General features: G+C 55.1%; 7 protein-coding genes, 2 long non-coding RNA genes and 1 pseudogene across 44 annotated transcripts; 5 read left to right on the top strand and 5 right to left on the bottom strand.

Moving 5' to 3' along the window:
• The first annotated feature begins 21,028 nt into the window (after window positions 1-21,028).
• On the top strand, window positions 21,029-54,348 carry CSNK1D (casein kinase 1 delta). 3 transcript variants are annotated; one of them, XM_030923157.1, is made up of 10 exons: window positions 21,029-21,469; window positions 29,577-29,687; window positions 40,021-40,169; window positions 40,759-40,987; window positions 41,345-41,515; window positions 42,080-42,228; window positions 43,808-43,979; window positions 44,391-44,530; window positions 47,357-47,420; window positions 48,569-50,725. In XM_030923157.1, the coding sequence occupies exons 1-9, from the start codon at window positions 21,394-21,396 to the stop codon at window positions 47,387-47,389; spliced, it is 1,230 nt and encodes a 409-aa protein (XP_030779017.1). In that variant the 5' UTR covers window positions 21,029-21,393; the 3' UTR covers window positions 47,390-47,420; window positions 48,569-50,725. The 3 variants fall into 3 exon arrangements, with proteins under 3 accessions (XP_030779017.1, XP_030779015.1, XP_030779016.1); XM_030923155.1 differs by lacking the exons at window positions 47,357-47,420; window positions 48,569-50,725 and adding an exon at window positions 53,315-54,348; XM_030923156.1 differs by lacking the exon at window positions 47,357-47,420.
• On the bottom strand, window positions 53,877-64,747 carry SLC16A3 (solute carrier family 16 member 3). 3 transcript variants are annotated; one of them, XM_010354356.2, is made up of 5 exons: window positions 64,597-64,747; window positions 57,181-57,429; window positions 56,535-56,678; window positions 55,506-56,261; window positions 53,877-54,666 (listed from the first exon to the last, which is right to left on the bottom strand). In XM_010354356.2, the coding sequence occupies exons 2-5, from the start codon at window positions 57,401-57,403 to the stop codon at window positions 54,392-54,394; spliced, it is 1,398 nt and encodes a 465-aa protein (XP_010352658.1). In that variant the 5' UTR covers window positions 57,404-57,429; window positions 64,597-64,747; the 3' UTR covers window positions 53,877-54,391. The 3 variants fall into 3 exon arrangements, with proteins under 3 accessions (XP_010352658.1, XP_030779014.1, XP_030779013.1); XM_030923154.1 differs by having other exon boundaries at window positions 64,613-64,746; XM_030923153.1 differs by lacking the exon at window positions 64,597-64,747 and adding an exon at window positions 64,041-64,177.
• Window positions 64,748-82,795: 18,048 nt separating this feature from the next.
• CCDC57 (coiled-coil domain containing 57) lies at window positions 82,796-201,952 on the top strand. 6 transcript variants are annotated; one of them, XM_030923178.1, is made up of 21 exons: window positions 82,796-82,871; window positions 88,335-88,520; window positions 95,690-96,104; window positions 99,220-99,328; window positions 102,009-102,110; window positions 103,272-103,429; window positions 103,581-103,655; window positions 113,371-113,571; window positions 120,423-120,581; window positions 128,977-129,139; window positions 129,879-130,010; window positions 134,683-134,905; window positions 135,996-136,148; window positions 136,890-136,900; window positions 144,587-144,733; window positions 150,657-150,857; window positions 156,794-157,007; window positions 172,269-172,390; window positions 176,172-176,276; window positions 176,855-177,071; window positions 201,550-201,952. In XM_030923178.1, the coding sequence occupies exons 3-21, from the start codon at window positions 95,698-95,700 to the stop codon at window positions 201,732-201,734; spliced, it is 3,084 nt and encodes a 1,027-aa protein (XP_030779038.1). In that variant the 5' UTR covers window positions 82,796-82,871; window positions 88,335-88,520; window positions 95,690-95,697; the 3' UTR covers window positions 201,735-201,952. The 6 variants fall into 6 exon arrangements, 5 of the variants coding, with proteins under 5 accessions (XP_030779038.1, XP_030779034.1, XP_030779035.1 ...); XM_030923174.1 differs by lacking the exon at window positions 136,890-136,900 and having other exon boundaries at window positions 144,603-144,733; XM_030923175.1 differs by lacking the exons at window positions 136,890-136,900; window positions 201,550-201,952 and adding an exon at window positions 190,803-191,110 and having other exon boundaries at window positions 144,603-144,733.
• LOC115894794 lies at window positions 88,563-91,005 on the bottom strand. Its single transcript, XR_004054993.1, has 3 exons — window positions 90,796-91,005; window positions 90,144-90,244; window positions 88,563-88,880 (listed from the first exon to the last, which is right to left on the bottom strand). It is a non-coding gene; the product is annotated as an uncharacterized LOC115894794 (long non-coding RNA).
• LOC115894795 lies at window positions 161,553-178,083 on the bottom strand. The gene is made up of 3 exons (XR_004054994.1): window positions 177,974-178,083; window positions 177,223-177,863; window positions 161,553-161,670 (listed from the first exon to the last, which is right to left on the bottom strand). It is a non-coding gene; the product is annotated as an uncharacterized LOC115894795 (long non-coding RNA).
• LOC115895071 lies at window positions 164,511-164,587 on the bottom strand (annotated as a pseudogene).
• A 2,088-nt stretch (window positions 201,953-204,040) lies between the features above and the next one.
• On the top strand, window positions 204,041-225,239 carry FASN (fatty acid synthase). Of its 3 annotated transcripts, none has more exons than XM_030923398.1 (43): window positions 204,041-204,056; window positions 206,758-206,891; window positions 207,666-207,818; window positions 209,681-209,854; window positions 210,033-210,233; window positions 210,425-210,547; window positions 210,624-210,739; window positions 210,842-210,976; window positions 211,733-212,195; window positions 212,349-212,536; window positions 212,846-213,035; window positions 213,685-213,779; window positions 214,007-214,141; window positions 214,219-214,422; window positions 214,515-214,630; window positions 215,166-215,338; window positions 215,412-215,603; window positions 215,684-215,764; window positions 215,857-216,033; window positions 216,212-216,391; window positions 216,462-216,665; window positions 217,153-217,457; window positions 217,834-218,223; window positions 218,303-218,467; window positions 218,600-218,721; window positions 218,815-218,969; window positions 219,051-219,254; window positions 219,381-219,531; window positions 219,612-219,790; window positions 219,874-219,993; window positions 220,114-220,236; window positions 220,328-220,548; window positions 220,638-220,839; window positions 221,077-221,228; window positions 221,318-221,409; window positions 221,572-221,723; window positions 221,829-222,071; window positions 222,324-222,512; window positions 222,750-222,980; window positions 223,082-223,302; window positions 223,434-223,532; window positions 224,019-224,270; window positions 224,340-225,239. In XM_030923398.1, the coding sequence occupies exons 2-43, from the start codon at window positions 206,765-206,767 to the stop codon at window positions 224,475-224,477; spliced, it is 7,533 nt and encodes a 2,510-aa protein (XP_030779258.1). In that variant the 5' UTR covers window positions 204,041-204,056; window positions 206,758-206,764; the 3' UTR covers window positions 224,478-225,239. The 3 variants fall into 3 exon arrangements, with proteins under 3 accessions (XP_030779258.1, XP_010352653.2, XP_010352652.2); XM_010354351.2 differs by lacking the exon at window positions 204,041-204,056 and adding an exon at window positions 204,820-205,102; XM_010354350.2 differs by lacking the exon at window positions 204,041-204,056 and adding an exon at window positions 204,820-205,102 and having other exon boundaries at window positions 206,763-206,891.
• A 15,600-nt stretch (window positions 225,240-240,839) lies between these two features.
• DUS1L (dihydrouridine synthase 1 like) lies at window positions 240,840-248,619 on the top strand. 6 transcript variants are annotated; one of them, XM_010354347.2, is made up of 14 exons: window positions 240,840-241,123; window positions 241,693-241,939; window positions 242,529-242,637; window positions 243,247-243,297; window positions 243,791-243,903; window positions 245,075-245,157; window positions 245,400-245,503; window positions 245,765-245,909; window positions 246,157-246,253; window positions 246,334-246,416; window positions 247,010-247,155; window positions 247,714-247,751; window positions 248,023-248,163; window positions 248,245-248,619. In XM_010354347.2, exons 2-14 carry the CDS (start codon window positions 241,703-241,705, stop codon window positions 248,476-248,478), a joined length of 1,581 nt encoding a protein of 526 aa, XP_010352649.1. In that variant the 5' UTR covers window positions 240,840-241,123; window positions 241,693-241,702; the 3' UTR covers window positions 248,479-248,619. The 6 variants fall into 6 exon arrangements, with proteins under 6 accessions (XP_010352649.1, XP_030778549.1, XP_010352650.1 ...); XM_030922689.1 differs by having other exon boundaries at window positions 248,046-248,163; XM_010354348.2 differs by having other exon boundaries at window positions 248,088-248,163.
• Window positions 248,620-249,010: 391 nt separating this feature from the next.
• GPS1 (G protein pathway suppressor 1) lies at window positions 249,011-254,536 on the bottom strand. 19 transcript variants are annotated; one of them, XM_030922686.1, is made up of 14 exons: window positions 254,442-254,497; window positions 253,947-254,031; window positions 253,054-253,146; window positions 252,395-252,576; window positions 251,652-251,952; window positions 251,481-251,558; window positions 251,235-251,295; window positions 250,640-250,725; window positions 250,369-250,463; window positions 250,084-250,189; window positions 249,924-250,004; window positions 249,708-249,845; window positions 249,500-249,634; window positions 249,012-249,423 (listed from the first exon to the last, which is right to left on the bottom strand). In XM_030922686.1, the coding sequence occupies exons 3-14, from the start codon at window positions 253,129-253,131 to the stop codon at window positions 249,349-249,351; spliced, it is 1,416 nt and encodes a 471-aa protein (XP_030778546.1). In that variant the 5' UTR covers window positions 253,132-253,146; window positions 253,947-254,031; window positions 254,442-254,497; the 3' UTR covers window positions 249,012-249,348. The 19 variants fall into 19 exon arrangements, with proteins under 19 accessions (XP_010352642.1, XP_030778546.1, XP_030778547.1 ...); XM_030922687.1 differs by lacking the exon at window positions 253,947-254,031 and having other exon boundaries at window positions 254,442-254,536; XM_030922680.1 differs by having other exon boundaries at window positions 249,012-249,634; window positions 254,442-254,525.
• Window positions 254,537-254,600: 64 nt separating this feature from the next.
• RFNG (RFNG O-fucosylpeptide 3-beta-N-acetylglucosaminyltransferase) lies at window positions 254,601-258,415 on the top strand. 2 transcript variants are annotated; one of them, XR_746916.2, is made up of 8 exons: window positions 254,601-254,906; window positions 255,064-255,112; window positions 255,636-255,741; window positions 255,847-256,000; window positions 256,380-256,468; window positions 256,544-256,881; window positions 257,278-257,363; window positions 257,493-257,628. XR_746916.2 is itself a non-coding variant. In XM_030922690.1 (8 exons), the coding sequence occupies exons 1-8, from the start codon at window positions 254,640-254,642 to the stop codon at window positions 257,572-257,574; spliced, it is 999 nt and encodes a 332-aa protein (XP_030778550.1). In that variant the 5' UTR covers window positions 254,601-254,639; the 3' UTR covers window positions 257,575-258,415. The 2 variants fall into 2 exon arrangements, 1 of the variants encoding a protein (XP_030778550.1); XM_030922690.1 differs by having other exon boundaries at window positions 256,544-256,709; window positions 257,493-258,415.
• The last annotated feature ends 17,459 nt before the right edge of the window (window positions 258,416-275,874 follow it).

Consider the following 275,874-nt stretch of genomic DNA (forward strand, 5'->3'; position numbering starts at 1 on the left):
GTAAACACACTGGTGTGTTTACACTGGACTACTCGGTGATCAAAAGAACAAACTCCTGAGACGTGAAACAACACAGATGAATCTCCAGAAACATGACGCTAAGGGAAAGACGCCTTACACAAGGACATGCACCCAAAAGGACACGATCCGTTGGCAGGAACTCTTAGAACAGGGGAACCATAGTGGAGAAATCAGAATAGGTGGCATGGTAGCAGTGGACATAGAATGGAAACGGGCATAAGAGAATTTTCTGGGGTGAGGGAAGTGTTCTATTTGTCTTGATAGTATCTTCGGTTACACAACTGTATTTGTTAAAACTCAGCAAATGGGCCGGGCACGGTGGCTCAAGTCTGTAAATCCAGCACTTTGGGAGGCCGAGGTGGGTGGATCACGAGGTCAGGAGATCGAGACCATCCTGGCTAACACAGTGAAACCCCGTCTCTACTAAAAAATACAAAAAACTAGCCGGGCGAGGTGGCGGCCACCTGTAGTCCCAGCTACTCGGGAGGCTGAGGCAGGAGAATGGCGTAAACCCGGGAGGCGGAGCTTGCGAGCTGAGATGCGGCCACTGCACTCCAGCCTGGGCAACAGAGCAAGACTCCGTCTCAAAAAAAAAATAAATAAATAAAATAAAACTCAGCAAATGGAGGCTGGGCATGGTGGCTCGCCTGTAATCCCAGTCCTGTCAGGAGGGTGAGGCAGGAGGATCGCTTGAAGCCAGGAATTTGAGGTTACTGTGAGCCATGATCACGCACTGCACTCCAGCCTGGGCCATAGAGCAAGACTGTCTTTAAAACAAAGAACCTCAGCGAATGTACAATTAAGTTTGTGCACTTGTTACAAACTTAACATTAAAAAACTACAAAAATTATATGCTAGTGGTATGCACGCTGTTCTGGCAGTGAAGGATACTGACATTTGCAATTTAATACTGCAACTAACATTGTTTTACTACAACAGCATAATAACAACGACCGTAATAACGAGCACCTGCAAACCCACCTCCAGCAGCAAACCAGGTATTTCCACTGACTTAGATCTACTCGTGTGCTTCTCCTGTCCCAGTCCCCGGAATGTGCAGCACGTTCTGGCTTCACGAGGATTCCCCCCATGTGTGCGTACCTAAGTCATATGTTTTACTCATACATTTATTTATTCAGAGACGGAGTCTTGCTCTGTCACCCAGGCGGGAGTGCAGTGGCACAATCGCGCTCTCCGCAACCCCTGCCTCCCAGGTTCAAGCGATTTTCCTGCTCAGCCTCCCGCGTCGCTGGGATTACAGGTGCCCGCCACCACGCCCGGCCTAAGTCATCCGTTTTACCGGGTGATGTTGATCTGCCTGACACGCTGGGCGGATGCACCGGGCAGGTGAGGCCGCGACCGCGCAAACAGTCGCGGTCACCGCAGAACCCAGGCGGTGCTCATCGCAGAAATCATTTCGACCTTGCCAGATGTTTCGGCGTTCCTCATCCAACACAATCCCCCGAGCGGAACGCCCGTGGCCGGCGCGAAGGCGGGGTCAGCGGAGCTGTTTGGGTCTTTTTTATTTTCCATCCTGGGGGACCCGCAGTCTGGTCCGCAGTGGCCAAGTTCTCCGCAGTCGGCCCCAGGCCTGACCCAGGCGCTGCCCCGGGCGGGGTCCGCAGCCCTAAACCCGCCCCTCCCTCCCCGCAGCCCCGAAGCCCCGCCCTCCCCTCGCCCTCCCCTCCCCTCCCCGCACCAGCGCGCCCTCCCCTCTCCCACCCTTCTCCAACGCCCGCCTCAGCAGGGATGCGGCCCTAAGACTGGCAGGGAGCGCGGGTTCGACCCCTGCGCCCTAGGAAGCCCTGCCCTCGCCGCTCTAGAGCGCGGGTCTCCGCACCCAGGACCGCCAGACCCTGCGAGCCGAAGCGCCCAGCCCCGCCCACTCCGGGCACATGACCCGGTCCTGGCCATTCACAGCGCAGCATCATCCAGCCTTAGTGATTGGGCCATCGGAGAGCACGTGACCCCAGCTAGGCCAATTAGAGCCCAGCCGTGTCTATTTATGGTGGAGCCGACGCTCGGCTCGCAGCTGGACGTGGTGGGCTGTGCTGTGTGTGTGCGGTAGGTTGTGGCCCTCCGAGGCACCTGCCCGCCTCTTTACTGCGCCTCCGCAACCTCTGCTGCGAATGAGTCTCCCGAAGGACATCCGGGAGGATCGGAAATCTCAGCCCAGTCCCGGCGCGGGCAGTGCCCTGCGCTCCTACCCGCGGTCTGGCTGGGGTGGGCCCGAGGCCCCCGGGTCCCCGGTTACCGCCGCGGGCGCGTCTGCGTCCTGACCCGGAGGGACCCACGGTCCGGGCTGTACCAGGTGGCGCTGGGATTGGGGTTGCCGCCACGGAAGCCCAGCTCTGTGGACTCCTGCGGGGCCCCCGCATCGCCCAGGACGGGGGACGCAGCCCAGCCGCAGGGGAAGGACTGGGGCTCTCGGGGCGGAGGGCTGTTAGGATTGCTGGATACAACACGGAACGCCCAGGTTAACGTTTTTGTTTAACGTGTTTTTTGTAGAGTTGGGGTCTCGCTATATTGCCCAGGCTGGTCTTGAACTCCTGGCCTCAAGCAATCCTCCTGCCTCGGTCTCCTGAGTAGCTGGGACTAGAGGCCTGAGACAGCAAGCCCGACTCAGTTAAGATTTTAAAACAGATTTGTTGAAATATAATGCACTTACTATGAAATTCACTTCTTGAAAGCTTACAGTTTTGCTGTATATTCGGAGATGTGCAGCCATCCTCACTATCTCATGTGACACCGTTTGTGTTGCCCCAGAAAGAAACCCCATGCCCATGAGCGGTCCCTCCCCACCCTGCCCACAGCCCCGCAAATCTGCTTCAGCCCATATAGATTTACCTCTACCGCGTTGGGCATGTACTAAAAAGTATTTTTTGTTTATCTGAAGTGCAGATTTATCGGCATCCCATATTTTTATTTGCTAATTCTGGCCAAGATTATTTGCTAATCTTGGCATCACTGGCTCTGACCAAGGAACCCTCAAGGAAGCAGGCAGGCACCAGAGCCCATCCCTAGCCCTGCCTGGCCCCTCAGAGCCCATCCCTGGCCCTGCCTGTCTCCTCAGAGCTATCCCTGGCAGACACTGTCCCCCTCAGGTGCGCTGCCAGGAGGGGGACAGTGAGGGCTGTTTTAGGTATAACAGTCCTGAATATTTCCTGAGTATATTGTCTGAATGGTTCCTCTTTCCGTATTTTCCAGCTTCTGTATATTTAAAAATAGTCTTATTGGTGTGTTTTTTCATGACATTTCAATTTGTTATTTTTCATCATTTCCCACAATTTGAGTGATGCAAGATGGTCCTTTCTGAGCAGAGCTTCCCTCGCTCGTGCTCCTTTGTTTCGCATAGATCTTCTTGAGGGGGTTGTGTGGCCAGTGCAGAGCCGCGCAAGGCCTCCCCACCCTGCACCATTCAGCAGAAGAGCAGCTGGTGCGGGGGCCCTCAACACGCTCACCCAAAAGTCAGCGAGATGCTGCACGGGTCCACTAGCCTTCCAATTGTAAACAAAATAAAATCTTGGCCAGGCATGGTGGTTCATGCCTGTAATCCTCGCACTTTGGGAGGTGGAGGCAGGTGGATCACCTGAGGTCAGGAGTTTGAGACCAGCCTGGCCAACATGGCAAAACCCCGTCTCTACTAAAAATACATAAAAATTAGCCAGGGGTGGTGGCACACACCTGTAATTCCAGCTTCTTGGGAGGCTGAGGCAGGAGAATTGCTTGAACCTGGGAGGCGGAGGTTGCAGTGAGCTGAGATCATGCCACTGCACTGCAGCCTGGGTGATAGTGAGACTCCATTAAAAAAAAAAAAATTCCTAACCCCCCCAAACTACTGAAAAGACCCCTCTCGGCCAAGGGGTCCCGGAGACACCTTAGAAATTTGAGTTTCCAGCCGGGCACGGTGCCTCACGCCTGTAATCCCAGCACTTTGGGAGGCCAAGGCGGGTGGATCACCTGAGGTCAGGAGTTTGACACCAGCCTGGCCAACTTGGCAAAACCCCATCTCTACTAAAAATACAAAAAAATTAGCCGGGCATGGTGGTGGACGCCTGTAATTTCAGCTACTCCGGAGGCTGAGGCAGGAGAATTGCTTGAATCCGTTGCAGTGACCTGAGATCACACCACTGCACTCCAGCCTGGGCAACAGAGTGAGACTCCATCTCAAAAAATAAAACCAAAAAACTTGAGTTTCCAGCCATGCTGGGATGGTAGGTCAGAGGCACCTCATTCTACCCGCTTCCTTGTGTGGTTTAGACAGAATTGACCAGCGTTCATGTTAAAATAGAGATCATAAGACTAAGAATAGGCTCTGTGGCAATAAAATACCAAATTATAAACAGGACCTAAGGGCCAGGCCTGGCAAAAGTAAGTCGTGCATCCCTGCATGTGAAGAACCAACTCTGTTCTAAAGGCCGCAGATTTCTCTTTTCCTCTAGCAGCTAAACAAGCACTAGCCTCAAGATAAGCAGCGTTGAGGCCGGGCACGGTGGCTCATGCCTGTAATCCCAGCACTTTGGGAGGCCGAGGCGGGCAGATCACGAGGTCAGGAGATCGAGACCATCCTGGCTAACACGGTGAAACCCCGTCTCTACTACAAAAAAAAAAAAAAAAAAAAAAAATTAGCCGGGCACGGTGGCTCAAGCCTGTAATCCCAGCACTTTGGAAGGCCGAAGCGGGTGGATCACAAGGTCAGGAGATAGAGACCATCTTGGCTAACACAGTGAAACCCCGTCTCTACTAAAAATGGAAAAATTAGCCGGGCGTGATGGCTGGCGCCTGTAGTCCCAGCTACTCAGGAGGCTGAGGCAGGAGAATGGCGTGAACCTGGGGGACGGAGCTTGCAGTGAGCTGAGATAGCACCATTTCACTCCAGCCTGGGCAACAGAGCGAGACTCTGTCTCAAAAAAAAAAAAAAAAAAAAAATCAGCATTGAAACAACTGCAGCTCCTCCACCAGCCGACCCTGACTCCACACCACTGCTCCGCCAGCCATAGCTAGAGCTTTCCTTGGACAAGAGAGTCATTTCAGTAGCTTTTCCCTGATAAGAGACCCTGACCATAGATGGGTTCTGGCTGGTTTACAGAGATTCTGCCCTCATATGCCTTCATGTCCTGAAAAGACCTTTCAAGGTATACGACCTAATTGTAATACGTTTACATGTTGCCTCCACCCCAAGGCGAACATGGGTCATATGTAACATGCATGTTTATCCAGCACACGTGTCTAGATAAACATGCATGCATATTCACGATGCCTCCTGTAACCTGTTGAGTATGTATACCTGACCAACCCATTCGGCTTACATTCCTGTCTCACCCCACTCTCCCTCCAAGTGTCTCTGGCCTTAGGCTGGAGGCCACACTTCCCAGCCTGTCAGAATGGCCACCTTACAGGCTATAAACCTTTATAAGAAGTAAAGTCTCCTTTCTGAATGTATAGATCTTGTGATTTTTAACTTAACACAATCCACAGCCGGTTTCCTTCTTTTATTATTATTATTATTTATTTTTTTGAGATGGAGTCTTGCTCTGTCCCCCAGGCTGGAGTGCAGTGGTGTGATCTCTCTCACCACAACCTTCGCTTCCCGGGTTCAAGCAATTCTCCTGCCTCAAATTCCCAAGCAGCTGGGATTACAGCCAGTTAATTTTTGTATTTTTAGTAGAGGTGGAGTTTCACCACGTTGGCCAGGCTGGTCTTGAACTCCTGACCTCAGGTGATCCACCTGCCTTGGCCTCCCAGAGTGCTGGGATTATGAGCGTCAGCCACTGCACCTGGCCTTGCTTTCGTGCTTTGGCTGGGCCTCCCGAAGGGGTCCCAGGTGTAGAATATGATCAGAACAGACAAGACCTCTCTGATTTCATCTGTTTCTTTGTTACTCAGCCATCCTTGCTCTCATTCCTCTGACTCGTAGGCAGTCCTTCCACTGCGTTTTGTGTACATGTGTTTTTTCCATCTCGAGACGATAGATTTAAATGCTCATTCTTGTTACCACTATTAGCAAGCTAGGAACGACAGCGGAGAGCCTTAACCTGCTATGGGAACAATCAGGAACCTAGAGCAACTTTTTCCGTTTTTAGATACACGTTTTATTTTAGAATAAATCTGGATTTCCAGATAAGATGTGAAGATAGATATGAGGGCACTCTTGTTAGCATCTGACATTAGTTTGGTGTTTGTGTGCAATTAATGAGCCAATACTGACACATCGTTATAGACTAAGGCTCGCACTTGATTCCTATTGCCTCAGTTTCACTTGCTGTCCTTTTCCTGTCCCAGGAGCCCATCCCGGACCCCACAGAACACTCAGTCCTCAGGTCTCAGGCTCCTCTCGGCTTCTCTCGTGTTCGATGACCTTGGCAGTTTTGAGGAGCCCTGGCAGGTGTTTTGGAGCGTGTCTCTCTGTTGGGATTGGTCTGATATCTTTCTCTTGGTTAGACAGGGGATGTGGGTTTTGGGAGGAAGACCGCAGTGTTGAAGTCCCCTCCTCATCCCGGCCTGTCAAGGACATATGCTCTCCACCTGCCAGGTCATGGGTGGGGCTGGCCTGGGCCACCTGGCCGATGCGGAGCCTGTCAGCTTTCTCCACCACGACGTCCCCCTTTCCACACGGTGCTCTTGGCGGGGAAGTCACTATTTGCAGCACCCAAGGAAGGCGTGGGGGGGTTAGGCTCCCCCTTGTTAGGGGCATAGTGTCCACATGAATTACTTGGAATTCCTTTGTGATTCATCTCTCCTCCCCACTTATTTATTTACTCAGTCTTTTCCTTATATCGGTATGGACTTGTGGAGATTTATGCTACAAGTTATGAGCTAACACGGTGCTGGTTTTGTTTTTTGATCACTTCTTCACCTTCTCACTATATTACCAGGGCTGCCACAGCTAAATGCCACAGCCTGGGCGGCTTAAACAACAGATGTTTTTCTTCTCACAGTTACGGAGCCTGGATGTCCAAGATCAGGCTGCCGGCAGGGTGGGTTCCTACTGAGCCTCTACTGTGATGGCGCCCCTCCGTGCTCACGTGGCCTCTCCCTGCATCCTCACGTGGCCTGTCTGCATGCTCACAGGGCCTCTCCCTGAGTCCTCACGTGGCCTCTCTGCGTGCTAACGTGGCCTCTCCCTGTGTCCTCACATGGCCCCTCCCTGCGTCCTCACGTGGCCTGTCTGCATGCTCACATGGCCTCTGCCTGAGTCCTCATGTGGCCTCTCCTCTGCATGCTCACATGGCCTCTGCCTGAGTCCTCATGTGGCCTCTCCTCTGCATGCTCACATGGCCTCGCCCTGCATCCTCACGTGGCCTCCCCTGCGTGCTAACGTGGCCTCTCCTCTGTGCTTATGTAACCTCCCCTGTGTGCTCATGTGGCCTCTCCCTGCATGCTCGCATAGCCTCTCCCCTGCATGCTCACTCCTGGTGTTTCTTCCACTTCTCATAAGGACAACAGTCTTGGCTGGGCACGGTGGCTCACACCCATAATCCCAGCACTTTGGGAGGCCAAACTGGGAAGATCACTTGAGTCCAGGAGTTCAAGACCAGCCTGGGCAATATAGTGAGACCCTACCTCTACCAAAAAAAAAAAAAAAGACGCCCATCTAATCATGACCCTCATGACCTAATTGAACCTTAATCATTTCTTCAAAGGCTCCATCTCCAAATGCAGTTACATCAGGGGTTAGGGTTTCAACTTGTGATTTGGGGGCAAAGAAATTCAGTCCGTAACACTAGCACTGCAAGGCACTCCAGGATCATCTTGTGTATTTGCTGTTCCAGTCCTAGAATCAGCCACTTAGCCAAAGACCTGTGGTTCTTTTCACTGGAGAAGGATCTTAGAGACCAAGATCTGAAGGCTAAGTGTGCTCATTGCTTCTCAGCTGACAGAACAAAGAGACAGATGTGTGTATATGAAGCTGTGTATATGCACATCTATTTGTACACATATCCACAAGTGGTTACATTAAGCATAAGATTATACCAGTGTCTCTAATTCTTTACCACATGGATCATTCTAGCCTTTCCCCTTGTTTATCTGTAAGCTCCCATTCCCATAGTGAGAAACCTGACCCCTACCACCTGCCACCACATACTCAATTGTTCACTTCCAGAATGTATGTATAGTGGTTTCAGAATTATTAGCTGGCATCCCCGTGGGAAATGCCTTTATCAACTAGACAACAGTGTTGACATCCTCTGTCTTTCGTCCTACAGACTCCACCCGTGTCCAAAGTTATTTAGGTCAGCACCCTTCCACGAGGTTGTCCCATGCATCTGTAATGCAGTGAGAGTCTCTTGTCACAGTATGAATTCCATCCCGGGATCCTCCATCTCCCAAGTGATTAAATTTGCATACATTAAGGCCAACTCTGTCTCCTATACAGTCTATGGATTTTGACATGTGTAGTTTTGTGTATTCCACATTATAGTAGCATACTACGCTAGCATGTAGAATCGTTTCACTGTCCTAAAATCCTCTGTGTTCCACCTGTTCATCCCTCCCTCTCTCCTCTTTTTTTTTTTTTTTTGAGACAATGTCCCACTCTGTCACCGAGGCTGGAGTGCAATGGTGCGATCTCAGTTCACTGCAACCTCTGCCTCAGGGGTTCAAGCAATTTTCTTCCCTCAGCCTCCCGAGTAGCTGGGATTACAGGTGCCCAGCACCACGCCCGGCTAATTTTTTTTTTTTTTTTTTTTTTAGTAGAGACAGGGTTTCATCATGTTGGCCAGGCTGGTCTCGAACTCCCGACCTCAGGTGATCCGCCCACCTCGGCCTCCCAAACTGCTGGGAGCACAGACGCGAGCTGCCGTGCCCGGCCTCCGACTGGTTTCTTTCACCCTCATTCACAATTCACGCGTGCCTTGGTGTGGCGCGCTGGCACCTTCTATCTTATGTCACTGGATGGAGGTACTGATACCAAAGAAAGGATATCTTGGTTGCTTCCAGTTTGGACAGTTTTGGACGATTATGAATAAAGATGCTATAAACATTCACATGAAGATTTTTGTATAGGCATAAGTTTTCAACCCAGGTAACACCAAAGAGCACGGTTGCTGGATTGTGCGTCTCTGAGGCCGCGGGAAGCAGGAGCACATCATTGGGCATTTTGTCCTGGTCATGGGCTCAGCCACTGAAGTGTCTCCATCACATGCATGGTTGCTGTGGACACGGGTGTCTAACCTGTACCACTGAAAAGTATGTCTATTTGCTAAGAGCTTTTAAATCATCAACACAGTAGGTGAAATCAATTATAATCCATCTAATGCTTTTCTATGCCTGAGTTGGTCAGAGTTTTTCTTCTGTAGCATATCGATGGAACAAATTGCACTGATATTGTCTGATATTAAACTAAAGAAACCCAGACCATGAGGTCCAGCTAGCCAATATTTTATTTCAAATTTTTTTTTCTTTTTTTTTTTTTTTTTTTTTTTTAGAGAGAGGAGCTCACTCTGTCACCCAGGCTGGAGTACAGTGGCACGATCACCGCTCAGTGCAGCCTCGAACTCCTGGGCTCCAGTGATGCTCCTGAAATCAGCAGCTCAAGTAGCTGGGACTGCAGGTGCACGCAAACACGTTGGCTAATTTTTTTATTTTTTCATGGCAACAAAGTCTCACTATGTTTTTGCCCAGGCTTAATTTTTAATTTATTTTTTTTTTGGGGGGGGGGACGGAGTCTTGCTCTGTCACCCAGGCTGGAGTGCAGTGGCCGGAACTCAGCTCACTGCAAGCTCTGCCTCCCGGGTTTATGCCATTCTCCTGCCTCAGCCTCCCGAGTAGCTGGGACTACAGGCGCCCGCCACCTTGCCCGGCTAGTTTTTGTATTTTTAGTAGAGACGGGGTTTCACCGTGTTAGCCAGGATGGTCTCGATCTCCTGACCTTGTGATCCGCCCGTCTCGGCCTCCCAAAGTGCTGGGATTACAGGCTTGAGCCACCGCGCCCGGCCACAGTTTTTTTTTTTTTTAAGTAGAGACAGGATCTCACTATGTGGCGCAGGCTAGTCTTGAACTCCTGGGCTCAAGTGATCCCCTGCTTTCAGCCTCCCAGAGGGCTGAGATTACAGGCATGAGCCACTTCACCTGGCCCCTAATATTTTATTTCTTTTTTTTTGCACCTAAAATCTGGAGTGAGACAGGCCTCTCATGTTCTGTTTTTGTCTATTCTTGTTGGTTTGGAGTTGCTATCGTCCTAGCCTCATAAAGTGGGCTGGACACATCCCACTCTTTTGACTTTCTGGAACATTTTGTCCAAGACAGGAATTAACTGGCCCCAGAAGCTGAGTGGAACTCACTCATACAGCAGCCTAGGCCCCGTGCTATGGGAGGGGAGGGCCCCAACAAACACTTTTAATCTATTCGGTTTTTTGCCTTTTTTGTTTTGTTTTGTTTTTCTCGTTTTACAGTTTTCTAGGAATTTAGCGACTTCATGTCGGTTTTCAGTGTTACTGGTTTTTAAGTGTTTCTAATTGTATTATTTAAAACTCTGCAGTCACTTCCTTTCTTGCGTTTTGTCTGTGCTGTCTTGAGTTTTCCTTTCTTGCGTTTTGTCTGTGCTGTCTTGAGTTTTCCTTTCTTGCGTTTTGTCTGTGCTGTCTTGAGTTCTCCTTTCTTCATTCCTGCAGGGCGCTTTCACGGGGTCATTCCTCCCATGCCCCAGCTTTTGGGGGTTTTGTCGTTTTCTGAGACAGAGTCTCACTCTGTTGCCCAGGCTGGAGGGCAGTGGCACAATCTCGGCTCACTGCAACCTCTGCCTCCTGGGTTCAAGCAATTCTCCTGCCTCATCCTCCCGAGTAGCTGGGACTACAGGTCCAGCTAAGTTTGTATTTATTTATTTATTTGAGACAGAGTTTCGCTCCTGTTGCCCAGGCTGGAGTGCAGTGGCACAATCTTGGCTCACCACGATCTCCGCCCCCACCCCCCGCCCCCACTCAAGTGATTCTCCTGCCTTAGCCTCCTGAGTAGCTGGGATTACAGGCATGTATCACCATGGCCGGCTAATTTTATATTTTTAGTAGAGACGGGGTTTCTCTGTGTTGGCCAGGCTAGTCTTGAACTCCTGACCTCAGGTGATCCACCTGCGTCAGTCTCACAAAGTGCTAGGATTACAGGCGTGAGCCACCGAGCCCGGCCTAATTTTTGTATTTTTAGTAGAGATGGGGTTTCTCCATGTTGGCCAGGCTGGTCTCAAACTCCTGACCTCAGGAGTTCAGGAGTTCACCTGCCCACACCTCCAGTGATCCGCCTGCCTCAGCCTCCCAAAATGCTGGGATTACAGGCGTGAGCCACCATGGCCCAGCTTTTGGGTTTTTTAATCCTCATTCTTCCCCTCTCTCTCTTCCCTTCCTGCCCCACTGCTTTCTGTCGTTTTAATTTTTCTCTCTTTGTTCCTTTGGGTCTGCTCTGACTTGAGTTGCCTGCCTCGACTGGATGCCTCAGTGCTGCATTGGAGCAAAGAGAGCTGGTCTGGAGTCAGCTGCCTTCAATGCCTCCCCAGTCCTCGACGTCATCGCAACTCCCAGTTGTGCAGCTGTCCCTCCTTGAGCATCCCGCATCCTGCATCCCGTGCTGTGCTGGGCGCTCCCAGCAGCTCTTCTACCCGCCCCCAACTTCCCAGCATGTGCTCAGAGCTCTGTTTCGGAGGTCCCAAATCTTGCGTTAATTTGACCCAGAATGCCCTCAGCCTGCTCCAGCACCAGGGACATACCTCCCAGTGGCCTCCTCAGGGAACATGCTTGGGACTGGCGAGGGCTACCCCATGTTACCTGGTCACTTAGCCTGACCTCTAGAGCTCTGCCAGCTAAGTTGGGTGGGATGTCCTGCCTGGAGGAGGCAGCAGAGAAAAGAGGTGGCCTGGGTGGACACTCTGGGGAGGAGGTGCTAGGGAAGTTCCCATGGCTGCCGATTCACTGGGTGGCCCCTACAGAGGCTGTGCTCACCTGGGGCAGGTGGGAGGCCTCAGTGGCTGATGACTCATGCCCAGTCACCCCACACAGCTGTGAGATGCAGAGAACAGGGATGTCGAGGGCATCTGGGCACAGATGCTCCCCAGCTGGCCGGGATGGTGCCTGGGGTGCTGAAGAGCACGCAGGCTGGGCCTCTCTGCTGGTTCTGTGCCAGCCACGAGAGAGGAGCGAGACCTCTGGGAGCTGGGGACAGGCATGACCCTTCCAGTTGTGCCCTGACCAGCCAGCAGCAGGACTTATTGGTGGGACGGGGATGGGGCAGCAGCCCCAGCCCTGGTGGGGACCCCTCTGACTTCCTGCAGGCTGGGCCACGGCCGCATCCACTGCACTCCTGTGGGCATCACCCCATCACCTGCCCACACCTCCAGTGGCAGAGGCGGCCGAGGAACAGCTCTCTGCGACCTGGGTGAGGCAGGTACCACCCGGACGCCAGGCCTCACTCCTCCCTGGCTCTGGAGGAAAGGACTCCATCCTGCTGGGAGCGGCTGTCCAAGTCACAAATGAGGGCAGTGGCAAGGACACATCGTTCCTCCTGCGTGGAGCGCTGGCTTCTCGGCCATTGCAGACAGTGCACTGATGGCGCCCTGTGTGCCCAGCCCTGCACAGCGAGGGTGGAACAGGGAACAGGGACTTCAGTCACTGCCGGTCACCCTGGAGAAACTGACTAGAGGATACACAGTTTGCCCAGGGCTGCCAGGCTAAGGATGGGCCCCAGGACTGAGGGAGGGTGCTCCTGAGCAGGCATGCAGGGCTGGGCCTGGGAACCCTGGACGACCTCTGAACACAAAAACTGGAGCAGCACCCAGCCCAGGCAGTCCATCACCTTGTGGGCCATGTGGGGGAAGGTGTGAGGGTCCAGGTATGGGGCAGGTTCCACCCCCAATAGGTTCCCAGCTCAGGACTCAAAATGTCTGATGGGAACCAACTCCATCAGGGGCATGCAGCCCCCACCGTGCGATGACCACAGACGTGGGCCACCCTTAGCCCTACCAAGGGCCAGTACAACCAAACCCCTCCTCCCACCTGGCTTCTTCAAGGCTCACACCCTCACCTGACCAGGTAAACCAGCTGTGGAAGGAGCCACGTGCATGGAAAGCTCTCCCTCGTAGCCAGCCGTTACCCTGGATGCTGCCAGGGGCATGAATCAGGGCTGGGTCTGGGGCAGGGGATAGGGGGTCTCTGCCTTAGCCCTACTGACTCAGGGCCAGGCCATTCTCTCTGGCAGCAGCCACATCCCCCCTAGAGAATGAAATCACCTCTGGTCCAGACCACTGGTCTCCAGCAGCCCTGACCACTCCGAGTATCACTGAGCACTTGAAATGTGGCTTAGGAGCCTGAAGAACTGCTTTTCACTTTTATTTAATTAATTTAAATAACCACATGTGGTTGACGGCTGCCACGTTGCACAGGGCATCTCTAGGGCAACCTCATTACAGTCCCAGCCTTCATGGTGGCCTCATCGGTGCCTGGGCTAAGTCGTGGGAGGTGGAACATGAACTCCCTTCCATTCCTGCCTGGCGTGGGCTGGGCATTGCTCGCCTCTGCCCAATTAGTCACCAGGGCTGGCTAGGAGCCTCGGGAACATGAAGGGCTGCTTTCCTCAGCTCTACCCATGCCTCCGTCTAACCTGAGCCCTGGGTGATTCCCGCACTTCCTGGAGTTACCCTTGGCCAGCAGGTGGGTGATAGATAGGTTTGCCCAACACTCACGCACACACACATACTTGTGCACACACATGCATGCACACACGTGAACACACATGCAAACACGGACATGTGCACACATCACACACACATGCACATGCGTGCACAGGTACACACAGGCACACATGCACACACAAAGACGTGCACACACACGGACACACATGCACACGTGCACACACACGCACACTTGTATGCACACACTCAGGAACACATACTGCCTCTAGCTCCTGGAATACCACCCCCAGGTCCCATCTGGGAACCTCCATGCTGGCATCCTTTATCGGGCTGAAGTCCCGTCCCCCTGAAAGCTGCTGGAAGCTGCAAACCGCAGCCCCCCTTGTGCAGCTGTCAGTGGCCTTTATCTGTGCAGGGCTGGCTTGTCCATCTTCATCACCCCCAGGCTCAGGGGCGGGGCAACATTGATGCCTTCAGGAAACTGCAAGTGGGATGGGAGGGGAGGACCTGTAACCCAGCAAGGGAGTTGGCTCTGGACTCAGGGCTGCTTCGTGGGTTTTGGTGGTTTTTGTTTCCGGGTTTTTTTTTTTTTTTTTTTTTTTTTTTTTTTTTTTTTTTTTTGAGACAGAGTCTCACTCTGCACTCTGTCGCCCAGGCTGGAGTGCAGTGGCCTGAACTCAGTTCAATGCAACCTCTGCCTCTTAGGTTCAAGGAATTCTCCTGCCTCTGCCTCCCAAGGAGCTGGGATTGCAGGCATGAGCCACTGTGCCCAGCCTCTTGTTTTGCTGTTGTTGAGACAGCGTCTTGCTGTGGCCTAGGCTGGGGTGCAGTGATGCAGTCTCAGCTCACTGAAGCCTCTAACTCCGGGGCTCAAGCAATCCTCTCACTTCAGCCTCCAGAGCAGCTGGGATCACAGGTGCGCACCACCATGCTGGGCTAAGTGTTATATTCTTTGTAGAGACGGGGTTTCGCCATGTTGCCCAGGCTGGTCTCCAACTCCTGCAGTCAAGCCATCCTCCTGCCTCAGCCTCCTGGGTAGCTTGAACTACAGGTGTGAGCCACCACACCTGGCTAATTTTTTATTTTTTTGTAGAGACAAGGTCTCACTAGTTGTCTAGGTTGGGTTTTTTAAAATATAATTTAATTAATTATTTTTTTTTGAGATGGAGTCTCACTCTGTCGCCTGGGCTGGAGTGCAGCGGCACGATCTCGGCTCACTGCAACCTCTGCCTCCCAGGTTCCAGCGATTCTCCTGCCTCAGCCTCCCGAGAGCTGGGACTACAGGTGCGCACCACCACACCGGGCTAATTTTTATATTTTTTAGTAAAGACGGGGTTTCACCTTTTTGCCCAGGCTGGTCTCGAACTCCTGACCTTGTGATCCACCCACCTCGGCCTCCCAAAGTGCTGGGATTACAGGCGTGAGCCACTGCGCCTGGACTTTTTTTTTTTTAAATGTAGGTAAAATTTACATAACAAAATTCATCATTTTAACTATCTAAAAGTGTACATTTCCGTTAATTTTAGTACATTTGCAATATTATGTAACACTCACCTCTGTCTAGTTCTGAAACATTTTCACCATCCCGAAAGGGAAGGCAAGCCCCTCCCGATGAGCAGTCACTGCCCATATCCCACCAGCCCCTGACGACCACCGATGCACAGTCTATGTGGATGAATCTGCCTATTTTGGACATTCCATGTAAATGGACTCATACAGTATAGAGTCTTTTGAGACTTCTGCTGCTGAGCATCGTGGGTTTTCAAGGTTTGTCTGTGTTGTAGCACGTTACTGCCTCCTTCTTTTTTTGGTTAGTGCCTCCTTTTTTTTTTTGAGACAGAGTCTCACTGTCACCCAGGCTGGAGTGCAGTGGTGCAATCTCAGCTCACTGCAACCTCCACTCCCAGGTTCAAGTGATTCTCCCACCTCAGTCTTCCAAGTGGCTGGAATTACAGGCACCTGCCACCACACCCAGCTATTTTCATATTTTTAGTAGAGACAGGTTTTCACCTTGTTGGCCAGGCTGTTCTCGAACTCCTGACCTCAAGAGATCCACCTGCCTTGGCCCCCTAAAGTACTGGGACTACAGTGTGAGCCACCGTGCCTGGCCATCATTCGTTTTTGTTTTTTTTTGAAACAGGGTCTCACTCTGTCTTCCAGGCTGGAGTACAGTGGTGCGGTCATGGCCACTGAAGCCTAGACCTCCGGGGCTCAAGCAATCCTCCTGCCTCAGCCTCCCAAGTAGCTGGGACTGCAGGTGCGCACCACAATGCTTGGCTAATTGTATTTTTGTAGAAATGGGGATTTGTCATGTTGCCCGGGCTGGTCTCAAACTCCTGGGCTCAAGTGATCCTCCTGCCTTTGCCTCTCAAAGCGTGGGATTACTGGCGTGAGACACCGTATCCAGCCTTCCTCACTTCTGATGAGAGCTCTGGGAAGATTTCCACTCCCCACTGCTCCCTGCCCCCAGCTTCCAATTTTTAGGGCTAGCCTACGGAGGAATTCCTTGCAGCAGCATTTCCTGTCGAAAATCAGTTTAGCACTTCCTTTACCCAGTTCCAGAGAGGTGATCATTATTTATTCTCTACCATATGTTAGCATGCATGCAAGTATAAACACACATGCATGCTGTGTGCATGCACACACAAACACATGCACGTACACACACGCACATATGCAAACATGTATGTACATGATGTGCATGCACCTGTGTACGGTGTGTGCATAAATGCACACACACACATGCAGACACATGCACACATCCATTTCCAACATGTCCATACACACACAATACACGTGTGCATGCAGGTGTGTGCAGGTGCCGACTTACACAGAGAGTGCTGCTTGACATGGTGCCCCCTCCCCTTCCCTGCCCTGTCTGAGATCTGGGTTCTGTTTCATTCGTCGTTCACAGGGAGGCCTTCCTGGCCCCTTCCTGGCTAGGCTCAGGGTGTTAGACTCGGAATCCTCCCACACCCACAGATGTCTTTCTTCGCCCTGCCAGGCAGATGGTGTCTGTGCCAGGCATGAGTCCTGGGAGCCATCTCAGCTGTCTGAAGATGTTTTCTGCAGCTTCTAGTTATGTGTAAGCCGCTATCTCAGTCTGTTCATGCTGCTGTAACAAAACGCCATGACCTCAAGTGAACAGAAATTTATTTCTCACAGTTCTGGGGCTGGGAAGTCCAAGATGAGGGTGCTGGCAGGTTCAGCGTCTGGTCAGGGCCCGGTGTCTCCTCCCGAGATGACAGCTTGTTACTGTGTCCTCCAGAGGGGAGGAACGTGGTGTCCTCACACGGCAGAGAGACAAAAGGGGAAAAGGGACCAAACTCCCTCCATCAAGCCCTTTCACCAGGCACTAAGCCATTCATGAGGGCGGGGCCTCACGATCCGAGACCCCCTCCAAAGCACCCACTCCACTGATGCACTAGGCAGGTCAGTTTCTGATACACGCTTTTGGGAGGTCACGGGCAGGTGACAGCAGAGCCCCAAGCCAGTCTGATTCTTTCACTTTGTTGTTGTTTGTTTGTTTGTTTTTGAGATACAGTCTCGCTCTTGTTGCCTGGGCGGAGTGCAGTGGCAGGATCTCGGCTAACCGCAACCTCCGCCTCACGGATTCGAGGGATTCTCTTGCCTCGGCCTCCTGGGTAGCTGGGACTACAGGTACATGCCACCACACATGGCTAATGTTTGCATGTTTAGTAGAGACAGAGTTTCACATGTTGGCCAGGCTGGTCTCAAACTCCTGACCTCAGATGATCTACCTGCCTCGGTCTCCCAAAGTGCTGGGATTCCAGGTGTGAGCCACCGCGCCCGGCCGATTCTTTCCCTTTCTTAGCAGATTTTTTCTAAATGGGTATCCATAAACTTTCCTTTCCCTGTTGCTATAGTTTGGGTGTTGGTCCCTTCAAACCTCAGGTTGAAATCTGATCCCCAATGTTGGAGGTGTCTGGGTCATGGGGGCGGATTCCTCACAAATGGCTTGGTGCTGTCCTCTTGGTAATGAGTTTTCACTCTTACTAGTTCCAGCAAGAGGTGCTTTTAAAAAGGCCTGCACAGCCAGGTGTGGTGCCTCACGCCTGTAATCCCAGCACTTTGGGAGGCCAAGGCGGGCGAATCACGAAGTCAGGAGTTCGAGACCAGCCTGACCAACATGGTGAAACCCTGTCTCTACTAAAAATACAAAAATTAGCTGGGCGTGGTGGCAGGTGCCTGTAATCCCAGCTACTCAGGAGGCTGAGGCAGAAGAATCGCTTGAACCTGGGAGGTGGAGTTTGCAGCCTCCTTCTTAAAAAAAAAAAAAAAAAGGCCTGTACTTCCCTACTCCTCCAGCTCCCTCTCACACACGGTCTCCACGCACCCCGGCTCCCTCTCGCACACGGTCTCCACGCACCCCGGCTCCCTCTCGCACACGGTCTCCACGCACCCCGGCTCCCTCTCGCACACGGTCTCCACGCACCCCGGCTCCCTCTCGCACACGGTCTCCACGCACCCCGGCTCCCTCTCGCACACGGTCTCCATACACTCCAGCTCCCCTTCACCTTCTGCCATGAGTGGAGGCAGTGAGACCCTCACCAGAGGCAGACGCCAGATCTTGAACTTTCGAGACCTCAGCATCATGAGCTATGTTAGGCTGTGGTTGCCTTGCTATAAATAAATACTTAGGACGGGGCAATTTTAAAAGAAGAGGGCCAGGCGTGGTGGCTCACGCCTGTGATCCCAGCACTTTGGGAGGCCAAGGTGGATGGATCACTTGAGCTTAGGAGTTTGAGACCAGTCTGGGCAACATAGTTTAAGACCCCATGTCTACAAAAAATATGAAAAATTAGCCAGGCATGGTGGCGTGTGCCTGTAGTCCCAGCTACTCAGGAAGCTGAGGCAGGAGAATCGCTTGAACCCGGGAGCCGCAAGTTGCAGTGAGCCGAGACTGCGCCAGTGCACTCTGGCCTGGGTGACAGAGTGAGACCCTGTGTCAAAATAAATACATAAATAAATAATGAGAAGAGGTTTACTTGGCTCATGGTTCTGCAGGCTTGACAGGAAGCATGGTGCTGGCACCTGCTTGGCTTCTGGGGAGGCCTCTGGAAGCTTCGGATCATGGTGAAAGGCAATGGGGGAGCAGGCAGGTCACGTGGCCAGAGCAGGAGCGAGCGAGCGAGTGAGAGAGGTGCCCCACACTTTTAAATAACCAGATCTCGGGAGAACTCACTATCTCAAGGACAGCACCAAGGGGATGGTGCTAAACATTTCTGAGAAATCCACCCCCACGGTCCAGCCACCTCTCAGCCACCACTCAGTGTAAACCCCACCTCCAACCTCGGGGTTTACAATTCAACATGAGGTTTAGTAGGGACAAATATACAAATTACATCATGATTCTTCATAAATTGCCCAGCCTCAGGTATTTCTTGATAGCAACAGTAAAGGAGACACTGTGGTGTTCAGGAGTTGTATCAGGACAGGCCCGGGTGTGGGCTTGCCCTCATACGTCCTGCTGGGAGCTCAGGGGGCTTTCCAGCCTGCAGGTCGGGACGTCCTTCTCGTCTGAAAGATGTCCTAGTATCATCAAACCACCCCACAGACCATGCCTGGAGACTCTGCCTCACACGCCTGTTCCCAGCGGTCACCAACCCCTCATCCCCGCATCTGTGCAAGCGTCTCCCCTGTGATGGAGGCTGTTCCTCGGCAATGACTATCCTCAGCTTCAGCCCCCTGCCGACAGTTTTCTAGATCAGAACCTGGGGCTCTGGCTGTAGGATGTCCTGTTCATGCCATGTCTGCGTCCTGTCTTTTCGGAAGGCGTGGTGTCATTCACTGGGCTCCACACCTGTTTTGTCCTCCTCTCTCTGACCCCGGGGCTCCAGGGCACCACTGTCCTCTTCCTTTGTCAGTTTGTCGTGGCTGGGGCTGGTGGTGGGGGAGCCACAGCCATCAGCCTCCCTCACCTTGACCAGCCCGCACATTCCCAGGGCTCTGGCCATCCCCACTACACCACAGCCCTCTCTGTGTGCACGGGTTATAGAGTCAAGACACAAACACACAAAAGTCAGGCAGATGGGCACAGTACCTGCTGCAGCTGCATGAAGCTGGGGCACTATGGGTGAGAAGAGCTAGAAATGTTGGGGCCATCAGAGCCCAGGAGGACCAGCTGAGGGAGGTGCCCCTGGTCAGGGAGAGCAGGACTCCCCAGGAAGAAGGATCACAGTCACCCACGGGAGAGCTGGGCTCTGTTCATCAACAGAAAAGCCATGAGCAATTCTGCCAACAAGGTCAGTTGTACTAGTCTGGCAGCCCCCCACCCCAGGCTCCTGTAACTCAGAAACTGGGCAGTTCCGACTGCCTGTGCCTCATTAGTGACTGACGGTGGTCTGGCCGGCGGCATCTCCTGTCCCCAGGCCCTGCTGTGTAACTTCAGGAATGGACGCCTGCCTCCCCGACCCGACCTCCAGCTGTTTGGAGCTGAGGGGTGGAGAGGAAGAACTTGGGGGTGGAGAAAGGCGAGCACCACTGCGGGGCCTGCTTTCCTCTTCTGCAGTGACCTGGACGGGCTGAGGCTGTTGTCTCACTCACGCTGTGGTGCCCACACCAGAGCCCTGGTATGCTACTGCCTCAAAACACACATTTACCTGTTTCACGTTCTTGAGTTTCAGCGAGGATGCGACAGGTCTCGACATACACGGACGTGGGACCATGGGTACGGGTTCTTCAAGGTCCCTACGCACTGCAGCCCAGGGGGCTTGTCTGAAGGGCTTTCTTCCCAGCGATGGGAATCAAAGGCCCCAATCTTTGAAGCTGGCCATCAGCCTGAACGTCCACTCGTTGTTTTCTTTTGCAAGGAGGAACATTCAGAACCAACACAGATAAGAATGTTGACTCAGTCTCCAGGCTGCAGGGACTGGCGGGAGGCAGGTGGTCTGGCCTCGTATTGTGAAAGGTGGTGGCTTTACCCTTGACCTCCGAGCTGGACATGAGGACCTCCGAGGGCGCAGCCCCACTCTTTCTCTGGTCTTAGCTGTCAGGAGGTAAGGCCGCAGACACTGACGTCCTGGGATGCCCCAAGCCCGGGAACTGGTAGCCCAGTGAGGGGGTCTCACCTGTGTCCCCTGAGCCTGGCCTGTCACTCTGTCCAGGTCCCAGCTACCTGTCCCCTCCTGCAAAAGGCACCGCCTGTCGCGAGGAACTCATCTGGCTTCCTCGACATCTTGGGGGACACACGAAGAGCCCCCGCGAGAGCAGCGGGAGACTGCAGGTGGAAGGGGCTGGCGGCCCGAGGTCCGGGGGTAACGGGACAGGGCGGGGCAGAAGGGCTGGGCCCTGCGCAGAGTTGGGAGGAGGCCGGGAGCGCTCGCCCCGCCCGGCCCCGCCCCCGAGGGCCAGGCCTCGCCCGCGGAGCGCCGCGGCCCCGCCCCGCCGGGTTGCTAGGGGAAGTGACGTCACAGCGCGATGGCGGCGGCTCCTTTAGGCAGCTGAAGGGGGATTTAGGCCCGGAAGATCCGAGTCCATCCGCCGCGGGGAGAGGGCAAGCGGGGTCGGCAGGGGCCGGAGCAGCGGCGGCGGCGCTCGGACTGTCCCATCCGCCCCGTATTGAGGCGCTGGGAGCGGCGGGGTGACAGGAAAGCGATGGTGAAAGCGGGGCCGTGAGGGGGGCGGAGCCGGCAGCCGGACCCGCAGTAGCGGCAGCAGCGGCGCCGCCTCCCGGAGTTCAGACCCAGGAAGCGGCCGGGAGGGCAGGAGCGAATCGGGCCGCCGCCGCCGCCGCCGCCATGGAGCTGAGAGTCGGGAACAGGTACCGGCTGGGCCGGAAGATCGGCAGCGGCTCCTTCGGAGACATCTATCTCGGTGAGGCCCCGCCGCCCCCGCCCGCCCGCCGTTCGAGGACCCGGGCCCTGCGGCTGCCAAGACCAATCGCGACCGCGGAAGGAAGTGGCGGCCCCGCAGGGTCTGCGTGCAAGTCTGGGCGCCGCCGGGTCGTGGCCAGAACCCAACGGCCACTAGGCGAGCGCGGCCAGGGGTGGGGGGGGCAGTGGGGAGTGGACGTGGGGGAGGGGCAGGGCCAGGTCGGGGGAGCAGGGTCTGGAGGGAGGAGGGGACAGGCGAGCTGACCCGGGCTGGGGCATGGTCTCGGGGGCGCTGACCCGGGTAGGGGCAGGGTCGCGGGGAGCGGACCCGGGAAGGGCTGGGTGGGGCGTGGGGAGGCGGGCCTGGGGGAGGGGCAGGGCGGGGGTGGGGGCGGCGGGCCGTGGGAGGGGAGGGGGCAAGGCCGGGGCCGCGGAGCGGGCGTCGGCTGCCTCCACGCCTAAGGTCACCGCAGTAAACAAAGGCCACGGTCTTTCTTCCGCAGCCCGGTCCGGGGCTGTCTGGCTCCCCCCAGAGAGGCTGCCCCTGCGTTTTGCACGCGTGGGGGAAAATGTCAGAAAGACCCAAATGCCTTGTGGGAGTGGGGGAGTGGCCCGGCTAGGAGCGGGGCTTGCCCTCCGCCTCGCAGCCGCCCTGGTGACTGACCGCTGGGGGTTCTCTCTCACCTCTGCCCCTTGGCCTTGGAGCGGTGACTGAGTGCACATGAGCAAGGGTTAAGTTTAGGTGACTGTAGAGAAAGTCACCCAGGGTTAAGATGCTGGCGAAGTGAGAGGCAGATGAAGCAGTTGTACTCATGAGCTGTCCTTTAGACTGTAACAGTCTCAAGGTGGATTTCAAAAAAAATGGGATTAGAACGTTCTGGGTTGTGTCATATTTACAATGGAAAAATATGCACGTGAACACAAGTGTAATGAAAGGTTGGCTTAAATCTTCAAGTTTGTAATTTTTTTTTTTTTCTTTTCTGAAACGGAGTTTCGCTCTTGTTGCCCAGGTTGGAGGGCAATGGCGCGATCTCGGCTCACCGCAACCTCCGCCTCCCAGGTTCAAGTGATTCTCCTGCCTCACCCTCCCTAGTAGCTCGGATTACAGGCATGCGCCACCACGCCGGGCTAATTTTGTATATTTAGTAGAGACGGGGTTTCTTCGTGTTGGTCAGGCTGGTCTTGAACGCCTGATCTCAAGTGATCCGCCCACTTCGGCCTCCCAAAGTGCTGGGAAGCCACCGCGCCTGGCGGAAGTTTGTAATTTTAAAGTAACAATTTTCTGCACTTGTCAGTGGGATTGTGCAGTGCACGAGTTATTCCAAGACCCCTTGCATTTGAGGATATGTAGCCTGAGGCGGTGTGCCTGCAGAGGCGCTGCTGCAGACCTTTGAGGGGAGCTGTTTTCTGTTCCAGCAGCCCTAGCTTTGGGGCGTGTTTTGGCTGGGGCATCTGTCAGCCAGGGTCAGGAATCCCATGGGATGTCAGTGATGCCCCTGGTCATACCTTTTAGATGAACCCACATGTGGACAGTCCCCAGTTCTCACTCCCTTCCCACTTTTCACCAGAGAGAGGACTCAGGACCTGGTGGGCTGACAGCGTTAGGCTGAATCCATACATATGAGTGGCTCATACTTTGGGTGCCTGGTTAATCTGCCGGGTAACCCTGTCACATGCCATGTTGTTGCTTTTGAATCTGTACATATGCCTTAGTGGCCTGCTGAGTAAGCAGGCTTTAGACATTTGTGTTTGACTATTTAAACATTTATACCAGGTGGTCAGCTGGATGTGTTCTTGGCAGTGTTTTGGAAGTCAGAGTGCTTGGTAAATGGAAGTCGTTTGGCTTATTTATAGAACAGTAGATTTTGGCGAAAGTTTTAATCCCAGGATCTGAGTTACACTGCAAAGCCAGTCCATTAACCACCTTTAGGCAGGCATCAAAAAGAAGTATTTTGGGCCAGGCATGGTGGCTCACGCCTGTAATCCCAGCACTTTGGGAGGCCAAGGCGAGCGGATCACTTGAGGTCAGGAGTTCGAGACCAGCCTGACCAACGTGGCGAAACCCTGTCTCTACTAAAAATACAAAAATTGGCCAGGCATGGTGGCGGCTGCCTGTAATTCCAGCTACTTGGGAGGCTGAGGCACGAGAATCGCTTGAACCTGGGAGGCGGAGGTTGCAGTGAGCCAAGATCACACCACTGCACTCCAGCCTGGGTGAGGGAGTGAGACTCTGTCTAAAAAAAAAAGAAAGAAGTACTTTGAAACTATCTGTTTTCTTCTCTGAGACCTTGTCAAACAGCTTTTGTGCTTTCCAAAGATAGAGTCAGACAAATTTTGGTGTGGTTGTCACCAACTAATTCCAGAGGTGGAGGGTGGAAGGCTGTCTCCTCACTTAGCGTTCCACCCTCCAGGCCTCACCTCTCGCTGGGCATACAGTCATGCTGGATACGGGATTGCAGTTGGCTGTGGCTGTGACTCCCTGGGGTTGGACTCCCCCAGACAGCCATCCATCAGGGTACACGTCCAGTTACTTGAGTAGGGTTGGGCACGGCTGATTTTTTTTTTTTTTCCGTCAGCATTGGCTCCTGGCCACACTGTGGTCCTTTCAGATGACCCCGCTGAGGAAATGAAAGGCGAGGTGGTCACGTTAGCCGGAGTCAGGCAGTTTGGAAGAAGCGTGAGTCTGAGCAGAATGGCAGTTAGAGTCAAAGACGGCTGATCTGAAGACCTGGAGATGGATTGGTCATCCCCACCATAGTTTTGTTTGGGCAGCCAGTTAGACATAAATTGAGGAACTAGGTCTTCATCTTGACCTCTGCGTGTCGTGTGTATTCTAGTATGAGTATCGTTAAGACCTTTCCTACTGTTGTCACTTTGGTATTCTCCAGGTGGGGTTCACCTTGCTTTGAGCCTGGCTTTGGGGTTTTTGTTTTTCCACTGGGGACTTTCTGTGCTTTCCGATGTTTGAGCCCGGGAAGGGAGGGGGAAGGCTGTGCTTCAGTGGAGTGCCTGTGGCCTAGAAGTGTGGTGTGGGCCTGCCTGCCCCGACCCTGCTGTGATAGTTGGAGGGCAGGGCTGCACTGCAGGATCCCGCCGGGTTGTCGTGTTCCAAAATTGCCCCTTTAAAGGGGGCAGTATTTTGGGGCTATTTCTTGAATGCCCAGGCCTTGGAACGTGGGACCTCAAAAAGAACAATCTCAGTCTTCAGTCTGAGATTGCCAGATCTGGAAGGCCCTTCAGGAGGGCAGGCTGGGAGGCGGCAGAGCCCACACACAACCTGTGGAGCGCACACCTTGGCAGCCTGTCATGTGACCTGGCCCCGGCCCTGTGCTGCCCTCCACATTCGTGTCCGTGTGGTGTGGCCATAAACCAGAAGTCCTTTCATTTTTGCTGGCAGAGTACCACTGAAAAACTTGATAACATTTGAAAACAGACAGTGTCCTTAATGTGGACCATGAGTTCCCAGCCCCAGTACCACAGGGGTGTCTGGGGGAAGGTTCAGCTGGGCCAGGTAGGCGCTGTGTTCACCCCGCAGGGGGCCCATGCAGAGAGGCAGTGAGAGCCCAGCTGGCCTCTGTTCTCGCCCGTAGTGTGTTCTGGAGGTGAGTGGCAGGCCTGGATTACCTGGCTGGTGGGCTGGACAGGTGCATCTGTTGGCATTTGTACTTGATCCCATCGCACCGTCAGCTTGTCAGGGCCTCCATTTGTCCACCTGTTACGTGGATGGACTGACCTCATAATGTACACAAGTATCTTTTGGGAGCTAACTGCTTCTTCATCTCTGAAGCACACATTTTTCCCCTCACTGACTGATTTCTCAAGAGGCAGCCTGCAGGGTGCCTGGCATGCAGCAGGACCCCAAGACGCTGACCAGCCGTGAGAGGAGAGCGGCCACCTGTTCTCACTGTAGCTTCCGGGGTCTCCTCACTGCAGTGTTGAGGGCTGTGGCCTCTGTTGACCTTCGGCTCTGCTTAACTCAAGCGTCTGTAATGAGAAGTCATAGTACTGCTGACCGCTGCCCTGTGAGGTGACCTTTGTCCTGCTGCTCAAGGCGTCTCCCTGTTTCTTTGTTGACAAGACAATCCTTAATGGGAGTTGCCAGTATCCAGGCTGGTAATTCAGAATTACCCTCCTTTGCCAGGACAGGGCCACACTCTGATTAGGTTCACTTAATTCACCATCTGCTTTTTTTTTTTTTTTGAGACAGAGTCTCGCTCTGTCGCCTGGGCTGGAGTGCAGTGGCCCCATCTCAGCTCACTGCAAGCTCCGCCTCCCGGGTTTACGCCATTCTCCTGCCTCAGCCTCCGGAGTAGCTGGGACTACAGGCGCCTGCCTGCTACCTCGCCCGGCTAGTTTTTTGTATTTTTAGTAGAGACGGGGTTTCACCGTGTTAGCCAGGATGGTCTCGATCTCCTGACCTCGTAATCCACCCGTCTCGGCCTCCCAAAGTGCTGGGATTACAGGCTTGAGCCACTGCGCCTGGCCTTTTTTTTTTTTTTTTTTTTTTTTGAGACAAAGTATCATTCTGTCTCCCAGGCTGGGGTGCAGTGGCACGATCTCAGCTCACTGCAACCCCCGCCTTCTGGGTTCAAGCAGTTCTTCCGCCTCAACCTCCTGAGTAGCTGGGGTTACAGGCGCTCACCACCACGCTTGGCTAATTTTTTTGTATTTATAGTAGGGACGGGGTTTCACCATGTTGGCTAGGCTGGTCTTGAATGCCTGACCTCAAGTGATCCGTCAGCCTTAGCCTCCCAAAGTGCTGGGATTACAGGCGTGAACCACCATACCCGGCCACCATCTGCTTTTGTCTGCTGAACTTGAGGGACATCTTTTTGTTTTTGTAGGACTAACATTAACTGACACCCAGACACGGACTGAGGAAAGCCCTGTCTCACAGCAGACCAAGATTGTTGAGCTGCAGGGAAGAGTTGAGGTTGTTCTGCTGGTAGAATGTCCTTTGTGTAAACAGACAACCCAGACAACCTGGTGATCTGTGTGTCGCCAGGTTTTGGTTTGTTTTGATTCTGACACCCAGGGCTCAGGGTCTTTCAAATTCTCATTCCCCTTTTAGTCGTGCTTCTCAGATTTAGCCTGCAGTGAAGGACCAGGCTTGTAATTTTCAATGGGTTGCACACCAAAACTTGTGTATAATAAGGTCAAAGTGCTGCAGCGATGCCAGATTGCCACCACAGTTATTCAGCGCCTCCGTGCTGCCTTGTGGACTGATGGCAGCTGGAGGACCTGACTGAGCAGCACGGCTGGTAGAGTGTGGGGGTGCCCCTGGTGGGTGAGGTGGGACAGGGCTGCAGGCCAGGGGTCTGAGTGGTGCTCAGCGACCTTGAGGCAGGTGGTGCCCAGGAATGCGCAGACCCTGATGCTCTGCTGCCTGATGCTTCTGCATAGCGGGTGATGAGGCGCCTGCTGGAGGCCCCAGAGAGTTGCCGTCCTCACATCTGTGTGCAGGGCCTGCATCCTCTGCTCCCCTGTAGAGACTCGGGGCAACCTTGGTGTCTGGTTCCACAGCAGGGCTGGCTCTGTGTGCTTGCACAGCAAGAGGTCCCAGCCCCATGATAGTGTGTGATTGGTGGTGTGTGCCAGAGTGGCTGGTGATGACTTTGCCCCACGACAGTCAGTGTTGCAGGTGTGACTGGCAGACATTAGCTGTGTCATCTACAGAGAAGTGGAGTGAGAGATGCTAGTCAGCAGGCTGTGTGGCCCCAAGCCATTGATTGGCCCCAGGCCGTGGGGTCACTGGGCTGCCAGCTGGCGAGGGTGGCGGTGCTGTCCGAGGCTGCACTGCGCCTGCTTGGGGGTTCAGGGAGCTGCTGACATAACTAGTGGGATGAGTCACCCTCCCTTCCGGCTGGCGAGTTGAGTTCAGAGTCCAGGTCCTTAAAGGAACTCAGAGTTCGTTTTTCATTTGCACAGTACATTTTTCGATGAAGTCATTTCTCTTGTAATTGGATAGACTGTCCCAACTGTAAGCAGGAAGAACAAAACGTATTACCTTGAGTGCTCCGAAGAGTCTGTGTTGATAGTAAGTGACGTTCTTAAATCTAGAATGGTCACTGGCGATGACCTGATGATGGCGATTCCTGTGGACGCAGCAGTGGCGGTGGGTTTGAGGCCCAGGCTGGAAGTGGCACATCTCATGCCACCATCTGGGCAGACGAGGGGGTTCTTGGGTGTTCAGTGGATGTGTGTGGATATCAACAGACGGCTCTAGTGCTCACTTGACCTTATTCTGCCTTTCATCAGGGAATCTTTTTTTTTTTTTGAGACGGAGTCTCGTTCTGTTGCCCAGGCTGGAGTGCAGTGGCCGGATCTCAGCTCACTGCAAGCTCCGCCTCCCGGGTTCACGCCATTCTCCTGCCTCAGCCTCCTGAGTAGCTGGGACTACAGGCGCCCGCCACCTCGCCTGGCTAGTTTTTTGTATATTTTAGTAGAGACGGGGTTTCACCATGTTAGCCAGGATGGTCTCGATCTCCTGACCTCATGATCCACCCGTCTCGGCCTCCCAAAGTGCTGGGATTACAGGCTTGAGCCACTGCGCCTGGCCTCATCAGGGAATCTTAAAGAGCTGTATGAGAAACTTAACCCATTCATCTCCACAACTCTCATGAAATAGATGTCAGACCTCACCACTGATCTCCATTGACGAGAGAAACTGAGTCACTAAGAACTAGACAGGTCACTTTGCCCAGCACTAGTGTCCCAGGGAAGGAAGTCTCCCAGGGCTCTGTCTGGGCTGCTGAAGCTAGTGTGAAGCTAGTGTGAATTCCTTTGCACATAGCCACGCTGTTGGGAAGGATTCCAGTGTCTTTTTTTTTTTTTTTTTTTTTGAGACAGAGCCTTGCCCTGTCGCCCAGGCTGGAGTGCAGTGACACAATCTTGGCTCACTGCAAGCTCCGCCTCTCGGGTTCCCGCCATTCTCCTGCCTCAGCCTCCCGAGTAGCTGGGACTACAGGCACCCGCCACCACGCCCAGCTAATTTTTTGTATTTTTAGTAGAGACAAGGTTTCACTGTGTTAGCCAGGATGGTCTTGATCTCCTGACCTCGTGATCCGCCCTCCTCGGCCTCCCAAAGTGCTGGGATTACAGGCGTGAGCCACCATGCCCGGCCGATTCCAGTGTCATACTCCGAAGGGATCCGTGATGGAAGAGGAGAGAGCTGAGTATGTGCTGTGTGCAGCTTCTTTTTCTCTCCTCTTTGGTTCAAGCTCCTGGGATACCTCATGCAGTGGATTTGGGGAAGGCTTTGGGCCAGATTCAAACTCAGGAGTATTTGTGGGTGAACCTGAGAGGGATGGTGATTGTCACGTTTGTCATTTATCAGAGTAAAGCAGAGATGGAACATTTCTAGATAAAAAGTTTAATTTTGCCTCCAAACTCATAGTCCAGTCATCAGGGTATTAGATGTGTCATTGGTTTTAGCCACTGACTGACGAAAGATGTGCGACCGGTGTGTGTTGGTAGGTGGTGCGTTTAGGGATTTGAAAACAGGCGATTCTTCTGGCTTTGTGGCCCCAGGAACGGAGAAGGGCCTCCCTCCGCCTGGTGGAGGGTGTTTGCGTGCAGTAGGTTGGCTGGAGATGACTCCCGCTGCCTGTGATTCCGGGCCTGGGTGAACCGGGGCTGTGATTGTTGGGTAAAAACCCAGCCCTTCCTCAGGGGGAATCTGAAACCACCCCCTCCTGGAGGCCTGTCAAGGCAGCGTGGAGAAAAGGGAATGGCACCCTGGAGCTCCACCATGGGCTGTCTGGGGCAGGCGAATGCAGGGGCCCTGGGCAGGGCTGATGGGAGGACGCAGACCAAAAGGGCTACTGTGGAGAGGGAGCTGCAGCACCTGGAGACTGGTAGGCGGGTGATGGAAACCACATAGACTTTCTGTGCAGTTCAGATTTGTCCTGTTGTGAAAATGGGACTAAGGATAACTTCCCCCAGAGATGTGTTAGCTAATGAACCCGCCTTACTACGCTAGAAAGGAGAACACGTCCATCACTTGGTCCTTCCTGGAAAACTCACATAGTGCTTGTCGTTTCTCCAGCACGTTGGGTTATTTGGTGGACACCAGGTAATTCCTGTTGTGGTTTTCTTTCTTTGCCAAGGTACGGACATTGCTGCAGGAGAAGAAGTTGCCATCAAGCTTGAATGTGTCAAAACCAAACACCCTCAGCTCCACATTGAGAGCAAAATCTACAAGATGATGCAGGGAGGAGGTAGGTCCTTTACCAGTCACAGAGGAACACCAGGGTTCTAAGGGAGAACAGCAACTCAGCATTGCTGGTTAAAATAAACCCAAAACTGGCTCCGGGCAAAAGGGAGGGAAGTGTTCCCCACACCCTGACGAAGAGGTCACAGCTTCCTTCAGAGAGTCTCGGGTCCAGAGACCCTCCCTCAACACAAATATATATCTTATGGGCCAGGCGCGGTGGCTTACTCCTGGAATTCCAGCACTTTGGGAGGCCGAGACGGGTGGATCATTTGAGGTCAGCAGTTCGAGACTAGCCTGGCCAACGTAGTGAAACCCCGTCTCTACTAAAAATACAAAAATTAGCCGAGTGTGGTGGCGTGCACCTGTAATCCCAGCTATGCAGGAGGCTGAGGCAGGAGAATTGCCTGAGCTTGGGAGGCGGAGGTTGCAGTGAGCTAAGATCACACCACTGCACTCTAGCCTGGGCGACAGAGTGAGACCCTGTCCCCCCAAAAAAAAGAAAAGAAACATGCCATCTTGTCCTTTTGTTTAAATTTTACTTCATGTCGGGTCATGGTGTCTGAAATAAAGTTTGTGTGAATTTTAATGCATGCTCCCTATGGTGTCTGTGCCCCTCAGTGGTCGCGGGGGCTGTTGCTGGTGGGACCTTCCTGGTGTGTGATCCCTGGGTGAGGCCTCTGCTCCTTCGCATGCTTTGCTTACAGCTTGGGGGATGTCCCTTCACACACTCTGGGCTCATTTTTTCCTGAGCAAAACAAGGGTTTTGAGCTTGGCGACCATCATGACCTCTTCAGCTCAGTTACTGTCCCCGTTCGGCGAGCCCTCAGCCCAGGGCCTTAGGTACCTGGTGTTCCACTGTGGGCTGAGTATGGAGCAGAGTGCTCCTGTCCTGACCTCAGAGTCCAGCTCTTGCGAGTTCCCTGGACTTTGAAACAGTTCGGCTGATGGAGCAGGAGGGCATTCTCTGCGGGGATTTCAGAGTCATGAAGCACGCATCTCAGCAGCAGAGCTTCGGTCTGGCAGGTGCGCTCTTTGGGAACCGGGCTTTCTGTCTGAAGAGTGGCTGTGCCATGTCCGTGGAGCCCTCCCAGTCAGAAGCCTCCGGGGCACATTTGTAGGCGGATGGTTGGGTGAGTCCCCTTGGGCAATCGGCCAAAGGAAAAGCTGTTCAGGGCCTCTGTTAGCCCTTTTGTCACGGGAAAGGGAGGATTGTTGATGGGCTTTTTTGACATCCTTTCTCAGCACAAGCGACGTAATCTGTGCTACTACAAGAAACCGACATTTCTAGGTTTATGTGACACAAAATGTCTTTGGCAGCACCCGTGGTCCTGGGGAGCCCGTTACAGAGAGGGTCATCCAATGTGTCCTACACGGGCCTCACATGACCAGAGGAGGCCACAGGAATGAAAAATCCCATCACCAACCCAAGGAAAGCTCAACAGAGACCCCGCCCTGGGAGCCTGTCTGGTGGCCCTTGGTGGTGGACTGGCTTCTCAAGGGCCTGGAGCCTGCATTGCCTTGGAGGTGTGACGAGCCAAGTAGAGCAGGGTGGTGCAAGGTGTGACCTTGGCCTGCGGGAGCCTGGTGCGGGGGTCGAGTAAAACCTGCAAGCTTAAAAATACCTTAACTTTTTACGAGAGACATCTGCAGGTGAACTTGCAAGCCAGGGGTACACAAGGGCAAAGGGAAGAAAGCCAGTACTTAAAAGCACAGAATAGGCCAGGCACGGTGGCTCACACCTGTAATCCCAGCACTTTGGGAGGCCGAGGCAGGCAAATCATGAGATCAGGAGATCAAGACCATCCTGGCTAACGTGGTGAAACCACGTCTTTACTAAAAAAAATATAAAAAATTAGCCGGGCGAGGTGGCGGGCGCCTGTAGTCTGGAGGCTGAGGCAGGAGAATGGCGTGAACCTGGGAGGCGGAGCCTGCGGTGAGTGGAGATCGCGCCACTGCACTCAGGTCTGGGTGACAGAGTGAGACTCTGTCTCAAAAAAAAGAAAAAAAAAGAAAAAAGCCCAGGATGGTCACTGGGGAAGCCAACCCCGAACCAAAAGGTAGCTACGTGGTTCCTGAGCAGGGCTTCTCCACCTGGCACTAGTGCTGTTTGCAGTGGTGTGCTCTCGTATGCTAGGTGTCGGCAGCCCAGGCCCCAGCTGTGACACTCGAAACTTTCTTCAGACAGTGCTGAAGGTCCCTAGCAGGCAAAGTGCCTTCCCCTGCGGCCACTGGCTTAAGAGAGTAAAGAAGCACCTTCCTGTTCCTGCCTATGCACCTTCCCTAGGATCCTGGAAACCAAACAGGATTTCAGAAACGGATTTTCTCCCATTTGGGCTTCAAGCGCATTGCCATGTCCCTGACCATTCCAAAATGTAGGTCAGGTCTTCTGGGTTAAATGCACACACATCTGGTGGATACTGGCAAAGTTTTGTTGTTTTGTTTGTTTGTTTGTTTGTTGAGACGCAGTCTCACTCTGTTGCCCAGGCTGGAGTGCAGTGGCGGGATCTTGGCCCCCTGCAACCTCTGCCTCCTGGGTTCAGGCCATTCTCCTGCCTCAGCCTCTGCAGTAGCTGGGATTACAGGCGTGAGCCACCTCGCCTGGCTAATTTTTGTATTTTTAGTAGAGACAGGGCTTCACCACGTTGGCTAGGCTGGTTGTGAACTCCTGATCTCAGGCGATCTGCTCACCTCGGCCTCCCAAAGTGCTGGGATTACAGGCGTGAGCCACCGCGCCTGTCCAGATACTGTAAAGATCTAAAGATCTGCATTTTAGAAAACAAATGATGTCCGGGAAGGCAAAAGGCCTCATTCTGGTGGTGGTTCTTGAATTCACTTTGAGACAAAACCAGGGAGTTGACAAATAATGGGAAGAAATTGCTTCATCCAGAAACCACCAGATCTTGCCGCCGCCCATTCTTGTGCAGTGTCTGCTGTGAGTGATGCAGATTGTCCTGTTGTGGGTGGTGCAGATTGTCCCCTTGTGCAGTGTCTGCTGTGGATGGTGCAGATTGTCCTGCTGTCTCTGAAAAAACGGGCAGCAAGCACCTCTCATTTCAGTTTTCCTTCCTTTCACATGAGAGTCAAGCGGTGGTGCCAGGTTCTGATCTTGCTTACGTCTGCTTGATGGAAGCTGCCTTCCAGGAGAAAGCTCCACACTGAGTGCATTCTGTTATCTGCAGCTTGGGAAGAGTGAGCATTAAAAACACACCGGTCACTGCCCACAGCAGCCCTGGGCAGTGGGTACTGAGCTCTTCAGCCTCATGTTGCAAATGAGGAAACTGGGTTTAGAAGGCTGTGTAACTTCACAGAGGACAGACTTGAACTTGGGCGTTCTAGCCCCCCAGACTACTGCTCAAGCAGCTGTCTGCTCCCAGAGAAGGAAATGGCAGCCACCCTATGTGGCCTTCAGCCGTCAGGAATGTGCCCCAGATGCTCCCACCTGTCCCAAATCTGGTTGGGACAGTAGATTCAATACCTGAAATAGTAGAAAGAAACTAAAATTAGCTATGTTGGTGAAAGACTTGGATAGACACCTAGTTTTTGTCAAAACCGACTGGACTGGTGGACAAAACCCAGGGACTGTTGTAAGTGCTCTTTCCGATCCTAACATCCCCCAAAAGCGGCTTTAGGTCACTCCCTCCTTGGGGAACCCCTCAGCAAACGACATTTACTTAGTTCCCAGCTGCTTTTGGTCAAGGCTAAGATGGCAGGCGTGGTTTCTGGGAGGGAGGAGGGAAATGCTTGTGTAGAACTGGGCCAGTGGGTGAAGGTTCTGTGGCTGAGGGTGGGCGACTGCCTACCATCATCTTTATTGTGAAATATTGTACAACACCAAAGAACGTATGTAACATGTATGGTTATCGAGGACATTAAAATCAACAACCAGGACCCTGTCCTGCCCGTCTGAGAGGAACACTCCTCCCTGTGGAGCCCATTTGCCTGTCATGCCCCATACCTGTGCCAGGCCCTCGCTCATCTGTTTGTAAGTTTTTGTTTCTTTGTCATCCTACAAGAAACTTCCAAAATCCAAATAATGAAATTATTTAGAAACATTTTTTTTTTTTTTTGAGACGGAGTCTCGCTCTGTCGCCCAGGCTGGAGTGCAGTGGCCGGATCTCAGCTCACTGCAAGCTCCGCCTCCCGGGTTCACGCCATTCTCCTGCCTCAGCTTCCCGAGTAGCTGGGACTACGGGCGCCCGCCACCACGCCCGGCTAGTTTTTTGTATTTTTTAGTAGAGACGGGGTTTCACCATGTTCGCCAGGATGGTCTCGATCTCCTGACCTTGTGATCTGCCCGTCTCGGCCTCCCAAAGTGCTGGGATTACAGGCCTGAGCCACCGCGCCCGGCCTTCTAGAAACATTTTACAGTTACATAAGTCATTTTAGGGTTGAATTGCTGAAAACTTTATGAAAATTTCTATTTGCATTAATGCTGAGTCCCCACATTTATATTGAAACTTTTCACAGATCAGGGTGGAGCATGTCTTCATGTATCTGGCCTTGTCCTCCCATTTTTTTATCCCCACGCATATATTTAGCTATCTTTGGGCACCATGAGGGAAAAGTGTGGAGGTGACAAATAGCAGCACGAGTGGCTGCTTCCCACCATGACAGCACCTGGACAGGGCAGCAGGGTGGCCCTGGATGACTGGCATACTTAGGCAGCCTTGGGTCTCTGTTTTCAAACCCATTGGCTTCACTTGTTACTGCAAAAACACAGTAGCAGTAAGTCCATTGAGCACAAGTGCATTGGGAGCCAAGAGCATGTTGCTTTTACTGTATTTTATCCATTCTCTAATGCCATGCATGACGGGGCACATTGTTACAGCTACCAAAAGGGGTGATTCTGCTGAGACATTTGGGGGGCAGGGAGGAAAAATAAACAGGCCAGGTGCAGTGGCTTACACCTGTAGTCTCAGCTACTTGGGAGGCTGAGGCAGGAGGATGGCTTGAGCTCGGGAGGTTAAGGCTGCAGTGAGCTGTGATGGTGCCACTGCCCTCCAGCCTGGATGACAGCAGGACCCCTGTTTAAAAAAAGAGAGAAAGAAATTTGGTGTCAGTAAATACACCGTCAGTAACACCATCAGTACACCATCAGTCAGTACACCGTCACTCACATCAGTCAGTAAACCACCAGTCACGTCAGTCAGTACACCATCAGTACACCATCACTCACATCGGTCAGTACACCATCAGTCAGTACACCAGTCATGTCAGTCAGTACACCATCAGTCATGTCAGTCAGTAGACCATCAGTCAGTACACCATCAGTCACATCAGTCAGTACACCGTCAGTCACATCTGTCAGTACACAGTCACATCAGTCAGTACACCGTCAGTTCACCATCAGTCATGTCAGTACACCATCAGTCAGTACACCATCAGTCACATCAGTCAGTACGCCGTCAGTCACATCAGTCACGTCAGTACACCATCAGATGAGTACACCATCAGTCACATCAGTCAGTACACTGTCAGTCACATCAGTCAGTACACTGTCAGTACACCATCAGTCACGTCAGTCAGTATACACTGTCCGTCACATCAGTCAGTACACCGTCAGTCACATCAGTCAGTACGCCGTCAGTCACATCAGTCAGTACGCCGTCAGTCATATCAGTCAGTATGCCGTCAGTCACGTCAGTCAGTACACTGTCCGTCACATCAGTCAGTACGCCGTCAGTCACATCAGTTCAGTACGCTGTCAGTCACACCAGTCAGTATACCATCAGTCACACCAGTCAGTACACCATCAGTCACATCAGTCAGTACACCATCAGTTACATCAGTCAGTACACCATCAGTTCAGATGGATCATGAGTCCATGCCACATATGTCTTTTGAATACATGAAAGTTTTAGTGTTATGCGATGCGGTCTGTATTTTGTAACTTTCTTTGACCCAGAGTATTCCTGAGATTCTTCCCTATGGATTGCAGCTCTAGGTAATTGATTTTCATTGTTTGATTATCTACATAGCTGTATAAAGTAGCTTCCTCTTATTCTGTGTTGAGCCCTGGGGAGCTTCTAGCATTTGCTCTTAGGGACAGTGCTTTTGTGCACATCTTGTCCATGTGTCTGGGGCACACGTGCCAGCACCTACGTGTGAAGGTGCAGTGGCTGTTGCTTGGCACGTGCAAATATCCAGTTCTGCAAGATAACGCAGGCGTCCGCATATTTATATGTATCGATTTTTCCAAGGTGGTTATGCAGATTTCCATTCCCCCCTGCAGAGCAGCAGAGTTTTGTGTAGCCCACATCATCCTCAGCCTCACAACACTGTTTTCAGCAGGGCAGGGGGTGAAAAAGGCAGAAAAAAAACTGCTGGTACTGGCATATTGATGTGATGTCGTTTCCTACATAGGGATCTCAACAGATTAGAGAGTTCAGCAAATTTAAGATCAAAATATAAAATCTATTTATTTTGTTAAACCAACAATAATTAGTTACACAATGTAATTTAAAAAGTACTGCTTACAGTAGCAAAAAGGTATCTAGGGATAAATTTTAAGACAGATAAGTTCTGTATGCAGAAAATATATAAACTTTATTGAAAGACATTTAAGAAAGATTTGCCTAATTCTCCTCTATGTTCAGAGAAAGGAAGATGCCAGTGTCAGGTCTCCCAAAGTTGCTCTTAACATTCAGTGACGTTCCTATTGACATCCAGCCACTTCTCTGACATGACGAGGTGATTAGAATTCACCAAGAAGAGTGCAAGGCCAGGGTTAATTAAAACATCTGTGAAGAAGAGGGCCATTTGCCCTGCAAACACCAGCACTTACTATAAAGCTGTCACGATGAAACTGTGTAGTTCTGGCCACGAGAAGGGCTTAGAAGGAGTGACAGCCTAGAACACTGAGCATGCTGGGCCTCGGTGGGTTGTAAGTATATTTATCGCTCTCTGTTAAGAGGAGTCCTGAGTGCTTGGAGAAGCAGCTGATTCCAGGGCTGGGGCAGAAAGAAGGAAGGTGAATCTGGAACGTGTGGCAGAAAGAAAAGAAGTTCAAAACCGATAGGCATTTGTTGTGAGGGTACAGGAAAAAGCTTGAAAGGTTATCTGTTGCCTAAATTTAGGACAGTGAAAACTTCAAAATGAGTATTAAGAAGAAGGAACTGTGATGCGTTGGAGTGGAGAAAGGGAATTTGGGAATCCATAATGCTGAATATATATAGAGAGAGAATTCACAAATCCGTAGTAAGGTTGAGTATCTGAAACACCCAGAATCAGAAACTTTATGAAAAGTGCTGACATGATGCTCAAAGGAGATGCGAATGGGGGCCGTTTGGATTTTCAGATTAGGGACGGTCAGCTGTGGCGCAGAATGCCACTATTCCAAAATCCGAAAGTACGTATGTATTTGCATGTGTATATCATATATTTTCAGGTTTATATATACGTTTATATGCAACTATTCCAGAATCTGAAAGTAGATATGTATTTGCATATATATGTCTTATATGTATTGAGGTTTATATATACATTTTTTAAAAATATATATACATATATACAAAAGACCAAAGTCAAACATAAACACACGTATATGTATATGCCTCATGCCCGACTTCCTGGGGCTAAGCCATCCTCCCACCTCAGCCTCCCGAGTAGTAGGCACACAGCACCAAGCCTAGCTAATTTTTAAAATTTTTTTGTAGAGACGAGGGTCTCCCTATGTTTCTTTCTGGTCTCAACTCGGGCTTAAGTGATCCTCCCACTTCCACCTCCATCGTGCTGGGATTATAGGCCTGAGCCTGGCCAGTTAAAAAACTTTATGATGTGGAATCCAGTTGAAATCTGTAGTCACGTTTCATGACTTTCTCTGCTGATTTGAACATCCGGGTCTGTTTCAGTTGACCTCTTACTCCAGGTTTGTTTTCCACGGTGGATGCCGGACATCGAGAATGTCACGCATGCTGTGCTCTTCCACGTTCTGCAGGCTCCTCCTCAGCTCTCTTCTGGGATGAGGTTGGATTCCTGGATCTGCTAGGTCTGGCCTTTGTGCTTATGCTCCCAGCAGTACAGGGGGCAGCCCAGGGCGCCCTCTCGCCGCTCCTTCCCGCCCTGAAGCACGGCTGTTATTGGCTGGTACGGCTGTCAGTCATTGGCCGGGCCGGCGCTGAAACCGCCCTGTCATGTGTGCGGCTGTGTGTTTTGTTTTTTCCCTTAGTTACTTAAGGTGTGAGGGCGAATCAGGCCCCATAACTGTTTTTGCTAGAAGTAGAAGTAACTTTTACACTTTTTAAATTTTATTTTATTTTTTGAGACGGAGTCTTGCTCTGTCTGCCGCCCAGGCTGGAGTGCAGTGGCCGGCTCTCAGCTCACTGCAAGCTCCGCCTCCCGGGTTCACGCCATTCTCCTGCCTCCGCCTCCCGAGTAGCTGGGACCACAGGCGCCCGCCTCCTCGCCCGGCTGGTTTTTTGTATTCTTTAGTGGAGACTGGGTTTCACCGTGTTAGCCAGGATGGTCTATAGCATCTCTTTTTGACGCTGAGGGCAGAAATTATTTTTTAATGTAAGATACTGAAAGCACTCATAAGCAAATGATAGGGGCATTCATATTCATGAAAATTAAGTCTTTTCATCAAGAAACTCCAGAAGAAAATTAAAAACCTGCCATTAACTGAGAGATACTTGCCTCACAAAAAGCCTACAATGGTTTAGTATCTAGAATTTATAAAGAACTATTATAAATAGGAAAAAGATACCACGATGGAAAAACTTAGCCAAACAAAAAGACACACCTTCAGAAGAGAGGGGGATACATATGGCCAGTAAAATGAGCCGGGCGTGGTGGCGCCTGCCTGTAATCCCAGCTACTCAGGAGGCTGAGGCAGGAGAATTGCTTGAACCCGGGAGGCGGAGGTTGCTGTGAGCCGAGATGGCGCCCCTGCACTCCAGCCTGGGTGACAGCAAGACCTCACCTCAAAACAATAAAATAATGAAACAACTTTTTTAATGAAGTAAATTTCCCTGATGGTACCAAAACTTGCTGTAAGACTAAACTAAAAATCTGTCTTGCCATGGAAGGACATGAAAGGTTTATCCAGGCCGTTCATAAGCTGTATGTGTGTAGAGCCATGTGTATAGTTAAGGACCTAGTGCTGTAAAAACATACCAAAAAAACATGTTCTTGTGGATATAAGAGAAAAAATAGGACTGAAGGACATATTTTGGGGGTGGTATTTTGAGAAACCCATCTGTTGCTGCAGCGTTCGAATTTGACTCTGGCGTGAGGCTGCGGTGCGCGCTCCTGCGTGTTCCTGCATGCGTCTTTATCAGCATGTGTTTCCATCTCTCAGCATCTTCTTGTGGTCGTCGACTTTTCATACGTAAAGTCTTGGGTGAAGTGTCCAGGTCTTTCACCCATTTTTTTCTAAAGTAGATTTTTTTTGTTTTGTTTTCAGACAGGGTCTTGCTCTGTGGCACAGGCTGGAGTGCAGTGGTGCCGTCATGGCTCACTGCAGCCTTCATTTCCTGGGCTCAAGTGATCCTCCTGCCTCAGCCTCCCAAGTAGATGGGACCACAGAAGCGTGCCACACACCCAGCTAATTCCCAAAGCTTTTTTGTAGAGACATAAGGGTCTCCCTGTGTTATCCAGGCTGGTCTCGAACTGGAGCTCAAGCAGTCCTCCCGCTCCAGCCTCCCAAAGTGCTAGGATTACAGGCATGAGCCACTGCACCTGGCCCGTGTGTCTTTTTAGTGTTGATTATGCCTTCAGCACTGATACTATGCAGCCATCTGTAAATTCTTCCTGTTAGATTTATTGTGTCTGTATTCTCACTTCCCTGATTTGTGTATTTCAAGCCTGGGTTACTGTGTAAATCCCCAAAAAGTTTTCATTGCTTTTGTTTTTCTCTTATCCAGTCAAATACTTCTACCAACATCATAGTCATTGAACATATTTTCTTCTCTCACCTAACCCATGGTAGCTGCTTTCTCTCCTGAACCTCCTCCCCTCTCCCATGTGACGTCTCTGGTGGGCTCTGGTCCTTTCTGCCTGAGCTCTTTCTCTCCCGCATCATGACTGCTTCCTGTGTCTCCTGCCCCCTGCCCTAGAAGGTGAGAGTCAGGGAGGTGGGGCTTCAATCCCCTCCTTGTCTCCTTTGCAGCTCCTGCCCGCTTGGCCCTGGTCCAACGTCTGCCTCAGGCCATTTGCTAACAGATGGGGCCTAATCTCGAAGATGGGTCCCTGAGGACTGGCGTTGCCGGGGTCTTCTGCCTCCGTCACCCCTCCCCCATTCAGGGTTGTCACCAGGACCCCTTGGTGTGCACAGCACAGACGTAGTGTGGAGCTGAGGCAGGGCCTGGACTGAAACGCTGTCTGATTTCCTCACCTAGTGGGCATCCCCACCATCAGATGGTGCGGGGCTGAGGGGGACTACAACGTCATGGTGATGGAGCTGCTGGGGCCGAGCCTGGAGGACCTCTTCAACTTCTGCTCCAGGAAATTCAGCCTCAAAACCGTCCTGCTGCTTGCTGACCAAATGGTAAGGACCGTTTCCTGACACTTGGCACATACTTGCCGTCTGGTGGAATCAGCCGCTCACTTGTGCTGTTCTCGCCATCATTACAGCTGTTAATTCACAGAGGAAATGGAAATGTGCTAAGCCTTAGCCTTGAGGCTCTGGTGGCTCAGCTGACTGGCTTGGAGGCCACCCTCTCGGTACCAGCATAACACGTTTCCATGCAGTGGGCCCCTCCATCTCTCAGGAACACGCATGTGATTCCCAAGCACCTCTGTGCAGTTTCTCTGCTAATCCTGGTGTGTAGCCTGTGCGGAGGACAGTGCTGGGAGAGACCGATGTCTAGTGGCGGGTTGTCCCCTCTCTGTCACCTCACCTCTCTGTTTTGTGGGAGCTGAAGGCAAAGCGCCTAGGCCTGTGGAGGGTGAAGGGTTGCTGAAGGCACCTGGGGGAACAATTTGGTCAGTTGGGCGTCCCGCTCGCTAATTGTTAAACTCACCTGCCGTGGCTGAGGGGCAGGAACAACGCAGCCACTGGCACAGTGTCCTGCAGTTGAGCTGTCCCTCCCTGAGACCGCCCTGGGCTGCCATCTCGCGCCTTGCTCTGCTCACAGATCAGTCGCATCGAATACATTCATTCAAAGAACTTCATCCACCGGGATGTAAAGCCAGACAACTTCCTCATGGGCCTGGGGAAGAAGGGCAACTTGGTGTACATCATCGACTTCGGGCTGGCCAAGAAGTACCGGGACGCACGCACCCACCAGCACATCCCCTATCGCGAGAACAAGAACCTCACAGGGACGGCGCGGTACGCCTCCATCAACACGCACCTTGGAATTGGTGAGCCCTTGGGCGTGGGTCACTGACCTAGGGTGCCTTTGGGCATGTCCATGCCTCAACCCAGGGAGAGGCCAGCCTCTCGGGGAGCTGGGGGTGCGAGTGTGTCATCAGACCTTTGCAGCAGACAGGCTGGCACATGACTGCCAGGTGTATGGGGGCAGGTGGATGCTGAGATGTTGCTGAGTCACCTGTGATGTGTTCGGGAATTTCCTTAGTGTGCATAAGGGGCAGCTCTGGGTGAGAGTGATCCGGGCGTGCGTGTCTGAGGCTCGTCTCCACTGGAAGTGCCAGCTGCGTCTTTTGCTTTGACGTGAGCACGCAAGTGCCGTTCTTCACGCCTTTCCCTTTTCTTTTCAGAACAATCCCGAAGAGATGACTTGGAGTCTCTGGGCTACGTGCTAATGTACTTCAACCTGGGCTCTCTACCCTGGCAGGGGCTGAAGGCCGCCACCAAGAGACAGAAATACGAAAGGATTAGCGAGAAGAAAATGTCCACCCCCATTGAAGTGTTGTGTAAAGGCTACCCTTGTAAGTCTCTGGAGGCCTCTTCTCAGTGGAGCTGCTCACGGGGGTTGCACCTGCGTCGGGCCCGCCTCAGGTGTGCTGAGATGGCTCAGCCTGGGTTTTGTCAGAAGAGTTGCTCCCCTTCCAAAGGGGTGGTGGCAGGAAAGTGGGGTGCTTTTGTGTATGGTGGTAATAGCCTGCCCTCCTGTTCGTCTTGACTTACTTGCCAAGTGCCCATCAGTGTGGAGAGCACTTGGAGGCCCTGGAGAGATGGCAGGTGAGGCAGGCCTGAGCCTTGGGGTCCTAAGTGGCTGGAAAGGGATGGATGGGCAGTGGTGGGGCCTCTCTCCCTTTGCATTTGTAGGACTGCCCCAGGATACACACCTCAGATGAAACTAAATTGTGCTTTATGACTTGAATTCTTTTAAAAGCTTTCTTAAGGCCTAGAGTCTTAGAAATCTGACAGGTGTTTTGCATCTGTCTTTCTCCCCTTGAGTGTGCAGCAGCAGGAGGTAGACAGTGACGTTGGCAGACACCTCGAGTCGCAGTTGGGTTTCACAAGTTAGCTTTGAGTTTGTTGTTTTGCAGCCGAATTTGCCACATACCTGAATTTCTGCCGTTCCTTGCGTTTTGATGACAAGCCTGACTACTCCTACCTGAGGCAGCTTTTCCGGAATCTGTTCCATCGCCAGGGCTTCTCCTACGACTACGTGTTCGACTGGAACATGCTCAAATTTGTAAGTTGTGCTGCCAACATGTTCGCTCAGTGTGGTGTGCAGGGGATGCCTTGTCAGCGAGAGGCCAGTGACCGTCTTGTTGAGGGGCTGTACCATATAGGGAGTGTCTCCGGTGGTGAAGGGCGAGTGTGTAGTGGGCAGGACTTGGACCAAGTGGGTGTCTGCCAGAAAGGGGTGCCAAGAAGTAAGATAGGGCCCAGAGCATGCCCTGGGGGCAGAGGGTGGGGGCTGGGGGTACGTGTTCCCGTTCACTGTGCCAGATGGTTGTGGTGCTCACGAGATGAGTGGGGTTGGGGCCTGTTGAGGTGCTGCCGGTCCAGCCTGACTGACCCTGTCGTGAGCTGGTTTTGCCTGTGGCTTTCTTGATCCGGGTGTGAGCATGCCCTGGAGCCTCTAAAACGCAGCCCAGCCCTGGGTCCATGTCTGAGCTGAATTACTATTCAGACACTGCTGCCAGAATTGAAGCTCCTGTGGAACTGCTGTGTTCTTTCATTAAAAACTTGCTGTTTAGTTGTCAGTTTTAAGTAGAAGTTGGAGTCTTTCCAGGTGACAGTCTGATGGAGGAGCAGAACTGCCTCTTGGGAGGGTACAAAAACGGCGGCCTTGTCCGATAGTCGTGCAGGGGCCAGGGAGGGGCAGTGGTGCCCTGGACCCGGCCTCGGCGCCTCCAGGTGGTGGGAGGGGTGCGCTCTGCAGAGCGGACAGGTCCCTCTGCCGAGGCTGTGCTGCTTCTGGAGGCGGCAGAGCGACCCTCCTGCGGTAGTGGAGTCACCTGGCCCTCAGAGCAGTCTAGGCCAGTGTTTTCCGTAAATGGCAGCCTGAGGAGTCTGGGCGGTGCTGGTTGAATGGTGCTGCAGCTGCAGGCATGTGTCCCGCTATGTGTTGCCTGGTGGACGTGGCTGTGTCCAGTCAGCTGTACTTGCAGGAAGAGGTGGCACCTGGGTTTGGCCCCGGGGCTGTAGTTTTCAGGCCCCTGCCACACAGCATTGGCAGTTAGAATCTGCTCTTTCATAGGCTGCTGTCTAGGCTTAGAATCTGACCTCCCCACCCCTGTGCATCTGGACAGTGCAGCACAAACCCGGCTGCTGGCCGCACCCACCACACCTGCACAGGCTGTCGCAGGCCGTAGGGTCTGGACCCTGAGTGGACTCCTCGTCTGAGCAAACGCTCTCATTCCCACCCTGCTTTCGTCCCCAGCTGTCACCATTTGGGGCCTGTCTCTGGCCTCCGATGGTTCCTGTCTCTCTCCCTGCACGTGTCAGTGAGCATGTTCACAGAGAAGCAGGGGGCCAGCTGTTGCCCATTTTGAAGTTTAAGGAAGTTTTGAGCCCACAGGGAAATGACATGCGAGTGGGGTTTTTTTGATTGTTGGGGTAGCTGAGAGGCCTGACTCTGACCCCTTGTGAGGATAACGCTGGCATCCCGTGGGGAGAAACGCGTGGCCTGTGGGCGGCTTCGCAGACAGTCTGTCCCAGTGCCCTTTGGTAGGGATTTTCTCCCGTGGCCGGGGCAGCCTAGGACCTAGGGTTGCTTTCTGTCAAACCTGGTTCCACTCTGGCCTCATCTCCTGACTCCTCAGGGTGCCAGCCGGGCTGCCGACGACGCCGAGCGGGAGCGCAGGGACCGAGAGGAGCGGCTGAGACACTCACGGAACCCGGCTACCCGCGGCCTCCCTTCCACAGCCTCCGGCCGCCTGCGGGGGACGCAGGAAGTGGCTCCCCCCACACCCCTCACCCCTACCTCACACACGGGTGAGTGCCCCCCTCCCAGCGCTCTGGAGCAGCTCTGGGGTGACTTCCTGTGTCCCAGGGTTGGTGGGGAGGGTACACTTGGTGGTGGATGCTGTAAGTGCCCCATGTCAAGCGATGCTCCTCCTGGGGTGGATGAGCCAGGCTGCCCGGGTGCCTTTAGAAATGAGGACACCTGCCGGTGTACGTGATTCCTCCGACATCTCGCGTTCCTCCCTTATGAGCCCCCTGACCTCGCTCCCATGTCCCTTTGTGTCCCTCCGGCCGGATCTGAATATTGGTGGCCATCGGTTGCTGCCAGCTCCTGACTGTCCAGGCAGCCCGGGGTCCTCTCTGGCCACAGCCTCTCACAGGAAGCCGCAAGCAAGAGGCAGCAGACAGGGGCGACCCACTCCGTTTCTCTCCTGTCCTCAGCCAACACCTCCCCCCGGCCTGTCTCCGGCATGGAGAGAGAGCGGAAAGTGAGTATGCGGTTGCACCGCGGGGCCCCCGTCAACATCTCCTCGTCCGACCTCACGGGCCGACAAGATACCTCTCGCATGTCCACCTCACAGGTAGGTGCAGAGCTCCTGGGCGGGCGCTGGGCCTCGGGCTACCCCGTCTGAGTCAAGAGCGGGCTGTGGTTTCTCCAGGGCTTCTTTCCTTCTTTCCTTTCTTCCCCCCATGTTTGAGAGTTTTTAATCTCGCCAGGGTGTGGTGTCGTGGTTCTGCTGCAGATGAGGCTTCTCGGGAGGGCCTGGGAGACAAGCTGGGCCGTCATGGGGCTTGTCTCCTGGTCGCAGGTGGGCAGTCTCAGGTCTCAGGTGCCCGAGGCCAGCAAACCATGGGGGCTTTCTCCTGCTGTTTGAGTGCCCCACTGCCTGCAGCTGTCCCCAGGCAGCCAACACCACGCGCCCGCTTGCGTCCCGTTGTGGGTGCCCCTGGCCCAAGGGAACCTTCCTCATTCTTCCTCATTCTTGCCGCTGGCCAGGGATGGAGGCCCGTAGGGACCTCCACGGGCTCCCCGCGCGACCCTCCCTGGTGGCGTGCCCTGCGACAAGGCTTCCCTTCTTTTGACGGCCTCGCCCGTCTTCCCTCGGACGAGAAGTACCCTGTTGCGCAGCCCGGGCCTGGCCACGGCCGCCTCCTCTTCAGCATCCTGCAGCAGCCTCTCCTCTCTTTCCTCTGGCTTCTGTTGTCTTCTGCGTTTGCTAACGTGCTCTTTGAACCAGAACAGCTTTCTCCATATGGATCCATTGTATTTCTTCAAATAGTTTTCTGGGTTGTTCGCCAACAGGGACAGGGTTAGTGGGGCAGGGCCGTGGTTCACCAGCAGGCATCCTGGGGGGTGCCCAGATCCCCCACGGGTCTTCCGCATGAGCAGGAACTCGGTTCGGAAATGCCCTGGAGCCTGGCTTTTGGGGAGGTGTCTTTTGGGGTCACAGGATGGAGCCAGGCCTGCTGCCGCAAGTGGGGCTGGGTGTAGCTGGCTAGCCAGGAACACACCAGAGTGGGGAGCATTCTTGACCACTTGCCGTGGTCAAATGATTTTTAATAAAATGATTGGGGTTACTGCACATTTCTAACTCACTAATGATATCACTAGAAGTGGATTTCTTGTGTGATAACTTCCTCCCAAAGAGACCAAAGATGCAGGATTTTGACTTCGTGGTTATTTGAATTGGGCTCAAGGGGTCTGGGCTGCATCACGAGAGTGGGTCCCTTACCTGCGCACAGCCCTGCTCTCACCTCCAGACACGGAGAGGGTTTAACTGGCTTCTTTCCACGAGCCTGGCACTTGCGCATCAGTTACCGTGAGCAGGTCCCAGGAGGGTCTGCCCGTGCCCTTGTGTCTTCTTGACGCACGGCTGGCTCTGTAGCCCTGAACCATGGCACAGGAGCCGAGAGTGCTCCCCTCGATGGGCACTGACTGGACTTGGGCCGCCTTGCCGCAGCACTTGGCCAGCAGGGAAGGGGCCTGAGTGCTGTTTGTTTTAAAGAAAGTAAAGTGTTTAGTGGTTTGGGATCTTTGAGGGCAGTGAAGCCGTCCTGAGCGGGCTGAGCAGCCACAGCCCTGAGTCCAGCTGCCTCTTCTCGGAACACAGCCTTGGCGGCACCTGGGTGTAGCCATCATAGCCGCGAGCCCCCGAGGTGGTCGTGAGCAGTGCCTCCTTCCATGGTGAGCTGTGGCAGGAACCACAGCTGGCTCTTAGGCCCTTGTTTTCCATATGAGGAAATACGACGTGGACTGTTAACAGCAGGGAGGAGTCTCCAGAGAGAGTTGGTTTGGGGGTGTGTTCTTTCCAAAAGAAGCATCTTGGCCTCTGCTCCTGGACACCCTGGGGGGCCTTCTTGAGAGGCATGTTGAGGGCTCCCCACCTCCAGGGCCGGCCCCCTCCGTCACCATCTCACGGGAAGGCTTTGGCTGTGTTTCCTTCCTGCCAGACTCTGCCAACACCGGCACACGTGGTGGCTATGACCGGCAGCCCCCCGTTTTGAGTCCCAAAGGGGATACAGGAGGCTCGATTGCTCTGAACGCCTCACCTGCTTGCTCAGGTGAGCTGGAGAGACAGTCACCATGGGCAGTGACTCATCCCCGGCCAGTCTTCCTCCTCGGGCCGTCGCTCTTCCTGGTTCTTTCTGCTCCTCTCAGGAGTCCTTGCGCCCCGTGGAGATGGGAGGAGGCAGCAGGAAGGTCTCCCAGGGGTTGCTGGCCATGGCTGGGTGTGTGGATGGGTGGAGGACCACATGGCAGCCCTGTCTGCAGGTCACAGAGGCCCCCATAGTTGTAGGACCCCGCCCCAGCCTGGACTCCCCCTGGTCTGTTCCGTCTTCAACCCCTCTCTTCTCGGGCTGTTGGTGTTCGGCCAGGGCTCTTTGGCCACGGTAGCCTGGGCCGTAAAGGCCATCTAGTTGCTGAGTCTGTTTGGGGTTTTTACTTTGTGAGAAGAAGGCCTCCTCACTTCAACATTCGATGACTCGCTTTGATCAACCCCTGTCCAGGACTAGGCCTGAGCCCTGTTGTCATAGTGGCGAGGACGTGCGTCTCCGCTGCCTGCAGGCTGCGCCCTGAGACCCAGTTGTGGGGCTGCCCAGTACCTGCCATCCCGCTGGGAGTCAGGTTTCCTTAGTGCTTGAGAACACTCAGGAGGGCCTGTCCCGTGCCCTCATTGGCCTTAAGAGCAAGTGATTGCAGAAGAGGAGTGGGCGCCACTCCTATCCAGAGGCCCATCCCGAGAGGCAAGTGAGGCTGTGCGCCGTGCCTGGGCTCACCCAGGCGGCATCCGTCAGTCTGTGGACCTGGTTGAGGCAAGGACGCCCATCTGGACATGGGGCCGGCGACACAGGTAGTCAGGGGGCCGGCGGGACGCTTACCAACAGCTGTCTTTTCCCCACCTCAGAATAGCATTCCTTTCGAACACCACGGCAAGTAGCTGCTCGTCTCCCATCGGAAGGCAGCACTGGGTGAGTGTGCGCGCGGCGGGCGCCAGGCAGCAGTGCCAAGTGGGTGGGAGCCACCATGCCCCGCCCGTGGGAGCTTGCAGGTGGGCTGGGCTTGCATGCCAGGTGCTGGAGGTAGAGTGAGGCTTCTTCTGCTCTGTTCTTCTCGTGGGGTGCAGAGCGGGGCAGTCCGCTGCCCAGTCTTGGGGGGGGCTGTCCACAGAGAGCCTTAGAACAGAGTGAGCCCAGGAAACCATCCTGTTGGCCTGTGGCCTCCCCATGACTGCGTTCTGTGTGCCGTTGCTCCCCTCCTGTCCTGGGCGCCCACCCGTGGGGCAGGAGCGGCAAGGCGGGTGCCCTGAGCACTTGAGTTGCCTTGTCTAGGGTGGGCCGTGCCTGGAGGGCGTCTGTGTCCTGCTCCGCTGAGTGGCTCCACGCTTGTGTTGGGGGCTCCTAAGCTCTTGCCGCGCCACACTCCTGGCGGTCTCTGCCATGCCGGCTTTTCCAGTCGCCTCTCTCTTCCTGTCTCATTTATCTCTGTCCTTGTTTTGTGTTTCTTTTCACACTTGGTCTCTGCCCAGCCGTCTTGTCCACGCAGCTTCATCTGTATTAACTCCTCCAACTGCAGCCCACTCACTCCCCGCCGTCGGTGCATGGCCGGCGTCCACGCTGTGCTCCTTCCTTGGCGGCCACGCGCTCGGCAGCTCCTTCCAGCAGGGGCTTGCGCTTCTGTCGGGTCCGTGCCGCTGGGAGACCTGCTGCAGTTTTCACACTGTGCACACTCTGGAAATGTGTTGACAGGAACTGCTTTTCACGTCTTCCCCGAGAGGGGTACCCGTTTTCAAACACCAGGTTCCTTTCCAGGAAGGGAGGCAGGAGCACCCGTCTCCGCTCCACTCTGATCCTCCGACCGTGCCGAGCTCGGCTCTGCGGGCACCTTGCTTGCATGCCTCTTCCTCCTTCCCGTCTTCCTGTCACTCGTTCTGCTGAGCACGTGTCCCGGCCACAGAGGCCCCTGTGCGTGGCGAGGGACGCAGGCGTCTAGACTGGGGCTAGGCAGTGGCGGTGCGTCCCCTCCCTGCCGAGCACCGTCACTGTGGTATCTGTGCCCGGGTGCCTGACTGGCTCCCCCGGCCCCATGCTGACCTTCTCCTGTGCTTTGGCTCCGACAGATTCCTGGTCGGGTGGCTTCCAGTGGTCTTCAGTCTGTCGTGCACCGATGAGAACTCTCCTTATTGCTGTGAAGGGCAGACAATGCATGGCTGATCTACTCTGTTACCAATGGCTTTACTAGTGACGCGTCCCCCGGTCTAGGATCGAAATGTTAACACCGGGAGCTCTCCAGGCCACTCACCCAGCGACGCTCATGGGGGAAACAGACTAAACGGACAGACTCCAAGAGCTGCCACCGCTGGGGCTGCACTGCGGCCCTCCACGTGAACTCGGTTGTAACAGGGCTGGGAAGAAAAGCAGAGAGAGAATTGCAGAGAGTCAGACTCCCTTTCCAGGGCCTCAGCTCCCTCCAGTGGTGGCCGCCCTGTACTCCCTGACGATTCCACTGTAACTACCGATCTTCTACTTGGTTAAGACAGTTTTGTATCATTTTGCTAAAAATTACTGGCTTAAATCTGTGTAAAGAAAATCTGTCTTTTTATTGTTTCTTTCTTGTCTGTTTTTGCGGTCTTACAAAAAAATGTTGATTCTAAGGAATTCTGAGACAGACGCTGGATTGGAGTTTGTGTATGAGGTGGAGTCGGGCAGGGAGAGGGCGCAGGCAGATCTCAAGGGTGTGTGTTGGGTTTGTTTTGTTGTCCACTTTGGAGAGGAGATTTCTCATCAGAAGTCTGTGGTATGTGCCCATGTGTGGTGGGACCTCTTCAGCCTGATTTTGGCGTCTCACGCTCCCTCCTCCTGTAACTGAAATGCCTGCTGTTGGGAGCTCTTGAGGCCCTTGGAGAGGAGTTAGGGACCCGCAGGCTGCCGCGGAGCAGGGGTGCGCGGGGGGTGTTACCAGGCAAAGCACTGCGCTCTTCTTCCCCAGGAGGTGGGCAGGCAGCTGAGAACCTGAAAGCAGAGGCTTTGAGACCCTAGCAGGACAATTGGGAGTCCCAGGATTAAGGTGGAAGATGCGTTTCTGGTCCCTTGGGAGAGGATTGTGACCCGAGAGGCGTGTGGTTACTGCAGTGTTGGTTGCCTTTGCTGCCTTTGCACTCGGTACATTTTCTCAACACTCAGTGCTCCTGTGCGGATTGGCAGTCGGTCTGTGTGAATGCCTGCGCTCAAAACTGGGAGCAGGGCTGTCCTTGTCGGGTGCCAAGACTAGCTCAGAAAAGCCGGCAGGACCGAAGGACCCACCCTGAGGTGCCAAGGAGCAGGTGACTCTCCCAACCCGACCCAGAACCTTCATGGCCAGGAAGTAGGGTCTGCGCTCTGTGACCTTCTGTTGGGCGCGTGTCTCTTGGTCAGAAGTGAAGCAGCGTGCGTGGCGCCGAGTCCCACCAGAAGGCAGGCGGCCTCCGTGAGCTGGTGCTGCCCCAGGCTCCACACTGCTGGGCCCTGAGGTTCCCAGGATGCCTTCTCGCCTCTCACTCCGCAGCAGTTGGCCAGTAGCCAGTGGCCGTGTGCTCCCAACCCCGATGCGCAGTGCAGTCTGTGTTCGTGGGCACTTCTGCTGGACCCCATCACGATGGACAATGTTCCCTTTGGACTCTAGGGCCCCGAAGATGTGCACCTGGGTTCTTCCCTCTCCTCCCCAGAGATCCCCGGACACCGTAACTGGCTGGCGTCCCAGAACACAGTTGTTCATGCTCCCAGCTGGCTGGCTGGCTGAGTCCATGGGTGCTTTCTGAATCCTAGGCTGGTTACTGTGTAAGCATTTTGGAGGACGGGGCCTTGAGCGGGTGGGAGCTGTGTGTCGAAGTACAGAGGGAAGTCGGGGTGGGTCAGAGCCAAGTTAGAGATTTTCTTTGTTGCTGGACGCCTTCCTGAAGGTAGACGTCCCCGACCCGGAGAGACGTTGCGGCTGTGGCCTGAAGTGGCGCAAGCTGGCTTTGTAAATACCCGTGGTCCTGATGTAGTGCCAGGACGTTTGTGCGAGGCAGCTCTGCGCCCGGGTTCCAGCCCGAGCCTTGCCAGGTTGTGTCTTTGGAGTGTGCTTGTGACAGTCCTTGCCCAGTATCTAGTCCCCATCGCCCCGTGCAGGAAATGTAGGTAGGACGTTGTCAGCTGTGCGCTGGCGGCCAGTCTCCAAGCTGTGCGTTTGTGTCGCCACTGTATTTGTGTACTTTAACAATTGTGTAAATAATAAATTCATAATGACTTCTACCTTTCTTCCCTCCCCTTTTCATGTGGTCTTTATTTCATCAGCTTGAGAGTTTTCGATGCATTGAGGTGAACTATGTGAAAATACTTTTTTGAGATGATTGTTCTTTCTCAGGCTGTGGGTGTCTGGGAGCTGGCAGAGCAGGAGGAGAGCTGTGCCTTGGGCCTCCTGCTGGGCAGGGAGGGGTGGCGACTGCTGCTCCTCGCCGTGGCTGCCCCCTTGGGCTCTGGTGTGCACACGGAAGTCCACGCATGTTCTGTGTGATGGTTCTGGAGAGCCCCTGCCCTCTGAGGTGGCACCGGCAGCGGCACTCCAGCCGCCTGGGGTGAGCGCGTGTCCATTCCCACTGCCATAGGGCTGCAGTGTTCAGGGCTTCCCCTGTCACTTGAGCTGTTGAAGCCCAGGTGCTGCCCCAATGGCCCTGCACAGGCACAAGGATGCGGTTCCTCTCTGCCCCTCTCCCAGAGCACACAGCAGTGGCCCCTATCCAAGGCCTTCGGGGGCTGTCGGGCTGCCGGAGCAGGGAGGTCCGCACCTACTCCTGACTTGTGCTCGTGTGTCGGTGAGCTCAGCCAGGCTAGGCCGCCTCCCCTCCCAGCTCCCCTCCCGCCCCTACCTCCACCTCACACTCTCCACTCCAGGCCACTCCTTTGGTCCTTGGCCACAGCCACGCCAGCAGGGTCACACTGCCTAAGATGAGGATATTTTGGTTTGTAGTGAAAGCATAAGGACTTCGGGTCACTTGCGTGGAGGTTGCTCGAACTAAGAACAGTGTAGCTTTCTGAGCCTCACGTGGGTGTGTGCTGAGGGGGTTCCAGGGCTGTCCCGCCGACTCTGCCCGTGACGCACTCCGCCCCGACCCTGGGGAGGCCTGTGGCCTGGAGCTCTGCCAGCCCCTCCTGCCCAGATTTTGCCGTCTACCAGGGCCTTTCCCGTCTCCAGGCCGCCTCACATGGTTCCCTTTTGCTGCCCCAGACTGAGACAGCGTGTGGGGCCTCACTGTGGCCGTGGGTGAGGCTCAGCTCCTGCCCCGTTCACCGGCCCCAACCGGAAAATGGCAAGACCCAAGTTCCATTTCCTGCCTGACCTTCCCAGCCCCACAGCCTCCCTCCTGGGGTTGCCTGCCCTGAGAGGGAGCAGGGGCTGCATGTCCTCAGGGCCTGCTGGGTGGCGGCTCTGCATCTCATCTGTGAGGGCCTGAGCGGACCGGGTTAGAGGGCTTGTTCTCTGCACCTGAGTCTGGCTGGCTCCGTGTCCTCAGACGTGGTTTAGATGGGAAGAGCAGGCCTTCCAGGTACTAGGCAACGCCTCCCGGGAGCTTCACCACAGAGCCCTTGGAAGGCGCAGGGATGGCAGCGTTTGTGGCCACCAGGCCCTTTCTGGGTTCCCTGCGCCTCCCCCGCCACCTCCCCCAGCACGGGCCCTGCACACATCTGTTCCAGGGCTGTTCTCTGGGAAAGCCCAGGCTGGGTGAACACCTCCCTCCTCTGATCTGGGATCGTGTGAAGAAGTCTGTGTGCCCTCTGCCCCGCCCCCCCCCCCCCCCACACACACGTAGCAGTGGTTCTGGATGGATGTGTCTCTGGTCAGGGGGTCTTCACAACATGGTAGACCTGAACCACTTTTGGCCCCAGAATCTGTCACTGGGGTTGGGGGTAGCCCTGCGCAGCCCACACACCAGACCTCTGCGCCCAGCTTCCTCCAGCGGGCCCCGGGCTTCCCTTCCCTTCAAGCCTGCCTGTTGTGTCAGAGCAGACCCGCTGCCCCATGGCTTCTTTCCTCTAAAGGCACCAGCTGAAGGAGGGGCTGGTAGAACTCAACACCCACTCCACGGCACAGGGACCCCAGCCCCCAGACGTCCCGTGTCCCCAGCCAAGCATGGCTGCCTTCCCACATCTGGACCACTCCTGAATCACTGAGCAGGGCCCCTCAGGCATGTCTGTCTAGGAGCAGCACTGCCTGGCTACTTCGTGTTGGGCCTCTTCTGTGTGCTGTGGGTGTGGGGACCAGAGTGGGGCAGATGAGGGGCGACAGTTGAGCTAGAGGGGCCTGCTTCCTGCCTAGGGGAGGGTGAGGGCCCGAGATACCTGGAAACAGAGGGTTCCAGGAGCGAGCACCCCCCACCCGGCCCATGACCTCCCTGCCAGTACCTCTGTAAGCCCGGGTCACTCCTGAGGCCAGCAGAACCAGGCACAGCCAGGTCCAGAGGCGGCAACCCCTGGGTCTGAGCAGCCCCCATGGGGCCCTGATGTGGGGGTGCCGGCCGGGGAAGGCCATGTGTCTTCTGAGGCCCAGGCTGCCTGCTTCCCACCACCTTGCCTGCTCCCACCTCCTCGTCCGACTTCTCCCTTCAGCTGCTGAGTGGGGCTGGTGGACTCTGTCGAGACACATGGGCCTGGCTGTGCAGAGTTGGACCTTGATCCCTGCAGCTGCTGGCATTGCCTGCCAGCCTGAGCCCTGCTAGAGGCCTCCACAGCCCTGAGGCTGCAGGCATGAGCCCGGGCTGAGAGAGCTCCAGCCCAGCTGGGGCAAGGCCAGGGGCAGATGGGGGCACCTGGAGCTGAGATGTGCACTTTTCGCTTGCTTTTCATTGCAGAGGAGCAGGGACATGGCATCTCTCCGGCTGCACGCAGCCCGCCAGGGCACCCGCTGCCGTCCCCAGCGCCCACGACGCACCTACTGAGGGCCCCAGCGGCCTCTGACCGGGCTCCCAGCCACGCAGGCCACTGCTGGCCACGAGGGCAGGTGGGTGTTAGGTGCCCAGGACAAGCCCAAGTGGTGGGCCAGGCTGGATGGAGGACGGCACAAAGACCAGCCCTGGGCACCGGCCACACCGCGCACACTGCCAGCCAGAGGGGCGAAAAAGGGAAGGCAGGAGAGTCCTGTTTCTTAAACATGGCAGTGAATAAAGTGGCCTGTTCCACCTCAGCTCCCATATAACCACCACTTAGGGGCTCCCAGGGAATGTTTCAGAGACCACCCTGGCACAGGCGGCCTCCAGGCGCCTGCCCCGCACCCCCCTCCACGCAGTGCCTGCCCCTGCTACGAATGCTGTGCTGCTGCAGGGAAAGCTGGTGAGGACAGAGCCACTGTAGGAACAGCCAGGCTACCAGCAGATGTGAGATTCGGGACACAGGCCACACGGCAAAACCACACAGTCCTAGGAAACCGTTGTCCTGACGCTCCACCCACATACAGGTTTATTTCCACCTTTCAGGGGTGGAAGGAGCTGTCCCCAAGACACTAGAGGGGTGGGCACAGGCCCCATGTGAGAGTCCAGGGTAGGACAGGCTGGAGAGGGCCCCACGCAGCACCTGCCCTGCCAGCCTGTCTGCGGCCCACCCTCCCATTAAAGTCACGTTGTCTCGCAGCGCGGGTTTCTAGGTCCTTGAGCATAGCAGTGGCCGCAGGCCGCTTGGGACCAGCAGGCGGGGCCCCTGGTGAGGATGCCTTGTAACTTTGTGGCTTGGTTTCACCACAGATCCACTCTGGAATGACATGGTTCCCACCCCGCCACCTTCCCCCGCAAAACACTGATCAGGCGACGATCTGCTGGGCCGGCAGCCGGAGCCCAGCCATGGCCCTGCCTGAGCCAGTCCAGTTTGTAAAATAAATAGCAAGCATTGCCGGGTTCTGTACCTCCTCCCTGTGCCTGCCGGCCCCGCCCAGCCACTCAGACACTCGTTTCCGGGGTGTGAATCACCTCCCCGTTTTTCTCAGGCTCAGCCTTCAGGAAATGCTCCACCTCCCGCAAGTCCACCCCCGAGTCTGCAGGAGGTTTGTGGAGCTTCTCCTCCTCCGCGGCCGCCACCTCGGGCTGTGGCTCCTTGGGCTTCTTCCTAATGCAGAAGAAGTTGCCCAGCAGCAAAATCAGGGAGGAGGTGAGCACCTCGGCCCCCGCCAGGATGAACACGTACTTGTAGACGTGGGTCGCATCCAGGAGCCTGCCTGTAGGAAGACCCCTTTAGTCCCAGCTGCTTCTGCGGGCTGCCCCCAGGGCCCAGAGCTCCCCCCAAGCCTGTGTCTCTATGTCTCAGCACACACGGGTCGCCCTGTCTGCCTCTGAGTTCGTGGGGCTGGGAGGTATTCTCTCTCCTCCATGTGTTCCAGCTGGGGGCATCCTCCCTCCTCAGCTTCTTCTCCCTCCTCCCCAGGGGAACGAAGACTTAAGAGGCTAAAAATAGCAGTGGCTTTGCGGAGAGTTTGGGCTTTGGTTGTTGGCAGGAGTCAGGCTGGTCCCCACGGAATCCCCCTGAGGCTTCCAGTGGGCAGCACCAGAAGCCTTGCTGTGTTCAGCACCAGCCTTGTGTCCTGGCCACCGCGGACTCCAAGACAGGAGTCTGGAGGTGAGACCTTGGCCCTCCCCAAGCCCAGGACCCCCTCGCCAGGCAGCCAGAGCCTGGGCAAGGCTGCTCCAGTCAAACCTAATTTCCCTCACATGTTAGCTCAGTCAGCCTTCAACAAGGAGGCCCCAAAATACAAAAACTGGCTGTGGGGTTGCCCGGAGCTGCCACATGGTGCCCATGTAGAGCCTGGAGGAGCTGCCCACCCCACGGATCCAGCCACTAGCTGCCTTGTCTGGGGTGCACTGTGCCAGACCGAGCCCCCCACTCCTAACAGAGATCCGCTGGCCCCCGCAGAATCAGGGTCGGTTCAGCACAGTGCACCCCCCTTCAGCTCAGTCCCACAGTGCGGACGGCTGCCTAGGGGTGTGCATCCTTGCCTCGCAAAGCAGGCATCTGATGGGAAGGGCAGACATGGGGAACTGCCTGGGGCACAGCGCTCACCTCCCGATGGGGGCCCGATGAGTACCGCCACCGCCTCCATCAGCAGCACCAGGCCGATGGCGCTGGAGAACTTGTGGGTGCCCACGATGGCCATGAGCACCTCGAACTGCAGGGCCCCCACCATCCCGTAGGAGATGCCGAAGAAGATGCAGAAGACCACCAGGCCGCCGTAGTCGCCGGCCGTGGAGCCCGCCAGGTCTGCGAAGCCGTTGAAGAACATGGAGAAGCTGAAGAGGTAGACGGAGTAGGGCCGCACCTTCCCAAGCCCCGCCACAAAGCCCGCAGCCGGCCGCGCGAAGATGTCAATGAAGCCCAGGACAGTGAGCAGGAAGGCGGCCTTGGTGTCGGGCACGCCCAGGTCCTTGGCGTAGCTCACCACGAACACGGGCGGGATGAAGAGCCCCAGCACCATGACCGAGGCGGCCACCGCGTACAGCACGAAGCCGCGGTCCCGGAAGACGCTCAGGTCTAGCAGGCGCCGGGAGGATCGCGGCGGCCCCGAGCCCGGCTGGGCCACGGCCACCAGGGGCCTCATGAGTGCGCCACACACGCAGCAGTTGAGCAGCAGGCCGCCCAGGATGAGGAAGCCGCCCCGCCAGCCGTAGCGGTCCTGCAGCAGCTGCCCCAGTGGGCTCAGGGCACACAGGAAGACGGGGCTGCCTGCTGCCGCCAGCCCGTTGGCCATGGGGCGCCTCTTGCTGAAGTAGCGGTTCAGCATGATGAGCGAGGGCTGGAAGTTGAGCGCCAAACCCAACCCTGGAGCAAAGGGAACGTAATGTGGTGAGAGCGCCCCCCAAGGCTGCCCCCAAAGCCCAAGACCCGCGTCTCTACCCCCAGGTTCCCACGGGCTTAGGCTCCCAGTGTGCAGAGCCCCTGTCACCCACACACTCGAGAGGGGGACAACGAGGTGGGGCCAGGACATCCTGCAGCCACCCGCCCTGCTGTCCTCCAGAGGCCTGGACCCAGGAGCAGAAGTGCACAGCCCCCGCCCCTCCCAGCACCTGCGGCCCACCGGCCGGCCCCACTCACCAGTGATGACCCCAGTGGTGAGGTAGACCTGGATGATGCTCCGGCAAAAGGACGCAGCCACCATGCCCAGGGACGCAAAGAGGCCCCCCACAAGCATGACGGGCCGGCAGCCAAAGCGGTTCACGCACACGCTGCAGAGTGGGCCTGAGGAGGGCAGCAGCTGAGAGGGGCTGGGCCTGCAGCCAGCTCTGCCCCCGCCAGCCCACTGAGCTCAGTCTGCAGCCGGCCTCCCCTTCCCACGCCACCCCTCCCTCCGCGGGGCACCGGGGCACCCTGGGGGCCAGGCCCAGAGCGCAGGCCAGAGTGACACGCGAGCGCCACCTGCTGGGCTCCGTGGGTCCCTGCAGCTCAGGAACAGCCATCTTTTCAGGAACGGCTCTCGGGAGCCCTGTCCTCTGGGACTGTCTATAAATACAGCCGACCCGTTTGGACAGGGGCCAGGATGGACTTCGCGCCCTGCCTGGGTTGGCCCTGTGGAGAACATGTTGCTGCCCAGCAGGATCCCGGCCCCAAGGGCTTCCCTCCAGGGTTCCTGGGGAGCAGGCAGAAGGCCCTGTTGCCGAGCCTGGCCACACGCGGGCTCCTGCGCCTGGCAGAATCTGCCAGCAGAGCCCCGGACGGGGGCCTGGTGTGAGGCCGCCCTCACCTGTCCCGTAGAGCATGGCCAGCAGGATGGAGGAGATCCAGGCTGTGTCGCTGTAGCCGATCCCAAACTCCCGCATGAGCTCCTTGAAGAAGACGCTGACGGCCTTGGGGAAGGCGTAGGAGAAGCCGGTGATGACGAAGCAGCCAAAGAGCACGGCCCAGCCCCAGCCGCCGTCGGGGGCCTTGACGCCTGTGGGGCCCTCGTCCACCACGGCCCCTCCCATGGCCAAGAGGGTTGGTTACGCCTCACCTGAGAGAGAACGAGAGAGAACGCAGGCTGACTCAGGCTGCCCGGGGTGATCATCCCAGCTGCAGCCTGTCGGGGAGCGACACGAGCTGGGTGGCACACACACCTGGGCTGGATGGCCCCGCAGCTCAGCTGAGGGGCAGCTGCCCAGCGCCCACACGGGTGGCCCCCTGACCTGGTGCTTGGTGGAGGCAGGAGGATTTGGAGGGAGGCTAGCAGCTGGGGGTCCCACTCCCTCTGCACTGCCTCCTGCACCCACACAGCTGGCTCTAAAGGGCAGTGGCTTTTTTGGGCTCGGCCAGGACTCAGATTACCTCCTGGGAGGAGCAGCCCCCGGCAGGAACATCGGCCTGGCCGTCATTTCTGTCCTGGCTCGCTCTGGCTGACCCGTGCTGGGCAGGGCCACACTCACTATGATTCTGGTAACAGCCTGCACCTCCGGTCCCCAGCACTGAGCTCACCCCGGGGCCTCTGGGGGTGGCGTCCGCCAGGTCTCTCCCTGTCTAAATCTAGGTGGAGCGTGCCTTGCTCTGGCTCTCCTGCCCCCAAGGGCCCACTTTGGCTTCAGTGGAGCCCGCCAGGAGCTTGCACAAGAGGAGGCGGGCAGTCGCTGGTGGTGAGGGGCTGGGCACCAGGCTGGAGGGGGCAGTTGGAAGCACAGGGGCTGCAGTATTAGAGTGGGTGAGGTGGGGAAGGGGGGGCAGAGCTGGCCCCTTATCCCTGGATGCCCCCTTGCCTCCCACCGGCCCTTTTGCTCAGCAACTTCTCCAGTGAGAAGAGACTCACCCCACCTGTGCCTGGAGTGACCCACAGGCTGCGGCCTAAAATCAGGAGGGTCTGGAGCCTCCTGGGGAGGGGAGAGGCTGGGGAGGCTCCCACCCAGCCCACCAGAGCAAACCACGCCAGCCCCCACAATGTCTGAAGCTGGTGTCCCTTTTGTAAACTCCAGGAGCTCAGTTCGTTTGAGTCAAGTTGGAACCCGAGGCCTGACTTCCATCTTCATGCCCCAACCCACCCAGAAGTCACCTTGTCCTCTCCTCACCAGGGAGCTGCAACCTGAGACGTTGGGTGGTCTGGTCCAGCCGGCTAAGCTTCTCCAGACTGTGCTGTGAACCAGCGCCCTGGGAGGCAGCAGCAGGCCTGCTGCGCACGCTCCACGCCATCTGTGGGGCTCCACCCTGCCCCCTTTCCTTGGGCTTCTCCTGCAAGTGTGTCCGCAGACCCCATCCTGGTGGGTCCGCCGTGACGGCCCAACTTTGCCTCTAAGGCAAACACGTGACTAGAGGCAGGACCCGCACAAGGGCAAGGACCTTTGCTGGGAGTCTGAGGGGTTCCGTGCGTGGCTCCTCACTCTTTCCAAACCCTCCCCACATCCAGCCTGCCTGACCATCCCCACCACAGGTGCTGTGCCTCCTGGAGTCCCTGCCTTAGAGGTCCAAGGATGGTTTGTAAGGGCTTTGTAAGTGTTCCACGAAGTCACTGTTACTGGGAAATGCCGCTTGACGAGGGGACCCAGGAGCCAGCTGTGGCTGTCTGGATGATGACAAGGCAGATGCGGTCCCCTGGAGCAGAACAGACCCCCGCCACAGGGCCAGAGGTCCACTCCCCAATCTGTGCTGGCTCCCTGGGGCCAAGGCCTCGGGACCATTTCTGTGAAACCCGGGAGCAGCTTTTGGTTCTGCACCTGGACACCGGATGCCCCCACCACAGTGCCTGGGACAGGACAGAGGAGGACTGTGGCACCTCCTCAGGACACAGCACTTCAGGACATGCTGTCTGGGGTCACTAAGCGGCAGGGTAGGTCCTGCTCATACTGGTATTAAGTTTAAAAGGTTCCTAAGATGACAGTATACAGCAGGGTAACTACAAGATAGATATTAAAAATATATGCACTTGAGGAATGAAACTGAGAAAGGATGCAGACTGCGGGTCACAGGGAAGACTGGAGGAGTTGATGGCCTCAGGACCCCAGCTTGTTTGGGGTTGCGGGTTGACACTTTTTAAAATAAACAGGCCATGCAAGGCCAAGGAAAGAAAGGTGTATACAAGAAACAGAAGAGCCAGATTTCGCGTACCCCAGGCTCCCCTCCAAAACACAGAGGCACCAGGGCCTCTCAGTCTTCCTGGCTGCACCAGCGGGGGCAGGGGATGCAGGCAAACCCAGCATCTGGAGCTTGCCAGGGTCCTCCGGAGACAGACGAGGGCTCGCGAGGAGGCAGGGGCTGGGGGCCACCCTCAGGAGACGCGGTGCCCCTGAACTAGGGTCAAGGAGGGCTGGCAGAGGGTTGGGGCAGTGCCAGGACTCACTGGCCAGGAGGGCACAGCATGTTCTGAGACCTGAGGTGCTTGTGGCTTCCACGTGAAGCTCACATGGGGAGGGCCATTTTCTGTGTCAAGATGAGGCATTTGGACAAGCCCCCAGACCACAGCCTGGCACCATCGTCTGTCCTCACCCAGCCTGGGGTGCCAGCCATGCTGAAATGGCTCCAGGAGTTCCCACTCCAGCCTGGTGTCCAGGGGCTGACTTGGAGCCAGCAGTCTGCCCACATGGCTTGGGGCAGGGGATTCCACAGGAGGCGGAGTACGGGGAAGGGGCACGAAACAACGGCGCAGGCAACCCATCTCCAGGATAACCCCGGCGCTGCGATGGGCAAAGGCACAGGTCGCCTGGTGTTCCGAGGACCACCCTGGGGCTGTCCTGCCTGGAGCACACGCCACAGTCACCAAGCACTGGCCTCTCCGTGGGCAAACGCCATAGGCTGGCCTTCCCCTGACATTTACTGCCCCCCCGCCCCCCAGGAAGCATGCCAACCCGCCCAGAAATAACCTGGCCTCTGGGATGAGAAAGCTGATCTCCCAGGTGGGGGCTGCCGGAGAGCGGGTCCCCCAAAGACTCCAGGCCCCCAGGCTGCTGGAAGCTGAGCAGGAGGCCTGGGGCAGGGGTGGGTGGGAAGGGCCCTTGCAGGAGATCCTGCATCCCACAGCCGTGTGCCCTCCCAAGCCAGGGGCTGCTGGCAGCAGTTCCCTCAAGGGTGCAGGGCACAGGGGTCTGTAAGGACTCCTGGCTTTAGGCCAGGACTCAACCATGAAGCCCTCAGGACCTGGGTGCTTGCCAGTCAGACCCCTGCACTGCCCCGTCACAGGCTTGGAGCACCATGCCAGGTGGCTCGAAATGCCGACCTGCAGAGCCAACGTGGACTCACGCACAGAGGGTCCGGAACCTGACCCCTGCTGCCCACGCCTGCTCCTCCTGGGCCTCTCTCCAGTAACCTTGCTGACCTCCTTGGGGGGCAGTGGGCACCCTGGCATGCTTCCCCTCAGGCGTCTGGACCTGCAGACCCCTCACCCGCCTACGTCCTCAGGTTTATGCACAGTGCCACCGCCTTGCTGAGGCCTCCACTGGACTGTCAGCCTGTTCCCTGGGTCCGTGCAGTGGCCTGAGCCCCGAGCCCGAGGTCTGTTACCTAACTGACTCCAGCCCTTGAAGGATGGGCCTCGGCCCTGCCTTTGTGGCCCAGGCAGGAGGCGGAGCAGGAAAAGGGCAATTCCTTTCCTTCCTGGATCCCAGGGAGCTGCCTGAGGACCAAGGAAGCGGCCCCTCTGTGGCTAGCGCCTGGCTGCTAAGGGGTGCTGAGGGCGGGAGGGCGCGGCACCCGGGGGAGGGGCCCCCTTGAGTTCCCTTCTTCCCCCGCCGTCCCTGTTGTGCAAACAAGGAAGGAGCGTGAGTAACCCCCGGCAGCCCCGCCCCAGCCGCCTGCAAAGGTGTCCGGGCCGAGCTGGCAGGGGGTGGACGCTGCGCAAGGGGCTGCCCCAGGCCTGGGCTCTGCACCCCACCTCTGACCCCCGCAGACCCCCGCGCACGCCCGTGCCCTGCCGCTGTGTCCGCTTACATCATGAAGGCAGGGGCTGGCGGGGCAGACGCACAGGCCGGATTGGCCACTTACACCCAGGGCCAGGAGCCCCCACTGGTGCCCCAAGAGGGACTGGGCTCAAGTCCCACGTGGGAAAGGGAGGCTGCATGTGCCGCCGCCGCCGGCTTCAGGCCTGAGCTGGCACTGCGGGGTCTCAGAGCTTGAAGACCCCTTCTCAAGGCTGAGGTCACCGCCCTGGGGCCGGGAGGCGGTGGGGGCCGGAGCTGGTCCAGAGCCGCCTTCCCCCACCTCCCAGGCCTCCTGGACCCTGCCAGGCCGCCCCTCCACGAGGCCACCTCGCCCCATTCCTGGATTCCCATGCACCCCTCCACCCTAAAGCCAGTGCCCGAAGGCCAAGACCAGAGGGGGACTCGGGTCAGGAGGCGCCCCCACCCCACCGCCGCCCAGCGGGCGTCGTGGGGACCCGGGAGGAAGTAGTGACCCGGAGGAGGCAGGAAGGCGGGAGGTGGGGGGCGGAGGGGGGAACCCCAAACTCCACCCTCGCCAGGAGAGGTCCCTCCTCGGCGCACCCCGGCCCGGGCTGGAGGGAGGGCGCCTGCGGGTTCCGGCTTCCCGGCTCTGCCGGCGGGGGTCGGCGCGGGTGGGCGAGGTTGGGCGGGGCCCACCTGGGGGAGGGGGAGGGAAGGATGCTCCGCCCGGTCCCGCCCCGCCGGCCGCGGGACGTGGGGGACGTGACCGCGCCATGGGAGGAGCCCCCGTATTGCCCGCAGTAGGCGCCCTACCGGACGCTACCGTAATTGCCGGCGCGCGGGTCCACCGGGGTCAGCGGAGCCCGGGAGCCAGCCAGGCGTCGGGGCCTCGAAGCCACAGGGCGGGGCCGGCTCCACTTGCTGCAGAGGTGGGTCGAGTGGGCGCAGCTCGGGGACGTCAACTCGTGAACCGCGGGTCTCGGGGCAGGGCCCCGCGGTTCTGTGCGTGCGGCTGCCCGGCGTGGCCCATTTCACAGATGGGACTGACTGGGGCAGGTGATGCTGGGAGGACTCCCCGAGCCCTGTCTGCTCCCGCCCCGCCCCTGCGCCAGGGCCTGGGCACCTCCAATGGCTCTGCGCCACCGCCCAGAAGGCCCCCGCTGGGGCCCAGAGTGTAGCCCACATTTGGCTCCTCACTGGAGGGGGCGGCACTGGCCCTTCTGTCCCACGTGGTCAGGTCACCCCAGGACCCACCACTGAGCCTGCCAAGCCTGGCATAAGGGTCACTGCAGGCCAGTGGGGGGGACCCGTCCGGCCTGACGGCTGGGCTGGGATCCATAGAGCCCTCTGGTAGCTGCACCTCCAAAGTAAAGTGCCCTGCTTCAGTCAGTGGGGGCTGGCCTGACCATGCAGGCCACATGGCTTTCTGGGTGGCCTGGATGGTGGGCCCTGCCCAAGGTCACATGGGGTCGTTACCAAGTCTGCCTTGAGATCAGGCCTCCAGATGCCCACCCCAGACTCTGTCCACACCACGGAGCCCTGGGGGAAAGACTGCACCTGCCAAGGTAGTGCCCCCGTGCACTCAAAGCCTTTCTGGGGGCAGACACCCCCCATGGCCTCCTAGCACCTCCTCAGTTCCTGCTCGCCATGAGGGAGTCCAGCCCAGCCTCCTCCACACCACGCTGGAGAACAGTTCCTCTCCCAGCATGGTCAGGCCAGCCCCCACCTGACTCCCAGGCCTGTGAAGTGAAGCTGGGACCCTGGACTCCCCAGCCCCAGTAGACACAAGACCACCCACCCTTGTGCTCAGCATGGACAAGCCCTTGGGCCTTGGGGTGGGCCAACTGCCATTTCCCGCCCAACAGGCCTAACTCTGGCCATCACCAGGAGAGGGACCCTTTCAGCCCAGGCCTCCTGGCCAGGAAGCTTGGTGCCTCTGGGACAGAGAGGAGGACAGTGGCCCCTCCGCTCCCCGCCTCGTCTCTCACCGACTCCAGCCACCCCTGGTGGCCCCCACCAGAGCTAAGGACTTCCCTTCCACTCTGCAGCCCCTGTCTCTTGGCTGGCCCAACACCCAGGGAGGCTCCTGATCAACCCACTTTGCAGATGGGGAAACAGGCGTGGGTTAGGAAGTGGGAGGCTACCAAAGTCTGTGCCTGGTTTTCCCAGCCTGGGGCCCGGGGTAGAGGTAGGGCGAACCCAGGGAGCCCAGCCTGGCCCTGGAGGGGATCCCACATTTCCCTGCACGGGCTGTTAGTCATTGCCCAAGGGCGGGTGTGGGTCGGGGAGTGTTTAGGGTGGTGTGAACAGGGGAAAGCGCCTCGGCCAGAGCGCACGTGCTCCCCACTCCCTCGGGGAGGCCACCCATACAGGGAGGGCTGCAGCAGCCCCACCAAATATAGCCCGCGCCCCCCGCCGCCGCGGACCGAGCTATTTATACCCGGACCGGGCTTGGCCGCCAGCGCAGCCACCTCCTGGCCGGAGCCCAGCCCCTGAGGGCAGCCCGACGGGTGGGCGCCCGGCCGGACCGGGGGAGACGAGACTGGGCAGCCAGGGATGCGAGGGCGCGGAGGGGCGCGGCTGCCTCTCGGGAGCCCTCGGTGGGGGCCGCGCGGGGGGCGAGAGGGCTAGTCCGTGCCCCCGGCGCCCCCGGCCCTGATGGACAAAGTGGGCGGGGTGGGGGCGAGAGTGCGGACCCAGAGGCCGCCCCCTTGCCGGGCACGGGGAAGCTCTTGGGCCCCGGCCGGCGCGCGAGCGTCGCGGCCGCGCCTACCTGCCGCCGCTGGGCCGCCTCCGCCCGCCTCTCGCCGCCTCTGCCCGCCTCTGCCGCCCGGCGCCGCGCCGGGGGCGACTTTAAGTGCTCGGGTCGCTGGCGCGGCACGTCCCCCGCGCACGTCACCGCCTGGCGCCGCCCCTGCGCGCCCCGCCCGGACCCCGCGCCGCCTCCGGACGGGCTCCCGGGCCGCAGCTCCCCGACGGCGCGTCCCACAGCCCCGCCGGGCCCAGGGACCCCCCAACCGGAACCGTCCCCGTGGCGCCCCCGGTCTGGAGCTCGCCTGCCCGCTCCGCGCCCCGGGACTGGGGCCACCCTGCCTCGCCTCCCGGGAGTCCAGGCTCGCTGCTCCCCGCCAACCCCCATTCCCCCGTCCCCCGTTTCCCCGGCTCGCGGGGAACGCAGCGCGGCAGGTCCCAGCGTCCTCCAGGGCAGCGACCCCTCGCCCCAACGCCGGGGCCCCTTTGGCGGGGAGGGGCGCGCGGGCCCCGTGGGGTTCCGGCCGCCTGGCTCAGCTCCGGGGCCCGCATCCTCCCTCTCTGAGGCCACATCCGACCTGTCCCTCTTCAGACCTCCGCTTCCTCGTCGGTCCCGGTGCGGACGGCGGCCCCTCCGGGCTCGGGGAGCGGCCCGCTGCCTGCGCTGCCTGGATTTGGGGCACGGCCTCGCCCTCCCTGAACTTCCGTTTCCCCAGGTGGCTCCGCGCCCTGCGGGGCCCTGCAAAGCCACCCACTCCAGCACTGCGCCCCTGCCCCGCCCCGCTCGCGGCTGAGAACCCGGACGTCTCCACCTTCGGGGAGGCAAGGCCTGTCCACCCGCTGGACCTCGCGAGGCGCTTCTCCCAGCCTGTTTGCAACATGGAAATAACGGGGCACTCTGGGTGCCGAGGTTTGAGGCAGCTCCAGGGAGTAAGGCCTTTGTTGGCCTGGACCAAGGAGTCTAGTTGTCAGGGCCACAGGGACGCTTTAACTGGCCCCTCACAGACCCTGGGGCTTCAGAGGCCCAGGCACCAGTAAGCCGGTACCTTCCCACAAAAGAGGCAGTGGGTATCAATGGAGGACCCCTCCAGAGGGCAAGGGGAGGCCCATCCCTGGCAATGAGGCCATGTGGGCCTTCGCTCTCCACCTGGAGCCCAGCCTTCCAGGATGCCAAGTCCGGTGAGGCCACCTGTTCTTTCTGTGTAATGTAATGAGCCCACCCTCCCACTGGCACTCACAGAGGCTGAGTCTGGCCCTCACTCCTACCTGGGGCCCAACCACCCCCATCCCCAGACATCAAGATGAGAGCCTGTGAACAGAACCCAGGCGGCCGGGCGCGGTGGCTCAAGCCTGTAATCCCAGCACTTTGGGAGGCCGAGACGGGCGGATCATGAGGTCCGGAGATCGAGACCATCCTGGCTAACTCGGTGAAACCCCGTCTCTACTAAAAAAAATACAAAAAACTAGCCGGGCGAGGTGGCGGGCGCCTGTAGTCCCAGCTACTCGGGAGGCTGAGGCAGGAGAATGGCGTGAACCCGGGAGGCGGAGCTTGCAGTGAGCTGAGATCCGGCCACTGCACTCCAGCCCGGGCGACAGAGCGAGACTCCGTCTCAAAAAAAAAAAAAAAAAAAAAAAAGAACCCAGGCTTGTGGCAAGTGGTGAGGGGGCCTCGGACTTCGTGGATGAAGACCCCACGTAGCTGGGCCGTGCTACTGCCTAGGGCAGGTGGTGGAGCCATCTTGGGTGATGCAGGTGGTGCTCCCGTCTTCCTGTACCAGGCAATTCATCAGTTTCTGGTGAGGGAGAGCAGCAGAGGGGGTGTGGGGCACCGTGGACAGCCGTGGGAATGGATCCTCCACAAGGTATTGCCTGCTGGGGAGGCGGGGGCACCGTGCTCCCCATCCCGGATTGTTGAGTCACCAGGCCTGCCGGCTGGGCTTGGGGCCCCCACTGAAGCCATCAAGACACCTTCCACGTCTGCCTACAGCTTGGCCCTGATCCCTGAACCCTGAACCCACCGTAGAGCAGCAACAGGGGGAGGAAGACAGAGCCGGAGAGCCTGGGGTCTCACTGCCCCCTCCTGCCTCTTGAAGCACAAAGGGGTGCCCCTTCCAGAGCCAGGTCTTCTCCCAGCTGGGAAGATGCCCACTCATCCCTCCAGGGGTCCCAGGGAGCACCTGGGGTTTGGCTCGGACCCCCAGGCCTGGCCCCCTCCTAGGCATGGCTTCTCGTGAGTGTGGACCCCAGGACTGCCCACCCAGAGCTGGGGTGGAGCCTCCCTGCCCTCAGAGGGGAGGGAGCAGGCAGACTGATGAGCACTGGCTCCCAGCAGAGAGGTCAAGTCTGTGGGCTTTGACTGGGGGGACTGGAAGACCACAGAGTGCTCACAGTGATATGATGGCTGCTGGGGGCTGGGGTTGGGGGCTGGCCAGGTTGTTACCCAGAGGAAAGGCTCAGCACGGCTAGCAAGCAGGCCACCTGGGACAGCTCACCCCGGGCCTGGACAGGACAGGGCGCTGTGGGGTTGGGCCAGAGCCTCCGTGACCCTGGGCCCCTCTCTAAGGATTCTGGCACTCTGGTAGCATGAGGCACCCCTGACCTCCAAGTGCTCAGCTTGTAGAAAGGCCTAGCAGTTGGAGGCGGGGGGCATTCCAGGCCTGGCACCAGGGCCCAGGTGGCCAGGCTCCATCTGACACAGGACTCCATGGGCACCTGGGCACTGAATACCACTCAGGTTTTGGGTAAGGTGCCTTCCGGGGGACATGCCCCTCCCTCAACAATCATGGATGTGTCAGAGACAGCAATGGTGCAGCAGAGGAGAGGCACCTCTGGGTGTGGTGTGATCCCCTCGCCTGCTAGTGGCCTGGAGGTGCGGGAAGGGGTGGGAAAGGCCACGTGTGTCTGCATCTCTGCAGCTGCACTCTGGGTGGTGTTGGGAGCACCCACCCCAGACCTGGCTCCAATGCCTGCTCCCCCACAGTGGCCCTGGGTCAGCCCCTAGGCCCAGACCGCACTTTTCTGCAGGAAAGGAGGTGTGGGTGTGGACAGGTGGCACCATCTCTGGCCAGTGAGCAGCTTCACAGGACGCCCCCCTGTGACCCCACAGCCCCCCGTCTTGACTTCTCCCCCAGCCTCAGGTGCCCCCACCTGCCCCTACCTGCCTCCAACTTCCTTTTGTTCCCAGTTCCAGCTACGGGGCCCTCCAGGCCCTGGAATGTCCTCCTAGGGGCCTGGCCCCCAGGTCCTTCCCACCCTGCTCCCTGGCAGGCTTAAGCTCCTTGGGGAACGTGGTCCCACCTTTTCCAAGAGCAACCTTTGTGGGAGGGGACGGGCATGAAGGGAAGGCTGGGATCTGCTTCCTCCCCCATGGGCTGCCCCAAGGGTCTCATCTTCAGTCAGGTTGGGAACCAGGCCCTACCTCTGTGTCATGACATGACCTAGGAAGTGCGGAGAGGCTTTTTTCTGAGGGACGTCACAGCTGCTGCCTCAGAGGGGGTGGCAGACCAGGCCCCAGACCTATCGGGGCCAGATCTCGGGTCCCAGGGAACCTTCCAGGGTCTGGGGAGCCACACAGAGCCCACATCCTGCATCCTTGGGAACCCCGCACACCATTTTCCAGATCCCAGCAGGGCCACCCCGTCCTGCCCCAGTCCTGGCCGTACCACCCAGCACCAGTTGCCACCCCATGGACAGGACTGCGGCCAGGACTGGCCGGGTCAGGGGAAGAAAGCCGAGTCACGGGGAAGGACATTCCGGCCGAGCCACGGCCCCGCCTCCCTGGGGTCCTGGGCCGTCTAGCTCCTGACCCTGCCTGCCTTACAGCTCCCTGCCCAGAGGATCTGGTGACACAACTGTCACAGCCTGTCACTCCACACCTGTGGCCACACCTTCCCCAGACTCCAGACCCGTGAGGGGCATGTGGTGGGACGTGCCGAGGCTGGACAGGGGATGCAGACAGGACGGTGCCAGGGGAGGCTGGCGCCCCCCACCACACAGGACCATGGCCCAAATCTACGCCTTCCCTTCACTCGCCCCAGAGAACCTGTCCAGGCTCCCAGAAAAATACATTTTTTTCTTTTTGTTTTTGACAGAGTCTCACTCTGTCACCCAGGCTGGAGTGCAGTGGCGTGATCTCGGGTCACCGCAACCTCCGCCTCCCAGGTTCAAGCAATTCTCCCGCTTCAGCCTCCCGAGTAGTTGGGATTACCGGCACCCGCCACTACGCCCGGCTCATTTTTGTATTTTTAGTAGAGACAGGGTTTCACTATGTTGGCCAGGCAAGTCTTGAACTCCTGACCTCATGATTCACCTGCCTCGGCCTCCCAAAGTCAGAAAAATACATATTAACCTGGCTGCTGCTGGGCCTTCCCTATGAGCGGCAGCTCAGGCAGGGTGCAGAGGTGAAAAGGGCAGGAGAGCCCGCACCGTGGCCCAGTGGGGCCTGACCCACCACACTGCTGCCCATGGTGGGTTTTGGTCATGGGGTTCAGGTGTGATGCATGGTGTAGGGGTATGAGTGTGCAGGAGTGTGGGGCTAGGGGTGTGCAGGGGCGTGAGGGTGTGTCTGTGCACAGGTGTTGGGGTACGTCTGTGCATGGGTGTAGGGGTGTGTCTGCATAGGTGTAGGGTTGCATCTGCATAGGTGTTGGGGTGTCTGTGCACAGGTGTTGGGGTATAGGTGTTCATGGTCTGATGAGAGCAGCTGTTGTGGGCTGACCAGGTCTTCTTGGTGTCCTCAGTGACCTCTCGCTCTGTCACTGGGAGACAGAACTGAGATGGGGTCAGTGCTGCTGGAACATTCAAAACTAATGCCCATTGGATCCTGGGCGGCCATTCCAGGAATGTGGTCAAGTGGGGAAAGAAAGAAGTGTGGGGATCTCTCTGGACCTCAGTCTCTTGCTCTGTAGAGTGGGCGCAACAAAGCTCACCTGGTGGCTCTTGGGAGGGTTTCAACTCTAGCCCTTCTCACCTGTTAGGTGCATCCTCCCCTCCTGAGCACCCCGGAAGACCTCCCACAGTCCTTCCAGAACCCCACTGAGAAACCACGCTTTCTTCCATGCCCTGCCCCCATCATCCTGTCAGCACTGGCCGGGCTCTCACGTTAGACTTCAGGTTCATCCTCCCTCTACCCCACGCCCCGGCTCTGTCCACGGGTCAGGCGTGGGCTGTGTCCTGGGGCCGGGTGGCTTGGCCTCTTGTCTTCCTGACGTCTTCCCTGGTGCCCTCAACTGAGCTCTGCCAGGACAGCCATGTGTGGGTGCCAGCAAGTGCAGGGGCTGTGTGGCGTGGGAACTGAGGTCCAGCCCACGGGGAGTTTCTTAGGGACACAGGCTCTGAGGACAGGCAGCCTCTGCCTGGGGGTCACTGCTCCACTGGGACACATCCGTGCCCGTCTGCCACCACACTCTAGGACCACTCTTGGGGAACTCTCCTTTGCCTCTTCATAAATGAGAGGATGGAGCCTCAGAGAGGTCAGACTCAGCAGCCAATCATGCTTGGCTCTGGCCTTCCCTGTCAGGGAGAGGGCAAAGGGCAGGGAGGGTGAGGGGCAGGGTGGGCAGGGGGGCAAGGGGCAGGGTGCGCAGGGAGGAGGTGCTGCCCCAGCACTGGTCCCAGGTGTGGACTGCAGAGCCACAGTGGGTACAAGACCAGGGAGGGCCAGAGAGCAGCCTGGGGGCCCTGGCCTGTCCAGACCACAAGGCTCCCGAGCCTCTTCTCTCGGCTCTCCTTCAGTCTCTGAGCCTTGGCATGGGCTGTACCCTCTCCCTGGGTACTTGGGGCACAGAGGGCTTCGCCTGTGGGCTGCAGACCCCAGGGGAGGCTGGTACACCTGTGTGGGGTTCCAGGACTTTGTTATCCAGATGTGGTAACCAGGTTGGGGTAGGACCTGGCTGCTAGGGGCAAATCATGCCAGAGGATTCTGGGCAGGTCCTGAGCGACGGCTGCTACTTACCCACGGACCCTGCCAAAGTCCCACCACCCCTACCCTGATCGGTAGAGGTGAAGCCTTGGCTCTGGGGAGACACTGGGCTGGGAGGCCTCTACCGTACCTGGGAGACAAAAGGGCCTGGTGTCAAGGTCCCGCCTTCCCCACAGACTTGCAAACTGTATTAATCCTCTACTGCTACCTACAAAATCATCCCCAGGCCTGGCACAGTGACTCATGCCAGCAGTCTCAGCAGGTTGGGAGGCCAAGGCAGGAGGATCCCTTTGGGAGGCCAGGAGTTCGAGACCAGCCTGGGCAACACACATGTACATAGAGACCAGGACACACCCACCTGGGGTCAGGTAGGGCTGCGTTCCATTTCCTCCTTTACTTTCCTACATTTCCCATTTTGCCAGCAGGGACTGTATTACTTATTCATTCCTTTTAAAGATCAAGGTGGGACTGGGTGCGGTGGCTCATGTCTGTAATCCCAGCACTTCAGCAGGTGGATCACATGGGCCCAGGAGTTCAAGGCCAGCCTGGGCAACATATTAAAATCCTGTCTCTACAAAAAAAATCACACAAAAATTAGCCAGGTATGACGATGCACACCTGTAGTCCCAGCTACTTAGGGGGCTGAGGTGATACGATTGCTTGAGGCCGAGATTTTGAGCCTGCAGTGAGCCAAGATCGTGCCACTGCCCTCCAGCCTGGGACAGAGTGAGACCCTGTCTCAAAAAGCAAAAATCAATAAATTGCACTAGGCACGGTGGCTCACACCAGTAATCTCAGCACTTTGGGAGGTTGAGGCAGGCAGATGACTTGAGGCCAGAAGTTTGAGACCAGCCTGGCCAACATGGTGAAACCCAGTTTCTACCAGAAAATACAAAAAATTAGCCAGGCGTGGTGGTGCGCACCTGTAATTCCCACTACTCAGGAGACTGAGGCAGGAGGGCAGGAGAATTGCTTGAACCCAGGAGACGGAGACTGCAGTGAGCCTAGATCATACCACTGCACTCCAGCCTGGGTGACAGACCAAAACTCTGTCTCAAAAAGAAAAATAAATAAATAGGCCAGGCTCAGTGGCTCACACCTGAAATCCCAGCACTTTGGGAGGCCGAGGCAGGCGGATCACCTGAGGTCAGGAGTTCGAGACCAGCCTGGCCAATATGGTGAAACCCCATCTCTACCAAAAATACAAAAATTAACCAGGCATGGTTGTGGGTGCCTGTAATCCCAGCTACTCGGGAGGCTGAGACAGGAGAATCGCTTGAACCCGGGAGGTGGAGGTTGCAGTGAGCCAAGATCACGACACTGTACTCCAAGCTGGGTAACAGAGCAAAACTCTGTCTCAAAAATAATAATAATAATAATAATAATAATAATAATAAATTCAGGTAGAGCTTCTTTCTATAGCACACGGCTACGGTGGAGGGCAGCTCAGAGGCACTGGATGTGCTCACGTTGTCCACCACCAGCTGTCTAGTTTCAAAACTCTTTCATCACCCCTTAAAAACACCCTGCACCAGCCGGGCGCAGTGGCTCACGCCTGTCATCTCAGCACTTTGGGAGGCTGAGGTGGGCGGATCACGAGGTCAGGAGATCGAGACCATCCTGGCTAACACAGTGAAACCCCGTCTCTACTAAAAATGCAAAAAATTACCCAGACATGGTGGTGGGCACCTGTAGTCCCAGCTACATGGGAGGCTGAGGCAGGAGAATGGCGTGAACCCGGGAGGTGGAGCTTGCAGTGAGCCGAGATCACGCCACTGCACTCCAGCTGGGAGACAGAGCGAGACTCCGTCTCAAAAATAAATAAGTAAATAAAAACACACTGCACCCGTTAAGTAATCGCTCCCCATCCTCCTTTCCACAGCCCCTCCCCATTCCCTGGTATCCGCCCATCTGCTTTCTGTGTCTGTGGACTGGCCTGTCCGGGACATTTCATGTGAATGGAGCCCTGCCGGGTGTGGCCTTTGTCACTGGCTTCTTTACTGAGCATCACATCTTCCACGTTCATCCACGGGAGAGGGTCTATCAGTGCTTCATTCCTTTTTGTTTTTGAGATGGAGTCTCGCTCTTGTCGCCCAGGCTGGAGTGTGGTGGCGTGATCTCAGCTCACTGCAACCTCCGCCTCCCCAGTTCAAGCGATTCTCCTGCCTCAGCCTCCCCAGTAGCTGGGATTGCAGGCGCCCGCCACCACGACTGGCTAATTTTTATATTTTTAGTAGAGACAGGGTTTCACCATGTTGGTCACGCTGGTCTCGAACTCCTGACCTCAGGTGAGCCACCCGCCTCGACCTCCCAAAGTGCTGGGATGACAGGCGTGAGCCACCGCGCCCGGCCTCTTCATTCCTTTTTACGACTGAATGATGTTTCCTCATGTGGATGGATCACATTTCATTTCTTCACTCATCTGCTGACGGACATGTGAGTCGTCTCCACCTTTTGGCTGTTGTAAACAGTGGTACCATGGACATTCATGGGCCAGTGTCTGTGTGAACAGATGTCTTCATTTCTCTTTGGTGTGAACGTAGGAGCCGGGTTGCTGGGTCCCAGGGTGACGTTCCTCTCCGTGAGGAGCCACCACCCTGTCTTCCTCGGAGGCTTTGGCTGTTTCTGTTCTCAGCAGGGTATTCAAGGGTTCTGGTTTCTCCACATCCTCACCAGCGCCTGTTATTTTCTGTGGAGGTTTTCTGGGAGGTGTTTGTTTTTCAGAGACCAGGATCATCTTATGTTGCCCAGGCAGGAACTCCTGGGCTCAAGTGATCCTCCCGCCTCCGCCTCCTGCCTGGCTGAGACTCCGGGCCCGTGCCACCACACCAGGCCTGTTTTTCGTAAAGCCGTGCTTGTGGGTGTGAAGTGGTGTCTCGTTATGGATTGGATTTGCATTTCTCTAATGACTAATGATGTTGAGCAACTTTTCATATGCCCGTTGGCCTTTTTTTTTTTTTTTTTTTTGAGACGGAGTCTCGCTCTGTGCCCCAGGCTGGAGTGCAGTGGCCGGATCTCAGCTCACTGCAAGCTCCGCCTCCCGGGTTCACGCCATTCTCCTGCCGTAGCTTAGTAGCGCCCGCCACCTCGCCTGGCTAATTTTTTGTATTTTTAGTAGAGACGGGGTTTCACCGTGTTAGCCAGGATGGTCTCGATCTCCTGACCTGGTGACCCGCCCGCCTCGGCCTCCCAGAGTGCTGGGACGACAGGCGTGAGCCTCCGCGCCCGGCCTTTTTTGTAGTTTCAGTAGAGACGGGGTTTCACCGTGTTCGCCAGGATGGTCTCGATCTCCTGACCTGGTGACCCGCCCGCCTCGGCCTCCCAGAGTGCTGGGACGACAGGCCTGAGCCTCCGCACCCGGCCTCCCCACTGGTCATTTTGTATCTTCTTTGGAGAAATGTCCATTCGGACCCGCCCGTTCTTATATCGGGTTGTCTTCGTTGTTGTTGTCGTTTAGTTTTACTCTCTTTCATGTTTGGAACAAGGTCTCACTCTATTGCCCAGGCTGGAGTGCAGTGGTGCATTCTCAGCTTACTGCAGCCTCCACCTCCCAGGCTCACACGCGCTTCCCCTGCCTCAGCCTCCCAAGTAGCTGGGACGACAGGTGAGCATCACCACCACACCCAGCTAATGTTTTTGTGTGGTTTTGTAGAGACAGGGTTTCACCATGTTGCCCAGGCTGTTCTTAGAACTCCTGAGCTGAAGTGCTTCGCCTGCCTCAGCCTCCCAAAGTGCTGGGATTACAGGTGTGAGCTGCCATGCCCGGCCCTTTGCTGAGTTTTACAGGTTCTGGGTATTAAACTCTTAACAGATACATGGTCTGCAGATATGTATTTTCCCCCATTCTGTGGGCTGCCTTCACTCTCCTTTGATGCACAAAATTGTATCTTTGTTTCTTATGTTGCTTGTGTTTTTGGTATCATCTCAAAAAACTGGGCCGGGTGCAGTGGCTCACACCTGTAATCCCAGCACTTTGGGAGGTCGAGGTGGGCAGATCACTTGAGGCCAGGAGTTTGAGACCAGCCTGGCCAGTAGAAACGCGTCTCTGCTAAAAATACAAACATTAGCCCGGTGTGGTGGTGCACGCCAGTAGCCTTCCCAGCTACTCAGGAAGCTGAGGCATGAGAACTGCTTGAACCCAGGAGGCAAAGGTTGCCATGAGCTGGGATCACACCATTGCACGCCTGCCTGGATGGGTGACAGTGAGACTCTAAAAAATAATAATAATAATTAAATAAATAAACATGCTTTCTTTTGAGAGTTTTATGATATTAGCTTTTACGTTTTGTTTGTTGATCTATTCTCCATTAATACTTATACATGGTGTGAGATAGAGATCCAGCATTATTCTTTTGCATGTGAATATCCAGTTGTCCCAGCACATTTGTGGAAGAGATCTTTACTTTCTTTTCTTATTTAAAAAAAATTTTTTTTTAGATGGAGACAGGGTCTCACTATATTGGCCAGGCTGGTCTTGAACTCCTGAGCTCAGGTGATTCTCCCACCTCGGCCTCCCAAAGTGCTGGGATTACAGGCATGAGCCACCATGCCTGGCCGGAATCTATCCTAAGGACAAAAATCAGTGTGGTCAGCCTGCTTCTGTGTTTAAGCTGGAGTGGGTGTGCCGGGCAGGGGCTGCATGTGGGGCCAGAGGTTGCCCTGGGTCTCCCCTTCCCACTCCTGGGGTGGAGTGGAGCCCTACCCTAGCCCCTTGGCCCCAACACTCAATCCTCAGCAGGCCAGGGGGTCATCAGCTGGAGGCCTCAGTGGTGGGCATGGAGCAGGAGGCAGCTCTCCTGGGCACTCGGGGAGGAGCATCTTTCCTTGGCAAGAAGGTTTTGGGGTGTCAGAGCTTTGGTGGCCGCGGAGCCCAGCCTGGGGCATCCAGGCCAGGCTGGGCCAACAGAGACAACTCTGTCCCAGGATTGGGGTGGCAGGTGGCTGGATGGGTGGGGACACTGCCCTCTCCTCTCGGCTCAGCCTTTTGGAGGCTGGACAGAGTGTGGCCCTAAGAGTTACCCCCACCTGCTGTGAACGGCAGCCCCGCCGGCCCTGAGCATCCAGCATCCTGGAGTGCGGTTTTCCCCCTTTCTCCACTCCACCTGCCCTGTGTCCCACCCCGCCTCCTCTTGAGCTGGGGACTGGGGGGTCAGGGTTTCCTCTGCCCTCCTTGGAGCCCACGTCGGCCCTGGGTCTGCCATGGAGGCAGGACTGGAGTGTGGAAGGAGAGGAGTCAGGGCTGGAACTCAAGGCTGGGTGGGAGCAGCGCAGCCGGTGCTCGCCTGTAGTCCCGCTTCTCAGTGCAGCTCCCCCGCCTTTCAGTGCAGCCCTCCAGCCCCCTCTTTGCACCCTTTGGCCAAGCAGGGGGGGGAGCAGCCCAGGCAGGGGCCTTGGACCCCACTGCTCAGGGGTGGCCACTGGCACCTGGGAGGCTGGTGGGGAAGGGCCCCATCGGTCCCCCTGCCAGCTGGGGCCTCCAGAGACAGAGCAGGCCCAGGGGACAAGGCCTCTGGCCTGCGAGACCCTACTGGCAGCCACCGGCTCCTGGGGAGCCCCCACGGCCTGCAAGTGCCTGGGGGTGACCCGACCTTCCCTGCTATCTAGGGGAGGGTGACCGGGACAGTGTCACCCTCTCTAAACAGACTAGCTCCTGCCCCGCCCCTTGGAGACGGGTGGGCACCTTCCCAGGTGGCACCAGCAAAGTGTGCTGCTGCCCCACACGCCCTCCCTAGGCCTCCAGACCAACCCCCAAGTGCCTCAGACCTGCAGGCCCAGCAAGGCTCTGTCGCTGCCCCGGTCTCCAGGCCCTGCCTGGTCCTGGGTGTCCTCCTCTTCTGCAGCTCAGGGTCTTCCCGTCTCCTGAGCCCAATGTATGGGCCCCATCCCTGCTTCTCTCCTCCCTGCCCACACCTGCCCGGGATGGCCCCGTCCACTCTCACAGCCCTCAGGAGCTTCCTCTCACGGTAACCCCAGTCCTGCTGGGCTCACGCGGGGCTGCCTCAGCCTCTCTCCCTTATCCTCAACCCCCATGTCCAGTGGCAAGTCCCGTGGTCCCCGAGCCCTAGTGGTGCCCCCAGAGGCTCAGTGAGCCATTGGCATCCTGGTGTCCTGCCCACCCCAGCACCTGGATGGAACAGATGCAGGTGAGTGATGGGCTTCAGGAACAGCCAGTGCCACCAGCCTGGCCCCAGGCTCTCATCCCTGCTGCCCATTCTCCACACACAGCCAGAGAGGACCTTCTGCCGTGGTCAGCACCAGTCTGGTTTATGCTTTAGCCCTGGCCGGGCCTCTGTTCTCTCTTCCCTGGCCTGGAACGTCATTTAGGTATCACCTGCTTTGGTGGTCCTGGTGCGGCCTCCCTGAGCAAGCTCCACCTGCACACACCCTTGGCACCTTACACACGGTTCCTTCAGGGCTTCTGTGCACCCGCCGCGCTGTCGAGAGCTGCCTTCTTCCTGCATTTCTCCTCCTCCAGTGACCTCCTGGGCTTGCCGAGGCCGTCCACTCCCCAGTGACCGAGGCTGGGCTCGCCTTGGCCGTCCACTCCCCAGTGACTGAGGCTGGGCTCGCCTTGGCCGTCCACTCCCCAGTGACCGAGGCTGGGCTCCCCTTGGCCATCCACTTGCCAGTGACCGCCTGGATTCGTCTTGGCCGTCCACTCCCCAGTGACTGAGGCTGGGCTCGCCTTGGCCGTCCACTCCCCAGTGACCGAGGCTGGGCTCGCCTTGGCCGTCCACTCCCCAGTGACTGAGGCTGGGCTCGCCTTGGCCATCCACTTGCCAGTGACCGCCTGGATTTGTCTTGGCCATCCACTCCCCAGTGACCGAGGCTGGGCTCCCCTTGGCCATCCACTCCCCAGTGACCGCCTGGATTCGTCTTGGCCATCCACTCCCCAGTGACCGAGGCTGGGCTCCCCTTGGCCATCCACTCCCCAGTGACCGAGGCTGGGCTCCCCTTGGCCATCCACTTGCCAGTGACCGCCTGGATTTGTCTTGGCCGTCCACTCGCCAGTGACCGAGGGTGAGCTCATCTTGGCCATCTATTCCCCAGTGACCGAGGCTGGGTTCCCCTTGGCCATCCATTCGCCAGTGACCTAAGGCTGGGCTCACCTTGGCCGTCCATTCCTCAGTGACTAAGGCTGGGCTCGCTTTGGCCATCCACTCCCCAGTGACCAAGGCTGGGCTCGCCTAGGCTGTCCACTCGGCAGTGACTGAGGCTGGGCTCCCCTTGCCGGTCCACTCCCCAGTAACTGAGGCTGGGTTCCCCTTGGCCGTCCACTCGCCAGGGTTATGCAGAGCTTGTCATTGCTGGGACTGCAGCTACCCCATGTCTCAACCCGGAGCACCCCAGGTCAAGAGGCTGAGGTCGCCACCTGCCAGCCCCTGCTGTGGCCTCGTGCCCAGCCCCAGCCTGACACACAAAGGCACAGGGAGGTTCTGAGGTGCCCTTGGCCTTCACCAGGCCAGAGCCAAGGGCGTGAGGACAGCAGCCAGGCTGTGGCTGGAGGGCTATGGGGCTGGGGGCCTGGGGAGTGGGGCCGGACTGTGTGCCAGGATCTGTGTCTCCTGCCCGAGGGGGAAGGCAAGGCCTTGCTCAACCTTCCTGTCCAGCCAGGACTGCAGGCCCCACAGCCGGTGACTCAGCACTGAGCGCTCAGTGGAACTTCCTGGGGGGTTGGGGAGGGGCGTGGGACTTCTGACAGCACCCGTACCTTGCCCCTTGCCGCGACACTGGCTCAGGAACCGCCATTTCCACACTGTCGGCGGCCGGGGTGCAGCCCCGTCCCTTCTAGGGGCCACGTGAGCCCCTTAGCTTCCCCAGCCTCAGTTTCCTCACTTTTACCCCAAGACGGGTGGACTTTGTGGCCTCTATCGGATGTGGTTACAGTGTGGAAATGCCGTGCATCCCCCAGGCTCCCCCTGGCTCCCTCAAAGCACCTCCTGCCCACAGGCTGCTGTCGCTGCAGTGGACAGGGCAGTCAAGGAAGGTGGATGCCGGGGCACCTTGGCCCCTCTCTTTCTGGATGAGGCTGGCCTTGGGAGGACAGCCTGGCTTGGAGCCCCGTTGGGTGCCCACCCGCTGAGCAGCATGGCCTCTTCCACACCAGCCTCGAGGGAGCATCCCCTAGTCCTGCCCGTGTCCATACCAGGATCCCTGGCAGCAGTGGCCCTGCCTCCAGGTCTTCACCTCCGGGAAGTGGCTGTGATTGTGGCCGCTGTGGGGCGTGTCTGACGCCTCTGTCCGGCTCCTGGTCCCATCTGGACAGTGCCGGTCTTGCTGGTCTGTTCCTGGAGGGTCTTCCTGTCCAGAGGAGCCTCCCTGCCCCCAGCCCTCAACCAGGAGTCAGTGCCCACCCCGCTCCTCCTGGAGCAGGCAGACACTGAGGCCCACCCACATCTACCAGGCCCTTTTATTTCTTGGCTCCTCTCCGGCCTCAGGACCTGGGAGCCAGGCAGATGGTGCCCATGGTCACCCTTTCAGCTGAGCCACATGCCTGGGTGCCCCAGGGACAGAGCAGGGCGTGCCACAGGCACTGGCCGAGTCCAGATGGGAACAGGGCCCGTCCACACCCACCGGGCCCTTTCATTTCTTGGCTCCCCTCCTGCCACAGGGCTTGGGAGCCAGGCAGATGGAGAAGTTGCCTCTGCAAGTCTGATGTAGGCGTTTCCCACACCTGAGGGGAAGTGGCCTGCTCTGGCCCATGCAGGCTGGTGCCCACTGATGTACGCGTTCCCCACACCTGAGGGGAAGTGGCTTGCTCCAGCCCATGCAGGCTGGTGCCCAGGCGGGGGCCCCCGCACCGCTTGTCCTGGATCCCTGTGCTTTTAGGGCCCCGCAAGAGGCCTGGAGGCCCCAGGCAAGCAGCTTTTGGGGGCTCCCACGGTGAAGTCTGCCACCAAGGTCAGTCTGTGTTCTGGGAAGCAAGAGCCACAGCCCACACCTACGCCCTCAGCCATGGTGTTCTGACCTTCCTCTCACTCTCCCTTCTTTACCAAACTCAGTGACACGGGGCTGCCTGACACCCAGATGTGTGTTGGCATCTGCTCTGGGCTGGGCGGGGCATGGGTGCCAGGAATGCCGCTGAGAGGACAGCCAGTTACTCCCCACACACCTTGCTCTGCCACAGAGGCATGGGAGGGTCAGGTCCTGGCCATGCCACTCACCGGGGCACCAGGAAGGGCCCTTGGCCTCCACTGTCGTGGCATCTATGATGAGGGCGGTTGCAGGGTGGCCTGGGGGAGCCAGCACTGGGGGCTATCAGCCCCACACAGGTCCAGGGCTGAATGGTGGTTCCCAAACAGATAGGATCCAGTCGTAGCTGCTGGTCTATCAGAATGTGGCATGGGAATAGGGTCATTGCGGATGTAATTGGCTGGGTGGTCCCACTCCAACGCGATGGCATCCTAAGAAGGGCAGCACTCGGAGACAGAGACACAGGAGAAGCCACGTGATGGTGGATGTGGGGGTGGGAGGGGGCGATGTGGCTGCAGCCAAGGACGCGGAAGCCGGAAGTGTTAGGTGCCTGTGGTCCCAGCTACCTGAGGCAAAGGTGGGAAGGATTCTCCCATAGGGCTTCTGGAGGGGCCGTGGCCTGGCTGACATCCTCAGCTCTCCTGAACTGGGAAAGAAGAAAGGACCAGTTTGAGGTTCCTTGTTTTGGCAGCCCCAGGCCCTAGCACATACCCTGTCTGCCTTCCACCTGTGAGTCCTGCTGGGTGCTGGAGGCCAGGAGTAAGGTGAATGTGGTCTCCCTCAGGCAACTCCCAGCCACCCACACTGAGGGTGTCCAGGTATAGCCCAGCTGGGGAACTGGGCAGGGAAAGAAGGGGAGGGGTGCTGCAGTGCTGGGGGGCAGGGAAGGAGGGGGAGGGGTGCTGCAGTGGGGGGGGGCCGGGAAGGAGGGGGAGGGGTGCTGCATTGCTGGGGGGCATCTTCTTCAGGCTAGGGGTCCAGGGCTCCAAAACATCTTTCTGCCCCAAAGGAAGTGCTGAAGGGCGGGGAAAAGCGTCCCCAGACGCCAAGGGTGTCTGGCCAGGGACAGCACCTTCAGTTTGGTTTGAGGGAATCTACGGGTACGCGGGCACCTGCTGCTGGGGGGATTCAGTGAGGTGTGGCCTCGGGCCTGAGCTGACAGCAGGTGCCCTGGAACCGTGGAGCTCAACCCAACTGAACGGCCCTCGAATCAGAGCACAGGCTGTGAGGGCTCTGGGCAGGACCAGACCGGCCTGCCCCACAGCTTCAGGACCCAGGCAGTGCCCGTGGCACACCCTGCTCTGTCCCTGGGGCATGCGGGCATGTGGTCAGCTGAAGCGGTGACCATGGGCGCCATGCTGCTGACGTGGCCAGCACATGATTCCAGGCCCAGATCCCCATGACCTGGTGAATGACCTGCTGGAGCCGTGTAACTCAACACCACAGCCTGGGGGTCTTAAACGACGTTTACTTTCTCACTTCTGGAGTCTGGATGTCAGAGATCAGGCTGCCGGCAGGGTGGGTTCCTCCTGACGCCGCTCCGTGGCTTGCAGACGGCACCCTCTCCCTGAGTCCCTCTGCTCTGTGTGCTCACTTCTGGTGCCTCTTCCTGTTCTTATAAGGACAACAGCTCAGGGCCTCACCCTTAGGACTCACGTAACCTTAATTACCTTCTTAGAGGCCCTATCCATAACACATGGGTTCAGGGGGTTTTTTTGGAGACAGAGTCTTGGTCTGTCGCCCAGGCTGAAGTGCAGTGGTGTGATCATAGTTCACTGCAGCCTCAAACTGCTGTGTTCAAGTGATCTTCCCACCTTGGCCTCAGGTAGCTGGGACCACAGGCACGTGCCATCACACCCAGTTAATTAAAAAAAAATTTTTTTGGACCAGGCATGATGGCTCATACCTGTAATCACAGCACTTTGGGAGGCTGAGGCAGGCAGATCACTTGAGGTCAGGAGTTCGAGACCAGCCTGGCCAACATGGCAAAACCCCACCATCTCTACTAAAAATACAAAAATTAGCCAGGCGTGGTGGCAAGCGCCTGTAATCCCAGTTACTCAGGAAGCTGAGACAAGAGAATCGCTTGAACCCGGGAGATGGAGGCTGCAGTGAGCTGAGATCATGCCACTGCACTCCAGCCTGGGCAACAGAGCGAGAGGCTATCTCCCGAGCTCAAAGAATCCTTCCTTTGGCCTCCCAAGGTGCTGGGTTTTTACGTGTGAGCACTGTGCCCGGTCCACACGTGGGTTCCTATAGATCCCACTTTACAGGCAGGGACACTGAGGCATGCGGAGCCAGGATACAGACCCAGCAAGTGCCGGCTCCTCTTCTGGGTGGCCCAGCCTATCTCTGACACCCACACTTACCCAGGCCTGGTGGCTGCATCGTGGACATGGGGGCAAGGCAGCTCTCTGGGTGAGCAGAGGCAGGAGCTGAGGCAGGGATATGGGCATCCTTTTGGGTACATCTAGTCCTAGAGCTGATCCAGGGGCCAAATGTGCCACCAAGGCCAGGTCAACCCCAGCACTGCCCTGTGGCTGGGGGTAGCAGGGAGCCAACAGTCCAGGCCCTACATCCTGTTCTAATAGAGTGACAAGTCTGATGAGGCTGGGGGTGTACAGGCACTGAGAAGGCAGCAGAAGGACAAGGAGCCAAACATACAGGGTGGCAGGGGAACCCAGGGAGGCAGATACATGGTGGGGGGAGTCCTGGGAGTTGGACACATGGGGCAGGTGGGGGGTCCAGGGACCTAGACACAGGGAGTGGGGAGGGGAGTCCAGGGGGCTAGATACACAGCATGTGGGGTGGGTCCAGGGGACTAGACACACAGGGTGGGGGGTGGATCCAGGGAGCCGGACACACACGTGCGGTGGGGAGGGGGCATCCAGGGAACCAGGTCTAGGCAGAGGCAACTGACACAAAGGCCCCGAGGCAGAAGAGGGTTTGGTGTGTGAGACGGGACTGAGGACAGTGGGTGAGGGGCAGCCCCACCGGGACGCGTGGGTCCGGGAGGACGGGCTGTAGGGTGCCTGGGCTGCAGGCACGGCAGGGATTGGAGTGACCCAGTGTAACAATGTGGGTGGGGGATGACACCAGACCCCTGGCTTATTGCCCCACCAGGGGAATTCCCAGACACCAGACACCCCCTCCACTCCCACGCAGAAGTGCGGGCTGAGGGTTCGGGTGAACCAGGCCCGGCTCCATTCACTGATCCGCAGATGGATAAGAACAGGTGCCATTTTCGGAGGATGTGAATGGTGGAGAATGGCTGGCCCTGAGAATGTTGTTCCCACATGATGATGGGGGGGGGTCTCCGGGCCTTGGTTGGTCTCGACCCCCTTCCTTTCCCCCAGTTCCCCAACCAGGATCTGAGCGGCTGCGCGCACCGCCCGGGGCCCCGCCAGTCTCCGAGCCCGTGGGCGGCGCCGGGAACTCGTGGCCTGGTGGCCGCAGCCGACCCTCAGGCAGGACTTGGTGGCGCCCCCGGCCCGTACAGACCCCCACGGGCAGCCTCGGCCGCCCCCGCCCCCGTGCTCCCCTCATCTCAGGGCAAAAGCTCAAGACAACCCTTCGGGACCGCGAGCCGGGCGGCCTCAGGGTGCGGGCGCCTGGGGACCCTCGGCCGGGCCGGGGGCGGCGAGGGTGGGGGCGCCTCGCGCGGCGGAGCCCGCCGTCCCCATAGCCCGGAACCCAGTCCGGAGTCGCCCCGCTGGCCGGTGAGGAGGCCGGGCTCCCTCCCTCGATCCGCGGCGGCGGTCGGCTCGGCCCGGGGCGTCTCTCGGGCCTGGGCGCAGCGCGGAACCCGGCGGGGCGGGAGCGGCCGGAACCCAGCGCCAGGGACCCCGTTTCCTGTCGGCGGGTCCCGAGCGCTGCACCGAGCGCAGCCGGACGCGGCCGACTGACCCGGTCGCTGTGGCAACGCGGCGGGACCCGGCAGCGCTGCTGGCGGGCGTTCGGGTGAGGCGCGGTCGGGCGGCGTGGGCGGCGTGGGCGGCGCTCCCGACCACTCTTCCTGTGGAAAACCTCGGGACTTGCTGTCCTGTCGGACGCAGCGCTCCGGTGGGGACCTGGAGCGCGAGGTCGACCCTCAGAGCCCGGCCGGGCCCGGACCGGGGACCTGCTGGCGGAGGCTGCGGCGGGGCGGGGTGTGCAGCCGCGCTGGGCGGGAGTGTTTCCTTGGTCGCCCTTGGATGACCTGGGGCGGTGGGCGCTGCCGACCAGGGCCCCGCAGCCCCGGGAGAGTTCCCCGGGTTCCGCCGCCGACAAGGACGGCTGCGCGTCCGGGCAGCCTTGCTGCGTCTGAGTTTAAAAAAAAGAAAAAGAAAGAAAGACTGGGCGCGGTGGTTCACGCCTGTAATCCCAGCACTTTGGGAGGCCGAGGCGGGTAGATTGCTTGAGGCCAGGAGTTCGAGACCCGCCTGGCCAACATGGTGAAACCCCGTCTCTACTAAAAATGCAAAAATTACTGGGCGAGGTGGCGGGCGCCTGTAATGCCAGCTACTCGGGAGGCTGAAGCAGGAGAATCGCTTGAACCCAATGTTGTAATCGAGCGAGTTACAGAGAGAACGCCACACTTTTTTTTTTTTTGAGACGGAGTCTCGCTCTGTCGCCCAGGCTGGAGTGCAGTGGCCGGATCTCAGCTCACTGCAAGCTCCGCCTTTCGGGTTCACGCCATTCTCCTGCCCCAGCCTCCCGAGTAGCTGGGACTACAGGCGCCCGCCACCTCGCCCGGCTAGTTTTTTGTATTTTTTAGTAGAGACGGGGTTTCACCATGTCAGCCAGGATGGTCTCGATCTCCTGACCTCGTGATCCACCCGTCTCGGCCTCCCAAAGTGCTGGGATTACAGGCTTGAGCCACCGCGCCCGGCCGAGAACGCCACACTCTTGAGACTAATTCAGGCGTTCTTTATTGCCGGCGGCGACCGAGAGATGGCTAGAGCTCGAAATTATCTCCGCCCCAGGAAGGGGCTAGATTTCTTTTTATACCTTGGTCTAAATAGGGGAGGGGGAGTCTAGCTGAAGCAATTTTTTTTTTACAGAAGCAGAACAGGCAAAAAAGTTAAAAGAGAAATGGTTACAGAAAGAGTTACAGGAAAAAACAAACAAAAAACAGTTTCAGGTGCAGGGGCTTCAATTACCACAAAGTGATAAACGCAGGGGCTTTGGGTACGGTCAACAGAGCGCGCGTTCCCAGGAGCTGCTGGTATAGCTTGCTCCAGTTTCTTATCAGTAAGCGCATTCCTGGATGTGCTTGGAGTCGACTTGCACCAGGTACGTCCTTAAGGGAGGGGGACAAGAGGCTGCAAGCAAAGAAACCAACATGGAGTCTGTCCAGCTCTCAGCTAAGAGAGAGCCAATCAGGTTAAAACAAGGTAGGGTATGACACCGCTAGGCAGAGGTTGCGGTGAGCTGAGATCGCACCATTGCACTCCAGTCTGGGAGACAAGAGTGAAACTCCATCTCAAAAAAAAAAAAAAATTATCTGTAACTTAGAAAAAGGATACAAAAGCAGCACAAAGATTTCCCGTGTACCCTTTGCCCAGAGCCCCTAGAAGGCTGATGTCTTACAGAACCACAGTTCATTCAGCAACATGCAGACACTGGCGTTCATGTTAATACAATCCCATGATCTGGTCTCCGGTATTTATTCTTGCTTAGCAGCTGCTTGGTGGATGACTGTACCGTGGTCCAAGATCCAATGATAAGTCCACTATTTTGTAAAATGCCCCATTTTGGGTTTCTCTGATGTTTTCTCGTAATTGATTTCATATTACTCATTTTTGGCAAGTAAACCTCAACAGGGAAATTGTGTCCTTCCCAGTGTCTTACGAGCCACAGGATGCCCCTGGCTGTTGGCGCTCATCGGGTCCTGGGGACTGAGGTGGTGTCTGCCAAATGTGTCCACAAAGTTGGGGTCCTTCCCTTTATAAATAATACATATTTTGTGGGGAAATATTTTGCCACTATGTAAAAGATCTTCTTTCTTTTTTCTTTTTTTGAGATGGAGTCTCTCTTCGCTGCCCAGGCTGGAGTTTGGTGACACAATCTTTGCCCACTGCAACCTCCGCCTCCTGGGTTGAAGTGATTCTCCTGCCTCAGCCTCCCAAGTAGCTGGGATTACAGCCGCCCACCACCACTCCCGGCTAATCTGTGTATTTTTAGTAGAGACGAGGTTTCACCATGTTGGCCAGGCCAGTCTCAAACTTCTGACCTCAGGTGATCCACCACCTTGGCCTCCCAAAGTGCTAGGATTACAGGTGTGAGCCACTACGTCCAGCCTTTTTATTATTATTATTATTAATTATTATTTTTTTTGAGACTTGAGTCTCTCTCTCTCACCCAAGCTGGAGTGCGGTGGCTCGATCTTGGCTCACTACAACCTCTGTCTCCCGGATTCAAGCGATTCTCCTGCCTCAGCCTCCTGAGCGGCTGGGATTACCAGCGCCTGCCACCATGCCCAGCTAATTTTTTTTTTTTTTTTGTATTTTTAGTAGAGACGGGGTTTCACAATGTTGGTCAGGCTGGTCTTGAACTGCTGACCCCAAGTGATCCGCCTGCCTCGGCCTCCCAAAGTGTTGGGATTACAGGCCCAAGCCACAACGCCCAGCAAGATCTTGTTTCTAACCATATACTTCTGTCACTAATTTTAGCACCCATGAGTGTTTCCCCAAAATAACTATTAATGTGCTATTTGTTAAATGATTTTTCTGTTTCCATTACTCCTGCATTTATTAGTTGGGATTCTCCTGTAAGAAAGAACCATCTCTTCTCATCATTTTTCTATTAATTTTCATTAGTATTTTTTTTTTTTTTTTTTTTTTTTTTGAGATGGAGTCTCACTCTGCCACCCAGGCTGGTGTGCAGGGGCGTGGTCTCGGTGTTAGTACGAGTCGCACTCTGTCGCCCAGGCTGGAGTGCAGGAGTGAGGTCTCGGTGTTAGTACGAGTCTCACTTTGTCACCCAGGCTGGAGTGCAGGGGTGCGGTCTTGGTATTAGTGCATCTTTTTATTCCATGGATTCTAACCCACTGCTATCATGTACTTTGTTGCTCACATTGTCCAGATTAAGGTGTTAGAAGCCCCTTCAAGTTGGCCTCTCTGTCCTCATAGCACGTCCCAACCTTCTGGAGCATTTTCTTTCTTTCTGGCACCACAGAATTCAGGCTCATCTTACGCTTGCCTTGACGTATCCCAGCATCCGTCATTTCTCCAAGGAGTCCTGGTTCCTTGTAGTTTAGAAGGTGGCGTTTCGAAACCAAGATCCCGGTACCAGATAGACATATTGCTTCTGCGATGCCGTTTCTTCTTGGTTTTCTTAATGGACAGAGCTAGGCAACGTGTGTTTCTATACACTATACACATATAAATCTATTTCAGTGTATCTGTGTCCGTGTATATATTAAAACCTGTGGCTGGGTACAGTGGCTCACGCCTGTAATCCCAGCAGTTTGGGAAGCTAGGGGGAAAATCGCTTGAGGTGAGGAGTTGGAAACCAGCCTGGCCGACAAAGTGAGATGCCCATCTCTATAAAAAATTATAAAATAAATTAGCCGGGCATGGTGGCGTGTGCCTGTAGTCCCAGCCACGTGGAGGTGGGAGGACCATCTGAGCCCAGGAGTTTGAGGCTGCAGTGAGCTATAATCAGGCCACTGCATTCCAGCTTGGGTGACAGAGTGAGATCCCATCTCAACAAACAACAAACACAAAAATACCTGTGAGTTTATTACAAGCTACCCACTTGTAATCAAGTTAGGTTCACCCGTTTCTACTTCATTTTGAGTCCTTACTGATTTTAAGGGTTTTTGTTTTTTGTTGTGTTTTGTTTTTGGCACATGAAACGTGTACGTGGTTCTAAAAGTCCGCAAAGTCTAAACTCAATGACAAGACTTTGACTTCAACTTCTATTTCTCATTTATTCACTTTTTTTTGGCAAGTGCACATTTAAAGAAAACAGCCCTTCATGTTCCTTCATGGTAGTGGTGCTCTTCTCCAGCAAGTGCCAGTGACAGAATTAAGACCTACTGCCAATCTCTCTTATTTCAGTTTTAAAAATGGTTGTGGCTACTCTTTGGCAGTCAGTGAGGAAGTGAAAAAAAAAATGGGGTCACAGGTACGTAACTTTTGTCCCCTGGACCTATTTAAAGAGTAGATGAGAGGCCAGGTGCAGTGGCTCATACCTGTAAGTAGGTGGGAAGATCGCTTGAGTTGTTGTTGTTGTTTTTTTTTTTTTTTGAAACAGTTTCTTGCTCTGTCGCCCAGGCTGGAGTGCAGTGACTGGATCTTGGCTCACTGCAAGCTCTGCCTCCGGGGTTCATGCCATTCTCCTGCCTCAGCCTCCCAAGTAGCTGAGACTACAGTCGCCTGCCACCTCGCCCGGCAAATTTTTTTAATTTTTAGTAGAGATAGGGTTTCACTGTGTTAGCCAGGATGGTCTCGATCTCCTGACCTTGTGATCCGCCCGCCTCGGCCACTTTGGGACTACAGGCGTGAGCCAGCGCGCCCGGCCGAGTTGTAGTTTTTAGACGGGCATTTGAGGCTGCAGTGAGCCGTGATTGTGCCACTGCACTCCATCCTGGGTGACAGAGTGAGACTCTGTTTCAAAACAAAAGAGTGGATGTACTGAATTTAGCCTCCCAGAGGGCTGAGCAGCACTCTCTGGAATCCAACAGGGGCCGCAAGAGCTAAATTCAGTACATTTAAAGGTGAGAGGATCATTTGAGGTCAAGAGTTCAAGACCAGCCTGGACAACATAGTGGAACCCCATCTCTACAAGAAATTAAAAAAAAAAATTAACTGGGCATGGTGGTGCCTGCCTGTAGTCCCAGCTACTCAGGATGCTGAGATTGAGTCTTCTGTCCTGAGTACAAAGTGAGTGAGCCACCCCGGACCTGCCTTCCAGTCCCAGAAAGTGTCTTGTAAGTTAAGGGTATTAGCTGGGCGCAGTGGCTCATGCCTGTAATCCCAGCACTCTGGGAGGCTGAGGCGGGTGAATCACAAGGTCAGGAATTCAAGACCAGCCTGGCCAAGATGGTGAAACCCCATCTCTAGTAAAAATACAAAAATTAGCCGGGCATGGTGGCGGGTGCCTGTAATCCCAGCTACTTGGGAGGCTGAGGCAGAGAATCACTTGAACCCAGGAGATGGAGGTTGCAGTGAGCCGAGATCACATCACTGCACTCCAGCCTGGGCAAGAGAGCCAGACTCTGTCTAAAATAATAATAAGTTAAGAGTATTAAATACGTTTACATAGGGAGGTCATAAAAATATATATATATTTGGGCCTGGTGCAGTGGCTCACACCTGTAATCCCAGCCTTTTGGGGACCGAGGCGGGTGGATCACCTGAGGTTGGGACCAACATGGAGAAACCCCATCTCCGTGTATTTTTAGTAGATTTTATTTTGTGTGTATTTTATTCACAGGTCTGGAAAACTCACACTGTTTTTCCTCTACTCTCACACCACAAGAATCATCAGCACAGAGGAAGACTTCTGTGACCAAATGTGGTGGGAGAGGGCGTTTCTCACCAGCATGTGAGCAGTCAGTTCTGCAGCAGACTCGGCTGGGTGTCCTTCAGTTCAGTTCCACCACCGCCTGCCTAGAGAGAGGTCAGACCACAGGGTGAGGGCTCAGTCCCCAAGATGCAACCACCCAACGGGTTCACCCCACCCGCTGCCTAGGCAGAGCCAATTCACTGAGACGGGAATTAGGATTGAGAAAGAGTGAGTCGTGCAGAGCCAGCTGTGCAGGAGAATGGAGTTTTATTATGACTCAAATCAGTCTCCCCGAGCATTCGGGATCAGTTTTTAAGGATAACTTGGTGTGTAGGGGCCAGTGAGTTGGAGATGAAAACCTAGGGAGTTGAAGGTGTCCTCTTGCGCTGAGTCAGTTCCTGGGTGGGGGCCACAAGATGGGATGAGCCAGTTTATCATTCTGGGGGGTGCCAGCTGATCCATGGAGTGCAGGGTCTGCAAAATATTTCCAACACTGATTGATGTTAGGTTTTACAATGGTGATGTTACCCCAGGAACAATTTGGAGAGGGTCAGAATCTTGTAGCCTATAGCTGCATGACTCCCAAACCATAGTTTCTTTTTTTTTTTTTTTTTCTTTTTGAGACAGGGTCTCACTCTGTCACCTAGGCTGGAGTGCAGTACTGCGATCACGGCTCACTGAAGCCTCAGCCTCGTAGGCTCAAGCAATCCTTCCACCTCAGCCTCCCTGGTAACTGAGACTACAGGCATGCACCATCATGCCCCAGTTAATTTTTGTATTTTTGGTAGAGACAGTGTTTTGCCATTTTGCCCAGGCTGGTCTCGAACTCCTGGACTCAAGTGATCCTGCCTCAGCCTCCCAAAGTGCTGGGACAACAGGGGCCAGCCACTGCGCCTGGCCCTAAACCATAATTTCTAATCTTTTGGCTAATTTGTTAGTCCTACAAAGGCAGTCTAGTCCCCAAGCAAAAAGGGGGTTTGTTTCAGGAAAGGGCTGCTACTGTCTTTGTTTCAAACTAAGTTTCTCCCACACTTAGCTCGGCCTACACCCAGGAATGAACAAGGGGAGCTTGGAGGTTAGAAGCAAGATGGAATTGGTTAGGTCAGGTTTCTTTCACTGTCTCAGTTATAATTTTGCAATGATGTTCAAAGACTGCCCCGCTTCTGACACCAGTCACGAGTCCTGGCCTCTGGAACTTCTGACTGACCACTGGCTTCAAGTTGGGGTTCCCACAACCCCCTCTTTGGGTTCGATTTGCTGGGGTGACTCACAGAACCCAGGGAAACACATACGTTTTTTTTTGTTTTTTTTGTTTTGTTTTTTTTTTGAGACGGAGTCTCGCTCTGTCGCCCAGGCTGGAGTGCAGTGGCCGGATCTCAGCTCACTGCAAGCTCCGCCTCCCGGGTTTACGCCATTCTCCTGCCTCAGCCTCCCACATAGCTGGGACTACAGGCGCCCGCCACATCGCCCGGCTAATTTTTTTGTATTTTTAGTAGAGACGGGGTTTCACCGTGTTAGCCAGGATGGACTCGATCTCCTGACCTCGTGATCCGCCCGTCTCGGCCTCCCAAAGTGCTGGGATTACAGGCTTGAGCCACCGCGCCCGGCCTGAAACACATAGGTTTAACAGTTTATTATAAAAGGTATTACAGAAGATACAGATGACATGCGTAGGGGGAGACATGGGGGAAGGGGTTTCCTGGAGGACCCCCCAGCCCCCCACCACTCCCCAGGAACCTCTCCAAACCCTGTCCTCGTGGGTTTTTAGGGAGGCTTCTTGAAGTCAGCGTTCCTTCGCCCAGGGTAGAGGGTGGGAGCTCTGGGGAGACGCTTATGACCTACAATGGAAAGTCAGGTGAGAGTGGAGACCTGGGAGGATTCTGTTTCCTGAGGCCTGACACGCCCAATGTTGTAACAAAAGACTGTGATGAGGGAGAGTTATGAGCCAGGAACTGTAAGAAAACCATGATGCGTCATTATACCACAACGGGTAAACCTACAACATCACCATTAGATCAGCTCAGTATTTTTAAAATGAGAAAATCTAAGTGATGGGATGCCCCCTGGTGCTGTTCCAGCCCTTGCTGGGAGGTTCTCCTGGAAGAGGGTGCCTGCTTGGCAGTGGGTCCGTACCCTCCCCGGAGGCTTCTCCTGCCGCTCCCCAACCCGGAAGCTTCATGTGGTCCTTCTTGAAACCAGGTGCTTGCTAGTGACGCCTGCTGGCCAACAGGCAGATTGCGTCCAGACGCTGAATCCGTGCTTTTGAAAGCCAATTAGTCTCAGCCTTGAGGCTTTGGGGATCATCCAGAGATGGGGTTTGCACGGAAGCAGGGCAGGCCGTTCTATGACGAGGTCAGAAGGAAAGGCGCGCCAAGCCCAGCTGACTTACAGGCCCTTGGTGTGTGGAGCTTCTTGTGGGTCCTGAGTGTGATGGATAAGGCGCTGGAGAAGCTGGGCGCTCCCTGGGTGCTGCAGCGAGTCACTTGCTGTGCGGATTTATCAGGCTGCTCTTCTGTGCAGAGCACAGAGGCCTGGTAGCACCCATCTCACATAGAGGGGGTGGTGCGTGCCATCTGCCTGTCCTGGCTGCCTGAAGCTTTTGATAAGACCTGCTGAGTCCTGAGACCTGGTGGGAAGGAACCTCACCCAGTGTGGGGAGAGGGGTCTGGGGGCCTGGAGTAGCACGTGTGCAGAAACTGGCAGATAAAGGCTGCTCTGGGCCTACAAGGAGCAGCTGAAGCCACGCAGGCTGGGCCCCGTCCTCGGTATGTCTTCATACACTGTGCCAAGGAGATCGAACTTTATTTTGAAAATGGTCAGGAGTCGCGGGCAGATTTGAGGCCAGGTAAGATCGTGTGATCAGATTCTCAGAAGAGCAACCCCCATGGGTGGCTGTGATCGATGAGTTAGAGGCAAGCCCAGTGGCAGGGCGCCTGGTACCGGACGGGAGCCACAGGCAGTCCTCAGAGAAGAGGCCCGTAGACCTCACAGACCTCAGGCTCTGCAGAGAATGGTTCTCATGACTCACGGGCACTGTGTGAAGGGTTCTGAGTCATCAGAGATCACAGTGATGTTCCATCATTTAATGTGTATTTGCTGATATTCCAATTCTTTCCCTGTGTGTGCACAGGTATGTGCATGGCCTCTATGTACAAAATGTTTCAGTCGCCAAGACTGTGCCAGACAGTGGGACTCACTACACCTGACACTGGGGCGATGGCGTTGTGCCAACATGAGATGGAAGTTAGGAGAGCTTCCCTGCAGTGATATTCAGGTTGAGGTCCCAGTGGCAGGAGGAGCCTGCCCTGTGGTTAGGAGGAACTTTGCAGGCAGAGGGGCACCTGCCACACATCCCAGGCTCTGGGGGAGCGTGGCCGTGACAGGAAGGAGTCTGGGGTCCAGGTGTCCTCAGTGGAATGGGAAACCTGGTTAAGCATTTTTGAAGAGATTCCTTTGGCAGCCAAGAAAGTGGGAGTGCACAGCAGAGGCCAGTTGAGGTCTTTTGCAGTAAGACACTGTGGCGGCCAAGGTGTGGGCACAGGGTGGGAGACAGCGAGAGGTCAAGGATCATTACGCAGGGTGGATGGTAGGGACACTGTAGGAGCTGAGGGAGACGAGGAACAGGAGTGTGGGAGAGCACTGAGATGGTCGGTAGGGACCCCGTTAGTTCGGGCAATGGGTGGGCACGTGTAGCTTGGAGGAGCCAGGCCGCGGTGGTCCAGGTGGCGTGATGGGCCTAGGGTGTTGGGCGGGGCTGGGCAGGGGGCTGCATCACAGGAACCGTGTGGGATGAAGGCCATGTTTGCTCCAGAGCCTCGTCAGAGAAGTTCCGTCTCAGGACCCCTGGGGCCTCATGCCCTGCTGAGCAGCCCTTTCTGGAGGGCCCACGGGTCTTGCAGCCCCTTACCCACCTCCTCCTCGTGCTTTGTCACGGCTGATGTGCAGCCTGGCTGTGCCCTTGTACCCGCTCCCTCTGGGAGTTGGGGCTTTGTACAACCTTTGCTGTGCCCTGAGATGCAGAGGTACCCTAAGGCAGGCTGGGGCTTCTTTCTGCTCTGGCAGCAGCTCCTGGGCCATGTCCCACCAGGCTGGAAGTTTGTGCTTGTCCCTCAACTGGGTGTGGCCCTTTTAGGCCAGGTAGTGCCCCTGTGTGGACACCAGAGAAGAATTGTGGGGGATTTCTGTGTCCAAATGGAGCTCATACTTGGACCTCTAGAGGGTTGGGGGCAGCTAGGACCAGCCAGAAGAAACTTTCTTTTTTAATAGACCACTCACTGTGGCGTGGAACTCCTGAGTTCGAGTGACCCGCCCACCTCAGCCTCTGAAAGTGTTGGGATTACAGGCAAGAGCTACTGTGCCCAGTTTGTTGGTTTTTGTGATCTTTGTTTTTCAATTTTATTTTTTCTAGCCCTTTATTTTTATGGCTTTACCAAAATATCAGTCCATGATGAAAAAAACAAAAGAACAGGCCGGGCGCGGTGGCTCAAGCCTGTAATCCCAGCACTTTGGGAGGCCGAGACGGGCGGATCACGAGGTCAGGAGATCGAGACCATCCTGGCTAATGCGGTGAAACCCCATCTCTACTAAAAATACGAAGAAAAACTAGCCGGGCGAGGTGGCGGGCGCCTGTAGTCCCAGCTACTCGGGAGGCTGAGGCAGGAGAATGGCGTGAGCCCGGGAGGCGGAGCTTGCAGTGAGCTGAGATCCGGCCACTGCACTCCAGCCTGGGCAACAGAGCGAGACTCCGTCTCAAAAAAAAAAAAAAAAAAAAAGAACAAAGGAGGCCGGGCGCGGTGGCTTGCGGTGGCTCAAGCCTGTAATCCCAGCACTTTGGGAGGCCTGAGACGGGCGGATCACGAGGTCAGGAGATCAAGACCATCCTGGCTAACACGGTGAAACCCTGTCTCTACTAAAAACTACAAAAAACTAGCCAAGCGAGGTGGCAGGCGCCTGTAGTCCCAGCTACTCGAGAGGCTGAGGCAGGAGAATGGCGTGAGCCTGGGAGGCGGAGCTTGCAGTGAGCTGAGATCCGGCCACTGCACTCCAGCCTGGGCAACAGAGCGAGACTCCGTCTCAAAAAAAAAAAAAAGAACAAAGGAGGCCGGGCGCGGTGGCTTGCGGTGGCTCAAGCCTGTAATCCCAGCACTTTGGGAGGCCGAGACGGGCGGATCACGAGGTCAGAAGATCGAGACCATCCTGGTGAACACGGTGAAACCCCGTCTCTACTAAAAAATACAAAAAACTAGCCGGGCGAGGTGGCAGACGCCTGTAGTCCCAGCCACTTGGGAGGCTGAGGCAGGAGAATGGCGTAAACCCGGGAGGTGGAGCTTGCAGTGAGCCGAGATCCGGCCACTGCACTCCAGCCTGGGCCACAGAGCAAGACTCCGTCTCAAAAAAAAAAAAAAAAAAGAGAACAAAGGAATGTACTCTTGGATGGTATATTAAACCGTTCTTACATTGCTAGAAAGAAATACCTCACGCTGGGTAACTTATAAAGAAACAAGATTTAATTGGCTCACGGTTCTCCCAGCTGTACAGGAAGCATAGTGTTGGCACCAGCTTCTGGGGAGGCCTCAGGAAACTTTCACTCATGGCGGAAGGTAAAGGGGGAACAGGCAGAAGCAAGAGAGGGAGTGTGAATGGCGGAGAGATGCCACATCTCACCAGAACTCATTATCACCAGGCACTTTGAAATGACAAGATCTCCCCAGAACTCACTGTCACAAAGACGGCACCAAGCCACGAGGGGTCCGCCTGCGCGATCCAAACACCTCCCACCAGGCTCCAGCTCCCACGTTGGGGATTACAATTCCACACAAGATTTGGGCAGGGATAAATATCCAAACCGTATCAGGTGGTGGATCTTTCAGGAGCAGGGCGTAGGGTGGGAAGGGGCGTTGGTTCTGAGGGACTGACCCAGTATCAGTCCTCGCGTAGCCACTTAGCAGCCTTAGTTTTCTCAGCCGTGAAATGGACAGAGTGCTGCGTTGAAGCTATTTTATAGAACCTAGCTCTTGTAGCTGGACAAACCATGTTTCCCATCTTTCCTTCCTCTACTTCCTCTGGATTTCTTTTTTTTTAATTTAATTTTTTAATTTTTGGAGAAAAGAGTCTTACTTTCTCCAAAGTAAGGCTGGAGTGCAGTGGTGCAATCTCTGCTCACTGCAGCCTCCGCCTCCTGGGCTCAAGTGATCCTCCAGGCTGGAGTGCAGTGGTGCAATCTCTGCTCACTGCAGCCTCCACCTCCTGGGTTCAAGTGATCCTCCTGCCTCAGCCTCCCGAGTAGCTGAGATCACAGGCATGCGCCACCACGCCAGGCTAATTTTTACATTTTTAGTAGAGATGGGGTTTCGCCATGTTGGCCAGGCTGGTCTCAAACTCCTGACCTCAGGTGATCTGCCCTCTTTGGCCTCCCAAAGGGCTGAGATCATAGGAGTGAGGTACCATGACTGGCCTTTTTTTTTTTTTTTTTTTTTTTTTTTGAGAGAGTCTTGCTCTGTCGCCCAGACTGGAGTGCAACCTCCGCCTCCTGGGTTCAAGCGATTCTCCTGCCTCAGCCTCCCGAGTAGCTGGGACTACAGGCACGTGCCACCAAACCAGGCTAATTTTTTTTTTTTTTTTTTTTTTAGACGGAGTCTCGCTCTGTCGCCCAGGCTGGAGTGCAGTGGCCGGATCTCAGCTCACTGCAAGCTCCGCCTCCCGGGTTCACGCCATTCTCCTGCCTCAGCCTCCCGAGTAGCTGGGACTACAGGCGCCCGCCACCTCGCCCGGCTAGTTTTTTGTATTTTTAGTAGAGACAGGGGTTTCACCATGTTAGCCAGGATGGTCTCGATCTCCTGACCTCGTGATCCGCCCGTCTCGGCCTCCCAAAGTGCTGGGATTACAGGCTTGAGCCACCGCGCCCGGCCCAGGCTAATTTTTTATATTTTTAGTAGAGACGGGGTTTCACCATGTTAGCCAGGCTGGTCTCAATCTCCTGACCTCAAGTGATCCACCCACCTTGACCTCCTAAAGTGCTGGGATTACAGGCAATGAGCCACCACGCTCAGCCTAATTTTTGTATTTTTAGTAGAGACAGGTTTTTGCCATGTTGGCCAGGCTGTTCTTGAACTCCTGACCTCAGGTGATCTGCCTGCCTCAGGCTCCCAAAGGACTAGGATTACAGGTGTGAGCCGCTGTGCCCGGCCATGGTAACTGTTGATAGGGAATGTGAGGTGGGTACTGTGGAAGGAAAATTAGGGCCCCTCACGGTGCACCCCGAACCTGCCTTCTCTTTACTGCAGCGGCCACCATGCTGCCACTGGACTCAGAGCCGGCCCTGAATGAGCTGCTGCTTCGCAAGGAGGAGGAGTGGAGGGCGTTGCAGGCCCACCGCAGCCAGCTGCAGGAGGCGGCTCTGCAGGACACACGGAGCCAGCTGCAGGAGGCGCAGGGGAAACTGCGGTGCCTGCAGGAGGACTTTGTCTACAACCTTCAGGTGCTGGAGGAGCGGGACCTTGAGCTGGAGCGCTATGATGCCGCCTTCACCCGGGCCAGGGAGTGGGAGGAGGCCAGGCGGGCAGAGGTGAGCGAGCTCAAGATAGAGGCAGCTAAGCTGAGGCAGGCGCTAGGCAGAGAGACCAGGAAGGTGGAGGAGCTGCAGCAGCAGCAGCAGCTGGTGTGGCAGGAGCATCGCCTGGAGCTGGAGCGCGTCCACAGGTGAGCCACCAACCGACGAGCCCTCCCCCGCAGCGCTTGGCGGAGGCCCCCACACGCCCCCTGCTCCGCTGTGCCGCCCGAGCACTGCCCACTCTCACTGCCACTCCTCCCGCTGCTGATTCCGGGCCACGGGGGCTGGTCTGTCTGAGTGGCCGAGTGCCTCGTGGCCTCTGAACGTGTGTTTGTTGAGTGAATGTGTGTGGATCCAGGAATGCCCTGTCTTTTTCTGGGCTCTGATATAACTGAAATTAATGGAGATTGGTTTAAATATTTGGAATTTATTTCGTTAATTACAAATCTATATTAACACATATTTGAATTTATAATGATTTTAATATGAAGTCTCTAGTAATTTCAAAACCAAATGAGCTGACTTAAGGCAAAGTCGACATAAAAACCTACAGCCTTTGTCGTGGGGCCTGTCATGGGGCCCCTGGAACTTACCCACATGGCCTGGTATCCCCTCAGCTCCACTCACCCAGCCGTGCTGTGGAGAGTTTGGGGAGACAGGAGGGAAGGAAGGAGGACAGGCTTCTCTGACAAGATCTTCCATCCCCCACTTCGGAAGCACCGCAGGTTCATCATAGCACATTAGCAGTTAGAGGCCCTTCCTGTGTAATGTGTGTGTGCAGGTGTCAGGAGAGCCGGCTGCACTCTCTGTTTGTACTTAACAGGAGCCTGGATACTTTTTTTATGTTTTATGTATTCTTCTAATGTAAGCAGCTTTTTTTTTTTTTGAGACGGAGTTTCGCTCTGTTGCCCAGGCCGGAGTGCAGTGGCAGGATCTTGGCTCACTGCAAGCTTGGTCTCCCAGGTTCAAGTGGTTCTCCCACCTCAGCCTCCCGAGTAGCTGAGACTATAGGTGCCCACCATCACGCCTGGCTATTTTTTTTTTTTTCCTGTATTTTTAGTAGAGATGGGGTTTTGCCATGTTGCCCAGGCTGGTCTTGAACTCCTGACCTCGGGTGATCCACTGGCTTCGGCCTCCTAAAGTGCTGGGATTATAGACATAAGCCACCGCACCTGTCCATAAGCAGCTTTTTAAAGCACTTTTTAAAGCCACAGGAGTAAACTACTCTTATCATAGAAAGTCATTTCTCAGAGAAGACGCTGTGGTGGAATGGCAAAGTGAAAGCTGCCACAGGCCATCTGTTGTGTCATCTCCAGGCCCTAAAGAGAGCTGACTGCGCACACCGCTCCGAAATGTGCGTCCAGCACTTTCCTGATCGATTTGTGATGTCTGTTCTTTGTGTCAATGTGGTGGGTTCTGCCGCACCCTTTTAACTGACCGGCTACCCTCTGTTGTGTATGCTGGGCCCGTTTGCTCAGAAGGGTCTCAGATGGGTGTGAGCAGGCCAACAGGACCACGCCAGGTGCTCCTGTGCAGCAGAGAGACCTTCTGCGGCAGGTCAGGTGCAAGGAGAGGAGACCCATGTTGGTAGGTGCGGTGCCACTCTGGCTCAGAAGCCCCAGCCAGTATTCCGCAGCCAGTATCTCCTGTAGCAGCCCACAGGGATCACGTCTGTGGTCCCTGCAACAGATGTACCCCAGCGAGAGTCACTGTCTTCTACGAAGCCCACAGTATTTATGGTTCCTTTATCGCATCTCCCAGTGTGGATAAACAGCGTGGATAGAAAGAGCCAGCCAACAGTCATTTGACCCAAGCAGCACTGCTTGGTAATGTGGCACACACCCGTGTGCCACCTTCCCAGGGTCCAGGGAAAGAGCTAGAGAGTTGAGCTGGAGGTCAGCTTCTCCCTGAGTGGAGGGAGAGTGTCTAGAAGCTCCCGTCCCCAGCATGAAGGCTGGCGCTCAGGCTGCACCTTGTCCAGACGCCGAGTCCATGCAGGCGCATGCAGTGCTTGGACAGCTGAGGCCCACTTGCCCTCCGTGTGGGGGCTGACTTTCTCATAGCTGTTTTCCAGAGTGTTTGGAGTATCCTTTTAAAAGTGCTTTACATTATGTTGTGAGGTGTCTCTTCAAGTCTTTTGCTCATTCTTCTCTCCAAGCGTGGGATGTTTTCAGCCATGTTCAGGTACTTTTTCAGTCTCACGCTCTTTTTTTTTTTTTTGAGACAGAGTCTCTCTCTGTCACCCAGGCTGGAGTGCAGTGGTGTGATCTTGGCTCACTGCAACCTCTGCCTCTGGGGTTCAAGGGATTCTCCTGCCTCAGCCTCTGGAGAAGCTGTGATTGCAGGTGCCCACCACCACGCCCAGCTAAGTTTTGTATTTTTAGTAGAGACGGGGTTTCACCGTGTTGGCCAGGCTAGTCTCGAACTCCTGACCTCAAGTGATCCGCCTACCTCGGCCTCCCACAGTGCTGGGATGACAGCGTGAGCCACCGCGCCCGGCCTGCTATAGCTTTTTCTTTGCTGAGATTTGTTTTTCCATTTGCTTTATTCGATTACTTGAAGTGCTTTTATAGCGACTGCTATAGCATCCTTGTTGAAGAATTCCAGCGTCTGTGTTATCTTCATGTTGGCATCTACCTATTGTCTTTTCTCTTTCAAGCTCAGATCTTTCTTTTTTTTTCTTTTTCTTTTTTTTTTTGACACGGAGTCTTGCTCTGTCGCCCAGGCTGGAGTGCAGTGGCACCATCTTGGCTCACTGCAAGCTCCGCCTCCCGGGTACACGCCATTCTCCTGCCTCAGCCTCCCTAGTAGCTGGGACTACAGGCGCCGCCACCACACCTGGCTAATTTTTTTGTATTTTAGGTAGAGATGGGGTTTTACCTTGTTAGCCAGGATGGTCTTGATCTCCTGACCTTGTGATCTACCCACCTTGGACTCCCAAAGTGCTGGGATTACAGGCGTGAACCACCGCACCGATCAGATCTTTCTGGTTTTTGGTTGTCAGGTTTTTTTTTTTATTGTATCCTGGACATTTTGGGTTTTATGTTGTGAGACTTTGGGTCCTATTTAATTTCCTCTTTTATAGATTGGTGTAGCATGCTGGTCCAGGTGGGGCTGGAAGTTCTGCTACCCTGTGGGTCCTACTGAAGCCACCGCTTCGTAAAAGCAAAGCACCAACTTTCGCGTGTCAAGTACACCTTGAAAATGTATTACCTCTGCTGAATATTTGGTGTGGCTTTTCTCAATGCTGTTTTATTACCACAGTGACAAGAATGGTGAGATTGACCACCACCGGGAACAATATGAAAATCTAAAATGGAGGCTGGAGAGAAAACTTGAGGAGCTCGATGGTGAGCTTGCTCTGCAGAGACAGGTAGAGCCTCTGGGTCAGCCCTTCCTGGGTGCTTTCCGCGCCTGCCCATTGGGAAACTGAAATCATGTAGGGCTGAGGAAAAGACAAGCATTTGGTTCATTGCCCGCATTCCCCTTGGGAGCACAATGGTGTCATCGGGGCAGATGCCACTCTGAGATGGTCTGCAGGGACACAGGATGGGATGTCTACATGCAGCCACCTCCACGGTGTTTCCTTGTTTCCTTTCCTCATGGATTAGTCAGGGTTCTCCAGGGAAACAGGCAATAGGAGATGTGTAGATATATAGGAGGTAAATTATAGGAATTCATTCATGCAGTTATGGAGGCCATGAAGTCCCACAGTTTGCCATCTGCAAGCTGGAGAACCTGGGAAGCTGGTGGTGTAATTCAGCCCAGGTGCAAAGGCCTGAGCACCAGGGAGCCACTGATGTGAGTCCTGGTCCAGTTCTGAAGGCTCAAGATGCAGGAGCCCAGTGTCCAAGGCAGGAGAAGGCGAATGTCTCAGCTCAAGCAGAGAGAACGAGTTCACCCTTCATTGCATTTTGTTCTATTCAGGCCCTCAGTGGATTGGATGACACCCGTCCACACTAGGAGGGCAGATCGTCTTTACTTCGTCTGTGAATTACAATGCTAGTCTCTTCTGGAAACACCCTTGCAGACACTCCCAGAAATAATTTTTTACCAGCTATCTGGGCAGCCTGTAGCCTAGTCATTTGACACATGGAATTAACCAGCACACCTCAGAAATGATGAAACTTTTAAATTTATTTTTAGAAAAGTATAATTTTAAAAACATGAATTTTTACTGTAGAAAAGAATTTGGAATTCAATTATGGTAAGTTTAAAAACAGATGCTTCAACTGACAAATGGCAGTCACCGAATTTCTCCTCGGGGTTCTTGAAACTCAGCCTACACCACCAAGAGACTCAGTTGTGCTGGGGTTTTGTTGAAAGACATCCTATAGATTTATATACAGAGACCACAGTCAGAGATGCCACTACTGTGTGCATATGTGACAAGGGGCTGCGTCTCTGCAGGTATACATGTGATGAGGGACTGTGCCTGTGCAGGTGCAGGTATATGACATGGGGCTGTGTCTGTGCAGGTGCAGGTGTCAGGAGGGTCTGTGTCTCTGACAGGTGTCACGAGGGGCTGCAGCTCTGCAGGTGTCAGGAGGAGCTGCGTCTGCAGGAGTCACAAAGGTCTGCGTCTCTGCAGGTGCAGGAGTCACGAGGGGCTGCGTCTCTGCAGGTGTCATAGTGGCTTCTTCTATGAAAGTGCAGGTGTGATGAGGGGCTGCATTTATGCAGGTGCAGGTGTAATAAGTGGCTGTGTCTATGCAGGTAGGTGCAAGTGTTACTAGAGGCTGTGTCTATGGGGGTGTCATGAGGGGCTGCGTCTGTGCAGGTGCAGCAGTGATGAAGGGCTTTGTGGAGGTGTGACAGGGTCCCCTCTTTGGTCCTGTCGGATGTTGGGAGCTTGGTCATAGTAGGATAGGCCAGTGTGTTGAGAATTTGCCACAGTCAGGTCAGCAGAGAAGGAGGCCACGCTTACGTCATGATGGGCCCTCGTGTGGACTGTCCACTTGTCCCCGGAAGTGCTGAGCTCACTCCCCTTGTTCACAGGTCCCTGAGGCTGCTTCTGAAATGGCCTGCAGAGGACTTTCTCTTGGAATTCTCAGAGACCAAAGAGCTTTGTCGATTGTAGGTGAGTTTGAGAACACCCGGAGTTCATTAGGCATGAAGCCAGCATCTAAAATCTGTGGTCAAGCAGAGACCAGTGGTGGCTTTTCTAAGTAATGAGGCTTTCTCAAGTGGCTCCAACGTCACTTCCAAAGAAGGAGTTTGAGGAGGATCCAGCTGTGGGTGGTCCTGCCCAGCAGGTGGGGGGCTCTCGGCAGCATTTGGGAACAGTGGCGATTTGAGGCTGGTTGTAGTTGGCGGGGCACGGCCATTCTTGTCAGGGTTTCTGGTTGGGCCGTAACTCTGACTGACTTCCCAGGCTGTCCACGCCAAATTTCTCAGACTCAGCAGGGCTCATTCAGGGAGAGCCATCTCAGATGTTGGGAACATGGATTTTTTATCATGTTCGGATAGTAGCCTTGTCTCTGGAAGGAAGGAAACGTGATGTTTTAACATAGCAGCTTTGGTTACTAGGGGAAATTTGGGCGGCACGCATCTAGTGTGGTTCTGGACAGTCTGATCCTGTGTGAGCTCTGGGATGCTGGCACCAGCTGTTGGGAAGCTCTGTTCTGCTGCTGGCATCTCAGCCTTTTAGTTACTAAACTGGGGTCTTACATGCTTGTCAGTTTCATGGTTTCCCTTGTTCTGATTTCTTGTCTCTTGTTTTGGAAGGTCTTGGTGTTTGTTATTGTCAGAGGTAGAATCGACTCAATGGAGATAAGGATTTTTCTTTTCTTTTTTTTTTCTGTGGCGACAGGGCCTCACTATGTTGCCCGGGCTGGTCTTGAACTCCTGGGCTCAAGCGATCCTCCCGCCTCGGCCTCCCAGAGTGCTGTTACCGGTGTCACTGACCCCAGCTTCTCTCCTCGACAGTGTGTGTGGTCCTTCTCTGTTGACCACCGTGTCCTGCTCACCTCTGGATCCCACCTCCCAGGACATGGGTGGGGGTCTTTGCTGGGTTCCCACTGTTCTTTCACCATGAAACCTATTTGTTGCAGGAACTGCGGCTGGAGTTTGAATTGAAAATGCAGAAGAGGGAGCATGAATTCCGTCTGCAGACTGACAGCATGAGCAACACAGCCTTGTCCCAGGAGCTCAAGGTAACTGGGGACACCCTTGGGTCTTGAAGGTTTTTTGGTTTTTCCTTGGTCAGGTGTGGTAGCTCACATCTGTAATCCCAGCACTTTGGGAGGTCAAGGCAAGAGGATCCCTTGGGCCCAGGAGTTCCAGACCGGCAAGCAGGTGGGCCATGTGGATGCCCTGTGCCCCATGACAGGGTGGGCACTCCCATCAAAGATGGGCACTGGGTGCCAGTTCACCTCTGCCCCCATCTGCTGTGTGAGTTGATCATAGTCCTGGATACCTGCCCGTGGTGGCATCATAATACGCAGATCAGTAGGTAAAAGCAAGAGCTGAGTCTCAACGCCTGCGAGGCCGGGTGCAGCTCAGGCCGGTGCAACTCAGGCCGGGCGCAGCCCGGTCCTCATGTCGGCTGACTTGGGTGCAGCAGCCATCGTCACCACCCGTGGCTTACAGGCTGGGAAACAGGCCCGGGAAGGTACCGAAGAGCTCAGTGTGCAGCTCAAGTGGCTTGCTCAGCACCGAGCCCCTTCCTAGACCCCTGGCTTTGTGTTTAATTTCCTTGTTTAAATAACGTGCAAATTATGTGCTAAGAAATGAAGTGCAATTAAATTGGTCTGTTGGGCTTGGACCAATTAGGGTATTAGGGCACCCTAATGGACTGATTTTGGTGGGGTACTGAGTGCTGTCAGGGGGGTCAGTGAAGGCCAGGCGTGGTGGCTCATACCTGTAATCCCAGCACATTGGGAGGCTGAGGCAGGTGGATCACCTGAGGTCAGGAGTTCGAGACCAGCCTGGCCAACATGGGGAAACGCTGTCTCTACTAAAAATACAAAAATTAGTTGGGTGTGGTGGTGGATGCCTGTAATCCTAGCTACTCATGAGGCTAAGGCAGGAGAATTGCTTGAACCCAGGAAGGGGAGGTTGTAGTGAGCCGAGATCGCGCCATTGCACTCCAGCCTGGGCAACAGAACGAGACTCTGTCTCAAAAAAAAAAAAAAAAGTCATTGAGTCTCATTTGAGTTCTGTTAGGACATTCTCACTCTTTTACTGCTTCTTTGCTTCTTGAATTTTCATTTTTCTTCTCCCTCCCAATCCTGATAAAATGGCAATATGTACCCCTAATGCCTCAGTGTCTTCTAATTATCGCCTCATTTTGAACTCTTTTTTATCATTCAAAGGTTAAACTACTGCACAAAGAGCTGGAGGCTCTGAAGGAAGCCGGGGCAAAGGCTGCAGAGAGTCTGCAGAGGGCAGAGGCCACCAACGCCGAGCTGGAGAGGAAGCTCCAGAGTCGAGCCGCGGAGCTCCGGGACCTGGAGGCCATGAACTGCGCCCGGTGCGTGAGTACTTCATCTCCTGAGGCCTGCTCTGTGGCAGCCTCGCAGGCCAGGACCAGAGTCTGGGGGATTCTACCTTTTCTGCTCATTCCAGGCTGGCCTTTGCTTTCATCTCACTTGCTCCTTCCACAAATATTTGGTTTTTTTCAGGGTAAAGGACTTAGAGGATAAACTTCACTCTGTGCAGCTAACCAGGAAGAAGGAAGAGGAAACATTTAAGAGGAAGTGAGTGTTTCACCTCCCAACATCGTGCTGCATGTCAGTGCTCCCAGGAGAGGAGGGAAGTGGAACCATTGTGCTGATGCCCCAGGGAGCAGAGGGTCCCACTCCAGGGGTTGGGGCCTGGGAGCCCGCTGCTTTGCATTTCTTTGTTTCTCTTTTCTTTTCTTTTCTTTCTCTCTCTCTCTCTTTCTTCTGTCTTTCTTTCTTTCTTTTTTTTTTTTTTGAGGCAGAGTCTCACTCTGTCTCCCAGGCTGGAGTGCGGTGGCGTGATCTCGGCTCAGTGCAAGCTCCACCTCCCGGGTTCACGCCATTCTCCTGCCTCAGCCTCCTGAGTAGCTGGGACTACAGGCGCCCGCCACCGCGCCCGGCTAATTTTTTGTATTTTTAGTAGAGACGGGGTTTCACCGTGTTAGCCAGGATGGTCTCGATCTCCTGACCTCGTGATCCGCCACCCTCGGCCTCCCAAAGTGCAGGGATTACAGGCGTGAGCCACCGCGCCGGGCCCTCTTTCTTTCTTTTCCTTTCTTCCTTCCTTCTTTTCTTTTCTTTCTTTTTCTTTCTTTCTTTCTTTTTTTTTTTTTGAGAAGGGTCTTGCTCTGTGCCCAGGCTGGATTGCTGTAGTACAATCTTGGCTCACTGTAATCTCCCCACCAAACCCCAGGTTCAAACAATTCTTATGTCTGAGCCTCCCAAGTAACTGGTACTATAGGCGTGCACCACCATGCCTGGCTAATTTTTGCATTTTTAGTAGAGACAGGGTCTCACCATGTTGGCCAGGCTGGGCTTGAACTCTTAGCCTCAAATGACCCACCCACCTCCTTGGCCTCCCAAAATGCTGCAATTATAGGCATGAGCCACCACACTCAGCCTTGCTTTGGATTTCTGTTTATGCCCTGCTTTGGACTTTTTCAGTGGTGTTTAGACTTCTTAGTGCTGTAAAACGTAGAAACTTAGACTAGGTGCAGTGGGAAGCTCATCTGAGCCCGGGAGATTGAGGCTGCAGTGAGCCATGATTGTGCCACTGTACTCCAGCCTGGGCCACAGAATGAGACCCTGTCTCAAAAGCAAAACAAAACAAAACAAAACACACAATTTTTAACACCTGGCCAGGCGTGGTGGCTCAGGCCTGTAATCCCAGCATGTTGGGAGGCCGAGGCGGGTGAATCACTTGAGGTCAGGAATTCGAGACCAGCCTGACCAACATACATGGTGAAACCCCGTCTCTACTAAAAATACAAAAATTAGCTGGGCATGGTGGTGCGTGCCTGTTATCCCAGCTACTCAGGAGGCTGAGGCAGAGAATCTCTTGAACCCGGGAGGTGGAAGTTTCAGTGAGCCAAGACCACGCTGCTGCACTCCAGCCTGATGACAGAGCAAGACTCCCTATCAAAAAATCAAAAAATAAAAAATTAATTAATTAACACCTAAGTTAGACGTTAACTTTTAAAACTTCAAGGCTTTACTTACTAACGAGTTAATCAGTTTTAGATTGTAGCCATTCTACTTTGGTGATACAGTAACCTTTATTTTTTAAACTATTGTGGGAAAAGAATTTTCTTCCCTTGGATCTGTAACTATCAAGTTCTAAAGAGCCCTTTTCCTGTTGAAATGGTTTTTATTGGGCCAGGAGCGGTGACTCACGCCTGTAATCCCAGCACTTTGAGAGGCTGAGGCGGGTGGATCACGAGGATGGGAGATCGAGACCATCCTGGCTAACACGGTGAAACCCCATCTCTACTAAAAATACAAAAAAAAAAAATTAGCTGGGCGAGGTGGTGGGTGCCTGTAGTCCCAGCTTCTCGGGAGGCTGAGGCAGGAGAATGGTGTGAGCCCAGGAGGCGGAGCTTGCAGTGAGCCAAGATCGCACCACTGCACTCCAGCCTGGGCGACAGAGCGAGACTCCGTCTCAAAAAAAAAAAAGAAATGTTTTTTGTTGCTCAGTGTGGGTCATGTGACCCCAGGCAGAGCAGCAGCAGGTTCTCCGTGTGCCTGGCATTGCCAGGTATCATGGGATACCCAGAAAGTAGACATCATGGTGGTCCCGGGGCAGTGGCCCTGGCGAAGCAATTGGAGAATCCACCTTACAAGCTGAAAGGCAGTGAGGTCAAGATGGGATGGAGCCAGGCAGGCTCTGAGAGGACAGGGCCAGGTGGGGCAGCTTTGCTCAGGAGGGGAGCTTAGGCCATGGGGTCTGGTAGGGGAGGTCAGTGAGTTCAGCTGGGAGGATCCTGGGCCTGGGTGCCTTCAGTGGGACCCCATGAACCTGCACAGGGGCAGCCTCTGTGTCAGCTCCCACAGGTCATTTCCTTTTTCTTTTCTGAAGAAACGTTGTGACTATAAATAAAAAACACATAGGCTGCTTAGGAAGATACTGCGTAATCACAACGGGTGATGGACAGTGACTCAGGTGCATTTTCTTGCATCTTTTATTGACATGATATTTGTGCAGTTTGTATAAATCAAGAAGAACTTCAAGGACAGTGTCTTTGCTATTTCTAATCAGATCTGCAGTGGGAAGCTGCTTTCCAGCCTGCTGTGCAGACCCTACTGGTGGTGGTGAGAGAGGTTGTGCCCTCAGCTGGCTCGCGTTGTGAGGGCACCCATCAGGGTTCTCATACCTAGATGAGGAAACCAAGGCAGAGTCGAGCCCAAACAGACACAGAGCAGATGGCAGTGGTGCAGGACTGCTTGCTTAGCTGCACCGTGCGGCCATGACGAAGCTGGACAGACACTGTTTCTCTTCGTGTGTTTTTAAGTCTACACCTAGCATATTTCAAAATCATAAATTGAAATACAGTTGTTGCTTAAACAATGAGGGGGTTAGGGGCATCTAGCCCCATGCAGTCAAAAATTCACATATAACTTTTCACTCCCCAAAAACTTAACTACTAAGAACCTACTGTTGACCAGAAGCCTTACTGATAATACAGTTGATTAACACACATTGGGCATGTTATGTGTATTCTATGCTGATTCTTAAAGTAATGTTAGCTAGAGGAAAGAAAATGTCATTAAGAAAATCACACAGCACTTTGGGAGGCCAAGTCAGGGGGATCACTTGAAGTCAGGAGTTCAAGACCAGCCTGACCAACATGGTGAAACCCCATCTCTACGAAAAATACAAAATTGGCCGGGCGTAGTGGTGCACGCCTATAATCCCAGCTATTTGGGAGACCGAGGCAGGAGAATTGCTTGAACCCAGGAGGTGGAGATTGCAGTGACCCAAAATGGCGCGCCACTGCACTGCAGCCTGGGTGACAGAGTGAGACTCCATCTCAAAAAATAAATGAAAAGAAAAAAACAGAAAATCATAAGAGGCCAGGCACAGTGGCTCATGCCTGTAATCCCAACACTTTGGAGGCCGAGGCAGATGGATCGCTTTATGTCGGAAGTTCGAGACCAGCCTGGTCAACATGGTGAAACCCGTCTCTACTAAAAATATAAAATTAGCTGGGCATGGTGGTACACACCTGTAATCCCAGCTACTTGGCAGGCTGAGGCAGGAGAATCACTTGAACTCGGGAGGTGGAGGTTTCACTGAGCCGAGATTGCGCCACTGCACTCCAGCCTGGGCGACAGAGTGAGACTCTGTCTCAAAAAAAAAAAAAAAGAAAAAAGAAAGTAATAAAAAAGTAGAAGTAGGTTGGGCACTGTGGCTCACACCTTTAATCCTAGTACTTTGGGAGGCCAAGACAGGTGGATTGCTTCAGCTTGGGAGTTCAAGACCAGCCTAGGCAACATGGCATAACCCCTTCTCTAAAAAAATATAAAAAATTAGCCAGGTGTGATGGCTTACACCTGTAGTCCCAGCTACTAGGGGGCTTAAGGCAGGAGGATCACTTGAATCTGGGAGGTTGAGCCTGCAGTGAGCCGAGATGGTGCCACAGCACTCTAGCCTGGGTGACAAAGTGAGACCCTGTCTAAAAAGAAATCTTAGGAAATATGTTTACTGTTAAGTGGAAGTGGATCATCTTTTTTTTTTTCTCTTGAGACAGGGTCTCACTGTCGCCCAGGCTGGAGTGCAGTGGCCGGATCTCAGCTCACTGCAAGCTCCGCCTCCCGGGTTTACACCATTTTCCTGCCTCAGCCTCCCCAGTAGCTGGGTCTACAGGCACCCGCCACCTCGCCCGGCTAGTTTTTTGTATTTTTTAGTAGAGACGGGGTTTCACTGTGTTAGCCAGGATATCTCAATCTCCTGACCTCGTGATCCACCCGTCTTGGCCTCCCAAAGTGCTGAGATTGCAGGCTTGAGCCACCGCGCCCGGCCAAAGCGGATCATCTTATAGCTCTTCATCCTCATCATCTTCACATTGAGGAGGTTGAGGAGGAGGAGACAGAGGTGGAGGAGGTAGAAGGGAGCGCAGCAGAGGCAGGCAGCCTTGGTGTAACTTGACAAAAATACATTGTAATTCCGTCTGACTTTTTTACTTTTTCCTTTCTCTAAAAAGGTTTCTATACAGTGCCAATCCCACTTTCACACTTGAGTCTCAGTGCCCATGTCATAGACAGTTCCACGTGGTAAAAAATCAAGGCAGGTATGAGTGGTGGGAGCCCTTCTGCAGGAGTGTCTGTCTGATGTCGGTTTCTTTTCTGGCACTGCCTCTATATCTGTTTCCTCATCGTCTGGCACCGGTTCGGAAGCACTTGTCCCCATTGAGTTGTCTCCCGTTCATTCCTCTGCTGTGGGGTCAGCTCTGGGGTTTCTCCAAGATCTGTGCTGTGAAATCCTTCACCCCGCACCCTGACTTTTTTTTTTTTTTTTTTTTTTTTGCCATATTGCAATTGATCCCATGATTTACTTGATTGGCACCATTGGACATCCTGTGAAGTCAGGCACGACATCTAGACACGGCTTTCTTCATCAGGAATTTATTATTTGGGGCTTGATGGCTTCCGTGGCTTTTTCTATAGCAACGATGGCTTCAGTGGTGGAAACCTGCCAGGCTTTCAAGGTGTTCTTCTCTCTGTGGGGTTTTCGGCCGCAGCATTGACATCCTCTCCAAAGAGCGCCATGTGTAGTGAGCCTTAAGTTCCGTATGGCCTCTGATAAAGGCTAAATTAGAGGCATTGTGTCTGGGGGCAAGCAGACCATGTCGATGCCTTGCTGTTGAACTCATGGGTTCTGGGTGGCAAGAGGCATTGTCCATTATCAAAATAACTTTTTTTGGAGACAGCCTCTCTGCTGCCCAGGCAGATGGTGCAGTGATGCAGTCTCAGCTCACTGCAGCCTCCGCCTCTGGAGTTCAAGTGATCCTCGTGCCTCAGCCTCCCAAGTAGCTGGGAGTACAGATGTGCACCACTACACCTGGCTAATTTTTGTATTTTTAGCAGAGATGGAGTTCGCCATGCTGGCCAGGCTGGTCTCAAACTCTTGTCCTCAAGTGGTCCAGGCACCTCGGCCTCCCAAAGTGCTGCGATTACTGGGGCGAGCCACCACACGCAGACTGGATTAATGTGTTTTAGAATGTCCAGCAGCTGCAGACCTGTCTTGTAAATGCATGACTTTCCACTGCTCACTTCCAGCATCACGGGTGGCCCTTTGCATAGATCCCATGGTGTTATTGAAGGTTTACAGTATTACTAAACACAATGAGAAATAGGTAAGAACCTTGAGATGTCACTCTATACTGGGATATGAAGAACCTTGAGATGTCACTCTATACTGGGATATGCAATTTACTGGAGAGACAGACTGCTCACACGGAGATGATTAGTGTCTCTTTTTTTTTTTTTTTTTGAGATGGAGTTTCGCTCTTATCACCCAGGCTGGAATGCAGTGGCACGATCTCAGCTCACTACAACCTTCGCCTCCCGAGTTCTAGTGATTATCCTGCCTCAGCCTCCCCAGTAGCTGGGATTACAGGTGCACGCCACCATGCCTGGCTAATTTTTGTGTTTTTAGTAGAGACGGGGTTTCTCCATGTTCATCCGGCTGGTCCCGAACGTGCGACCTCAGGTGATCTGCCTGCCTTGGCCTCCCAAAGTGCCACCATGCCCGGCCATGTCACATGGTGTTTTAAGCAGATACTGGAAACACTTGAGCTCACCATAATAGCAGGAAATGCAGTGGCTACGAAATGACCACCGTGGTGTGGTTCAGACTGAGTTAACTGTGTGCAGTTGTTTAATAGTGCATCTTCTGTTTGTTTACATTTCCCTAGACTGCAAATAGCCCAGTGTAAGGTCTGTAAGTGTTTGTGTGCATACATTTTGATACATTTTGATATATTTTAACTTTTAAAAATAGATGTGTGTATATTTTATGGTAGTAAATGATAAAATTAGTATATATATTTTATGGTTTCATGACAATTTAACTTTTTCAATATTTTAGGGTACATAGTCTAAGAACTTTTTCAAATTGTCACAAAACTCCAAAAACATTTTTCCAATATATGTATTGAAAATAATTATTGTATAAATGGATCCCTGCAGTTCAAACTCCTGTTGTTCAAGGGTTAACTATTGTTGAAAATGAGTGTAATTTCTAGCATTAATAAATAAAACTGTTCAGTCACTCTTTAAAATATTTATTTTTAGGCTGGGCACAGTGGCTTATGCCTGTAATCCCAGCTCTTTGGGAGGCCGAGGCGAGCGTATCACGAGGTCAGGAGATGGAGACCATTCTGGTTAACGTGGTGAAACCCCGTCTCTACTAAAAATACAAAAATTAGCCGGGCGTAGTGGTGTGTGCCTGTAATCCCAGCTACTCGGGAGGCTGAGGCATGAGAACTGCTTGAACCCAGGAGGCGGAGGTTGCAGTGAGCTGAAATCACGCCACTGCACTCCAGCCTAGGTGACAGAGCAAGATTCTGTCTCAAAAAATAAATAAAATATTTATTTTTAAAAATTAAAATAATTTTTCTTATTTCTCAGCTCCAACTACTCCTACTTTAGAATGTTTCTAATGTAGGTGGGACACAATGGCTTACACTTGTAATCGTAGCACTTTCGGAGGCTGAGGCAGGAGAATCCCTTGAGCTCGGGAGTTTGAGACCAGCCTGGGCAACATGGGGAGATCCCGTCTCTACAAATAATTTTTTTAAAAATTAGCCAGGTGTGGTGGTACACTTATGTGGTCCCAGCTACTTGGGAGGCTGAGGCAGGAGGATCCCCTGAGCATGGGAGGTCAAGGTTGCAGTGAGCCAGGCTCACACCAGTGCATTTCAGCTTAGGTAACAGTGAGACTCAAAAAAATAATAATAATAAATTCTAATCTAAATACCATAATGATTTAATATCCACTAACAAGGCCGGTGGCTCACTCCTGTAATCCTAGCACTTTGGGAGGCCAAGGCGAGTGGATCACTTGAGGTCAGGAGTTCGAGACCAGCCTGGCCCACATGGTGAAGTCTGCTAAAGAGACAGACTGCATCTCAAAAACCAAAACAAAACACCACTGTCATCGATCTCAGAAAACTACCTGAACCAGCCTTGCTGTAGCCGTCAGAAAATGTACATCATTCCTTTTTCCCCTTGAACTATTTCCATCCCTCTTCCCCACAGAATCTTATACGAATATATTTTTTGTGTTTGAATACATTTGAAGTCAATCATCTGTAACAGCAAAATAGTCATATAAATTATATGATATAGTATTTACTAGATATGATCATATAAACTAAAAATAAAATTTGCTGGGGTCACAAGGCTCCAAGTGTTCAGAAAGGCTTTTAATTAAGATACTCTTGTAATTGTTGGTATACATGTGCTAAAACAATACAAGATGCCATAAAATTCAGTAATCGTTAAGTAAAATGTAAAATATTATTGGGAAGGCTCCTTCTACTGAGACCTGTGGGGCTTCCCCCAAGTCAGTTCGTGAGAGCCTGACCCTCACATGCATGATCAGACGGGAGTGGAGCCCCTTATGGCAACATCACACGTGCTCTGAACTACTTCCAAGTTATATGCCAACGACCAACTGGTGACTTCCCCTCAAGAATTATTTTATGTGTATGTTTGTATGTATGTATGTATGTATGTATGTATGTATGTATGTATGTATTTTGAGACGGAGTCTCGCTCTGTCACCCAGGCTGGAGTGCAGTGGCACGATCTCGGCTCATTGCAACCTCCGCCTCCTGGATTCAAGCAATTCTCCTGCCTCAGCCTCCCAAGGAGCTGGGGTTACAGGCATGTGCTACCACGCCTGGCTAATTTCTTCGTATTTTTAGTAGGACGGGGTTTCACCATATTGGCCAGGCTGGTCTTGAACTCCTGATCTCATGTTCCACCTGCTTCAGCCTCCCAAAGTGCTGGGATTATAGGCGTGAGCCACTGTGCCCAGCCTACTTATTTATTTTGAAACGGAGTCTCTTTTGCCCAGGCTGGAGTGCAGTGGTGCAATCTCGGGTCACTGCAACCCCTGCCTCCTGGGTTTAAGCGATTTTCCTGCCTCAGCCTCCCGAGTAGCTGGGATTACAGGGATGCACTACCATGCCTGGCTAATTTTTGAATTTTTTTAGTGGAGACTGGGTTTCACCATGTTGGCCAGGCTGGTCTCGAACTGCTGACCTCAAGCGATCTGCTCTCCTTGGCCCCCTAAAGTGCTGGGATTACAGGCGTGAGCCACTGTGCCCAGCCAAGAATGATTTTAAATCATCCATCAGCTGATAATTGAATGAGCTTCTCCAACTTGGTGGAAGCAGAGAGCTGGGGTTGGCTTTGCCAAGGGGCCTGAAACCAGTCAGCGGAGCTGTTCACTCTCTCAGTCCTGGTAGGGTTAGATCAAAGACTTCACTGAGATGGCTTCCATAATGTTACATATACCTGATAACACTCTACTTAGTAGAGCCTAATATGCTCAGGGTAGAAAACCAACACGTAAATCTTTTTAAAATATTTATTTATTTAGTCCTTTTGCTAATGTGGTTTGTTTTGAGACAGGGTCTCACTGTGTCACCCAGGCTGGAGCGCAGTGGTTTGTTTTGAGACAGGGTCTCACTGTGTCACTCAGGCTAGAGTGCAGTGGCACCATCACGGCTCACTGCAGCCTCGACCTCCCATACTCCAGTGGTCCTCCCACCTCAGCCCCCCGAGTAGCTGGGACTATGGGTGCCTGCCACCACAAAGGCTAATTTTTGTATTTTTCATAGAGGGTGTTTTGTCATATTGCCCACGCTGATGGTCTTCAACTCCTGGGCTTAAGCTGTCCACCTACCTCGGCCTCCCAAAGTGCTTTGGTTATAGGCGTGAGCCACCGTGCCCGGCTGCTAACATAATATTTTTAAAGTAAAAGATTTTTGCCAGGCAAAGTGGTGTGGCCTGTAAGCCCAATTACTTGGGAAGCTGAGGTAAGAGGATTGCTTGAGTTCAAGGCCGGGCTGGGCAACACAGCAAGACTTTGCCTCTAATTGGAAAATAAATAGGCTGGGTGCAGTGTGGCTCAGTAGACCTGGCTGGCTGCCAGGATGCAAAGCAATGAGCTTCTACCTTTTTTTGCTTTCACAGGTTGGTCGGGTCAAACTGTACTCTATGCACCTCCTTTTGGTGTGCTTCTCCGGGGGGCTGTGGGCTCTGGAGGGCAGGCCAGGGGCCTTGGTCCATGTTAGCCTGCAAGGAATGAGGAACAGGTGGCCAGGTGGTTGCTGCAAAGCCTTGAGGCAGACATATAGCAGCACCTGTGCACGAGGCAGGGTAATGAATGCCTCCAAAGAGGGTCTGGGGCCTGGGTGTTGGGGGCTGGGTGAGCACCATGGGACGCTCACTGTTTCAGGCATGAGGAGCTCGACCGTCTAGCCAGGGAGAAGGACGCGGTGCTGGTGGCGGTGAAGGGAGCCCATGTGGAGCAGCTGCGGGAGCTGAAGGCCAGCGTTCTGGAGCTGCAGGCCCACTGCGAGACCCTGGAGGCACAGCTCCGCAGGGCAGAGTGGAGGCAGGCCCACACGGCCAAGGAGAAGGATGCTGCCATTGACCAGTGAGTATGTGCCTGGCTCCACCCAGAGGGTGAGGGCAGGGACGGCTGTGGCTGTACTGACCTGGGCCCACTGGTGCCAGACTACAGGAAAGTGGGCCAGGCAGCAGACAGGGAGTGGCTTCTGTAGCTCTCAGTCACTTTTCTTAACCAGTCTTTTTGGTTTTGTTTTTTGCCTTTTCTTTAGTTTTGAAATTGTGTAGTTTCTATGTATGTATGCATTCATCTGTTTATAGTAAGATATGCATAACATAAAATTTGCCATTGTAGCCATTTCTTAGTGTACAGATCAGTGGCAGTGGCATTAGGCACATTCACATTGTTGTGAAACCATCACCACTGTCATCTCCAGAACTTTCCATCTTCCCAGTACACACCAATGCCTCCTTGACCCCCGCCAGCTGCCCCCCAACCCCTGCCAGCTCCCGGCGAGTCCCGCCCGCCCCGGGCCACCTCCATTCTACTTGCTGCCTCTGTGGATGCAGCCAGGCTGGGGACCTCCTGTAAATGGGAATCACGCAGTATTTGTTCTTTTGGGACTCGCTTGTTTCACTTGGCATAATGTCCTCAAAGTTTGCCCACATTTTAACATGTGTCAGAATTTCATTCCTTTTCTCTGAATTTTTAAATTGTGGTAAAATACACATAACATAAAATTTATTATCGTAACCATTTTCCTCCTTTATTTCTTTTCTTTTTCTTTTCTTTCAACTTGACCTTTTTTTTTTTTTTTTTTTTTTTTTGAGACGGAGTCTCGCTCTGTCGCCCAGGCTGGAGTGCAGTGGCCGGATCTCAGCTCACTGCAAGCTCTGCCTCCCGGGTTTACGCCATTCTCCTGCCTCAGCCTCCCTAGTAGCTGGGACTACAGGCGCCCGCCACCTCGCCCGGCTAGTTTTTTTTTTGTATTTTTTAGTAGAGACGGGGTTTCTCTGGGTTAGCCAGGATGGTCTCGATCTCCTGACCTCGTGATCTGCCCGTCTCGGCCTCCCAAAGTGCTGAGATTACAGGCTTGAGCCACTGCGCCCGACCTTTTTTTTTTTTTTGAGATGGAGTCTGGCTCTGTTACCTAGGCTGGAGCGCAGTGGCGCGATCTCGGCTCACTGCAACTTCTGCCTCCCAGGTTCAAGCAGTTCTCTTGCCTCAGCCTTCCGAGTAGCTGGGATTACAGGCGTGTACCACCACACCCAGCTAATTTTTGTATTTTTAGTAGAGACGGGTTTTCTCTTATGTTGACCAGGGTGGTCTCGAACTCCTGACCTCAGATGATCCACCTGCCTCCGCCTCCCAAAGTGCTGGGATTACAGACATAAGACTGTGCCCAGCCTTATCTTGACCATTTTAAAGTGTACAGTTTAGTGGCATTAAGTCTGAATTTCCTTCCTTTTTTTTTTTTTTTTTTTTGAAACGGATTCTCACTCTGTCGCCCAGTCTGGAGTACAGTGGTGTGATCTCGGCTCACTGCAAGCTCTGCCTCCTGAGTTCACGCCATTCTCCTGCCTCAGCCTCCCAAGTAGCTGGGACTACAGGCGCCCACACCATGCCTGGCTAATTTTTTTGTATTTTTTTAAGTGGAGACAGGGTTTCACCGTGTTAGCCAGGATGGTTAACCTGGTGATCTCCTGACCTCGTGATCCACCCGCCTTGGCCTCCTACAGTGCTGGGATTACAGGTGTGAGCCACTGCGCCCGGCCGAATTTCCTTCCTTTTTAAGGCTGAGCCATATTCCATTGTCTGGATGGACCATGTTTTGTTTATTCGTCCATCCATTGATAGACGTGTGAGTTGTTTCTATCTTTTGGCTCTTAAGAATAATACTGCCGGCCGGGCGCGGTGGCTCAAGCCTGTAATCTCAGCACTTTGGGAGGCCGAGACGGGCGGATCACGAGGTCAGGAGATCGAGACCATCCTGGCTAACCCGGTGAAACCCCGTCTCTACTAAAAACTACAAAAAACTAGCCGGGTGAGGTGGCGGCGCCTGTGGTCCCAGCTACTCGGGAGGCTGAGGCAGGAGAATGGCGTGAACCTGGGAGGCGGAGCTTGCAGTGAGCTGAGATCCGGCCACTGCACTCCAGCCCGGGCGACAGAGTGAGACTCCGTCTCAAAAAAAAAAAAAAAAAAAAATACTGCCATGAGCCTCGGTTACAAATTTATCTTTGAGACTGTGCTTCCCGTTCTTCTGTGCACAGATGCAGAGTGGAATTTCTGGGTCATCTAATTCTGTGTTTAGCTTTTGAGGAGCCACATTTCTGCTTTCCAGTGGTTGCACCACATTCCTATCAGCAGCCCAAGCATTCACTCATTCATTAGTTCCTTTTTTGTTTCGATTTTGTTTTTCTGAGATGGAGTCTCGCTCTGTCACCCAGGCTGGAGTACTGTGGTGTGATCTCAGCTCACTGCAGCCTCCGCCTCCTGAGTTCAAGCAATTCTCCTGCCTCTGCCTCCCGAGTAGCTGGGATTATAGGTGCATGCCACCACGCCTGGCCAATTTTTGTATTTTTGGTAGAGACAGGGTTTCACCATGTTGACCAGGTTGGTCTCGAACTCCTGACCTCAGGTGATCCACCCGCCTTGGCCTCCCAAAGTGCTGGGATTACAGGCGTGAGTCACCTCGCCCAGCCACTAGTTTCTTTTTAAATCCCGTTTCCTTTCTAGTGTCTAAGCCAGGCCAGGGCATATGGGCAGCCCTGTTCCACCTGTGCCTGGTGTACAGGGTGAGATGCATACAAGCTACACCACTGCAGCCACGGTGAGGTGCTTAGCACTAAGTTCCAGTCTCCAGACGTGATCCATGGAGAAGCTGTATTTACTGAAGATGCTTAAGACGAGTCATTTTCTAGTATTTACCACACTTAGCCGCTGGCTTTTTCTCTTTGTTTAGAAAAATTTCCATCACTTTTTTTTTTTTACAGAGAATTCTCTCTTCTTTTTGTTTTTGTTTTTCTTTTTTTTTTTTTTTTTAAGACGGAGTCTTGCTCTGTCACCAGGCTGGAGTGCAGTGGTGCGATCTCAGCTCACAGCAACCTCCACCTTCCAGGTTCAAGTGATTCTTCTGCCTCAGCCTCCCAAATAGCTGGGATTACAGGCATGTGCCACCATGCCCGGCTAATTTTTTGTATTTTAGTAGAGATGGGGTTTCACCATGTTGACCAAGATGGTCTCCATCTCCTGACCTTGTGATCTGCCCACCTCAGCCTCCCAAAGTGCTGGGATTACAGGCATGAGCCACCGCGCCTGGCCTCTTTTTCTTTTTTTTGAGACAGGGTCTTACTCTGTTGCCTAGGCTGGAGTGCAGTGGTGTGTCACAGCTCGCTGTAGCCTTGACCTCATGGGCTCAAGTGATCCTCCTGCCTCAGCCTCCCCAGTAGCTGGGACTACAGGTGTGCGCCACCAAGCCCAGCTAATTTTTGTATTTTTTGTAGAAACAGGGTTTCTCCATGTTGCCTAAACTAGTTTCAAACTTCTGGACCCAAGTCATCCTCCCACATTGGCCTCCCAAAGTGCTGGGATTACAGGCGTGAGCCACCACCGACAGAATTCTCTGTCACATTGTATTCCTGTTTAAGGGGGAAATGGCTCTTAGAACTACACAGTACCGGGAAGTTAAGGGCTTATTCAGGATAGTTTCTCTCGACTCAGCATGCTGTTTTGTTGTTTGATGAGTCAGATTCAAGCAGAGTTGTTGAAGCTGCCATGCATGGGGGCACCTGAAGCCTCTGCGGTCGGTGTGCGAGGTGAGAGGGGCCGAGGTGGCTGGGCCTCACCACTCCTGTGCGCCTAACCTTGGCCTCCCCTTGCAGCCTTAAGCTAAATGTTGTTCTTGATTGTCTTTTCGTTTTCTGTCCATAAATACTCTTTGCTCATTGAGAATTATTGCTACACGTACGCAGTATTATTTTGGCAGTAAGAAACAAACTTCTACATTCTAAAGCTTGTATCTTTCCTCTTTTACTTCTGGGGAGTTCAGTTATCGTTCTGATCCCATGATCCCAAGTATGAGTTAGCATTAAATGATGACCTCGGCTGGGCACAGTGGCTCACACCTCTAATCCCAGCACTTTGGGAGGCCGAGGCAGGAGGATCACTTGAGCCTGGGCAACAAAACAAGACCCTATGTCTACCCCAAAAAAATTAGACAGGTACGGTGGCGCTCACCTGTAGTCCTACCTACTCAGGAGGCAGAGCAAGACTCTGTCTCTAAGAAAATGATATTTTTAATTAAAAAAATAGAAATAAGTGACAGCTTTATTTATTTCAGTTCCTTTGTTTCTTTTTAAAAATAAAATAGAGGCCGGGCAGCGGTGGCTCAAGCCTGTAATACCAGCACTTTGGGAGGCCGAGACGGGCGGATCACAAGGTCAGGAGATCGAGACCATCCTGGCTAACCCGGTGAAACCCCATCTCTACTAAAAAATACAAAAAACTAGCCAGGCTCGGTGGTGGGCGCCTATAGTCCCAGCTACTTGGGAGGCTGAGGCAGGAGAATGGCATGAACCCGAAAGGCGGAGCTTGCAGTGAGCTGAGATCCGGCCACTGCACTCCAGTTTGGGTGACAGAGCGAGACTCCGTCTCAAAAAAAATAAATAAAATAAAATAAAATAAATAGAATAGAATAGAATAGAATAGAATAGAATAGAATAGAATAGAAGAGATGGAGTCTCCCCATGTTGCCCAGGACGGTCTCAAACTCCTGGACCTCAGTGATCCTCCCCACTCAGCCTCCCAAAGTGCTGGGATTGTAGGCTGTGAGCCACCATGCCTGGCTAGCTTTGTAGTTCTTAATGAGTTTTTCAGTAGTTTTGTGCTGGTATGGAGTTTGGAAGCTACAGAGAAAACCTGTAGGATTAACATGAAAGCATTTTTTTCTTCCTTTATTTATTTATTTTATTTTTTTGTGACAAGGTCTCACTCTGTCATCCAGGCAGAAGTGCAGTGATCCTCTCCCCTCAGCCTCCCAGGTAGCTGGGACTACAAGTGCGTGCCACAACACCCGGCTAATTTTTGTATTTTGAGTAGAGACAGGGTTTAGCCATGTTGCCCAGGCAGGTCTCGAACTCCTGGACCTCAAGCAATCTGCCTGCCTCAGCCTCCCAAAGTGCTGGCATTACAGGCATGAGCCCACCATGCCCAGCCTTCTTTTTTTTATTTTAACCATCCCATTACGCAGAAGAAAGAGAAGGCGTTGCATTCTGTCGCCCAGGCTGGAGTGCAGCAGTGCGATCATGGCTCACTGCAGCCTCGACCTCCTGGGCTCAAGTGATCCTCCCACCTTGGCCTCTCCCAGAAAGCATTTCGCTCTTGTGGTGAGCAGTGCCCTCCCGCTCGTGCTCGTGGTGCCCTCTGTCCCTGCAGTGAGGGCTCAGCGGCCGTGCCCATTCGTCTACACCTGAGACTGTGCATCGGGAGGCCCCAGGCAGAGTCGCATCACCGTCCTGATGCTGGGAATGGGGCCGGCCCTCGTTATTAGGTGGCTCATGGTCCAGGGATAAAGCTGCTTCCCAGAGCCCCAGAGGCCGCTGGTGAGTCTGTTTCTTCGGTGCCCGTGCACCGCGTGGAAGGAGCCCAGACACACACTCTGTGTCAGCCCGAATTGCCAGAGATGACTGGAAATGTTGATGCCTTTGATGGTGTCTCTTTTCAGCCTGTGCTAAAATATGTGTCCAAAACTGGTGGCTTTTTTTTCCATTCTGTATAACACCAGGTTTGAATGCACCACTCATGCTGGGTTTAACTGACCCCTTGTGACAAGGGGTGGCCTCTGTGGGGGCAGCCAGCTCACCCTCTGCTTCTCACTGTCAGTTGGAAGTTCATCAGCGCAGGAGCATCTGAAGTCTGTTGTGTGTCATGTTACAGTTGCTTTTGTGAGCCGTCTACCCCATCTTTTAGGGAAATAGGCCTAAGCCCATGCAAGTGGGCAGGTGTCATCTTGCCTAGGTTAGTACCGTGGCTACCTGAGTTAACAGCTCTAGATATTGTCCCGAACATTTTCTTGGGAAATTTATTCAATTTTGGGTAATTCTCCCGGAGGCGTCCTGCTGTTAAGGTTGTTTAATAGGTTCTGTAGAAACTTATTTTACTATGCAATTTGAAAACGCGTTGAATGTCTCTGCACATGGGGTGCTGTGCTAGGCATGGCGAGGACATGCAGGTAAGTTGGTCAGAGGTGGTGCTACTTCATGACTGTGGGCTCTGTGGGCATGGGAGGCATGTCATGCCTCACCTTCCCCACACCAAGAACCTGGCACATGGCCTGGTGTGCTGCAGGAGCTTAGCTGGAATCTGGGTTGGTGGGATGCATGCATGCATGGAGGCAGTTGGGTGGACGGATGCTTACTTCTTGTTTTGTTTTTTGTTTTTTGAGACGGAGTCTCGCTCTGTCACCCAAGCTGGAGTGCACTGGCCAGATCTCAGCTCACTGCAAGCTCCGCCTCCCGGGTTCACGCCATTCTCCTGCCTCAGCCTCCCGAGTAGCTGGGACTACAGGCGCTGCCACCTCGCCCGGCTAGTTTTATGTATTTTTTTTTTAGTAGAGACGGGGTTTCACCGTGTTAGCCAGGATGGTCTCGATCTCCTGACCTTGTGATCCGCCCGCCTCGGCCTCCCAAAGTGCTGGGATTACAGGCTTGAGCCACCGCGCCTGGCCAGGATGCTTACTTCTTCCTGTGCAGAACCATCTCCATCATCTAGGCCAGGAAGTTTCAGCTCTGATGTGGATTTCCTTTGAGAGCTGTGTGTGTGTGTGTGTGTGTGTGTGTGTGTGTGTGTGTGTGTGGTGTGTGTATTTGCTGGGGGTGCTGTGTAAGAGACAACTTGAGTGAGTGAGAACCACATCTACATAGTTTCCCTTCCATGTTTAGACTTCGTGAAGATGTGTCAACTGTAAAATCTGCCTGGGATGCTCAGATTGCTCAACTGTCTAAGGAGATGGTCTCCAAAGACCTTCAGATTCAGACACTACAGGAAGAAGAGGTGAAGCTCAAGGCACAGGTGGCCCGATCCCAGCAGGACATTGAAAGGTAACTGTCCCCAGGCAGTTATTTCCGTTTAGTGTCTCCTATGGGCAGGTGCTGTTATAGGTACTAAGGATTCAAAACTGAACAGGTCGAGTCCCTGGCCTCACATTTTCTTGGGGGAGAAAGACAGTGAACAAGACAGATAGAATGTCCAGTCACGCAGGGTGGTGTGGGAAGACGCAGAAGGGGCCGCCTGCTGGAGGGAGCGCGGCCAGAGGACAGGTGTTTCTCAGTCTGTAATAAGAGCCATAAAGGTGCTTCTGCTGTTTGATCCTGCACTGAGAAGCTCCTGTTGCCAGGCGTGGTGGTTCACACCTATAATCCTGGCACTTAGGGAGGCAGAAGCAGGAGGATTGCTTGAACGCAGGAGTTGGAGACCAACTTGGTTAACATAGTGAGACCCCATCTCTGCAAAAAGGAAAACAAAAACAAAGAATCTCCTCATCTGTCTTGTCTGATTGTTCATGTCCTCATGTTTTTCCTATCCATTGGGATGAACACTTACTTGAACAAAGATAACTTCTATTTCCCATACACATTCAACTTTATTACAGAATACATTTGCTAAAACTCATCCATTTTAACTCTACACTTGATGAATTTTGATGAATGTGTATGCCGTATGATATTTGGCTCTATGTCCCCCCCAAATCTCATCTCAAACTGTAATCCCCATGTGTCAAGGGAGGGCCCTGATGGGAGGTGATTGGATCGTGGGGGCGGTTTCCCGCATGCTGTTCTTATGATACTGAGTGAGTTCTGATGGTTTAAAAGTGTTTGGTGAGCTGGGTGTGATGGCTCACGCCTGTAGTCCTAGCACTTTGGGAGGCTAAAGTGGGTGGATCACGGGGTCAGGAGTTCGAGACCAGCCTGGTCAACATGGTAAAACCCCGTCTCTACTAAAAATACAAAAATTAGCCAGTCATGGTGGCTCACACCTGTAGTCCTAGATACTCCAGAGGCTGAGGTGGGAGAATCACTTGAACCCAGGAGGCGGAGGTTGTGAGCCCAGATCATGCCACTGCATTCCAGCCTAGGCAGCAGAGTGAGATTCTGTCTCAAAAAAATGAATAAACAGGCCGGGCGCGGTGGCTCAAGCCTGTAATCCCAGCACTTTGGGAGGCCGAGACGGGCGGATCACGAGGTCAGGAGATCGAGACCATCCTGGCTAACACGGTGAAACCCCATCTCTACTAAAAAAAAATACAAAAAAATTAGCCGGGCGAGATGGCGGGCGCCTGTAGTACCAACTACTTGGGAGGCTGAGGCCAGAGAATGGCGTAAACCCGGGAGGCGGAGCTTGCAGTGAGCTGAGATCCGGCCACTGCACGCCAGCCTGGGCGACAGAGCGAGACTCCGTCTCAAAAAAAAAAAAAAAAAAATAAATAAAAAAATAAAATATAAATAAATAAATGTTTGGTGGGCTGGGCATGGTGGTTCACGCCTATAATCCCATCACTTTGGGAGGCTGAGGCACGCGGATCAGCTGAGGTCAGGAGTTTGAGACCAGCCTGGCCAACATGGTGAAACCTTGTCTCTACTAAAAATACAAAAATTATCCGGGTGTGGTGTTACGCGCCTGTAATCCCAGCTACTCGGGAGGCTGAGGCAGGAGAATCGCTTGAACCTGGGAAGCGGAGATTGCAGTGAGCCAAAATCACGCCGCTGCACTCCAGCCTGGGCGACAGAGCGAGACTCTGTCTCAAAAATAAATAAATAAATAAATAAATAAGCGTTTAGCAGCTCCCCCACCATACTCTGTCTTTCTCCTGCCAACATGTAAGACGTGCCTTGTTTCCCCTTTGCCTTCCACCATGGTTGTAAGCTTCCTGAGGCCTCCCCAGCCATGTGGAACTGTGAGTCAATTAAACCTCTTTTGTTTATAAATTACCCAGTCTCAGGTAGTTCTTTATAGCGGGGTGAAAAAGGATGACTACGCCGTATAATCACCACTTCAGGCAAGCTATGGAATCTTCTGTAAACACATACTTCCCTCCTGCCCTCCGCAGTCAGGCCCCTGTCCCAGTGTGCTTTTTTTTTTTTGAGACAGAGTCCCGCTCTGTTGCCTAGGCTGGAGTGCAGTGGCACGATCTCAGCTCCCTGCAACCTCTGCCTTCCAGGTTCAAGCAGTTCTCCTGTCTCAGCCTCCCAAGTTGCTGGGACTACAGGCACATACCACCAGGCCCAGCTAATATTTTTTTGTATGTTTAATAGAGACGGGGTTTCACCGTATTGGTCGGGCTGGTCTCAAACTCCTGACCTCAGGTGATCCACTCGCCTCAGCCTCCCAAAGTGCTAGGATCACAGGTGTTAGCATCTGCCTTTTTTTTTTTTTTTTTTTTGAGATAGAGTCTTGCTCTGTCGCCCAGGCTGGCATGCGGTGGTACGATCTCAGCTTACTGGAACCTCCACCTCCTGGGTTCAAGCAATTCTCCTGCCTCAGCCTCCCAGAGTGCTGGGATTACAGGTGTGAGCCACTACACCTGACCCTCCTGGTAATATTCTTTTGTCCACAGTCTTCTCTGTCTGATATTAACAGGGCTGCTTGAGCTTTTTCTGCTTCAGTTTCCCACCCTCTGCTTTAACTTGTGCTTCATCTTTTTTGTTTTCTTGAGATGGGATCTCACTCCGTTACCCAGGCTGGAGTGCAGTGGCACAATCAGGGCTCATGCTCACTGCAGGCTCAACCTCCCAGGCTCAACTCATACTTGCACTTCAGCCTCCCAAGTAGCTGGGATTATAGGCACACGCCACCACACCCAACTAATTTTTCTATTTTTGTAGAGACAGGGTTTTACCATGTTGCCCAGGCTGGTCTCAAGCTCCTGGACTCAAGCGATCCTCCCGCCTTGGCCTCTTAGAGTGTTGGGATGACAGGCGCGAGCCGCCATGCCTGGTTTGTGGGTGGCCTGTGTTGGAGTCTTCTTTTATCTAGTGTAACACTCTACCTGTTCCTCAGGGGGTTTAGATAATTTAATTTAATGCCATTATTGATATATTTGTATATTATGGCTTAAATCTCCACTTACTGTTTGCTATTCTCTTTATTTTATTTTATTTATTTATTTTTTTGAGACAAGGTCTTGCTCTGTCACCCAGGCTGGAGTGCCGTGGTGCAATCTTAGCTCACTTGCAGCCTTAACCTCCTGGGTGGGTTCAAGCAATCCTCCCACCTCAGCTTCCTGAGTAGCTGGGACTGCAGGCGTGTGCTCTGATGCCTGGTTAATTTTTTGGTATTTTTGGTAGAAACGGGGTTTCGCTCTGTTGCCCAGGCTGGTCTCGAACTCTTGGATTCAACTGATGGGCCCACCCCAGCCTCCCAAAAGTGCTGGGATTGCAGGCATGAGTCACCGTGCCCGGTCTATTCGCGTTCCATTATCCTCATCTGTTCTTTGTTTCTTTTTCTCTGCCTTTAAAAAAATCCATTGAATATATTTTAGAATTTCATTTTATTTCCAGTTTTCTTATTATATAAACCTCTTTGTCTTACATGTTTAATGGTTGTTCTGAGATTTATAAGAACAGTTCTGAGATTTATTATACAGTCTGTGTTTAATATTTACCACTGTATGTGTAATATAAAACTCTTCAATTCAATTTCTGCTTCTGTTCAAGGAATGACCTCTGTTTCTGCTACTTCTTTTTTTTTTTTTTGAGAGACGGAGTCTTGCTCTGTTGCCCAAGCTGGAGTGCAGTGGCACGATCTCGACTCACTGCAACCTCTGCCTCCTGGGTTCAGGCGATTCTCCTGCCTCAGCCTCCCAAGTAGCTGGGATTATAGGCGCCCACCGTCGCACCCAGTTAATTTTTGTATTTTTAGTAGAGACGGAGTTTCACCATGTTGGCCAGGCTGGTCTCGAACTCCTGACCTCATGATCCACCCACCTTGGCCTCCCAAAGTGCTGGGATGACAGGCGTGAGCCACCGTGCCCAGCCTCCTCTTCCTTTTTACTATGGTTTTCTTATATTTTATGTAAGGGGAATCATTATATTTGCTTTGATCAGACTATCCTTTGTAAAAATAAAAACGAGAAAGAAAAAGTTTTATACCTTTTCTAATATTTTTTTCTGATGTTCTTCATTTTTTACAAATCAGATATAAGGTTTCCGTGTAGTATTATTTTCCTTCAGCCTCAGCCCTTCCTTTAATATACCTTGTGGTGCGGATGTGCTGCTCAGGAATCATCTCAGCTTTTGTTTGTCTGAAACTTTGTCTCCATATTTTTGAGGAGCATCTTCACTAGATGAGAAATTCTAGGTTGACAGTGTTTCCTTTCATAGGTGAAAGGTATTTGGTCGTGTGACTACACTCCAGCCCAGGCAACAGACCAAGACTCTGTCTAAAAAAAAAATTACCGGCCGGGCGCAGTGGCTCACACCTGTAATCCCAGCACTTTGGGAGGCCAAGGCAGGTGGATCATTTGAGGTCAGGAATTGGAGACCAGCCTGATCAACATGGTGAAACCCCATCTCTACTAAAAACACAAAAACTTAGCCGGGCGTGGTGGCAGGTGCCTATAATCCCAGCTACTCTGGAGGCTGAGGCAGGAGAATCACTTGAACCCAGAAGGTGGAGGCTGCAGTGAGCCAAGATGGTGCTACTGCACTCCAGCCTGGGCGACAGAGCGAGGCTTGGTCTCAAAAAAAAAAAAAAAAGGAATAGTACCAATGCTGAAATAAACATGTTGTAATAATGTTCTTAGCTCTTCCAGCATTCTTTTTTTTTGTTGTTAAATACTTCCACTGACTGAAATTAAACAGTATGAAATATTATCTTCAAGAAAGCACACTTAGATATACGTATTACTTGTGTATGTAGAAAATGCTCATAATACAAGCTAATGCAGAAGAAAAGAAACATGTTGTGATAAAGTTCTCAATTTTTTTTTTCTTTTTTTTTTTTTGAGATGGAGTCTCACTCTGTCGCCCAGGCTGGAGTGCAGTGGCGCAATCTCAGCTCACTACAACCTCCACCTCCTGGGTACAAGCAGTTCTCCTGTGTCAGCCTCTAGAGTAGCTGGGATTACAGGTATGCGCCACTACACCTGGCTAATTTTTGTATTTTTAGTAGAGATGGGGTTTCACCATGTTGGCCAGGCTGGTCTTGAACTCCTGACTTCAGGTGATCCACCTGCCTTGACCTCCCAAAGTGGTGGGATGACAGGTGTGAAGCCAATGCATCTGGCTTACATTCTCAACTCTTGATTCCAATGTTCTTTCTTTGTTAAACTCTTCCATTCACTGAAAGAAAACAGTACATATGGCAATATTTAGACTTTTTTATACATTTAATTTCTCTTCTCATTATGTGCACGGTTGCCTTTAAATCTCTGAACTTATTTTAATGGCTGCTTAAATGTATTTGTCTAATTCCATCATATCTTTATTTCTTTTTTTTTTTTTTTTTTTTGAGATGGAGTCTTGCTCTGTCGCCCAGGCTGGAGTGCAGTGGCCGGATCTCAGCTCACTGCAAGCTCCACCTCCCGGGTTCACGCCATTCTCCTGCCTCAGCCTCCCGAGTAGCTGGGACTACAGGCGCCCTCCACGTCGCCCGGCTAGTTTTTCATATTTTTTAGTGGAGACGGGGTTTCACCGTGTTAGCCAGGATGGTCTCGATCTCCTGACCTCGTGATCCGCCCGTCTCGGCCTCCCGAAGTGCTGGGATGACAGGCTTGAGCCACCGCGGCCGGCCCTATCTTTATTTCTGAGTCTGTTTCTATTGGCTGATTTTTCTACTGGAGAGAGCTACCTTTTTTTTGTACGTCCTTGCCCATCTGGTAAGTTTTCACTGGATGTCAGACACTGGTGAATATGACGTTGGCAAGTGTCTGGATCTGGCTGTGGTGGTTTTGTTTGGCTGCAGTTAAGTATTTACGTGGCAGCTTGACCCTTTTGAGACTTTTTAAAAATGGGTGCGAGGGCAGGTGGGGCAGGTCTGGAGAAGCCTTTCCGCCAGGGCTGACTCAGCACCATGACTCTCCCAGACCCCACTGCGTGCCCTGGAGAGAGCTCCAAGGACGCTCTGCTGGCCGGCCTGTCGAGCTCTGGGAATGAGCGCACGTGGAGCTCTCTGCTGGCTGCTCCGTTCCCACGAGTTGCTCTTGGCCCAGCCCATGTGGGCTTCTCCTGTGTATTTGCATGTGGCTGTCAGCCACAACTTCTAGGAGATCCCTGCACAGATCCCGGGATCCCCTCCTTTCTGCCACTCTGCCTCACCACTTCAGCCACTTCAGCTTCTCCAAACTCCAGTCTTTGTCTTCTCCTCACAGCAAGAACACCGTGCTCTGCATGGTTCACGTCCCTGTGGGGACCTGGAAGGGCCTGTGGAGAGAAGCCGGGAGGCGAGTGGGTCCATCTCGCAAGGACCTTCTCTGAGGGGCCTGGGCCCCGCACTGTTCGTGTGTTTGTCGTTCACTCTGTGAAAGCCATGCCCCATTTTCTGCCCAGTGTCCCATTTGTTTGAAGTGGGAAGATAGGCGTGGTGACAGCTGCTGTGTCATGTTAAAGATTTATTTATTTTTGCAGTTACAGGGATTTAAAAATGTATGTGTGGGGCCAGGCGTGGTAACTCACGCCTGTAATCCCAGCAGTTTGGGAGGCCGAGGCAGGTGGATCACGGGGTCAGGAGTTCGAGACCGTCCTGGCTAACACGGTGAAACCCCATCTCTACTAAAAATACAAAAAATTAGCTGGGCGTGTTGCCAGGCACCTGTAGTCCCAGCTACTGGGGAGACTGAGGCAGGAGAATGGCATGAACCTGGGAGGTGGAGCTTGCAGCGAGCTGAGATCACGCCACTGCACTCCAGCCTGGGTGACAGAGCCAGACTCAATCTCAAAAAAAAAAAAGTATGTGTAGCCGGGCGTGGTGGCTCACACATGTAATCCCAGCACTTTGGGAGGCCAAGGCGGGCAGGTGGCTTGAGCCCAGGAGTTTGAGATCAGCCAGGGCAACGTGGCGAAACCCTGTTTCTATAACAGATACAAAAATTAGCTAGGCGTGGTGGTATGCACCTATAGTCCCAGCTACTCGAGAGGCTGAGGCAGGAGGACTGCTGGAGCCCAGGAGGTAGAGGCTGTACTGAGCCAAGATCACACCACTGCACTCCAGCCTGGGTGACAGAGCAAGACTCTGTATCCAAAAAAAAAAAAAAACCCATAAAAATAATTAAACAAAAACAAGAACATATTGTGTATAAATTACCACAAACTTAGCAGCTTAGCTACTTTAAACACCCATTTATTATCTCAGGTTCTGGGGCCAGGGCCTAGGCAGGGCTCAGCCGTTCCCGGCTCAGGGTCTCTCCAGGCTAGAATCAATGATGGCCGGGCCTGCCTCTCCTTGGAGGCCCAGGGCCCCTTCCAGACTCACCCAGCTGTTGGCAGAATTCAGTCCCTGTAGCTGTGGGGCCGAGGCCTCCATTCCCTCGCTGGCTGACAGCCAGGGTCACTCTCCACCCTAGAGGCATCCTCAGCCCTGGCCACACAGCCCCTCCAGGGACCCTCTCACAACACGATGGCTCCATTGCTATCATTCAAACTCCCTGAAGTTTACCGGTGCAATGAGGCCAGCAGGAGAGTCTCCCTCCCATGCAGAGCCATGCCACCATCTCTGCGTCACTGCCTCGGACAGGAGGGACCTCTCCCCGTCACAGGATCGCCCACAGCCTGGAATTCTGCCCCCAACGTGTGGCCCCCGTGGCCTTCTGTCCCTGAGTTGCTGGTGTCAAGCCTAGTCCCCGTCCAATTTTTGTTCTTTTTCCCCTGTAGACTTTTATTTTGTCCTTCGTACTGTGACGTTTCCCCTTACTGTGTGCGTGTGGGGTCTCTAGAGCTCTCTGAAGGCTGGCATCTGCTCTGTCCTGGTGGACCTGCCTTTTTACATCCTGGGTGGCTTCCTCCCTCCATTCTGATCTAAGATGCTGGTCTTCTGGAGGAAGCCCCGGGTTCCTGTGTTCCCAGCCCTCTGTCCCTTTGCGCTCGCTCCGGGGGCTCTCCCAGCCCTGCCCGCCCCGTGGCTGGGTCCACCCTGCTCTGCTTGCTTTCGTAGCTCTGTTCCTTTGTGCATAACCAGTTTATGATCTTTTAAGGTTGTTGCTTTCCTCCCTCTCTTCCTGCTTGCTGGTTCTTCTGTTTTTGTGCGCATCCCCCTCATCCATCCCCCTCCTCCGTCGTGTTGGGTTTTCTCCGGCATCCGGCCATCCTTGGCGCCTGCTCATCTTCTTATTGGGCACCCCTGTGTGCCCATCCACAGGAGCCCAGAGCATGTCAGGCCAGCGCAGGCCGCGTGATAGCAGGAGGGACAGCGGCAGCCCTGCCTTTCCCGTCGCTCCTCCACTTTTCCTGTGGAATGCTTCCTCCTCAGGAAGCATTAATGCTGGGCGGTTGGACGTGTCCTTAGGTACAAGCAACAGCTGTCCCTGGCGGTGGAAAGGGAGCGGAGCCTGGAGCGTGATCAGGTGCAGATGGGCTTGGACTGGCAGCGCCGCTGTGACGACATTGAAAGGGACCAGATCCAAAAGTCAGAGGCCCTGATTCAGGGTCTGACCACGGCAAAAAGTCAGGTGTGTGGGGCCACCAGGGCCTGGGGCCTTCTCGGCACCTCTGCAGAGGTGGGGCTGGGCAGGACGGGTCTGGTTCTCACCAAATGGTTCTTTTTTTTTTGAGATGGAGTCTCGCTCTGTCGCCCAGGCTGGAGTGCAGTGGCTGAATCTCAGCTCACTGCAAGCTCCGCCTCCCGGGTTTACGCCATTCTCCTGCCTCAGCCTTCCAAGTAGCTGGGACTACAGGCGCCCTGCCACCTCGCCCGGCTAGTTTTTTGTATTTTTTAGTAGAGACGGGGTTTCACCGGGTTAGCCAGGATGGTCTCGATCTCCTGACCTCGTGATCCGCCCGTCTCGGCCTCCCAAAGTGCTGGGATTACAGGCTTGAGCCACCGCGCCCGGCCCAAATGGTTCTTTAAATTTGAAAACACTAAACCTCATTGAGCAGTATGCTGTGTAGCAACAAAAATTACAGTAATAAAAGTGCTCCCCGCCCGTCCACCCACCTTGACTTTCTTGCATAAGCGGTTTCTGTAGCTGGCCAGCCTCGTGGTTTAAGTAGCGTTGCATGATCCCATGATCCCCGCTGGCCTGCAAGGACAGCCAGGGGTGTGGGTGGTAGGAAGGGTTTGGTGGCCTGGCCGCAGTGGGGAGCCTGGTGCTCTGAGCATCTCCCACCTATGTGTGCTGTTGGAGCCTCAGCAGGCATGGGAGCTGCCCCGTCATCCACACAGGGACTGAGTCCCAGCGTCATTCCCAGGTTGCTGCCAAGCTGCAGGAGACAGAGCGGGCGCTACGGGAGCAGGAGGTGGTGCTGAAGGCCGTGACCCTGGAACGAGACCAGGCCGTGCAGGCCCTGAGGATGCATGGGCTCCCCGGACCAGGGGCACAGGTGAGAGTGCCCAGCCTGCTCTTTGAGACTTTGCTCAACAGCAGCAGTGGGAAAATAGGACTGGATCCCCAAATCCTACCAAGACTGGAGTTAAGTCTTTCAGTTGTGTTCTTTTTAAATGACCTGTTGCACAAACAAGGGTAAGTCGGAAGCTTGAGAGAGTTAAGGTGAACTCGGGCTTCTTTGTATCTTTCATGTTCGAAAGCTTTAAAAATCCCAAATCCAAATATTACTAGATAGCAGACGTTCATGTGAGTTTGTTCTTATGGTATTGCCTGAGGACCGTCACAGCAGGTCATGTTATGCTAGGAATCTGTCATCACCGCTCCTGATTTTGTTGGGCAGTGACGTTAGTGGTCAGTAGTTAAGTACTCATCCTATGCCAGGGTTTGCCCTTAGGCCTTGACGTCCCTCCACTCATTTCATCTTGGAGGTTGGCACCATGTCCACTGAGACATGGCAACACTGAGGAGCTTGCCTGAGCTGTCACAGCTCATCAGAACAGAGCTGGGTCCACAGGCAGACGGGAGTGGGGTACAGGGCTGTAGGAGGCTGGGGGAGAGCACAGAGGGCCCAGCATGGGAGGACTGCCCTAGGCCTGCAGATGGCTTTTCTTTCTCCGTAGGGTTGTGGTACATGCAGTAGAGTGTACGCAGGCCTGGAGCACACAGGTCAGTGCATTCGACACATCAGTGTGCCCAAGCACCCTTACCACAACACGACCACCGCAACAAGTCTACCGCAACACGACCACCCGAGAGTCCCTGCCCCCTGCTGGTCCCACCTCCCCGCACAAAGCCGCCGCTGGTGCACATTCTCTCCTGTTCGATTCGCTTCTCTGCCTGAGGCTTGGCTTGTCATGAAGGGCCTAGATGGGCAGGGCTTCCTCCAAGAGTGCCAAGGCAGCCTAGTGTACTTAGGACTCAGATCCTAACTGGTATGAAGATTGTTCCTAGCTCGTCCTTCATTCATGTGGTTTTTACTCATTTGTTTTGAGACAGGATTGCGCTTTGTCACCCAGGCTAAAGTGCAGTGGTGCAATCTCAGCTCACTGCAATCTCCTCCTATCCCTAGGCTCAAGCAATCCTCCCATCTCAGCTGCCCAGATAGCTGGGACCACAGATGCGCATCACCATGCCTGGCTAATTTTTAGAGTTTGTTTGTTTGTTTGTTTGTTTTTAGACAGAGTTTTGCTCTTGTCACCCAGGCTGGAGTGCAGTGGCGCGATCTCAGCTCACTGCACCACCACCCCCCGCCACCTCCCGGGTTCAAGTGATTCTCCTGCCTCAGCCTCCCAAGTAGCTGGGATTACAGGCATGAGCCACCGCACCTGGCTTTTTTTTTTTTTTTTTTTTTTTTGAGACGGAGTTTTGCTCTTGTTGCCCAGGCTGGAGTGCAATGGCGTGATCTCTGCTCACCGCACCCTCCGCCTCCCGGGTTCAAGTGATTCTCCTGCCTCAGCCTCTCGAGTAGCTGGGACCACAGATGCGTACCACCATGCCTGGCTAATTTTTTGCCTTTTTAGTAGAGATGGGGTTTCTGCATGTTGATCAGGCTGATCTCAAACTCCTGACCCAGGTGATTTGCCTGCCTTGGCCTCCCAAAGTGCTTGGATTACAGGTGAGCGCCACCACGCCCGGCTAATTTTGTATTTTTAGTAGAGATGGGGCTTCTCCATGTTGGTCAGGCTGGTCTCGAACTCCCGACCTCAGGTCATCTGCCTGCCTCGGCCTCCCAAAGTGCTGGGATTACTAGGCGTGAGCCACCATGCCCGGCTTGGTTGTTAATCTTAACTTTAGCCAAGACAAATGCCAATTCAGTTACTTACCTAGGGATGGGTCTCAGGCTGAAGACTGCTCTCTAACAGACAAGCAAGTCCTGCCTCAGCTCTTCTGCCAATATTGTACAGCAAAATAAACTGTAAATCTTGACCAAATTTGGGGAGATCGGATTCTCTGGAGGGGGTGCTCCCAGACCTTGGCAAATTGTCCTGTTGGTTTGAGCCATAAAGTTGGCTCATTCCAGTACCAAGTACTGATAGGAGTTTTGTCAAAGGTCAGAGGCATCTCCACTCAGAATCTCCCTGTGGTTACCAAAGTGTGAACCCAGAAAATCTCAGACAGGTCTCAGTGAATTTAGAAGGTTTATTTTGCGAAGGTTGAGGACGCACACCCCGACACAGCCTCAGGAGGTCCCGATGACATGTGCCCCAGGTGGTCCGAGCACAGTTTGGTTTTTTTTTTTTTTTTTTTTTTTTTTTTTTGAGACGGAGTCTCGCTCTGTCGCCCAGGCTGGAGTGCAATGGCCGGATCTCAGCTTACTGCAAGCTCCGCATCCCGGGTTCACGCCATTCTCGCCCAGCCTCCCTAGTACTGGGACTACAGGCGCCCGCCAGTGCGCCCGGCTAGTTTTTTGTATTTGTTTTTAGTATAGACGGGGTTTCAGCTGGTATCCATGATGGTCCTTGATCTCCTACCTCGTGATCCGCCCCGTCTCGCCTCCAAAGTGCTTGGATTCAGCTGAGCCACCCCCGCCGCTAACCTGAGCCACCATTGTAGGGAGACGTGAGTCATCAATCAACATGTAAGATGAACAGTGGTTCCGTCTGGAGAGGCGGGACAACTTGAAGTGGGGAGAGGGCTTCCAGGTCATAGGTAGATAAGAGACAGATGGTTGCATTCTTTCGAGTTTCTGATGAGCCTCTCCACAGGAGGCAGTGAGATATGCATTCACCTCAGTGAGAAGAGGGTGACTGAATAGAATGGGAGGCAGGTTTGCCCTGAGCAATTCCCAGCTTGACTTTTCCCTTTAGCTTAATGAGATTTTCCCTTCACACTGCCGAGCCCTCTGAGCCTTGCTTGCGGCTGTGGCGGGAATGCGCAGCCAGTGAGGTCATGCGGCCAGCACCCTCAGCGCATCCTAGGACAGAGCCTGGTAAGCCCGTGGGCACTCGGTATCCCAGTCTGTAGCTGGCAAGGTCAAGCGCGGCCTTCGGTGGTCTGCCCCTCATGCGACTGTTTCTCCAGGAGAAGTCTTTCTTCATTTTGGTTCTACCATAAATATATTCCCATGTCATTACAATTCTTCACAAACAGAATCTAAATGTCTGCATATTTTATCAAGTGGCCACACCGTCATGCACCTAGCAATTTTCTCACCAATGGTCCTTCACGTTGTTCACCAGTGTTATCACGGCACTGCGGTGGGCAGTTTACTGTCTCCGTTTCTAAACTGCCAGTTGAGGTTCATGTTCTGTTCGCATTCTCTCCACCCTTAAGCACGGCGTGTGAAGCTCTCCTCCTGGGAGCCCAGGCCAGCTGGCCTTGCTGGTGAGCATGGAGGAGCCCGTGGGCCAGGGAGTCAGAGCACCCTGGGAAGGGGTCCAGGTCTTGCTTCAGGCTTGTATTCACGGAGTGCGGAGCGGGGAGCAGGCTCTGCATCCCTCAGGGTGGCTCCGCAGGAGAGGAAGCTGTGCCTTTTGCACACATCTTGGCTGGACTCATGGTTGAGCTGGGCCAGAGCCCTGGGACTTTGTTTCCCTCTCCGGTATCCGGGGTCTGTGCTGGCGTCTGGAAGCAGGTGTTTCCTCTAATGTGTCTGCTGTTCTAGTTGTTCACAGCCAGAGGGAAAGACTCATAGCGGCGAGTCCCTCCTGGTCGGAGGCAGAAGTGCCCCCACCTTTGGTTAGAGAAGGACACTCCTCACCTAGAACCGGGTGGGTGGGGCCTGCCTCTCCTCCTGCACCAGAGCCACCTCGTCTCGTTGTCCTCCCACCTTGGGGGCTCCTTGTGAGGTCTGTCATCCCTATGCCTGCCCTTTGACCCGAGTGTAACATGTCTCTCTTCTCTGGTTGCTTGTAGAGTTTCCATTGTGTTGGTGATTTTTCAGCAGTTTGATTATGCAGTGCTCTTTGGTGTGATCTTCTTTCTGTTTATCCTGCTTAAGCTTCACTGAGCTTCGTCATCTGTGCTGTATGGTTTCCATCGTGTTTGTAACATGCTTGTCGTAGACGCGTCTGCTGCCTTCGTGTTCGCCTGGGCTCCTGGTTCCTTGTGCACCTTGTTTCTGGTCTCCAGAGCTCTCCTCATTTTTTCTTCTTTGGCCCTTTTCCTTCTGAGCTTCAGTTTGGGTATTTTCTGGTGCCTGGTGTTTATATTCACTACCTTTTCTTCTGCATGCTCCGAACCTGCTCTTCATCCTATTCAGTGGATGTTTGACTGTACTAAAGTATACATAACGCAAAGCTGGCCACTTTATTTTTTGGTGCACCGTTCAGCAGCGTGAAGCGCATTCACACGGAGATGCAGCCCTCACACCACCCTTCTCCAGAATGTTCTCCTCTTCCCAAACTGAAGCTCTGTCCCCAGAAACACGGGCTCCCCCTCCCCGCCCCCAGCCCCCGCACGCCCATTCCACTTTCTGCCTCTGTGGATTTAACACTCTAGGGATCGCAACAGTATGGAAAGCTTCAGGAATTTGAGTGTCATGTTTGCACCTCTGTCAGGCCAGGAAGGAGGGATATCACAACCCCGGGGAGGGGGAGGGACCACAGCCCAAGCTCAAGCAGGGGACTGGCCCTGAGAGGGGCGCAGGGAGGGCGGAGGCGCAGTCTGCCAGGACGAGCTGGGGAACCGTTCATCTTTTTGTAGTCATTTTTCCTTGCATTTGACAGATGCTCCTCGGGCAGCATGAAGAAGAAATAAGTAAAGAGTTTCCATCCAATGAGATCCAGCGGCTCCGAGAGCAGAACACGAGCTTGCGAAGCGCGATTGCCCAGATGAGGAAAGAAATGGAGGCTCTAAGCCATCAGATTCCTCCTCCCGTCCAGACAGCGGCAGAGAGCACAGATGCAAACCAGCCTGACCCAAAGGCTGGGGGAGACCCCGCCACTCCTGGTGAGTAACAGGGAGAAAGGGACAGAGCGGGAGGGGAAGTGGGAGAGGGAGGGAGGAGGACAGACAGGAGCATGGGTCTCGACTGGCTTCAAGGAGGCTTCATTTCAGAGTCCTGTAAGTTAACATCCCCTGTAATAAATTCAAAGCATGAAAACTGCTTTTTCTCCAAGAGAAGGAATCTTCAGCATTTTTTTTTTTTTTTTGAGATGGAATCTCGCTCTGCCGCCCAGGCTGGAGTGCAGTGGCCGGATCTCAGCTCACTGCAAGCTCCGCCTCCTGGGTTCACGCCATTCTCCTGCCTCAGCCTCCCGAGTAGCTGGGACTACAGGCGCCCGCCACCTCGCCCGGCTAGTTTTTTGTATTTTTTAGTAGAGACGGGGTTTCACCATGTTAGCCAGGATGGTCTCAATCTCCTGACCTCGTGATCCGCCTGTCTTGACCTCCCAAAGTGCTGGGATTACAGGCTTGAGCCACCGTGCCCAGCCGGAATCTTCAGTTTTATACCAAAAAGCTTTTATACTTGTAAAGTAGAAGGAAAAAATGAGGGTACCTGCTTGACACACTTAAAAACCCTGTTTTAGACCTCAACCAGGGCTGGCTTGGTGTCGTGCTGTCCCAGAGTGGGTTGGTAGCAGGGGCTGGTGGACCACAGGCCTTTCCTCCAGAGAAGTGTCCATGGCAGAGCTGATGAGGGCTGCCCGATGCCCGGGAACCCCATGAGTGGCTGTGGGTGGGCGGATGCCGGGATGGATGCAGAGCTTCCGTTCTCGAGGTGGGACTTGGCCCCTCGCACAGAGGCACGTGGGCAGGCGGCAGGTGAAACATTTGCTCCTGATCGCAAGCCCTTCCTGGAGAGCGCGGAGACTGTGCTGATCTCTGGCTGGCACACTCTGGCCATTGAGGGGAGGGAGGTCTTTCAGTCTGACACACACAGAGAGTGTGGAAACTGCTGTGAAGCTCTCATGTGGGGAGGACAGGAGGACATGCACAGTGAGGCAGTGGGCACGAGCTGGCATCAGCTCCCTGAGCTGGTGCTCACAGGAGGGCAGTGCGAAAGGATGTGTTATATTCACTGGGCTTTTTTTGGCAGGTTATGTTCTGGCCCTTGAAGCAGAAATACGAACTCTAAAGCATAAGTTTAAAACTCTAGAAGAGCATCTAGAAGATGTGCTGGATCCTTTAAAGATGTCCTCACCTCGTGCTGAGTCTCAGCCCAGCGTCCACACCTCGACAGAGACGACTGGTGAGAGTCCGCGTCTCACTGGGCTACTTGCTGTCCCTTTATAAACTGAAATCTGACCCCTGCAGAAAGTCCACTCACAGCAAATAGACAGCTCGAGGCTATTGCAGACGTCAGGGCAGTGTCATCCAGCCCGGCAGCCCCTTGTGCTCCCTCCAGAGCCCACGTGCCCTGGCTCCTCACTGCAGTTAGCGTTCCCTGTTTCGGTGCGAATGGAATTCTGTGGCACCGGTGCTCTCTCTGGTGTCTTCAGACCTACACTGTGTTTCACTTGATAATGCCAGATTCTTCTCCGAAGCACCCCTACAATTTACACTCCATCAGCGTGCGAGGCAGCCGTGGTGCTGCATGCACGCCAACACTTACATGGTCAGTGGCTCCTTCTGTTCCCTCTAGTGGACACGTAGCACATCCTATTTTGGTTTAATTTGCAAATTTCATGAGATTCGTGGGATTGAACATCTTTCCTGTGTGCATTGGTGTATGACTGGCTAGGGCTGCCATAACTCAACACCACAGCCTGGGTGGCTTAAACAACGGGTATTTGTTTTCTCACGTCTGGAGTCTGGATGTCAGAGATCAGGCTGCCGGCAGGGTGGGTTCCTCCTGAGGCCTCTCTGTGGCTTGCAGACAGCACCCTGTCCCCTGCGCCCTCATGTGGCCTCTCCCTTGCGTGCTCACTCCTGGTGTCTCTTCCTCTTCTTTTTTTTTGGAGGGGGGACAGAGTCTTGCTCTGTCACCCAGGCTGGAGTGCAGTGGTGTGACCTTAGCTCACTGCAGCCTCCACCTCCCGGGTTCAAGCGATTCTCCTGCCTCAGCCTCCTAAGTAGCTGGGATTACAGGGACACACCACCACGCCCGGCTAATTTTTGTATTTTTAGTAGAGATGGGGTTTCACCATGTTAGGCAGCTCTCGAACTCCTGACCTCGTGATCTGCCTGCCTCAGCCTCCCAAAGTGCTGGGATGACAGGCGTGAGCCGCCGCGCCCGGCTCTTCTTCTTATAAGGACAACAGTCCAGGGCCCCAGCCTTAGGACCTCATGTAACCTTAACTGCCTCCTCAAAGACCCTGTCTCCAAATACAATCATGTTCGGGGTTAGAGCTTCAACCTATCAATTTTAGGGGACACAGTTCAGTCCATAGAATTGGCCTTTTGACAGCCTCTCTTTTGAAGCTCCAGGCCATGTTTTTTGCCCATGTTTTATTGGATGATCTGCCTTTTGTCATAGATTGTTTTTAGGGTATTTGATTCTGAATATGAGCCTTGCACTGGTTTTATGGGTTGCAAGTATCTCCTCCCAGTCTGTGGCTTTGCCTTTTATTCCTTCACTGGTGTCTTTGGTGAATGGATGGTCTTCATTTCAAGACAAACTCACAGGCTAATCTATTCCATTGTGGTTAGTCCAACATCAAAAGGTTCATTCTAGCATTCTAGCATTCTTTTTCGTTATTCTAACTTCCTTTTCCAACAATGAGAAACCTGGCTCGCCCCTTCTCACTGACACATACTTTGATCGAGTCCTCTTGGTGTAACCAATCCCCCATTGCTGCTGCAGCCCCTTCCCCTATTTGGAGGCCCCTCTCCTGCCTGGATGCCTCCCCAGCATCACCAAGCTTGACAGCCCAGCCTGGCTGCCTTCCACTCAGCTGCCTCACCCTGCTGGAGCCACAGTCCCCCTTAGGTAGGGGAGGCAAGGCCCCACCTACAGGCCTAAGGCAGAAAAAGAAAGGGAGGAGCCAGACAGGACACTCCACTGGCACAGATTGTCTCAAATGAGGGAGGTTTTGGCTGGGCGTGGTAGCTCACGCCTGTAATCCCAACACTTTGGGAGGCCGAGGTGGGTGGATCACCTGAGGTCAGGAGTTTGAGACCAGCCTGGCCAACATGGTGAAACCCCGTCTCCACTACAAATACAAAAAAATTAGGCCGGGCGCGGTGGCTCAAGCCTGTAATCCCAGCACTTTGGGAGGCCGAGACGGGCGGATCATGAGGTCAGGAGATCGAGACCATCCTGGCTAATACGGTGAAACCCCGTCTCTACTAAAAAATACAAAAAACTAGCCGGGCGACGAGGCGGGCGCCTGTAGTCCCAGCTACTCGGGAGGCTGAGACAGGAGAATGGTGTGAACCCGGGAGGCGGAGCTTGCAGTGAGCTGAGAGCCGGCCACTGCACTCCAGCCTGGGTGGCAGAGCAAGACTCCGTCTCAAAAAAAAAAAAAAAAAAATTAGCTGGGCGTGGTGGCGGGCACCTGTAATCCCAGCTACTTGGGAGGCTGAGGTAGGAGAGTCGCTTGAACCCAGGAGGCGGAGGTTGCAGTGAGCCGAGATTGCACCACTACACTCCAGCCTGGGTGACAGAGCGAGCCTCCGTCTCAAAAAAAATAAAATAAAATAAGGGAGGTTTTATTTTTCTTTTCCAATGCGGATATTGTTTACTTCTTCTTGCATTATTGCCCTAGCTAAACTCTCCAGTGTGGTATTCATAACAGCTGTCTTTCTCCCTAATCCCAGAGGAAGGACTTTCAGCATTTCACTTTCTTAGGTTTAGTTTTTGCTGAAGGTTTTTTGCAGTGGGGGTAGTGGAGGGAGGTTAAGGAAGTTTCTTTCTATTCCTGTTTTAATATAGATCTTCATTTTTTAAATAATGATTCTTTGTTTTTGTTTCATATATTTTGTATCTTTGTTGTTAGATGTGTATACATCTAGGATTATTATTTTTTTTAGGATAATTGACCCTTGTATTGTTATGTAATCTTCCTCTTTATCCTGGCAACGTTCTTTGTTCTGAGGTCTCCCTTGTCTGATATTAATTAATCCACTCAAGCTTTCTTTTGATTTGCGTTTGCGTGGTATAACTTTTTCATCCCTTTTTCTTTTTACCTACCTCTGTCTTTTATATTTGAAATGAATTTCCTTTATTTGAGGCGGAGTCTCTGTTGCCTAGGCTGGAGTGCAGTGGCACAATCTTGGCTCACTGCAACCTCTGCCTCCTGGGTTCGAGTGATTCTCGTGCCTCAGCCTCCCAAGTAGTTAGGGTTACAGGCATGTGCCACCATGCCCAGCTGGTAGCGTTTGTATTGTTAGCAGAGACAGGGTTTCACTATGTTGGTCAGGCTGGTCTCAAACTCCTGGCCTCAAGTGATCCACTTGCCTTGGCCTCCCAAGGTGCTGGAATGATAGGCGTGAGCCACTGCACCTGGCCTAAAGACAAAGACTGTTGAAAGCATGCAGAGAGAGCGATGCATGACCTACAGGGGACTGTGACCGGAGCGGCAGTGGGTTCTCAGCAGCAGCTGTCATCAGATTTCTCTTCAGAAGGAAGTGGCATAATATTTTTCAAGTACTGAAAGCAAAAACTGTCAACCCATAATTATACATTCAGTAAAAATATTCTTCAGGAATGAGAGTGAATAAAGATATTCTCAGATGAAGGAAAAGTTTATCACCAGCAGACTAGATCTAAAAGAACTGATAAAGGAGGTACTTTAGACACAACGGAAGGAAGGAAAGTAGGAACATCAGGAGTGAAGGAAAACTAATGGCAAGGGTGAATACGATAGACACACTCTCACACTTGACTTTTAAAATTACATTGACAGGCCGGGCGCCACAGCTCATGCCTCATGCCTGTCATCCCAGCACTTTGGGAGGCCAAGGCAGGTGGATCACCTGAGGTCAGTAGTTGAAGGCCAGCCTGGCCAACATGGTGAAACCCTGTATCTGCTAAAAATACAAACATTAGCTGGGCGTGGTGGCACATGCCTGTAGTCCCAGCACTTTGGGAGGCCGGGTGGGTGGATCACTTAAGGTCAGGAGTTTGAGACTAGCCTGACCAAGATGGTGAAACCCCGCCTCTACTAAAAATACAAAAATTAGCCGGGTGTGATGGCAGGCGCCTGTAATCCCAGCACTTTGGGAAGCTGAGGCGGGTGGATCACTTGAGGCCAGGAGTTCAAGACCAGCCTGGCCAAAATGGAGAAACCCCGTCTCTACTGAAAATACAAAAATTAGCCGGGCGTGGTGACAGGCACCTGTAATCCCAGCTATTTGGGAGGCTGAGGCAGGAGAATCGCTTGAACCCGGGAGGCAGAGGTTGCAGTGAGCCGAGATCATGTCACAGCACTCCAGCCTGGACAACAAGAGCAAAAATCCATCTCAAAAAAAAAAAACAAAGAGTTTTTGCCTTTAGTTTTCAGAAATTTCATTATGTTGTAGGCCGGGCGCGGTGGCTCAAACCTGTAATCCCAGCACTTTGGGAGGCCAAGACGGGCGGATCACGAGGTCAGGAGATCGAGACCATCCTGGCTAACACGGTGAAACCCCGTCTCTACTGAAAAATACAAAAAACTAGCCGGGCGAGGTGGCGGCGCCTGTAGTCCCAGCTACTCGGGAGGCTGAGGCAGGAGAATGGCGTGAACCCGGGAGGCGGAGCTTGCAGTGAGCTGAGATCCGGCCACCGCACTCCAGCCTGGGTGACAGAGCGAGACTCCGTCTCAAAAAAAAAAAAAAAGAAAGAAACAAATTTCATTATGTTGTATCTGGGCATAGATTTCTTTGGTTTATTCTTTTTGATATTAATCTGAAGGTTTATGTCTTTCACCAAATTTCAGACGTTTTCATCCATTATTTTTCAAGTATTTTTTCAGCTCCACAGTCTTTCCTTCGGGGACTCTGAGGACACAAACGAAGGTCTTTTGTTATTGTCCTGCTGGTCCCTGAGGCTGTGTTTTGTCCTTTGTTTCTATTTGTTTTCTCTCTCCTTCAAACTGGATAGTTCCTTTTCCTCTGTTCTTCAGGTTCTTCCGTTCTTTCTTTTGTCATTTCCATTTTGCTGCTAAGCCCATTCAGTGAGATTTTTGTTGCTGTTTCTAAAATTTCCATTTTGGTTTTCTTTTTCTTTTTTTTTTTAAATTGTGGTGGTTGTTTTTGAGACAGGGCCTTGCTCTGTTGTCCAGGCTGCAGTGTGGTGGTATGGTCATAGCTCACTGCAGCCTTGACCTCCTGGGCTCGAGGGACCCTCCCACCTTAGCTTGCCGAGTAACTGGGACTACAGGCTACAGGTGTGCACCACCACACCACGCTAATTTCTTTTTATATTTGTAGAGATGGAGTGTCACTATGTTGCCCAGGCCGGTCTTGATCTCCTGACCTCAACTGATCCTCCTGCCTCAGCCTCCCAAAGTGTTTGGATTACAGGCGTGAGCCATCACAGTTAGCCTTAGTTTTCTTTATATCTTACTTTACTGGAACTTTCATTTTGCCATATATTTTTAGAGTGTATTAAATTGCTTGCTGGAGTTTTTTGTTTGTGTATTTGTTCATTTTTTTTTAGAGACAGGGTCTTGCTCTGTCACCCAGGCTGGAGTGCAGTGGGCATGATCATGGCTCACTGCAGCCTGGACCTCCTGGGCTCAAGCGACTCTCTGGCCTCAGACTCCTGAAGAGCTGGGGTTATGGGTACGTACCACCATCCATGCCTAGCTAATTTTTGTGTTTTTGTTTTTTGTTTTTTGTAGATATGGGGTTTCACTATGTTGCCCAGGCTGATCTTAAACTCTTGGCTTCAAGCAATTCTCTCACCTCCACCCTCCCCAGTAACTTGCTCGAGTATTGTTATGACGGCTGCTTTAACATCTTCATTCCATAATTCCAACGTCTGTGTCATCTTGTTGTCTCTTTCATTCACGTTGCGATTTTCTTGGTTGTTAATATTACGAGTATTTTTTTTAAATTAGAGATGGGGTCTCACTATATTGCCCAGGCTGTTTTGAAACTCCTTGGCTCAAGTGATCCTCCTGCCTCAGTCTCCCAAAGTGCTGGGATTACAGGCAGCCTCCTATAATTTTTTACTGTATCATGGACATTTTGAGTGTCACATTATGAAATTCTGGTTCTTATTAAACCTGTGTTAAGTCAGCCTTTCTGGGTTCACACTGCATATCCTGGCCCACTCTGGTGGGCTGAGGTTTGAATGTCCATTACTTTCCAGAGCCTTGATGATGCTATTTTACTGTGCCTACACGTGAGCTGCCAAGTAGCCAATTAAATCCTGGGCAGTGTCCCCCGCCAGGCCCAGTTGTCAGAGGTTTTGCTGTGCTGGTTCTGTTGATTCTGGCTGGTTTTACACGGCGGATCCTCGGGGATCTTCATGCAGACCTCCTTCCTCCTGTGACCCTCCCCACGTGCTCTCCCAGAAGCTGAGATGGCCTTTGTCTCTATCAGGCTGTAGGACCGTGGGCTGGCAGGAGGGCAGGTGTGATCCCAAGGGCTCCACCTGCATGTCCCCGTCTTCCTGCTCCATTGGTCCCAGGACCAGCTTCTCTTCGGCCTTTTTTTTTTGGTCTAAGCTCTGGGTTTTGGCTGTCTAGCACCAGGCCAGTGTGTGCAGGAAGGAGACGAGGGACTCCCTGCCAGCCATCCCTGGGATCCGAGGCCCCTAGATACTCAGGCTTTGTTTCTCACCGTTCAGAATCTTCCCCTAGTGGGACTTTTTGTGTTCTGGCTGGGCCTTTAGCTGAGATTAGCGGGGGGAAATGGGGTTGGACTGCAGGGTCTCCATCATGTTAAACCACCCTTGCAGTTCCAGGAAGAATTCAACATGTAGTGATAGATTCTTCTTTTTATAATTTGACAGATTTGGTGTTGTGATATTTCTTTTGTTTTTTGTTTATATGAGACATGGTCTCGCTCTTTGACCAGGCTGTTCTTGAACTCTTGGGCTCAAGCCAGTCTTCTTGCCTTGGCCTCCGTGTAGCTGGGATGACAGGTGCGAGCCACCAGGCCCAGCTTGGTTTGCCCATGCCCGTGTTTTATTGAGAATTAGTACATTTATGTTCATGAGTAAGACTGGCCTATAATTTTCAATGCTCATAATGTTCATGTGAGGTTTTGGAATCAAAGTTACTCTGGCCTCATAAATATGTTGGAAAGTATTCTGTATTTTTCTGTTTTCTAAAAAAGTTTGTATCAGACTTATCTTAATTTTTCTTAAATAATTGGTAGAATTCAACTTTGAAACCAGCTGGGCCTGGAGTTTTCCTTGTGGGAAGGTTTAAAATTGTGAATTCAGTTTTTTTCATAGTTATAGGACATTCAGATTTTCTTTTTATACCTTTTTGATGTTATATTTCACTAAGAAATTGTCCATTTCATCTAAATTTTCAAATTTTTGACATAAAGTTGCTTGTAGTATCCTATGAGTTTTTAAATATCTGTGGGGTCTGAAGTGATAACTCCTTTTTGCCATTAATTATATTGGTCATTTGCTTCTATTTTTTCCTTGCTTAGTATTCCTGGGTGTTTATTTTAGCCTTCTCAAAGAATCAACTGTTGGTTTTGTTGATTCTCTATTATACATTTATTTTCTGTTTCCTCAGTATCTCATACTGACGTTATCTTTTCTTCCTCCTACTTTATTTGGCTTTTTTTTTTTTTTGACGGAGTCTCACTGTGTTGTCCAGGCTGGAGTGTCGTGGCACAATCTTGGCTCACTGCAACCTCCAGCTTCCGAGTTCAATTGATTCTCGTGCCTCAGCCTCCCGAGTAGCTGGGACCACAGGGGCGCACCACCACGCCTGGCTAATTTTTGTATTTTTTTTCAGCAGAGACAGAGTTTTGCCACATTGGCCAGGTTGGTCTCCCACTCCTGACCTCAGGCGATCTGCCCACCTCAGCCTCCCAAAGTGCTGAGATTACAGGCGTGAGACACCATGCCCAGCCCTGTTTGGCTTTAATTTGGTCATTCTTTTTAAATTTATTTTTCTGATGGGGGGTGTGACAGGGTCTCACTCTGTTGTCCAGGCTGGAGTGCAGTGGCACAATCATAGCTCACTGTAACCTTGAATTCCTGGGATCCAGGGATCCTCCTGCCTCAGCCTCCCGATGTGATGAGATGATAGGCAGGGGCCACTGTGCCTGGCTCTGTAATTTCTTGAGATGAATGTTTGGCTCACTGGTTTTCAGCCTGTCTTCTTTTCTAAAATATTTATCCAAAGCTGTAATTATTATTGTAAGGACAGCTTTAGATTCATTCCTGAAGTTTCTGAAGTAGTATTGTTGTTATCTTTCCATTCAAAATAGTTATTAATATCCACTGTGATTTTTTTCTTTGACCCTGTGTTATGTAGCATCTTTTTTCTCAATTTCTAAATAAGTGGCTCTTTATTTGGACAGACTGGAGCAATTGGTCTCTATCAGACACTACATGGTAAAGTCAAACTTTTTCCTACAAGGATTCTTGCTTTCTTTACATGAGGATTATGCTTTCTGTACAGCATCTCTAATCGTCATGTGGACCCAGATCTGCTGACACCAATGAACAACAGCTTTGCGTTGGGGTCAGCTGCTGGTGCCACGGCCTCACGGGAAAGGGAGAGCTGATAGAGATGTGTGTCTCCCCTGAAAGGCCTTCCTTCGTTCTCAGATCTGAGCTGACAGAAGCCACTCTCCTCTGCAGGAGGGTCTGTCCAAGCTGGTCAAGCTGGAGGGTCTGTCCAAGCTGGCCCAGTGTCCTCCGGACTGGCACTCAGGAAGCTCGGGGACAGAGTGCAGCTCCTAAACCTGCTGGTGACACGACTCAGACAGAAGGTGAGGCACTCGAGTTTGTGGGGTCTTCCTCCTAGAGAGCCATTGCTGGGGGAGGGCGTGTGGGCTCTGAGCGACTGCCCGGTGCAATCCCAGGTGACCTCGGGCATCCACTGACCTCTCTGTGCCTGTTTTCTTCTGAGGAAGGGGCCGCAGGGAGGTCCTAGGAACCAGTTCATCTCAGGTGTGCTCAAGGAAGGCATGCCATGAGAATCTGGGAAGCACGATCCAGGCAGTGGAGGCAGTGCTGGCGGCCAGACCACCAGGCCCTGGCTGTGCCCACTCAGAGGGGTCCTGGTCAATGGGGCGTGTGTGTGGGCTGCCTGATGCCACCTCCCCACTCAGAGGAGTCCTGGTCAACAGGGCGCATGTGCTCCATGTCAGTGACGAGCTGCACTTCATCTGAGACACTCGAGCCTTGGCAAACGCTGTTCTTTTCAACCTCCTGGGCCCTTGCCTTTTGGGGGTCGGGTCATACTCCTGCTGGGGCCAGTATCTGCATGCATCCAGCAGCGAGCCCACCCTGTTTCCCGTGGGGCTGGGGTCACTGCCTTGGTTTGATTGCTACAGATTCCTAACATCGTTTTGATTTTTACTTTAAAAAATTGTGGGGCCAGGCATGGGGGCTCATGCCTCTAATCCCTGCACTTGGGGAGGCCGAGTTGGGCAGATCACCTGAGGTCAGGAGTTCGAGATCAGCCTGGCCGACAGGGTGAAACCCCGTCTCTATAAAGTACAAAAAATTAGCCGGGCATGGTGGCAGGTGCCCGTAGTCCCAGCTACTTGGGAGGCTGAGGTGGGAGAATTGCTTGAACCCAGGAGGTGGAGGTTGCAGTGAGCCGAGATCGCACCATTGTACTCTAGCTTGGGCAACAAGAGTGAAACTCTATCTCAAAAAAAAATTTCTTTTAATTGTAAAATGCATTAATATATAACAAAGTTTACCATTTTGACCATTTTAAAGTGTACCTATCAGTGGCAGTACATTCACGTTGTTGTAGAAACATTCTCACGATTACCAGAGCTTTTCTTCCCACCGCAGATAGCAGCTCGGTACCAAAACCACACAGCAGTATCACCCCTTCCCTGCTTCCCAGCCTCTAGGAACCGTTCCCCTCCCCGTCCCGATCGGTTTGTCTACTGACGGGACCTCATATTGACAGTCATACGGCAGTTGTCCTTTCGTCCTTTGGTCCTTTGTGCCTGGCTCTTCCATTGAGTAGAATGTTCTCAGGGTCAGCTCTGCATATGTCAGGGTGCCATTCCTTCCCATGGCTGGCGTATCCCGTTGGACGGATGGATCACACTTCGTGTATCGCTCATGCACTCAACATTTGGGTTGCTTCCGCTGTTTGGATTGTGCATGATGCTGCTGTGAACGTTCCTGTGTGGACTTATGCAAAGTTCAGTTCTCCTGGGTGTACACCTGGGAGTGGAATTGCTCTGTCAGACGGTCACCCTGTGTTTACCCCTCGAGGAGCCGCCGCGCTGTGTTTAACCCTTGAGGAGCCACCGCGCTGTTTTCCCCAACGACGGTCACCCTGTGTTTAACCCTTGAGGAGCCGCTGCGCTGTTTTCCCCAACGGTCACCCTGTGTTTACCCCTTGAGGAGCCGCCGCGCTGTTTTCCCCAGCAGCCACACCATTTTACCTCCACCAGCACTGTGTGAGGGTTCCGGTTCCCCATCCCCACCAACACTAGCTGTTTTCTGGCTGTGATGCTAGTCATCCTGGTGGGAGTGAAGTGGGGCCTCACTGTGGTTTTGATTTGCATTTTCCTGATGACTCCTGATGTCGAGCAGCGTTTCACGTGTGTCTTGGTCGGCCATTTGTCTTCTTTGGAGAAATGTCCGTGTAGATCCCTTGCCCAGTTTTAATTGGGTTGTCTTTTTATTTGAGTTGTAAGAATTATTTTTATATTCCAGATACAAGTCCCTTATTAGATTTATGATTTGCTACATTTTTTCCCATTCTGTGGTTTGTGTTTTCACTTTCTTTTTTTTTTTTTTTTTGAGACGGAGTCTGGCTCTGTCGCCCAGGCTGGGGTGCAGTGGCCGGATCTCAGCTCACTGCAAGCTCCGCCTCCCGGGTTTACACCATTCTTCTGCCTCAGCCTCCCGAGTAGCTGGGACTACAGGCGCCCGCCACCTCGCCCGGCTAGTTTTTTGTATTTTTTTAGTAGAGACGGGGTTTCACCGTGTTAGCCAGGATGGTCTCGATCTCCTGACCTCGTGATCCGCCCATCTTGGCCTCCCAAAGTGCTGGGATTACAGGCTTGAGCCACCACGCCCGGCCTCACTTTCTTTTTTTTTTTTTTTTTTTTGAGAAGGAGTCTCACTCTGTCACCTAGGCTGGAGTGCAGTGGCTAGATCTCAGCTCACCGCAAACTCCGCCTCCCGGGTTTACGCCATTCTCCTGCCTCAGCCTCCCGAGTAGCTGGGACTACAGGCGCCCGCCACCTCGCCCGGCTAGTTTTATGTATTTTTTTTGTAAAGACGGGGTTTCACCGTGTTAGCCAGGATGGTCTCGATCTCCTGACCTCGTGATCCGCCCGCCTCGGCCTCCCAAAGTGCTGGGATTACAGGCTTGAGCCACCGCGCCCGGCCTCACTTTCTTTTTTTTTTTTTTGAGACAGAGTCTCACTCTGTCACCCAGGCTGGAGTGCAGTGACGTGATCTCGGCTGACTGCAACCTCCACCTCCCAGGTTCAAGCAATTATCCTGCCTCAGCCTCCCAAGTAGCTGGGATTACAGGTGTGAGCCACCATGGCCAGCTAATTTTTGTATTTTTAGTAGAAAGGGGGTTTCACCAGGCTGGTCTCAAACTCCTGACCTCAGGTGATCTTCCCACCTCCGCCTCCGAAAGTGCTGGCATTACAGGTATAAGCCACTGCACCCGGGCTGTCTTTTCACTTTCTTGATGGTGTCCTTTGAAGGACACCGAATGTCTCCAGTTTTGATCCAGTCCCATTGTTCATGTCTCCTGTTGCTTGTGCTTCTGAGTCGTGCTGTCCTCATCCCGTTGCCTTTATTCCTTGTGAGGCGACGTAACGAGGGAACTTCCACATGTCCTCTCACATTGTAAATATGTAAATCACACCTTCCCTGCAGCCTCTGCGTCTTCCCTAATGCAGAACATCTCTCTAGAAACAAAGTATTCCAGATTTCCCATCTGCCGAGGGAGGAGGCAGTGCTCCAGAAATTGGATGCCTTTTTTTTAATCTTCCTCAGATGTTTGATGGATTGATTGAAATTGACAAATATGACTGGGTGAGGTGGCTCATGCCTGTAATCCCAGCACCTTGGGAGGCCGAGGTGTGCAGATCACCAGGTCAGGAGATTGAGACCGTCTTGGCCAACATGGTGAAGCCCCGTGTCTACTAAAATACAAAAAATTAGCCAGGCGTGGTGGTGCGTGCCTGTAATCCCAGCTACTTGGGAGGCTGAGGCAGGGCAGTCAATCGCTTGAACCCAGGAGGTGGAGGTTGCGGTGAGCTGAGATTGTGCCACTGCACTCCAGCCTGGGCGACAAAGCAAGACTCCATCTCAAAAAAAAAAAAAAAGAAAATGACAAAAATAAATTGTATATCTCTGTGGTGTGTGACATGATGTTCTGAAACATGTACACACTGTGGAATGGCTAAATGAGGCTAATTAACATGTGCATTACCCCTCATACCTCTCATTTTCTCCTGATGCCTAACGTCTCACCTTGATTGGAAGTGCATCTTTGTTGTTGCAGTGAAGAGGAACTTGGCTACTTTTCCATTTCTGTCGAGGCGGTTGAAGATCCGTGTACACGTGAGGGGCTTCAGTCGAGGGGGGTTGAAGATCCGTGTACCCGTGAGGGGCTTCAGTCCTCCAGTCGGGGGGGGTTGAAGATCCGTGTACACGTGAGGGGCTCCAGTCGGGGCGGGTTGAAGATCCGTGTACACGTGAGGGGCTCCTGTCGAGGAAGATCCGTGTACACGTGAGGGGCTCCAGTCGAGGCGGTTGAAGATCCGTGTACCCATGACAGGGCTCCAGATCCCCGACACTTTGCAGTTGCTGTTTCCCCCATTTCCCACACAAATCCTACAGACAAGAAATAAACATTTAAAAAGCTTTTAGGCTGGGCACGGTGGTACACACCTGTAGTCACAACACTTTGGGAGGCTGAGACGGGAACATCACTTGAGCCCAGGAGTTTGAGAACAGCCTGGGTAACATAGGGAGACCTTGTCCCTACAAAAACTAAACAAGACTGGGCACGGTGGCTCATGCCTGTAATCCCCACACTTTGGGAGGGTGAGGTGGGAGGATTATTTGAGCTCGGCAGTTTGAAACCAGCCTGGGCAACACAGCAAGACCCCATCTGTACTAAAAACTGAAATAATTAGCCAAGAATGGTGGTGCATCTGTAATCGCAGCTACTCAGGAGGCTGAGGATTGCTTGAGCCCAGATGGTTGAGGCTGCAGTGAGCCATGATCGTGCCACTGTGCCACGATCGCGCCACTGCGCCCCAGCCTGGGCGACAGAGCAAGACCCTGTCTCTGAAAATAAAAACAGGCTGGATGTGGTGACTCACAGGTGTAATCCCAACACTCTGGGAGGCTGAGGCAGAGGATCGCTTGAGTTCAGGAGTTTGAGACCAGCCGAGGCAACAAAGTAAGATGCCGTCTGAATAAAATAAGTAAATAAATACAAATAAATACAAGCTTTTAATTTTACCTTGGTTAATCATAGATGATTTGATTATCCTGGGGAAAATGTTCACCTTGAAGTGATATTGTTTGGTTGGGTTTTTACTTAGCAGTGTCTGTAAATTAAATAATCACCTTTATTTTTGTGTAGGTGGCAAATTCAAAAATGAAATAGTCATAAGGAATTCACCGTAGGAGTCCCTGGAATAGGGAAAGTAATATTTTATGTTACTGGGAATGAGCCGGGAAGGCTCTGGTGCAGGGAGGCATTCATCTTTCTCACCTGCTCTGCTCTTCTTCCCTCCTCTCGCCGGGAGTGGTGTGGTCAGTGAGAGAGGCAGCCAGAGCTGGAGGCCAGCCCAGGGCCCCCAGGGTGGGTCTCATGGCCAGCCTGTTGCCTCCCGGAGGTACTCTGTGGCCTGCGACTCCCCTCCCCCAGCCCCCCATTCACTCGGGCCTCTTGTTGGCCTCCACCTGCCTTTCTTTTTTTTTTTTTTTTTTTTTGAGACGGAGTCTCGCTCTGTCGCCCAGGCTGGAGTGCAGTGGCGCGATCTTGGCTCACCACAAGCTCCGCCTCCTGGGTTCACGGCATTCTCCTGCCTCAGCCTCCTGAGTAGCTGGGACTACAGGCGCCCGCCACCACGCCCGGCTAATTTTTTGTATTTTTAGTAGAGACGGGGTTTCACCGTGTTAGCCAGGATGGTCTCAATCTTCTGACCTCATGATCCGCCCGCTGCGGCCTCCCAAAGTGCTGGGATTACAGGCCTGAGCCTCCGCACCCGGCCTATCCACCTACCTTTCAATAGCCTCAGCCCTCCGACCTCCTGGCCTGCCTCCCTCTGGCCTCCCCATTTCTGCCCCCTTTGATTAGCAGAAGAGAAAAATCTACACCTCCTACTGGTTACTTGCAATTCTGGAGACCTTTATTTCTCCCTGGAAGGAGGGCTCAGGAAGGGGTTTCGAGGCACTCTGCCTCTGTCCATGCACGGATTCTCCCCACCAGCCTGGGAGTCCAGAGCAGGGTACAGGGGAGCCGCCGGGGCCAGCTGGGCGGGGCAGGAGGATCAGCGGCTGTGGTTGGGGGCGGAGGGCAGAGGGCAGTTGCATCCAGCTGGGGAGGAGGCCCTGATCTCAGGCTCCCATGTTCTTTCCCCGCACTCACAGCGCTTCCTGTTGGTGCCCCAGGGGCCTGCTGCAGCCCAGCCACTGCTTTGATTCCTTACACTGCCTTTGAAATGGCTCTAGGTGCTGCGGGAACCCCTGGAGCCGGCCGTTTTCCAGCGTGAGCTTCCCCGTGAGGTGGACCAGGTACACCTGGAGGTTTTGGAGCTGCGGAAGCAGGTGGCTGAGCTGGGGAAGCATCTCAGGATAGCCCAGCATGGGGGAGCAGAGCCTTCAGGCAAGAAGCAGCCCCCAGCCTCGGACACCGTGACCCTAGGGAGAGAGGTGGGTGCCCGCCAGCTCCTCCTGCCACCTGCCTGTCGAGGCTCCTGCCACAGAAACTGTCCTTGCCTGTGCTCTGCCAGCGTTGCTGCCTGTATGCCCTGGGAGCTCAGGTGGGACGAGAGCTGCAGTGAAGGCTGTGCCTGGAAGTGGGCCCTGCTCCACCCTTCTCCCCCTTCTTCCTCCGCCTTCTTCCTCCGCTTGCTTCCTCTTTTTCTGGTCCTTCACCTTGACGTCCTGTTGGTGGGGACAGGCCCGGGCCCATCTCAGTCCTCCCTTCAGCTAACAGCATCTTGTGTTGGAAACTCACACACTGAAGGTGGCTCATGTTTGCTTTAATGCAGGGCCTTGACGGCCTGCTGAGGGGGCATCTGCGTGCACAGTCCTGCCTGCCCCATGCCTAGCGGTGGGCCCTCCCTGCGTGGGGAGGGGGCCACATGGCCCTCACTGCTGCGTTCAGAGCCACGCAGCTGCTCCATGCCACGGCACTCCTATCCTGGTCCTGGTCAGGCCCTTGGCCCCAAGGGAGTGACCCCCAACTCCATGGCTGGGTTTGAGCCACAGCTCTGTGCTGTGGAGATGACCCCAGGTCCTGATTCTGAAGCTTGGCAGAGCCGACCAGCAGGGCTCCCTTCTTCCTACCTAAGGCCAGAGGGAAAGGCTGTGAAGGACAGATTGCCCAGCCTCCCTGTCTTCGTACCCCAGACTGTTGGTAATTGGGGTAACTGTAGCAAGCTATGACCTGTGTGACCTATGAATCCACAGAAGGTTTCAGGGACGGTAGATGATGTCTAGAAGGCACAAAGTGGAAGACAGCGCGGATCTCCAGGGTACCATGCTTGGGGAGCAGGACCCAGGGACTCGGACTGGAATAGAGTGGACTGAGGAAGATGGGGCCGTGGCTGTCTCAGACTCCAGGACAGTGAGGAGCAGGCCAGAGCTGCCTTGGCATGGGATGGGCAAGACCATGAGGATGCCTCAGGGGGACGACAGAGCAGGTATGAGAAGGCGGAGGGAGCCTGAGGCCCCAGCAGGTGCCCAGCCAGTGTGCACAGGAAGGGCTGAGCTGGTTGGTAAGATATTGAGCTGCACCTGCCCCTGTATCTTTGGTACGGAGGTGCTGTCCTCAGGGGTCCCCAGCACCCTAGCCCTCCTGGGCTCCCAGTCCAGCCACTCCAGGGTGGCTCCTGCCCGGTGGGGGCTGTGGCCCCTGGGCCAGCTAGCAGCACAGCGGGGGGTAAGCATGTCTGCACCCCCACACGTGTCCCACCCACCTGAACGCCGTGTGTTCCTGGACATGGGTGGGCGCCTCCTTGGGCAGCAAGGGGCCCCAGGAGCTCTCACTGGCAGCCCTTGTGTAGTTCACTGTCTTCCCACTTGTTTAGAATGAAGGGGCAAGAATTTATACAAATAAGCAGAATTGTTTTTCTTTTTCTTTTTTTTTGAGACAGTCTCACACTGTTGCCCAGTCTGGAGTGCACTGGTGCTATCTTGGCTCACCATAACCTCCTCCTCCCGGGTTCAAGCAATTCTCCTGCCTCAGCCCCCCAAGTAGCTGAGATTACAGGTGTACCACGTCCAGCCAATTTTTGTATTTTCGGTAGAGACAGGGTTTCACCATGTTGGTCAGGCTGGTCTCAAGTGATCTGCCTGCCTCAGCCTCCCAAAGTGGTGGGATTACCGTGCCTGGCCCAAATAAGCAGAATTTTAAATTGAGGAATTAAATCCCATAGCAGACAGAGTGGGAGCTGAAGCCACCTGCAGCCCAATCCCAGTTATTGGAGCTAAGGCACAGGTGGGGCAAACACTCCAGGCTCTGTGTCTATGTGCATGGAGGTGACAGTCGGGCTCCAGGCTCCTCCTGGGTCTGAGCATCCTGTGGCCGGGCTCTCCACCCAGTTGAGGCCCACCATGGCTCTGTCCTCTGCCAAGCAACATGGCTGAGCTCCTGGAGACGAGGGCGGGCCCAGGTCATTGCTGCTTGCTGCTGGGAAAGGAGCCCAGATGGAGAAGGGGGCGGGGCCCTCTGGTAGAGGATCAATGTGTCCGTTATGTTGGGTATAGAGAGAAGTGGGTAGAGCTGTGTGTGCATCTGATCCCAGCTGTGTCCTGAGAGGGCCCGCAGCCTGGACTCGGCCACAGCAGATGTCAGTTCCACAGTTGCAGGCACTGGTTCCATGGTTCCTGCTGTGCTCACAGGAGCCGGAGCTCCAGCATGGAGGCAGGTTCGGAGGGCACGCGAACCAGCAGAAAAGGGGCCCCCACTGACGAGATCTAGGCCAATAGGCAGTGACGTTGAAGACCATAATCCATTGACTCAACCAGGAAATAATGGGGCCAGGCTGATAGCAATGGACAGATCAGTCAGGGGAACGGGGTGCTCCTCCACATGAGAGTGCCAGCCAGGGAACGTGACAGGAATGGCACGCTGGGCGATCACAGATGGGTACTGAGCCAGAGGGATTCCCATCAGACGCAAAGCAGCATCTCCCACACGTGACTTATTTTCAAGGGTAATGCTGGCTTTCCAGTGGAGCAGCCTGTTGGACCCCAGCTGAGCCGAGTGATCAGAGCTCCCATCGCCAGTGCTGGGTGTACCCGCCTCCAGGCGGGCCACACTGAGACGGCACAGACTCACTCTCGGGGTCCCTGCCAAAGATGCAGAACCTGAGCTTAAGCATGAAGAAACCTCAGGCAGGCCCAAACAGAGGGACTTCTACACGCTTGGTGGGTGCCCAAACATGGAAGCTGGGGAGCCACTCCAGTTAGGAGACCTGGGAGACCCCACGTAGAAACGCCAGGTGGGACCCTGGACCCTGCGCAGGAGAGACAGTGTAGAATGCCATGTGGAACCGTGGTCCCTGCACAGGAGAGAGCGTCAGGGCATCATCCGTAGAAACGCCACGTGGGACCCTGGACCCTGCACAGGAGAGACAGCGTCAGGGCGTTATCCGGATGGTTGGTGACATTTGCACACAGGCAATGGACCGGGTCACATATTGTGTGCGTCCACCAAGTACTGAGGTGTGATGCAGCGCAGCGTCTCCAGCCTACCTCCTATAGTGCAGGAAGCCTGTGCAGGGCCAGTGAGGAAGCGCACAGGGGCCCAGGGAGTGTCCCCCAGCACCCTTGACAAAAGCTGGTCCCTTCCCCGGCCCCAGCCAAGGAGCCAGGCCTGCAAAGCCGAGGCCAGGTGTGTGCAGAGGCACGTGTTCCCACTTCTCCTGTGGCAGAGGGAGAGCCTGTGGACAACAGTGGGTCGCTCTGCTCCCAGGCAGGCCCCACTAGGCTGAGTCGCACAGCCTGGCTTTGCCCTTCCCTGACTGCACCACCCACATCAACTGCCTCTAGTCCGTAAAACATAAAACTTCCCCCCAGGCACTGGCCGCCAGGGCTGAATTGGAGGATGTGTTGTGTCCCTGGGTCCACTGGGGGGCAGTGTTGGCCATGGCATTGGTGCCGGCTCTGCCGAGAGGCGTTGGAGTGACTGTGGGGTGGTGAGCGCCGGCCCAGCCTGATGGAACCCACTGTACCAGTTCCAGGCCTCAGCCTCTGAGAAGGACTTCTCTGTGTCACTCACTCACACGTGTCCTCAAGACGTGAAGACATTTCAGCAGACCAAAGTTTCCTTCTAATTTCCTCCTAATTGTCCGGATACATGGAGACATCTCCCCCTCACGAGGGGGGTGCTGGGGCAGTCCCAGGCATGGGGGCAGATGGGTGGGCAGCCCCTGGAGCACGCAGTGGTGAAGACATTCCTGAATATGTCTCAGGCTGTAGAAATCTTATTTTGTGGAAAGATTTTAGAGAATCATCAAAATAAACTTTTACCAAATAACATTTTACCAGAAACTGAATCCAAGAGAGGTAGAATCATTCACTCCCTGCCCCCCAGGTCACTGTGTGCAGAATCACATGACTAGGACATGGGCCCTGCAATCTGTGCCCTCCTTCCTGTGCCTGTGGGGTCAACAGCAAGAAGGCCCCTCAGTGCCCCTCAAGCCTGGCACCAGCCGCAAGAACCTGGGGCAACATCAGGGCGTCTTTGCGGGCAGAGGGGACTGCTTTTGAAGAGGGAATTGTCTCTTAAATCTCTAAGTGTTTTGAGGTTTGCAAAATCTGTTTTCAGGATTGTTCTTTCCTCAGTTAAAGTAACAAAATAACCCAGTGCATTCCTGTAGGGGACCCAGGGCTTTAGACCCAGACTTGGAGTCTCACCGCCTGGCTGCTCTCCCCTAGCCCTGCACCATCTGCAATCTGTTTTACCAGCACAAGACCTCCCTTCCTCCAGATCTGCCTTGGCCTCTCCTAGGCCCAAGAGGCCATTCCTGCCCATCCTCCCAGGGCCACGAGTGAGCCTCTGTGCCACACTCGCCAAGGGTGCTCACGGAGCAGGCACGAGGCCCGCTCACTGGAGGAAGTGAGTCTGGACTCGGGCTCAGGCCTGTGGCGAGCCTCTGTGGGGGCTGCCCTGCACCTGGCCTTGGCCGGGGCCTGCGGTGCCATAGAACTTTCTCTGTCCAAGAGGAAGGCAGACATTTCTCCCCTTTGCTGTGTCATCCTTGCCGCCCCCCGAGCGTCCCACATGAACCTGCGGCACATGCCCAGAGGCACTGCATACGGTGGATGCGCCCCAGGCCATCCGAAGAACAGCAGCACCTGGAAGGCAGCAGCACCTGCCAGCCCTGGAGAGGCATACCAGGAAGCTGGCAGGGACAGGGTGTGCTGGCCTGTTCCAGGGACTCAGAGCTCGTGTGGCCAGGACAAGGTGCAGCTTGGCTCCTCACAGGGGCCAGGAGCGGCACGGGAGAAGTAGGTCGTCGGCTTCCGTCTCACCAGGGCCTGGACACCACTGGTTTTTCCTGTGCCCCCATTTTTGGTCCAGGCATCCCTTTGTGTTGGGATTGCACTCTGTAGCACTGGCATGGTGTAGGCCGCACGTCCAGGCCAGGCTGAGCAAGGACAACACAGTGATTCCCAGGGGTTCAGATCTAGGGTTGGCCCAGGCCTGGGGTGCTGAGGGGGAGCCCAGCCAGCTCCACTGCCCCTGTGTCGGCCTCTCCCTCTCCACGGCCTTTGTGCTCCCCCTGCGCCTGCTTCAGGAGGGAAGCCACAGTCAGCCTGCAGCGTGGTTGTGGGGTGTCCATCCGGCAGGTAGAGAAAGGAGGGACCCCAAGGAGTGGAGGAGGGCCAAGCCACGCCAGCGGGAGGTGTCCTCCTGGGTCCTGGGCACTGCTAGAGACCACAGCCTTCTCTCTGCTCTCCCTGGGGAGCTGCTGTGCTGGTTGGATGTCCTGAGATTCTCACTGTGTTCACTTGAAAGACAAAGGAGGCTGGGCGCAGTGGCTCAAGCCTGTCATCCCAGCACTTTGGGAGGTCGAGACGGGCGGATCGCGAGGTCAGGAGATCGAGACCATCCTGGCTAACACGGTGAAACCCCGTCTCTACTAAAAATACAAAAAACTAGCTGGGCGAAGTGGCGGGCGCCTGTAGTCCCAGCTGCTCGGGAGGCTGAGGCAGGAGAATGGTGTAAACCCGGGAGGCGGAGCTTGCAGTGAGCTGAGATCCGGCCACTGCACTCCAGCCTGGGCGACAGAGCGAGACTCCGTCTCAAAAAAAAAAAAAAAAAGAAAGACACAAAGCATATGTGACCAGAAGGCAGGGATGGCGGGGAGGAGGCAGAGGGCTGTGAGGGCCCGGGGGCCACCCTGGTCTGGGAGATCTGTGGGCCTTTATTCTATTTGTGGAAGAGAAGGACCTACTGAAGCATTGGGAGCAGCGACCCTTTTTGTCTTTCTTTTGGAAGGACGTCACCCAGTGGTGGCACCCAGCAGTGCCCACCCTGGGAGAGCAGGTGAAGAGGCTCCGTGGGCAGGCACCCCAGCGTCCTCCCATGAGGGCAGCCTCGCAGGGGTGTCTACCTGTGAGTTCTGTTACAGGGCCTTGCCAAGGGAGAGCCTGTGGAGGCCGAGGACCAGGGAGAGCTTTTCCTGCACCTCCAGCCGGTGGCACGCGCCCCCCAGACCTTATCTATGCACCAACTCCAGAGGAAGCTGAAGGAGGCAGCCAGAAAAATCCTTAGCCTCCGCCTGGAGAAGGAGCAGCTCATTGAGATGGGGAACAGGCTCCGTGCGGAGCTGGGCCGGCCCAAAGGTGAGTCCGGGAAGTGGAGGCCGTGGCCTGGGTGCAGGCCAGGTTCTGGGTGTGCGCCTGGGGTCAGTGGGAGGGCTCTGGCTGCAGCCTTCTCAGGAAGGCCCAAAGGAGTGCAGAAGCCCCTCTTGTGAGTGGGGCCTGGTTGGAGGCCACTGTACAGAGCAGGACCTCATCTCAGCTGCGGACGCTCTGGGAACCCACTTTGCTGGCACCATGGTGAGAACAACGCCGCAGTTTAGCAAAGCAGCTGGCATTTCTGTGCGGCTCTGTGGCGAGCAGCAAAGATGACCATAGACTTCTCCAGATAAAGACAGCAGTGTCTCCTGACCGAGGTGGAGGCTGGGCCTGTTGGACACAGACACACCCGGGCTGACTTCCTAAGAAAGGCAAGGGACACTGGCTTTATGACTGAGTGTTTCAGTGAGTCATTCATCTGTTCCTCCATGCATCCACCCACCTACCTATCCATCCATCCAACCACCCATCCTTCTACCCATCCATTCACCCACCCACCCACCCATCCATCCATTTACCTACCCATCTACCCACCCACCCATCCGTTCATCCACCCACTCATCCTTCCACCATCCACCCACCCATCCATCTACCCACCTGTATATCCATCCATCCATCCATCCATCCAACCACTTATCCCACTCACCGATCCATCTACCCATCCGTCCATCTACCCACCCACCCATCCCTCCATCTACCCACCCATCCATCCATCTGCCCACCCACCCAACCATCCATCCATTTACCCATCCACCCACCCATTCATCTATTCACCCACTCACCCATCCATCTGTCCACTTACCCACCCACCCATCCATCCATCCATCTACCATCCATCCACCCATCCATCCACCCACCTATCCATCCATCCATCCATCCATCCACCCACCCATCCACCCATCCATGTGTCCATCCACTCATCCATCCACCTACCCACCCAACCATGCATCCATCTACCCATCCACCCACCCATTCATCCATTCACCCACCCACCCATCCATCTATCCATCCACCTACCCATCCATCCATCCATCCATTCATACACCCACCCACCTATCCATCTATTAATGTATCCATCCATCCATCCACCCACCTATCCATCCATCCATCCACCCACCCACCCATCCATGTGTCCATCCACTCATCTATCCACCCACCCACCCAACCATGCATACATCTACCCATCCGCCCACCCATTCATCCATTCACCCACCCACCCATCCATCCATCCATCCGCCTACCCACACACTCACCTATCCATCCATCCATCCATCCATCCATCCATCCATCCATCCATCCGTCCATGCATCCATCCATCCATCTATCCATCCAACCACTTATCCCACTTATCTATCCATCCATTCACCCACCCATCCACCCATCCATCTATTCTCTCCAGCCATGCATCCAATTATCCACTCACTCATCCACCAACCCATCCATCCATCTATCCATCCACCCATCCACCCACCCACCCATTCATCCATCCATTCATCTATCCATGCATCCACCCATCCATTCATCCATCTATCCGTTCATCCATCCATCCATCCATCTACCCATTCTCCCACATATCCATCCATTTATCCAACCACTTATTCCACCCACCTATCCATCCTTTCACTCACCCATCCACCCATCCATCCAATCATCCAGTCATTCATCCACCTACCTACCCATGCATAAATCCATCCACCCATCCAGTAGAGGAGCCCCTGCTGAGTGCCAGACACTTTCTACCTTCTTCAGTTCCTGTGTCGCCAGGCCCAAATCTGGCTAAAGAGATGTCTCCTCGTTTGGGTGTGGTGGCTCACGCCTACAATCAGCACTCCCTGGGGCAAGACTGTGTGTGTGTGCACATGCATTTGTATGTGAGACTGTGGTGCACACGCGTTTGTGTGCGAGACTGTGCATGTACATTTGTATGTGTGTGCACATGTGTTTGTATGTGAGACTGCACACGCATTTGTGAGACTGCACACGCGTTTGTGAGACTGTGTGCACACGTGTTTGTGAGACTATGCGCACGTGCGTTTGTATGTGAGACCGTGTGCACACACACATTTGTATGTTAGACCATGTGTGCATGCACGCGCACATCCACAGGGAGGACTCAGTAGAAGTTTGTCAATTTCTTGGCAATTTAGAGAAGAAAGTAGAGTGAGAAGAGAAGAATGGGGACTTTTGGCTTGGCTTTGATTATACCTAACATACTCCATTTGTTTCTTTTTGGGAAGACCGTCCTTCCCACCTAAACACTTGAGTTCTTAGCTGGGCATGGTGTCGTGCGCCTGAAGTTCCAGCTACTTGGGAGACTGAGGTGGGAGGATTACTGAGCACAGAAGGTCGGGGCTGCAGTGGGTATGATCCTGCCTGTGAAGAATCGCTGCACTCCAGCCTGGGCAACACAGGAGATCCAGTCTCTAAAAACATTTTAAAAAATTAAAAAGATCAGTCCTGATTGCAGAGGTTTAGGCAAGACTGGTCTATCTGCATTTTTTTCCTAAGATCACTAATCTGGTTCACAATGATGTGACTGCAGTCGTTAAGTAGTACAGAATGGCCAGCTGTGACAAACATATCATCATTACTCAACATGCGACAGTCGTCCAGCCAGGGGCTTAGCAGGACCTGCTCTGCCTGCGGCTGTTTCTAGATGCTTCTCTAGTCCACTTCACAACAGTTACTCTGCCCCAGCACTGGTGGCCCAGGGGTCACCTGCAGCTGCCTCAGTGCATGTCCTCACCTGTCCACCTCTGGGAAGGGGCCCCATTCTGCAGGGAGCAAGCTGACCATCACTTCACTGGCTCTCAGCTGCTTTCAGGCATACAGCCTGTCTCACGCTGCCGGTGCCCATATACATGGCTGTGGGGGGAGGTGCCAGGGCGTCCCCTGTGCTCTGGTGACACTGGTTCCTGCCAATACCCATTCAGACTGTGGAGCCAACTCCAGCAGGTGACGTGGTGGGGCCCCTCCGAGACAAGGAGCTTCACCTGCCTGCTGCAGGGTTCAGGCCAAGACCAGGACGGGGAGTGAGAACAGCCCCACTCAGGGGCCTGCAGGGGGAAGCAGGAGGCAGGTGCTGTGGGACCCTGCCTGCAGGCCCCTCCGCCCACAGAGTGAGCAGTGCCTGGAGCTCACCCTCCCTCTGTGCCTTCCAGAAATCAGCCGCACATGGCATTTCCTTGATCCTGTAGAAAGCTGGGATTCCTTAAAATGTTGTTTCTAGCAAACTTCTTCATGATACCTAACTTTTTTTTTGAGACAGAGTCTTGCTCTGTTGCCCAGGCTGGAGTACAGTGGTGTGATCTCGGCTCACTGTAACCTCCACCTGCCGGGTTCCAGCGATTCTGTTGCCTCAGCCTCCCGAGTAGCTGGGATTACAGGCGTGTGCCACCACACCCAGCTAGTTTTTTTTTTTTTTTTTTTTTTTTTTTTAGTAGAAACAGGGTTTCACCATGTTGGCCAGGCTGGTCTTGTACTCCTGACCTCAAGTGATCTGCCCACCTCAGCCTCCCAAAGTCCTGGGATTACAGGTCTGAGCTACCACCTGATCACCTGAGGTCAAGAGTTTGAGACCAGCTTGGCCAACATGGTGAAACCGAGTCTCTACTAAAAATACAAAAAAGAAAAAAAAATTAACCAAGTGTGGAGGCACATGCCTGTAATCCCAGCTACTTGGCTGGCTGAGGCAGGAGAATCTCTTGAACCTGGGAGGTAGAGGTTGCCGTGAGCCAAGATCAAGCCACTGCACTCCAGCCTGGGCAACAGAGCAAGACTGTCTCAGAAAAAAAGAGAGAAAGAAAATTTATTTGGAGGGCCAATCTAAATAGGTAAAAGGATTTCCTGTTTTCAATTTGTACTTTAATTTTGTGTGTATGTAGGGGGCTTACTGTGGGGCCGCTGGTATCTTATCGTTATGTCATTTTCCTGCTGAGTCTTTGATGCATCTGGAAATGATCTAGTGAAAAAGAACAAATTAGGGATCTCGCTGTGTTGTTTCCCAGTAGTTGGCAGCTGATTCAATACTATTTATTAGGCATATGTGCATAAATAGTGAAGTAGCTTTTTCATTTAATTTATTAAATGACATATACGTATTTAAAATCTTATAACAATATATTAATTTGGAAGTAATAACTTTTGCTCACATCTTATGAAATAGTTGGTTGTGGCCGGGCGCGGTGGCTCAAGCCTGTAATCCCAGCACTTTGGGAGGCCGAGACGGGCGGATCACGAGGTCAGGAGATCGAGACCATCCTGGCTAACACGGTGAAACCCCGTCTCTACTAAAAAATACAAAAAAAAAAAAAAAACTAGCCGGGCGAGGTGGCGGGCGCCTGTAGTCCCAGCTACTCTGGAGGCTGAGGCAGGAGAATAGCGTGAACCCGGGCGGCGGAGCTTGCAGTGAGCTGAGATCCGGCCACTGCACTCCAGCCTGGGTGCCAGAGCGAGACTCCGTCTCAAAAAAAAAAAAAAAAAAAAAAAAAAAAAAAAAAAAAGAAATAGTTGGTTGAAGCTCTTCCCAGGTCTGCTCCTTGACCTCAGTTCCCTGTTACCGATATGGGGTCTTCCAGGAGCCTGGAGAGCAGTGGATCGGACACAAGGCTTTCTACTCAGACTCAGATACGAGGCAGCCCCATCTTTTCTAGGAAAGAGAAAAGGGAAATGGACTTTTATTCAGGGATCTCTGCCCTTCGCTTTGTCAGCTCCTTCAGCAAGAGTCTGTGGGGAGTGCACGCTCTGTATCTGCAGATGACTTTCTAGGATGAAGCTTTAGCCGGAAATAGAATTTTCTGTATGTTGACATTTTTCTACAACTTTTTTTTTGTTTTTAAAGGGATGGGGTCTCACTCTGACACCGAGGCTGGCATGGTGGTGCCATCTTAGCTCACTTAGCCTCCCAAGTAGCTGGGACTACAGATGCATGCCGCCATGCCCTACTCAACTTCTTTTGAAGATAATATTCTTATGTCTTCAGAGAGGTCAGCCATCAGTCTGATCTCAGTTCCTTTGGGGAAGCTTTTTTTTTTTTTGAGACGGAGTCTTGCTGTCTGTTGCCTAGGCTGGAGTGTAGTGACATGATCATGGCTCAATGCAGCCTCCGCCTCCCGGGTTCAGCCTAGCTATTTTTTATTTTTTTTTATTTTTTTTTTATTTTTAGTAGAGACGGTTTTGCCATGTTGGCCAGGCTGGTTTCGAACTCCTGAGCTCAAGCGGTCCACCCACGTTGGCCTCCCAAAGTGCTGGGATGACAGGAGTGGGCCACTGCCCCTGGCCTGGGGAAGCTGTTTTTAGACTTTTCTCCCAATCTGCTAAGTGTTCCTGGTAAGACATTGTTGTGTCTAAGTGTGGATTTGTTTCCCTGAATCCTGCTCAGGAATCAGTATGTTTTTTAAATTTTAGGACCAAATTTTAGGTTGGTTGGCTGGTGGTTTTTCTGTTCTTTAGAATTCTCAGCCATTGTTTTTCAAACACTGCTTTCTTCCATTTCTGTCTCATCTCTTCTGGAGAGCTTATGGGGCATGTCAGACATGCCCCCTGACACGTGTGTGTGTGGCGTGCGTGTAAGAGCGCCCTCTCCCCTTCCAGGGGTTTCCACACTCTGGAACCACTGGATGACTCCGGCATCTTGAACAGAAGTAATTCCCATTTCATCTCTTTTCATTCTATTCTTGGGTTTATTTTATTGTTCTTTTCCTGATTTCTTAGATTGAATGTTTCACATTTATTTTTATTCTTTCTTGCTTAGTAATTGCATTTCTTAAGGTGAGAATTTTCATGAGTATCACTTTGGCCAAGCCCCAGAGATTTTGAGGGATATTATTATCAGTGTAATTATTGTCTAGATAGCCTGCCATTGTGAGCGTTTTTCTTTGTTTGTTTTGTTTTGTTTTGTTTTTAGACCGAGTTTCACTCTTGTTGCCCAGGCTGGAGTTCAATGGCGCAATCTCGGCCTCCCAAAGTGTTGGAATTACAGGCGTGAGCCACTGCGCCTGGCTAGTGTGGGCTGTTTTTCTATTTCACCAGTGACTTAAGGGGAAGTTTCAGAATTCCTTTGGTTATTTATTAAACCAAATGTGCTGGATACTACTTTTTTTTTTTTTTTTTTTTTTTTTTGAGGCGGAGTCTCGCTCTGTAGCCCGGACTGGAGTACAGTGGCCAGATCTCAGCTCACTGCAAGCTCTGCCTCCCGGGTTTACGCCATTCTCCTGCCTCAGCCTCCCGAGTAGCTGGGACTACAGGCGCCCGCCACCTCGCCCGGCTAGTTTTTGTATTTTTAGTAGAGACAGGGTTTCACCGTGTTAGCCAGGATGGTCTCGATCTCCTGACCTCGTGATCCGCCCATCTCGGCCTCCCAAAGTGCTGGGATTACAGGCTTGAGCCACCGCGCCCGGCTGAGACGGGGTTTCACCGTGTTAGCCAGGATGGTCTCGATCTCCTGACCTTGTGATCCGCCCGTCTCGGCCTCCCAAAGTGCTAGGATTACAGGCTTGAGCCACCGCGCCCGGCCTTTTTTGTAGTTTTTAGTAGAGACGGGGTTTCACCGTGTTAGCCAGGATGATCTCGATCTCCTGACCTCGTGATCCGCCCGTCTCAGCCTCCCAAAGTGCTGGGATTACAGGCTTGAGCCACCACGCCCGGCACCATCATGTTTTATAAACTTTAGTGCTACCGGGCATGGTGGCTCACGCCTCTAATCCCAGCACTTGGGGAGGCTGAGGCGTGTGGATCACCTGAGGTCAGGAGTTTGAGACCAACCTGGCCAACACAGTGAAACCCCGTCTCTACTAAAAATGCAAAAATTAGCCAGGCATGGTGTTGCACGCCTGTAGTCCCAGCTACTCGGGAGGCTGAGGCAGAAGAATCACTTGATCCTGTGAGGCAGAGGTTGCAGTGAGCTGAGATTACGCCACTGCACTCCAGCCTGGGTGACAGCAAGACTCCGTCTCAAAAAAAAAAAAGACAGCAACATAACTTCAGTGCTGTGTTACTTAGAGCAGAAACATTCAGGATAGCTGTAGCTCATCCCGGTTCATAATGCAGTGTCCTTTCTGATGTTTAACTGCGTCCAGTAATATTTATTTAACTATGTGTTAAAAGATAATTTTCAGAAAGAAGTAAAATGTGGCTCCCAAATATGAAAAATGAGCATTGTTTAGGATTGTATTCTATGCATTAAACAATGAGGAAACCAGACAGATGCTGTAACCAGTTCCAAGGAAAGATGAAACAAGCACAATCGTATATGGAGTAAAGGAATCGCGTTTCAGATGGAGGCAGAACTGGTTCTTGTCGAGGGAGAGGCGGGTGGGGTAGAATCCGCATGCCTATCAGTGGTAGAATCGCAAAGCAGCTCCGAGACAATGAGGGGCTGGACGCCGATAACCTCGGGGAAGTGCAGCAGACAAGGCAGTCTCTGCGTTCCCTACAGTTTCTCTGCTTTTGGTGGAAAGTAATCTCAGAGAAAGGTGTTTTTTCCCTGCACATCAGACGGGTAATGTGCGGATGTCGTGACAAGGCTTGAGGGAGGCATAACTCACACGTCTGCATGAAAACCCAATAGTCTAGGCCGGGCGCGGTGGCTCAAGCCTGTAATCCCAGCATTTTGGGAGGCCGAGACGGGCGGATCACGAGGTCAGGAGATAGAGACCATCCTGGCTAACACGGTGAAACCCTGTCTCTACTAAAAAATACAAAAAAAAAAAAAAAAAACCGGGCGAGGTGGCGGGCGCCTGTAGTCCCAGCTAATGTAGTCCCAGCTACTCGGGAGGCTGAGGCAGGAGAATGGCGTGAACCCGGAAGGCGGAGCTTGCAGTGAGCTGAGATCCGGTCACTGCACTCCAGCCTGGGCGACAGAGCGAGACTCCGTCTCAAAAAAAAATAAAGAAATAAATAAAATACAAAAATTAGCCAGGCATGGTGGTGGCTGCCTGTAATCCCAGCTACTGGGAGGCTGAGACAGGAGAATCACTTGAACCCAAGAGGTGGAGGTTGCAGTGAGCCGTGATCACACTATTGTATTCCAGCCTGAGAGACAAGAGTGAAATTCTGTCTTAACAAAAAAAAAAAAAAAAGAAAGAAAAGAAAACCCAATAGTCGGGCTGATGAAGCACAGAAGGGTGGGAAAGGTGGTTTCTGGTCTCACAGAATGGAGCTGGTTGTGGATGGCTGGATGATTTCCACAGCTGCAGCGAGAGTGTGCATTCACCATCTCTGCATTCTTAACTTTGCTTTCTTAGGAGTTTCCGTAAAGAATTTCAGATTGGACTTGTAAAAGCCTCTTTAAAAAATAATTCTAGGGCAGGCGCGGTGGCTCACGCCTGTAATCCCAGCACTTTGGGAGGCCGAGACGGGCGGATCGCGAGGTCAGGAGATCGAGACCATCCTGGCTAACACGGTGAAACCCCGTCTCTACTAAAAAGTACAAAAAACTAGCCGGGCGAGGTGGCGGCGCCTGTGGTCCCAGCTACTCGGGAGGCTGAGGCAGGAGAATGGCGTAAACCTGGGAGGCGGAGGTTGCAGTGAGCTGAGATCCGGCCACTGCACTCCAGCCTGGGCGGCAGAGCGAGACTCCGTCTCAAAAAAAAATAAAAAATAAAAAAAAATTAGCTGGGCTTGGGGGCGGGGGCGCCTGTAGTCCCAGCTACTCGGGAGACTGAGGCAGGAGAATGGCGTGAACTGGAGGTGGAGCTTGCAGTGAGCCGAGATTGCGCCACTGCACTCCAGCCTGGGCGACAGAGCGAGACTTCGCCTCAAAAGAAAAGATATCACTTACAAATGTCCTGTTTTGATTCACAAAAGCAGAGACTGCAAAATTTTTATGGACTGTACATAGCTTCAGAGGAAAGAGGAAGAGTTCTTCATATATCCAGAAAGTAGAACATTAAAAAGACATCAACCATATTCTTAACAAAAGCCGTCATCTTCCACCGTCAATTCATCCCCTCCTGTGAGGTCCATTCTTGTTCCACTCCATCTTGGTTCTTGGTCTCAACAATCCATCTGCTTCTCGACTAGAGACTCAGTCCTGGGATGGTCTCAGCATCATCTAAATGCCACCATCAGAAGCCTGTGTCCATAATGCCTGCCCAGTCCTTTCCCCAGGCTCTGAGATAGTCCCTGTTGAAGATGAAGCACTCTAAGCTTTCTGGGGAGCATCAGAGTAACACAAAAGCCATGGATGGGGCCGGGCGCGGTGGCTCATGCCTGTCATCCCAGCACTTTGGGGCTGAGGCAGGTGGATCACCTGGGGTCAGGAGTTGCTGGTCAACATGGCAAAGCACCCTCTCTACTAAAAATACAGCAATTAGCTGGGCGTGGTGGCGGGCGCCTGTCATCCCAGCTACACGGGAGGCTGAGGCACGAGAATTGCTTGAACCCAGGAGGCGGAGGTTGCAGTGACCTGAGATTGCCCCACTGCACTCCAGCCTGGGTCAGGAGTCATCTTTGAGAGTTCGTCTCAAAAAAAATAAATAAATAAACTGTGGATGGCAAAAGACTGCCATGGTGAATTTACCACTTCCACTTTTCAAAAGTGAAAGGTCTGCTCATAGCAAGAATAGTGCAACTGAGAAGTAACATTTGATGGTCCTGTAGACATCTGGAAACAGAGTCCAAAAAAGAGTTCTAGACAAAGTGAATCCAAGACATTGACGCTGTTTTCAAAGATGCCTGAAAAAGAGCATCTGATCTCTAAAAAATGGATGAGCAAGATGTTTACAGAGGAAATTATTTACAGATAATTGTGAAGCTGACTATTCCTTGACTCTAGCAAGAATATCCAGTGGATGGGCAAAAAGTGTGGGCCAGGCGGTGGGCGTCTGCCTGGTAACACAGCCCCAGAGTGAGTGACGGTCGCCCTGCTGCAAACTACTGGCATTGGAGACGCACAGCTTACGTTCAAGTGAGGTGATTCCCAAGTTAACGTAACAACAATGACGGGGTTTATGCCCAATTGCTCCGGACTGCTGCCGGCTGACAGCATCAGGCAAATGGCCTCAGGACTCTGATGAAGAGAAGCGCTGTGGGCAGCCGGGACATCTCCGTGCAGCACCGTGCGCAATTCTCAGTGCTTCAGACCAACGAGTTACCTGCCACACACAGCCCAGGGCAGGCCACACGTTTCTCCCGACTCAGCAGCTCTTCCCCGGTACTCATCAATCCTAACACATCAAAGAAACTAATCATTTCCTTAACATCTTTTTTCTTTTTACTTTTTTCTTTCTTCTTCTTTTTTTTTTTTTTTTTTTGATAGAGACCTCTGTCATGCAGGCTGGAGGGCAGTGGTGTGATCACAGCTCACTGCAACCTCAACCTCCTGGGCTCACGAGATCCTCCTGCCTCAGGCTCCCGAGTAGCTGGGACCACAGGCGCGTGCCACCACACCCCACCTTGTACCTAATTATTTCAAATACCTCTCTTTTTATAAGAAAAAAATTTTGTGATTTTCTGGGGAACTTCTGGGACATAACATAGATCATTTTAAATATCAAGGTTCTCCTGGGGCCGGGCGTGGTGGCTCACACCTGTAATCCCAGCACTTTGGGAGGCGGAGGCAGGTGGATGTGGATCACGAGGTCAAGAGATCAAGACCATCCTGGCCAACATGGTGAAACCCCCTTCTCTATTAAAAATACAAAAATTAGCCAGGCGTGGTGGCAGGTGCCTGTAATCCCAGCTATCTGGGAGGCTGAGGCAGTAGAATCACTGGAACCAGGGAGGTTGCAGTGAGCCGATACTGTGCCACTGTACTCCAGCCTGGCAACAGAGTGAGACTCCATCTCAAAAAAAAAGTTTCCTAAAAGCTTTATTTTATTTGACATTTAGAATTCAATTTTGAGAAGAAAAAAAATAAAAAGATGTCAGGAGATTTGAACATTAAGACTCCTGGGTACCTGAGGAATAATATTTAGCCACCCATGTGAAAGTGACAAAATGCTTAAACATAAGAGAGAACAGTTATAGAGAAACTTAGCTCTTTCCTAAGCATGGGAAGCTTTGTTTTCTTAAACCATCAAGACATAGTAAGTCAACGAAAAGTATGGAAAATTACCCTGGTAAGACAGCACCTTTGCTGTCTGAACAGATTATAACCCTTTATATTTTAGGGGAAGTCAGTAAATAGTAAACGAAGGAAGGCCAGATGTGGTGGCTCATGCTGGTAATCCCAGCACTTCGGGAGGCTGAGGCGGGCGGATCATTTGAGGCCTGCAGGAGTTCAAGACCAGCCTGACCACCACGGTGAAACCCCTTGTCTACTAAAAATACAAAAATTAGCCGGACATGGTGGCAGGTGCCTGTAATCCCAGCTACTGAAGAGGCTGAGGCAGGAGAATTGCTTGAACCTGGGAAGCAGAGGTTGCAGTGAGCCAAGATCACGCCACTGCACTCCAGCCTCGACGACAGAGCAAGACTCTGTCTCAAAACAAAAAAAAAAAGTAGTACACCAAGGAAACAAGCCCATCAAAATTGAGCTAACTTTGCTAAGATTTTAACACGTTTTATAGCTTTTTAAAAAACTAGCTTTCTTGCCGGCCGGGCATTGGTGGCTCACTCCTGTAATCCTAGCACTTTGGAGGCTGAGGCAGGCAGATCATGAGGTCAAGAGATCGAGACCATCCTGGCCAACACAGTGAAACCCCGTTTCTACTAAAAATACAAAAAAAAATTAGCCGGGTGTGGTGGCAGGCACCTGTAGTCCCAGCTACTCAGGAGGCTGAGGCAGGAGAATGGCGTGAACCTGGAGGCAGAGCTTGCAGTGAGCCGAGATCGTGCCACTGCACTCCAGCCTGGGAGACAAAGTGAGACTCCGTCTCAAAAAATAAATAAATAAGTACATAAATAAATAATAATAAACTAGCTTTCAACCAAGTAAGGATTGAGAAAACAAAAAACAAGACCTGGCCTTCAGTTGGGTGCAGTGGCTCATGCCTGTGGTCCCAGCCCTTTGGGAGGCCAAGGGAGGAGGATCACTTCAGGCTAGGAGTTTGAGACTAACCTGGGCAGAATAGTGACACCCTGTCTCTACTAAAGAATAAAAAAATTAGCTGGGTGTGGTCCCAGCTACTTGGGAGGCTGAGGCGGGAAGATCGCTTGAGCCCGGGAGGTCGAGGCTGCAGTGAGCCATCATTGTACCACTGCACTCCAGCATGGGTGACAGAGCCAGAACCTGTCTCAAAAACACAAACTAGCTTTCTTTTTTTATTTATTTTATTTTATTTTATTTTATTTTATTTTATTTAATTTTTTGAGACGGAGTCTTGCTCTGTCACCCGGGCTGGAGTGCAGTGGCGCGATCTCAGCTCACTGCAAGCTCCACTTCCCGGGTTCACGCCATTCTCCTGCCTCAGCCTCCCGAGTAGCTGGGACTACAGGCGCCCGCCACCTCGCCCGGCTAGTTTTTTGTTTTGTTTTGTTTTGTTTTGTTTTGTTTTGAGACGGAGTCTCGCTGTGTCGCCCAGGCTGGAGTGCAGTGGCGCCATCTCGGCTCACTGCAAGCTCTGCCTCCCAGGTTCACGCCATTCTCCTGCCTCAGCCTCCGAGTAGCTGGGACTACAGGCGCCCGCCACCACGCCTGGCTAGTTTTTTTGTATTTTTAGTAGAGACGGGGTTTCACCATGTTAGCCAGGATGGTCTTGATCTCCTGACCTCGTGATCCACCCGCCTCGGCCTCCCAAAGTGCTGGGATTACAGGCTTGAGCCACCGCGCCCGGCTAATTTTTTGTATTTTTAGTAGAGACAGGGTTTCACAGAGTTAGCCAGGATGGTCTCGATCTCCTGACCTCGTGATCCACCCGCCTTGGCCTCCCAAAGTGCTGGGATTACAGGTGTGAGCCACCACGCCCAGCCCTTTTTTTATTTTTTTAAACTTTGGTAATATACACATAAAATGTAGGGTTGAAAGCTTATAAAGTATACAAAGTATACAGTTCAGTGCATTAAGCACATTAAGAATGTTGTGCGAGCATCATCATTTGTTCCAGAATGCCTTCATCACCTCAGAGGAAACCCCACACCCATTCGCAGTCACTTCCTGTCCCCGGCCCAGCACCCACTTTCTGCCTCCATGCCTTTGCCTGCTCTGGACGTTTCGCTTCAGCGGGATCCTACAGGATGTGTCCTTTCGTGCCTGGTTTCTTTCCCTCTGTGTCATGTTTCAGAGTCCCTCGTGCTGGGGCATCCGCACTTCATTCCTTTCCGTGGGAACAGCTCCTTGGTGGGGGACAGGCCGCTGTAGGCATTTGTCAGTTCGATGGACATTTGGATGGTTTCCGCCTTTGGGCTGTTGGGGATAATGCTGCTGTGAACATTCTGTTCTCTTGGGTGCCTCCCTAGAAGTGGCCTTGCTGGGTCGTGTAGTCATTCTGTGTCTAACCCAGTAAGGAGCCACCAAACTGCCTCCCATGCCCACCAGCTGTGCACGGAAGGTTCTGATTTCTCCACATCTGCACCAGCACTTGCTATTTTCTGTCCGGTTTTTTATTAAGAATACTTTTATTGCATATTTTTTAAAACTTTATTTTTTTATTTTAAAAAAATTTATTTTAAAAATAGAGGTGGGGTCTCATCGTGTTGCCCAGGCCAGTACCAGCGCCTGCACCTGAGCCCCCCAATGTGCTGGGGTTGCAGGTGAGCCACCGCGCCCGGCTGTTTTCTATCCTGTGGATCCTAGCCATCCTAGTGGATGTGAGGCAGGATCCCATAGTGGGTTCGATTTTACATTCTCCTGGTGACCAATGGTGTTGAGTGTCTTCAGGAGCTTTTTGCCCACAAGTGCATCTTCTGACTTCATGGCTTTTAAATTCAGGTGTTTATAAACCAAGGGAAACATGTTCATTTCAAGTGTTATCTTCTCTGGGTTCTTTTATTGTCTGGAAGAAACTGATGCTTTACTTTAGGGCCCATCTCGGGATGTCCACAGGGCAGAGCGAATCCTGCGATGCTCCTCAGATGCTGATCATAAGCAATATGTTCATCATGGCCAACTTCAAGTAAATTGATTAAAAAGCTTTAAAAATTTTCTGTTTTGGCCAGGCACATGGCTCACGCCTGTAATCCCAGCACTTTGGGAGGCCAAGGCAGGCAGATCACCTGAGGTCAGGAATTCGAGACCAGACTGACCAACATGGAAAAACCCCATCTCTACTAAAAATACAAAATTACCCAGGCGTGGTGGCGCATGCCTGTAATCCCGCCTACTCGGGAGGCCGAGACAGGAGAATCACTTGAACCTCAGAGGCGGAGGTTGTGGGGGCGTTGAGATCGCGCCACAGCACTCCAATCTGGGGAACAAGAGTAAAACTCCGTCTCAAAAAAAAAAAAAAAAAAAAAGTCTGTTTCAATTTCCAATATGTGAAATGTCAACAGTTATAAACACCCTCCAAAAACCTTGTTGGAATCCTCAGTGAGTTTAACGAAACTGATTTGTTATTCTGGGAAATGTTATTTCAGTAATTATGTCTTCTGATGTGTCTGTTTAGAGAAGGAGCAGATCTCTACATAACACGAATGGAATTGATGAAAGGATCTCGTTTGATGTGGGGTCATTTCTAGCAATGCCGAAACTTTGAGTAGAACCATCATTTTTAAGTTGTTATACTTAAGCTTTTACTTCTTTTTGTTTGTTTGTTTGTTTGTTTGCTTGCTTGCTTGCTTTTTGAGATGGAGTCACCCAGGCTGGAGTGCAATGGTGCAATCTCGGCTCACTGCAACCTCTGCCTCCCGGGTTCAAGTGATTCTCCTGCCTCAGCCTCCTGAGTAGCTGGGATTATAGGTGCCCACCACCACGCCCAGCTAATTTTTGTATTTTTAGTAGAGACAGGGTTTCACCATGTTGGCCAGGCTGATTTCAAACTCCTGGCCTCAGGTGATCAACCCACCTCAGCCTCCCAAAATGCTGGGATTACAGACGTGAGCCACCGCACCTGGCAAGCTTTTGCTTCTTATTTGTGCCTGCCACAGAAAGGCTGTCTCTGTGCTTCTGTTAGCAAATGTGCTTGCTGCCCCCGCTGTGAGGACAGCAAGGGCTATGTGTGGCAGGGGCATGGCATTGTGTGTGCAAGAGCTCTGCCGAAATGCTGTGTGTCACAGTTCACTGTTGTCCACCCCTCCCTAAGTTCTCTATGAAATGGAAGTTACTTTGGTTTCGAAAAGGAACATGCTGTTCTTTCTGAGTGCACTCAGCACAAGAGGAATCCAGAACTGATGTACAGACAACAAACCCTGTCCCCATCCCATTCCCAGGGCGGCCGCCGCACCACGCCCTCCCTCCTGCCCCCGAGGCCCAGAAGCCAGGTGAGGAGCCCAGGAGGCCTTTGGATCGCAGCCCACCTTTGGGACAGGTGCAGCCCCATTTTACAGCTAAGGTAACACCCCTTCATCTAAGACATGCATTTTAAAAAATATTTCCCAAATTGTGTTGCGTTTTCATTACAGAAACTTCAAATTACGATAAACACAATATAAAAAGCCTCCAATTTTCAGCATCCAGACATAGTTACCAGTAACATTTCAGTGTGTTTTCTGCTGGGTTTTGTTTTGGGGGGGTTGTTTGTTTGTTTGTTTTTTGAGTCGGAGTCTTGCTCTGTTGCCCAGGCTGGAGTGCAATGGTGCAATCTCGGCTCACTGCAACCTCCCCCTCCCGGGTTCCAGCAATTCTCCTGCCTCAGCCTCCTGAGTAGCTGGGATTACAGGCGCATGCTACCACGCCTGGCTAATTTTTGTATTTGTAGTAGCGATGGGGTTTTACCATGTTGGCCAGGCTGGTTTCAAACCCCTGACCTCAGGTGATCTACCTGCCTCTGCCTCCCAAAGTGCTGGGATTACAGGTATGAGCCACCACGCCCAGCCCCCATTTTTTTTTATTTTTTAATTATAAATTGTATCATGTATATGTTTTACTGTAACTTTACATATCTGGGTACTATTTTTTAAATCTTTACCAGTATGATAAGTGAAAAAAAAACCCAAAAACTTCTATTTTTTTTTTTTTTTTTTTTTTTTTTTTGAGACAGGATGTGGCTCTTTCACCCAGGCTAGAGTGCTGTGGTGCCATCACAGCTCACTGCAGCCTCAACTTCCTAGGCTCAAATGATCCTCCCACCTCAGCCTCCCAAGTAGCTGGGACCACAGGTGTGCGCCACCATCCCTAATGGCTAATTTTTTTTTTTTTTTTTTTTGTAGAAATGGAGTTTTGCCATGTTGCCTAAGCTGGTCTTGAACTCCTGGGCTCAAGCGATCTGCCCACCACAGCCTCTCAAAGTACTGGGATTATGGGCATGAGTCAGTGCACCCAGCCACAACTCGTATCTTTTAAAAGATAGCAAGATGGCTGGGTGGGGTGGTCACGCCTATAATCCCAGCACTTTGGGAGGCTGAAGTGGGTGGATCATGAGGTCAAGAGTTTGAGACCAGCCTGACCAACATGGTGAAACCCCGTTTCTACTAAAAATACAAAAATTAGCCAGATGTGGTGGTGGGTGCCTGTAATCCCAGCTACTCGGGAGGCTGAGGCAGGAGAATTGCTTGAACCCAGAGGCTGCAGTGAGCTGAGATCGCACCACTGCTCTCCAGGCTGGATGACAGGGCAAGACTCTGTCTCAAAAAAAAAAAAACAAAACAGCAAGACTGTCTCTACAGACAAAAATAAAAATAAATTACCCATGTGTGGTGGCGCACACCTCGTAACCCCAGACTCAGAAGGCTGAGGTGAGAGGACTACCTGAGCCCAGGAGTTCAAGACTAGCTCGAGCAACACAGTGAGACCCCGTCTCAACCAAAAAAAAACAAAGACAGTTCTTATATCCTTAGTGGCATTAAATGCTTTTAATCTATTTATTGGCCATTTGTATTTCTCCTTCTGTGGGTGATTTATGTGTGTTCCTTGCTGATTTTCCGTAACCTCAGAGTCCAGAATTCCTGCTGCATCTGGCTCTTGTGTTTTTATCCTTTAACCCAGAACACTCCCTCTGCCTTTCTGTGTCTTTTTGAAAAATCAGTCAGTGTTTTGTAGACTATGGATCTGTCTGATGCTGCAGCCTTGAGAAATTCAGCTTCTGCATTGATTTTGGGGTTATCTACACAGTTCCAATGAGTTGTCTCTTCCTGAAATGGTACTATACTGCTTTAAATACTGTGGCTTTGTGACATACTTTAATATCTCTTAGAGCAAGCTTGACCTTCTTTCTTTCTGTTCCTTTACAAAATTTTCTTGGCTATCCTTTCTTATTCCTTTTTTTTTTTTTCCTTTGAGATGGAGTCTCGCTCTGTCACCCAAGGCTGGTGTGTAGTGGCACAGTTTGGGCTTACTGCAACCTCTGCCTCCCAGGTTCAAGCAATTCTCCTGCCTCAGCCTCCCAAGTAGCTGGGATTACAGGCGCCCGTCACCATGCCCGGCCTTAATTTTTGTATTTTTTGTAGAGATAGGTTTTCGCCATGTTGCCTAGGCTGGCCTAGAATTCCTGAACTCAAGTGATCCTCCTTCCTCAGCCTCCCAAAGTGCTGGGATGACAGGCGTAAGAAATAACTCTTAAAACTGAGAAAAGAAAACTCTATGGAGCCAAGACCCCTTTTTGTTTCCTTTTTTATTTCTTTTTAAAATTTATTTATTTATATTTGAGACAGGGTCTTGCTCTGTCGCCCAGGCTGGAGTGCAGTGGCACAATCTCGGCTCATTGTAATTTCCATATCCCAGGCTCAAGTGATCTTTCCACCTCAGCCTCCCGAGTAGCTGGGACTACAGGCATGCACCAGCACGCCTGGCTAATTTTTTTTTTTTAATAGAGACAGGGTTTCACTGTGTCACTCAGGCTGGTCTCAAACTCCTGGACTGAAGCAATTTGCCCACCTCTGCCTCCCAAATGCTGGGATTACAGTCTGTATTTATTTTATTTATTTATTAATTATGAGATGGAGTCTCACTTTGTCACCCAGGCTAGAGTGTAGTGGTATGGTCTTGACTCACTGCAACCTCTGCCTCCCGCGTTCAAGCGATTCTCCTGCCTCAGCCTTCTGAGCAGCTGGGATTACAGGCACACACCACCACACACAGTTAATTTTTGTATTTTTGTAGAGACGAGGTTTTACCGTATTGACCAAGCTGGTCTCGAACTCCTGACCTCAAGTAATCCACCTATCTCAGCCTCCCAAAGTGCTGGGATTACAGGCATGAGCTAACACACCCGGCCTAAATTTATTTTTCTTTTAAAAAAATGTGGCCAATGTTTGGGCCCAGTGGCTCACACCTGTAATCCCAGCACTTTGGGAGACCGAGACGGGTGGATCACATGAGGTCAGGAGTTTGAGACCAGCCTGGGCAACATGACAAAACCTCATCTCTACCAAAAATACAAAAAATTAGCTGGGCGTGGTGGCAGGTGCCTGTAATCCCAGCTACTCAGGAGGCTGAGCCAGGAGAATCACTTGAACCCAGGAGGCAGAGGTTGCAGTGAGCCGAGATGGTGCCATTGCGCTCCAGCCTGGGTGACAGAGTGAGAATCTGTCTCTCCGCACCCCCTACCCCCCCAAAAAAAGTGGCTGGGCATGGTGGCTCACATCAGTGATCCCAGCACTTTGGGAAGCTGAGACGGGCAGATCACCTGAGGTCAGGAGTTCAAGACCAGCCTGACCAACATGGCGAAACCCCATCTTTACTAAAAATACAAAAACTAGCCAGACATGGTGGCGGGTGCCTGTCATCCCAGCTACTTGGGAGGCTAAGGCAGGAGAATCACTTGAACCCAGGAGGTGGAGGTTGCAGTGAGCTGAGATCACGCCACTGCACTCTAGTCTGGGCGACAGAGCGAGACTCCATCTCAAAAAAAATAAGCAGCAGAATCAGCCTGGTGGTATCAGTGGGGGCCACTCGTGCCCATCTTGGGCCAGGGGGCTCTCATCCCAGGCAGGCCATGCACAGGCTGCCCTGGCCTTGCAGAGGAGGTTCCTGGGAATGAATGATTGGGGAAGCCTGCTCCATTCATCCTGTCTGGGAAACAGGTCCCTTCAGTCTGGGCTATCACCAAATGATGTGGGTCTTTAATACCAGAAATGTGGGAAGGCATTCCTTCCCAATCTTGTGGGAAGACTCACGGACACACCCCACCAGTGGATGTGAATACCAGAGTCCTCTCGTTTAAATCCCCACGGCAGGACGCCGAGAGTGCCGAGGATGAGTGTCCTTCTGGACACTTGGGAAAGCACCGGCCCCGCCCAGCACAGGTGGGCAGCAGATTTGATGCCCTGCGAGGCCCGAAGGTGAGAGTGGTGGTGCCTGTGCTGGTGCGGCTGTGTGGGGTGTGGCCGGCAGGAAAGCTGGGGTCTGGGCCCTCTGGGCCTCTCGGCGAGGCCTTTGCTCTGCACCTGCCTTTGTGCCATCACCAGGGGCTGCTCGCAATGGCAGGGCGAGCTGCAGAGCGTTTGCCGGGTGGTCCCACAAGGGCGGTAAGGGTGTTGGGAGGGCCCCAGGACCCCTAAAGCACATGGGGCCCACGCTGGCCCTCCCTTGCTGTGCCCCTCAGGGTATCTGCCCTGCATTTCAGCTCATTCCCCATCGAAATGGGACAGCCTCTGCCCTAGACATGTTTTGTCGTTTGTTGAGATGAGCACTGAGATTCAGGCCCTGCTCACACTCAGTGTTCCCAGCGCTGAGACTCACTCCCCAGATGCACCCCTGTCTGCAGCTGCCTCTCCTGGGTGGTCCTGGGAGCATCTGCCTGGGCCTTTGAGCCAGGCCCACTGTCTCCTTACTGCTCCCCGGGGAGTGGGTGGGGGGAGTCCTGTGGCTTCCTCTGGGTTGGAGAGGGTGGCTTTCAAGACGATGATATCTTTTCTAGACGCAACACAGCATCCACATGGTGACCGGTAAATCACCTCAGCAGAAAGAAGACAGGTCCCCAAAGCCACCCCAGGCTCCCAAGCGCCCTGAGGAGCATGGCCGCCAATCCCACAGCTCCTCCTCCCTTGCCAGTGGCGCCCTCCAGGACACTTGGAGGTTGCTAGACCTGGGATCCAGCCCTTCTGGCCTCACCTCCCAGGGTGACTCAACTCCAGGTAGGAGACTGCCCTCCCCAGGAGCTGCCCACAGCTGGCAGCTGGTGGGGGCCACCCTCTCCTAGGGGCATGTGGAGAGTCAGCACCCTGCATGCCTCCCACACCCTGAAATCCCTGCACTTTGGTTGAGTAATGCATGGAGTCTCCTTACCTCTCATTTGGTGCCTGAGTGTTTCCCGGGTTATGGTGCAAAGCCCTGAAGGGCAGAAACCATGCCACCTCCTAGCGCAGCACTGTCCACCCGGGTCCATGCTGACGTAGAATGGAACCCAGGTGAGACGCGCAGGCACTGGTACACTTTAGACAGCCCGGCTCCCGGGGAAGAGCCAGGCCAACCCCAGTGATGCTCAGCCGCGGGGGCCAGACAAGCGTCATGCCGCATCCTTGTCCTCGTCCTGCTTTGCTGCACAGACATCGTCGCCCTGAGACTCTGCTGTGCACCTAAGTCATAGGCCTGGTAAACTCAGCAGGTCACAGTGCCAGCTCCTGCGAGTGGTCTCAGGAAGTTTTCAGGAAGGTCTATTTGAAGGGTGCACCTTGTGGGGACTGCATGGGTCCATGACGTAGCGAGAAGGGTGCAGAGAGACAGATGCTGCTTCAAAGCAGCTAGAGTGCTGGGACATGCGATGTGTGGGGCGGGAGCGCGTGTCCGTCCTGTGTGCCTGCATGGAGGGCGTCCCCTTCTTACCTTGCAGCTTCTGTCTTCCGTCATGAGGATGTGCCGCATTCATTTCAGCATTCTCTCCTTCATGCGCATTGTAGTCTAGTTCCAGTCCTTTGCCATCACAGATGCTGTTAGAATAGAAACCTTACTGGCTGCAGTGTGTGAAAATACACGTGTAAGTGCCCCGGCCTGCACACCACGTGTGGGGGACACCATCGCCTCAGCCTCCACTGCCCACCTGGAGGCTGCTCCCAGCAGCAGCGTCTGAGAGTCATGGAGCCTCACGGAGCTTTTGCTGGTGGCAGGCAGGATTGGAATCAGCGCCTCTGTTAGGAGGTCGTGCCTCTTCGTGTGTGTTTAGGAGTTACTTCCTTTTCCTGTTCTTCAGTTCTCTGCCCCTTTGTATATTAGATTGTCGTCTGTCTTACTGATTTGTAGCAGCTCGTTATATGTGAGAGAAATTCAGCCTTTTCGGTGACAGCAGTGCAAATATTTTCTCCCAGTTCTTCATGTTTTTAAATGTTTCGTGTGGTGTTTTTTTATGTTCATATTTTTTATTTTTATGTAATTTAATGTCCTTGTTTTTTATCTTTTCTGGTTTGTTTGTTTGTTTTTTCCTTTGAGACAGAGTTTTGCTCTTGTTGCCCAGGCTGGAGTGCAATGGTACGATCTCAGCTCACTGCAACCTCCGCCTCCCGGGTTCAAGTGATTCTCCTGCCTCAGCCTCCCAAGTAGCTGGAGCTACAGGCACCCACCACCACTCCAGGCTAATTTTGTATTTTTAGTAGAGATAGAGTTTCACCATGTTGGCCTGGCTGGTCTCAAACTCCTGACCTTGTGATCCGCCCACCTCGGCCTCCCAGAGTGCTGGGATTACAGGAGTGAGCCACCACTCCCAGCCAGAACCCCTTCTTATTCACCCCCAATGGCAATGGCTCCCAGTTTTCCATTGCTCATGCTTCCTGCGTATTTGGACTCCCGCCTTTGTTATGATGATAAATGTTCCATGTGCTTTTGGGGCTGTATCCAGACGGTTCATTCAGCCGCTCTCAGTCTGTTCACAGGCAGTTCCATCGGGTCGGAATCAGTGTCACTTCCTGGTCCTTTTACCTGTCTGGCTGATCTAGGATCTCCTCTTTACCCTTCTCTCTCAGAATTTTCTTGGTTATTTGCATGTATTTGTTTTTTCTTTTTTCTTTCTTTTTAAATTTAGTAGAGAGAGGGCTGGAGGCAGTGGCTTGCGCCTGTAATCCCAGCACTTTGGGAGGCTGAGGCAGATGGATCAGTTGAGGTCAGGAGTTCAAGACCAGCCTGGCCAACATGGTGAAACCCTGCCTCTACTAAAAATACAAAAATTCACTGGGCCTGGTGGTGCATGCCTGTAATACCAGCTACCTGGGGGGCTGAGGCATGAGAATCGCTTGAACCTGGGAGGTGGAGGTTGCAGGGAGCTGAGATTGCACCACCTCTTTCCAGTCTGGGTGAGGGAATGAGACTGCCTCAAAAAAAAAAAAAAAAAAAATTTAGTAGAGATGGTGTCTCCCTGTGTTGCCCAGGCTGATCTCAATTTCCTGGACTTAAGCGATCCTCCTGCCTCAGCCTCCCAAAGTGCTGAGATTGCAGGTGTGAGTCACCATGCCCAGCCTATTTTTGTATAATTTTTAGGCTTGGCTTGTCTGAGTCTGGTTCCGCCAGCCCCTCCCCACAAACGCTGTTGTAAGTGTTCTTGGGATTGTGTAGCTTCCCTTCTGCCTTAGGAAGGAATGGGTTGTGTGGCTGGCTTCTGTTCCCTGTGTGCTTCTGTCCCGGCATCACGGCTGTGGTGCGTCCCGCTCTGTCTTCCTGACCCTCCCACCTGCCCTCCATGGCTCTCCTTTGTGCTCAGGATTCTTAGGGGCACTGCCTCCTTGCATTTTTAATTTACAACAAAACATGTTGTCCGAACTTTCATCAGCTCAATGGAAAGTTTTCTGGAGACTGTTCGTGTTCATTAGTTTACTTGTTTCCTTTCTCCTTTCCTCTTGGAGCACTTTCGTTTCTTGGCTCCCCCCTCATTTTTTTTTATTTTTCTTTTTAGAGACAGTGTCTCATTCTGTCACCCAGGCTGGAGTACAGTGCCGCAATCTTGGCTCACTGCAGCCTCGACCTCTTGGACTCCAGCGATTCTCCCACCTCAGCCTCCCAAGTAGCTGGGACCACAGGCACACACCACCACGCTCAGCTAAGATTGTTTTAGTTTTTTGTAGAGACAAGGTCTCGCTATGTTGCCCAGGCTGGTCTCGAACTCCTGGGCTCAAGCGATCCTCTCGTGTTACCCTCTCAAAGTGCTGGTATTACGGGCATGAGCCACTGTGCCTGGCCTCATCTTTAAAACAGGTAAATTTTTACTCGACTAGCTATTTGAAAAAGTTTGTATGGAAAATGAAGCCAGAGCCATTTTCCAATCTAGCAGAGTTTTGTTGTTGATTTTAGCTTTAAGTACAAGTCTGCACCTGTCAGGCTTTTAACAGCTGATATAGCTTCTCCCTTCCCCTTCCCCACATATACTGCACTTTGCAGATACGGCCTGTTCTGTTCCTGGTTCACTCTCCCTCCTCTCTTCCAGGAACAGAACAAGGTCAGGGAAGCACTTGCTGCCAGCCCATGTTCCTACTCCTGAAACAAAGAATTAGGTCCTACCCTCAGGGCATGCCCTCGCCTTTGAGAAGTGCCCTATCGCTGCTCTTTCTGGGGGTCTTTAACGAGGCATCTGTATGTCTTTGACACCGCCCTTGCCAAATTCCTGCAGCCTTTGGTAGCCCCCCCTCCACCATCACCTTTTCTAGCTCTTAGTTTTAATGAAAATGAAGTTTGCATTTTTGCTTTTCATTGTTAGCTTTTTTTGTTTGTTTGTTTTTTGTTTTTGGATAGTTTACAAGGATAGTGGAGGAGTGCTAGCTTCGTGATGCCTTCTTCAAGTCTGAAATCTGTCTTGTTTTCTGATCAGTGCAGTCGAAGAAATGCATATTCCCCCACGCGCTGCTTTGCTTTTACCGTGTCTCCTAAATCTTGGCATCCCCATGGTTCCCTCGTCCTTCCCTAGCAGGACTTACAATTCAACTCATTTTGCTTTAACTTAAATGGAATTTTTCCTTAAGTTTCTAGATTTGTGGAATTTTATTTTGTTGTCTGTTACTGATTTCTAATATTTTTACATTCTGGTCAGAGAATTAAATTACTGTGATGTTAATTCTTCTGAGAGGAAAATATGAGTTCTTAAACTACAATTATCAATTTATCTGTTTTTGTCAATTGTTGCTTTATGTGTTTTGAGGTCCATTGTTAGGTGCATATATGTTTAGGGTTTTTGCCTTCTTGATCTTCTTCCCTTTACCAGTATGTAACATCCCTTATAACCCCTCATGTTGTATTTCACCAAAAAACCTATTTTGTCTGACATGAAAATTGCTATAGGCCGGGCGCAGTAGCCCACACCTGTAATTGCAGCATTTTGGGAGGCTAAAGTGGGAAGATCACTTGAACCCAGAGGTTCCAGACCAGCCTGGGCAATATAGTGAGACATCATCTGAAGAAAAAAAAAAAAGGGGCCAGGCTCAGTGGCTCATGCCTGTAATCCCAGCACTTTGGGAGGCTGAGGCAGGAGGATCACTTGAGCCCAGGAGTTCGAGGCTGCAGTGACCTGTGATTACACACTGCACTCCAGCCTGAGTGAGAGAGCAAGACCCTGTCTCTACAAAAAAAAAGAAAAAGTTATAATGAGGGAAGGAGTGGTCAAACTGTGCAGTGGAACGCTGCAGGTAGGTCCAGTTAGGTCAGGACAGAGAAGCAGCCCTGGCCTTTTTGCAAGGTGAATGTCACTGGTGGTCTTAAGTGTGGTCTTGGGGGAGTAGTAGAATTGTCATTCAATCCTTGCTGGCTTGAGGAGAGGATGGGATGGACAACATATCCAAGAAACTTTGCTCTGAAAAGCAGCAGTGAAACGAGGCCATATTTGTGAAAATGTGGAGTCAAGAGGGGAGGCTCACAAGCTGCCATGTAAAGCCTGCCAGTAGGCAGTGGGAAATGGGATGACTCGGGAGAGAAGTCTTGGAGGAGGCAGGGGAAGGGGCTCAGTGCCCGTGTGCAGGGCTGACCCTTAATAGGACAGAGGCAGAGGTGGGCACCGAAGCCAGGAGGTTGATGGCAGCTAGCACTGTGCACTTACCCAGTCTGCAAGCTGACAAGCAAGCCTGGCAGGAGACAGGAGGCTCCTGGGTCAGAGACCAAGGGCTCTGTCCACATAGCAGGCAGCCGGGCAGGCAGTGGCTGCAGGTGCGATGGACGTGCGTCTCAGCTGAGGAACCCAGGCCTAGGGACCAAGTCCTAGAGCGGCCACAAGCACCTGCCCTCCGAGTCCCAGAGCGCCACAAGCACCTGCCCTGGACCTGAGGGAGATGCTCGCTCTGACTTCTGAGCTGCTTGCTGGACATACACCCTTGCAAAGGGTCTGAAGCAGTGGCCAGGGCAGCCTCCATCATGCAGGAGTGCACAGGCCCCAGGGAGGCTGTCCCTGGCCCCAGCAGCTGGCCTGGTGGTGGGAAAAGGTTTTGGCAGATTCCTTTCATTTCCTCTTACGTGCTCAGCATCCAGGCTGAGAGCCCGATGCTGGCCACAGGCTCTGAAGAAGGAAGGAGCGGTGTAGGAGGTTTGAGAAAGCGGGTTGTAAAATGGTGGGTTGGCACCTCAGGAAGCAGATCTGGCAGAGAGTGAAGAGGGCCCCCAAGCTCTCCGTGAGACCAGGGAGCTGGTGACTGCAGGAGTCACCTGGGGCAGAGGCCGTGCTGCAGGAAGGAGCGTTGCTGACACAGCGGCAAACGTCCACGGAGACTGAGAGTGTGGGTGGCCTGGGAGGGAAGGCCGGGCTGGTGTGGATCAGGTAAGATGCTTTTAGCTACAAGTCACAGGACAGGATAGGAAAGGGATGTGAACCAGAGCTTCCCAGCCTTTATCTCCTCGTGATAACTGTGGAAAATGACACCCTTTACTAAAATAAGGAGGTAGCTGCAGGGTCCGTATCCTGAGCACCCAAAATGCTCTCAGCAGCAGCGTGCACGGCCCCGTGGCAGGACTCGCTGACTGAGGCACAGGAGCTTATTGGAGCCCGCAGTCCCAGGTAAACGGGCCTCAGGTGGCCCCTCTGGAATTCTCTTTTCTCCTAATGGCTCCTCAGTGGCTGCAGACACTCCCAGCATCCTCTCAGAAGGCCAAGGTGAAGAACCTCTCTCTCCTCATCTTTTTTCTTTTAATCAGAGAGGGAGAAGCTGCCCAGAGCCCTCAGCAGACCTGCTGTCCATCTCCTGGCTATGGGGGTCATGTTGCCTCCCTGTGACCCAGCTCCAGGAGACTCTTAACAGAGTCTTAAACCCTGAGCCCCGTGAGTGAGGCCATGTCCCTGAGAGCCTGGTGCCTGCAGCTCAGTTAGCACTGGGGCCTCTTGGCAGGAAAGCTGGGGAAGCACTGGGGGCCTCAACAGGTAGAGGAGGGGTGGCCAGATGCAGGCCCTGCTGTGCCCCTGCCTCCCTAGGCTGAGACAGGATGGCTGGTATTTATTTTTTCTTTATTATTTATTGTAGAGACAGGGTCTCTCTATGTTGCACAGACTGGGCTAGAACTCCTGGCCTCAAGCAATCCTCCTGTCCCAGCCTCCTGGGTAGCTGGGATTACAGGCGGGAGCCACCATGCCTGGCAATGGCTGGTATTTCTTAGCAGCGATGTTGCAATTAAAAGCAAGCAAGAAAGATACACTTCAGCATAAGTCCATGGGGCTTTTGATTCACCCTGTGAAGGATTGAGGAAAAGACTGAAGCAGGTAATGCGGTTGAGTTGTTTAATGATCTGCGAAGTATCTTGATGCTGTCCTTGTATTTTGAATATTTGAGCGTGCTTAACTGAATTATCTGTGTGATATTTTTACTTGGTGTAAGAATACTTTCCTTCAAACCTTGGAAACTGCATCGGTGAAGTAAGGGGTACCACCTAAGGGCACCAGGTTTCTGGTTCAGCTGCGACACTGGGCCCTCCAGTGCACTGACACTAGGACGGAGTGCAGCTCAGGAGTTGCTCCCCAGACACGCAGTCTGCGAGCTCCATTCTAGAAATGGAGAGGAAGTTTCCTCCTCTTTTTTAAACATGTTCCGTGCATTGTGGGTAACAGAGTGTGCACACTACACAGTCACGATTAGAGTTTAAAGTAATAATGTTGCCAGGCACAGTGGCTCAGCCTGTAAACCCAGCACTTTGGGAGGCTAAGGTGGGTGGATCACTTGAGCCCAGGAGTTCAAGACCAGCCTGGGCAACATAGCAAGACCTCATCTCTGCAAAATAATAATAATCATAATAATGAAATGATACTGAAATAGTTAACCATTTAGTAGCATCTAAATTAATGACATGAACGACTATTGTCGGACATGGTGTTTAGTTACAATGTCACGCAGCTGTGTTGAACAGCCACACTCCTCTTGGGCCTGGGACGGGCCCCGAGCCACCCTCCTGCTCATGTCCACAGCCCTCCTTTGCAAACCTATCCAGACCCAGCAGTTACCCCATCCCAGGGCACGGCCTACCTCTGAGGTTGGAACAGCTGCCTGGAGTTGGGGCTCCCCCATACACCCTGGATGCGGCTCTTTGGAGGACCCACCTCCAAGCCTAGCCTCCTCTCACCTGCGTTTTTATGACAGCCTCAGACAGGTCTCCACACAGACTGATGGGGCCCAGCACATCCAACCTCATCTCCCTCCCTTCTTCCCCCAGCCACCTGCACTCCAGCTCCAGCCTGCCTGCACCTGTGGGTGCCTCCCAACCCCCGGTGCACCTGTGGGTACCCCCCCTGCAGACCCTGCAGCACCTGCAGGCACCCTTCTTGTTTGCCCAGCACCTGCCTCCTCCAAAGCCTGCACAGGAGACCTGTCCCCCATCCAGCTTCCTTCCTTCCTGCACCAGCCGCAGGCCATGCCATTTTGCTTCCTAAACTTAATTCCACTGGTCTGCTTCAGAATGTCTCTGAGGGCAGGGGCAGGGTCTGCAGGTGGGGTACCCACAGGTGCACCGGGGTGGGGGGCACCACAGATGCAGGGGCATGGTCCTTGATTCCTGTCCCTTCCGTTTACAGGGAGATAACCGGGAGAAATGGGAGCATGGGAGGCCCCGAGTCTACAAAACCTAGGAGTCTCAGAAAATGTTTGATAGACTAGAGAAACTATCAAGCATTATCCAAAAAAATGTGAGGCTTGAAAAATAGACACTTCCTGGATGGAAGCATTAAACGTACAAAGGCAGCAGTTTTCTCCAAAGTAAAGTAATCTGTAGTGTCATTCTAATCAAAATACAGACATAATTTCTCACCACTCCCACCCCCACCCCCGCCCCACCTTCGGCCTGCTCAGCGGAGCCTGGTAGATAAGAATGTAGCTGTTCTCCAGGAGCCAAGGAGAGAAAGCACCATTCAACAACTGGCAGGGTGGGAACACAGCTCACTCGATCTCCACTTCCTCTCACGGAGACCACACACTACCAGGCATTCCAGGCCGAGGGAGGGACTCCAAGGCAAACCACGAAAATACGCAGAAGTAGAATTGAGTATTTACAAATGGCCGGACGAGGGTTAACCTTAGATACGGGTGAAGAAATCACAGATTTCTAAGGTAGTGTTTTTACCTGGAAAGATATTCTTCAGCAGCACAACAAAAGCCAGCGTACATAAAGCGCACCACAGGCTGAGTGGCACCCAGTGAGGACGGAAGCCTAAGGCAGTTCCAGAGAAGCACCCAGGCAGATGTCTGACCTCACCCCCAGAGAAGCACCTGCTTCTGAAGCCGACCCCTGCAGCAGACCTGCCTCCACCTTCTTAGAGTGCACCTTATGGGTGCGTATCGAGTGCTCCAAATGTCCTTTCAGGAGTCGGTACAGGCACCAGCCACCCAAGAGTCTGTCCCACGTCTATGGGCAGCAAAGCACCGCAAGTTCCAGAGCACCCCACTGGGGCAAAGGATGCTCCAAACCCTGTCTCCGGATGCGTGGGGCGTCCTGCACTGAGTAACACCACATCACGTTTCAGTGGACTGTGTTCCTTCCCCTTCTTCTCTTACTCCCTCCCAGTCCCTACCCCTCAGGCCACAGCTGCCCAGTGCCCCTGCACCCCTCCAGACTCCCCAGCCACCCTCTGAGAACAGAAGTGGTTTTTTTTTTTTTTTTTTTGAGACGGAGTCTCGCTCTGTCGCCCAGGCTGGAGTGCAGTGGCCGCATCTCAGCTTACTGCAAGCTCCGCCTCCGGGGTTTACGCCATTCTCCTGCCTCAGCCTCCCGAGTAGCTGGGACTACAGGCGCCCGCCACCTCGCCCGGCTAGTTTTTTTGTATTTTTTTAGTAGAGACGGGGTTTCACTGTGTTAGCCAGGATGGTCTCGATCTCCTGACCTCGTGATCCGCCCATCTCGGCCTCCCAAAGTGCTGGGATTACAGGCTTGAGCCACCGCGCCCGGCCAGAAGTGGTTTTTTAAATATATGTGTGTATCCTCTTTCCTTTCAATAGCATATTGTGTGGGCAGCTTGCTTTTTTATTTATGTCTGCAGTATTTTTCTATGTCAGTACACACAGAGCTGACAGATCTTTTTTTTTTTTTGACACGGAGTCTCGCTCTGTCGCCCAGGCTGGAGTGCAGTGGCCGCATCTCAGCTTACTGCAAGCTCCGCCTCCCGGGTTTACGCCATTCTCCTGCCTCAGCCTCCCGAGTAGCTGGGACTACAGGCGCCCGCCACCTCGCCCGGCTAGTTTTTTTGTATTTTTTTTAGTAGAGACGGGGTTTCACCGTGTTAGCCAGGATGGTCTCGATCTCCTGACCTCGTGATCCGCCCGTCTCGGCCTCCCAAAGTGCTGGGATTACAGGCTTGAGCCACCGCGCCCAGCCTGACAGATCTTTCTGGTAGTTTTGTGAGCCGCTGCATCAGCTCACCTCCCTTTGTTTTGTTGTCTGATGTGTGTGGACACTTGAACGGCCTGTCATTTTTAGCTCTTAAGACAGTGAAGCTCCTGTGCGTGTGCCCTGCGTGCTCACAGAGGCTGCTGTTAGATCAGTATCTAGGAGGGAAATAGCTGGGTTGAAGGTAGGGGCAGTTTGAGTTCTGAGTGCTGTTACCCAATTGCCCCCAGGACATTGGCCCAACTCCTGCTCCTGGTTGCAGGCGTGAGGCACCTTTCCTCACTCAGTACTGGTGGATTTAGCAAATGGTTTGGGTGGTTTTTGTTTGTTTGTTTGTTTGTTTTTTGGTCAATCTGATAAGTCAAAACTGATACTTTGTTATTGGTTTTAATTTGCCTTTTTTTCCCTAGTCCATTTTATTTTATGTATTTATTTTGAGATGGAGTCTCACTCTGTTGCCCAGGCTGAAGTGCAGTGGCACAATCTCGGCTCACTGCAACCTCTGCCTTCTCTGCAAGGTTCAAGCGATTCTCCTGCCTCAGCCTCCTGAGTAGCTGGGATTACAGGCACCTGCCACCGTGCCCAGCTAATTTTTGTATTTTTAGTAGAGACAGGGTTTCACCATGTTGGCCAAGCTGGTCTCAAACTCCTGACCTCAAGTGACCCTCCTGCCTTGGCCTCCCAAAGTCCTGGGATCACAGGCGTGAGCCACCGCACCCAGCCTTATTTTGTGTTTTTAAGACAGGGTCTCAGTCTGTTGCCCAGGCTGGAGTGCAGTGGCACTGCCATGGCTCACTAAAGCCTCAACCTCCCAGGCTCCTCAGCTTCCTGGGCTCAAGTATTCCTCCTTCCTCAGCATTCCGAGCAGCTGGGACCACAGGCGCACACCACCACACCTGGCTAATTTTTTACATTTTGTAGACAAGACCTTGCCATGTTGCACAGGCTGGTCTTGAACTCCTGGGCTCAAACAGTCCTCCCACCTCGGCCTCCCAAGTGCTGGATTACAGGCGTGAGCACCTGGCCCAATTTGCCTGGCTGTTGTTTGAGTCAGGATCTCCCTCTGTCACCCAGGCTAGAGTACAGTGGTGCAATCCCAGCTCACTGCAAACTCCACCTCCTGGGCTCAAGTGGTTCTCCCACCTTAGCCCCCTGAGTAGTTGGGATTATGGTGCACACCACCACACCTGGCTAATTTTTAATTTTTTTGTAGAGGTGGGTTTTCCCCATGTTAGCCCGGGCTGGTCTCGAACTCCTGGGCTCAAGTGATCTATCTCGGCCTCCCAAAGTGCTGGGATTACAGGTGTGAACCATCGCACCTGGCCCAATTTGCCATTTTTAAAGGATGAGGTTGGTGATTTTTCCTATCAATTGGCCGTCTTATATGTGGTATATGTGTTGTTGACATTTTTGTCCTTTTCAAAGGGGACTAGGAAAGCTGGCAACAGAAAAATGGGTGTTTGTTGTGAGTTCTGAAAGTCAGGGATTCAAAGGGAGACAGGAGCTTTCCCGAGAGGGCCCTGCTGTGGGGGCCTGGGCTGGAGACCAGAGGGAGGGCTGAAGCCTGGTTTACAGACACATGCAATCAGAATGGTTTTGTGTGTTTTCCTTGAATATTTGTTGAGTGCCTGGTAAGTGCCAGACACTATACCTGGTGTTTCACTTGTGCTCAGGTATTTAGGCTAAGGCCGTACAGCTACTACGATGCCTTTTTCAAATGCAGAAACTGAGGCCCAAGGCCACATGGCCACAGAGCCCATAGCTGAGGATCCCAAGGCCTAGCCCTCACTCTACACCCTGGAGTTCTGGAAGGGACTCATCTGATTAGAGCAGGGGGAGGGCCAAGTGTGTCATGGGGTCAGAGGAGATGCTGGGCCAGAGCTTCTGAGGAATGCGGCTGTGCTGTGGGGGCGGGGAAGACTGCACAGGAGAAGGGGGTAGGGCTGCCACGTGGGGCCTCATCGAGATTGGGGCCAGGGCTCAGTGGGCCGCTCCCTGGAGGTGGGAGTTGGAGGCGGTCCCTGCCATGCACCCTCTGGGTGGGTCGGGGTGAGTGATTTTGTTTTCTTCTGGGTGGAGGCCCCCCTCCCTCCCACTCTCATTCCCCACCCCACCCTCCAGCTGCAGAGGATGGTTTAGGAGCAAAAAGGGTCACAACTTTAAAGGGGGCCCCATGTTAATGCTGGCTTTTCCTTAAAAAATTTGTTCTTTTGAAATGTATATTTGCTTCTCCACAGATTTTGAGATGTTTCCTTTAAAAAAGGAAAAAAAAAAGGTTGTGGCCGGGCGAGTTGGCTCACGCCTGTAATCCCAGCACTTTGGGAGGCCGAGGCGGGTGGATCATGAGGTCAGGAGTTCAAGACCAGCCTGGCCAAGATGGTGAAACCCCATCCTACTAAAAATACAAAAACTTAGCCGGGCACAGTGGCGGGTACCTGTAATCCCAGCTACTCCAGAGGCTGAGGCAGGAGAATCACTTGAACGCAGAGAGCGGAGGTTACAGTGAGCCAAGATCTCGCCACTGCACTCCAGCCTGAGCGACAGAGTGGGACTCCATCTCAAAAAAACAAAAAAAAGGTTGCATACATTTTTTAAATTTTTGAGACGGAGTCTCCCTCTGTCACCTGGGCTGGAGTGCAGTGGTGCGATTTCAGCTCACTGCAGCCTCCACCTCCCAGGTTCAAGTGATCCTCCTGCCTCAGCCTCCTGAGTAGCTGGGACCAGAGGTATAAGCCACCATGCCCTGCTAATTTTAAAAATTTGTTTTGTAGAGACAGGGTCTTACTATGTGGCCCAAGATGGTCTCAATCTCCTGGGTTCAAGCAGTCCTCCCATGTCAGCCTTCCTAAGCTCTGGGATTACAGGCGTGAGCCACTGTGCCTGGCCCATAAAATATTATCTTAAGGTCACATGATTCTGTTGACTGACTGCTAACTTGGTTATTTTTTTAAACTGTTGGTAGAATTAGAGCATTTCTGGGCAGTTCTGTGTGTTGAAGACACCTTACAGCCAGGGTATTCTCATCTAAAGATCCAAAGGGAAAGAAGGACAAAAGCCGGCCCCTCTTTCCCCCTCTTGCCCCCTCTTGCTGGACAGCCCGAATGCTGGTGGAGCCTCCGCCCGAGATCACACAGGGCTGGAGTGACTGCGCCCTGCTCGGGCCCCAGTGGTTGTCGCAGGTTGGGGCTCTTTGCTCAGATGGAGGCGAAGTCCAAAGTCACACAGCCCCAGTTGGTGGAGTCAGGATCTGAATCCAAGCCCTGGATCCAGTCCAGGCCAGAGCCTCCTTTGCAGAGAAGGTTCTAGGTGCCCATGCACAGGGTGACTGCCAACCTTGTGGAGTGGGGTCAGTGGTGGCCCTGCAGGCGGGCTTGGTCTTCCGAGGCCGTGTCAGTGCCACCCCAGGGCCGCCCTCCATGGCAGTGTGGGGCCAACAAGCCTGTCTTCCCATTTTTCTCAGATACGCTGGAAATCCTGTTCGTTTTATATATAAAGTGTTTCCTTTTTAAAATATTGGCAACTAAGTAAATCCAAACAAGGTGTGGGCCAAATCATGGCACACTCCTGCCCCATGGGTGGCCCTCCAGCTAAGAGTCATGTTTACAGTTTTAGAGGTTTGGTGGACGCCAGTGGGACCACACTTGGGGATGGAGTGGCTGTGGGTGAGTGCGTCTCGACTCCCACACCTGGCCTCTGAGAAGACAGAGCAGGGGACTGTGATACCTGAGCACCAGCCGCCCCCCACCCCGTCACTGTGGCCCTGCAGGGGCTGCCAGCCTCTGCATTCAGGAGCCAGTGGGCGCCCAGGACACACTCCCTCCATCCCCTGCCTACTGTCCTGTGCTTTTGAAGTGAGACTGTTCTGGGCTTTTCCTGAAAGGATGGTGGAACTCCAGAGTGGCATTTCAGTGTGATTGGCCTCTGCAGGACCAGCTGGGCTCCCAAGGCATACAAACATGCCCTGAGCATTTGGCCTCAGCACCAGCTCATCCTCACGCCCCTGCCCCTCCCCGCTCCCCCAGCCCGAAGGCCCCATGCCGCCTCCAGCCCCAACCTCCGCAGGCACTTTTGTGCTTCTTGTGACACCCAGGGCTTCCGTTCATTTTGTTCAGGAGAGCAGGTTGGGATGCCCCCGCCATGGATGGGCGAGGAGCCGGCTGTGACACATGAAGAAATGGGGAACAGTGAAGAACAGTCTATGCCTCCCTTGTAAATGCGCGTCACAGTCCGCTTTTCCGTCTGTGGTCTCTCCATCGGGGCCCAGGAAACCTGCACTAGAAGGTGCACGTCAGGCTCCTGGTGGCCAAGGTGAGATGGACAGCCCAAGACAGCTGCAAGACCAAGCTGCAGGGCAGGCACGGGGGCCATGGGGCTCTTATTTATTTACTTTATTCTTGCTCTGTCACCCAGGCCAGAGCACAGTGGTACAATCTTGGCTTACGGTGGCCTCAACTTTCCAGGCTGAAGTGATCCACCTGCCTTGGCCTCCTGAGTAGCTGAGACTACAGGTGCACATCACCATGCCTGGCTAATCTTTTTACTTTTTTAAAAATTTTTTTGTAGAGACAGGGTCTCACTCTGGCACCCAGGCTGGTCTCGCACTCCTGGACTCAAGCGGTCCTGCCACCTTGGCCTCTCAAAGTGCTGAGAGGACAGGTATGAGCCCCAAGCCCGGCCTGGCATGGAGCCCTTCACCCCACACATGAGCCAGGAGGCAAGCTTGGTGAGGAGCATGTGGCTCCAGGAATGCGAGGGAGAATGAATGGAGGCAGCTCCTCAGTGTGCAAAAACACGCAGCACAGGCCTCACTGGTCACTGCCACGGCAGCCTTGCAGCGGGATCAGGACAGTCCTTTTGTCCGGGAAGGAGAGGACCCTGCTCTCTTGTGTCTCAGTGCCTGCCCCTGTCCTTCTAGCCCTGTTGCTGCTCTCAGGACAAGCTGTGACTGACAGAGCGGGTCACGCTGGTGACGTTTTATGAGGCTAGACGCACAGCCCCACAGCACCTTGTCACGGAAGCTACAGGAATCCAAGAACCGGTGCTCTGGCCAAGAAGGGAGCACTGGGGTGTCCTGAATGGCACAGACAACCCCAGCCTCCCACCTTCACTGATTGTCACACCTGTGGCTTCTGAAGAAGGACAGGGCAGCCTCAGAACTTCCTCAGAAACAGATGGTCAAGTAGATGTTTGTTAGCTCTTTTCTTGAAATGGTAATGACGAAACCATGATTGCCACTTAGGAAAGTAACTTGTGTTGAAATAACTTTTAGAACAAAGTAAATACATTAAGAAATAACTAAATTGGCTTACCTTCTGGTAATATTTATTCTATGGCCACACAACAGCTGGCACTCACTTCTGCTTCTGGCCAGGCTGTAGTTATAAGGACCAGACTTTAATGTTCCTCCATAAACAACTAGAAAACTGGAAAAAGTATATGAAACAACGGTTTGTAGACATTGGACAACTGGCCGAACAAGACTGAGATCGCGAACAAGACTGAGATCGAGGACAAGACTGCCACCCTTGTGGGAAGGACACAGGCAAGGCGAGCCCTGGGGCCCTGGCCTTCTGCCTGAAGGCCGTGTCTGGGCTGCCAGTACAGGGAGAGAAGCAGGGCCTGAGCAGAGCTGAGTACCCTTACGGAGTTGAGACTGCACTGGGGCCTGGGGAGATAGCAGGAGCCGGCGTTTCAGGGCAGAATCCAGCAAGGAGGAAACTGCAGAAAAGAGCTCCAGAAATTCTCTTGAGTGTGTACTAAGGACCAGCCTGCACATGTATAGAAGAAAACTCCACAAAGCCAGGCAAAGAGGAGAAAGGAGCGTGTAAGGTGAACAACTTCCAGAGCTCACACAGGGTCATGACATACGGAAGCTACAGCCGGGGTGATGGGTCCCCGGTGATCACTGTGGACATTCAGTGGAGATTCCGGAGGAGCCACACCGTGGGAATGGGGCTGATGCTGTCTGCAGTGAAGGCTCATCTAGAACCTACCTGAGAAACTGCAGCTATAGGAATCCAAAGCCGGGCATGGCAGCTCACGCCTGTAATCCCAGAACTTTGGGAAGCCGAGGTGGGCAGATCACCTGAGGCCAGGAGTTCACAACCAGCCTGGTCAACTTGGTAAAACCCCATCTCTACTAAAAATACAAAAATTAGCCAGGCATGGTGGTGCATGTCTGTAATCCCAACGACTCGGGAGGCTGAGGCAGGAGAATCACTTGAACCTGGGAGGCAGAGGTTGCAGTGAACCGAGATCGCACCACTGCACTCCAGCCTGAGTGGCAGAGCAGACTCTGTCTCAAAAAAAAAACACACCACATAACCCAACTTTTACCCAAAACAAGGCCCAACACCCTTTAAAAGACAAGAAGGCGAGCACTATGACCCCCACCTGTAATCCCAGCACTTTGGGAGGCCAAGACGGACGGATCACTTAAGGTCAGGAGTTCACGACCAGCCTGGCCAACTTGGTAAAACCCCGGCCCTACTGAAAATATAAAAATTAGCCCGGCATGGTGGCAAGCGCGTGTAATTTCAACTACCTGGGAGGCTGAGGCACGAGAATCACTTGAACCTTGGAGCCAGAGGTTGCAGTGAGCCGAGATCTCACCACTGCACTCCAGCCTGAGTGACAGAGCAGACTCTGTCTCAAAAAAAAAAAAACAAAAAAAAAAAAACAAGAAAACATGTAACCCACCTTTCTGTCAAAACAAGGCCCAACATGCTTTAAAAGATAAGAAGACTGGGTGTGGTGGCACACGTCTGTGGTCCCAGCTACTTGGGAGGCTGGGGCAGGAGGATCATTTGAGCCCAGGAGGTCGAGGCTGCAGTGAACCATGATCATGCCACTGCACTCCAACCTGAGCGACAGAGCAAGATAGCCTCTCAAAAAAATAAATAAATAAATAAAAAAGGCCAGACACTTTGAGACGCCAAGGTGGGTGGATCACGAGGTCAGGAGATTGCGACCATCCTGGCTAACAAGGTGAAACCCTGTCTCTACTAAAAGAAATACAAATAAAATTAGCCAGGCGTGGTGGCAGGTGCCTGTAGTCCCAGCTACTTAGGAGGCTGAGGCAGGAGAATGGTGTGAACCCAGGAGGCGGAGCTTGCAGTGAGCCGAGATCCCACTACTGCACTCCAGCCTGGGTGACAGAGCGAGACTCTGTCTCAAAAAAAAAAAAAAAAAAAAGAAGCGTTCTTTGCCTCTTGTGACATTTTCTGCCTAATTCTATTTTATTTTTTAATTTTCACTTTTTCTGTCTTTTTAAGTGGATCTTTTATTGTTGGATCTTTATTTTTAAAAAATTCAATCAGATTTTTTTTCTTTAGTTAGTTTACTCATCTATAAATATCCATTCAACTATTGTCTACTGGAATTTAATCTCCACATTATTTATTTTCCATTTGTTTCATTTTCCTACACTCTTGTTTTACACTGGAGAAACCAAGTTTTCCTCTGCTGCTTTACAAGTTACACATTCTAATTTTGTCCTGTGGTAACATCTGCCAGTTCACACCGGGTTCACAGAACCTCATGCCTTGCAGCCGCCTCGTAGGCCCCTCTCAGGCATGCGTGCCACACGCTCCCCTCTGTGCCACCTCAGCCCTCGACTCTGAACTCCTGTGGGGCACCGGGGCCACCTGGTTTCCTGTCCATGTCTCGCTCTTATGGCTTTTCTGAGCTCTTTCCCCTCCTTCCTTCAGTGACTCCCCCAAGACTTTCTGTGTGGGCCTCAGACAGACTGAGGCTGTGTATCCCGCCTGTTTCGGAAGCCCTGTGCTTGTATCCCTGTAGGTATTTGGAGGTTTATGTTTAACATGTTTTGATATGAAGATGTAGAAGGATTTTGTGTAAGTTTGGTCTTACCCATATTCTGCCTTCATTGGCCTCCTCGAAGAACTTCATTCTGTCCTACAGGAAGTACAGTTGCAGCTTAAAGAGCGTGAACGTGTACCCACTTCACACAGACACACCCAACCTGCCCCTGCCCTGGAGCACGCGTCTTCCTCTTGGAGAAAGCAAGGCTCCTTCCTTTCCGGGGCTGCCCCTGGAGACACGAGCCATAGATCTTCAGTGAAATGCTTCACTCTCTGGTCATAGAATTAAGAAACTGTAGCTGTCCCAACTAAATTTCAGGACAAATTAGCTCAGTTGGTCACGCTCACAGTCACTGCCTCCACCAGAACTGATGCAGACCCCTGGGAACCGAGGTGTTTGCTCTGTGACTTGGGAAGGATAGCGGAAGGTATTTCCATTTAGCTCTTGGGGCCAGATTTTTTGTGAATGAAAATCTGCTGTGCATATCTTGGACACTGTCACATGCACTACCCTGTGTATTTCCATTTAAAACTGAAAGCGAGTGCCAGTGCAACACAAGCAAGAGAGACTCCCGCCCTGAGACTCATTCCCCTGAAACTCACTGTTGTTTTAGGCTTTCGGTGGACCCTGCTGTAAGTGTGCAAATTTTATGCCAGGTCCGTGGCCAGGGCTGAACCTCTCTCCTGAGGGGCTGGGGGACTCCTCCGAGGAGCAAGAACAGCCCGGCTGTCCACAGAGGAACCGTCTACAGGGGTGGGAGCACAGGTCAGGTGCTCTTTCAGCAAAACGCCAGGACCTGGACAAGCCATCACACTCATCACACTAGCAGCCAGAGCGGCCACAGGTCACTCATCTCTGCCACTTGCTCTCCGAGTGCTCCAGAGTCAAGGACTGCAGCCTGGCCAAAGGGACAGTGGCCTGTGGCCTCTGACTCTGAGCTTGGAGAAGGCTCGCTGCTCCAACATCACGTGGACAGAGGCAAGGAGGCACGTGGGACGGGGAATGGGGATAGAGACCAGCCTGCCCCAGGAGCAGGGGGGTCCTCAAGAAACGCTCATGCATTTTCTGACCAGGGCTTCCATCCTGAGGTGTGTGCAGAGTGACCCAAAGCCTCCTCATCCGTGCCGTGACTCTGGGCCCTGGAGCCCACCCGCTTTCTGTATAAGAGCCTATTCTGGAGGCACCTGTCCTGAGAGCAGCCGATGGCACTGTAGGATGCTGAGGGCAGCCCAGGCAGAAGGGCTGGCAGCTGGCCCCTCCCAGAGTCCCGTCTCAGGTGGATGCTGGGCCACGACTTCCAGCCCAGGGACTGATGAGTCTTCTCCAGTCCACGTGGCAGGTGTTGCCAGGGAAGCAGGCGGTGCAGCTGTTGGACAGCAGGGGGTGTTTCTTCAACCCAGACTGCCCTCCTCCTCTGCCACAACAGGCCCCCTTCATTCTGGAACGTGCGGACCAACTCCATCTGCCTATCCCCACGGTGTGCCAAGTGCCAGGCCCAGAAGCATGCACCTACCTGGGGGCCTATTCCTCCTCCTTTCTGGCAGGGGGCCACTTTGGCCCCTCATGCTAACCTCGCCCTGTGTGCTGTGCAGCTGGAGTCAAACAGGAGGTGCAGAAATGCCATGGAGGGCAACAAGCCACACAGCATGGTCCGAGGCAGCCAATCCCCACTCCCCACTTCTGCGGCATCCGTGCCCCACCCGGGCACCAAGCCGCTGTGCCATGCATCCCCCAGCCCTGACCTGCTGCAGGTGTGTGCACCTTTGCCTCTCTTCCCAGGGGAAGCAAAAACCCTGGGATCCAGAGGATCATTGCCCAGATCTCCGGAGAGCAACTCCAGGGGCCTGGTCTCCAGGGGAGAAGAAGGAGTGGGGAGAGGCCTTTGGCCAGGCGTGTGGCCCTCCGTGTCCCAAGCAGGTTGGGCAGCTGATATGTGCGTGGCTGGCGTAGCTCCCACAGAGCCAGGCTCCCTGGAGGAGAGCGTGGCCTCCTTCCCAGCTGTCCATCCTCCTGCCAAGACATGCAGGGACCAGCCCTGAGACACGGGTCTCAGCCAAAGTGAGTGGCAGGCAGTGCTGTTCCCCGGGGACATGGCGCTGACCTGCTGGTCTATGGCCCTGAGATGCTAGGGTGCCCACCTGGAGATGTGAGCTGGCCTGGCAGACCTGGGAGGGCCCCATGGGCCCCTTTTGAAAGTTCCCTTTTCATGAATTTTACCTGGAATCTGTCCTGCACACTGGCCCATGCTGCTTTTTGCTGTCCCCAGACAGTGCCAACAGAGACCATGAGTTGTCTAAACACCACCCCAGGCACTCAGCACTCAGTGCAGAGTCCTGGCCCAAGGGGCATGAGGCCGGCATTCCTCACTTTAGGACCAGGAAACCAGTTCCCATGCCTCCAAAACAGCTGAGACAGCTGCCACTTCCTGTTGCCCCAGCTCAGGTGCTGCATGTCACTTCCCTTCTGGGGCCTCAGGGCCTTCTCCTGCCTTTTCTCCTCTGAAAGGCAGGAGCAGGGTGGGGTGCGGAGACACCCAGAAGCTGTCCAGCTCGCTGCCCGTCCCTGGCCCTCACCGTCCCAGCCTCCTAGCGGCCTCCTTGGCACCCACCAGCCTGCAGCCGCCTGTGCTTGGGGTTCTTGGCACCTCTCCTTCCTGTGGGCTGAGCTCGGATGGGCTGTGGTGGGGAGCCGGCCCAGGAGGAAGGCCGTGCATCTCTGGGTCTCCTCTCGCCCAAGTGAGGCCTGTGTGCCTGCCGTCCACGATGCAGCCTCCGGTAGGGACAGACCCGCGTCTCTCAAAGCCTTCTGCCCATGAAGTGTTTCCTTTAAATTCCCTTCCTTGGGGCCCCAGCTTGCACCCCACTACTGGGTGACCCCTCTCAAGGGCTGGGATGGGGCCCAAATGAGGCAACACTGACAGTCTAGCAGACAAGCCTGGGCAGGCTCAGCAGCAGGGGACCCGCCAGTGCCGTTGGGGGAGGAGCCACGGTCGCCCAGAGGAGGTGCTGGCATGGAACAAGGGGTCAGCCTGTGGCCGGCACCCAGGCCCCCGAAGTCCCACCTCTCCTCTGCTTCAAAGGCCAGCAGACAGGGCCTGAAGGATCTGGGGTTTCCTGCTGGCCCTGCCTCACTAGGCTGAGTGATGGGTGGCAGGACTGCCCAGAGCCCTGGATCCTGCAGCACCTAGTACCCTCCCCTCTTGTGCATCTGCCCAGTGGGGGCTCCGGGCTCCATGTGCCAGTGAGGTGGGGAAGGCAGCTGGACAGAGCAGGCCCAGGGCATCCCCATGTGGAGGGGCCATAGGGACCGGATCACCGGGGCCTCCCTCCCCTGCACGTCATTGCTCTTCTGTTGTCACACTCAGTCCCACAAAGGCAGCCCCAGGGCCACTGTGACCCCCAGGGCTGAGCTCCAGGAGCTCAGGGGTGGGGGCATCCATTAGGAGACATTAGCAGGTGAGGGTTGACACGGGCTGGGGAGACAGAAGTGTGAGCCTCACAGGCGTGGGGGCCCTGAAAAGGTGCAGCTTCTGGAGATTCAGGGTGGAGGGAGCCAAGTCACATTTGCTGTCACTGTCTGCACTGAAGGCCTGGGTGCCGTGATGACAGCGGTGGGAAAAGCCTTGTTCCCAAGAGACTTCGAAATAATTCGATGCATTTGAGAAGGGTTGATCTTGGGTGCGTGAGGAGCCCTGTGGCAGCCAGAGGGGGTTCAGCACAACTTGGGCCCTTGGGACAGCAGGGGTGAACCCCAGAGAACAGCAGAGGCCACAGGGAGACAGAAGGGCCTCTGTGCCAGAATGGACTTGAGGCCTGAGCTGCCATCAGGGCCAGGCCCTCCCCAGCCCCAAGGCAGGCTCTGGAGAACCAGGGAAGGCATGGGCTCACTGTCCAGCCCTTCCCAAAGCCCTAGGAAGCCAGGTAGGTGTGCCCAGGGGCACCCAAAGAGCCCGGAGCAGCCTGGAGAATGAGCCACCAGAGGCCAACTTGGTCAAGAGCTGGGCTATGGCTCAGGTGCAGGAGAAGAAACCCACTGGGTGGCCAGAAATCTGGGGACCAGCTCTGTCCCCTTTGTGCTCAGAGTTCTCATGCCCCCAGGCTGAGACGGGAGCAAGGGCTGTACCTCCCCTGCAATAGGACAGGCTGTGTCCTCCCCGAGATTCCACCAGCTTCAAGCCTCCAAGGCCGGGTGCGGTGGCTCATGCCTGTAATCCTAGCACTCTGGGAGGCCGAGGCAGGCGGATCACGAGGTCAGGAGATCGAGACCATCCTGGCTAACATGGTGAAACCCTGTCTCTACTAAAAATACAAAAAAATTAGCTCGGCATGGTGGTGGGCACCTGTAGTCCCAGCTACTTGGGAGGCTGAGGCAGAATGGCGTGAACCCGGGAGGCAGAGCTTGCAGTGAGCCGAGATCGTGCCACTATACTCCAGCCTGGGCAACAGAGCGAGACTCCGTCTCCAAATCCCTCCAGGTATAGTGCAGCCACCTGAGGGGATGGAGCCCAGCTCAGGTGGCCCTGCCTGAGCACACACACCGGGCCCTGGGACGGGGTAAGCCTGGAAGGGGCAAGCAAGCCCCAGTTCCCCTCCCCTGGTTAATCACTGCAAGGCCTCGGATGTTTCAGGAACTTTCCAGAAGCTCTGTTCGGGGCCAGTGCACGAGCAGCTGGTGGGGGAGGGGTGCAGGACCCAAGAGGCGCGTTCCTCACGCTGTGCCCAGCAAACTGTGGTTCACATGGTTTCCCTCTGGCCCAATCAGCCTAATGCAGAAAGCAAAATCCCGGCCAGGCTCGGCAAAACAGGTCAGGCGAGAAGGAGGGGCGGAGAGTCGTGGAGGCCAAGAGTGTTTTTACAGACCAGTTACTGGGTTGACCTCAGATTAGCATCAGGTAGGAGAAGAATCCAGGGTCACAGGGAGTCACGCCTGGGGCAGCCGCCTTGACACATCCAGCTCCGTGCCTCCGGCCTAGGGCTGTACCCTGCCCTGGGGTCCTGGACTCATGGCCGGTTCCCTGCCACCATCCCTGAGGAGGGCTTGGCAGGAAAAGGACCAGTGAAGAAACCAGAGCCGCAAAGTGGATATTCTGAGCTAGGGGCCGGCCTGCCCTGGGGAGGGGCCAGCTCACCCTCCCTGCCCCAGGGACCGTGCCCCACTCACACTCCCCTGCTTTGCCCCAGGATACAGCCAGGGTTCTCCCAGCAGCACCAGCTCAGGCCTCCCAGGCAAAGAGGCAGGCCCTTCACCCTCCCTCAGCTCACTTTTTCTGAAAATCCCCGCAGGCATTGTCTCAGGAGGATCAAGTTGGGCAAAGCCTCCAGATTCCCTGTGCCTGAGAGAGGGACAACCAAGGCCCCTGCGTTTGAGGAGACCCCTCAGGGTCACAGTGGAGTACTAGGGCCTGGTCAGAGGACCAACTTCCCAGCGGGAAGCCCTTTCCACGGGATACCCCACCTGCTGCGAGCGTGGGGAGTTGGGGGAGGGAGTGGGGATGGGGGGATTATTGTGAGAGATAAGGTGGGAGCCTTTGTGTGAAAAGGAGGAATTCCTCTGGGGGTTGGAAGCAAAGGGAACAGGCAGCATCCAGGGCCCCCCAGGACCCCAGCAGGGGGCCAGGGACTGTGTGACCCCGACGAGGCTGCAGGGAAAGGAAGACTGGCTCCAGGTGTCTTGAGACCCCAAGAGTGGATCAGAGCGGAAGAAGCTGAGATGCGAAGAGGGACCCAGGGCCAGGGCCAGGGCCAGGGCCAGGGCCAGGGCCAGGAGCGTGTGGCTGCCCCCATGTGCACTGCACAGCCCAGTGGAGAATCAGTGCGTCATTGCCGGCAACCCCAAAGCACAGATGCTTCCCAGTCAGCCAGGCTGCACGCAGACCACACAGGCTAGGCTCCAGCAGGAGGCCTTGGCCGCCGGCTGACCTGCTCAGGTCAGCCTGTCCAGACTGCCCACCGGGCCACACTCAGCCACGTGCTGGAGCCCTGTAGACCTCAGTGGATGCTGAGCTCACATCTTACTGTGGATTTTTTGTTTGTTTTGTTTTTTTGAGATGGAGTTTTGCCCTTGTCGCCCAGGCTGGAGTGCAGTGGCACCATCTCAGCTCACTGCAACCTCCGCCTCCTGGGTTCAAGTGACTCTCCTGCCTCAGCCTCCTCAGTAGCTGGGATTACAGGTGCCCACCACCACACCCAGCTAATTTTTTGTATTTTTGATAGAGACGGGGTTGCGCCATGTTGGCCAGGCTAGTCTTGAACTCCTGACATCAGGTGATCCGCCCTTTTTGGTCTCCCAAACTGCTGGGATTATAGGCATGAGCAACAGCGCTGGGCCCTTGCCATGGATTTTTAATAACATTTTGCTGCTGCTTTACCAAAAAAAAAAAAAAAAAAAAAACCTACATTCTTAATTCAAAAAATGAAAAATAGAGAAAAACTGGCCAGATATAGACCCCCTAAATACCCCTCTGCGAAGACGGTCTCAGCTGATGCTTTGGAAGGGCTACCTGGCATTTAGGCCCCAACCTCTGTGTGTGGCCCACTCCTGGGCCCTTGGCCTGTGCCCGGCCACATGGTACCCACTAGCGCAGCCTTTCCTTTGGCCTCGAAAGCCTGGCGCTGCTGGCCCATCGAGGGGGCGGGGGCAGGGGGTGTGTCTCAGAGGGTAGGGACACCCGGGGCGGCCCGGGAGGAGAGGCTTCCAGTCAACCATTTACTGCAGCACCCCGCCCCCTCCTGGGACCCATTACGCAATGGCCATGGCAGGACCATTTTCAGAGCCAGATATCCAGGTGTCCAGTGGAGGGGCAGGCCCAGGCCCTGCCAAGCAGGACCCACTGAGCAAGGCAAGGCCATGGCTCTCTGGTCACTCCAGGAGGATCCTTTGGCCTTCATGGACTCCTGGAGGACAGCCAGGCCAAGGGTCACAGGGCCCCTGCTGGCCGGGGACACAGAAGCACTGCACATGTGCAGTACATGCGAGCACAGCCTCCTGCCCCTCCTGACGCATGCTGTTTTCTTCTCGTTTCTCTTCACCTAATAGAGCTCCCGGCTCCTCCAGCAGTCGACAGGAGCCCCGTCAAGATGCAGGCAGGCATTGCCACCCCAGGGATGAAGACGGCAGCCCAGGCAAAGGCCAAGCCCACAGGAGCCTCCCGGTCTCATCCTGCAAAAGTTAAAGGCTGCCAGAGGTGCCCCAAGATCCGTAACTACAACATTAAGGACTGACTTCCTCCACCCGCCCTGCCCCACCCCCCTCAGGGCTTCCACATGGTGCCTGCGCTTTCACCTCCGTGTTGCGGGTGTGTGGGCGCAGCGTGCAGGGTGGAGGCAGGGAGCTGCAGGACAGGCTCCCAAATGCTGCTGAGGCGACCCTGCTGACCGAAGGCCTCCCTGAGCGCCGGGCCCATTAAAACCAGGTTCTTCCCTGGGGCGTCTGCTTGGCCATAGCGTTGTTTATCTGTCCTACTTGGGAAATGCAGTATCAAGTGCTTGTGCCAGAGCCTGGCCTGCCTTGTCACCACCCACAGCCACCTGCACACCGGTGGTGTCAGGGGCAGCGTGTCCTCTTCCTCAGAGCCTGGTAGCGGGTAGGGGTCAGAGCAGAAAGCCCACCCACAGAGCAAGTGTCTCCTGAGAGTGCCATGGGAGGGGCCCTCCCAGAAGGAGTGAGAGCCTTGGATACCAGTGAACCTGGCCAAAGTGACCCCTGGAAGCCAGGTGGGCACCTGGGCGTCAGGCAGGTTGGGGTGCGCATGTCAGGCGCTGACAGGGTGGAGGCCAACCCAGGACAGCGGTCACTGCTGGGCCTTCCACGCCCACCCCCACAAAGGATAACAGCAAAATGTCCCTGTCACCTGAGTGCCCAGGGCCAGGTACCTGCAAGGACGAGAAACACACATGTAAACTGATGCCCGTCTGCCCAGAACACACCATACTACCCCGCCAAAAAGCAATTCCAAGAGTCCTTGCATGTCCTCCACACGGACACAGTGCCCTGCAACCAGCACCGGCAGGAGGGTGACTTGTCGGGGGTTCATGTCCCACCTCCACTCCTCCAAAGCCCTGCCTGTGTCCCCCCACCCCCGCCCCCTGCCTGGCACCCAGGCCTGGTCACACTCTGCCCACAGCAGAGTGCCGGGGTGGAGGCAGCAGCAGAGTGCAGGGGTGGAGGCAGCCGGTACCCCGCTAGGCGAAGTGACAGGCCTTGCCATATACCCCGGGCCACCTTTCTGAACCGGGCAGACAGCTTCTCTGGGAAGATGATGGGAGAACGCTGCTCCCAGCCCTAACCTGCCGTGCTGCCTTGGCAAATCATGGGACCTTTGCAGCTTCGGTTTACACCCGTGTAAAATACAGACAGTGCCATCGGCTGGCCTAGCTCAAAGGTGTGCAGGCTGGATAAACGTGACAAGCAGAGATCACACCACATAGACAGGCTGTGGTCCCCAGGGCAGGAGTCGCTGCTGCACAGGCGTTTGAAGTTAGCGTCCCTCCCTTGCTTCATGGGAATCCACAGACGGAGTTGGGGATGGGCTGGGGGACTCTCAGTGCTCTGTGGTCTCCCACACAACCTCTGCCTCTTGGGTTCAAGCTATTCTCCAGCCTCAGCCTCCCCAGTAGCTGGGACTACAGGCACGCGCCACCGCACCGGGCTAATGTTTGTATTTTTAGTAGAGATGGGGTTTCACTATATTGGCCAGGCTGGTCTAGAACTCTTGACCTTGTGATCTGCCCGCCTTGGCCTCCCAAAGTGTTGGAATTACAGGCGTGAGCCACCAAGCCCAGCCGCTGCCGCTCACTTTCTGTAGAAGCCCTCAGGGTGCTGGACGAGTCTCCAACCTCCTTGGGAGCCAGCCAGGGCTCCCCTGTAGCTGGCCCAGCCCCCGACAGGCTGCAGAGAGCAGGGCCCTGCTGGCCACTGACCACCAGCACTGGCAGCCTCCAGGGCCACCTGGGAGGTTTGGAGCATGGAGAGCCGGAGCTGTGTGCCTGCATGCCTGAGGCTGACACAGGGCCTCACCCTGAATCAGAAGAACCCCTGCAGTGGGGACAGCAGTGCGGAGCCAGCCCCGGCCCTGTCTCCCCTTGTCCTTCCTTGACCCTCCGTCCCACCGTGCGTGAACCACAGACCCAGAAGGGAAAAGACGCGTGGAGTGGCCGCGTGGCCCTCAGGCCTGCTCTCAGGAAAGGGAGGAGACCGCGCACCTGCAGAGGGGCCAGGGCCCCAGTCTCCGGTTCCCCTTCAGCGGCCCGGGCTTCCTGAGCCCACAAAGTAGGACATGCAGCCAGGGACACCTGTGGCCTCACAAGGCCCGCTTGCCCCTCGTGGGGTGCGTGGCCCCGCAGGCGCGAGGCTGTCAGAAAAGGGAGGGCGCGCTTCAGGGCTCAGGCCGCCGAGCTGGCAACCATTCGAGGAGGGAAATCACTCGGGAGGGAGAGAACGCGCGAGGGCCGGGCTGAGCCCCCACCCGTGGGCACGCCCTGTAAAACTCGCAGCCTTCGCCCAGGGAAGCGGGGCAGCGGCTCCCTTTGTTCGCACTACACCAGGTGGGTGTCCCGGTCGACCCCGCTGGCCACGTGGCCGCGCCCTTCCCCTCCGCTGAGCTCCAGCGGCCTGGAGTGCGCTCGCCCGTTCGGCCCTGCGCCTCATCCCCATCCCCGGGAGGCTGCCAAGGAGGGGCCGTCGGGTGGGTTGGCGTCCGTCTGGGTTCCCCGCCGGCCCCGCGAGGAAATCCCGGGAGGCGCTGAGATGACCGGCAGTAACCCCGGCCCGGGTGCCCGCGGCCGGGGTCAACGACCGAACTCGCGCAGCGGCCAGCGCGGCATCCGGTACCGCCCCGCCGCCCGCCCATCACCTTATCGCCTAGCAACGCCCACCCGCGCGCCGCCATTGGGCCGGCGCGAACGCCCCTGGCACCCTATTGGTTGCTGCTGCCGCCGCGCCACGCCCTCAGCCTACTCCGCGCGGGTAGCGACGGCTGCGTGGACTCGGCGGCCGAGATGCGGGCAGACGGGTCCGTCCGTGCTTCCGCGCGCCTCTGGGTCCGAGCGCCCCGCCGCGGTCGGCTGGACACCCGGTGTGGCCGCGGTGTAGTTCCCAGTGTGGCCCAAGCATTCCCATCCCGCACACGTGGCGCCGGCGAACACGGGGGTCGGAGGCGCGCCGCGGGCTCGGTCACAGCCGCGTGCTCGTCCGGGCCCGCGAGGCGGGAGGCGGAAGTCGGGGGGCGGTGGTTTCCCGCCCGCCCCGCCCCCGGCACCCCCCAGGCCCAGCCCCACCCCCGGCGCGTTCTCGCGCAGGGTCCCGGCTCGGGCGGCGGCGCGCACGGGCATCACCCCACCGGCGGCGGCGCGCCGGGTCCCGGGGCGCAGCCCCGACGCTCATTGGCCTGGGCGGCGCAGCCAAGCTGTCAGCCCATGTGGCGTGGCCGCCCGGGGATGGCCGCTGTTTAAATAGCGTCGGCGCCGGCCTAGAGGGAGCCAGAGAGACGGCAGCGGCCCCGGCCTCCCGCTCCGCCGCGCTTCAGCCTCCCGCTCCGCCGCGCTCTAGCCTCGCTCTCCGCCGCCCGCATCGCCGCCCGCGCCCTCACCAGGTACGAGCAGCCGGCGCTGGGGCCGGGGCGCGGGTCGTGGTCGGGGCCGGGGTCCCGCGGGCGGCCCGGCTCCTCATCCTCCGCCCTCAGGGCGCGCATGGCCTGGCCCCGTATCCAGGGGTCGCCTCCACGGCCTGCCTGGGTTTCGGTGTTTGAGCCCCTTCGGAAGCGCCCGGGGCCCCGCGGAGCAGGTGGGCGGATGGCGGGGGAAGGACGCCGGGGAGCGCCGCCAACAGCCGCCTTCGCTTCCCGGGGGGGAGGCCGCGGACCCTGGAGGGCCAGGAGGAGCCCCCAGCTCGGCCTCCCCGCGCCCACAAAGGCGCCACCGGGCCCTGTCCGCCGCATCCTCCTCCCGGGGCCGCCCCGTAGCCGAGGCCCAGCCCGAAGGGAACGCCGCGAGGGAGGAAGGGAGTGGGCGCCGGGGCGGCCTCCCCATCACGTGGCGCCGCCCGGACGAAGCGCAGGGGTCCCGAGCAGCCCCCGCCCGGGGCGAAGGGAGGCCGGGCGCGCGGCGGTGTCCCCACCCCCTGCCTGGCCGTCGACCCCGCCTGAATAGCAAGCGGCGAGGACCCAGCGTGCGGGCCTGGAGCCGGCCCGGGGCAGCCAAGCCTCTGTGAATCGTGGTGGGTGGGAAGGCGGCCGCCTCCCTGCCGGGTCGGCCCGAGGGAGGCCGCGCTGCCAAGGGGTGGCCCGCACATCAGGCCCTGGGGCCTCGTGCAAGTAGCCAGACCAGCGCTGGCCTCCGCCTCTTCCCCAGGGCTGCACCAGCCCCCATTGTGGATGAGGAGCCGGCGGCCTGGGCACCCGTTCGGGGTCTTAGGGACCCGGGCCTCAGGGACGGCCTGCTGTGTTCTGGGTCGGTATGGGGAGGCAAGCAGGAGTCTGGGTTCACCCGCGCAGCTGAGGGGTGCCAGGCAACATCTGCGTGTCCTGGCCGGGAGTGGTTCTCCAGGTTGGACCCTGCTGGAGGGGTTGGACTGGCTGGGTTGGTCCACAGTGGGGCAGGGGCCACTTTTCGCACAGAGCACAGGCCTATCCCCATTTCGTCCCTCCCCAGCCCTGGTGACTCTTGGGCTGGCCTGGACAGCGGGCCTCCGCCCCAGCACGGGTGGGCATGGGTGCTGAGTACCCCCCGTAGGGCTGTCTGCCACCTCCATGCCCGGCTTTGGAACCCTGCCTCTCCATTTCCTTGATGCCTCTTAGGCTGGCCACCTGGGGCCTTGTCCCCATCTCGGGTGGCCTGCCTGCCCCTTACTGTGAGCCCCCGGACGCCCCTAGGAATGGCCTGAGGCGAGCTCCAGGAGCCTTGGAGGGCTTAGGCTCAGCTGAGTGGAAGCCGACACAGGCGCAGAAACTACTAACTCCTGGGGAGGCCAGGGCAGCAGGGCCCCAGTGGGGTCCCCTAGCCAATACCCGAAACTGAATGGGTCAGGACCCAGAGGTGGGCCTGTTCCCAGAGCACACAGCCCCTCCCAGCGAGAGTGGGGTCAGGGCCCAGGAACTGGCCACATGAGGAAGGGAGCCACAGGGGCCAGGGCCCGCATGGACCCTCAGGGTGGCACTTGGCCCCATGGTTGTCCACCCATTCTGGGTGCCGAGGCTAACGGGGTGTTGTGGCTGGGATGTGTGGGGCACTCACATGGCCCGCCCTGCAGAGCAGCCATGGAGGAGGTGGTGATTGCCGGTATGTCCGGGAAGCTGCCGGAGTCGGAGAACTTGCAGGAGTTCTGGGACAACCTCATCGGCGGCGTGGACATGGTTACGGACGATGACCGTCGCTGGAAGGCGGGTATGTGGCTGCGGGGCTCCCCGTGCCTGGGGTGGGAAGTCCCCACACCAGCCTCCCTGCTGCACTGTGTCCTCACCACCCAGGCACTGGCCTGAGCCTGGTCCCAGCTGCAGAGCCACTGGTCACCCATGGGCGAGTCCAAGCTGCAGCCTCCTTCCTGGACGTTGCACCAGAATGGCCTAGAAAATGTGCCCAGGAGGCTCCCCTAAGAGCTGCAAGGCCAGGGGCCAGCCCAGGCAGGGCCCACCTGCTTGTTATGGAGGAGCCAAGCTCAGAGGATGGGTCACGGGCTGGGGACTGTCACCCATGCAGGGGGCAGGTGGGGGGCCAGAACCCTTCCAGCCAGGCTGCCCCCGCCTGTGTCCTGAGCTGGCAGGCTGCATACCAGGTGCACTCCGGGAGGCTGGTCCAACTCCCCCACGCCCAGTAGGCTCTTCCACAGAGCAGCTCTACCTGACGGACAAGCTGTGAGTCAGCATGGTGAAGCTGAGGCGCCAGCCAGGCAGAGGGTCCCCCAGCCTCACTCCCACCAAGCTCTTTCTGTTCTGGGGCCCATCTCTGGATTGGGGCTTGGGTCTTGTGCAACAGACCTGGTCGTACCAGTCCCCGCTTTGGGGCCACGGTCTTCCCCTCCTGGGGAGCCTGCTCCATTGTTTGGGTCTCCCAGGCATAGCAGAGAGTCCTTAATTCCACCATGGTCCCTCTAGGGACCCCACAGAGCCCCCATCTTCGGGCAGCGTCAGTCAGAGATTTAAACACATGCCTGTCCCGCAGGGCTCTATGGACTGCCCCGACGGTCCGGCAAACTGAAGGACCTGTCTAGGTTCGATGCTTCCTTCTTTGGAGTCCACCCCAAGCAGGCACACACCATGGACCCTCAGCTGCGGCTGCTGCTGGAAGTCACCTATGAGGCCATCGTGGACGCAGGTGGGTCGGGCATTCGAGACTGCTGTGCCGAGGGCTCCTGCTGCTCGTGTGGAATAGGCAGTGCTCTCTCTCTTCTTGGTTCTGGTAGAACCAGGTGCTGGCACCACCTGCCCTCCCTGGCTGTGCCCCTGGCCAACGGGCTCAGGGAGGTGTGGGCCACGGTATAGGCCAGGGTTTCACAACTGCACCCAGAGGTGCCATGGGTGTGCCTGACCTGGGTGTACCAGTTTCCTCACTCCCGATGTCTGGCTGGTGCTGGGGCAGGGGCAGGGGCTGGAGTGATGAGAGGCAGAGCAGGAGGTTCTTGGGGGTCCCCTGGGCCCCCACCCCACCAGCCAAGCAGCGGGTAGCACTGGCCCTGCTGTCTCTCCCCTCCCATCCTCCCCACCACCCTGCCCACGTTCCCCAACCCCAGGCATTCCCACCCCATCCCGCCAGCCTGGCCCACGCTCTGGCTGGCACGTGACCTCAGACAAGCGCAACGCCATTTTTTTTATTATTATTATTATTATTATTATTTTTTTTTTTGAGACGGAATCTTGCTCTGTCGCTGGGCTGGAGTGCAGTGGCCGGATCTCAACTCACTGCAAGCTCCGCCTCCCGGGTTCACGCCATTCTCCTGCCTCAGCCTCCCGCGTAGCTGGAACTACAGGCGCCCGCCTCCTCGCCCGGCTAGTGTTTTGTATTTTTCAGTAGAGACGGGGTTTCACCGTGTTACCCAGGATGGTCTCGATCTCCTGACCTCGTGATCCGCCCGTCTCTGCTTCCCAAAGTGCTGGGATTACAGGCTTGAGCCACCACGCCTGGCCTATTTCTTTTTTATTTATATTTATTTATTTGTTTATTCATTTCTAAGACAGGGTTTCACTGTGTCACCTAGGCTGGAGTGCAGTGGTATGATCTCAGCTCACTGCAACCTCCGCCTCCCGGGTTCATGCCATTCTCCTACCTCAGCCTCCCAAGTAGCTGGGATTACATGCGTGTGCCACCATGCCTGGCTCATTTTTGTATTTTTAGTAGAGATGGGGTTTCACCACGTTGGGCAGGATGGTCTCCATCTCCTGACCTTGTGATCCACCCGCCTCGGGTTCCCAAAGTGCTGGGATTACAGGCGTGAGCCACTGCGCCCGGCCACGCCGTTTCTTAAGGTTCAGGAGCTCCCTCCCTGGGTGGAGAAGGACCTCCTGATGGAGGCTGAGCCCCTGGCTGCCCTTGGGCGTGAGCGTTTCACACACCCACCCACCCTCGGGCAGAGCCAGCCCACCAGGGGCGAGGAGGGGTCCTACTGGCTGAGAGGCAGAGGCCCTTCCCCTGCGCCCTTCCTGCTGCCAGGCCCCACCCCGAGACTGAGGTTCTGCTGCCCGGGGGTGGCCAGTGATCCTCTCTCCTTTCTGAGCTTGGACACTTGGGCTTTGTCTCCTTGGCTCCTTATCACGGCCTGTCCTGGCGCAGGCTGCCCTTGGTGCTGGAGAGGCCACTGGCCAACGGGCTCATCAGAGCTTGCCGGTGACACCAGGGGCCAAAGGCGTCGCCTAGGGACAATGCAGCCCTCTGTCCTTCCCGGAGCCACTCTGGCCGCGCCTGGTGCCCTCCCCTGGGCCCGCCCGCCCCTTCCGGCTCGTTCTCTCTGTGACCTGGTTCTTGTTCCAGGCCTCACCTGGGCTGGCTGCTGCCCACAGGCTCTGCTCCGGCCCCTCTACAGCACACCTCACCCTCCTTAGGCCCCTTCCAGGGTCCCACTGGGATGGCCCCCCCACCCCAAGCCAGTGAGGCTGAGATAGGACCTTCACCCCAGAGCTGGGTGGGTGGGCAGGCTGCACTGTGGGACCCAGCCACGGGGTCTTGACCACTGTTTGTGGCAGGCATCAACCCAGCTTCACTCCGAGGGACACACACTGGCGTTTGGGTGGGCGTGAGCGGCTCTGAGGCCTCGGAGGCCCTGAGCCGAGACCCTGAGACGCTCGTGGGCTACAGCATGGTGGGCTGCCAGCGAGCCATGATGGCCAACCGGCTCTCCTTCTTCTTCGACTTCAAAGGTGGGTCCTGCCCAGCCTCCTGCAATGGTGGGTGGCCTTCAGGTCCCCACGTGCTGAGCAGAAACCACGTGGTGTGGGCTCACTCCGTGTAGCATGTGTCCAGCCTGGTGGCGGGAGGTATGCCCAGGGGTCTCCTGTGCTCGCAGCCCCACCTGAGCCGTAGCGTCCTTCCTTGCAGGGCCCAGCATCGCCCTGGACACGGCCTGCTCCTCCAGCATGGTGGCCCTGCAGAGCGCCTACCAGGCCATCTCCAGCGGGCAATGCCCTGCTGCCATCGTGGGGGGCATCAATGTCCTGCTGAAGCCCAACACCTCTGTGCAGTTCCTGCGGCTGGGGATGCTGAGCCCCGAGGGCACCTGCAAGGCCTTCGACGCAGAGGGTGAGTGTGCGGCCGGGGCAGCCAGGACAGTGGCACAGGATGGCCTCCTGCACCCGCCCCATGCTGTGCAGGATCCTGCCAGCTCCTGGGACCCCCCACCGAAACACCCACGCCACACCCCAGAGCTCCTCCTGGTGGGGTGAGGGCCAGTGTGGGGCTGAGCGCGGGGCCTGAGGTGCTGCTCCACCCAGGGAACGGGTACTGCCGCTCGGAGGGTGTGGTGGCCGTCCTGCTGACCAAGAAGTCCCTGGCCCGGCGGGTATACGCCACCATCCTGAATGCTGGCACCAATACAGATGGCTGCAAGGAGCAAGGTGGGCTCTGCCGGGGTGCCTGGGGGCAGGTGGGAGCCGGGGCTGGGGCCGCAGCACTGAGCTGAGCCCTCCGCAGGCGTGACCTTCCCCTCTGGAGAGGCCCAGGAGCAGCTCATCCGTTCCTTGTACCAGTCGGCTGGAGTGGCCCCTGAGTCATTTGAGTACATCGAAGCCCACGGCACAGGCACCAAGGTGATGTGCCCCCGCCAACTCACCACCCCATGACCGTAACCCGTGCCCACGCCTGGAGAGGTGGCCTGGCCAGAGCCCCTGACCCCCCCATGTTTCCCACAGGTGGGTGACCCCCAGGAGCTGAATGGCATCACCCGAGCCCTGTGCGCCACCCGCCAGGAGCCACTGCTCATTGGCTCCACCAAGTCCAACATGGGGCACCCGGAGCCAGTCTCGGGGCTGGCAGCCTTGGCCAAGGTAGGTGGAGCTGGGCTTGGGGGACCCTCAGGCCCCTGCTCCCTGGGACTGGGCTGCGCCATCGCTGAGCACTGCTGCTTCCTGTTTGCCAAGTGGAGGCAGGGGCTTGCCCACCAGGAATGCCTGTCCCCCGGGTCATGCTTCGGGTCTGAGCAGAGGCACTAATGCTGATGGCAGGGAGAGCTCATAGCCAGGCTCGCTGGATCTTTCCTGGGGGGTCTTATGTCCTGCCGAGTGCCTGCCAGACACAGAGCCGAGCTGGAGGAGCCACTTGGGTTGGAAGAGCGAGACAGGAGCAGGCCTGGGGGGGGTCGGCTGCAGCATCAGGGTCTCCCGTGTCGCCCACCTGTGTCTACAGCTTCCTGACCCACTAACAGAGGCCTGTGGCTCTTCAGAGACCAGGCACAGGAGCCCCGACACCCGCAGTCACTCAGGCCCTCTGCAGCCTCTGAGATGCACCATCTGGACCAATGGGGCCTTAGTGTTCAGGCCACAGCCAGGCTTTCGAGGGGCCACATCAGGCTGGGAGGCAGCAAGTCCCAAAGGGGAGGTCTTGGACCAAGCTGAGGGCAGGGCCATGGCGGCTCAGTCATCGGACCCCTGTGCCATGGCAGGATTAGGTTGGGGACAGGAAGTGTGTCGGAGAGGGCCCTGGAACCCTGGCCCCACATGAGAGTCTCAGGGAGGTGCCTGCCCCCAGCTCAGGCAGCAGTGCAGGGAGTGGGGCGGCTGCCCACCCACCATGTACCCCCACAGGTGCTGCTGTCCCTGGAGCACGGGCTCTGGGCCCCCAACCTGCACTTCCACAGCCCCCACCCTGAGATCCCAGCGCTGTTGGATGGGCGGCTGCAAGTGGTGGCCCAGCCCCTGCCCGTCCGTGGTGGCAACGTGGGCATCAACTCCTTTGGCTTTGGGGGCTCCAATGTGCACGTCATCCTGAGGCCCCACACGCAGCCACCCCCAGCACCCGCCCCACACGCCAGCCTGCCCCGTCTGCTGCGGGCTAGTGGACGCACCCCTGAGGCTGTGCAGGAGCTGCTGGAGCAGGGCCTCCAGCACAGCCAGGAGCTGGCTTTCCTGAGCATGCTGAACGACATCGCGGCCGTCCCCACCACGGCCATGCCCTTCCGTGGCTATGCCGTGCTGGGTGGCGAGCAGGGTGACCCAGAGGTGCAGCAGGTGCCCGCTGGCAACCGCCCACTCTGGTTCATCTGCTCTGGTGAGCCCACACTCTGTCCCCAAGGTGGTCCCTTCCCTGGGGAGAGGGCAGGCAAGCTGGAGCTGGTGGTCCCCTGAGGTGCTCTCTGGGACAGGGATGGGCACCCAGTGGTGTGGGACGGCACTAAGCCTCGTGACGTGCTCTCTGGGACAGGGATGGGCACGCAGTGGCGCGGGATGGGGCTGAGCCTCATGCGCCTGGACCACTTCCGAGACTCCATCCTGCGCTCCGATGAGGCTGTGAAGCCGTTCGGCCTGAAGGTGTCACAGCTGCTTCTGAGCACGGACGAGAGCACCTTTGATGACATCGTCCACTCCTTCGTGAGCCTGACTGCCATCCAGGTAGGACCAAGCCTGCCAGTGTGTGTGTGCAACGCCAGCCCGGGGCTCTGGCTTTCCCTGGAGCCCGGGAGCTGCAGTCTCCAGTCAGGACCCTGACAGCCTCTTTGCTGGGCAGAGCCTTATGCTGGGGGTAGGACCGGAGCGGGGACGGGGAGGGGTCTCAGTGGGGCCATAGGGGCTTCTTTCCTACCAAGAGACCTGGGAGGGTCGATGTGGCAGGGGGTGGAGATGGCCCAGTGGGGCCGGGGGCCGCCCCCAACCGCTGCACCTGCTGGAGGTTGCGACGCGAGTGTCCTGTTTCTACCCCAGATAGGTCTCATAGACCTGCTGAGCTGCATGGGGCTGAGACCAGATGGCATCGTTGGCCACTCTCTGGGGGAGGTGGCCTGTGGCTACGCTGACGGCTGCCTGTCCCAGGAGGAGGCTGTCCTCGCTGCCTACTGGAGGGGCCAATGCATCAAAGAAGCGCATCTCCCACTGGGCGCCATGGCAGCCGTGGGTAGGTGTCCCCGAGGTCTCCCGGGGGGGGCCCCCAGCACCTCCAAGAAAGGAGGCTGACCTCTCGGCGTGGGGTCCTCACCTGCAGCCCTGGCCTGGCCCCTGTAGGATAGAGTGGCCCCCGCTGGCCTGGGGACACCCAGCTCAGACACAGCCGGGCGCAAGTCCCCGTGCAGCTGTCCCAGTGGCCCCACACCTGGCAGCCTTGGGCCTAGGCACATGCCCATGGGCATCAGGCCTGCGTGGAGCCCCCTGGGACACAGCCCCAGCATAGTAAGAACCCAGGGGCTTTGGTGAAGCCAACACACAGGTCGCCAGGGTTCCCTCAGACTGGTGCCCTCCGTTGACACCCATCTCTGAGCCCCGTGGGCCACATGTGGGCAGGGCTTGGAAAGAACTGGGATTGCAGAGGACTGAGGGGGCCACCATCTGGGACTGGGCTCCCAGGAGCTGCCCCTGGCAGCTCTGTAATGACGCCTCCACCCACGGGTCAAACACAGCAGGGGGTGAACGTTTCTCATGAAGGCTCCAAGGCTGCCATTACCACGCCTGTCATTACTGCCCCCAGCTGCAGGCAGTGTCCTGGGTAGGTGGGTGGCTGGGAGCGGCTCGGTCCCCACACTAAGCTTCTGAGGCTGGCTCTGCCATAGGCTTGTCCTGGGAGGAGTGTAAACAGCGCTGCCCCCCGGGCGTGGTGCCCGCCTGCCACAACTCCAAGGACACAGTCACCATCTCGGGACCTCAGGTGGGTGCTGCGGCCCAGTCGGGTTCCTCTGTCCCCTGCGCCTGCCACTGCAAGTCTGGCAGGGACATGCGGCCATGGTCTATGCCCTGTGAGGTTCTGACAGGCCTGGGGCATGGGGCAGGCTTGTCCCCAGGTCCCTTGCCCGTTCCCTCTTGGTTCCCTCTACCTCCCTGAGCCTGAGGTGGGTGCCCGGCCAGGATGCTCATCCAGGCTCCCATAATGCCCAGGCCTCTGTGTTTGAGTTCATGGAGCAGCTGAGGAAGGAGGGTGTGTTTGCCAAGGAGGTTCGGACCGGCGGTATGGCCTTCCACTCCTACTTCATGGAGGCCATCGCACCCCCACTACTGCAGGCGCTCAAGAAGGTGTGCTGACACGGCCTAGGGGGCGCGGGGCGGGCCGGGGCGCCCATGACCCAGCACTGACCTGGCCCCTCATGCAGGTGATCCGGGAGCCGAAGCCACGTTCAGCCCGCTGGCTCAGCACCTCCATCCCTGAGGCCCAGTGGCACAGCAGCCTGGCACGCACGTCCTCCGCTGAGTACAATGTCAACAACCTGGTGAGCCCTGTGCTGTTCCAGGAGGCCCTGTGGCACGTGCCTGAGCACGCAGTGGTGCTGGAGATCGCACCCCATGCCCTGCTGCAGGTAGGCCCAGCCTGGGGGCAGCGGGCGCCAGGAGCCTGGGACAGGCACCTCGGCTGAGCACCAAGGGAGCCCACGCGCCCTGCCGCCCCCAGGCTGTCCTGAAGCGTGGCCTGAAGCCGGGCTGCACCATCATCCCCCTGATGAAAAAGGATCACAGAGACAACCTGGAGTTCTTCCTCACCGGCATCGGCAGGCTGCACCTCTCAGGGTGGGTCCCTTCCCATCCCGGGCCTTACCTCCTGCAGTCGACGGCGTGGGGTGGCTGCACCTCTCAGGGTGGGTCCCTTCCCATCCCGGGCCTTACCTCCTGCAGTCGACGGCGTGGGGTGGCTGCACCTCTCAGGGTGGGTCCCTTCCCATCCCGGGCCTTACCTCCTGCAGTCGACGGCGTGGGGTGGGTGCACCTCTCAGGGTGGGTCCCTTCCCATCCCGGGCCTTATCTCCTGCAGTCGACGGCGTCGGCAGGCTGCACCTCTCAGGGTGGGTCCCTTCCCATCCCGGGCCTTACCTCCTGCAGTCGACGGCGTGGGGTGGCTGCACCTCTCAGGGTGGGTCCCTTCCCATCCTGGGCCTTATCTCCTGCAGTCGACGGCGTGGGGTGGGTGAGCAGGGCTGCGGGACCCTCGCTGACCCAGGCTGGTGAGAGCAGCCCTGGATGGTCCACCGCAGGGAGTGGGTCGGCTGAACCCAGAGCCCCTGGACCCCGGTGACGGATGTGCCGCCTGTGCCTCCCTTCTCCACAGCATCGACGCCAACCCCAATGCCTTGTTCCCGCCTGTGGAGTTCCCAGCTCCCCGAGGAACCCCCCTCATCTCCCCACTCATCAAATGGGACCACAGCCTGGCCTGGGACGTGCCGGCTGCCGAGGATTTCCCCAACGGCTCTGGTTCCCCCTCGGCCGCCATCTACAACATTGGTGAGCAGGGGCCCAGCGGGTGGGCAAGCTCTTCCCTCCCCACACCAGTGCTGAGGCCTGTGCCCTCCTGCAGACACCAGCCCCGAGTCTCCCGACCACTACCTGGTGGATCACACCATCGACGGCCGATGCATCTTCCCCGCCACTGGCTACCTGTGCATAGTGTGGAAGACGCTGGCCCGGGCCCTGGGCCTGGCCGTGGAGCAGCTGCCTGTGGTGTTTGAGGACGTGGTGCTACACCAGGCCACCATCCTGCCCAAGACTGGTGAGGGGCACCCCAGGACCGAGGCGGGGGCAGCTGGGGGCAGGTGCTGCCCTCTGACCTCTGACTCTTCTGCTCTGCAGGGACCGTGTCCCTGGAAGTACGGCTCCTGGAGGCCTCCCGCGCCTTTGAGGTGTCACAGAACGGCAACCTGATAGTGAGTGGTAAGCAGGGCTGGTGGCGCGGGAGCTGCGGGGGCTGTGCCCGCTGGCCATGCCACCCGTCTTCAGGTTTTTGCACACCTGCCTGCCTGCAGGGAAGGTGTACCAGTGGGAGGACCCTGACCCCAAGCTCTTCAACCACCCGGAAAGTCCCACCCCCAGCCCCGAGGAGCCCCTTTTCCTGACCCAGGCTGAGGTTTACAAGGAGCTGCGTCTGCGTGGCTACGACTATGGCCCTCACTTCCATGGCATCCTGGAGGCCCGCCTGGAAGGTGGGTACTGACTGCTGCTGCCCAAGCCACCGGGGAGGGCGGTCGCCATTGTGGGGGCCACAGAGGGCACCCACGGCTGGGCATGCAGCCTGGGAGGGAGCAGAGGGGCCCGGCGGGCTCTGGGAGGTGGCCCCAGGGACCTGGGAGTTCCACAGCACCAACCAGGCCCTGTGTGCAGGTGACTCGGGGAGGCTGCTGTGGAAGGACAACTGGGTGAGCTTCCTGGACGCCATGCTGCAGATATCCATCCTGGGCTTGGCCAAGCGCAGCCTGCACCTGCCCACCCGCATCACCGCCATCCACATCGACCCTGCCACCCATAGGCAGAAGCTATACACGCTGCAGGACAACGCCCAAGGTAGCCCCGCCCCGACCCCAACCCAGTGCCCCCAGCCAACAATGCCACACTCACCCGGCTGTCCCCACAGTGGCTGACGTGGTGGTGAGCAGGTGGCTGAGCATCACGGTGGCCGGAGGCGTCCACATGTCCCGTGTCCACACTGAGTCGGCCCCGCGGCGGCAGCAGGACCTGCAGGTGCCCATCCTGGAGAAGTTTTGCTTCACGCCGCACGTGGAGGAGGGGTGCCTGTCTGAGCGCGCCGCCCTGCAGAAGGAGCTGCAGCTGTGCAAAGGTGAGGCCCGGCCCTGCCGACTTCGGACACCCCGGCGATGGGGAGCGATTGCTTCCCTTTCATGTTGACCCCAGACTCGCCTCTCCACGGGGCCCCCTTCGGAGTCAGCAACCCCAGCCCAACCCTCCGGCCAGAGCTCATGACGGCAGCCTCCCTCCCTCCCCGGCCCCCAGTCTTCTTTGTCCCTGGTCACTGTTCCTCAGTCTTGAAGGGGGTCTTGGGGACAAAGATGACAGATTCAGCCCCAGGTCACACCTTGGCTAGGCAGAGTAGCCCCTGCAGCTGAATGCGGCCCCTCACTGTGTCCACGGTGTTCAGGAGTCAACGTCACAATGGCGGGCAGCCCCCTCCTCATCCCTCAGCTATTTCTCATCCTGTAGGCAGAGCTGGGTGTTGGCCTCAGAAGGACAGAGTGGGTCTGAGAGCCCATGCCAGGCAGATGCCCTGGGGCTTTGGGAACAGCAGGCCTGCCTCCCTCCCTCCCTAGGACTGGTGCAGGCACTGCAGACCAAGGTGACCCAGCAGGGGCTGAGAATGGTGGTGCCCGGACTGGACGGGGCCCAGGTCCCCCAGGACCCCCCACAGCAGGGACTGCCCCAGCTGCTGTCGGCTGCATGCAGGCTTCAGCTCAACGGGAACCTGCAGCTGGAGCTAGCGCAGGTGCTGGCCCAGAAGAGGCCCGAGCTGCCAGAGGACCCTCTGCTCAGCGGCCTTCTGGACTCCCCAGCGCTCAGGGCCTGCCTGGACACTGCCGTGGAGAACATGCCCAGCCGGAAGATGAAGGTGGTGGAGGTGGGTGCCTCCTGGCAGCCAGGCCCCTGCCCTGAACGTCGTGCGACCCACCCCAACGTCAGTCACAGAAGGAGACACAGACTCGGGGAGGCCCTGGGCAGTGGGAGGGGCCACCCAGCTGCCTGTGTGGTTCTGTGCAGGTGTCCTGTGCAGTCCACACAGCCACCGTGGAGGGCCCGTGGGCTCCAAGAGGTGTGCTCTAGGCAGGACCCCGGGGATAAGACCAGTGACATCTGTGCGTGCCCGCGGCTGGCACCATCATCGGGTTGACGGGGAAGCTTTTCTGCCAGACTGTGGTCTCATAGACATTTTGCCCAGCCCCAGCTCAGGGTCACCGGCCTGGTGCCGGGCTGATTCCAGAATTTACCCCCTTCAGGTGCTGGCTGGCCACGGTCACCTGTATTCCCGCATCCCAGGCCTGCTTGGCACCCAGCCCCTGCTGCAGCTGAGCTACACGGCCACCGATCGCCACCCTCAGGCCCTGAAGGCTGCCGAGGCCGAGCTGCAGCAGCACGACATTGCCCAGGGCCAGTGGGACCCTGCGGACCCTGCCCCCAGCTCCCTGGGCAGCACTGACCTCCTGGTGTGCAACTGTGCTGTGGCTGCCCTTGGGGACCCGGCCTCAGCTCTCAGCAACATGGTGGCTACCCTGAGAGAAGGGGGCTTCCTGCTGCTGCACACACTGCTCCGGGGGCACCCCCTCGGGGAGACCGTGGCCTTCCTCACCTCCGCTGAACCTCAGTATGGCCAGGGCATCCTGAGCCAGGTGCGGCCACCGGGCAGGGGGACGGGGTGGGGGCCGGGTGAGGACCAGGCCGGCAAGGTGCTGACCGCCGCCCCCACAGGACGCGTGGGAGAGCCTCTTCTCCAGTGTGTCGCTGCGCCTGGTGGGCCTGAAGAAGTCCTTCTACGGGTCTGCACTCTTCCTGTGCCGCCGGCCCGCCCCGCAGGACAGCCCCATCTTCCTGCCAGTGGACGACACCAGCTTCTGCTGGGTGGAGTCGCTGAAGGTCAGGCCCCGCCCCGCTTCCAGGCCCCGCCCCACTTCCAGGCCCGCCCACTGTCCGGCCCCGCCCCACTTCCAGGCCCCGCCCACTGCCCTGCTTGCAGAGTGCGGCCTGACCGTCCCTGTCCTGCCGCAGGGCATCCTGGCTGACGAAGACTCCTCCCGGCCCGTGTGGCTGAAGGCCGTCAACTGTGCCACCTCGGGCGTGGTGGGCTTGGTCAACTGTCTCCGCCAAGAGCCCGGCGGGCACCGCCTCCGGTAGGAGCACGGCCCCTCTCCCCTTCCCCTTCCCCTTCCCCTTCCCCACTCGCCTCCCCCTCCCCAGCCTGAGCTCACTGCCTCTGCCCCCAGGTGCGTGCTGCTCTCCAACCTCAGCAGCGCCTCTCGCGTCCCGGAGGTGGACCCGGGCTCCGCAGAGCTGCAAAAGGTGTTGCAGGGAGACCTGGTGATGAACGTCTACCGCGACGGGGCTTGGGGGGCCTTCCGCCACTTCCTGCTGGAGGAGGGTGAGCCCCCCACACTGCCCTGCCCCTCCCGGGAGACTGCGCCTGCAGGCCCCGCAGTAGCCCCACCTCCTGTTTCCCTAGACAAGCCTGAGGAGCCGACAGCACACGCCTTTGTGACCACCCTCACCAGGGGGGACCTGTCCTCCATCCGCTGGGTCTGCTCCTCCCTGCGCCATGCCCAGCCCTCCCGCCCCGGCGCCCAGCTCTGCACGGTCTACTACGCCTCCCTCAACTTCCGCGACATCATGCTGGCCACCGGCAAGCTGTCCCCTGAGGCCATTCCAGGTATGGGTGGCATGGGGCCGTGGGAGTGGACTGGACCGGGGAACAGACCCCACCAGCCAGGACCTGCCTAGAAGCCCCTTGGGAGGGAAGGGTGGGCAGTAGGAGGCTCAGTGCCGTCTCCCCCAGGGAAGTGGGCCTCCCAGGACAACCTGCTAGGCATGGAGTTCTCAGGCCGAGACCCCACTGGCAAGCGTGTGATGGGATTGGTGCCCGCCGAGGGCCTGGCCACCTCTGTCCTGCTGTCACCAGACTTTCTCTGGGACGTGCCATCCAACTGGTGAGTGTATCCAGGGTGTGAGCCTGGGCCCCAAGTGGGTGGTGGCCAGGCCTGCACTGACCCACCTGCTGCATCCCCAGGACCCTGGAGGAGGCGGCCTCAGTGCCCGTCGTCTACTGCACAGCCTACTACTCGCTGGTGGTGCGCGGGCGGGTGCGCCCTGGGGAGACAGTGCTTATCCACTCGGGCTCCGGTGGCGTGGGCCAGGCCGCCATCGCCATCGCCCTTAGTCTAGGCTGCCGCGTCTTCACCACCGTGGGTAAGGCCCTGCCCCCAGAGCCGGTCGCCGCCCTCCCGGCTCCACCACCCCGGTTCACCAGCGGCACCTCCTTTCCCCACCAGGGTCGTCCGAGAAGCGGGCGTACCTCCAGGCCAGGTTCCCCCAGCTGGACAGCACCAGCTTCGCCAACTCCCGGGACACATCGTTCGAGCAGCATGTCCTGCGGCACACGGGCGGGAAGGGTGAGCAGCCCCCACAGCCCCCACCTGTCTCCTGCCCAGGAAGAAGAAGGGTCAGGCCCGTTGGGCTGCAGTGGCTGGGCCTGCAGTGGGTGTGACTGTTGGGCCCCTCTGGCCCCTTAGGTGTTGACCTGGTCCTGAACTCCTTGGCGGAAGAGAAGCTGCAGGCCAGCGTGAGGTGCTTGGCTCAGCACGGTCGCTTCCTGGAAATTGGCAAATTCGACCTTTCTCAGAACCACCCACTTGGTGAGGCCAGCAGGACCTGGGCGGGGGTGGGCATGGATGGGTGTGGGTGGATGTGTGGAAGGCCCTGGGTGAGCACGTCCCCTGCCCACAGGCATGGCCATCTTCCTGAAGAACGTGACATTCCACGGGATCCTACTGGATGCGCTTTTGGAGGGCAGTGCTGAATGGCAGGAGGTGGCGGCGCTCCTGCAGGCCGGCATCCGGGAGGGGGTGGTACAGCCCCTCAAGTGCACAGTGTTCCCTGGGGCCCAGGTGGAGGACGCCTTCCGCTACATGGCCCAGGGGAAGCACATCGGCAAAGTCCTCGTGCAGGTGAGGGGAGGAGTCCCGGCGCCTCGCGCATCCCAGGCTCTGGTCCCCAGGCAGTGCCTGAGCCAGTGGGTGTTGCTGCCCGGATGCAGGTGCTTGCGGAGGAGCCGGAGGCAGTGCTGAAGGGGGCCAAACCCACGCTGATGTCGGCCATTTCCAAGACCTTCTGCCCGGCCTACAAGAGCTACATCATCGCTGGAGGTCTGGGTGGCCTCGGCCTGGAGTTGGCGCAGTGGCTGATCCAGCGTGGGGCACAGAAGCTTGTGTTGACCTCTCGCTCCGGGGTCCGGACAGGTGAGTCAGCAGGGGTGCCTGTGGACCAGCCTGGGCCAGGTGCAGCCCCGGGCCCCTGAGTCCTTCTCTGCAGCCCACCATCATGGGCTGTCACGGCGCGTGGGGTCTGTTCCCCTCCATCTTGGCGGGGGCTTGCTGGACGGGGCTCTGCAGCTGCTCCCCACTTCCCCAGCCTGGCATGTGAGGAAGAGACTGTGTACCCTGGCCTGGTCAATCTCACAGTCCTGTGTCCCGCAGGCTACCAGGCCAAGCAGGTCCGCCAGTGGAGGCGCCAGGGCGTGCAGGTGCTGGTGTCCACCAGCAATATCAGTTCTCTGGAGGGGGCCCGGGGCCTCATCGCCGAGGCGGCGCAGCTCGGGCCTGTTGGCGGCATCTTCAACCTAACCATGGTGAGGGGAAGCTCCGAGACCAAGGCAGGGCCCTGGGTGGGTGGGTGAGGCCCTGGAGCCGCAGGGAGTGCTAAGGATGCCTCCTCCAGGTCTTGAGAGACGCCATGCTGGAGAACCAGACCCCGGAGTTCTTCCAGGACGTCTGCAAGCCCAAGTACAGTGGCACCCTGAACCTGGACAGGTGGGCACCGCGCAGCCCTGCTCCCGCCTCTGCTGGGGTCTGGGCTCAGGGCTGTGGGAGCCAAGGTGGTTCGTTGACAGCCCTCTCTGGCCTTTCCTGGGGATGGGAGGTTGGGGGTTCCTGGGAGTGCCCGCCGATGGGGAGTGACACGCATGCCCACAGGGTGACCCGGGAGGCGTGCCCTGAGCTGGACTACTTTGTGGTCTTCTCCTCTGTGAGCTCCGGGCGCGGCAACGCCGGACAGAGCAACTATGGCTTTGCCAACTCTGCCATGGAGCGCATCTGCGAGAAACGCCGACACGAAGGCCTCCCAGGTGGGTCCCACCCTCTCCCCTTGGCCCTGCCCACACCCCCCCAGTGGCCACTCCCCACCCCCATCTTCTCCCCACAGCCCTGCCCACCTGCCCCCTTGCCCACAGGCTTGGCCGTGCAGTGGGGCGCCATCGGCGATGTGGGCATTTTGGCGGACACAGTGAACATCAACGCCACAGTCATCGGTGGCACGCTGCCCCAGCGTGTGGCCTCCTGCCTGGAGGTGCTGGACCTCTTCCTGAACCAGCCCCACATGGTCCTGAGCAGTTTCGTGCTGGCTGAGAAGGCTGCGGCCTACAGGGACAGGGACGGCGAGCAGGACCTGGTGAAGGCCGTGGCACACATCCTGGGTGAGCGCTGCCAGCAGGAGCCCTGCCAGGCGGTTCCCCTGCTGGCATCAGGGTCTTGGGATGAACATAGCAGTCATGGCCCTGTGTGCCTCAGTTTTCCTATCCGCAGAGCCAGGGTGCAGGCGCAGGTGTCACTGTGGTGATGGTGCTTTGGGAGATGCACAGCCTGCACACCCCTGGATGTCAACCCTGCCCCACCCAGGCCGTCCCCACGCCCCTCCCGGAATTGCTGACCGAGCACATCCCTTCCAGGCATCCGCGACTTGGCTGCCGTCAACCTGGACAGCTCACTGGCGGACCTGGGCCTGGACTCGCTAATGAGCGTGGAGGTGCGCCAGACGCTCGAGCACAAGCTCAACCTGGTGCTCTCCATGCGCGAGGTGCGGCAGCTAACGCTCCGGAAACTGCAGGAGCTGTCCTTGAAGGCGGATGCGGCCAATGGTGCGTGCGGGTGACCAGGCGGGAGTGGGATCCCGGGGCTGCCCCAGCCCTTCCTCCTTGCTGTCTGGACCACGTCCCAGCAGGCGTCCCACCCTTCATCACGGTGCCGTTCTGAGCATTCCACCCCGACTCCCACCAGACATAGCACCATGGGGACTTGCGTGCATGTCTGTGTCCTTGCGTGGGTGCCAGGGCCCTGCAGCCAGACCAGCCTGGCATTTGCCCCTGTCTTCACAGAGCTGGCATCCCCCACGCCCAAGGAGGACGGTCTGACCCGGCAGCAGACTCAACTGAACCTGCGCTCCCTGCTGGTGAACCCCGAGGGCCCCACCCTGATGCAGCTCAATTCAGTGCAGAGCTCTGAGCGACCCCTATTCCTGGTGCACCCAATCGAGGGCTCCACCACTGTGTTCCACAGCCTGGCCTCCCGGCTCAGCATCCCCACCTATGGCCTGCAGTGCACCCGAGGTACTCCCGGGCCCTCCTCTGGACACGGTGGTCAGTGCTGGCCATCACGGGGCCCGTGACTGCCACCTGCACATGCTGAGTGCCTGGCACTGCCGTTGCAGCTGCACCCCTCGACAGCATCCACAGCCTGGCTGCCTACTACATCGACTGCATCAGGCAGGTGCAGCCCGAGGGCCCCTACCGCGTGGCTGGCTACTCCTATGGGGCCTGCGTGGCCTTTGAAATGTGCTCCCAGCTGCAGGCCCAGCAGAGCCCAGCCCCTACCCACAACAGCCTTTTCCTGTTCGATGGTTCGCACACTTACGTACTGGCCTACACCCAGGTGAGAGCCAGGCCAGCCCTGGAGGCCTGTGGCAAACATCTGGGCTCCCGACCTGTGCCCTGGCTTTGGGGGACGGTCGCTTGGGAGGCTCCGCCCCTTCCATCTGTTCAGCAGCCCCTCCTTTCTCTCAGAGCTACCGGGCAAAGCTGACCCCAGGCTGTGAGGCTGAGGCCGAGACGGAGGCCATATGCTTCTTCGTGCAGCAGTTCACGGACATGGAGCACAACAAGGTTGGTCCCGGACACCCTTGAGGCCGCCGGACCCAGAGCACTGGGCAGGAAAGGAAGGGTGGGATGGGACGCCAAGAGCGTTAAAGGCCCCCCAGCTTCACCCCTTTAATAGCCGACCCCAGCCAGATGCGGTGGTTCACGCCTGTAATCCCGGCACTTTGGGAGGCTGAGGCGGGCGGATCACCTAAGGTCGGGAGTTCGAGACCAGCCTGACCAACATGGAGAAACCCCTTCTCTCCTAAAAATACAAAAATTAGCTGGGCGTGGTGGCACTCTCCTGTAGTCCCAGCTACTTGGGCTGAGGCAGGAGAATCGCTTGAACCCGGGAGGTGGAAGTTGTGGTGAGCCGAGATTGTGATTGTGCCACTGCACTCCAGCCTGGGCAACAAGAACAAAACTCTGTCTCAAAAAAAAAAAAGCCCACCCCGCAGGCGCAGCACGGTGCTGTGGGTGCTGCTGGCACCTGCTCAGAGCCCGACCCCGCAGGTGCTGGAGGCGCTGCTGCCACTGAAGGGCCTGGAGGAGCGCGTGGCAGCCGCCGTGGACCTGATCATCAAGAGCCACCAGGGCCTGGACCGCCAGGAGCTGAGCTTCGCGGCCCTGTCCTTCTACTACAAGCTGCGCGCCGCTGAGCAGTACACGCCCAAGGCCAAGTACCATGGCAACGTGATGCTGCTGCGCGCCAAGACGGGTGGTGCCTACGGCGAGGACCTGGGCGCAGACTACAACCTCTCCCAGGTGTGCAAGCGGCCTGACGGGAATGGGGCGGGAGTGGGGTGGGGCAGCGGCTGATGGCATCCCCTGCAGGTATGCGACGGGAAAGTGTCTGTCCACGTCATCGAGGGTGACCACCGCACGCTGCTGGAGGGCAGCGGTCTGGAGTCCATCGTCAGCATCATCCACAGCTCCCTGGCTGAGCCACGTGTGAGCGTGCGGGAAGGCTAGGCCCGTGCCCCCCGCCACCGAGGCCACTCCGCCATCCCCACCCCCCCGCCACACTACAGGGCAGGAAGGGTCCTGCCGGTGGGACCCTGCCCGGCCCAGTGCCACTGCCCTCCGTGGCTGCTAGACGTAGGCGTTAGGCATGTCCCACCCACCCGCCGCCTCCCACGGCACCTCGGGGACACCAGAGCCGCCGACTTGGAGACTCCTGGTCTGTGAAGAGCCGGCGATGCCTGCAGGAACCGGGCTGGGCCTCGTGCGCCCGTGGGTCTGCGCTTGGTCTTTCTGCGCTTGGATTTGCATATTTATTGCATTGCTGGTAGAGACCCCCAGGCCTGTCCACCCTGCAAAGACTCCTCAGGCAGTGTGTGGGTCCCGCACACTGCCCCCATTTCCGCTGTCCCCTGCGGGCACGGGTGGCCACCCAAGCCTGCTGGCTGCAGCCCCCTCTTGGCCAGGCCTTGGCTCAGCCCGCTGCGTGGGAGGTCGTGGGGGCCAGTCCCCAGGAGCTGGGTCCCTGCACAGGCACAGTGCCTGGCCACACCCGTGATGCAGGGCTGGCCTCCAACCCTGCGGACCGCGCCGGGCACCACCTCCGTGTTTGCTGTTTGTCTGTGTTTGTTTTTTAAGAAATGATTCAAATTGCTGCTGGGTTTGAAATTTACTGTAGCTGTCAGTGTTCACGTCCGGACCCCGTTTCATTTTTACACCAATTTGGTAAAAATGCTGCTCTCAGCCTCCCACAATTAAACCGCATGTGATCTCTGCCGCCGTCTTTTCTTCCCTCCTCCCTGACCCGGCAGCTGCAAGCTCTCCAGCTCCGCCCCACCCAGTCACGGGCCATGAAGGGGATGCCCTCTGTCCTCTGATCCCCAGTTCTCACACATCCCTAGGCCATGTCCCAGAGCCGGGGCTGGGCCAGGGAGTGAGAGGAGCCTGCATGGCAGCCCCGGGTTTCCCTGGAAGGCACTGGGACTGGCGGTATATCAAGGTTCTGGCCAAGAAACAGCACCAGTAAGAAACGTGTAGGAGGTGCAGACATTGGGAAGTTGGCTTCAGCTGACGAGGAGAGGCCCATTGTGGAGAATAGTATTTGCTTGAAGTCAGCAGATTGTAGGCATTGGCCCCTGCCAAAGATGCTGTCACAGCCTCACCAACACAGTAGCGCCACGGGCTGCCAGGCTGACACAGAAGATTTAGGGTTTAGGCAAAGGAGTAGAGGCTGGGAGGGAGTAAGGAGCAGGGAGCCCTGGGTACCTGGACCCCCAGCATCAAGGGGTGGGGTGGACGCAGCCTCCAGGACCCATAAGGGCAGCACCCCACGGGTGGCTGTGCGGGGGCACTGGGTAGACATGAGCTTGGGGTAGAGGCAGGAGGCGAGAGCCAAGACTGGTTTTCGGGAACGGGCAGAACAGGCCAGCCTGGGGTCCTGGAAAGCACAGCGCACCCATAGAGGAGGCCTTCCAGTGAATGCCAAGGCACAGAGGTGGGTGGGGGCTGGGAGAGCCCGTGTTGGAGAGGCAGGGGAGGGCACCGGGGCCATCTCCCAGGGCAGGGTAGTGGGCCAGGCCTGACAGGCTGAGGGTGAGATGGGCACAGGTGGCCAGGACTACAGTGAATACCAGGGGCCTGTTGGGGGGTGGGCCTGGTGCAGCGGCTGCAGGTGGGCAGTATCCAGGCATGAGTGTGAACAGCTAGCAGGCATTGGAGCGAGGCTCAGCCACACCCCTTCTGCAGTCCCCCAACACTGGGCAGGTGCTCCCTTCAGCCGTGGCCCCCTCTTCCTTTTGTCCACCCCTCCTCCAGCAACTTCCACCCCAGCCATGCACACAGGCTCAGGGCCACCAGGGAAGACAGAGGCTCACAGGCCTATCTGGGGGTGGCCTAGGGCTGATCTGGCCTCAGAACCCAACTGCTTTAGCTCCACAGCCTCAGGCCCTGCAGGGCAGGCGGGCAGTGCCCAGCACATGGGCTCTTGTTACCCCCCCACTTCTCCCGGCTCATCAACACCAGAATGTGGTGTCCAGGGGCCTCGTTCCTGGCACAGCTCCTGCCAGGGGAGGACGGGCTCTGATGTGCCTGGGGTGCATCCAAGTTGCAAATTAGCTTCAGGGACGCCTGAGAGAAGCCACATATCTTCGTTAGGAAGATACAATTACATTAAGTGATGCGATTATCTTCACTTCAGTTATTTTTTCTTTTGAATTAAAATGAAAATTCATGTAATGAATTGGAGTTGTGATCCAGAGAGTAGCAAGGCCTGGATTCACCCTCCCACTGGAAACAGCTGAAAATCCAGGCAAAGGACAGGAGATGCTATAGCTGTGGGGATGCCAGGCCTTGGCCAAAGAAGGACAGTGACCCCTGGGTGGGAACGAGGTGCCGGGAGCCCTGGGGTAACCTCAGCTTTCTGCCTGGCAACTTCCAGGCGGGGCACGGGGAGAGGTGGAGCCCAGCAGACTCCTTGAGTTGAGGAAGGTAGAGCTGAGAGTCCAGGGGGAGAATGAGGCTCAGGATTGTGGGACAGCACCCGGGAGGAGCTGGCAGACAATGGGGTGGGGGGGGTGCAGGGGGTCTCCTGGGACCGCCGGGCAGGGGGCTACAGGGGCTGTCCGGTGAGCACCAGGCTGAGCACAATCAGTGCATATGAACAGGAAACCAGCTGAAGGATTAGAGAGCACAGTGCCAGATATTGCACAGGGCTGGAAACCAGTGCCTGTTCCTACCAAGCAGACTAGAAAACCTCAGATTTCATAAGACATTGAATACTCAGAAGGGTTTGTCTCAAGGCCCAAGACCTATTAGCTAACTAGTTAATAGTTAGCTGTGGTCCACCTAAAACAAAAATGTTTTTTTTTTGTTTTTTTTTTTTTTGAGATGGAGTCTTGCTTTGTCACCCGGGCTGGAGTGCGGTGGTGCGATCTCGGCTCACTGCAAGCTCCACCTCCCAGGGTTCACGCCATTCTCCTGCCTCAGCCTCCCGTATAGCTGGGACTACAGGCGCCGCCACCTCGCCCGGCTAATTTTTTGTATTTTTAGTAGAGACGGGGTTTCACCGTGTTAGCCAGGATGGTCTCGATCTCCTGACCTCATGATCCGCACGCCTCGGCCTCCCAAAGTGCTCGGATGACAGGCGTGAGCCACCGTGCCCGGCTAAAACAAAAATCTTTAAAACAAGACCCCAAAGCATCAATTTTTTTTTCTTTGAGACAGAGTCTTGCTCTGTCACCCAGGCTGGAGTGCAGTGGTGCAATCTCAGCTCACTGTAACCTCCGCCTCCCAGGTTCAAGCAATTCTCCTGCCTCAGCCTCCCGAGTAGCTGGGATTACAGGCACCCGGCTAGTTTTCAGCATTTTTAGTAGAGATGCGGTTTCACCATGTTGGCCAGGCTGGTCTCAAACTCCTGACCTCAGGTGATCTGCCCAACTCGGTCTCCCAAAGTGCTGGGATTAAAGGCGTGAGCCTCCACGCCCGGCTTCAAATTGTTTCCAAGTAAATTTACTCCATCCCAGAGCAAAGCCCAAAAATATTTAGGTAAAATTCACAATCCCTGGCAACTAGTGAAACATTAGCAGCCAAAGAAGCAAGAAAACAAGACGCACAAGGGAGAGAAAATCAATCAAAACTGACCCTGACCAGACACGGATGTTGGAATCAGCAGCCCAAAGACATTAGTTATTATAGGCCAGGTGCGGTGGCTGATGCCTGTAACCTCAGCACTTTGGGAGGCCGAGGCGGGCGCATCACGAGGTCAAGAGATCGAGACCAGCCTGGCCAACATGGTGAAACCCTGTCTCTACTAAAAATACAAAAAATTAGCTGGGCGTGGTGGCGGGCGCAGGAGAATCGCTTGAACCTGGGAGGCAGAGGTTGCAGTGAGCCGAGATTGTGCCACTACACTCCAGCCTGGGCAACAGCGCAAGACTCCATCTCAAAAAAAAAAAAAAGATAAGGAGAAATAGGAGTATGTATGTGTGTGTGTCCTTATTTTTACAGAAAGAAACACAGGAAGGGTAAGTCCAGTGTGAGTGGAAAGGAGTCGAAGAAATGGTAGTAAAAGGGACCTCTCTGAGTATGCCTTTCAATCTAGTTTTGATGTTTTAGAAAGTCAAAACTAACCCTAACCCTCACCTTATACATGTGAAAAAAAATTAAGTCTGCAAACTTGGGTACAAAACTAAAGTTGAGGATGAACAGAAACAAATGAACCAAACTGCACGTTAAACTGATGTGGTGAACACACAGCAGAGAAAACCTGAGCCACTTTCCGTGGGTGTGTTCTAAAGATAGAAAGAATCCCAAAAAAAACTTCTTTTTTTTTTTTTTTTTGAGACAGAGTCTCACTGTCACGGGTTCAAGCAATTCTTGTGCCTCAGCCTCCCGAGTAGCAGGGATTACAGACGCGCGCCACCACGCCCAGCTAATTTTTGTATTTTTAGGAGAGATGTGGTTTCACCATGTTAGTCAGGCTGGTCTCGAACTTCTGACCTCAGGTGATCCGCCCACCTTGGCCTCCCAAAGTGCTGGGATTACTAGGCATGAGCCACCACCCCTAGCCAAATCTTGATCTTTTTTAGAAGATGTATTGTAAATGAGACAGAAGAGAAATACAGAATGGGAGAAAGAGAAGACAGCCAAGGCGATGGACTGAAACCGAAGGCGTCGGTCATCAGTAGACCCATGCCTTTAAAACGATATACGTGCGTGCACAGGTATGCGTATCCGTATTTATATCATTTTAAATTTGGTCTGCTAAAAAAGCCTGAAACTAACAATAGCTCCAAAGTAATGAGGACACCTGATACTAAGATCTTGATCTCTAAATACCATTTACCCACTGACAAAACCAGGGCTCCCTGCAAAACGTGCTTGATTCCAGGTTTGGGGCAGGGAAAGTACAGAAAACAAGGATGTGCTCAGAAAACAAAAACAAAAACAAAAAGCGGTGATGTGAACACAGGAGCCAGACTACATGGAGTGGCTTGCACTGGCCAAATCTGGGACGATCTGAGCATCAAAATGAATCACAGCAGTAATGAGTTAAACATACATCGAACTGGCCGGGTGCAATGGCTCCAGGCAGGTGGATCACTTGAGCTCAAGAGTTCAATACCAGTCTGAGCAACATGGTGAAACCCTATCTCTACAAAAAAATACGAAAATTAGCCAGGTGTGGTGGTGCGCACCTGTAGTCCCAGCTACTTGGGATGCTGAGGTGGGAGGATTGCTTGAGCCCAGGAGGTAGAGGTTGCAGCGAGTTAAGATCATGCCAATGCACTCCAGCCTGGGCAACAGAGCCAGACCCTGTCTCAAAAAAAAAAAAAATATCAAAATATCACATCAGGCTGGGCATGGTGACTCACGCCTGTAATCCCAGCCCTTTGGGAGGCCAAGGCAGGAGGACTGCTTGAGCCCAGGAGTTACAGACCAGCCAGGGCAACATGACAAAATCCCTCCCAAAGTGCTCGGATGACAGGCGTATGAAAAAAATTTTCATTTCATCTCTACAAAAAAAAAAATTTTTTTTTAAGTAGATGGGTATGGCAGTCCTTGCCTGTGGTCTCAGCTACCTGGGAGGCTGGGATGGGAGGATTGCTTGAGCCTGGGAGTCAAGGCTGCAGTGAGCCATGACTGTGCCACTGTACTCCAACCTGGGCAACAGAGTGAGACCCTGTCTCAAAAAAATATATATATATATATTTTTTATATATAAAATAGAAATTATATATATATACCCACACACACGTACACACACACACACACACACACACACACACATATATAGTTGAAGGGAATCCACACTATCAGAATGTTGATGTGTGGAGCTCTGTAGGCTCTCTCCTCAGCAAAATAACCACAACTGGTGGAAACTTTTTAGTTTGAAAAGTCTCTGGAAATTCATTGAAAATCTCTGGAAATGTCCTAAGGGCACACAGCAAAAGGAGAAATATTATTCAGGAGAATCTAGTAAATTCTGGCACGATCAGTGGGTAACAGCACCTTGACCCCCTTTGCTCCCCCTGCTCAACATGATGGAAGCTCCACTCGGAGCAGAGGCAGCCATGGACACGGGCTCCCTTGTCCCCAGCGGCCGGCCTAGGGCTGCAACATCTCCCAGAGAGGGGCCGGCCGCCAGCACATCTCACCCCCTGTTCGGTATTGCAGAAGCTCTGTTCTGAGCAAGAGAAGCTGAGAAGGCTACGGCTGCCTTCTTTCAGCCAAGCTCTCTGTTGGGGCGAAAGCTCGATCCCAGGGCTGGTGGCTGAGATCCCCCAGCCCCCTTACCCAAGCTTGCCTGTAGGGTGGAGAGTCCATGCCAGGAGAGGCCAGTTGAGAAGACCACGGGCTGCTGCCCCTGCTTAGGGTCCCATTCATAAGGCTGGTGTGCCACTCAAAGCAACGGCCTATGCCACTGCCAGCTGTGAAGGAGTGCTGGAGAGGGTCTACCAGGGGACAGTCAGGCCTCAAGAACACAGGGCTCCCCAGTCCTTCCCAGGGAAACCCAAGGGAACGAAGTTCAGGGGATGTCAAGCCCACTGCACCATCAAAACACAATGGAGGCTGGGTGTGGTGGCACACACCTCTAATCCCAGCACATCGGGAGGCTGAGGCGGGTGGATCACTTGAGGTCAGGAGTTTGAGACCAGCCTGGCCAACATGGTGAAATCCTGGCTCTACTAAAAATACAAGAATTAGCCGGGTGTGATGGTGTGCCGCCTGTAATCCCAGCTACTCGGGAGACTGAGGCAGGAGAATCGCTTGAACCTGGGAGGCGGAGGTTGCAGTGAGCCAAGATCGCGCCACTGCACTCCAGCCTAGGTGACACAGCGAGACTCCGTGTCAAAAAAATAATAAAAATAAAATAAAATACAATAGAGATTTTGGTGGTAAACAATCGGAGGCTGACAGGTGAAGAAAGTGAGAATGGGGCAAAATTTTTGAAAATATAATAGCTGAAAATTTGCTAAATCTGTTGAAAACACTGATTTATAGGTGCAAGAAGCTCAGCTCCCCATAAGCAGATTGAATCCGAACAGAACCAGGGTCAGGCCTGTCCTGGACACGCTGCTAACAACCAAAGATAAAGAGAAGAGTCTGGAAATGGGGGTGGGGGTGGAGAACACCACACACAGGGTAGCAACAGGTACAAATAATGTCTGGCCTCTCACAGAAGACAATGCGAAGTGGTTCTGTCCCCCAACGAACTACCCCCTTCTCCCCAGCAACCTCGAATCTACTTCTGGTTTCTATGAATGTACCATTCTAGGTATTCCATGTAAGTGGAATCATTTACATGGAATTTATCCTTTTGTGGAAAGTCATTTATAAGGATAAAAATGTCAATCTTGAATTTTTTGTTTTTTTTTTTTTGAGATGGAGTCTCGCTCTGTCGCCCAGGCTGGAGTGCAGTGGCATAATCTCAGCTCACTGCAAGCTCCGCCTCCCGGGTTCACACCATTCTCCTGCCTCAGCCTCCTGAGTCGCTCGCTGGAACTACAGGCACCCGCCACCACGCCCGGCTAATATTTTGTATTTTTAGTAGAGACGGGGTTTCACCGTGTTAGCCAGGATGGTCTCGATTTCCTGACCTCGTGATCCGCCCACCTCAGCCTCCCTGAGCCACCACACCCGGCCCAATCTTGAATTCTATAGCTGGCAAAAAAAAAAAAATCCTTTAAAAACAAGGGTAAAATAGAGATATTTCTTTTCTTTTTTTTTCAGATGGAGTCTCACTCTGTCACCCAGGTTGGAGTGCAGGGCTGTGATCTCAGCTCACTGCAACCTCGCCCCCCATATCCAAGTGAGTCTCCTGCCTCAGCCTCCCAAGTACCTGGGATTACAGGCACCTGCCACCATGCCTGGCTAATTTTTGTGTTTTTAGTAGAGACGGGGTTTCACTATCTTGGCCAGGTTGGTCTTGAACTCCTGACCTCGTGATCCGCCCACCTCAGCCTCCCAAAGTGCTGGGATTACAGGCATGAGCCACCACACCTGGTCCTTTCTTTTCTTTTTATTTTTTTCTTTTTTTTTTGAGATGGAGTCTCTCTCTATTGCCCAGGCTGGAGTGCAGTGGCACGATCTTGGCTCACTGCAACCTCCATCTCCTGGGTTGAAGTGATTCTCTTGCCTCAGCCTCCTAAGTAGCTGCGATTACAGGTGTGCACCATCATGCCCAGATAATTTTTTGGTATTTTTCATAGAGACAGGGTTTCGCCATATTGGCCAGGCTGGTTTCGAACTCCTGACCTCAAGTGATCTGTCCACCATGGCCTCCCATAAGTGTTAAGATTACGGGTGTGAGCCACCAACCAGGGCAATAGTTTTTTTCTCTCTCTCTTTCTCTCTCTCTCTTCTCTTTCTTCTTTCTTTCTTTCTTTTTCTCTTCTCTCTTTCTCTCTTTCTTCTTTCTTTTCTTCTTTCTTCTCGTTCTCTTTCTTTCTTTTCTTTTTCTTTCTTTGATTTCTTTCTTCTTTTCTTTCTTTCATTTCTTCTTTTTCTTTCTTCTCTTTCTTTTTTTTCTTTTTCTTTTTCTTTTTTGAGACATCTTACTGTTGCCCAGGCTGGAGTGCAGTGGTCCATCCATAGCTCACTGTAGTCCCCCAGACCCAAGGGATCCTCTTGCCTCAGCCTCTCAAGTAGCTGGGACTATATAGCTGTGTACCGTCACACCTGGCTAGTTTTTATGTTTTACGTTTTTTGTAGAGACAGGGTCTTGCTATGTTGCCCAGGCTGGTCTAGAACTCCTGGGCTTAAGCGATGCCCCTGCCTTGGCTTCCCTAAGCGTTGAGATTACAGGTGTGAGTCACCATGCCCAACCCAACCTAAATTTTCAGATAAGTGAAAGCTGAGAGAATTCATCTCTATCAGACCTGAACTATAAGAAAGGTTAAAGGATGTTTTTTTAGCCTAAAAGGAAAAGATACCAGATGGAATTCAGATCTACAGAAAGGAAAAAGCGCCTGGAAGTGGTAAATAAGCAGATAAATATAAGAAATATGCTTTTTGTTCTCTCATCATTTTCTCACAAGACAAAAAAAGTTTTGTAGGGTGGCCTTCATAACTCTTGTACCTGTAAAATATATGTCAACAAGGAACAAGGAAATATATGTCACCAAGGGATCAAGGAAACTCTACTCATAAATTTATTACATTTCTGCAGCTGGAAGTACAATAGAAAGAGGGAAGTGTCAGGTGTGAATTGTAAAATACTAATTCTAAAGAGATTTAGAAAACTTAGGATGTATGTTGAGTAGCCCTAGAAGAACTAGAAAGCAATAAACTGAAGTATCACTAAGAAGCCAATAGAGCATATAAAACAGAACACTAAAACAATACTATTGTATTATCCCAGAAGAAGGCAGGAAAGGAGCAGCAGAAGGACACAAAACAGAAGAGACAAGTAGAAACAAGAAGGGAGAGGACAGACATAAACTCAACCGTCATAACTGTGTTAAACGTAAATGGACTAAACATTCCAGTTAAAAGGAAGAGGATGATCAGAATAAAAATGCAGTCTCAACTACATGTTGTCAAAAGAGTCAGATTTTAAATACACAGAGACAATTAGTTGAAAAGTAAAAATAAAAACAAATCCAAGAAAACAGTAAGAATTAAAAAGCAGGTCTAACTATATTGTTAATGGAAAAAGTAGACTTCATGATAAAGAGAGGGTCTTGGAAGCTTAGCCAGTTCCGAGGGTCAACCCAGCCTGGCTCTGGCCACCGAGCCTATCACCTCCATTGCCCGGAGTGGGTGAGAAGGCAAAATCCAAAGGCGGGTGTCCCATCATGGGGAAGGAAGGCCCAAGCCAGGGGCCTGGTGACCATTTTCCATCTACAAAAATAATAGAATTATAAAATTACATTATTCCAAGAGCATTATATAAATGGAATAATATATACCTCTTGAGACTGGCCTTTCTGTTACACTCAGCATAACTTTGAAATCCATGTTGTTTTATGTATCCATAGTTTGTGCAAATAGGGACATTTCTGCCGCCCTTTCTTTTTCTTTCTTTTTTTTGAGACGGAGTCTCTCTCTGTTGCCCAGGCTAGAGTGCAGTGGTGCGATGTCAGCTCAGTGCAACCTCCACCTCCTGCCATTGCACTCCAGCTTGGGCAATAAGAGCAAAACTCCGTCTCATGCCCGGGCGCGGTGGCTCAAGCCTGTAATCCCAGCACTTTGGGAGGCCGAGACGGGCGGATCACGAGGTCAGGAGATCGAGACCATCCTGGCTAACATGGTGAAACCCCGTCTCTACTAAAAACTACAAAAAAAAAAAAAACTAGCCGGGCGAGGTGGCGGCGCCTATAGTCCCAGCTACCCAGGAGGCTGAGGCAGGAGAATGGCGTGAACCTGGGAGGCGGAGCTTGCAGTGAGCTGAGATCCGGCCACTGCACTCCAGCCTCAGCCTGGGTGACAGAGCGAGACTCCGTCTCAAAAAAAAAAAAAAAAAAAAAAGCGTAGATTATTGATTTGAGATCTTTCTTCTTTTCTAACATAGGTGTTGATACTTAAAATTTTCCTTTGTTTTTTCGAAACGGAGTCTCGCTCTGTCGCCCAGGCTGGAAAGCAGTGGCATGATCTCAGTTCACTGCAGGCTCCACCTCCTGGGTTCAAGTGAGTTTCCTGCCTCGGCCTCCCTAGTAGCTGGGATTACAGGCACACGCCACCACACCTGGCTAATTTTTGTATTTTTAGTATTTTGTATTTTTGTATTTTCACCATGTTGGCCAGGCTGGCCTCAAACTCCTGACCTCAGGTGATTCACCTGCCTCAGCCTCCCCAAGTGCTGGGATTACAGACATGAGCCACCGCACCCAGACAAAATTTTCCTTTTAGGAATAAGTTTTGTTTATAATTGTTACATCTTACTAATGAATGGACATGTTTATCATCATCAACTATGTGTATGGGCTGGGTGCAGTGGCTTACACCTGTAATCCCAGCACTTTGGGAGGCAAAGGTGGGAGGGTGGCTTCAGCCCAGGAGTTTGAGACCACCCTGGGTGACAGAGTGAGATCCTCATTTCTACAAAAAAAAAAAAAAAAAAAATTAGCTGTGCATGGTGGTGTGTTTCTATGGAGGCAGGAAAGAAACTCACTGAACCCAGGAGGTGGAGGCTGCAGTGAGCTGAGATCATGCCACTGCTTTCCAGCCTGGGCGACAGAGCGAGACTCTGTCTCAAAAAAACAAAGGAAAGTTTTAAGTATCAACACCTATGTTAGAAAAGAAGAAAGATCTCAAATCAATAATCTACGCTTTTTTTTTTTTTGAGACGGAGTTTTGTGTTTCTATGGTATCTACGGTCCCAGCTCCTTGAGAGGCTGAGGCAGGAGGACTGCTTGAACACAGGAAGTTGATGCTACAGTGAAGCCATGTTCACATCACTGCACTCTAGCCTAGGTGACAGAGCAAGACCCTGCCTCCGAGAAAAAAAAGAAAGAAAGAAAAAGAAAAAGAGTCTGTGTGTGTCTCTGGTGATATATCTCATCTTCATGTCTATTTTGTCTGATATTAGTATAACCATTCCAGTTCTCTTTGGGGTACTGTTTGTATGGTATATCTTTTCTCATATTTTCACTTTCAACCTGTTTGTGTCTGTGAGTCTAAAGTGTGTAGATTGTGGCCAGGTGAGGTGGCTCACACCTGTAATCCCAGCACTTTGGGAGGCCAAGGCGGGTGGATCACCTGAGGTCAGGAGTTCGAGAACAACCTGGCCAACATGGTGAAACCCCATCTCTACTAAAAATACAAAAGTTAGGCCGGGCGCGGTGGCTCAAGCCTGTAATCCCAGCACTTTGGGAGGCCGAGACGGGTGGATCACGAGGTCAGGAGATCGAGACCATCCTGGCTAACCTGGTGAAACCCCGTCTCTACTAAAAAATACAAAAAACTAGCCAGGCGAGGTGGCGGACGCCTGTAGTCCCAGCTACTCCGGAGGCTGAGGCAGGAGAATGGTGTAAACCCCGGAGGCGGAGCTTGCAGTGAGCTGAGATCCGGCCACTGCACTCCAGCCTGGGCGATAGAGCGAGACTCCGTCTCAAAAAAAAAAAAAAAAAAAAAAATACAAAAGTTAGCCAGTCATAGTGGTGGGTGCCTGTAATCCCAGCTACTTGGGAGGCTGAGGCAGGAGGATCACTTGAACCCAGGAGTTAGAGGTTGTAGTGAGCCAAGACTGCACCATTGTACTCCAGCCTGGGCAACAAGAGTGAAAGTCTGTCTCAAAAAAATAAATAAAATAAAAAATAAGGCATTTAGAATGTAAAAAGCATATAGTTGGATCTTGTTTATTTCTTAACCCACTCTGAAAATCTTGGCCTATTACTTGGAGTGTTCAATTCATTACCATTTAATGGTATTATTGATACAGCTAGAGTTACATATGCCACTGGTTTTTTTGTTTGTTTAGTTTTTGCTTTGTTTTGTTTGAGACAGAGTCTTGCTCTGTCACCCTGACTGGAGTGTAGTGGAGTGATCTTGGCTCACTGCGACCTCCGCCTTCTTGGTTCAAGAGCTTCTCCTGCCTCAGCTTCCCAGTAGCTGGGATTACAGAGGCCTGCCACCACAACTGGCTAATTTCTTTCTTTTCTTTTCTTTCCTTTTTTTTTTTTTTTTTTTTTTTTTTTTTTTTTTTGAGACGGAGTCTCGCTCTATCACCCAGGCTGGAGTGCAGTGGCCGGATCTCAGCTCACTGCATGCTCCGCCTCCCGGGTTTACGCCATTCTCCTGCCTCAGCCTCCCGAGTAGCTGGGACTACAGGCGCCTGCCACCTCGCACGACTAGTTTTTTGTATTTTTTAGTAGAGACGGGGGTCTCACTGTGTTAGGCAGGATGGTCTCGATCTCCTGACCTTGTGATCCGCCCGTCTCAGCCTCCCAAAGTGCTGGGATTACAGGCTTGAGCCACCGCGCCCGGCCTAATTTCGTATATATATATGAAATACATACCTCGTGATCCACCCGCCTCGGCCTCCCAAAGTGCTGGGATTACAGGTGTGAGCCACTGTGCCTGGCCTAATTATCATTATTATTATTATTATTATTATTATTATTATTATTATTATTTTGAGAGGGAGTCTCGCTCTGTCGCCTGGGCTGGAGTGCAGTGGCCGGATCTCAGCTCACTGCAAGCTCCGCCTCCCGAGTTTACGCCATTCTCCTGCCTCAGCCTCCCGAGTAGCTGGGACTACAGGCGCCCTGCCACCTCACCCTGGCTAGTTTTTTGTATTTTTTAGTAGAGACGGGTTTCACCAGGTTAGCCAGGATGGTCTCGATCTCCTGACCTCGTGATCCGCCCGTCTGGGCCTCCCAAAGTGCTGGGATTACAGGCTTGAGCCACCGTGCCCGGCCCTAATTATTATTTTTATTAAGATGGAGTGTCACTGTGTTGCCCAGGCTGGAGTGCAATGGCGCAATCTCTGCTCACTGTAACCTTTACCTGCTAGGTTCAAGTGATTATCCTGCCTCAGCCTCCCAAGTAGCTAGGATTACAGGCACCCATCGCCATGTCCAGCTAATTATTGCATTTTTAGTAGAGACAGGGTTTCACCATGTTGGTCAGGTTGGTCTCAAACTCCTGACCTCAGGTAATCTGCCCACCTCAGCCTCCCAAAGTGCTGGGATTACAGGCATGAGCCACCGTGCCCAGTCTTTTTTTTTTTTTTTTTTTTGAGACAGAGTCTCACTCTGTCACCCAGGCTGGAGTGTAGTGATGCGATCTCAGCTCACTGTAAGCTCCGCCTCCCGGGTTTACGCCATTCTCCTGCCTCAGCCTCCCCAGTAGCTGGGACTACAGGCGCCCGCCACCTCGCCTGGCTAATGTTTTGTATTTTTAGTAGAAACGGGGTTTCACCGTGTTAGCCAGGATGGTCTCGATCTCCTGATCTAGTGATCCGCCCGCCTCAGCCTCCCCAAGTGCTGGGATGACAGGCGTGAGCCACTATGACTGGCCATGTTCTTGTTTCTTTGTATGTCTCATAATTTTTAAATTGATACTACTTTAGATAATATATTGTAGAATGGGAACTCTGGATTCGAACCCACTGGTTGGTGGTGGTTTTTGTTGGCTTAGTGACTCGCTCGGATGAATTCTCCAGGGTGTTTCCCCTGCAGGCTATGTCTGCAGATGTGTTTGCTAAGTTAAAAAAATAATTCTTTTCTATAACATTTAAGTCTGGCTTCCTAAGACTCGCCCCTGGGTCGGTGTAGCTTAGTGGACAATTACTGGTTCGAATACTCTGCTTTCTCTTCAGATCGTATAAATCTTTTGCCTTTTACAATTACTGGTTCGATACTGTGCTTAAACATTCTGAACCAGTAGGGCCTCCAGCCTCTGATGATGGCGCTGTGTGGGATGTGGGTGCATTTGGAATTCAGGCAGTTTACAATTTGGTCTTGGCTTTTACTTTTTGCTTGTATAAAGCCTCATGTTCGGCCAGGGTGGTGGACAGCTGGGGCCCTCGCCTGTCCTTCCTTAGTGTGCACCCAGCCTTGCAGACCACCAGGGACACCTGGCCACCTCTGAAGACCACCAAGGCTGTTCTATTTGCGAATGCAGAAAATCTGAGGCAGGTCTCAGTTAATTTAGAAAGTTTATTTTGCCGATGTGACACAGCCCCAGGAGGTCCTGACGTGTGCCCGAGGTGGTCGGAGCACAGCTTGGTTTTATACATGTTAGGGAGACGTGAGACATCAATCATACATGTAAGATGAACGCTGCAGCCAGCAGCAGTGGCTTATGCCTGTAATCCCAGCACTGTGGGAGGCCGAGGCGGGCGGATCACCTGATGTCAGGATTTCAGACCAGCCTGGCCAACATGGTGAAACCCCGTCTCTACTTAAAATACAAAAATTACATCCTGGCTAACACGGTGAAACCCTCTCTACTAAAAAATACAAAAAAAACTAGCCGGGCGAGGTGGCTGGCGCCTGTAGTCCCAGCTACTCGGGAGGCTGAGGCAGGAGAATGGCGTAAACCCGGGAGGCGGAGCTTGCAGTGAGCTGAGATCCGGCCACTGCACTCCAGCCCGGGCGACAGAGCGAGACTCCGTCTCAAAAAAAAAAAAAAAAAAAAAAATTAGCTGGGCGTGTTGGCGGCTGCCTGTAATCCCAGCTATTTGGGAGGCTGAGGAAGGAGAATCGCTTGAACCTGGGAGGCGGAGGTTGCAATGAGCCAAGATCGCACCACGGCACTCCAGCCTGGGTCAGAAAGCAAGCCTCCATCTCAGAAAAAAAAAACAATTGGTTCGGTCTGGAAAGGTGGGACAACTTACAGTAAAGCAATGGGGGAGGGAGCTTCCTGGGCACAGAGAGGTGACACACAAACGGTTACAACGTTTCCAGTTTCTGATTAGCCTTTCTTCTTTCTTTTCCCTTTTGATCAGTCTTGCTCTGTGGCCAGGCTGGAGTACAATGGCGTGATCTTGGCTCACTGCAACCTCCGCCTCCCGGGTTCAAGTGATTCTCCTGCCTCAGCCTCCCGAGTAGCTGGGACTACAGGCGCCACCACCTCGCCCGGCTAGTTTTGTATTTTTACTAGAGACAGGGTTTCACCATGTTGGCCAGGCTGGTCTCGAACTCCTGGTCTCAATGGGCGCCACCGTGCCCAACCTTCTGATGAGGCTTTTCAAAGGAGGCGGTCAGATGTGCATCTATCTCAGTGAGCAGAGGGTGGCTCTGAACACAGCAGGACGCAGGTTTGCCCTGAGCAGCTTCCAGCCAGAGTTTTCCTTAGTGATTCTGGGGGACCCAAGAGACTTTGGTTTCCCATGTTTTATGTACTGAATGTCCTGGTTCAACTTTCGACTTCGCGCTCAGATATGGCAAGCTCTGACAAAGCTGCTGTTTGCATCTGTCGGGTCTCAAATGCCTTCGGTTTAAATTAACCTTCACATCCACTCTGGGGTTCCGAGTAGGTCCCCACAGCTCGAAATAACCCAAGGAGGGTCCGCGGGGTGGAGGAAAAGCTGATGAAACGTTGGTGGCTGCGGAAACCCAGGGGGGGCAAGGAGGGTCCCTGGAGGTTGATTTTCCGCAACGGAGCGGCTTTCCGAGGCGGCAGGTGCGTGGGTTCGAGGCAGGGCTCTGGGGCCGCTTTAGGCGAGAACCGGATGAAGCCCCGAATTGGAACTCGGGGATCCGGCAACGCTGGGCCTCAGCACCCACGGTCGACGCGCGGCCCGGGCCTTACGTGCGCCTCAGCGAGGCCCAATTTCCACACGGCCGGTGCCTCGTTTCCAGCGAGCTGTCGGTGAGTCCCGGCGAGTCCCGACCCCTCTCTAGCCACGGCCTGACGGGCACGGTGTTGACCTCGTCCCCTGACCTCCGACCCGGCGCCGCGACCTCTCGTCGCCGGTCCCCTCGGAGCCGGGCGCGGTTTCCGGGGAACGCGTTTCCCGCCGCACCGTGGGCCACCCGGACCGCACAGGACGGGGCACTTTCCGGTGGCGGCGCGGAGCCCTGGGCCCGGCTGCGGCCCGGCGGCGGCCCCGGCGCTGTGCGGGCGTTCGTGGCGGCCGGGGAGCGGCAGGGGCCCTGGGCGGCGGCGAGGCCGGAGCGGGGCGGGCCGGGGACACCGGCTCCCGGCGCCCTCGGAGCCAAAGGCGCGCGGCGGACACGGCGGGGCCGACACGGCGGGGCCCTTGCGCGGTGAGGACGCGTAGGCGTGTGGGCTCCTGTCACTGCACATCGCGAACGCTGGCCGCCGCGTGGCTCTGGCCGAGTCTCGCGAGGGGCGCCCCTGTGGCGTTTCGAGCCAGCCGGGCTCCTGCGGAGAGGGAAGCTCTGCCCTTCCCCTGGCCTGGCGCGGGTCAATTCTCCCGGGAAGGGGCCGGGGGTCCTCGTAGGGCCTGGCCGCGGCGTGACCCTGCCGGGGTCCTAACTTCACCGCAGGGCGACCTGCTCACGGCCAGGCCCGTGGGGACGCTGGCGTCACGGTATCTTCCCCCTTCACGCCAATCCTACCAGGCCGACATCGAGTCTTGCTCCCCAGGGAGGGTCAAGGCCCAGGGGTCCAGCGGCTCCCCCGAGGTCCGCTAGGAGGTGGCGGCACTGGAGTGGCCTTTCTCCAGCCTGCACCGACCCCCGCCTTTAGTGCCCCTGCGTGTGACCCAACGGTGGTACCGGAGCGGCCTTAGAAGACTGACCGCTGCCTCTGAGTTGAGTCTTCAGCCCCTCGCTGGGCCTGGCTGAGCCCCCGGTCTGCGCCTTTCCCCCAGCCTGGAGACCATGCCAAAGCTGCAGGGCTTCGAGTTCTGGAGCCGCACCCTGCGTGGCGCCCGCCACGTGGTGGCCCCCATGGTGGACCAGAGCGAGCTGGCCTGGAGGCTGCTGAGCCGGCGCCACGGAGCACAGCTCTGCTACACGCCCATGCTGCACGCCCAGGTCTTCGTCCGCGACGCCAACTACCGGAAGGAGAACCTGTACTGCGAGGTGTGCCCCGAGGACCGGCCTCTCATCGTGCAGGTGCGCGGGAGGGGCTGTGGCGGCGGCAGCGGTTGGGTCCCGGGCCCTGGAATGCCTGGGGAAAAACCCTTCCCTCTGTGGCCGGACATCACTTTCAGCCTTTCCAGAGCCAGCTCAATTCCAGGAGGAGAGGGAGAAGGTGGCACCAGGTGTGTAGAGTCCACATGGCCACAGCAGTGATTCCTGTGGTGGAGTCAGGGCTCCCAGGTGCACCTCCTAGACTCCAACCCCATTCTCTAGGAGCTGGCTGAGGCAGCTAGGGTGCTGTGAGGTTCGCAGCCCTGCTGGGGCCTCTGGATTGCTGCCTCTCACACTCACACTCCCTCTTCAGAACCAGTAGAGATGGCTCTGCTCTTCAGAAGTTAGTGATTGTGGCTTCTGCCACAGTTCAGAAGAAAATCTGTAAATCTGGGTGGTTTGGGGACTCCTCCTGGCTTTGTCATATTGTAAGCCTCCACAGGACAGGGCACCCTCCTGCGGTGAACCTGGGCCCACACCCTCCTGGGGTCACACTGGACCTCTCCTAGGGCTGGGCAGCAAGGGACTAGCGCCTGGCTGGGCGCATGGCTGACTCCTGCGTCTTCTCCAGTTCTGTGCCAATGACCCGGAAGTGTTTGTTCAGGCGGCTCTCCTGGCTCAGGATTACTGTGACGCCATTGACCTGAACTTGGGCTGCCCACAGATGATAGCCAAGAGAGGTGAGCTCCATGTGGAGCATGGGGACACCCGGGGCAGGGGCCGGAGCCAGCTCAGTGCAGCCCCAGGTGTGGTGAGCTTGGAGGATGGCAGGCCTTGCCTCTGTCGTGACAGTGGCTCAGGCTGGAGCCAGCCGTCCTCTGTGCTCTGCCTCTGGAGGGTGGCTGTCCTCAGGCCTTCGGGGCTGGGGGCTGAGTCCTCCTGCCTCTCCCTTCCCTCAGGGAGCTCCCTCTGCATAAACATGATTGCTGATACAGGGTCCCCGCCACCCCCTTGCACTGCTGTGTGTGGGGCTGAGCCTGTCTACCTCACCGAGCCCCTGAGGAGGTGTTACTTGGTCCCAGACCGTGGGGCGGTGGGGGTTCCATTCAGCACCTTCTGAGCTTAGGCAGCTGGGCAAATAGAGCCCCTGAATCTGATGCCGACAAACCACTGCTCTGACTGTTCCACTGCCCCAACTAGAGACACTGCTGGTTCTGGGGACCTGCGTCCGGCCTGGCAGGGCAGCTCCTGGCCTGCATGGATGGAGGAGAAGGTGCAGAGGGGGTGCAAGGCCTCGGCTCCACCAGCCTTAACACAGGTGCCAGCCAGGCCATGCTTGCTCTTTGCAGGTCACTATGGTGCCTTCCTGCAGGATGAGTGGGACCTGCTCCAAAGAATGAGTGAGTTGGCTAGGTGGGCGGTGAAGGACCCCAGAGACCCTCAAGAGGGACACATGGGCACTGTCCACTTAGTTGGGGCTTAGGAGAGGATAGGCGGTGGCAGGAGCTCTCAGCATCACCCTGGGGCTTCCTGCCCAAAGCAGCCTCTCTGCTGGAAGGAGGTGGCTGTGAAGTTGCCTGTCCTGTGCCACCCACCCCTTAAAACCAGACAGTAGGTGCCAGGACAGAGTCCTTGCTCGGTCCCAGCCCCAGACGTCCTGGGAGATAAAGCTGGCCTCGGCCCTGCTTGTTTGAACTTGGGAGGGCTGGGGGAATGGCGGAGGGAGCCTGCCCGGCAGCCTGAGGGAGACACCCAGATGGTGGCCCAGGCTGCCTCCCAACCTCCCAGCAAAGCTGCCTGGACTCCGCTATCTGCGGGGCCCTGGGCTCCCGGGCTTGGCCGCTAAAGTGGGAACACCATGGCCCCCTCAGAAGCTGCCTGTCTTCTCCCCAGTTTTGCTGGCCCACGAGAAACTTTCTGTTCCTGTAACGTGCAAGATCCGTGTCTTCCCGGAGATCGACAAGACCGTGAGGTACGCCCAGATGCTGGAGAAGGCCGGCTGCCAGGTGAGCCCTGGGCTCGCGGGGGTGTCGTGGGCCTTGGCTGGGCCTTTGCGCAGAGGACACAGCTGAGGCTCTTCCTGTGTCCACTCAGACACCGTGCACTGTCGGCCTCATGGGGGCAGTGGCCCTCCTGACTGGCCTGCCCCCACGGACTCTGAGTGCCACCACCCCAAGCCCAGGCCTTCACAACAGAAACGGCTTTCCTGGCTCCAGAGTTTTGTCCCTGTGGATAGAGTAATGTCGGCATCTCTCCCATGTTCCTAGTGTGACAGAGGCCGGCAGGGCCTCCTTTGGGGATACTCAGCATCTAGTCTTCCTAGATGGTCAGGAAGGGGCCAACAGGCTGTCAGCAGAGCTGCTCCCCTGCCTGGGTTCCCTGCACACCGAGCCTGGCCTGGGGCAGGCCTGGATGGGCTGCTGTCTCCAGGGGTGCCCTTCAAGACACTCAACCTTCTGAAGGCAGACAGCAACCTTGGTGACCCAGGGATGAGCTTGCACAGGGGCTGCTGGGCCCAGGCCCCACTTTCCCCCCGTGCCCCACCAGCCTGGAGCCAGTCCCTCCACACCTTTGGCCTTGGGTAGTGGGGATGCTGCCACTTCCTGGCCTGGCTCTTACATGGGCCTGGGCAGCACATGCAGCCTGAGGCTCCCATAGAGTGCAGAGCCTTTGGGGCAGGCCCCAGACAGTCATTCCTCAGCCCTGCTTCAGGAGCTGAGATGGTGAGGGAAAGGTCCCTGGAGTCGGGCATGGGGCACAGGGCTTGGAGGGGCAGAGGGGGCTCGGAGGGGTGGAGTGGGGGTGAAGGGGACACGGATGGGCACAGGGGACTCTGAGGGGCGGAGGGGGCACAGAGGGGGCTCAGAGGGGTGGAGCGGGGGCAGAGGGGGCATGGAGGGGTGGCGGGGGCTCAGAGGGGTGGAGCGGGGGCAGAGGGAGCATGGAGGGGTGGCGGGGGCTCAGAGGGGTGGAGCGGGGGCAGAGGGGGCATGGAGGGGTGGCGGGGGCTCAGAGGGGTGGAGTGGGGGCAGAGGGAGCATGGAGGGGTGGCAGGGGCTCAGAGGGGTGGAGCGGGGGCAGAGGGGGCGTGGAGGGGTGGAGGGACCTGGGGGGCAGAGGGGGCTCTGAGGGGTGGAGGGGGCTTGGAGGGGTCAAGAGACTGCTGGTCTGTCCTAGTTGCTGACGGTGCACGGGCGCACCAAGGAGCAGAAAGGGCCCCTGTCGGGTGCAGCATCCTGGGAGCACATCAAGGCCGTGCGGTGAGTGGATGTGGGCATTGGGTGACACAGCCTTCAGTCCTTGGGCCTTTGCTAGAGGGTCCAAGCTCCACACCGCAGGGTGCTTGGCTCACCTGACGCCCGTGACCACCAAGGGGGCTAGGGCCGTGGCTGGGGTCAGCATCGCCTGGGAGCAGAAGCTCCCTGCCAGGATGGAGTCGGGGCTGTCCGGGGCCTGGTGATGTGCCGGGCAGGTGGAGGGACAGGTGTTTCTCTGTCAACAGGAAGGCTGTGGCCATCCCTGTGTTTGCTAATGGGAACATCCAGTGCCTGCAGGATGTGGAGCGCTGCCTCCGGGACACGGGTGTGCAGGGCGTTATGAGCGCAGGTGGGCAGGGCCCGGGACAGCAGTTGGGGCCCCATGCACATGGCCTGATGCCACCACCCAGGTGGGTTCTTCCCACTGCCTACTGCCCTCCCCACAGCGCTGTTCGCAGATGGTGTTCATCAATCCCACTCTGCTCTGAGGGGCCTGACCCGGCCTTGTCCCTTGTGAGGTGGCACAGGAGGGTGTCCTGAGTGTCCCAGGCTTTCCTATGCCATCCACCCGGAGCAGCCCATGAGGCATCCTTCCTCCCCTTCCTCCCAGAGGGCAACCTGCACAACCCCGCCCTGTTCGAGGGCCGGAGCCCTGCCGTGTGGGAGCTGGCCGAGGAATACCTGGACATCGTGCGAGAGCACCCCTGCCCGCTGTCCTATGTCCGGGCCCACCTCTTCAAGCTGTGGCACCACACGTGAGTCGTCCCCTAAGGCAGAAGCCACGCTGGGGGGTTGCCCAGGCAGATACTATCAGAGCCCACCTGGGGCATTTTGCAGGTTTTGTCAAAACAACTTGCTGCTAAGTCAGGTCTTGAGGGGCTGGGGTGACTTAGGAGTGGAGTTGGACAAGAAGAGACACAGGTCCCTGTGTGCCCAGTGCTCAGCCTGGGGCCTGACGGTGGAGCCGGGAGCGCAGCCTGCGTGACGGGGCCTCTGTCTCAGGCTGCAGGTGCACCAGCAGCTGCGAGAGGAGCTGGCCAAGGTGAAGACCCTGGAGGGCATCGCTGCCGTGAGCCAGGAGCTGAAGCTGCGGTGCCAGGCAGGCGCTGGGGCGGGTGGGAGCCTGGCCTTGGAGGGGGTGAGGGCGGGGGCCATGACCAGGGCCTTGGGCTTTTGCAGGAGGAGATATCCAGGCAGGAGGGAGCGAAGCCCACCGGCGACTTGCCCTTCCACTGGATCTGCCAGCCCTACGTCCGGCCGGGGTGAGAGCCCAGCCAGCCCTGGGCAGTGATGTGCGCCAAGGTGTGGGCTCCACCCTGTGCCCACAGTGCTGCGCCTGCGCCGCTTGTCCTCAACCATTATGGCCAGTCAGCTCCTGCCCGAGGGAAAGGAGGAGGGAGGTTTCAGCTCCAAGTAGCACACACCTGCCATGTGCCCCTCGGTGTCCTAGGTGGGGGGTGCTGGTGACTCAGCTGTGTCCTCCCTCAGTGGACACTGGGATTTTAAATCTTTTCTTCTGTAAGATACTTCTCTGAGCTTCTCTGATCCTGGAGTTGCCCATGGGTCAATAGCTTGACCCCAGCTTCTGCTGGGTTCTCAGAGGTGAGGCCATCTGTGGCCACAGCCCTGCCTGGGGCTGCCCGAGCTGCGGACTCCATCTCGGAGGCCCCAGACTCCCTAGTGGCCACTCCTGAGTGGGCTGCGCACTGCCCATGCTCCTCACAGCAATAGCACTCGCCATGGCTGCCTGGCGCCTCCTCACCCTGGGGCCTCACCCGGGCTCAGACCCGTGTGGCTGTGGCTACTGGGCCCCTCTCACAGTGTCCTTGGGCTCTGCCCGCTGTCCTCCCCTCAGGCCCAGGGAGGGGAGCAAGGAGAAGTCGGGTGCGCGCAGCAAGCGGGCCCTGGAGGAGGAGGAGTGTGGCACAGAAATCCTGTCCAAGAACAAGCAGAAGAAGCAGCTGAGGAACCCCCACAAGACCTTCGACCCCTCTCTGAAGCGTAAGTGCTGCTTCTACTGATGGGCCCGAGAGAGCCTCTTCGTCACCCCCATCCTCCCTGTTGCCAGTGACAGGAACCTAAACTTGCGGTCAGCAAGGCTCAAGGCCCAGAGCTGGAAGCAGACGCCTGGGGGCCTTGGCAGAGTAGTCAGCCAGACATGGGGTCTGAGCACAGGGAACCGGTGCAGGCCACAGCCCAGGCATGTGGGACATGGGCTCAGTGAGTCAGATGGGGCTGTGGGACAAGCTCCTCAGCCAGGTGCCACCCAGGTGGCCACTGAGGGGCTTGTCTACAGCTCAGGGCCTCGGGTCCCTGCGGCTGTCCCTGCCCAGCCTCACATAAGATGCCTGAGAGGGAGGCTGGGGTCCTCAGCCATTGGTCGCAGAAGGAAAAGCAGATGTGGCCAGCCTGTATCCTCTGCCCTCCCTGAGCCTCCTGGCCTGGCTGGCCACAGCTGGCACAGACGCTGTCAGCAGGCTCCATGCAGGCGGCGGGGCAGCCCCCACAGCCAGGCCACCCCGGCCCTCACTCACCAGTACCCTCTTGTTCTTTTCCTAGCAAAATATGCAAAGTGTGACCAGTGTGGAAACCCAAAGGTGAGTGGGTTCCGGCCACATGCCACCAAGGCTTCCGCTCTGGTGGGTGAGCAGGGTGGTCTCCGCACTCGGGGTAGCAGGTGTGGTGCCCGCCCAGCTGGGTTTGCAGTGTGGCCCAAGGTGGCATGGATGCCTCAGGACGGCTCCTTGCTTCCAGCCAAGCCCCTGCCCAGGAATGGAGTGGGAATAAGTCTGGGTAGTTGGGTGAGGGAGAGGCACCTGGCTTGGGGGCGGTCCCCAGGGCTGCATCCAGGCCGTGGGCATCTGGCAGAGACTTTCCCAGCCTGGCCCCAGGAGTGGTGCTGGCCACAGCCTCCCGAGCTTTCCTGTGCCCAGGGCAACAGATGTGTGTTCAGCCTGTGCCGCGGCTGCTGCAAGAAGCGAGCCTCCAAAGAGACTGCGGACTGCCCAGGTGAGGGCGCCTGCCACCCGCCCCGCAGCAGGCAAACAGGCCCCTCCGCCTCCTGACCCCCGACTCCTCTCGCTCTGCCAGGTCACGGATTGCTTTTTAAAACCAAATTGGAGAAGTCTCTGGCCTGGAAAGAGGCCCAGCCTGAGCTACAGGAGCCTCAGCAGGCAGCGCCCGGAACACCGGGTGGCTTCTCTGAAGTCATGGGCAGTGCCCTGGCCTGAAGGCCCAGAACCCCCACCCCCAGGACTGCTGCTGGAGCCTGGACACGTCCTACTTAAGGAAACGCCTTTACTCAGGGAATCTCCTGCTACTTAATGTGGAAAGACACGCCCACGTCCCCCTTCGGCCCACTCCGGGGGCCTGGAAATGCTGCAGTGGGGAGCAGGCCCCAGGCTGGACCTGCCCTGTCCTCAGCACGCGTGTGCAAAAGGGAACAATAAATCACTTCAAAGATGCAAGAGCCCACAGCCCGTGACCACCGCCCCCACCCAGACCCATGGAGGCACGAGCCAGGGCAGGTGCAGTTGGGGCTAGTGGGGGCTTCTGAATAACCAGATACGACTAACTGAAGGCGGCGCATGGGCATCTGTGCAGAGGAAAGCGGGGGCTTAGGTCTGCTCCCCGCCTCCCCTGGGCACCTCCATAGGCAAGTGGCCAGAGCCTCCGGGAGCTTCCTGATGCCGCACAGCCTTGGAAGCACAGCCTGTGGGCCACAGTGGCCGCTGCTGGGGGCTATTGAGCCCGAGGGCGAGGCTGCCCATTTGTCTCACCAGGCCCTGCCTCCAAGCCCAGCCCCAGGGAGACAGCCCTCAGGAATTCCCGCACAGCAGGAAAGAACAGCGAAGGGCAATGCTCAGTCTGCTCTTTAATGGGTACCGCCCACTTGTCTGCACCTGACAGAGGCGGGAACGGGAGGGGTCTGGGAACTGGTGCCGCTGGGCCTGGGTGCCGCAGTCTGCTCCCTGGGGACGGAAACCCACAGGGTCGAGCCCTGCAGTCCTCCTTCCAGAAGGGCCACAACTAGCAGCCGCCTGCCTCCCCAGCCCCAGCAAGGGCATGCAGGCTGGGGCACCCAGTGGCCAGGCCTCTTAGCCGGGTTGCAGGCAGCACTGAGCCGCCTGGAGGTCAGGAGGTCCGTGGAGATGGGGAGGGGGTGCAGATGTCCTGGAGGCCAAGGTCCACCCCTCACATGTTGGTGCTCATCCGAGACTGGCTGTTGGCTGGAGTCAGCTCCCCCTGGCTCCCTTCTCTGGGTGGAGACTGCAGGGGAGACAAGAAGCAGTTCAGCCACCAGGCCCCACACGCCGTGCACCCGCCCACTCTGGCGCCTGCCCACCTTGACGTGGATCTGGTTGCGGAGCACAGCTGCCCGTAGCATCATGGCCTTGGCGCGGCGCTGGAACTCCTTACCCATCAGCAGGGACTTCTCAAAGGTGGTGCTGCGCTGGTCCACGTCCCGGGCGTAGAGGATCTGTGCAGGCACAGGCTCAGCGGGGCCCAGGCTCACCCCCAGCTGCCCCCACCACCCTGCAGCCCACAGCCACCTTGCTGTGCGAGTCCACGCGGGCACTGATCAGCCCCTCCAGGATTAGCTGCGTCAGCTCGTCCTCCAGGGCAGCCACTGTGGTGTTGAAAGCCGCCGCCATCCTATGCATGTCGGCCGACACGTAGGGGCTGAAATACTGCAGGGCGGAGGAAAGTCAGCTCCACAGCCCCCTGTATGCCCACCTGCCGTGCGCCAGCCTGACCCCCACACTTACCTGGATGAGGGCACGGTTGCGAATCTGGGTGTACAGGGTCCTGACGTGGGGAGCCAAATACATGTCCAGGAGCAGGTTGTCCTAGGGAAGGGGCTGGTGAGGACCAGGACAAGAGCCCAGGCAGAGCCCCACCTCACCCCCACCCCAGGCAGGACCCCACCTTCATCTCGTCCAGCATCTTGAGGCATGAGGCGTACTTGGACTCGTAGAATTTGAAGATGATGTCTCGGACCTGCGGCTCCAGCTCCAAGAACAACTTGAAGGAGCTGGGGAGGCAGACCCCTCAGAGCTCTGTCCTCTGCCTGCCCCTCCCTCCAAGTGGCCAGTGGGACACCAGTCCCCAGACAAAACACCTGAGAAAACGGCAGGGCCAGGAGTCCAGGACATGCAAGGCCAAAGCGGCAGCCGTGGAGAGGGACGGGGACTGCCAGACCAGGGCACCTACCTACTGGAGATGACATTGCGCTGCAGCTCCTGCCGGTCAAAGGTAGCCAAGGCGCACAGGCCACCGTAGATGGCCACATTGCTGGGGGACAGCAGCTGAGGAGCAGAGACCTGGTGTCACAGAAAGTGAAGGGCCAGGCCACCGCTGCCTGCCCATCACCCACTCTGAGAATGCCTAAGACCCCGTTTGTGAGAGACCTCACCCTCCTACAAAAGCAGCCCAACCCACGAGCCCATGCTCTGCCTCCCAAGTCCCCAAGAGGGCTCCTCACCTCAGGGAAGTCGCAGTGATCAAAGGAAGCCAGCAGGAGGCACTTGGCAGCCTGCTTGTACTTCCTGGCGGCCAGCTCCGCCAAACCTAGTGGAGGGAGCCGGGTCAGTGGGGAGAGGGGGTGAGACCCAGAGCCTGGGGAAGCCGCTAAAGCCTGGAGACCAGGCAGAACGCGACCACCAGCCAGCTCGCTGGCCTCTCCTGCCCCAGGAGCTGTTCCTCAGCGCTGGGGACAGATACCCTAATCATGCGTGGAAACAGCCCCGCCAGTGCCAAGCAGGTTCCCTGAAGCCAGGCGTGCAGGGAAGCTTTAGGTGCTAGCACAGCTGCGAAGGACACCGCGCTCAGAGCAGCTCGGGCTGGCAGACCTGCCTCAGGCCCACAGTGACAGCAGCCAGACCCTGACCACACGTCACCCACTGGCTTCCCCAGGGCAGATGTTAGGCGCCACCTACACCCGCACATGTGCCCCACAACATCCTGCGCCCTGCCAGGGAAGGTTTCCCTGGCTGAGGCAGGGACCAGCCTACTGCCCTGGGCTGGAAGAGCAACACACATTGAACGTGGGGCCAGCTGGGCGTGACCCAGGCCCTCACCTGCGGCACACTTGAGCTTGGTGAGGATGGCCTGAGTCTGGCTGTCACGCTCTCCTCGCTGCTGTTGGGGAAAGCCACATGCGTGAGGCCCACGCCCCACATTTCCTGGAGCTCGATGCCCAGCCCTCAGACAGAGAGGGGATGAAGGCAGATTCAGATTTGGGGGAGAATGAGGTGGGGGAGGATAGGAGGGGCCAGCAGCGGTCAGCAATCGTGGGGCAAGGTCTCTGAGGAGGTGGCCCGTACCTCAGCAATCTCCGGGGTAGACTCAGCCTTGCTGACATAGCTGAGCACATGAGACCAATTCTGTAAGTAGACGCTGACCTGGTGGACGAGGGGGCAGGGCCAAGTGAGCCTAGGCGCTCCGATGGCCCAGCCATGCTGTCCCCACCCGCCTGCCTGCCAAGGCAGGCCGACCTTGATGACGTTGAGGCACATGTTGATGACGTGCTTGGCGCTGGTGCAGTAGTCCCGGGCCCGGGAGTAGCACTTGAGGGCGTTGCTGAGGTCCCCGCAGTCCAGGTAGTGGTCGCCCAGGTCGTCGTGGCCGCGCCGGATGCTCTCCTTGATGGAGTTGCCTTTGTAGTTCTTCAGGTCCGTGTCCAGCTTCTCCAGCTTCAGCAGGGCCTTCTTCCGCGTGGCCTCCACCCAGGCCGTGTCCAGGGGTGGGGGCTCCACGCCGCTCTCAGGGATGGCGTCGGGTGCGTTCTGCAGCTCCCTGAGAGAGGACCTGGCCATCAGGATGGTGACGGTCACAGGGGCCAGGGAGGAGGGCAGGAAGCCGCCAATCTCAGGCTGCCCTCAAAGGCCCAACTGGCACACAGGTGGGCACCTCCCGCTAGCCTCAAACCCCACCTCCAGGGACCAGTCTGCACCAGAGACACAGAGATAACTGCTGCCCCCAGGAGCCTGCAGCCAGGTGGGGAAGCCAGCAGGGAGGCAGCCCCTGAGCCACAGTCTCCAACAGCTCCCCTTGGAATCAAATCCCTGCGTGCACACACACAGGGCACTTCTACACCTGGCCAAGAGACAGCAAGAAACCTACCTGCCCAACTTCCCAGCGCAGGGGTGGGAGTTTCAGGACACAGGAAGGGGGCCCAGCCCCAGGCACCTGCTCCCTTGGTGGCTTCTACTTCCTCTTACCAAGCCCCTGGCCTCACCTGGTGGCCTCTGAGAGCTTGCGGTGGATCTCCTCATACATGTCCACATTAAAGGTTCTCTGCACGAAGGAGAGGGCCATCTTCAGGGCCTCCACCCGCAGCGTAGGGCAGTGATCAGCAATGAACTGCAGCCGTTCGATGCGCATCAGGCCGCTGTAACTCGCTGCGTACTGCTCCAGATCCTGGGAGCGGGTGCACACGAGGGTCAGGCAGGGTGTGAGGTGGGTCAGGAGTTAGGGCCTGACTGTCCTAGCCAGAATGTCACCCTGGGCCTGTAACAGGAACCGGGCATGGGGGTGCGAGACTGACTGCTGTTCCAGGCCCTGCAGAGACCCCTGGGGTGGGCCTGGGGTAGGAGCCTTGGGAGTGGGGCTCTGCACTGGGGGGTTTTGGGAATGGACACCCACTACTGATTGCTGGTCGCTAGGCTGAGCGGGGAGGAGACCTGCCCTGGCTTCTCCATCAGCAGTCTCTGAAGCTGGGCTACAAGCCTCACATGAGTGGGCAATCAGAAATCCTGATGGTTTTGGGATCAGGAAAAGAGAACAGAGATCACTGAGAAGGATCATTCTACCTGCTGTGCAGGCTGCAGTGGGGAGTCTGCCCTGGACCCCTCAGTAGGACTGAGACACCCAAGGTTCCCCCACGGGGCTCCGTACCAGGCTGGGGTTCTCCACCACATAGTTGACGTCGGGTGCATTCTGCGGGTCTTCCTGGGGGTCCACGTCGATCTGCATGGGCTCCACAGCCCCCTGCAACATGGGCCAGGCACCTGGCACCTCGTCCTGGGGACTGCCCCAGGAGGGCGAGAGACCCGCACTCTTCTCTGAGGTCAGCTCCGCCCGAGATCTTCCAGGCCAATCGGACCACACTCCCGCCGTTGCTGTCCCCCAGGCGTGCCCTCCCAGTCACCCTCGCCCCCAGCCAGGCTCCTGTGCTACCACATCAGGGAGGGGTCTCCTCACAAGACTCTAAGGCTCAGAAGCAGAAACCCCTCGCCTGATTCTAGCCACTCGTCTCTGAAAGCCAGAAAGCAGACACGGGACAACCAACTACACAGGGACCCCTGAAGGCCCCTACACGTTCCCAGCCACCATCCTGATGCAGTTTCCTCCAAGCCACGGAGAAGAACGGGACGCCACCTCAACCCCAGGAGGCAGGAGGACCAGCCCCCGGAATCTGTCCGGAGCAGCAATACTGGGCTGAGAATCACGCCACAGGGTTGGGAGAAGGGGAAAAGAGTCATCTCAGGGAGCCCCACGGCCCCCAGCTGGGAGAACAGAGGAGCCAGGACCTCGGCTTAAAGCAGGCTGGAAAAGCCGCCATGCCGAGCACCCGCCGGACCCGTGGGCCTCCCGCGCTCCTTCGGGAAAAGCACCAAGAGCTCGGCTCCCTCCGCAGGCCCCGGGCCCACCGGGGCACCCTCCCCTCCTGCGCTTGGAACTGCGTCCCTGTCCTCGGCCGGCAGAGCAGCAGGGGCCCAGCCACAGCAGGGGCGGCCGGGGCCCTGCTCCCCCCTCCCTCGCTCGGGGGTCCCTGTCCTGGAAGGTACCTCGTAGAGCAGCGTACAGGCCGACAGGCTGGCGCTCAGGCTGAAGTCCCCGGCCGTACCGGGCAGGAGGAGGTCTGACCTACTGCTGTGAGGGGTGCAGTACAGATCTGTCACTGACGAGGAGGCCGAGCTGGGGGCCGAGCTATCCCTCATTCTGTCCTGACTTTCTGCACCCCCCGACCCTGACACAGAGCTGGCTGGCTGCTGAAGGGAGAAAGAGCGTTAGCGTCGGGGCGGCCGGGAACCTCTCCCGTGAGCTGCTGGGAGGGGAGGCGGGGCGGGCGCGGCCCGGCGGCCCCGGACCGCAGCGCGCAGCCACGGCGGAGACGCGCCCTCGGCCCTGCAGCCCCCGACGCGCGCTGCCCGCGGAGACCCGGCACGGAGCGCGCCCGGTCGACTCCTAGCGCAGGCCCCGCGCCCCTGCTCGACCTCAGCCCGGTCCCAGCGGCGGGGGGCGCGGGGGCGCGGAGGCCTGGCGCGGCCTCGGCTCGTTACCTGCAAGTTAAACACCTGAACCGGCAGCGGCATCTTGCACCCACCCCGCCGCGGCGTGCTGTCCACTTCCGGGGCAGCGGAGCCGTCGCTTCCGGGGCGCGGGGCGGGGCGGGACCGCTGCGTTCTTAAAGGGGCCGCCGCCCACCCACGGCTCCGGCCCAGTTCTCGTCTCCCGGCGCCGGTGGTTCCGGCGGCCGCATGAGCCGCGCGCGTGGGGCGCTGTGCCGGGCCTGCCTCGCGCTGGCCGCGGCCCTGGCCGCGCTGCTGCTACTGCCGCTGCCGCTGCCCCGTGCGCCCGTCCCGGCCCGGACCCCCGCCCCAGCCCTGCACGCGCCTCCGTCCCGGCCCGCCGCCCCCAGCCTGCGGCCCGACGACGTCTTCATAGCCGTCAAGACCACCCGGAAGAACCACGGGCCGCGCCTGCGGCTGCTGCTGCACACCTGGATCTCCCAGGCCCGCAGGCAGGTGCGCCGGACCCCGACCCCAACGGCGAGCCCCACGCCCACCCTCCCCGGATCCCAGGGTCTAGGCCCGGCCCAGGCCCCCAGAGGCTCCGCGCGGGGCGGGTCGGTCCCCGGCCTGGGCAGCGCCCTCGACGCCTCATAGATTGTTTCTCTCTCAGACGTTCATCTTCACCGACGGGGACGACCCTGAGCTCGAGCTCCAGGGTGGTGAGTGTCCCCCAGCCCCGGCGCCCGCGGGACCTGGCCCCCGAGACCCCGGAGCAGCGGCCACTGCGCTGCTGTGGGTGCCACTCTCTGTCGAGGCTCCGGAGGCCCGGGGAGGCCCACGACGCTGCCCAGGTCACACGGCCTGCGGAGGGCCCGCCCTGCCAGCCAAGCTCTGCTCCCCACCAGTCTCTCACACTGGCTGCTTCCCGGGGCGTAGGGCTAGTGCCACGTCCCCTGAAGGAGCCCCAGCAGGGAATCCGCCCTTCCAGGCCAGGTCAGGACGACCTGCCTCCGTCCTGTTTCCTTTCAAGAGATCCCAACTGATGGCCGCCTGCTTCAGCCTCGGGGGCACCAGCAGGGTCAGCGCGTGAGGGCTAGGGCTATGGTTGGACCCAGGCAAGGAGTCCAGGCATGTCACACAACCACATGGAGCCCTGGCCCTTGGGGGCAGGTGGGGCACAGGCCACATCCTGACTCCTGTGCCAGCCTCTACCTGCGTGCTTCCCCTCTCTCCGACTGGCAGGTAGTGGCCGTGTCATCAACACCAACTGCTCGGCGGTGCGCACCCGCCAGGCTCTCTGCTGCAAGATGTCTGTGGAGTACGACAAGTTCATCGAGTCTGGGCGCAAGTACGCGGCACTGACCCGACCCACGGAGAGCCCAGAGCCAAGCTGGGTGGGGACCTCCTGTCCAGCTTGCCAGGCCCTCATGCCCAGGATGTCCCTCGCCCACAGGTGGTTTTGCCACGTGGACGATGACAATTATGTGAACCCCAGGAGCCTCCTACACCTGCTCTCCAGCTTCTCACCCAGCCAGGACGTCTACCTGGGGCGGCCCAGCCTGGACCACCCCATCGAGGCCAACGAGAGGGTCCAGGGTGGCAGAACTGTGAGTGCCAGAGCAGATTCCTTTCTTGATGCCAGCCTAGGAGGCACAGCAGAGGACGTGGAAAGCTGGCTTGAGAAGGGCGTAGGGCTGGGGGCCCAAGCTGATCCACCCAGGTGGTTTGCACATGGTGTTTCAGGAGCAGGCCAGGAGGCCCTCATTGTACTGGGCAGAGAGGGGGTGTCTGGACCAGGTGGGGAGGGTCTGGAGGCTGCGGATCAATGGCCTGCAGAAGCCCCCAGCCCCTCTTGCCCCAGGAAGCTTCTGTTATCTGGGTGGGATCTTCTAAGGGGCAGCTTAAGAAAGATGCCTGGGGAGTCCCACGAAGAGTCAGGGGTGAGAAGCGCTGCTCCGGAAGCTCTGACTGACACCCCATCCCCAGGTGACCACGGTCAAGTTCTGGTTTGCTACTGGTGGGGCCGGGTTCTGCCTCAGCAGAGGCCTCGCCCTCAAGATGAGCCCGTGGGCCAGGTGAGTGGGGGTTCAGCTGCCTGGGCTGGGAGGCGGAATCTGAGACCTGAAAGCTGCTGACCGGCCTCCCCGCAGCCTGGGCAGCTTCATGAGCACGGCTGAGCAGGTGCGGCTGCCGGATGACTGCACAGTGGGCTACATCGTGGAGGGGCTTCTGGGCGCCCGCCTGCTGCACAGCCCCCTCTTCCACTCCCACTTGGAGAACCTGCAGAGGCTACCGCCAGACACCTTGCTCCAGCAGGTACCGGCGCCACTTTGTGTCTTTCTGCCACGTGGGCTTTGCCTCACCCTGACTCCCCCAGGGGCCCCACTGCCCTGGCCTGATGCCCGGCTGAGCAGGCAGGTGGGATTTGCATGTGGCTGGGGATGGACACTGGAAAGGCCCCTTGGTCTGCTGGATACCGGGTCTTCAGGTACAGATGGGGTGTGGTGTCTGGGGTGGAGGGACAAGGGGAAAAGCACAGTTCTCGGGCCAGGGAGGCCCCACGCCAGCTGGGCAGTGGGCAGTGGTCTGTGTGGTGATGGGGACTAGAGCAGGTCCCGTCACATGGAGCAGGGAGGGAATGAGGGTCAGCTTTGCTCTGGAGGGTTCAGGTCCCTCGCTCCTGTCCCCCAGGCTCCGCCTGAGGTGCCCCCACTCAGCTCATGGCACCTTTCAATGCTGTTCCCAAGCCTGGCCTCCCCGAGGACTTGGGGAGAAGTGGGTGGGCAACGGGGCTGCAGCAGGGCTCCTGGCTCCTGACCAGGGGGAGGCGTGGCCCGAGACCAGACCAGGCCACACTCTCTGCCCACACCTTGTTCTCTCCTAGGTTACCTTGAGCTATGGGGGTCCTGAGAACCCACATAACGTGGTGAACGTGGCTGGAGGCTTCAGTGTACAGCAGGACCCCACACGGTGAGTGGGCAGTGGTATGGGCAGGTCCTCAGCCCCACAGGGGCTCTGGCATCAGCACGCCCACCCACAGCCCTGACCCCCGCTGCTCCCTCCACCCACAGCCCTGACCTCCACTTCTTCCTTCCCCAGGTTTAAGTCTGTCCACTGCCTTCTCTACCCAGACACGGACTGGTGTCCCAGGCAGAAGCAGGGCGCCCCGATCCCTCGGTGACACTAACCACCGCGACCCAGGGCTGCCTCGCTCTGTCCCAGGTGCGGGGAGCTGGAGCCCCCCATGGCCTCAGTGGACTGCCTTAGGTGCCATGGCCATACCAGTGAGATGTAGGCACTTGGCACACCCTCTGGCTAGCCTGCAGCCCCCCTCTCCCAGTCCCTGGTGGACTGCAGTGATGGGTGTTCTGGGAGAACAAAGACAGTCAGGCTGAGGGCTGGGGCCGCAGTGCCCCTCCCACTGACCCAGCCTCAGGGTTGATCCCATGGGAACAGGCATCCACCCTAGCACCTGGGCACCTGGGAGGGAGCTGCCATCCAGGCTCCATTACCTGTTGTTGAAGGTGGGTGCCAGGCTGGCTAGGTGCCAAGGAGCAGGCTCCAGATCAAGGTCCTGGCCCAGCCACAGCCATTGCAAGGACTTAGCCTGGCAGGCTTTGTGGGGGATGCTGCCCTCTCTGCTGCAGGCTGGGTGCACAGCCAGGCACCGCAGTGGGACTCAGGCCCGGGAAGGTCATGCTCTCAGCCAGAGCTTTGCTCCCAGCCCAGGTCCCTCATTCGGAGGCCTCTTGACTGGGACCACAGAGGTGTTTTCTCTGCTCTGACTTGTGGCTCAGGACTCCTTCCTGGGTCATGCTCCTGCCCCACTGTGCCTGGGCCCATAAACGCAGGAGCCTTTTGTTTGGGGCCCCCTGGGGTGAGACTGCCCCGACCCGCCCATCCCAGCAGACCCACCTCCCCGCCTGCTGCCTTCCATGGAGGGAAATGGGCCAGGGGCCATCATCTCCCCTCTGCCTCCTGCTTTGCTGTTGCCGAGCGCGAGTAAAGGCTTTGTTCTTACTCCACACGGCTCCTGTCTTAATCACCCACCAGCCCAGCTCTCCCCGGGTCCCTGCCGTGCCCCCCTCCTTCCCCAGGAAGGCTCTGTCCCAGGCAGGGCTATATCCTTGCCGTCCTGCCCACCCAGCCTCGAACCTACTAGATTCTTCTTTGGAAGCCAAAGCCTCCAGCAGGGGTGGCATATGGGGGTCCTGCCGGGAGGGACGGACACTGGACGCTGCCCCGAGAGGCCACCTTCCTGAGCGTCATGTTTGCCTTCTCATGTGTGTTGTGTGGAGCCAGGTGCACGTGGGTGTGTATGAGGGTGGGTGTATATGAGGGTGGGTGTGCATGGCCGTGTACACAAGGCTGAGTGGACACATGGAGAGCGGGTGTGTACGTGCATATAGGTGAGTATCTACCCATGTGTGTGTCTGTGTGCATCAGTGGGTATGTGCGTGGCAGTGTCTGCATGCGTGGGTGTGTGCACTTGTGCATGGGTGTGTGGAGGGCAGAGAGGAGGCCCCACATAACCCGCATGGAGTTCACTGGTTTCTGTCTCATTTGTTCATGCTCAGCCTGGAGTAGAAGGCACCCCAAGGAGACTTGCGGTTAATCATGATTGGGTCCTCAGGGCCTGGGACTGCCAAAAGCCTAGGCCCCTGGCTTTGTCCACTGCAGGCTCTGGGCTGGGAGAGGAATTCTGGGGCTCAGAACAAGTGGCAGGGGTGAATTTCAGGAAGTCCAAAACCTGCATTTCAACAGAAACGAGAAAATAGCAAATTTTTGAAAGTTGCTGCAGAATTGTGGATGCCCCAAGAGAAGGTATCCCGTGTCCGTGGTGGGAGTCTGGCCGCATGGCCTTGGGTCCCTCACGCTGGCTCCCCTGGATGCGCGGTTTGGGGGTTGCACACTCCTCTTCCTCTGACCTCGTAGCCCTCCCTCTCTCCCAAGCCTGTGCCACACAGGCCTGGTGTCCTTGGAGTGTGGGGAACATGGACTAGAGTGCGTTTGCACCACCAGAAAGGGTGTCTAGGGACAAAGTGCTCTGAGTGGGTTTTTCCAGGGCATGAGGCTCTAGCAAATCTTGGTGGACACGTGCTTTCTAAAAGAGTCCAGCTTGCAGCTCCTCTGAGAAAATAATGTATCCGTTTTGCCTCAACTCCGTCAACACTAGTCTTAAAACCTAACGCATTTTATTGCTGTCTCCTGAAAGGAGATGGTCATTCATGTTTAAGCCGCACTCTGAGGCTGTGCAGTGCCCAGTCCGAGAGCTCACCGTGTTTCCTTTATCCTCTTTTTTTTTTTTTTTTTTTTTTTTTTTGTCTAAGTTCAGGTCCACGAGGTCCTGAGTCTTTTCTCCTAAGCGATCAGTTACGCTGCTCCCTTTTGTATTGTTGGGTTATGTTTATAGACGTTTCAAACTAGCAGTTTTCCACTTTGATTCAGATAACCATTCCCAGGCAGGGCCAGTCCCAGACTCGATGTTCTGGGAAGAGACTCTGGCTGTCCCAGGCCCAAGTCCCTGCTGGACCCAGTTGGCTTCAGCTGCAGAGAGACAGCATGGACAAGGGTGAGAACTTAAAATTTAGGAGATGCCGTTTTGCTAATGGAGTTATTTATAGTCGCAAACTTTACGTTAGAAAACAAGGCTACTCTGGACCACGCTGCCTGTGGCATAGCCCTGCTCTGTGTGGAGCAGCTTAAAAATAATACTCAAATAGGCCGGGCGCGGTGGCTCATGCCTGTAATCCCAGCACTTTGGGAGGCTGAGGCAGGTAGATCACAAGGTCAGGAGATCGAGACCATCCTGGTGAACACGGTGAAACCCCATCTCTACTAAAAAAAAAATTAGCCAGGCATGGTGGCGGGCGCCTGTAGTCCCAGCTACTTGGGAGGCTGAGGCAGGAGAATGGTGTGAACCCGGGTGGCAGAGCTTGTAGTGAGCCGAGATCGTGCCACTGCACTCCAGCCTGGGCAACAGAGCGAGACTCCGTCTCAAAAAAATAAATAATAATAAAAAATAATAATACTAAAAGGAGTATAAATGCTTGCGGGGGGGACACCCATTCTCTGTGATGTGTGCCTGTCGCACTACACGCCTGTGTCACAACATCCCAGGTACCCCATAAATATGCCTCCTATGTACCCACAAAAAAATTTAAAAATAATAAAATAATAATTTAAAAAGAGGCTAGGCATGGTGGTTCATGCTTATAATCCCAGTGCTTTGCAAGGCTAAGATGGGAGGATCACCTGAACACAACCTGGGCAATTTAACAAGACCCTATCTTTTTTTTTTTTTTTTTTTTTTTTTTTTTTGAGACGGAGTCTCGCTCTGTCGCCCAGGCTGGAGTGCAGTGGCCGGTTCTCAGCTCACTGCAAGCTCCGCCTCCCGGGTTTATGCCATTCTCCTGCCTCAGCCTCCGAGTAGCTGGGACTACAGGCGCCCGCCACCTCGCCCGGCTAGTTTTTTGTATTTTTTAGTAGAGACGGGGTTTCACCGTGTTAGCCAGGATGGTCTCGATCTCCTGACCTCGTGATCCGCCCGTCTTGGCCTCCCAAAGTGCTGGGATTACAGGCTTGAGCCACCGCGCCCGGCCAAGACCCTATCTTTACAAAAAAAAAAAAAAAAAAATTGATAATTAGGCACAGTGGTGTGTACATGAAATCCTAGCTACTCAGAAGGCTGAGGCAGGAGGATGACTTCAGCCCATGAAGTTGAGGCTACAGTGAGCTGTGATGGTGCCACTGCACTCTAGCCTTGTCAGTAATCAAAAACCTCCTGACAAGGTAAAGTCTTCAGCCTGATGGCTTCAGTGGTAAATTCTACCAAACATTTAAAGAAGAACTGGCCGGGTGCAGTGGTTCATGCCTGTAATCCCAGCACTTTGGGAGGCGGAGGTGGTCGTATCATCTGAGGTCAGCAGTTTGAGACCAGCCTGGCCAAGCATGGTGAAACCCTGTCTCTACTAAAAATACAAAAATTAGCCAGGTGTCTGTAATCCCAGCTACTCAGGAGGCTGAGGCACGAGAATCACTTAAACCCAGGAGGTTGCGGTGAGCCAAGATTGCACCATTGCACTCCAGCCTGGGTGATTAGAGTGAAACTCGGTCTAAAAAAAAAACGGGGCCCGACGACTCACGCCTGTAATTCCAACACTTTGGGAGGCTGAGGCGGGCGGATCACGAGGTCAGGAGATCGAGACCATACTGGCGAACACGGTGAAACCCCGTCTCTACTAAAAATACAAAAAAATTAACCGGGCGTGGTGGCGGGCGCCTGTAGTCCCAGCTACTTGGAAGGCTGAGGCGGAAGAATGGCGTGAACCTGGGAGGCGGGGCTTGCAGTGAGCTGAGATCGCGCCACTGCACTCCAGCCTGGGAAACAGAGTGAGACTCTGTTTTAAAAAATAATAATAATGAGAAGGAAATTAGGAGATTCACAAATATGTGAAAATTAACCAATCTGCTCCTAAATAACAAATGGGTCAAAGAAAATGGGACAAGAAAAGATAAAAAACCCTACCCTCTAAGTTGATGAGAACAAAAACACAAGCGCTTACGGGATACAGCAAAAGCAGAACTTCCAAGGAAATTTTGGCTGCAAATGCCTGTATTAAAAAAGAAAATCTCAAGTCAGTAACATAAACTTCCACTTTAAGAAACTAGAAACGAAGAGTAAACTAAACCAAACGCAGAAAGAAGGACGCAATAAGGATTAGGCCAGAGATGAATGAATAGAGAATAGAAAAACAATTTTTTTTTTTTTTTTTTTTTTTTTTTTTTTTTTTTTTTAGACGGATCTCGCTCTGTCGCCCAGGCTGGCGTGGCGTGGCCGTGCTCAGCTCACTGCAAGCTCCGCCTCCCGTGTTCACGCCATCTCCTTCCTCAGCCTCCCGAGTAGCTGGGGATCAGGGCCCGCCAGTCGCCCGGCGAGTTTTTTGTATTTTTAGTAGAGACGGGGTTTCACCATGTTTGCCAGGATGGTCTCGATCTCCTGACCTCGTGATCCGCCCTCGCGGCCTCCCAAAGTGCTGGGTTACAGGCTGAGCCACCGGCCCGGCAGAAAAACAATTTTTAAAAACCCAAAAGTTGGTTATTTGAAAAGAGTAGGCTGGGCATGGTGACTCACACCTGTAACCTCAGAACTTTGGGAGGCTGGAGGCAGAAGGATCATTTGAGTCCAGGAGTTCAAGACCAGCCTGGACAACATAGTGAGATCTTGTCTCTATTAGGAAAAAACACTTTTTTTTTTTTTTTAAGAAAGAAGGAAAGAAAAGAAAGATTAGCAAAATTGACAACCTTTAGCTAGGCTGACCAAAAAAGAGAAAAACTCTGTGTATGTGTGTGTGTGTGTGTGTGTGTGTGTGCGTGTGCGTGTGTGTGCATGTGAGAGACAGAGAAAAAGTACTATAAGGAAATACTATGGATAATAGTTTACCAAAGCGTTAGATAATCTAGATGAAATAGACAACTTCCTAGACACACACAAGCTACCAAAACTGACTCAAGAAGGAGCAGAGGCCGGGCACGGTGGCTCACGCCTGTAATCCCAGCACTTTGGGAGGCTGAGGTGGGCGGATCACTTGAGATCAGGAGTTCGAGACCAGCCTGGCCAACATGGTGAAACCCCATCTCTACTAAAAATACAACAATTTACAGGCATAGTGGCACTGGTCTGTAGTCCCAGCCCATCAGGCTGAGGCAGAAGAATCGCTTGAACCTGGGAGTTGGAGCTTGCAGAGAGCCGAGATCGCGCCACTGCACTCCAGCCTGGGCAACAACGCAAGACTCCGTCTCAAAAAAAAAAAAAAAAAAAAAAAAGAACTAGAACATCTGGATACACCTATAACAGAGATCGAATTAGTAATAAAAAAAAAAATTATTCCCACAAAAACAAGCTTAAACTCAGAGATGATTTTGCTGGTGAATTTTACCAAGTTTTGAGAATTAACACAAACTTTTTCAAAAAAGAAAAGAGAAGGGAACACTTTCCAATTCATACTATGAGGCCAATGTTATCTTGATACCAAAACCAGACAAAGGCATCACAAGGAAACTACAGACCAGTCGTTCTTATGAATATAGATGCAAAAATCCTCAACAAAGTACTAGCAAACTGAGTCTAGCAACATAGAAAAGAATTATACGCCGTAGCCTAGTGGTATTTGTTCCAGGAATACAAGGTTGACTTAACACACAAAATTCAATTAATGGGCCAGGCCAGGTGACTCATGCCTGTATAATCCCAGCACTTTGGGAGGCCAAGGTGGGCAGATGGCTTCAACCCAGGAATTTGAGACTAGCTTGGGCAACATGGCAAAAAATACACACGCACACACACACACACACACACACACACACTCCCCCAAATTAGCCAGACCTGATGGCACGCACCTGTGATTCCAATTAACAGACTGAGGTAGGAGGATCACTTGAACCAGGGAGGCAGAGGTTGCAGTGAGCCGAAGGTTGAGCCACTCTACTCCAGCCTGGGCAACAGAGCCAGATCCTGTCTCAAAAACTAATAATAATAAACTAAAATAATGAAATACCTCATAGCGATAGCATAAAAAACAGAAACACACTATCATCGAGATGCGGAAAACCCGTAGGAGAAAACTCAGCACGCCTCCACGAGAAAACAGTCAATGAACCACGCCACGAAGAGAGCGCCGTCAGCCCGATGAAGAGCGCCTGTTCAGCAAACACACACGTGCAAGTAAGTCATATGTATTGGTGGAGAAGGGGATGCTTTCCCCTTAAGAACAGCAAGAAGACAAGGGTGTCTGCTCTCACTCTTCGACTGCAGGATCTATCCCCGGCAATTAGGCAAGAAAAAGAAATAAAAGTCATGCATGTTGGAAAGAAAGGATTGCGAAATTACACAATCTTTTTTTTTTTTTTTTTTTTTAAACGGAATCTCACTCTTGCCGCCCAGGCTGAAGTGCAGTGGTGCAATCTCGGCTCACCGCAACCTCCACCTCCTGGTTTCCAGCGATTCTCCCATCTCAGCCTCCCAAGTAGCTGAGATTACAGGCGCCCACCACTCCGCCCAGCTAATTTTTGTGTTTTAGTAGAGTTGGGGTTTCACCATGTTGGTCAGGCTGGTCTGAACTCCTGACTTCAGGTGATCTGCCTACCTCAGCCTCTCAAAGTACTGGGATTACAGGTGTGAGCCACCACATCCGACAGTGAATTACACAATCTTATATGTACAAAATCTGAAGGCATTCACAAAAAGCTATTCAAACTAATAATGAGTTCACATGCTTGCAGGATCAGTAGACAAGAAACCATTCTTAATCTCACATGGAACAAAGTACAAATGAATACATTTATTTTTCTATATACAAGCAACACGTAACTTTAAATTGAAATCAAGAAAACAATTCCAAGCCAGACACAATGTGGTTCATGCCTGCAATCCCAGTGCTTTGGGAGACCAAGGGGGAAGATCGTTTGAGCCCAGGAGTTCAAGGCCAGCCTGGGCAACAAGGTGAAACTCCATCTCTACAAAAAAATTTTTAAAAAATTAGCCGGGTGTGGTGGTGTGCACCTGTGGTCCCAGCTACTAGGGAGGCTGAAGTGGGAGGATGGTTTGAACCCAGGAGTTTGAGGCTGCAGTGAGCTGTGATTGCACAGTTTCCAATAGTACCAAAAAGAATAAAATACTTAGGAATGAATTCAGCAAAAAGAAGCACAAAATTATACTCAGAAAACAGCAAAACATTGTAGAAAGAAATGAAGAAGCTCCAAATAATGGAGAGACATCCCGTGGCTGCGATCAGAAGACAGCACCGCTGGAGTGGCCATGCTCCCCAGACACTCCCCAGCACGCACAGCACAGTCACCATCAAAGCCCCACTGGCTTTTTCGAAGAGGCTGACAAACACAGACTTATCCTAAAATTCACGTGGAAATACAAGGAACTCAGGAGAGGCGAAACAATCCTGATAAAGAAGAAAACTGGAGGATTTCCAAACAGCGCAAAACTGCAAGAATCAGGTAGAAAGGCACCGACGGAGGATGGAAATACAGTCACTGAGGAGAATGGAGTCTAGAAATAAAGTCTGGCACTTGTAGCCAAATGATTTTTGACATGCGTGCCAAGATAATTCAGTGGGGCAAAGAAGTCTTTTCAACAAAGGATGCTGGAACAAGTGGACATACACATGCAAAAGAATGAAAGCTGGGGCTGGCCATGGTTTCTCATGTCTGTGATCTCAGCACTTTGGGAGGCCAAGGTGGGTGGATCACAAGGAGATCAAGACCAGCCTGGCCAACATGGTGAAACCCCATCTCTACTAAAAATACAAAAATTAGCTGGGCGTGGTGGTGTGCACCTGTAATCGTAACTACTCAGGAGGCTGAGGCTAGAGAATCTCTTGAACCTGGGAGGTGGAGGTTGCAGTGAGCTGAGATGGCAACATTGCATCCAGACTGGGCAACAGAGTGAGACTCCGTCTCAAAAAAAAAACCCATGTGTCCACACAAAAAAACATGTACACGAATGTTCTCAGCAGCTTTGTTCACGATAGCCAAGAGGTGGAAACAGCGCCGATTGATTGATGGTTAGACGCACGAACTGTGGTCTGCCCATGCAAGATGCTGCCCTTCGTTCACACACAGAGTGAAGTTTGGACTCAGACTTCCATAAGGATGGGCCCGGAAACATGGTCAGTGAGTGATGCCAGTCACCAAAGACCACACTGTCTGATTCTGCTTACACGAGCTATGCAGAACAGGCCGACGCATAGGGACAGAGGCAGAGACACGAACTATGCAGAACAGGCCAATGCATAGGGACAGTGGCAGACATGAACTATGCACGAACGATGCATAGGGACAGTGGCGGAGGCTGGTGGCTGGGCGCAGGCATCTGGGGACGTGGAGCATGGCTTGCTTTCTACAGTGATCCGCTCTTGTCACTTGCCCACGCTGCACTCGAGGATTTGCCCATTTGCTGAGATGTTCCCTGCATGTCTCGGGTACGGCACAGCAGGTGTGGAGTCTCGGGTGCCCAGGTTGCAGAGATGGTCTAGGGTGGACATCCCAAATGGAGCTTCCCAGGCCTGGCAGATGACCCTCAGTGCCAGCAGGCAGTGGGCCCTGTGTACGTGGAAAGGCAGAGCCTACCCAGCAGCCAGCTGTGCCTGGAGGGTGTCCTCTCCTGGGAAGTCCTGAGGAACCACGGCGGGGCCCGGGTGCAGGAGCACGAGGCCAGCTTCGCCTCCCAGGGGCCCGCCGCACAGAACACAGCCAGGCTTGAGGAACAGCCCGGCTAGGCACTTCCAGGCAGCCCTCCAGCCTGCAGCCCGGCAGCCCCTCAACAGCGGGGGACAGCACACAGGGTCCTGCAGGAAACAAGGGAAACCAGGCAAAGCTGTCCTGGGAGGCCCTCCCGGAGGCTGTGTTGCTATCTCAGTGCCCTGTGGAACAACCGGTGTGTACACATGCATGCCTGTGAAAGCGCCCTGAAGCTGGGTATGTGTGTGGGGGTGTGTGTGTGGGGAGTGTCTGTGTGGGTGGTATGGGTGTGTTGGTGTCTGTGGCGGTGTGTATGGGGGGAGTGTGTATGTGGGAGATATGGGTGTGTGGGGGGTGTGTGTGTGGGGAGTGTCTGTGTGGGTGGTATGGGTGTGTTGGTGTCTGTGTGGGTATCTGTGGGGGTGTGTGGGGGGAGTGTGTATGTAGCAGGTATGGGTGTGTGTGGGGGGAGTGTGTATGTAGGAGGTATGGGTGTGTGTGGGTGTGTGTGGGAGTGTCTGTGTGGGGGGTATGGGTGTGTGGGGGTCTGTGTGGATATCTGTGGGGGTGTGTGGGGGGAGTGTGTATGTTGGAGATATGGGTGTGTGTGGGTGTGTGTGTGGGAGTGTCTGTGGGGGGGTATGGGTGTGGGTGTCTGTGGGTGGCTGTGGGTGTTTGGAGAGGTGTGTAGAGGGGTAGGGGTGTGTGTGGGTGTGTCAGTGTGTGGGGGCAGTGTGTGGGGGGTGTGTGTGGGGGCGGCATGGGTGTGTGTGTGGGTGTGGGTGTCTGTGGGTGTGTGTGGAAGGAGTGTAGGGGGTGGGGCTGTGTGTGTGTGGGTGTGTGTTTGCAAGTATGTGTGGGACCGTGTGGGTGTGCACAAATGTGTGGAATGTGTGTATGTGTGCACGGAAATGTGTGAGTGCATGTGGGTGGGTGTGTGGTGTGCATCTGTGGTTTGTGGGTGTGTGTGTTGGGGTGTGTGTGGGTATGTGTGCGGGGTTGTGTGGTGATGGATGTGTGGGGTGTGGGGGTGTGGGTGTTTGTGTGGAGTGTGTATGGGCGGGTGTGGGTGTGTGGGTGGGTGGGTGTGTTGGTGTGTGAAGGGTGTGTTTACATAGATGTGGGTGAGTGTGGGTGTATGTGGGTGTGTGTGGGAGTGTGGGAAGGTGTAGGGTGGTGGGGGTGTGTGTGGGTGTGTTTGTGGGTGTGTGTGGAGGGGTGGGTGTGAGGGTGCGTTTGTGGGTGTGTGTGGGGGCAAGTGTATGGATGTGTGTGGGTGTGTGTGGGGAGGTGTGTGGGTGTGAGTGCAGGGTGTGTGTGTGTGTGATGTGTGGGTGCACGTGGGGATGTGTGTGAGGGTGGGTGTGGGTGTAGGGGGATGTAGGAGTTTGTGGTTGTCGGTGTATGTGTGTATGGGTGTGTGTAAGGGTGTGAATGTATGTGGATGTGAGGTGTGTGGATGTGTTTGGTGGGTGTGTTTGGGGTGTATGTGTCTGTGGGGTGGGGTTGGGGGTGTGTGGGTATGTGTTTGGTGTGTGTGTGTCTGTGGGGTGTGTGGAGGGTGTGGGTGTGTGGATGTGTGGGTGTGTGGGGGTGTGAGTGGGTGTGTGATGTGGATGTGTGGATGTGTTGGGGTGTGTGGGTGTGTGTGGGTGTAGGTGTGTGGGAGTGTGTGTGCGTGTGTTGGCGTGTGAGGGTGTGTGGGGGGGGTGGTGGTGTGGATATGTGTGGGGGTGTGTGGGAGTGTGTGTGGGTGTGTGCGGGGAGATTGTGTGTGGGGTGTGTGGACGTGTGTGTGGATGTGGATATAGGTGTGTGTACAGGTGTGTTTTGTGTGGGTGTGTGAATGTGTGTGGGGGTATGTGTCTGTGGGTGTGGGAAGTGTGTGTATGTGTGGGTGTGTGGACGAAAACAGGAGGGCCCCACTCCCACCCAGTCATCTTAGGGACAGTGGCCCCTGCTGGTGCCTCACCACATGGGACCATCCTGAGAGCTGGAAGGACTGGCCAGTTGTCCTGGGGAAGATGGGAGCTGGGGGATCTTAGGTCTTTTCAACCCCCTCATTGCCCAGAAGAAAGAATATGACCTTAGGGAGTCCTTGGCTTTCCTCCTGGAGGGGGGCCTTTCTCCAGCCCCCACTTATGGTCACTTTCCAGGGCTCCAGGACCAGGCCCAGCTCCCAGCACCAGGTGCAAACCTGGCTCAGCCAGGAAGGCCAGCAGCCACCCAAGACCTGTCATCACGTGGTGGCTCTCCTGGAGGAGGACTTGAGCCCAGGGACAGGGTCCTGGCCAACCCTGGCTCCTAGCAGGGACCCTCACAGAGAGCAACATCAAGGCCGAAACTGCTGATTTCCAGGGTCCTCTTCACCGCCGTGGGCCAGAGTGTCTACATACATATTCACTGGTGCGTGCCTGTGGGGGTGTGGATACATATGTGTACACACACATGTCTGTGGGCCTGTTGGCCACTGTGTGTGCACCCCCATGCTTAGGCTTGCATGCTCACATGTGCTTCATGTGTGCACTTGTGTGGCTGCCTAGTCCATGTGTTGCCATGTGTGCTCAAGTGTGCATGCCCGTGTGTATGTGTGTGTGTGTCCCCGGCTGCAAGCCCATGTGTGCCTACACCCGTGTGTCCCTGTGTGGATGCCCAAGTACATGTGCTCACATCGGCGTCTGCCTCTGTGTGTGTGCACACAGACATGATGCCCAGAACAGGTGGCCTCTCCCTCCCAGGGTCCCCTGTGCTCGCTCTCAGCCATGCCTGCCGCCTGCCTCTCCAGGAAGCCCTGTGATCCCTCTGGCCCTGCCTGTGTGGTTCTCGTGCTACCGGCCTCCACTTAATGGTTTCACTGCAGTTGTGTCTCTGAGGGCTCAATCTTTATTTTTTTGAGACGGAGTCTCGCCCTGTCGCCCAGGCTGGAGTGCAGCGGCACGTTCTCGCTCACTGCAAGTCCGCCTCCCAGGTTCATGCCATTCTCCTGTCTCAGCCTCCCATGTACCTGGGACTACAGGTGCCTGCCAACAGGCCTGGCTGATTTTTTGTATTTTTAGTAGAGACGGGGTTTCACCATGTTAGGCAGGATGGTCTCGATCTCCTGACCTCGTGATCCACCCGACTCAGCCTCCCAAAGTGCTGGGAATACAGGCTTGAGCCACTGCGCCTGGCCTCATTTGAAATTTTTTTTTTTAACTTTTTTATTTTTTATTTTTCTGAGACGGAGTTTCACTCTTGTCACCCAGGCTGGAGTGCAATGGTGCAACCTTAGCTCACTGCAACCTCTGCTTCCCAGGTGCAAATCATTCTCTTGCCTCCGCCTCCTGAGTAGCTGAGATTACAGGCACACACCACCACATCTGGCTAATTTTTGTATTTCTAGTAGAGGCGGGGTGTCACCACACTGGCCAGGCTGTTCTCAAACTCCTAACCTTAGGTGATCCACCTGCCTTGGCCTCCTAAAGTGTTGGGAATACAGGCGTGAGACACCGCGCCTGGCCTTTTTTTTTTTTTTTTTTTTTTTTTTTTTTTTCACTTTAAATTCTGAGATACATATGCAGAATGTGCAGGTTTGTTACATAGGTATATGTGTGCCATGGTGGTTTGCTGCACCCATCAACCCATCATCTAGGTTTTAAGCCCCAGATGAACTAGGTTCTGTCCTAACGCTCTCCCTCCCCTAGCCCCCAACTCTCTGACAGGCCCCAGTGTGTGATGTTCCCTTCCCTGCGTCCATGTGTTCTTTTTTTTTTTTTTTTGAGATGGAGTCTCGCTCTGTCGCCCAGGCTGGAGTGTAGTGGCTGGATCTCAGCTCACTGCAAGCTCCGCCTCCCGGGTTTACACCATTCTCCTGCCTCAGGCTCCCAAGTAGCTGGGACTACAGGCGCCCGCCACCTCGCCCGGCTAGTTTTTTGTATTTTTTAGTAGAGACGGGGTTTCACCATGTTAGCTAGGTTGGTCTCGATCTTCTGACCTCGCGATCCACCCGTCTCGGCCTCCCAAAGTGCTGGGATTACAGGCTTGAGCCACCGCGCCCGGCCTATGTGTTCTCATTGTTCAACTCCCACTTACGAGTGAGAACATGTGATGCTTGATTTTCTGTTCCTGTGTTAGTTTGCTGAGAATGATAGCTTCCAGCTTCATCCCTGCCCCTGCAAAGGACACAAACTCACTCTTTTTTATGGCTGCACAGTATTCCATGGCATATATATGCCACATTTTCTTCTTCTTTTTTTTTTTTTGAGATGGAGTCTCGCTCTCTCGCCCAGGCTGGAGTGCGGTGGTGTGATCTCAGCTCACTGCAAGCTCCGCCTCCCGGGTTCATGCCATTCTCCTGCCTCAGCCTCCTGAGTAGCTGGGACTACAGGCACCTGCCACTGTGCCTGGCTAATTTTTTGTATTTTTAGTAGAGATGGGGTTTTACCGTGGTCTCGATCTCCTGACCTTGTGATCTGCCCGCCTCCGCCTCCCAAAGTGTTGGGATTACAGGCGTGAGCCACCGCGCCCGGCCTTTTTTTTTTTTTTTTTTTTAAATAGAGTTTCATTCTTGTTGCCCAGGCTGGAGTGCAATGGCATGATTTTGGCTCACCACAACCTCCGCCCCCCAGATTCAAGCAATTCTCTTGCCTCAGCCTCCTGAGTAGCTGGGATTACAGGCATGTGCCACCACGCCTGGCTAATTTTGTATTTTTAGTAGAGATGAGGTTTCTCCATGTTGGTCAGGCTGGGCTCGAACTCCGGACATCATGTGATCCACTTGCCTCGGTCTCCCAAAGTGCTGGGATTACAGGTGTGAGCCACTGCGCCTGGCCTGCCACATTTTAATTACCCAGTTTATCATTGATGGGCATTTGCGTTGGTTCCAAGTCTTTGCTATTGTGAATAGTGCTGCAGACATGTGCATGTGTCTTTATAGTAGAATGATTTATAAGCCTTTGGGTATATACCCCATAATGGGATTGCTCAATCAAGTGGTATTTCTGGTTCTAGATCCTTGAGGAATCACCACACGTCTTCCCAATGGTTGAACCAATTTATGCTCCCAGTGAGGGCTCAGTCCTGACGATTCTTGGTGATGGTCCCAGGAGAGTGACAAAGCACTCCTCCTTAGGCCTGGAACCAGCCAAGGGGCAGAAGTCTTTGTTGCTGTTATCTTAAATCGTGCCCCTGAGTCTGTTCCCTCCCGCCACCTCACCCCCAGGCTCCCTGTCTCCCCTGAGCCTGTTCCCTCTCACCCCCTCGCCCCCCAGGCTCCGTCTCCCCTGAGCCTGTTCCCTCCCACCCCTTGTCCTCAGGCTCCGTCTCCCCTGAGCCTGTTCCCTCCCCACCCCCTCGTCCCCAGGCTCCCTGTCTCCCCTGAGCCTGTTCCCTCCCACCCCTTGTCCTCAGGCTTGGTCTCCCCTGAGCCTGTTCCCTCCCCACCCCCTCGCCCCCAGGCTCCCTGTCTCCCCTGAGCCTGTTCCCTCCCACCCCTTATCCCCAGGCTCGGTCTCCCCTGAGCCTGTTCCCTCCCCACCCCCTCACCCCCAGGCTCCCTGTCTCCCCTGAGCCTGTTCCCTCCCACCCCTTGTCCTCAGGCTCCGTCTCCCCTGAGCCTGTTCCCTCCCACCCCTCGCCCCCAGCTTCCCTGTCTCCCCTGAGCCTGTTCCCTCCCACCCCTTATCCCCAGGCTCCGTCTCCCCTGAGCCTGTTCCCTCCCACCCCTTATCCCCAGGCTCAGTCTCCCCTGCTCCCTTCACTCTTCGGCTTCTCAGCAGCCGAGGCAAGCACGCTCCGCTGGCCGGGTGCTGGGGCACCTCCTCCGGGCTCCGGCTCCTGTGAGACATGGAGAACGTGAGTGATATGGGGTGTGGGGCTGAGAGCCACATCGTGGGCACAGGAGCCCAGAGGGGTGACCTTCAGAGCAGCTGACTCCCAGCTGAGTACAGAGGCCAAGAGGAAGTGAAGAGCCCAGCGGGCAGTGGCCGGTGCTGAGCCCTGCGCGAGTGTGGACAGGCAGGGCTCGAGTGACTCGAGGTTACAACTTCACCCAGAGGGCGGGGGGAAGACTTGCAGGAGTGAGGCTGGGAGCTGGGCAGGTTCAGGCAGCAGAGCCAGGTGGCCAGGAGGGAGGCTGGGGTGGAGGCCCAGAAGCCACACAGTGATCCTGCCTTGGGGAGAGGGGACAGGGGCAGATTGAAAGCTTGTAATGCAGTAGAAGCAGTAGGGCCAGGGGTCACCAGGTAGCCCATGGAGGACCAGGACGGGTCTGGAACAAGCAGGGGCTCTGGCTGAGCAATGAGGAGGCAGGGCCAGGGTGACGGTACAGGGGTCCCCTCAGCCACAGCCCTCTCTGTGCTTGGGGCACCCTGTGTGGGAGGCCCAGGGACCATCCTGCCACGCCATGTTCTGGGGCCCTGAGAATATGGCCACGGATTCCCCTGGCCCCACCTTCCAGATGTGGGGGTTTCCAAGGACCTTCAAGCCACCTCCTGCTCCGGGACACTGGTGGGACCTGGCCTGCAGAGGTGCCCCTTTTCTGAGGGGTCCCTGGTATAAGCTGCCTCACCTCAGGAGGGGCCTCGGGTCAGGGCCATGTACTGTGCCCCCCTACTTCTCCAGCTCTGTCGGGCACCCTGAACCCATTCACCCCCACCCCACCCCGCCCCACCTGGACACTGTCCTCCTCGAGGCCCTAAGCTCAGCCAGGCAGCATTTTCCCAGCAGATGCCCAAGGGCAGTCCCTCCAACATCCCCAGATCTCACTTGTCCCTGAACTTGGCTCTGAACCCTGAACCTACAGCCCTGCCCACTCCTGCTCAGGTGTCCCCTGTAGGCTTGTCTGGCTCCGGTTTCAGGCAGTTTTGTTCAAGGGCACTTGCCTCATTCTGAGAAACAGGAAAAGCAAATAAACTCCCCCTTTCAAGGGGCTCCACAGGAAGGAATTTGAGAGGGAAGCTCAGAAGTTTCTGGAAGGACATTTGTCCAGGTCCAGCCCAGCACAGACCCCCTGCAGCCCACATGAGAAGGACCACGAGCACCATCACCTGCAAGCATGGAGTCCTTCACGCACACTCATGGTGGCGACTCTACTCCCAGGCTCTCCTGAGATGCCAGGTCCCCACGCTTACCCCACGTTCACCCCCATACTCACCCCTGTGGAGCACTTACCCTGCTCCTCCAGCCCTGTCATCCCAGACCCTCAGACCCCACCACCCACAGAGCCCTCCCCCTCCCTGGTCTCCCAGGTGAGCTTTGCTGTTGGGAGTGTGCATGCCTGCGTGTGCACACCCATGCGACTGTGTCAGTGCCAGGTGCATGCCTCGCCTCCCACACGCTCCCCCAGAAGGAAGCCCAGGGCCAAGTGGCACCTGGTGTCCACCCTGCAGCCCATCCTGGAGGTAGGGCAGCAAGTGGTGGTGGCCGGGCCAGCTCTGCCCAAGACTTTCACCTCCCAGCCCTGCCATGCCAACCCAACAGGGGACACCCATTCATTCACCCAGCACCCCATCCCCACAGCAGTGGGAGGCCTAAACCAGAGTCAGTTAAGAGGCCAATTGGGCCAATTGGAAGCCCAGAGACAAGTCCACCTGCTAATCCCTGGGACCATGACTGAGACCTTATTTGGAGTGAGCGTCTTCGCAGCTGTCATGGAGGGGGGAGCTGGAGATGAGGCCACCCTGGATCATCCAGAGGGCCCTAAACCCAACAATAAGTGACTCTAAATCCAAGAACCCATGTGGGATACAGGTGCAACCCTGGGCACACAGGGGCCCCCAGAAGCTGGGAGGGGCCAGACAGGGTCCTGCACTAGAGCCCCCAGGAAGACCCTGGGTAAAAGAGCCTGAGGCTGAGCTGCTGAAGCATAGGCAGACCCCACCTGGTTGGAGCTGACCCCAGCACAGGCAGCAGGGGCCAAGTTCTGTCCACAGTTGTCATTGTAGGAAGGAGGTGGTGAGAACAGCTTCTCACCACCCCAGGAGCTTTCCCTGAACAAGAGCACGGAAAGAGAGAAAGTTGCGGGGATGGTCACTCGCGTCCCTGGACTCTGCAACTGTGCCCTTATTTAGCAAAGGGAACTTTGCAGATGTCATTGAGGTAAGGATCTTGATCCCCAGGCTCCAGACCCGGGGCCCCTTGAATCAAGAAAGGATCGTGTTCCACAGCCAGAACCTCCTACGGTCATTCTATCTTCCGTCCTCCCAAAGGCATTTTCGGTCACCTGCATGGTGATTGTTCCCGCGGAAGGGGGCCGTCGGGTGTGGTGAGGAGTGGTGGACTCTGGCTGTGAATGGAGACTGGCCAGGCACGGTGGCACAAGCCTGTAATCCCAGCACTTTGGGAGGCTGAGACGGGCGGATCACGAGGTCAGGAGATTGAGACCATCCTGGCTAACACGGTGAAACCCCGTCTCTATTAAAAAAATACAAAAAAACTAGCTGGGCGAGGTGGCGGGCGCCTGTAGTCCCAGCTACTCGGGAGGCTGAGGCAGGAGAATGGTGTGAACCCGGGAGGCAGAGCTTGCAGTGAGCTGAGATCCGGCCATTGCACTCCAGCCTAGGAGACAGAGCGAGACTCCGTCTCAAAAAAAAAAAAAAAAAAAAAAAAAAAAGAATGGAGACTACATCTGGGAAATTCACACACCTCTGTGCTCCAGCAGCCAGTGTAGGGCCTCAGGGATCAGGTGAGCTGTGGATTTTCAGCACACGTGCATCTCACAGTGGACCCAGGGTGGTCACCCTCAGTCTCAGAGCAAACAACTGGGACAGAAACATGCAACAGCTGGAAGAACCCCCAGCCGGGCATGGGGCTCATGCCTGATATCCAGCGATTTGAGAGGCTGAGGCTGGAGGCTTGAGCCCAGGAGTTGAAGACCTGGGCAACCAAAAGAGACCCCATCTCTACAAAAACATTTAAAAATTAGCCAGGCATGGTGGCGTGCACCCGTAGTGCCAACTACTTGGGCAGCTGAGGCAGAAGGATCCCTTGAACCTGGGAGGTGGAGGTTGCTGAGATTGTACGACTGCCCTGCAGCCTGGGCGACAGAGCAAGGCCGTGTCTCAAATAAAACAAAACAAAACAAAAACACATTTCTGACACGTGTCAGGGGCAAAGCCCAGCTTGGGTGTGCGACCTGCGACCCTGCCCAGGCAAGGATTTCCTGCTTCTTACTCACAAACCCATCACAAGGTCAAGAACTGTGCCCTCCCAAGGGCCTTAGCAGGACAAAACCCCTGCCCCCAACACTGGC

The sequence above is a fragment of the Rhinopithecus roxellana genome, chromosome 19, assembly GCF_007565055.1.
Source record: "Rhinopithecus roxellana isolate Shanxi Qingling chromosome 19, ASM756505v1, whole genome shotgun sequence".
NCBI lineage: Eukaryota > Metazoa > Chordata > Mammalia > Primates > Cercopithecidae > Rhinopithecus > Rhinopithecus roxellana.

Bases quoted from the DNA above. Each gene is read 5' to 3' on its own strand.
- CCDC57 (XM_030923178.1), top strand. From the start codon at position 95,698: ATGCTGCCACTGGACTCAGAGCCGGCCCTGAATGAGCTGCTGCTTCGC. The intron at 102,111-103,271 runs GTAACTGGGGAC...TATCATTCAAAG, and splicing joins CCTTGTCCCAGGAGCTCAAG to GTTAAACTACTGCACAAAGA. The intron at 157,008-172,268 runs GTGAGTCCGGGA...TCCCATTCCCAG, and splicing joins GGAGCTGGGCCGGCCCAAAG to GGCGGCCGCCGCACCACGCC.
- SLC16A3 (XM_010354356.2), bottom strand. From the start codon at position 57,403: ATGGGAGGGGCCGTGGTGGACGAGGGCCCCACAGGCGTCAAGGCCCCC. The intron at 56,679-57,180 runs GTGAGGGCGGCC...TGCCCTCCTCAG, and splicing joins GGCCATGCTCTACGGGACAG to GCCCACTCTGCAGCGTGTGC. The intron at 54,667-55,505 runs GTGAGCGCTGTG...GTCTTCCTACAG, and splicing joins CATCGGGCCCCCATCGGGAG to GCAGGCTCCTGGATGCGACC.
- RFNG (XM_030922690.1), top strand. From the start codon at position 254,640: ATGAGCCGCGCGCGTGGGGCGCTGTGCCGGGCCTGCCTCGCGCTGGCC. The intron at 255,742-255,846 runs GTACGCGGCACT...CCTCGCCCACAG, and splicing joins TTCATCGAGTCTGGGCGCAA to GTGGTTTTGCCACGTGGACG. The intron at 257,364-257,492 runs GTGAGTGGGCAG...TTCCTTCCCCAG, and splicing joins GTACAGCAGGACCCCACACG to GTTTAAGTCTGTCCACTGCC.
- DUS1L (XM_010354346.2), top strand. From the start codon at position 241,703: ATGCCAAAGCTGCAGGGCTTCGAGTTCTGGAGCCGCACCCTGCGTGGC. The intron at 245,504-245,764 runs GTGGGCAGGGCC...CCTTCCTCCCAG, and splicing joins GCAGGGCGTTATGAGCGCAG to AGGGCAACCTGCACAACCCC. The intron at 248,164-248,244 runs GTGAGGGCGCCT...TCGCTCTGCCAG, and splicing joins AGAGACTGCGGACTGCCCAG to GTCACGGATTGCTTTTTAAA.
- GPS1 (XM_010354340.2), bottom strand. From the start codon at position 254,099: ATGAGGGATAGCTCGGCCCCCAGCTCGGCCTCCTCGTCAGTGACAGAT. The intron at 251,965-252,394 runs GTGAGGCCAGGG...CCTGATGGCCAG, and splicing joins AAGCTCTCAGAGGCCACCAG to GTCCTCTCTCAGGGAGCTGC. The intron at 250,464-250,639 runs GTGAGGAGCCCT...TCTGCTCCTCAG, and splicing joins ATCACTGCGACTTCCCTGAG to CTGCTGTCCCCCAGCAATGT.
- CSNK1D (XM_030923155.1), top strand. From the start codon at position 21,394: ATGGAGCTGAGAGTCGGGAACAGGTACCGGCTGGGCCGGAAGATCGGC. The intron at 41,516-42,079 runs GTAAGTCTCTGG...GTTGTTTTGCAG, and splicing joins GTTGTGTAAAGGCTACCCTT to CCGAATTTGCCACATACCTG. The intron at 42,229-43,807 runs GTAAGTTGTGCT...CTGACTCCTCAG, and splicing joins ACTGGAACATGCTCAAATTT to GGTGCCAGCCGGGCTGCCGA.
- FASN (XM_030923398.1), top strand. From the start codon at position 206,765: ATGGAGGAGGTGGTGATTGCCGGTATGTCCGGGAAGCTGCCGGAGTCG. The intron at 214,631-215,165 runs GTGGGTCCCTTC...CCTTCTCCACAG, and splicing joins GGCAGGCTGCACCTCTCAGG to CATCGACGCCAACCCCAATG. The intron at 221,410-221,571 runs GTGGGCACCGCG...GCATGCCCACAG, and splicing joins GGCACCCTGAACCTGGACAG to GGTGACCCGGGAGGCGTGCC.